Source organism: Sinohyriopsis cumingii, chromosome 16 (assembly GCF_028554795.1).
Source record: "Sinohyriopsis cumingii isolate HCF-2022 chromosome 16, ASM2855479v2, whole genome shotgun sequence".
NCBI classification, from domain to species: Eukaryota; Metazoa; Mollusca; class Bivalvia; order Unionida; family Unionidae; genus Sinohyriopsis; species Sinohyriopsis cumingii.
In genome coordinates, this window is record NC_142976.1 from 54847728 (window position 1) to 55085204 (window position 237477).

General features: G+C 36.3%; 2 protein-coding genes across 3 annotated transcripts; one reads left to right on the forward strand and one right to left on the reverse strand.

Moving 5' to 3' along the window:
• Positions 1-45362: 45362 nt before the first annotated feature.
• On the reverse strand, positions 45363-134589 carry LOC149780445 (uncharacterized). Its single transcript, XM_089936206.1, has 9 exons — positions 134511-134589; positions 127747-127970; positions 94415-96062; positions 70131-70248; positions 61417-63104; positions 58893-59085; positions 57184-57471; positions 55389-55618; positions 45363-49798 (listed from the first exon to the last, which is right to left on the reverse strand). Exons 2-9 carry the CDS (start codon positions 127894-127896, stop codon positions 49602-49604), a joined length of 4512 nt encoding a protein of 1503 aa, XP_089792332.1. The 5' UTR covers positions 127897-127970; positions 134511-134589; the 3' UTR covers positions 45363-49601.
• Positions 134590-134680: 91 nt separating this feature from the next.
• Positions 134681-220993, forward strand: LOC149780446 (solute carrier family 53 member 1-like). Of its 2 annotated transcripts, none has more exons than XM_089937382.1 (16): positions 134681-134717; positions 158150-158258; positions 168957-169008; positions 173051-173152; positions 182033-182310; positions 183500-183601; positions 185179-185259; positions 187938-188016; positions 188962-189149; positions 193662-193841; positions 197748-197895; positions 199727-199921; positions 207308-207483; positions 207965-208098; positions 215591-215776; positions 218778-220993. In XM_089937382.1, the coding sequence occupies exons 2-16, from the start codon at positions 158190-158192 to the stop codon at positions 218848-218850; spliced, it is 2043 nt and encodes a 680-aa protein (XP_089793508.1). In that variant the 5' UTR covers positions 134681-134717; positions 158150-158189; the 3' UTR covers positions 218851-220993. The 2 variants fall into 2 exon arrangements, with proteins under 2 accessions (XP_089793508.1, XP_089793509.1); XM_089937383.1 differs by having other exon boundaries at positions 134693-134725.
• Positions 220994-237477: the final 16484 nt, after the last annotated feature.

Here is a 237477-nt window from a genome sequence, read left to right on the forward strand (position 1 = left end):
AAACACAAACACAAACACACATACACTCACACTATGAAAAAAGAGTTAGTGTTTATATTCACACTACTCTACCTACACACATTGGCAAATTGATTGTTATTTCTTTTCTAGAGTATTGGGGTAGCCATGAAAAGGGCTGTTTTTTGGAACTTCATGGACACCTGGTTAATGGTGGCACCTTCCAGGCCTGGCGCCACATACACATCTTGTCCCCCAGTTACGTTTTACCTTTTTGGGGGAGAGAGCAGAGGCAGGATATGTGGCTTCAGAATCCCAATTTTCGGTTTCTGGGATTCTAAAATTTTTTCTTCTTCTCTCCTTTTCCTCCTCCTCTTCTTTGTATCTTCTCTCCTCCTCTTTGTATCTTCTTTCCTCTTCTTCTTTATATCTTCTCTCCTCCTCTTCTTTGTTTCTTCTTTCCTCCTCTTTTATCCTTCCCTCTTCCATAATGGCTTCCGCGGCCAGTTCATTTAATATGCGCCTGGCATATTCCAGATGCACATGAAGTTCCAACAGTTTCTCCAGTCTCGTGTTCATTTTTGGTGTTGATCAATCAACAAGGGTAGCTAGACTGCCGAACGAGTTTCAATTTATAGTGAAAGCGCGGACGTGATGGAAAACATCCCCTAAAAACATAAAATTGATCTTACCTAGATCATGACCCAAAACAACAACGCGCCTACCTAAAAGAAACACTCACTCACTTTTTTTATGCTACCCATCACTATTTTAAAATTTTTTATAAATCACTTCAATAGATTATCCACATACGTAAAGCAATCCAATCTAACTCCAAATATACACCTCAAACACCAAAAAAAACATGATTTTAATCTACTATCCACACCAACGTACGTGAGCACTTACAAACACAAACACAAACACACAAACTCACAAACACATACCCTCACATTTTTTAAGAAAGAGTTAGTGTTTATTTTCACACTACTCTACCTACACACATTGGCAAATCGATCGTTATTTCTTTTCAAGAGTATTGGGTACCCCTGAAAAGGGCTGTTTTTTTGTTTGCTATGGCATTCTTTTTTAGTTTCTAAGAATGCGATGTCCTCTGAGGATAGACTTTCTGGCGATAGGTCTGCTTCTTCGGAAAGAGAAGAAGAACTCTTTGGTGTCGATACGACAATCGACAAAGCCTCTGTCAGCTTCAGGTTGCTGCTGCTGCTGCTGCTGTTGTTGTTGTTGTTGTTGCTGCTGTTGCTGCTGTCTCTGAAGTCTGTACTTCTCTGTCCATTCTTCTTTTTCCCTGTTCATTTCTTCTCTGAAGAGCTCTTCTATCAGGTCTTCAGTGATTTTTAACATTCTCACATTCTCTGTTTCTTCTGGCTTCGGTATCAGACTGTGTCTGACCCTATGCAAATTCACGTAGGCTTCGTTGAGTTTAGCTAGTTTGGAGCACATCTTCTTAGGAGGATGAGTCGACAATGGATGGTTAGACTGGAAACAACCCCCGGTTTTTAAAGTCAAAGCGCGGACGTGAAGGAAAACATCCCCCACACTGTTTTCGAGTCGCAACGTTCAGTGAGTGTCATGAGAGGGATAGTAAGAAGTCAAAGAGCATCAATCCAACATTCTTATAGCTAAACAAAAGACAAAGGCATTTTTTTTCAAAACACAACATTTTTTATTCAAAAATTACTTAACACTAAACAACAACTCTAACATTTTTAACAATAATCCAACATGATAACATCAAACATTTTTTTCAAATCACAAACATTTTTTCTCAATTAACAATCTACTTTAAACAGGACTGACAACGTTGTGAGTGAAATTGTGATTTCCACTGTTGGAAATCATTAGGCCGTTGATGGACACTACGTTTCCTAGCTTGAGACAAAAGATAAGCATAATGGTCACAGAACCATCGATCTACTTTCACATCGTTTCTCGAAGAAGAACGAGGATCAAAATGAGTCACTAAATGTTCTAAGGAATAGCCCAGGCTGCGATGATGCAGAAAATACACACAGTACTGTCCACACACCAAAGAATCTGTGCCTTGTAATTTCACATTATTGAATCGGGTGGTTTGAGCATTTCTTCTCATAAAGTCGATGATATCGTCTTCCAAAGGGGGAATCCGTACGAATCAAAATATTCTTCTTGAGGAAAGTAGACGGCTACCCAATGGGTTCCTGGGAGATGACTGTCGTCCGTGTTGATCACGTAAGCTTAATGGTCTTTAGGTTTGCGATGAGGGAGTTCATCTTTAGCACAGACGACAGGATTCCAAGAAGCTGTATACGAACTGTGGTTCAAAAGGTAATAAAGTTCCCAGGTATCCATGTTTTGTGTGTGCTTTTTTTTCTTCTTCTTCACAGGTAATAATAAGTCGTCAATTCGATCCTGACTTTTTGCTTGAAAATGTCTGACGAATAAACGGTTATTCGTTCTGTTTCCTCACTCTGATTCAGGAGAGCTTCGATACGATGGATCTCTTGAGTGGTTAATGGTGGACAAGAATGTTCACGCAAGTCTTTATACCACTGATGCAACACGCCTTTGTTCGAGATGAGACTCCAAGCTTCGTCCAGATACTCGTCCAATTTTTCTTCTTGACTTAACATTAGGCATTTCTCGTGTTGAATTTGACTGGGATGATCGTTTTGACATCCATAGCAATTTTTCTTGATCAATTCCGTCATTTTTTCGACCAAGTGTTTGGCAAAACAGGAGACTAAATGGGCTTCTTGTTCTGGCCATCTCGACTTCATCATGATCACTTCTTCTTTTTCCACGGTCTCCTCACATTTCATGTCCAAAGTTTCTCCACTAGGTAAAGAGGGATAACAGTCTTCCATGGTTTCTAGTAATCTAGAATGACTTCTCTCAAACTGTTGATTTCTATGGTATTATCAAATTCTGCATACAGGATGACGTTCACTGTGTTGCCTGCATCCAGTGGACTCGCAAACTGAATTTCCACACGAATCTGGCCGGATTTTATAGGGTGGAAATGTCCCTCGTCGCTGCCTTGGTCAGGAGTGAAATCGAAAGCCCACAAAGCGTAGCCTCGAGCATAATCGTCGTACGTAATGCCGTGACTGGTGTTGGTTCCTAACTGTCCGGTAGCTTCGTACAGGGACAAGTACGATCTCAAATAATTCTTCGCGGCACCAAAGTTAGGCTCGAAAGGTCGGGTACACAAGATCTTGCCATCGCGACTGACTTCAATCTTGGACACATTGTAATGATGAAAGTTGAAAGGATTTTCGTGGTAGGCTCCGTTGAAGGCTGAATTCTTGACGATACCAACAATCAAACGCTTGGGTAACTGTCCTTGGAACAGATGATCTTCGATCATGGATCGCTGTCCGGCAGGAATGGTGAAGGTTTTCACTTCCACGCGTCGGATCGGATACTTGGCGGTCGTTCTGCTCAACGTCTGACTGATGTCGTTTCCCACTTTAGGTAACACTTCTACGCGACGCACGTAGAGTCTGGCTTCTTCGATTTTGGTTTTGTAAGTGGAACCATCAGCAGCCATCAAATGGAAAGCGGCACTGCTGAGATTCAGTCTCACGCGGACATCCACCCCGTTCAGCAAATACTTTTCTTGTAACCACATGTCCAAATGCAAGCGATCCATCAGTTCTAAACTACGACTTTCAGCAATTTTCTTTCTTCGTTCTACAAATCCCGATAAATTTTGAGCATCACCAGCAATTGTAACGGCGTTGAACCTATTCACTTGGTCAGGTTTCCATACCACTCAAGCATCCAGATGAGTGTTCTTGGCTTCTTTTCCGTACGTCAAGAGATTTTCCAGGTAGGCTCGGTAAGGGTAAGTATCCATGCTGCTGCTGACTAGTTTGTTATTCAAGTACAAGTCCACCTCGCTAAACAAGGAATGCATGAAATTGTTGACGGGAGCTACTGCATCATCATCGGCTAGGTTATCGTTGGGTGGTTCGAACACTTTCACTTTTAAGTATAGGTAACTGCTATTCAGATCGATGTAATCTTCGGGCTGTCCTTTGATTTCAAACTCGATGGGAGCGGAATCGGTCAATGAGGAGACCGGGTGAAATTCCACCCACTGGGATTCTTGCATGGTCATCATGGTGGAGGGCATGGCAAACATATCCAGTTCCGTCTTGGAACAAGCGCAAGACTCTCGGTGCATCATTTTTTCTCTGTGTTTCAATAATCGAAAACGTCTAAGTCTCGAACGGTTCTTCTTTTCTTGGCCTTTCTCGCTTGAAGTCTGGTGAAAGGGTGTTTTCTTCGTCGTCTCTTTCTGCCTTGTCCTTGCTGAATGCCTGATTCGGTAGCGTGCAGGGCATTTATAGGTGTGTCTCGTCGGCCTAAAATGTCTTTACCCGTTTGCAGCAAGACATTTTTGCCTGCCCTCATGAAGGCTTCTTTAGGATTTTGTTTGTCAATGATGACATTTTGGAGAAATTCTTTGCCTTGCGTCAGTGCCGCATCTTTCAAGGTGTGCAATCCGCGTGTCACCATCGGTTTCAACACCGGGGCCACCGAACGAAAGGCTGATTTTAACATATCTCCTAAACCGTGTCCTCGCTGTCGAGCAACCCCTCGGTACACTGGATACATGACTTACGAATCGTGAGAGAACCGTTTTCGAAAATGGAGTTTCACCGTGACTTTTCCTTTGGTGAATGGAATATTTTGTCCCAAATCTCCTTTTATAGCAATGTTGACCGTGTCCAAATACGACTTGTTGACAGGCAAATAGTGAGGATGGACAAATTCGCGGTGGACGTGGTAAGTGTTTCCACCTTCCTCGTCAGCGTTCGTGGCAGAATCCACTTTGAAAGGAATGAGACGCAGTAACGGTACGGAGGTGTGTCCCACCACGTTGTACTCCACCACATCGGAGTACACGAACATCAAATTCAGTCCTTGATTCAGTTCTACCGGGGCACGAAATAACCTGCTAAAAGACTTGTTGTCGTAAACGATGGGTAATTCGTTTTTCTTCATCATGGTCATTCTCATGTTCATGTCTCCTCCCAACATGTCAAACAATTCAGGACAAAATACAATGGACATGATTTTACTCCGCTCAAATTTCATCAAGAAGCGACGAGCTGCTTTGTGGTACTCCATGGTGACACTTTTGTTGACATGCTCCAAAGCTCTCTGAAACACGACATTAAACCTAGAGGCTATGGGGCTGACCAAATGTTGACCACTAAAATAATAGCCTGGGGGAATGAACAAGTGATAGGTGGTGTACTTTTGATTTTGTGTACGGGTTTTCTTGTCATATTTGACATTGCTATCCATCCACTGTTGCATTTGCTCGTCATGAACTTCCACATCAAAAAATATTGATTGGGAAGGACATTGAGGACTTGGGTCGGGTGAATGATTTCTACTAAAGCCACTTCCCAATGGGCTTCGTGATCTAAGGGGATGGCCTGAGGTAATTTGGCCGTGTAACAGCACAACGTGTTGTGGGGAAACACCTCCATGGAAGGTTAAGGTTTTGGTGACTCATAATTACAGAGTTCTGTGGCTGTCCGAGGGGTTATTACTGGACGTCAGAGGCGTGTCTCCACCAAAAATGGGGTTCTGGTTGTGGTTGGACTGGTGACTGGCACTGGCACTGGACACAAGGTTCCCGTGGTTCCCGTTCGAGGAGAATTTCAGGGAGGGATTGGGAAGCAGGTAACCGATGCAACTGCTCAATAAAATGGTCCACAATTGTTTGTCTCCTTGTTGCAAACTCAAATTGGCAATGGCTGCCCCGATGACACAATACACCACGAAGATTTGGCAGAAAAAGACGATTTGCGTTTTAGGCACACGTTCTCCGCACCACACCCACAAAGGTTGTTTTTGTAAATCTTGCACAGAAGAACTAGGTGAAGGAGGAGTGGTCGACGTAGCTGCGTCTGCTGTGTGAAAGGGCATGATGGTCACTTCTTTTTATAGTCGATGACTTGCGAAGCGTCGATCCAAGAATCAAAACTGGGTGGATATCCTTTCCAACGTACTTTGACTTCTTTGACACGTCGTTTGCCCACTTTACGGGTTCTGCGTTCGAGAATGCTTTCGATGTCGTACACGTCGTCTTCTTTTTTGGTGACACGTTGTAACTCGGGCAAATAAAACGTTCCTTTGAGCACTTCTCCGTTCATGTCTTCCAATTTATAGACGGCAGGATGACGGCCATGCACTCGTCCAGTGACGCGAAACAGTTCGGTCGTCCAGTTAGGTAAGTAACCTTTGTCGAAAGTGAGTTTGGTTTTGCCAATGCGTGCCCAATCTCCTACGGCCAACATTCCACTTTTCTTGGGGACAGCCCTCGTCGGGGACGTACCAAACAGGCGCTCAAACACCAGCACTTCGTTGTCGGGAGTCACATCTTGCGGGGCACGTCCGATGCTTCGATGGTAAGATTGGTTGTACGCTTGCACCAGGTGCGGTAAGATGTCGATGTACTTCAGAGTGTGGTGATGCGTAAAATATTTCCACATGCGTTCTTTCAAAGTGCGTTGAAAACGTTCCACGATGCTGGCTTTGGTTTCGGGATTCTCGGTGGTAAAAAAATGAATGTCACGTTTCTTTAATTCTTTTTGGAAAGCTTGGTTCAGAAATTCGGTGCCTTTGTCCGTTTGCTTTGTTTCAACACCCGTTGCAGGGCTCGCACTAACTCGCTGCTCGATTTGGAAGTCAAGGGCACGACCCAGGCAAATTTGGAAAAGACGTCGATGACACAAAACAAATATTTGTAGCCACGATTGTAGCTGGCCAAATGAGAGACATCGGCTAAATCGGCTTGTCATTGATGATCGATGCCTTCCACTCGGGTGCGACTTCTGGCAAACTTGCGTCGAATGGGTTTGTGTAAAGTGTAGGTAGCTTGTTCTTGTAACCATCGTTTCACTTGAGGTAAACGGAGACTTTTCAGTCGAGTTTTGGCAGCACGATACAATTTTTGAACTCCTGCGTAACCTGCAGGATGCGAGGGATCGTAGTAAATGCTGGCTCAGACTTTTTCCATTTTTTGTGTGTTAATAAGTCACCCACTCTTCGGTGATGCTACTTTGGGTGGGACGAAAGGGTGGTTTAGAAACGGATTTACGTGTCTGATGGGCTACGGGAGTAGAAGTCGAAGGTAGTGGTGGTGGAGGTGGCAATGGAATGGCTTTGGTTTTCTTTTCTTTTTTCACTTCTGGTTTCCCTTCTTTCTTTTTCACTTCTGTCGAAGGAGGAGTGGACATCATCTTTTTAACCCAACCTTTCATTTCTTCTCGTTGGGGTGTGGGGGACGGGGTCAACAAGGATGCTGCAATCTTACACGAAATGGGAGCTGCTGACGGTGTTTGAAACACTTCTCGCATCTCTTCTTCCTGAGGCCTTCGTGGGGTAGCATCTCTGGTGACCCCAGGGGATGGTAGTAGTGGTGGTGGTAATGATGATGGTGCTGGACTTTTCATCAAGGTCTTAAAATCTTTCAGAGTGGGTAAAGCTGTTTCGTCTAAAGCTTTCTGGTGAAAGAGTTGCAGTCGTTGCAAGAATTGACCGTACTTTTGCGATTTTTCTGTTTCGGACAAATCTTGGCGATCCATCAAGGATTGCAATTCGTGTTGTAACTGGGACATCTCGCTCAAATTGGGATTGGGAGGTAAAAGCGGGGTGCGTTGTTCTTGCCAACGATGGTATTCCATCCATCGTTTGTAAGGCACTAAAGCTAGTTTTCGCCCTTCCATGGGGTTGTCAGCGGTCGATTCTGAGATCTTGGGACTTCCGAGGGCCTTTCTATCTTGCTCCCACCAGTCCTCCCAACATGGTTCCCAAGACTCCTTTCAGTATGGGGCCTAACAAGAGAGGTAAAATACCTCCACGTTGCACTAACATCTTCTTTTTTTGACGAATGGGAATTTTCTTTTGAACCAATTGGCGAAGAACGTGACGATGTTTGCCTAAGCATTGTTTCTGGTGTTTGGACAAAGGGATCGTGCCTTTCAAAACGTTCAAACAACATTCGCACACGGTATCGATGACCTCTTTGGAGGCTGTTTGAATGAGTTTTTTTCGTAGAGGTGGAGAAGCTTTGGACAGGACAGATAACATGTCCCCATGTTTGACTAAACGTGGTGGTAGTCCTTTCCTTTTCTTTCCTTGGGGTTTTCTGGAGGGTGACATCTTTACTTGTGGGTTCCGGGACATTCACCAAACAGACACTAACGTCGATGACTTAACACACACCCTTTTATCTTTTTTTTGGGGACTATCGCTTTGTCATAAAGGTGACAATGTTTTTGCCAAAATCGCCAAGGAATCCTCCCCTTTGTTGACGCCTCTTTTTCTTGGAACGATTCTGTCTTTTCTTAGGGTAACGTCGATGCTTGGCTAAGCGCTTTGTCGGATGACGCATCTGCCTTTGTCTCTTTCTTTTTTTTTTTTGGCTTCTTGGAGGTGACATCTTTTACATGTTCACTGATACCCTACTTGGTCACAGGCCTTTTTATACTAGAACGCGTCGCCACTGATTGTCTTTACGTCGTATTAGTTTGAGGACAGGCATGACACGTCGTGCAGGGGTACGCAACGGACTAAATCGAGCCAGTTCTTGCTTGGACAAATCCAGTAAACTTTGTAACATGCCCGATTTTTCTTGGACTATGATTTTGGGAGAAGGTACTTTGTGAGCAGCAGCCACTGCCGCTAAATTGGAGGGTCCTGCCACTGGGGAAATTCTTTTTGGGGTCATCAACGGAGAAGTTCTTGGTGTGATCAACGTCTCCAAGTACTCTTCAGTTCTTGGTGTCATCAACGGAGAAATGGATGAACGTGAGGCTGCCGGAGACACAGTCACCGCCGTGGCAGGTCGTGGTTTGCGAGTGTAAGGTTGCGTCCTGGCCGAAGTGCCTCTCTTGCGACTAGTTTTCTTCTGTGGACTTTTCTTTTTCTGTGGACTTTTTCTCTGTTTCTTTTTCTGGGGGCTTCTTTTCTTTTTCCGGGGTGGTGTCTGGTCAGAGGAGGGTCCCGCCACTGGAGAAGTTCTTCTCTTTGGGGACCTGGTCTTTTTCTTTTTCTTCTTGGGGCTTCGTTGGACTTTTGTCTTGGGGATAACTTTGGGGGCATTAGGATCCCATCTTAAGAGTGAGTGAATGATCACCCCTCCTAGAGTACCGCTCCCTCCAGGTTTCAAAATGATTTGTTTTTTGGTTTGAGTGTCGATGCGGAGATCGGCCAGTTGGACCAAAGCGACTTTGTTTCGATCGAAAAAGCGTTTGGTTTGATGAGGAATCTGAATGATTCCTTGGAGTAGTTGACGTGACGTCACCGTGAACCATCGTAAGACTTCTTTGAGACACGAGCTCGTGTTTGTGGATTTTTTTCTCGACTGATGCCATACAAGGCACGAATCAATTTGACGGGAAGATGCGACTGAAGGGACGTCATGTTCACACTGTGTGTGACAGACGAAAAGGGTTTGAGGTCTTTATAGATTTTTTTATGGGGAGTGAAATGAAGTCGAGGACGGAGACCTGTACAGGACAGGCCCTCCGTCTTGGCACCAGTGGTGAAATAAGTGGGTACGAAATCGCAAATCCTCGGGGGTCGTAGGTTTCAAATCAACGAGTAAATAGGCGTGTGGCGTTTGAGTGGCATCGTCGTACGCCTGAGTCAGCCAAGGCGTTCCTAACTGTTTGGCTAAGACTTGCACTTGCGATTTATCTCGAGGGCTTTTAAACAAGACCACGTAATGCGCATTGAGACTGATGGTGCGATGGGCTTTACTTTGTTGAAACAAATTTTGGGTGATGTAAACGACACTGGCATTACGGTGATGCCCTTTGCGCGTGAACCACAGTTTAATTTCTTCTTCGTCTTCTCCTAACATGTCGTCGAAAATGACCAAATGGGTTTAACGGGAGTCAGAGACGATGCCGTCGTCTTCTTTAGGAATGCGTTCCACAAACACGATGGAATCGCCTTGACTTTCTCGCAAGAGGTTGTACGCCGATTGCCACTCTTTGTAACACCACACGATCCGTTGAGGTGGCCGATCGATCAAATGATGTTTATGTTCGATCAAACGTTTGACGAATTCGGTTTTGCCTGAACCGCTAGGTCCGGCAATGAGCATGTTAAAGGGATGGCGAAGATACAAAGCCTCCCAACTGGCACGATCTAAGTGTTCGTCGATGACTTTGACAGTAGAGGAAGAGGGAGCAGAGACAGTAGAGGTAGCCATAGTGTGAGAAATGTCACTTGTGACACGAAAACAAACAAGACAAGAGTTTATATACTTTTTCAGAACACGTTTATTGAATGTTTTTTTTTCAAACATGAATACGAAAGACAAAAATACATAAAAGCCAAAGGCTTAAGTACAAGGATAAAAGGCACATGATAACCATTAACGTGGAATAAAAACAAGTGTCTGTACAACAACATGTTTTGGGTAATGTTCAAACCAGTTCTATAGTAGAGGGTAAGGTCACACAAGTGTCCTCCCGAAAAGGTCTTTCAGGTCTGTCCACGACAGTCCTGTCCTGGGTGACGGGTTCTTCTGGCACCGTCACTAACACGGGTTGAAAAGTAACTTTTTTCCTTGAACAACTCTCGTGCATACTGGGCCACTTCTTGGGTCCAAGCCTCAAAACCCCATTCTTTCCAGGCACGGACATCTGTCCAATGGGGATGTAAGTCACAAGCTACACACACATCGTCATACACGTTTTGGGTAGCTAAAAGTTGACAAGAGTTTATATACTTTTTCAGAACACGTTTATTGAATGTTTTTTTTTCAAACATGAATACGAAAGACAAAAATACATAAAAGCCAAAGGCTTAAGTACAAGGATAAAAGGCACATGATAACCATTAACGTGGAATAAAAACAAGTGTCTGTACAACAACATGTTTTGGGTAATGTTCAAACCAGTTCTATAGTAGAGGGTAAGGTCACACAAGTGTCCTCCCGAAAAGGTCTTTCAGGTCTGTCCACGACAGTCCTGTCCTGGGTGACGGGTTCTTCTGGCACCGTCACTAACACGGGTTGAAAAGTAACTTTTTTCCTTGAACAACTCTCGTGCATACTGGGCCACTTCTTGGGTCCAAGCCTCAAAACCCCATTCTTTCCAGGCACGGACATCTGTCCAATGGGGATGTAAGTCACAAGCTACACACACATCGTCATACACGTTTTGGGTAGCTAAAAGTTGACGAATCTTTTTTTCCTGTTGAGGTCGAGAAGTATCCAGATGAAAACGCAAGGCTTTGAGCAAAAGGAGTTTTTCGTGACCATTTAAGGCCATTGAGGTGGTAAGTACTGATCGTAAAGAGTCCACAAGGAATCGGCTGGTAAACGAAATCCTAGAAAACAAGTCACTAAGACACACACCACTTGTCGACCCAAATTGAATGGATACAGTTCTTGTAAAAATCGATGGTAATGATCCACGGTTTGAATATGGTCATTGAGTTCCTTCCACGGAATCTGTTCAATGACATGTGACATAAGCCGTGGCATGGCAGCCTGTTTTTATATTCTCTTTTTTTCGGATGCAATACACGTACTTTCTAGCCAGAGATCTTCGTTCTTCAGCAGGGAATCTAAATCTTGCATACTGTAACCGAAACGTCAGAGTTCGTTTAGAAGTTTCCTCTTCCGCTAAGTAGATTCCACGTAACAAATGTTGGTAATCCTTTGACTTGTCTTCCTCAATGCGTTGCACTAGGTGAATGTCGAAGTAACCATAATTATGAACATGTCGATCATTAGCGACCTCAAAGTTTTGAACAATGTCTGACCATTGAAACAATTTCTGACGAATCAGTTCTCTTATACCATTCAGGTACCAGTGGTTAAAGATCTGGTGACGTAACGGATGCAATTGTTCTTTACGTTTCACTTGTATTTTGACCAGCTCTCGGTAAATCCTTTCTCTCAATTCCACAGGCAAAGCACGAATGTTCTCTTGTAAAGTATTCATGAATAAGCCAGTCCATACAATTCACAATCTTCTCATAGAGAGCAAAAGTAATCCACATAGTGAGTAATTTCTGACCACTGCCATTCAGGGTAACGTCCAAGAATGTCACTGAACTCTTTTGATGTAAACGGTCTAAAGCGGTATAATAGGATGAATGCACCCTTGACCCAAAGAAATCTAACACACTGGTTGACTTTTTTCACTTTCCTCTTATGAATTTCTCGACACAAAAGTTCTACAGTGACCCATTGAGATTTCACTCTGGCAAGTCCCTGCCAAACTTCCTTGTAAATCTTCTCTTGCAGTTCTTTAGGTAATGATTCAATATCGTTTTTGAAATGAAGTTTAAATACTGGTCTCGGTGATGTCCAACATTTGACTCCTAGCCAATCTGGTTTCTTCTTCGTCAACGACATGGTAAGTTACTTTAATGTCTCGGTCCCACTAAGGGTAAGTAATGACAATTCGGTGACCATCGAGCATGTTCAACGTAGGCCGAATCTTGCGGTTCCCAGTGGTGAAGTGACACACCGCAACTGAAGCACTTGACTTTATCTCCTTCGCCCAAGTAGAAAAATCCGGCTCTGGCTAATTCTTCGGGGGTCGGTCCTCTCAGATACTTAGGCCATTTTCCTTTGAACGATTGAAGACGATTTTCAAAGTCGCAGTATTCCGACAAACGCACAGGGAACGAATATTCGTCTTTCACAGGTTCGTTTCGATGAGGGTTGGGTGACATGAACAGGAGTTTGCTCAGGGCTGGATGACATCCGTAGGGGGGTAGACGTGAAGGTGAACATTCCCCTTTAAACCCGGTAAAATGTCTAAGAGGACGAGCGGCATCGCTTTCGCATCCCTCAGGTTTGACACGCACAGCATCACTTTCCATGATAGGGGCAGTGACACTAAAGTTCCCATGATGCTTTACGGCATCGCTAAGGTCACAACGTACAGCATCGTACCCATCGCAAGGCTCACAATCGCACTTGTCTGCAAACTCCGTTACGCAATTACAATGGTAACCACACGGACAATAGCATTTTCCTTCTGGACATTTTCCGTCGCAATGCCTGGGTCTTATCCATCCAGTATTAGTCACACTAGAGGAAGATACAACTTTTTTACAATCCCCAAACTGGAACGATGTCTCTTTCAAAGTATTCATCTTGTTCACTCGGTCTTGGTAGTCACAATGAACTATCGGTCTTGAACATAGCCCCTTTTTATACTAGTCGCAATGCAGTCTCCAGCTTGTACATCTTTCCTTTTTTACGTTTTTTATGTCTTGTTCTGGAAGGTACCGTCTCTAAGGTACCGTCAACATTGTACCGTAGTGTGATGGGTGGAAAGGCCATAGAAAGGTAAGGGCAGTGCGGAGACCATCGAGTAAATTCCAGAATAGCTGAATCTTTATAGATACATAGATCCATTAGTAACTTCAGTCCGCAAGCGAAACACTGTACCTCGTATCCCAATCCTGACTCAGGTCCCAAGTAGACAAATCCTGTTCTAGCTAAAACATGCGAAGAAGGTAATCCTTCCCTTTCCGTAAGCCATTTCTGAAACGTGTCCAATCGACGGGCACAATCACAATAGTCAGGTAAGAAGACTGGAAAATGGTAGGGTTTGAACTTGGAGTTCTCATCGGGTTTCTCACTCGATTCTTGCTGTGGCGAAGTCATCTTTCTGGTGGGGTAACTATCCTCTTACAACCAATGTTTTATACCAACGTGTCCATACGGTAAGGTGAAATGATTGGGAATCGAACTCGCTTCTGGTACACGATTTGATAGACTTTTTCCAAGGGCCGACTGACGATGTGGTGAGTGGGTAAACGTACAATCTTGTTCGGTTGGTAAGTGGTCACTTTAAAGTTTCCATCCTCTCCCGATTGCAAGGCTTCTTTCAATACCCCAAAGTTGACCACTCGACTGGTACGATGATTCAGAGTCAGTCCTTTCACTTTGCACGTCGTGTGCACTTCTCCTTGTTTGTCACGGTATTCGTAGCCGTAATTTTTGGGACCGCCACTGACAAAACTTAGAATCTTGTCGTCAGGATGCTCGTCTGTCCAGGCTCCTAAACGGTCTCCTTCGATGTCAGGGTGATGTTGACTCGGGTGATGGATGTAGATGCAACTGTCCATGTCAAAGTACAGGACGCGTTCTTCTAACAGTTCTAAAGCTTCGTACAATTTTAAGCGAGCATGGGCTGTCACGTAAGCCGCAATGATGACATTTCCAAAAGGGTCGTCTTGTACAAAGTCCAGATCTTCTTCGTAATTGACCAAGATTAAATTCTCTCGAACGACGTCCACGTGTTTCATGTATTTGGTTTTGTCGTGAATCATCTGGAAGTAGCGGGAAGGTTCTGTCAAATATTCCGTCTTGGGTAAACACGGTCGTTGTGCCATTTTACCCCACAAGCAATTTAACATCACTCTGGCAAACGATCGCCTGCCTTCGTTTTTCTCGATGTGGTCTAAAGTGATGCCTTCTTGTTCCCGGTATTTCTCTTTGAATTTTATTTGGTCTTCGGGAGTGTGACACCAGGAAGGATAGCCGCTGGCTTCTTGCTTCAGTTTCAAAAAGGCATCCACGTAGTCGGCGAAAATGCCTTTCTGAGTAGGGTCACCCTTGTGGTATTGTTGTGTTTTGGGAAAGTGGCAAATTTCGTACACTTCTAACAGTTGGTATCCCATGTCCAGAGCTTTGAACAATTCTACGCTGACCCAGGTTCCCGTCAAGGCCCGTTCTTCCTGGGTGTGCTGACAAGGCTGATCTTGGTTGCACGTTTCGGCACAAGTACGGCACAAGGGAAACATCAGTTTGCCTTGACAATGGTGAGGTAAGACGGGATGGTATAGGTTCGTGGGAGGCAAAACTTTGCACTTGATCAAGCCTTCGTATTGTCGAATGTTTTTCAGGTCGATGTGTTCCGTTAACAATTGTGGGTGCCCTACAGGAAAGCGACAATATTTGCACACGTAGGGATACAGCGAACACACATCCAAGTATTTGATTTCTTCTCCTTTCTCTTCGTCGGCTTGGTACAGCAAACAGGTGGCATTGGTCCTTCCTCCGTACAAACTATCCCTCGGGTTCAACGGGTCCATGAACTGGTAACTTTCCACGAGGCGTTTAAACTCGGGATCGGTTTTCATACGGTGATCGTACTCGTGTTCCCACATTTCCACCACTTGGTATCCTTCCTGTTCCAACTTTAGGCGGCGCTGACAAGTGTCCTGGTACAAGTCTTCCATGGTTCGTTGCAAAAACTGATTTTTACTGCCACGGTCAGGGTAACAGACGGGACATCCGAGAAATAAGCAACCGTTAAACTCGTACACGATCTTGGGGTTTTCTAAGTCCCAGCCATCGACCGAATACGTTCCGATGGTCTTTTCGCCCCCTCCGTTGCGGGCATGCTGAATCCACTTGTCTTCCTTGTCGCACAAGTAATGTAACCAACGTAGGGCTTTGACCGAGTATTGACGTTTGACAAAGTGGGTCGTTTGAGGGCTGATGACAGCCAAGGTGTTTTCAGGCATGAATCGTTGTCGATACACTAAGGAACACGCTTTGGCAATGGTGCAAGCTTCTTTCAAAGGATCGACCCCTCCGTGTTCCATGAACAGTTCTCGAAATTTTCCACAGCAACGTCGTAAAATGTCCACGTCGGAACGACAATACTTTAGCATTTCTTCCTGAAAGTCGAAAGGGTCCGAGGCATGAGCCTGGTACCAAGCGTAGAAAGCTTCTCGTTGTTCGGTACGCATGTTGTCGGGGTCGTAATAGTGAGCCTCAGGTAAATGGGGTAGAACGGCATGTTGATTGGCTTCCGTATTGAAAAAGTGTGGAAAGTACCCTTTAGCCATTTCTGTCATTCCAAACGTTTTAGGCATTCGACTCAAAGGCATGGCCAAATAGCTCATCGAATCTTTAAACTGCACTTGTCCCACTTGCATGAAAATGATTTTGGCTCCGTTCAAAGTCACTTTAGGTCGTTCGGTGCCTTGTTCCGTATAGTACCTCAAAAGAAACTGTCCATCGTATCCGGAGAAATTGTGAGCCATCACCGTGGCATGACGATGACAATCTCCGTAACGTTCGATGTCCTCTTGGCTCCACGTCTTGTCGATGGGGTCTAAAACCCATTGGGCAAAATCGGCTAACGTGTTGGGTCCCCGAAAGATTTTTTCACGCCCTCCAGGAATCTTGCTGCAGTGAGGGCAATGACTGAAGATAGGTTCTTGAATGCACTTCTCGCACACTCGATGAGCCACGCAGAAATTAGGAATGTGAATGCCGGTCTCTTGCATGCATTCGAAATCGAAAAAGATGAAATTGCCTTTCTTCTTGTGACCGTCCTCTTTCTCTGGTGGGGGTCGGTATTTTTGCACGTAGCATTGGTGTTCCAAGTCCACGATGTGGTGCCAAATGTGACATTTTTTCTTTCCTCGACATACGTGTGCCTTGGCAGTATTGGTACGTAGGCCTTGTCCACACGTAGGGCACAATCTCAGGAGTTGACAAGCACATTTATTCTGTGAACCTTGTGTTTTCAAATGCTGTTGGTAACAGGTAGGACTGACAAACGTGCGCAGACAAGTTGAACAAGGCACTGGTCCTTCGCTCAGACAGGGTGGAGAGGCCAAACATCCTGAGCATTTCATTCCACAATGCTTGTGTTGCTCTCGATTATTATAACCACGGTCACATTTCTCACAGTAATATCTGTATCCCAGGAATCCGGTGATACTGGTAATGGTATCGAAATGGTCATCGTGATAATAAACATGAATGTATTTTCCGTCCTTAAAATCTTGGCCTCGAAACAACAGAGGCCCACGCACTTCTTGAGGGTGAACTTTCAAGGTGTAGCGTGGAGCTAGGGCATCTTGCAATTTTTGCATCTCAGGAATGCCACAGGGTGTGTCTTTGGACATGCCAGCTTGTTGCAACAGGAGTTCTGCTTCGTTTCGTTGTTTGGTTCGGTTCGATTTTCGAATGTTCTCCCAGGTTCTTTTCCATTCTACCGTGTCGTTCTTGCTGGCATAGGTTCGTCCCACCACGATGGCACGGGCTAAACACATCTGGTCTTGAGGGTTGTGATTTCGGACGAGACTTGTTTTGGTGTTGCGAAGGTCGTCCACCAATAACATCTTTTTGCGTCCAGTCCCTTGAGGAGGAGAGACGTGGGCCATTTTCAGTGTGGCTTTACCATCGGTGATGTCAAACTGGTCATTAGATTGTTGTACGTGTTGAATCTTGTCCATGACTTTGGAAGGGGTTAGTTCTGCGGGTCTGCTAAACTCGATCCAAACAGGGGATTTCAAACCGTCGTGATCTATGGATAGTGTCAAGCGATCGTCTTCTTTGGGTTGACATTGTCGCTTGAGTGCAGTGAGCAAAGAATCCCACATCTCGGTGATAAACCCTTCTGCTTTCTCCAAGGGTACGTCGGACTTGAAATCTTTAAACTTCACCGTGTAGGTGTAAGCCGTGGTTCTAAATTTTCTAGAGGAGCGCTTTTCCGTCTCTCGAATGGAATAGTATTTTTCAGGGTTGACTAAGGGTGGTGAACTTGGTTTAGAGGTTTCAAATTCTGGTTCACTCATGTCCTCTTCAAAATCACTGGCATGAATTTGTGCCAAGATTTCAGCCCTGGTACGAGGCGATAGATCACGTTTCTGCCTCTTACTTTCTTCTTCTTTTTTCTTCTCGAATGAATAGGATCGTTTCATCTTGAGTGCAAAACGTCAAATGACTCAAGTTTAAACACCATAGACTAATTTATAGTCATGGCAGACCAGCGTATATAAAAGGGTGTGTGTCTTGTCCTTTCACTATTCATTTCACTCTCAAGCCGAGCACAACGATGGAAGAGACTAACCAAATCGAACGTTTCGTCAGAGCTTTGCGAGGGGTCATTAGAAAATTCTCTTCAGACCAACCCACGGACTACTCTCCTTCCTTTCGAGATAAAAGTCAAGATACTTGCTATATCTGTCAGAAGAAAGGGCATTGGTCTTCAGAGTGTCCAGACCGTCAAAAAAGAAAAAAAAACAGGAGCTAAAAAAGACAAAAGTAAAGATACCTGTTATTATTGTAAAGAAAAAGGACATTGGTCCCCAGATTGCCCAAAAAAGAAAAAAGAGGAATCAGAAGAAAAGAGGAATTCTTCAGAAGAAGAGAGAGATTCTTCAGAGGAAGAGAGGGATTCTTCAGAGGAAGAGAGGGATTCTTCTGAGGAAGAAAGAAGACAGGTGAAGAAAAAGAAACAGGAGAAGAAAAGAAGAAGGGAAGAAAGTGAGGAGGAAGAAGAAGAAAAGACTGTGACGGTGAAGAAATTTAAAAAACAGAGAGACTAAACAAGGAGAAAGAAGAAGTCAATGAACTTTTAATTAAAGTGTTCTGTGGTGAATTGTGAATTGGATTGTAAAAAATGGAGAAAAGAATAAATTAATGATACAAGGTAAGTGTCTTTGAGTTTTGATTTTAAAATAAGAAGCTACACTCAAGCACTCATACAAAGACACGTACTATAAGGGTAAAATGGTTGGGTTTTTTTTTAGTTATTGGCAAATTGAAATTGTATTTCTTTTCGAGAAATGTGGGTGGCCCTGAAAAGGACCTTTTTATTTTGTTGTAGGGGTGAGTTTAAGCAATCAACTTTAACTGCCTTAAGCCTTTGCCACGGCCAAGGCCTACTTCTGGACTGCGTAACGTTGATGATGATGATTGGGTTGAAATCACTAAGGGTGGTACGGTAGGCTTAGTCACAGGGTTGACGTGTTTAGCTCGGGAAGGTCGTATTCTCTTCGGTCGTGATAAAGAAGTCTGATACATTTGTTTCAGACTTCTTAACTCCGCTAAAATGTCCAACAGTACCGTGACCGTTTGATTTTCACCCTCTTGTTTCTTTGCTGCTACTTCTTCTTGTTGTTGTTGTTTTTTTCTTACCTCTTCTTCTTGCTGCTGTTGCTGTAGGAGAAAAGCTTGTTCCGCTTCCTTTTGTCGTTGTATAAATTTCTCCAATTCTTCTTTCTGTCTCTGTCTGAAATTCTCCACTTGCGGTAATGAAGTAGGTAACGAAGGTTCCGGAACAAATTCTTGCGAGGTAAGAAAATCCACAAAATCCCAATTCACCTCTTCTGAAAGTAAGTCCGGGTTCCCTTGGGCGGTCTCCACTGCTGGTGCACGCCAATGGATCGTTTTCTGAGTTTCCGTCATGTTGAATCACTGTCGCATAGATTGACTGTACACAAGCGCTAGCGAATCTATATAGACCACGTGACGTCACAGACTGCTCTCTTCGGATTGGATGCGGGCTGACTGAATTTTGTAACGCGTGTTCGGATTGGTGAATGAACTCAATCCGTTTCAATCCTTCCTCTACCTATAAATAAGCGCAGTTCACTGCATTGATTCACCTGTTCTCGTCGCCTCAAGATGTGGACCACAGTTGAATCATCCACCCTTGTGTCTTCAATGATGTTTAGGACGGACATGCTCATGTATGTCCGGTCCAAGTGGACTGTTGTTGATAGCACAGATACTAGTCTGTGGATGAGAAGAGTTTACATAGAAAGACAAGGATGTCTCAAGAGGGTACTTGTGTATGGACCTGCAGTTAGAAGGAGTTTAAGAAGAACAAGAAGATGTGACAGATGCCATCTATGTTAATATTAACATAAACCCAAAGGCACTTTTCAGGGCCATCCACATTTCTCGAAAAGAGAATGACTTTCGATTGCCTACCCCCTTTTTTTTTTTTTTTAAATTTTTTTCTCCATGTTAAATTTCCATTGAGTCTATATGTTCCCAGGGGGGTCTGTAATGTTAATTCCCATTGAGGCTACGGTATCCCACTTAACTACTGCGGATCGTCGAGAATGAAAGAACGCCGTGGGTAAGGATTTTTACATATATATGTTTAATATACACGCATCTTCGCACACATACAAGTGCATGCATATTCAAATATACATAAATACATATGGCCTATGCGTGGTCCAATCGCTCTTTGACCTCATCAATTACATAGTGTGTGATTGGGATTTTTAACGTAGCTTCAACAATGTTTCAGTCATATCGTTACGATGTCTGCAGTGTGACAGTTTATAGTGATGTCTAGTACTGGGGCATCATGCCGCAGACATGTAGCATGATGTCCCACCCAGTCACATTATCCTGACACCAGACCGACCAGTCCTAACACTAACCTCTTAATGCTGAGCGCCAAGCGAGGCAGCTGTTAGTACCATTTTTGTAAGTCCTTGGATCGAACCCACGACTTCCCGCATCCGAGGCGGACCCTCTAGCCACTAGGCCAGAGGAGCGGTCGACACAATTAACTGAAAATGAGGTTTTATTATCATTCTATGAGTTTAACAATATACATCGCAACACAATTATCGGAACATCTCTATTTTTAATGTCCAAAAGGGATGTTCTGATTTCCGATCAAATTGAATTTTAATTGTACCTTACTTATATACGTTCAGAAGAATGTCACGAGAAACGTCTTATCTGCTACAAAACAGGTATCCATTAGGTATATTGGTGAAAGCCGTCTATTAAACAAACAAAACAGGTATCCATTAGGTATCTTGGTGAAAGCTGTCTATTAAACAAACAAAACATGTATCCATTAGGTATCTTGGTGAAAGCCGTCTATTAAACAAACAAAACAGGAATCCATTAGGTATCTTGGTGACAGCCGTCTATTAAACAAACAAAACAGGTATCCATTAGGTATCTTGGTGAAAGCCGTCTATTAAACAAATAAAACAGGTATCTATTAGGTATCTTGGTGAAAGCCGTCTATTAAACAAACAAAACAGGTATCCATTAGGTATCCTAGTGAAAGTCGTCTATTACACAAATAAAAACAGGTATCCATTAGGTATCTTGGTGAAAGCCGTCTATTAAACAAACAAATTGAATGCAGTTGTTATCCTTTATATAATACTTCCATTCACTTTTTCGGCCAATATAATATCTCATAATAAAAGAAACGGTTGGTATCTCATAATAAAAAAGGGTTGGTATCTCATAATAAAAGAAAGGGTTGGTATCTCATAATAAAAGAAGGGTTTGGTATCTCACAGTAAACCAAAGGGTTCGTATCTTAATAAAAACAAAATGGTTGTTATCATACAAAATAATAATAAAAAAGTGTTGGTATCTCATAAAAAACAAGATTTATCTCGTACAATAAAATAAATGTTTGGTATCTCGTAATAAACCAAAAGTTATCTCATATGCAAAGTGTCGAATTTTGAATAGTGTTAAATGCATTGAACATTAAAATTTTATCACATTTAAGCCAGAAAAGTCTTTGTAAAAGGGTGACTTCGACCTTTCTTCTTTTCTCCACCCCCTCCCATGTCAGTGTTAAACTTGATAGACTAGCATCTACGACTCATTGAGATTTGACCAGGGCATTGCAACGATGTCCAAAGAAAGTAAACATTTGAGCTACCAACCATAACCGCTTGATAGGAACCCATGTCAAATTATCATTTTCCAACGGAAAGTGATATGCAACGTTGTTCAGAGATTCTAGGCTGTCCAAAATCTGACGGAAGAAGACATTATGTTGGAAAATATTTATGAACCGCTGCGTACTATTGGTCAGAGTAAATTAAGGCGTACACTTTGGAAGTAATGTAAATTTAAAGTGACGACCTTGGTCGAAATTCTTTAGTCCGAAAATCCTGAGACAGGAGAAGTTTGGCTCCGAGGAAGCCTAAAAAGAATAGTGCTTTCCTCTTTAAACAAGAAAAGGGGACCAGGTGGCTGTCTTGTAAGAAAGACAGATTTTAGTGCTATGACGCACAATTTCTGAAAGAGAACAGCAATAAGGAAACAGGTTTCTGGGAGAGACAGGACAGTCCCAAGACGGGAGTCCGGAAAAAGATGTGTTCAGAACAAATGACTAGGAGGTCCAGGAAGAGTTGAAGCGTTCAGAATAGGAAGACCAGAGAATATGAAGACGTGATACACGGGGAACGAGAAGAAGGTGATACAATCAGTTGTGGACATTGAGTTCCTTTCACCACTCTCTATTATGATGAAATAAATCCAAATTAGACACTGCTATTAAATTATGTTGACATAACTTAGATTGAATTGGAGTTGCCGCTAATAATTGTTATTGATTTTAAAAAAATAGTTTCTTGTCTAAGGGGGCTCGTATTGCATTATTTCTTCCCAATAGTCTTGCTCAGTTCTCTGTTGATATTCTATCCATCCACTCCCACCGGGCTATAAAATCACGGGAGGTCATTCCTTAGATAACGCCAGCCAAATCCAGTTAAGCACCCCTCTTACTAAGTGGGCGACATTACAAAGTGGAGTCTATCATTCGGGATATTTTGAACTGTGTGAATGACAGAGCCTGAGTAGGATATTGAATAGAACATAGAGTACCATAGCAGTGATAAATTTGGTTATTGTTCAAGCAAGGAATTACGAGAGTGAATCGAGTCAATATATATGCATTCTGTAGTTAGTGCCTGCCACTGTTTGATATTTATTTGATGTATGTTATGACATTGTAAGATATTAAGATTCCGTACCAGACCTGCTTTGATGGCGTGGTTGTTGTTTGATAAAAAGTAATTCAGAAAGAAATATTGCTTTTAGTTACTCTTGCGAGAATAGATAATTAAGGGAGTCCCGAGGGAGTAATTGCACGTTGTTAGTTCTATCAAGCTGAATTTGGAGAAAAGTCTGAATTTGGTACTGCCAAACGCTGGTATGTGCTTTTAAGTGATTTAAGTAAGTCCGTAGGTTAAGACTTTATTGGAATATAATACGGGTAAGTATTCTTAAGGAAGCTGTTTATTGTAAGGCAGTAAGAGTTAGTAAATACTTAACTAACTTAAGCAAAGTAAATTGGTTGGCGATACAATCGAGTAGACTAGAATGGCAATTGATATGCAGTTGGTCAAAGAGTTCAAGTCTAGTGGTAAAGACGAATTAGATTACGAAGGGATCCAATTAGCGGAATTTGTAGAACGGAGTCTCAGATGAATACAAAGAACAGCAGGCGGCAGAGAGAGAAAAGAATTAGACAAGCCAAGGAAAAAGAAAGTGAAGGAGAAAGAGAAATCGAGTTAGCCAGATTGCAGGCCGAAGAAAGAGCCAGGGAGAGAGATTACACGTTAGCCATGGGGAGACTAAGGATCGAAGCGGAATCTAGGAAGGGTAAAGAACTGAATGAATATTTAGGAACCACAAGAAAAAGATCAGAGGATAGACGTAACATCCAGATAACAATGCTGATGTTTAACGACAGAGACGAAACCATCGATAACTTTTTAACTCAGTTTGAAAAGTTAGCTTGAATCCATCATATACCCAAAGACCAGTGGGCCATTAATATCGCTGCATAGATGCAAGGAGCTGCCAAGGATGTCTATCACAATATGGCACCTATTGAAGGAGATGATTAGGACGCTCTCAAGAATGCGCTGTTAAGACACTACGAATTGTCGGCTGAAAGTTTTCGTAAACTTTTCAGAGAGCCATCTAAGCGGACAACGGAAACACACGCGTAATTTCATACTCACGTACGCGTGCTTTCTAATAAATGGATTAAAATGACAGGCATCGTAATCACTTATGAAGGCATACGGGAAAGATCTTGAAAGAACATGTCCTCAGTACGCATCGGAAAGACCGAATCTTATTTTTAGCGTAGCGTAATTTCGCTACCTTAGAAAATATCAGTGTGATGGCTAAGCGATATGAGAGTGCACACTCTCGTCCAACCAGCGTCACTGGCTTTAGAAGAGCTAACGGTTTTGCACCTCATAGGCGGAATGGTCAAAATGGTGGGAAGCTAGGGGCTGATAATCGCAGCCGTGATCAGTTCCGTGGCCCAGAAAAGACCCATGGGGTAGATAAGGGTTAGAAAGCTGAAGTTATATGCTACGGCTGCAACAAACCTGGCCATAATCTCATAGACTGCAGGAAATATCTTCCAATGATAAATGCAGTGACATCAGGCACTGGTAGAAGGTGTAAACCAGTAGAATGGTCGAATACAGCAACAGTTACGGCAAATGGAGAGAAGGCTACCGTGCTGTATGACACCGAATGTAGTTATCCAGCCCTGTTGGATAGCACATTTGTCAAATCTGCTGATTATACAGGTGAGACAGTGGAAGTCCAATTTGCTAATAGGACTAATGATTCTCTTTCGGTTGTCTAATAGACCTTGATTCGCTGTATGTGAAAGGACGAATTCAAGCAGCGTGCTTGTCAGGATTGTCGCACGACGTAATTTTAGGATGTAAGTTTGTGTTGCCACAGCCTAATCCTGTGAGGTGTAGACCTGTACACGTGGGGTCCATAGAGACGATGTCTATGGAGCGAAGTTCAGGGTCTAAGCCGCTGAACCTCTCGACTTCGCCTATAGACAGTTTGCTACCTAGTGAATTAGGGAGACTTCAAGAGGAAGATTCTACTCTTAACAGGATACACACGGGTATGCAAAGGAGAAGTCCGTGCAGAACTTGCCAGACGGTTAGGTAGAGTTCGTGCTGAAACGAGGTAATGTATTTCATTACATGGCAGTATGCTCCATTACTCACATTATGATATAATGAATGAGTACTGTGTTATATGTCGAGTACTTCATTACAAGGCAGTATACTCATTACTCCCACTGACTGTTATAATGAAGGATTACTGTATTATGTACCATGTACTTCATTATATGGCAGTATACTCCACAATTCCAACTGAAAATGAGTGTTCTTATGGAATACTACTACCCCACCAAAGAGTCTGATCAATTCAATCACAAAACTTAGTAACCAGATGGGCTATACTCTGCTTGCCTCATATGAAGATGTGCAGGTAAGCAACAATGACTAACAAATTAACCCACCACAGGTTTGTTTGGTTTCTTTTTGTTCGGGTTTTATTGGGGGGATATAGTGTTACTCTTGACAGTCTGTATTTCTGCCCGTGTGGTTATATTTAGCAGTTTCGTCAGTGTTGCAACAGTCATGTTCTATGAACACATTTATATTCTGTCCAGTTATATTGTCTGTTATTCTGTGTCCTCCTAAATTTGTCTATTTTGTAGATTTGTAAATATGTCACCATTATTCTATCTTGTCTAGCTGTAACTGTCTTCCTAAGTCTGTCTAGCCATTTGTCTAGCTGTAACTATGTGTGATCATTTTGTCTATTTGTCTAGCTGTAACTATGAGCAGCAGAGAGGGTGAACAGACCACTTAGGGGAATGGTCACCCTTGTGTTTTACCAAAAAAAATAGTGACCACTCATAGAGGTCAATTACCACGTCTACGATTATTGTTTGTCCCAAACAGAACCGTAGACGCCCCTCTCTGCTGCTATCAATATTGGGAATCATCATCTGAATCATGGGAATCTTCATCTGTTTCATCTTCATCTGAATCTTCGGAATTTGTTCTATGTTTCAAGTAATATTCAAGTTCTGATGGTGGTTTTTCTATTTTGGGATTTATGTTCTTTCTGTGTTTATAATATATCATCAAACTTCTGTATTCCTCTTCTGCTGATATTAATTAAATTATTATGTTATAATAAAATGATACATCCAGAATCTCATACTGCAAGAACAGCACGAGAACGATTAGAAACAATTAAAAAATTTCTTCCTGTCAGAGACTCATTTAGAAAAAATCTGCAAGCGCAGCAAGAAGCAAAAGTTGAGTATGAAGAGGACACTAAAAAACTATTTAAACCCGTCACTGCAGCTACTGAACAAGTTACAACTGTCATCAAAGAAGATCTTCTTCCGGTATCAAAAAAAATAGCAAGAAGAACTAAACAGACAAAGGGAGATTTTACGAGACCTTCCAACTGGCATAGCTGCGGCTCAGCCTCCACCTGTTGGTGAGGAAATACTTGAACGTATTGGAGAACTTCGTACTGAAGTCGCCGATGTGAGAAAAAAACTTGCATCTGAACCCAAAACAGCAGAAGAGAGCTTAAGATTAATTGCAAGATTTAACGAAGGAGTTGTTGAGGAAATTAGAAACACTGAAAGAGAGAGATTACCTGAGATGATATCAAAAAATATATCTAATAAATCTAATTTTTTAAAACCCGGTCATGAAAAAACAAGTGATGATAATTTCATTAAATGGATATATCGCGTATATTACAACAGAAAACAAGCTAGAGGTCAGGAATTTAAAAGACTTAAAGAAGAAGTAGAAAGACTTAGAGGGAGACGGGAACAACTAGAACAAGGAGAGTCCTTCCAGTATCAGCTTCCTCCACCTCTGCAACAAATAGAACAACAACAACAATCTTCTTCGCCACAGCAAGGGTTGATGTCGAAAATTAAAAAGGCTAAAGAGTCACTTAAATCACCCTTCTCGAAGAAAATTTCTGCACCGAAAATGACATTTACACCGACAGGTTCACCACATGGATTTCGAGAAGGTGACTCACCCCCGGACACCACTGAAGTACCTACTCCGGTAATGCAACCACCAGTATTTAAAACACCTCAAGATGAACCTAAAACAGGACGTGGTTTATGTCCTGATAATATCATCAATGACGTATCACGGTTAGAAGTCCTCATAGGAGGAAAACGTGCAGGAAATAATTCACCAGAAATAACCAATGAAGCAGCTGATATTTGTCGGCGACTATTTCAAGGTGGTATCATGGATATTGGCATTTACCGAGAACTTATTGATGAGCTCGTTGATGACTAGTTGTTAGATAAATGGTAAATAAAATAAGATGATTGTGCATGATAATCATCGTAAACCCACACAGGTTAGAGCGGTAAACTCACGATTACCAATCTATAGTGTTATTTACGGAAATGGACTTGGTGATGTCATTCGAGGATTATTCACGAGGATAGCTCCCAAAGTAGCACCTGTTGCAAAACAATTATCGATGAAGGCTATTGATATTGTTCGTGATAAAGCTCCTGGTGCAATTGTCAATGTTGCTGGTAAGGCGTTCTCGGCGATCAAAGAAAGATTATCACGATTATTGCGACGAAAACAACAACCACCGGTGAAACTGGCAAGTACTGAGGTGATGCCTGCAGATGTCAGTAAAATAATAAATCAGGCTGCAAATCAAAAACTAGCGGCGATATCTGAAGAAGCAGAAAAAAATATAACGGCAAATTTAATAGCAGGGAGCGGTCTTCGTCGACGATGATCATCATTTGGAAAAATGGTAACTATAATAAAATGTTCAGGCGCGAATCAGACCCAGCATTTGATATGGAGGCACCTGTCCTTAAGTACGAGTCAGTACGTGATTATCAGTTTTATTCTTATGACGCAAGACAACCAAATCATCCGGGGAGAATCGAATTACAGGTTCATGATACAAGTAGATATTTCTTGCCCGCTGAAGCGTTTATTGAAGTAGAAGGTATACTTGTAAAGGATGATGATACGGCATATGGTGCCAATCTGCGTGTTGGTTTTGTCAACAACGGAATTATGGCACTGTTTGATAGCGCCACATACATGATTGATGGAAAAAATATTGAATCAATTCAGAAGGATGTTGATGTTGCTACAACAATAATTGGTCTAGCCAGATATTCTGACGACTTTACAAGATCGGCTGGTCCAACAATGATGTTTGCTAAGGATATCACCGACAACGCTAACCATAATCAGTATATCAAGTTATACACGCCGAGGGCTACTGCAGTTGATAATCAGGCAGAAGCTGCCAACCCAGACCGTGAAGGTAGACCAGCTGCTGAATTTGAAATCATAAAAGATATTGCCCCGACTTACAACCTAGGATTTGCAACACGCCGAGCAGCGTTGTCAGGAGATAATAGAAATTTTTCGTGTGCAATTCCATTATCTCACATCTTTGGATTTTGCAGAAATGTTAGAAAAGTCATCTTTGGAGCTAAACACACAATTGTGCTCGTAAGAAAAGGTAATGATAATGATGCAATCTGGCGAGGTGTTGGTGTTGCTGATGCTGGTAAAGTAGATATAACAAAACTTTCATTGTGGATGCCAGTAATGACTCCATCTATTACTGAGGAACAAAAATTACTATCTTTTATGGATCAAGGTGGTAAATCATTGCTATCATGGTTAACAGTAACCACAGATGCTGCTCAAAGCAATATTAATGGTTTATTTACATGGCATATAGCATCACAACAGGGTGTTTCTGCACCACGACATATTTTTATTGCACTACAAAATAATGCTCGGACGAATAATCAACAACGTTCACATATGATATTTGATAACCTTGGAGTTAATGAAGTTTCCTTGCGAATAAATGGACATCAAGAACCAACAGAAAATATACAACTAAATTTTGTTCAAAATCATGTAGCGCGCGCATATCATCGTTTAATGTCATTCATGGGACGTGATCAAAATATAGATACCGGCTTGCAAATATCACAACTAGATTTTACAGGTCTATATCCGATTTATTATTTTTCACTAGAACATCTTGATTTATCCAAACAATCTGTTGTTGATATACACTTTCGAGCTCATGTTACTAACCCACCAGGTGCTGGTGCCTTTTACAGAGCGATCGCGGTCATACTTAGCGACAAAGCCATGTTACTTGAAGGTGGCAGTGGTCGAATGAGGGTCGTTGATGCACCGGTGGAAAATCTTTAATCGTGTTATTTAGAAAAATATATTTTATATAAAAATGTCGTATGGTCATGTTAATGTTACTCTGACCCCGGGTCAGGTAAAAAAGCTTCAATCAAAAACCGCCAACAAATGCGGAACTAAAATATCACTAAAACGAGATCAGATTAGTGGTGGTCCAAACAAATTATCGTTGACAAATAATCAGATTAAACATTTCAATAAAGCCCTAGAATCAAAAACTGGAGTTCAATTCCATCTCTCCCCGAGCGCCATCAAAGACATGGTTAAAACGGGTGGTATATTCCCACTACTTGCGGCCATTCCGGCATTACTAGCTGCAGCTGCTCCAGCCATAAAAGCGGCCGCGTTAGGTGCTGTTCAAACAGCCGCTGGAATGGCTCTAAAGAAAGCAGTAGGAAAGGGGTACAAAAAAAAGGGACGCGGTCTAAGATTACCGGGATCTCGTTGGGGGAGAGGCCTAAGGCTTCCAGGATCATTTCGTTAAACGTTCCATCATCAAATTTTGATTTACTTGATGCTGCTAAAAAATTAAAAATATCCGCCTTTAGAGGTGTTTTTATGCGAGATCAATTACCGAAACAACCAAACAAACTAGAAACAGGTATTATTAATCTTGACAAACGTTCCGGACCTGGTACTCATTGGGTATCATACGCGATTGATCCGCGTGGAATTGTTTATTTTGATTCGTACGGGTTAGCTCCACCTGTTGAATTTATCAAGTATGTCGCACCACTCCATGCAACAACTAGAGGTTCCAAAGTTTGGTATTCAACGCTACCCACACAAACAATGACAGATCCGCCAATATGCGGCCGTGAAGTAATTAATGTACTCGACGCTATATCAAAATCATCCAGGCCGCCACATAAAGTCGTGCACGATTATACAAGCAACCGATTTGTTGCGCGTAAAGCATTTTAAACAACGGATCTTATTATAATGGTTGATATTTACGGAAGATCTTCTACTAGTAAGAAAATAAAATCCGACGTTGATCTGTCAAAGTATGCGACCAAGGATGACCTCGCTGATATTATGAACCTTGCTGGAGTTGACCCAGATGAAGTTGTTATTTTTCAAGATCGATATGGTAAACTAAAAACCAGCAATATCAAATGGAATGATATAGTCCGGCGAGTACTTGGTGCAGTTACGGATAATATTCCCGTGTTTACTGACGGTGGTAGAATCAGAGATTCAAGTATGTCACTTAAAACCATCAGAGATGAAATTGCAAAAAGTGTTGCTAATCGCGTGAGAAACACCGGTGACACGATGACAGGTGAACTCAACATGAGCGGGAACAAAATAGTAGCTGTAACAGCTCCAAAATCTGACAACGACGTCGCAAACAAACTATACGTCGACGACGTGGATGGAAAACTATCCACGCTACGGGCCGAATATGACGTTCACACGGGCGCGTTTATAAGGCTTCGAAGAAATTTTCAAAAAACCGATGATGCCATAAATAAGTTCTTTGGAAATCCTTCCGTCATCGATATAAAACTCGTTGATATCAAAAGTAACCTAGACACGATCAAACGAACACAACTAGACATCGTAGCGGGAATTCCTGAGATTATCAGTAAAACCAATCTGATTAAAATTCCAGCTGAAATAACTCCCGGGCATATCACAAACATCGTATGCACGGTATCATCGGGATTTGCAACATGGTCAAAACAAAATAATACCATCAAATATACCGCAACAGTCACTGGCGTGTACAGGTTGTCTGTGTTTAGTGCTGCAAAATTTGAAATATTTACAACGTTTCCATGGCGTCATTCCACAGACAGGTTTTCCGGGGTTGTATCTGCTGTATTAAATAGCGGAGCCGAGGAAATATTTATTCTGGAAGCAGCTGATAAGAAATTAACCGCAACATCCTTCTGGTGGTGTTTGGAATTTGTAGCTGAAACACCTCAATTGGTTACTGCATAAAAATATATGGACGGTGCACAATACAGATACAATCAAGCGCGTGAATGGCAGGCTGCGCTAAAAGATCAAGTTGATCAATATACAGTAAAAGTAAAAAAATATCGACGACGATTGGTTATCGTTGATGTGATTGTTTATTCAGTATCCGCTGTTGTTGCTGGAACCGGTGTAATATTATCAGCGTTGACAACGATGGCACCAGTAGCCGTAACTATCTGTATTTCAGCAGCAACAACTATTGCAGGTGTGCTTGGTATCATCACAAAAAAAATATGTACTTGTACGAACGAAAAATTATCCGATTACAAAATAAAATTACATACAGCGACGGTAGCATACTCGAAATTATCCTCGTTGTTATCAGCGAGTCTCAGTGATGGAATTATATCTGATTTCGAATTTTCAATGATAACCAAAATATACGATGAAGGTATCGGTATTAAAGATACAAGTATCAATAATGACAGAATTACTCCAGCAGATCGTGACCAACACAACTCCGCCAAAGATAACGATGATCTCGGTAAGTTCAACTAATCCTGAATTTAGTGTTAATTTTCCTATTGCAATTCCAGTAAAAGAAATAGCACTAGCACAATTACGGGTATATTACAGCTGGCCAAATATCAGATCAAAATCATTTAATGGTACACCAGCAAATAATTCGCTCGTATTTACTAACAAGAACAAACCCGATGGAACACCTGACTGGGTTGTTGTTGGAATACCAACCGGCAGTTACCAGATTGAAGAGACCGGTGAGGAATTTGCGCGTAGAATAAAATCAATAACAGGAAAGGAATCAAAAATATCAATAAACGTTCATGAGCCGACGTTGTCCTCGACGGTTGAAATAAACTCGCCTGATTATGCCGTTGATATTTATCAATCTTCAATCAGATCCGTGCTAGGATGGCCTGAAATTCCCCCGGTGTATGAAGGACCACCAGAACCGAAGTTAGATGAATTTCTCACAGATGAAGCAAAATTTATAACAATACCAAAATACCAAAATTTGTATCCATGGACTGAAAATGAACACTACATTTTGAGAGATGGTAAAAGATATTCTGTGATACCGTTTTCTATCACCGATGTTGATATGAAAACTTTAACTGAATTTGTTTATGAACGAAATTTCAAAATAACAGCTAATAAAATTAGAACTGAACACACAACTACATTAACGACATTAGCATATTTACTTAAAAACTATATCCTGGAGTATCCCAATATCAATCTAAAACATCAGATCATTGTAACGATACAACATTTAAATCAAATTGTATTAGATCTTAAATACGCTAATCAGGCTATTATTAAAGTAATAAATGATGATCCTCCTTGGACAACAACACAAAGTCTCAGACAAATATACATTGATCATTATAAAATAACTGAATCGGATTTATTAAATTTTACACTACCAGGATTTGAAACAGATGAATTAAGAAAAACACTTAAGGATCTTATCGACGAAAACTTCCCTAAAATACTCGATGCGTGGAAAAAACTAGCACCACCTCCAACTGTTCTCAGATATGATAATGATCCACACGACGGCGGAAGGCACGTATCCCCGCGGATTGTTAATATAACACCGACGGTCGCGGTCAATCTGGTTTGTGACGTAATCGATGGCAGCTATCAAATAGATCTCGGAAGATCAAATCAGGCTCAACAAGGATACATCCTGTACACGTTCACACCACAAGTTCCCCCTGGAAATTTAATCGTGCAAGAACCAACTAATCCCGTGTATTTGCGGTGTCACAATAATATGTTAACACGAATCAATTTTAAACTCACAGACCACCTTAATCGCTTGATTGACATACGTGAAGAAGAGCTTGTAATAAATCTGTATGTAAAGTCGTAAAGACTTCCGTCGTAAGACTTTATCGTAGATCTTCATGTGGAGGAGGGTTTTTACACGCGAGGATTTCTTAACAGTTAGAAGAACATTTGTAACAGAGATCAGAATCAAATTCGATCAACTTAAAAAAATATTTTATTATTACTGGCACAAATTTGTGTTTGGTACAAATTAATCGGCCCAGGCAACTAAAAAAGCTAGTCGATGAAAGTAAAATTAAAATTTCTATCACAAAAAAAAATAATATTTATTAATTTTCCTGATTTTTACTGAAATTGTACAAATTACTTGATTTTGACTACCAACTACCCCCTCAGAAACATAAAAATGCACGAACTACTTGATTTTGACTACCAACTACCCCCTCAGAAACATAAAAATGCACGAACTACTTGATTTTGACTACCAACTACCCCGTCAAGATCAAGAAAGTTCTAACCTTGTCAAATTGTTCCTAACAAATTTTATTTATTATAAATTAATTTTATTTATTAATAATATTATTTTTACTGAGATTTTTATTTTTTTTTTTACTAAAATACAACGAAATTGCTCAATTTTCCTGATTTTGACTACCAACTACCCCGTCAGAAATCAAGTAGTTCGTGCATTTTTCTTTGATTTTGACTACCAACTACCCCGTCAGAATCAAGTAGTTCGTGCATTTTTCTTGATTTTAGTAAAAAAAATAAATTAATTCAGTAAATAAATAAATTAATTCAGAAATAAATAATTTGTAAAATTAAGAAATTTGTACAAATTTGTTAAATTTCAGTAAAAAAAAACAAATTACTAACCCATCAAATTCAGAAATATTATTTCTGATCAAAGATCTCAGTCATCTTCGGAATTACTACTTTGGATCGTTTCACGATCTGACATTATTTTTCTTAATAGTCTTATGCGAGTACTAATCGTTTTCTTTGCCTCATACTCGTGGGATAATAACGACTTAATTCTTTCTACGGCGGTAGAAAGAGGAACGAACTCCTTCACATGATCATCTTCTACGGTAGCTAGCGACTGAAACATTGCCGACTGAATCCGTTTCATGAGCCTGTATTCAGATGATAGTGTGTGTGTACCCTGGGTTTTACGTTCTTGTAAAATCTCAAAGTCAGAAACTATTTTTTCAGGATTAAGTTCATCAGATATATTAATTCCATCTTTTTTCAATTTTTTAATAGCGACAATTACATCATTGATATTTTCATGGTTCATTATATAATATATAAATCTTTAAAATAAAAAAAATATCCCTAGAACACCTATCGAGTGTATTAGCGAGTTCGTCGGGATGTTTCAGGGACAGCACAGCCAAGAACTCGTAGCTTGCCACCGCAATCTACCAAGTTCATTAGGCAAATATTCCCTCTACGAGAGCCCCTAACCCGCCAAACAACGGTCTAGAGGCCCAAGAGGGAGGACGGCACAACCCTCATTAAACTCGTAGCTTGCCACCGCAATCTACCAAGTTTAGAGGATATACACATAACATATAACTAACTAAGGACAGCACAAGGACAGCACAGTCCTCATTAAACTCGTAGCTTGCCACCGCAATCTACCAAGTTTAGAGGATATACATATAACATATATACAATGAATGAAGAGCCCCTATCGAGTGTATTAGCGAGCTCAGATTATGAATGAAACGGCACTAACTAAGGACAGCACAAGGACAGCACAGTCCTCATTAAACTCGTAGCTTGCCACCGCAATCTACCAAGTTTAGAGGATATACATATAACATATATACAATGAAATGGTTATATACAATGAAATGGTTATATACAATGAATGAAAAGCCCCTATCGAGTGTATTAGCGAGCTCAGATTATGAATGAAACGGTACTAACTAAGGACAGTACAAACATATACGCTCAGCAAAATCACACCCACAAGAATTAATCCAGTGGGTGATACGAAAATATGTATCAACCACAAGTCAATATTGTGGTTATGAATTTGCTGAGCGGAGGGGTTCTTGCAGTTCCCCCCACTATTATAAAAATCGCAATTATGCGCACCACCGACAAATTGTCAGCCATGGGGGTTTGATCCTGGACCGCGAGCGCCACAGTCCAATACCATACTGATCGAGCTATCAAACATTGTTACGAACATATGTTTCGGAAGTTAATATATAGCTAGCTATATAGCTAAGGAACCAATATTTACACTAAACAGCGGTTTCTGAATAATAACAGTTTCTGTATTTAACAGTTTCTGTATTTGTAGCGGTTTCTGGATAATAACAGTTTCTGAATAATAGTTTCTGTATTTATAACAGTTTCTGAATAATAGTTTCTGTATTTGTAGCTAGTTTCCTAAGCAGACCGAAAATCAATAATAACAGTGGCATTAATGCACCAGTCAAAGAACTTTCCAGAGTGTAAGTTCAGTGAACACACAACTGCAGGTCGATTACAATGAGTAACGGTTTCTGTTTACACACAGCTTCCTACGGATCAATAATATTATCATGTGTTGTATGATGGGAAAATATTTAAAAACCATAAATAATACTTATGAGTCTAATGAGTTAGGTTCGTCGGCACTATACGATGTAATTAGTTAAACTGACTAATTACGATCATAAAAAACCAACCATCTACGAAGAAAACTATATATTACAAAGTAATCTCCCTTATGTAATCAAAAATTCAGTAGTGTATGGAGGACCTACTGTGACATAAATTAAAAAATTAATTCAATGTGGTGATGATAGTTAATAATGTGGTGATGATAGTTAATAATGTGGTCATGATAGTTATTGACACTGAAATGTAATTTTCTGCTTATATTTTTTCGAGAGAGCAGATCTGGTTATATTATCTGCTACTTTTTGTACTGAACGCGAGTTAATATCAAAATATGTCGCAGCCGCGTTCATAGACTGAAACATAATTTCTTTACCGGTTTCTATGTTTGTAGAAATTACCGCCCTCTTTCCGATTGTCTTGTATCTTCCTGTATTACCACATGCAGAGTTCACGCTTCGAGTGACAACACGAAGGTTGGATAAATTATTGTTTTGAGGATTTCCATCAATATGATCAATAACAAGACCGTCATTGATCAAACCCTTGTGACACTCGTATGTAAATCTATGACATAGATATCTTCTCTTTCCAACTGTAAATCTAAGATAGCCAGTATTAGAAACATTACCAACTGGTCTCTTCAACTTGCGGTGTCTGATGATACCATTAATATTTGATTCATAGTTTGTTATGACAGGATGTGGGACAAATATATTTTGCTCCATTATAATAATATTATATGTTTAAATCATTGTTTGTCTGAAATCTTGATATATAATCCCTCACGGATTTTATAGCGTTTTCACCGCTATTATTTTTTTTGTCATAATATCTTTTGAGCTCTCTGAACCGTTTCCCGCCGCACTTCCCACATAATTCTGTCTTTCCTCGCACTCCAATACCACACCGTAGACATGGTATTGGTCCTAGACTTCCTCGTCGTATGTTTTGTGAGTGCATCCAACAAAATTCCTTTCTACAGGATTTGTTGCATCGATTTACTGAGCCGATCATCAACCATCTACATTGGGACATTGTATATATATATATAATTTTCTTTATTTAAATATTTGTTTTAATTATATGAACGAGTTTGAAAGATTATCCCAAACTAGGCCTGTTAAGTATAAATTCAACCTTGACAGATTATCTTCTGACTTGCCAGTACGAGATCTGGTTGATCCGAAAAATAAAAGTTTGATCTCGAAAATTCACGACGCCAAGAAAGAATTTTACACGGATGGTGCATCTCATACATGGTCAACGTTCAAGATTATACGCAACACTGTCACGGACGCCACAATGAACGACAAGCGAGCGGCAACTATCATTAACTACATCGCTGAATACGAGGGCAATCAAAAATATTTATTCAGAGTAAAATTTATTGTATTAACAGAAACAGATAGTTGGATTATCCGTGACAAATATGATCCTGTCCTTGGTAATAATAAAACTATCATATTAAGTAAAAATTCCAGACCGGGTCTATTGACTGGTATTGATAAACCGTATTATGAGCGAGCGTATCCTGTAACAGCAGTTATTTATGGAATCTATGAGATAAATAAAAAACCTAACGTTGATAAACTAGCGCCGATGAAATTTTCAAGGTTAAATTGTGTAGCTGAACGAGTAATAGAACACTTTACAAACGCGATGCGTGGAAATGGATTAACTGATTTAAGGCGTGAAAAAATAAACTCGTGGGCTGATTCAGTTAAGGATACTGGTGCTACAATAAAAGATGTTGCTGAGTTAGGAAAAATATTAAAATTTCCAATAACTGTGGCGACAATAACGGGAGAAGTACTGTACCAGTCGAAATATAAATCGAAAGGAGCTCCAATAAATATTATCGATCATAACGCGCACGCATGGACTAACGCAGTAACAATATTTCCACGTGATCGAACTGTTAGATTTTACCCCACAGAATTATCTGTGGCAGATATGAGTATGTTTGATTTTATCAACGAAATAAGTAAAACCGATCCTGTATCGGTATGGTTATTCAAAAGTAATGAGGAGGGTGAATTTGATCAGTTTGTCAAACCGAACGGTGAAATATATCGCACAGAATCCCTCCATGACGAGATGAAAAATCTTGCGACGTTTTTACAGTGCAAGCACGCGGAAAATACTGACAAATTACTAACTAATTGTTTTACCGTTCCATCTGTTGCGGCTCATTTCGCCAGAGAACGAAATTCATGGAAACCAACACGATTTGATTTACTCGAGGACGTACGCGCAAGTTGCGTCGAATATGGACATGGCGGATTATGGAATACCAAATACAATTACAATGATGTTATTTCGGTTGATATGGTTGCATGTTATCCAGGAAGTTTTCTGGGATACGGAGATTGTTCTACGTACTTTGAAAGATTTGGTCACCCTACAAACGAGATGACGCGAGTGGCAATTAATGGACCATTACCTGATTTTGATCTGACTGGATTCGCCTGTATTGAGTCGTTCGAGTTTAACGAAAATCTTCACAAGATTTGTTATGTTTGGTTTGGCAGACATTTTTGTGAAAAACGTTGGGCACCTATAGTTTTGTTGCGATATATGCTAGATTGTGCGATACTGACATCGTTGGTGGTCAGTGAGGCAATTATATCATATCATGCACAGACCAAAGTTTGGTTGCCCATGTCAGATTCTGAAGTTATCAGCGAGTTTAAGGATGATATTCCTAATAAACTCAAAACCGCAAAAGATCTCGGTAGAAAAATTATAGGTAAATTTACTCAAGGTGGTGCATATGATTATAAAAGACATCACGCACGATTAATTTTAGATGATGCCGAGTACGATTTTATAATCGCTGATACAACGGCGAAAAATACATTTGTAAATCGAGAGAGTGTTTATTTATCCGACGGAACAAAATTAGGTACGATCGTTAGTTACATAAATGACGTATCCCCGCAATATACTCATCTAAGATCTTCCATGTTGGCTTATGTTTCCATAAATTTATTATCGATGATTAATAGATTTCCTGAGACCGCAGTCAGAGTCGCAACAGATTCGTTTTATATTTCAAGTAAATATTTAGAACCTGTTATGAAATTTACAAGTAATGATGAACGATGGGGTTCGTGGAGAATAAAAAAGGAACTATTACACAATTATACAGAATCAGCAGATGTTCCAGTGAGAGATTTTTATCGTAGGGGTAATAAAATATCAGAAATGTCGAAAGCACCATCGTTGAGTGATCCAATAACCAGATATAAGACAGTATATCTCAATGGACCTGGTGGATGCGGCAAAACGACTCGAACGATTAATGTTTTTAGAAATTCAGATATAATCGTGCTGACACCCACACATAGACTTGCACGTGAGATGAAACAGCGGCAAGTACAATCGTGCACGTATCATAGTTTCTTCCGATGGCGCGGGGATACATGGACTCCTGAACGGATGGGAGAAAAATATATACCTAAAATAATTATTTGGGATGAGATATGCACGGTGTCATTGGATACATTAAAAATGTTTCTTGATTGGTTGTTGACGAAAAATACCGCCATAATAATGTGTGGAGATCATGGTCAACCTCCGCCTTTTGTTGGACCATCTCCACATGATTGGTTAAAAAATTTCGTTGATTATTACGAAGAAATAGATGATGATCATAGAGCTCTTGATGCAAATTTGAAGGAGTTTAAAAAATTAATCAGATTACAATCAAACAAAATTCAGTGTGAAATATTACGTGGAGTGATCTCAGAGACATCAATGAGTGATTTTTTGAACTCATGGAGACCCACCGATTTGATCGTAGCAAGTAGAAAAATAATCAGAGACGCTTTACAACAACAGTTATTTCAGCTACATAAAGAACAATATTCAGAACTACCCGTACCGTTGTGTTATAGACCATCAGATACACGAAAACAGAATATTAATGTTGATATTCCAGGACAGACTGAGAATCAAAATCTCGTATTAAATGATGTTGTCGCCGTTGATATCAGTGTGGTCGAAGATGCATTACGCGCTGACAAATCTCCATGGGTGTTGGGATACGCTATGACGATCCACTCGTCACAGGGATTAACTATTTCTGATACACGAGTCTGGATTGTAGACGATCGCATCGAGTGGTCAAATTTAGTTTATTTAGCGGTATCGAGGGTCAGAAATATATCTCAATTACGTAGAATTATAATTCCTGAAATCGTTGATAAATTTAACATCATCGATGATGATATAATAAGAAAAAAATTAATCGGATACAAACAATCTGATAAAAAAAATAAACGTGACTTTGATCTTGATGTTGAATTTATTATTGAGTTAAAACAGCAGCAGAACAATTATTGCACCAGTTGTAATTGTATAATGTTATGGCGGTATTCGAGTAATGATTCAAGACAATTTACCGTAGATAGAAAAGATAATAGTCGCGGTCATACACGAGAAAATACCATGTTAACCTGTCTTGAGTGTAATCGACGTCGGGGTGCTGGCACCCTTGGCGCTAGTTAAGTGATCGAAATCACCGAAGTGATCGCGGCGGTAGTTGTGTATCCGCGGGAATTATTTGTAGTTGTTCACGTGTAAATCCACGTTGAGGAGCAGCAGAATCGAATCTGTAGATTGCAGGTCTGGAAACGCCTACATTTCTTCCAGTGGGTCTTGTCACGGTAGATATTTTGTGTGTGGTAACACTCCAAATAGGATCAGTTGCTCTCGCGCTACCACCTTCAAGTTCACCAGGCTCATATAAATATCTGACTGTGACATCACCTAATATTTTTTGTTTTCCAGCATCTTTCCGTTGTGTTGGTATATTTTTTTTTGTGACCGCGCTAATGGGTTTCATGTTGGTTGTTCGTGTGATTTCATTATTTAATGCAGCTATCACGCTTGGTAATCTTGCAACCCATTCACGAGATCTTTTATCCTGAATAAATTCCCTCGCGTATTGATATCCAAATAACCGCTCAGCAAGTGTTCGATTAAATCGCTCAACAATTGCTTGATCACGGTGAATTGCAGTATGACCTCGTCGTATTTTGGTATTATGTTGTTTCATCAACGATGATACTGGACCAAGAAATTCCTTACCAGGATCAACCTGTAGTAGCTGTGGCCATCGCAGACCACCTCGTGGTCCGAGTCCTCGTTGATAAATTCGTTCAAACGCATCGGCTACTTCAGATGATGTTTTCGCCGATAGCGGCTCTGCTTCTTTATATCTACTTGCAACATCAACTACGGTTAGCGCGTACTTGTACGTTTTTCCACGTACAGTATCATGCGGTAAAAACAGAATATCAGCTTGATGAACTTCATTAGGAACACTGACATCGAAATACGAGTACTGAATTTGTTTAGGACGTGGTAGATAAATTTGCCATATTGCTTGTTTAGATAACCACGTTTTAGCAGTAGAATGTTTAACCGATGCTGCATCAGCGAGTTTACCAATTGCTGCTTTGCCTCTCCAGTATCCTCTCGGTGAATAATAAATTGATTCCATTATTAATTACCAGCCCCAATCGCTAATTTACCTTTCATCGAGGATCTTACTAACCAATTAGCTAATGATTCTCTAATATTTTTATTTTTTATAGAATTTAATGAATGAATTAATTTTACATCTGCAATATGCCTATCTTGTAGATTTTTACTCTTATAAGCTACATCATGAACATGACAAGCTCGATCAATAGCATTTATTGGTTCCTCGCCTGGTTTTGGTTGATCTTGATTATCGAGCCTGATATCGAGTCTGGTACCAGGACCGCAATAATTATATCCTGGTAGATGTTTTTCTCCGCTGTATTTAGCCCATGGAGCACCTGGAAACTTTGACATCAAATTAGCAATATCACCACCGCGCTTATTAGGTAAAAATGAAAATTTCTTTCTACCGCATACAGAACATTTTCCACCATACGCTATTTTTTTATTTTTTGTTGTAACCGTAGCTAAATCAGTAGTTGGAGTTTTAACTCTACAACGTAAACAATATAAATTCATGTTATAATATATATGGATATAATTGATTTCTCAGCAACTCGGCAGCGAGAGCCAGTTAAGCATCATCCTGCGCTACCGAACTCCATCAGAATGATTATCATAGGACCATCTGGATCGGGTAAGACGCAATTATTACTTAATCTGATAATGAGATGGTTGAAATGGGATAAGTTGTATTTAGTAGCACCATCCGTTGATGATCAACGATGTTATGATGTACTTAAAGATTTCAATGAAAACGCGCGATTACTGGATGAAGATAATGATGTTATAGAGTTTGTAACCGATATTGATGAAGCACCATCCGTAGATTCCATAGACGGATTTATTAATAATTTAGTTGTATACGACGATGTGATGCTAGATAAACAATCAAATCCAGCCAGGATATTTTCTCACGGCAGACACAAAAATACAGACGTGATCTATGTTACTCAACGATATACACAAATACCAAAAGTGATCAGAGACAACTGCAACATTTTAGTTGTGTTTAATGGCGTAGACACACACACGTTGCGAAATATTCATCAAACCTGGTGTGGTGGTGACATGGATATAATTAAATTTAAAAATTTCTTCTCACGAGCGCAAGCTACCCCGCATGGATTTATAACAATAAATTTACATGATCCAAGAACAAGATATCGTGTGGGTATTGATAAAATATTTGGGTAACAGGGGTGATGATAAAATTAAATTGAATTAAACAGATATCATTAATATAATGAACAACTGTGCGTGGCTGCATCAAGGAACAACAGATAAATGCAACAAAAGGTGCCGTGGAGAATATTGCAAGAAACATAATTATCTTATAAAGAAAAACCCTCATGCTGGTCCACGAAGATGTGTTGGATGTAACAACGGCGTTAGAGGATTATATCAGATTTGCAAAAATTGCGGTGGAGATCGATATCGAAGTTTGATGATATATTATAAACACAGAAAGAACATAAATCCCAAAATAGAAAAACCACCATCAGAACTTGAATATTACTTGAAACATAGAACAAATTCCGAAGATTCAGATGAAGATGAAACAGATGAAGATTCCCATGATTCAGATGATGATTCCCAATATTGATAGCAGCAGAGAGGGGCGTCTACGGTTCTGTTTGGGACAAACAATAATCGTAGACGTGGTAATTGACCTCTATGAGTGGTCACTATTTTTTTTGGTAAAACACAAGGGTGACCACTCCCTTAAGTGGTCTGTTCACCCTCTCTGCTGCTCTATGTGATCATTATTTTGTCTAGCTTAAATATGTGTGATCATTATTTGTCTAGATATTTTTCTAGCTGTAACTGTGTCCCCTGACAAGTCATAACTCTCTCCTCATAATTTTGTTTAGCCATTTATCTAGCTGTAACTTTTTCTTCCTAATTCATTCAAATGAAATTAGCTTTAAACACAAACAAAAAGTCAGATGTACTGAATGTACAGAATAGACAGATGAATAAAATTATTGTGAAATTCCTGATGCCTTGTTTTTTTTAATCAAGATGTTTGATTTGCTTGGTTGGTTTTCAAAGCACTTCTAACATATCATTGACTTTATCATCCAGGAAATGGGAGCTATGTGCCTTCCCCATCGAGACACTGTGGCAGCTGACATGGGCTGGGCTGGGCAAGTGTCCTTGGATTAGTAGTCTGATGCTCTACAAAATGGTTTTGGATTTTTTAAATGTAGCTTTCACAATTTTTCAGTAATATTACCATGATGTCTGCAGTGTGGCAGTTTATACTGATGTCTTTGGCATCTTGCCTCAGACATTTAGCATCATCTCCCACCCAGTCACATTATCCCGACACCAGGCAGACCATTCCTGATGCTATCCTCGTAATGCTGAGTGCCAAGCTGCATATACAATTTTTATAAGTCTTAGGTATGATTTGGCCAGGGTAGAAACCCGTAACCTCCCACATCCAAGGCGGCTGCTATAACTCTATAAACTGAGCTACCATACTCTGCTTCTCAAGACAGTATATGGGCAACACCTCATGAAGTAATCACTAAATTGTTCCGAGTCAATGGGATTCATGGATGTAACTATGTTATATGAGGGGATACTAGGATAATATGTCATGAAATGTGGGAGTCTGGTGTAAGGACTAAACATGCAATCAATTATTTACTAAAAGTGAGGAAACTTTAATAATGTTTACACAAGAAAACATGATGAGTATTACAATGGATAGAATGTGTTTACATAAGAAGACATGATGTGCATTACAATCAATGGAATGTGTTTACACAGGAAGACAAAATGAGTATTACAATGGATAAAAATTTGTTTACACAGGTCAACATGATTAGTATTCAGTGGATGGAATGTGTTCACACAGGAAGGCAATATGAGTATTACAATGCATAAAATGTATTTACACAGGAAGACATAATGAGTATTACAATGGAATTTGTTTACACAGGAAGACAATGAGTATTACAATGGAAAGTGTTTACAAAGGAAGACATAACGAATGTTACAATAGAATGTGTTTACACAGCAAGATATTAGTATTACAAAGGATTGAATGTGTGTACACAGGAAGACACAGTGAGTATTACAATGCAGTGTGTTTACACAGGAAGACTAGATGACAATTATAAAGGATGGAATATATTTACACAGGAAGACATGATGAGAATTACAATGGATGGAATGTGTTTACACAGGAAGACATTCTGAGTATTACAATGGATGGAATGTGTTTACAAAGGAAAACATGATGAGTATTACAATGGATGGTATGTGTTTACACAGGAAGACATGACAAGCATTACAATGGATTAATGTGTTTACACAGGAAGACATGATGAGTATTACAATGGATGGAGTGTGTTTACACATGAAGATATGATGGGTATTACAGTTGATGGAATGTTTACACAGGAAGACATGAAGAGTATAACAATGGATAGAATGAATGCACAGAAAGACAAAATGAGTATTACAATGGAATGAGTTATATAAACCTAAACAAAAGGGAAATTATATACTGGCTATGATGTAGAATAAATATTTAATATTAATAATAAATTAAAGTTATGCCAACACTATAAACTAATATACATAATTTACATATAAAAGATCATTGCATACAAGCAATGATAACATGTTGATGTACAAATATCATACATTTAAGTGTCAGACATTAATGTACATATAATCACTGACCTTGCATTCCAAATGAAATAATAGTTGCATTTATGTTCCTGTTTTGTACAATTATAAGAACAATCTGTTGAAATCAAAACTGAATTATGAAAACCCAATTCCATTTAAGTGAAAAGTTCTTAAGAAAGACAACAGATTTGATTATAAAAGCTCCAGTCAATCTGGTTAGGATATAGCCTCATTGAGATTCATGACCTAAATACTGCAGTCATGTCAGTTAGGAAAAAGTCTCCTTGAGATTGGTGACATTTAGACTACAGTCATGTCAGTTAGGAAATGTTCTCCTTGAGATCGGTGACATGTAGACTACAGTCATGTCAGTTTGGAAATAGTCTCCTTGAGACTGGTGACATTTAGACTACAGTCATGTCAGTTTGGAAATGTTCTCCTTGAGATTGGTGACATGTAGACTACAGTCATGTCAGTTAGGAAATAATCTCCTTGAGATTGATGACATGTAGACTACAGTCATGTCAGTTAGGAAATGTTCTCCTTGAGATTGGTGACATGTAGACTACAATCATGTCAGTTAGGAAATGTTCTCCTTGAGATTGGTGACATTTAGACTACAGTCATGTCAGTTTGGAAATATTCTCATCTAAACTGATGATTGCACAATAAGTCTGAATTATAATTACTTGCTAATCTAGACAGAGACACAAACAAAAGTGTAACTATATCTAAAGATAATAATAATAATAATAATAATAATAATAATAATAATAATAATAATAATAATAAATTAATATTAATATTAATCAGATCTACATGTATATATGAGAATGTTTTTTTACTGTATCATCTACTGCATGAAATAACATGTCATAATGAGTATAAATAAGTACAATATACATTCCATATACTGGATATCCAGAAGTAATTTTTTCTAGTACTGTGAAATATGTGAGGTAGAATAAAGCTATATATATATATATATATATATATATGGCATTCAATTTATATTCTGTTAATCAAAACAATCATATTTCTGAGCTATATATGTTATTTTTAGTTTTTTAATTTTAGTTTTTCAACAAATAATGTAATTTGTAACTCATTCAGAAGCTGACCTACCATGTGTTATTTTGTGTCTATATATATATATATATATATATATATATATATATATATATATATATATATATATATATATTTGCAGATATTGTTGGGGCCCCGAGTGGTCGAGTTGTCTAAAAGATCACTGCCATCTCACCTCTGTCTGCATGGGTTCGAGTCTCGGATTCGGCTAATGTAGGTATGTGAGAAAGCTTGCTAGTAGCTTCTCGTAGGTCGGTGGTTCTTTCTGGGATTTTCTCGGGTTCTTCCTCCACCATTAATACTGGCCGCCATGTATAGCCTATCTTGTGCTGAAAAATGGCGTTAAACTCTACAACAGCAACAGCAACAGCAACAGCAGATGTTTACCTCCAATGTCACTTTTGACTTTCTGATCCAATTTTAAAACTGCAATGACTTTTTTTTAGTTCCAAGCATTGTAACATTGTTCATTTCAAAAGATCAAAATTAAAATCACAGATCAGCTTAATACTCATTACGTATGAGTTCTTATTTTTGTTGTATATGAAATTAATCAAAGAAAACACTGACAAGTTCTCATGAAAACCTTGAAATTTACCCCAAAATCAATGATATGAAATAAACTCATTTCACAGTGTCCCTTGTCCCTCAGGACCACTTAAGACCTATCTCTAAACGTCACCCATGCAACCAGGTTGCAGCTGACTCAGGCAGGCAGGTAACAATGAATGGGACATGGAAACGTTATCCTAGTGAAACTCAAGTTCCAATTATTGTCTCTCTTACTGAGCTAGAACTTTTATTATCATCAAGTTAATATTGTCATACAGTTCTCCTTTGTTATGTTATCTTTAATGACCATGTAATATGATTCTAGATACAATGCAGTTTTGCCTTGGACCCATCAATAACAAAATTCACATCAAGAAAAATATATCTACTTTCATATATTCATAGAGCTCAACTATTTACATATCTATTTTATTCAAAAAGTATTGTCAATACAAGATTCTTCTGTCGCTAATTAACCACTTTTATATTTGGCTAGTGTCTACTATTGTACCTCAAAACCATCAAACTTTTGCATGCATTATTCAATCTCAACACCAAATCAGATAATCATTGTTTGACAGCTAATTTTGCATATTGTACCCAAAATATGTGTTCATATTTTTTTTAATAGAGTCCTTTGCCTTTATGTAGCCCATCTAAAGCTGTAAAGCTTGGATTGATACACTAAACAAAAGCCATCCCGATGTTGTTTCATGTAGCAATTTCAACCAAGTGTCTAGCTGACTTTCATAGTACATGCACAACTTCTAGGGACAGTGATAGGAAGGGCAAAAGCCTACAGTTTTTAGATCTGAGCTTGAAATAAGTAGTTTGCCCTGCATGATGAATACACCTGTAATGTACATGATGAATACACCTGTAAGGTACATGATGAATACACCTGTAATATACATGATCAATACACCTGTATGTACATGATGAATACACCTGTAATGTACATGATGAATACACCTGTAATATACATGATGAATACACCTGTAATGTACATGATGAATACACCTGTAATGTACATGATGAATACACCTGTTATGTACATGATGAATACACCTGTAATGTACATGATGAATACACCTGTAATGTACATGACTACATGCAATAGTATCAAAGAGATTGAGCTAGAAGCAACTCTAATGCCTTTCCCAACAACATCAACAATACCATCAGAAAAGTGATACCCAGGTTAGACACTTAGACACAAGTGAAAGTCAGTTAAAACAAAATTATTTATTCTATAAGAGCTAAATACTTTTGTCGGCACGTGTTAGAACTCTTTTAATTCACAATGTGGGGAGACCCTTCCAAATCGTTGTGAAAGACTGAATAACATTCATCACTGTTTTGAAGGAAGTTTTCTGTCATTTTCTAATTCAATGTACTTTATTTCTAGCCAATGAAAATACTTTAGATTTCTTTTCCTGCCAAAAAGGACACTCAAAAAACATGAAGTTAATTTTTTGTTAAGAACTGTTTCCATTTCCTTTGTATGGAATACCAACATCATGTTTTCTTAATCATTTCTCTCATGAATCGTACACATAATATGTAACAAGGACAGAACTGTAACAATCTATTTAAGTGTTTCAGGTGTCTTTTTGTACTAATCATTTTTTAAACACTCACAGACATGAAATATCTCAACTTATTCAGTGTATATTATTAAAAGATTTCAAGCCGGTCTCCTATCAGATATAACATACACCAGATCAAATGGAATTTATTTAGAACATGACTGCACTAAATACACAATGCATTAAATTAAAAATGTGTGCATTTCATCATAAATCAAACCAGCATGCTAGATCAATAATTGTGTATTCCTTCATGTCATTTTCAACTAATTAATCATCCTTTCAAGTTTCCGGCTTAATATGAGAAGAAAATGGTTGAAACATTAAAAGCAAGACAACAATTGTTTTAATTGACAGCAATTGTGTTATTATGGCAAATTTACAACACGAGAGTGTTAATGTTGCAAACTGACAAGTGTTTCAATGCTCTGACATCTACTGTTTCAGTGTTGTAAATTTACAGCAAAATTGTTTAAATGTTTTAAACTGACACCTACTGTTTCAAATTCTAATTGACAGCTATTGTTTAAATGTTGCAAATTGACAGATATTATTTAAACATTTTAAACAGAAGCATATTGTTTCAATGTTGTAAATTGACAGATACTATTTAAACATTTTAATCTGACACCTATTGCTTCAATGTTGCAAATTGACAGCTATTGTTCTACTCTTGCAATTGACAGCTGATGTTGACAGCAAGGCTCTTTAGCCTTCTGGCAGCTGAAAATCAAAATATGGACTTTGCGTAATCAGTAGAAAAATAGCATAGAGATAAGAAATTTGACAATGGGCACTGTATGACAGAGATAAGAAATTGACAATGGGCACTCTGTGACAGAGATAAGAAATTAACAATGGGCACTCTATGAAAGAGATAAGAAACTGACGATGGGCACTCTATGGCACAGAAACAAGAAATTTTGCATAATCAGTAGAAAAAAAGCATAGAGATAAGAAATTGACAATGGGCACTCTATGACAAAGATAAGAAATTGATGATGGGCACTCTGTGGCACAGAGACAAGAAATTGACAATGGGCACTCGACGACATAGGGATAAGATATTGACAATGGGTACTCTATGACACAGATAAGAAATTGAAAATGGATACTCTATGACACAAAGATAAGAAACTGATGATGGGTACACTATGACACAGAGATATGAAATTGATGATGGGTACTCTATGACACAGATAAGAAACTGACAATGGGCACACTATTCATAGTGGGCATGGAGACCATAAAACATCAAAGATACAGCATAGATTTAACATTCTGCAATTCCATTCATAAATGATCTGAGTTGTGTAACTGCTTTGAACTGTGCAAGTAACAATTCCATTCATAAATGATCTGAGTTGTGTAACTGCTTTGAACTGTGTGAGTGACAATTCCATTTATAATGATCTGAGTTGTGTAACCGCTTTGAACTGTGCAAGTAACAATTCCATTCATAATGATCTGAGTTGTGTAACTGCTTTGAACTGTGTGAGTGACAATTCCATTTATAATGATCTGAGTTGTGTAACTGCTTTGAACTGTGCAAGTAACAATTCCATTCATAATGATCTGAGTTGTGTAACTGCTTTGAACTGTGTGAGTGACAATTCCATTTATAATGATCTGAGTTGTGTAACCGCTTTGAACTGTGTGCGTGACAGTTCCATTCATAATGACCTGAGTTGTGTAATCGCTTTGAACTGCGTGAGTAACAATTCCATTCATAAATGATTTAAGTTGTTGCACTGGTTTGAACTGTGTGAGTGACAATTCCATTTCAAACATGTGCACAACATGTATGTGACCTCCTGAATGGGATTCATTTGAAATCTTTTTTTAAATTGAGGTCATAAATATGTTAACACATATTTCAACCTGACACAAACTCAAAACTTTGACATGTAAGCATTCTACATTTCTTGTCTAATGTCTTCTAAATATTTGTTTCAATCAAGACAATGAAGTATTGCACACAAAAAGAATCCTTGTCGAGTGACAGGCAATGTGTTACTATACTCATAACTGTATCCACAGCACAATGTCTTTTCTTGTGGAATGACAGGCAATGTGTTAATGTATTGATAACTGTCCATAACACATCAAGTGTCTTTTTTGTGGAGAGACAGGCAATGTGTTACTATACTGATAACTGTGTCCATAACACATTAGATGTCTTTTCTTGTGGAGTGACAAGCAGTGTGTTACCATATTAACAATCTTATCCATAACACATCAGATGTCTTTTCTTGCAATAAGAGGTAGAATCTTCATTGTAATTTTCTCACAGGATCTCATAATTTGATAAACTGACTGGAGAGGAAGATCTCGGACTGGTGCTCTGTTAATTTCCAGAATTTCATCTCCCACACCAATCAATCCAGCGAATAACTTCTCTGGGGTCTGCTCATAGAATCGGGAGATAAATATGCCTGCAAAACATAATGATACTTGTTAGGTAATATGTTTTCAACCCACATTAGTTAAATGATGTTATGAAATAAGGACTGCTCTCAGGACAAAGGAAGGATGGATACAAAGATGGACAGACAGTTGGATGCATGAACGCTGCAAAAGTATATGCTTCTCAAAGCAGGTATGAATAGCTAGCTGCCATCACGCTTATGAATTTATTTTGAGGAATAGTAGAAGTTCAGAAATATCGAAGATGAAAATCTATTTTTTAAAAAGGAATAATTAGCCATGATTACTCAAACAATGAATTTATTTGCCATGTATATAAATGGAATAATTAGTCATGATTACTCACATACACAATGAATTTATTAACCATGCAACAAATTAAACTTTGGGCTGAAGAATATTTTAGTTACAGTAATTTTGCCCAATGCTGTACATACACAAAATTGCACTTGTTTCATTCTGAGTTAGTAGGAACAATTAGTGGGTGAAGCTTGCCAAATATTCTGCAAGTCCATTAACAGGATACTGTTCAGTCCATAACCTGACATTGCTACTGGTCTTGTCCATAACCTGACATTGCTACTGGTCTTTTCCATAACCTGACATTGCTACTGGTCTTGTCCATAACCTGACATTGCTACTGGTCTTGTCCATAACCTGACAATGCTACTGGTCTTGTCCATAACCTGACAATGCTACTGGTATTGTCCATAACCTGACAATGCTTCTGGTCTTGTCCATAACCTGACATTGCTACTGGTCTTGTCCATAACCTGACATTGCTACTGGTCTTGTCCATAACCTGACATTGCTACTGGTCTTGTCCATAACCTGACAATGCTACTGGTCTTGTTGATAGCATGACATTGCTACTGGTCTTGTCCATAACCTGACATTGCTACTGGACTTGTCAATAACCTGACATTGCTACTGGTCTTGTCCATAACCTGACATTGCTACTGGTCTTGTCCATAACCTGACATTGCTACTGGTCTTGTCCATAACCTGACATTGCTACTGGTCTTGTCCATAACCTGACAATGCTACTGGTATTGTCCATAACCTGACAATGCTACTGGTCTTGTCCATAACCTGACAATGCTACTGGTCTTGTCCATAACCTGACATTGCTACTAGTATTGTCCATAACCTGACATTGCTACTGGACTTGTCAATAACCTGACATTGCTACTGGTCTTGTCCATAACCTGACATTGCTACTGGTCTTGTCCATAACCTGACATTGCTACATTTGATCTAACAAGAAGACAAAGTAGAATCAATGGATCAAAGTAAATGCTGGTAGACAAAAATATCAGCCTTTAGTAAATTTGTATATGTAATGAATGATGTAAAAACAAAGAATATATATATATATCATATACCAAACTGATTGTTATTAACTTCATCATACTTAATGACCATTGTTTACTGACCAGGACAATGCTGTTAACTATCCAGCTGGTCCAGATCCATGCAAACCTCATACATAGACTTGGCATCAGAATCAAATATTGCCATTGATGACCAGTCTGAATCATGGTCAGAATGGGAAAAGGATCCTCATCCATTGATTTGTCATCAGATGCTGTCATTGATGACCAGTCTGAATCATGGTCAGAATGGGAAAAGGATCCTCATCCTTTGATTTGTCATTGGATGCTGCCATTGATGACCAGTCTGAATCATGGTCAGAATGGGAAAAGGATCATCATCCATTGATTTGTCATCGGATGCTGTCATTGATGACCAGTCTGAATCATGGTCAGAATGGGAAAAGGATCATCATCCATTGATTTGTCATCAGATGCTGTCATTGATGACCAGTCTGAATCATGGTCAGAATGGGAAAAGGATCCTCATCCTTTGATTTGTCAATGGATGCTGTCATTGATGACCAGTCTGAATCATGGTCAGAATGGGAAAAGGATCATCATCCACTGATTTGTCATTGGATGCTGTCATTGATGACCAGTCTGAATCATGGTCAGAATGGGAAAAGGATCATCATCCACTGATTTGTCATTGGATGCTGTCATTGATGACCAGTCTGAATCATGGTCAGAATGGGAAAAGGATCCTCATCCTTTGATTTGTCAATGGATGCTGTCATTGATGACCAGTCTGAATCATGGTCAGAATGGGAAAAGGATCATCATCCACTGATTTGTCATTGGATGCTGTCATTGATGACCAGTCTGAATCATGGTCAGAATGGGAAAAGGATCCTCATCCTTTGATTTGTCATTGGATGCTGCCATTGATGACCAGTCTGAATCATGGTCAGAATGGGAAAAGGATCATCATCCACTGATTTGTCATCGGATGCTGCCATTGATGACCAGTCTGAATCATGGTCAGAATGGGAATAAGAATCCTCATCCACTGATATGTCATCAGCCTCATCAGAACAATGCCCACATCCTACCAAGAAGAGGAGACAATGGTATATGAAGTACCTCTGTCCATGAAATTAACCTTTGGAGAGAGGAGTTCAATCAGTGGATTATTTTATCTTGTGTCACATTACTTTTAGCAACTCTTTTTTTCTTGGCTGTTTTGGGTTTTTCAGCTTCTTGCAACTATGAGACAGCCATATTCCTCCACATGCTGGCATTGGAATTCAGAAGAAGTAGCATGTTTCATTAGACATCCAATAGGTGCAGAAGAATTTTTAACTGGAGTTGTAAGCATATTGTAAGCAGTCTATATAGCAAGTTCTTTCCTTTTTCATCTCAAACAGCATATTTCTATTTCGCTGTTATTTAACATAATTTCTATTATCATGATAACTATACAATTTGTAAATGAAATTTACTCAACAAAAAATCCAACTGGTCAGATGTAATGGGTAATCCCTTTTTACACAAGTCAGCCAATAAAATTAACTCACAATGGACCAAGTGGCTGGTGGCAATTTCTCATGGTGCATCACAACTATTGTATTTTAGATGATGTGTTTACATGCAATTTAGAGCTGATATGGAATGTTTCATTAGAAACCCAACTTTATGGACTATATTAAAATGAGAAAATTTTCAAAGCATGATTTGTGGTTTTAAAGTTGCATCATTATTCACAATACTTCATTGTGATTTCAACCCTCATTTTTCATTCTGGAATTTATAAAGAAAACAATACTTGATCATGCACCAGTGTCAGACAGGAAAATTCTACTCTTGAGATCCAACTTTTGCATTGGATGCTCTGATTATACTCATGTCTAACACAAAATTTTGACTCTAAGGTGGAATTTTTCTACTAAACACTGATGACTATGAAGGATTATCTCCCCTGGAGTTCTATACAAAAAATGTTGTTGGAACATAAAAAAGTGTGATATCTATCTCCCAAACAAGTTTGTCATGAAGATGCATTTTAGGGAGGAAAACAAAATACTATATAGACTACTTGATATCATGATCCTCACAGCTGATATAGGGGTCACGCTACCAGGTGAAGTAGGCAACTATGCTACTTAAAAAAAAATTAAAACATCATCAGTTTTGGTTAGGAAAGCATTAATGACTCCACCTTCTGATGTTTTTAGATGTACATGAAGTGACCAGATCTTCTGAGATGCTCCCTCGCCGTAGCAAGTTATTTCCAGTGTTGCTCAGGGTAAAATGTGGGCGTCAAGCCATGAAATAGCTGGTGCTGATTTCAGTTGCAGTGACAAGCAAACTCTTGCACATTCACAGGCTTGTATTTTAACAGCTGATTGGCCATTAACCATGTCCACAGTAAGCTAGAACAGGGACGTTTTTTATCTATCATTGGCCATTAGCCATGTCCACAGTAAGCTATAACAGAGATGTTTTATATTTATCATTGGCCAATTTCTGCAGGTTATCATTGGTGATAAAAAAACATACAAATTTGTGTTTCAAAAGTTAAACAATAAAAATCAGTTTGCATTTTAAGAACAGACTCTTTGTCCTGAAGATTTGCCACATGTGCATTATTTTCTTCATAATATCAGTCTGAACTGTAAGTGAACCTGTCAGGGAGAAATAATGAAGGACATTGCTGTGTCTGGGAAGTACCACTCTCTTAGATTGTCTGTTTTTATAAACATCTGGGCAAAAATATTATGAAAAATATTAAATTCAAAGAAAGCAAAGTTTAAATATTATGTTATTGAAGATTTTGCATAAAAATGCAATTATGTAGGTTACAAATATGTGACAATGCTTTGTTGTGGAAATCAAGAAGTACTGTTAAGTTAAAGTTGTTTTCACTCATTTTTGTGAAAATACAGAAAAAAAAGCAGTGAAGCAAATACTGTTTAATCAATGCCTGACATTATTACACATACACAGACAAATAATATAATAACCAAATTTGCAATCCTATTAATAGACTGTTGTAATGAAGCTAGAATGTGAGTTATTATATTAAGAAAGCCTTCTTTCTACAAACAGATGAATCATGTTGGCTGTTTCAATTCGGTTGGAAAGAAGGTTTTGGTTCATTCATATGACGACTTTAATGCTTCAGTGTTCTATCCATCAATAGTTATGGTAGTGTTTTATTAGTGACAAAGAAATTGAGACGAACAATATGGTGTGGAGATGTGTGCATTTGCGCTGAAGTACATGTTAGAAGAACTGTTTGAAAATAAATTTAGACATTTTTTGAACTGTCATTATTTCATAAAGAAATCAATCATTTTTTTAAGGGTGGCTAATTTTTTACTAACTTACCATTACAGTACTGTGATGTAGTTACTTCTATTAGTTAAAATTCATTACAGTATATAGCTTCAAACAGTGCTCTTATGTCACATGTCCACTTGAAAATAAAATACTGCAGATATGCATAATGAGAAATAGCGGGCATTCAAATGAGAGAATGAATAAAACACACACACAGACACACACACACAGACACACACACACACACACAAACACACACACACAAACACACACACACACACACACACACACAAAAAAACACACACACACACACACACACACACACACACATATATATATATATATATATATATATATATATATATATATATATATATATATATATATATATATATATATATATATATATATATATTGCATATCTTGCTTTGCTTCTACATCTCTCTGTTCAGCTCTCACTTCTCCCTGTTCTGTCCAAAAAGGAGAAGTCACTTCTCCCTAAAATTCAAGTCTAGCTATCTCCATGTCATACTATTCTGGAATATATTGCAGCTCTAACTTCTGGTTTATCTAACCATAATTGCATCATCTCTCTGCATCTGCACAAAAGCCATTTTAGAAAAAATACAAGAGTTAATACATTCTCAATAAGGTATGATGCAGTTATAAAATCTTAGTTTTCTCCAGGTGGTATTTTACCACCAGATTTACAACACCGAAGCAGTAATGATGCTATCCTAACAAAGGGAGATAACACACGGTGAAGAGTATGACTGGGTGCAAATCTAAATCATAAATGCTTTCACACATTATTGAGCAAGCAAACACATTATCAAAGGGATATAACTCATTGTGAGGAGCATGACAAATATGGTAGCAGATTACAAAGCACACACCTCATCTCAATTACTGTTAAATTTATTTCCCCCAATACACTTACCATTATTAAACTTAGCATTTCCTTTGGCAATAAAAAATCCAAGCTGTTCATTCGATGGCCTGATAAGCTGGATGAGTTGAGAGCCATCTGGATTGAGCTGCAGTAATTTCCCAAGGGACTGGAATTCTGATGATGACTGTATAGAGTCTAGATCCTGGCATGAGGACCACTGCTGACGTTTTTGCAAAGGCAGTGGATTTTCTACTGGTACACTGGCATGTCTTTCCACCCTGTGAACAAAGAAAGAATCATGGTCTAAAAAGAGGAAACAAAAACTACTGGCAACTAAAAATTTCAAAAACTTCCACTTTGTTGGATCATTTGTAATTGATAAACAGAAGCATCCATTTCTCAAAAGAGTCTTTATAGAGTGGCTAAGACAGTTTTGTTTATCTGCCTAAGTGATTAATTGTTTTACAAGCACAGGTCTCTAGTTTGAAGAATGTACTTTGTTTTGCCAGTTTTCAGGCACCAATAACATGAAGTAATTATCATACTTGCTGTGAATAGCAGAATATTTTATTTAGTGTGCATTTGCTGTGAATAGCAGAATATTTTATTTAGTGTGCACTAAATAAAAAATTCTGCTATTCACAGCAAGTATGATAATTACTTCATGTTGTTGGTGCCTGAAAACTGGCAAAACAAAGTACATTCTTCAAACTAGAGACCTGTGCTTGTAAAACAATTATTTTTAAAACTTTTTTCCCTGTTTCGACATTGACAAAAAAGTCTGAACCACTTGGCTAACCAGTACAAAGGCAAATTTAATTAGGTTATATGTAAGGTCTTTCAATGTCAATTATGTTTGTACATGATTATAGGATGGGAATCTCAATAATTTCTAAATGATAAGCAAGGAATTGAGTCCCTTTGATGTAAAAATTAGCTCTATGAGAATGTAAGTTACATGTATAACTCAGTCTTTTCACCCCCAAATAAGTGTATAAGGAGGAGTACACATAAGCCTACAATCTTATGCAAGGAAGATAAAAAGATAATTTCACTCTTTTTACCAGTATAAAGAAATCAATCATCACATACAATGTGGTGAAACTATTGGGCATGTATCTTTTTAAAGAATTTAGTGTGAATAAGGAATTAGTTAAAGGTCTTCATCAGTAGTGTCCTTTAGAAACAGTGTCCTTCATATAGACATGTTCATTAGTATTGTATTTTATGGACAGTGTGTTTCATATGAAGGTGTTCATAGTCTTGTTTGTTATGATTAAAATCTTTTTATGGAAGTGTTCATAGTATTGTCCTTTATGAACAGTATCCATCACATGCAGGTGTTCATAAAACTTTGTTATGAACAGTTCCCTTTATGTGGAGATAACTGTCAGTACTGTCCTTTATTTGCAGTGTCCTTTATATGGTGATGTCCATTATATAAAGGTGTTCATTAGTATTGTTCTTTGTGATCAGTATCCTTTATATGGATAAGTGTGTTAATACTGTCCTTTGTGATCAGTGTTCGTTGTATGGAGGTGTTTGCTATTATTGTCTTTTTTAATCAGTGGCCTTTATATGGTGTTTATTTACATTGCCCTTCATGAACAGTGGCATCTATATGTAGGTGTTTATTATTATTGTTGTTTATTGTGGTTGTAATCATCACATTGGACTACACTGTACTTACAAACATTTCTGCTTTAATAGATTGACTGCTGTTAAGCAGTTAAAGAAGAAATTTTCACTCAAAAGGAATGTAAACAAGCTATTGATATTGGTAAAACAGCTAAACAAAATGGAATTTTCACTCCAAAGGAAAATGACAAAACTTCTGACATACTCTTTGTGTTCCCCATCACTGGAATCATCTGCTTTCTTCTTTTTACTTCCAAAGATTGATTTAAAAGTTTTAGAAGATGGAGTTTTCTTTGTGCCAGAAGGTGAAGACTTTGGTGGCAGCTTGTGTGCTCTTGGGGATTCCTCAGTCCCTGCTGCATCAATGCCTTTATCCATACTGGCTGATTTCCTGAGAGAGAGGAACTTGATCTTTGCAGCATTTTTCAGCCCACTAAGTTTCTTCTTCAAGGATAATTTGGAGCCACTCAACTCTCGACTCTTCTCCAGATTACTGGAACAAAAGAATATATATCATGACAATCCCATGGCAATTTCATTACATTACTAAAATTCCCACATCAATCATCTGGGTGGTATTGATGGGTACGATTTTCATATTTTCCTTGTCATTTTACATGCAATTACATTAATCAAAAATGTGAAATCACAGATGAGCAGTAGAAATACATTAAGAACATTAAAATCAATTATTAAAATTATGTGACTGCATTTAATATATTGCCATTAATCTTGAATATGCAAAATCATTTGTCATTTCTTTGTTCCACTAAGGAATAAGCCTTTTCAAAATTGCATAGTCATTTAACTTGTAGATTTATAATCCAACAGTGCCTGCATGCAATATTCATGAAGCTTGATATGTTTTGTAGCAATGGGGAGCAACAATGTAACAACTGAATGCCAATTTAAAAACAACTGAGCAACAATAGAGTAACAGCTGAGTAAGAATAATGTAGGAAATGAATAACAATGGATTAACAATTAAACAATTGAGTAACGATGGAGTAGCAAGTGAGTAACAACTGAATAACAACTGTGTAACAATGGATTAGCAAGTGGTGAATAACAACTCAGTAACAATCCAGTAGCAAGTGAGTAACAACTGAATAACAACTGAGTAACAATGCAGTAGCAAGTGAGTAACAACTGAATAACAATGGAGTGAGAAGTGAATCTACAAAAGTGAACCAGTCTGTCTGCTATTTTGATCAAACTGATTTAGCTCTTATGAGAGGATGTCTCAACTGGATATTGTTTAAAAGTAAGGTCTTAAAATGTCAGGTTTTTTCAGCTGGAACTTTGTTAAAATTATTACAAACAAATCTACATTACCTGACATCATTTGAAAGTTTAGTCTGTGCTTTTGCTACTCGAATACATTACATATGGGTCTATGATAAACTATTGTGACATCATATCCCTTGATACAAGCAAAAGTTGCAAAGTCATTGTGAAGACTGTGTAATTACTGGTTAGAAACTGATGGTAAATCATGAAATTTTAACCAAATCACTAATTAAATTAAATGAATTTGGTTTTTAGAGGACTTTTCAATGAGTATTTTTTTCATGGAGATAAAACTTTCTCCACACACTGTCTTGTTTATCACTGCATAAATAGGTGAAAATGATGCAGCTTATAATAACTAATTAGTGGATCACTAGGGATGGTAATCCATCTCAACTTCCCATGTCATGTGTCACATGATCAACCCAATTTTATCCCTTTTTATTTATTAATTACATTCGGAAAAAAAATATAAACAAAAGTATGAATTGAAAATTGACATTTGATTCAGTTTTACGTTTCTGTATTGCCTCAGATAAATTCAACTTTTTTCTGTTTTAGAAGTTGAGGAGTTTTTGAGGTTGTATGAACCATGATAAAATATGAATAACAGAATGCATTTACCTTGTGTGATAATTTCTATCTGGGAGAGGTGGACCAAATTCATCTGTGTCGATATCATTAGAGTTACCTCCTCTTGCATCTATGTCCCTGGATGAAGCTGGTGGTGACATATCCTCAGATTTACTTGTGGTTCTCTTTTTATTCTGGTGATCAATTTGTGCATAGATTGCAGAGCCATTTGTTTTAGAAGCTGCTATGGTGGGGGAAAAAATTGTACAGTTAAATAAGACCTTATTTATTACATTTGTACAATTCCTGCTATGGTGGGGGAAAAAATAGTATAGTTAAATAAGACCTTATTTATTACAGTTGTATAATTCCTGCTCTGCACGCTTGTGCTTCTTTCCAACCATTTTTAGAAACAAAATATTTGAGTCTTTAGTGACATATTTTTTTTCTTTTCATTTATTGCATGGTATCAAAATGAATTTTCAATGCAATTCATTTAAACAAGACTTTAATAAGTGGCAGATTCTGTGTTGTTTGCAACTTGCATAAGACATAACCAATAAACTTCCAAAATAAAAAATAAATGCATTAAAAACTTCTACATAGGAAATATATACGATGTTTCGAGACAATCAACGCTGAGAATATGACAGTGAGATGTTCTAGTGTTCTTTAAAATACCTCAATTTGTGAAATAACAAAGTTATGACTCGGGACTTGGCAGAGGAAGGTGATTTTAGATGCAATGGATACTAGTGAAGCCCCAAGAAACCTGCAACAATGACACCAGTGTGGAATCAAAATGAAGTGTTTTGCCAATTACCAGATAACAGTTACATACAACAACCTTGACAACAGTGTGGAATTAAACTCGGGTCTAAAGAAAATAGTGTCCTGCCTATGTATCTGTGTGTGTGTGTTTGTGATTTGGATTTTTAACGTAACTTTAACAATTTTTCAGTCATTATAATAATCTAGCGGTATCTAACATAGGTGTAAAATAAAAACGGCAGTTTTGCCTATCACAAGATATATGTTACATATAAAAACCTTGACACTAGGATGTGGAATCAAACTAGGTAGTTTTACATAATACTTACATGTAAAAATTAAGTTAGAAATCATATACCCTCATTACCAAAGTACTCACAAACCATATACCTTCATTACCAATGTACTGACAAATCATATACCCTCATTACCAAAGTACTGACAAATCATATACCATCATTACCAAAGTATTCAAAATCATATACCCTCATTACCAAAGTTTTCAAAATCATATACCCTCATTACCAAAGTACTCACAAATGGAGATGTGATGACAAGCAGAATTTCAAATTATCCCTTTTTTCCACAGTATTTCAAGACACTTCCCCCATAATGGATCAGACAAAAATACTTACTGGGCACTTACTCCAATAATGTCCAGGCATAAAAGTTTCAATAAAATGGGAAGAAAAGTGATGACATAGCCCTGTCATGCATGAACAGGTGGGTAGACATACAGGTGTACAGACAGATGGATGAAGCAATAACAATATTTTTGCTCCCTGCTGAAGTGCTGAATAAAAATGGACCCTCAGTACTGGTGAGCTCTCAAAAAGAAGTCATTATTTTCTACAACACTGATCCTTGCATTTAGAATCTGTAATAGATGGTCTCCAAAAACAGTTGTCTTTTTAGTTGGGTTTTGTTGTACCATTCAGTATTGGCAAAAATATGTTGCAAATTTCAGTCAAGTTGTGATCATCAACTATTAATTTGTAGTGAGAAATATGTTATGTTTCTAGGACAACAGTGACCATAACAACAACCAAAACTCTGCCTCAGACCTAATGTCATCACAGCCTGGCACTACAAGCTAGACAATTTAAAATTGTATTGTGTTTGTAACTCATGATAAGGCCCAGCTGGAGATCAATATGTAACTCATGATAAGACTTAGCTTGAAATCAGTTTGTAACTCAAAAGGCCTAGCTTGAAATCAGTTTGTAACTCAAAAGGCCTAGCTTGAAATCAGTCTGTAACTCATGATAAGACCTAACCTGAGATCAGTTTGCAACTCAAAAGGCATAGCTTGAGATCACTTTGTAACTTATGGCAACAATTAGCTTGAGATTAGTTTGTAACTCATTATAATGAATATCTTACCATCAGTCTGTTAACTCATGATAAGGCCTAGCTTGAAATCAGTATGTAACTTGTGATAAGGCCTAGATGGAGATCAGTCTGTAACTCATTATATCTTTACATCTCTCTGTAACTCATGATAAGGCCTATATTGTGATCAGTTTGTAATTCATGATAAGACCTAGCCTGAAATCAGTATGCAACTCATAATAAGGCCTAGACTGAGATTAGTCTGCAATTTGTAAGACTTAGTTTGAAATCAGTATGTAACTCATAAGGCCTAGATTGAGATCAGTTTGTAACTGATCATAATATAATGATAATACCTAGCTCATGATCATTTTAAACATCTGAATAATTCTAATAAATTACCTTAAGAATATTTGAATTGCAAATTTCATCTCTGAATACATATATTGGAAGTAAATGTAAAGTTAATTACCATTTTCATCTGTGATAATGTCAGGAAAATATTTATTACAATCCTCCTCCTCCTCTTGTGATGGAAGTATTGCATGAATCTTAACATCAACATGGAGTTGTTCAACACTTGAAACTGGATCATTTACTTCATCTACATGAGACCCTGAAGCAGTTCTTTTTCCTTTTTTTTCTACCATGTTTAGTTTTGCAGAAAATGAACTACTTTTAGCACCATCAGTTAATTTCTCAGCATTTTCAATGGCCTCGTATGGATTGAACTTTCCTGTCGAGACGTCATCTGAAATTACCTCTATCTGCCCATTCTTCATGGATTCATTTGTAGTAACTTCTTTTGGCAGAGATGTGATACTTTGTTCCTGAGTTCTGTACATTGGAGAATTGTGTTTGACTGCACTAGATGATGCTGTTGCTATTTTCTTCATTTTACTGTGATTTGAGGTAATCATTTCGTAAGTTGTATCAACTGCATCTAAACTCTCAGTACTCTGAGAGTACTCTCTGGCTCCAGTACTCTGAGAGGACTCTCTGGCTCCAGCCAGTGATCTAGTCAAATTCACGTTTTGTACAGACTCATTGCCGTCAAAACCTTGAGTGCTGTTCCGTGTATCATTTGATGTGACAGTTTCAAAACCTTCATCTAAAATACAGCTGTTTACCACCCAAGATGGGTTGTAACTACCCTTTTTACTTTTAAAAAGATTTCTAAACTTTATTTTATTTTTGGCATGTCTTGGAGATGTTACTGCAGGTATGTATCTGCCCTTCTTACTCTTTATATTTGGAACTACTGAATGATTCAAGGGGGGTTTTGAGTCAATGTGTCCCTCAGTCTCTGAACATGAATCAGTCTTCATGTGCTGGGAAATTTCTGTTTGTACTATTTCAAATCTTTCATCACAACCTTCATCAGTTAGTTGATCAGTCTCATGAATACTTTTGCTAACTTTGCTATCCTCGTCAGCTTTAAATGTTCTACTTTCATTTTCCATATACTTAACATTACTGTATTCCATCCTGTCCTTCTCCCTGGAAAGTTCTACAGTGAAACAAGAAGATTCTGAACATAGAGAACCTGATGATGCTGATAATGACCTTTGACCTTGTCTGTGATTACATAGCTGGGAGGTTGTGGAATCAGGTGAGTCTTTTTGAAAGAAAGTACTGTCATCGCTGTATGATTTAGAAAGCTTTTGCTTAATTTTGGTGAATGATATCAAGTCTGGCTGAACATCTATGCATCCAGTCACATCTGTTTTTAAATCTCTATCATTTGTCTGGTCCACTTCTTTTTGTATTGATTTTTTCAAAGTGTCATGTGCAGAACTTTTATCTTCCTTTTTACCAGTTGAATTTTGGACATACATACAATTGAAACTAATGTTATCATCAGCACCTATCATATCAAAACCTCTTACATTTTCTGTTGACAACAGTGATGTATTTTGTGGGTGAAGCTTTGCAGTATTATGTCTATTGCATATACAATATGGTGATGGTGAACGTCTTCGTCTGTAACGTTCTGCGATTTCTTTTTCATCTGCAAGGACTTTTGGGATTCCAAGTTCTGGATTAGTGTCATCTGTATCATCCTCAAAATGAACCCTTGTTCTGGAGTGAACTCCCTTTGCTGACAATTCCTGTGACAACTGTAACATGCTGACTTCATCAAGAATGTCATCTTCATACCTAAAATTGGAAGGAAACTTTTGCACTTCTCTGGTCAGTAACTATTAGACGATAGTACTGAGGATGATAACTATTAGACGATAGTAATGTGGATGATAACTGAAGTGGGTAGAGCTGAAATGAAAATTCTGAATATTTGAATTGGAATATATTTGGAAAATATCTAAATACAAACCTATATTTGAATATTCATTTGCTTTATTTATTTTCATAGTGATTAGCAGCACTCACAACCAGACTCAGCAGTTGACACCGTTGAGCATGGATCACCAAAGCACTTTCACACCATTGATTTGTGAAAAACAAACAATGCAAATATAGTTTACAAAGGAACAACTTTAAACCAGAAATTGCAACACCCACTCACAAGGTATTTATAATGTTAAAATTCTGAACAGTCACATTGCTCACAATATTGAATTTCTTTTTAACTGATAATGTTGTTGTTGTTGTTGTTGTAGGGTATAATGCCATTTTTCAGCACAAAATATGTTATATATGGCAGCCAGTATAAATGGCAGGGGAAGAACCCAGGAAAACTCCCGGAAAGAACCACTGACCAATGAGAAACTACTGGCAATGCAGAGGTGAGATGGCAGTGATCCATAACATTGAGCGCTTTAAACCACTTGGCCACTCAGGACCCCTAATTGATAATGTAAAGTATGGCAAGTTGATAAAGAACAAATAATATAAAAGTTTGTGTCACAACATACACTGAAATGATTCTGGTATTTTCTGTACATGATAACTAAATAAAAAGACACATGATAACTAAATAAAAATACACATGATAACTAAATAAAAAGACACATGATAACTAAATAAAAATACACAATTTTGAAACGAAATTACAAAACAAACTAAATCACCATGTTCCTGAATTATCTTCAAATTTTTGCACCATAGTTAAGTTACATGGAAAGTCAATTTGTCAGATTTTCACTACAGAAAGTAAATCACTGGAATAAGTCCCCATATCTAGCTAGACATACAACTGTGAGTTACTGCCCTTTTTAATTTACAGTTCATCTAGAACTTGAACATTTTTAGTCAAACTAAGTTTTAGACAAACAGGGATAATAACAGATACATGAAACTGGTCATACTGGGTTTTAAGACAAACAGGGATAATAACAGATACATGAAACTGGTCATACTGGGTTTTAGGGTAAACAGGGATAATAAAAGATACATGAAACTGGTCATACTGGGTTTTAGGGTAAACAGGGATAATAACAGACACATGAAACTGGTCATACTGGGTTTTAGGGTAAAAGGGGATAATAACAGACACATGAAACTGGTCATACTGGGTTTTAGGGCAAACAGGGATAATAAAAGATACATGAAACTAGTCATACTGGGTTTTAAGATGAACTGGGATAATAACAGACATATGAAACTGGTTAAACTAAGTTTTAAGACAAACAGGGATAATAACAGATACATGAAACTGGTCATACTGGGTTTTAAGACAAACAGGGATAATAACAAATACATGAAACTGGTCATACTGGGTTTTAGGACAAACAGGGATAATAACAGACACATGAAACTGGTCATGCTGGGTTTTAAGACAAACAGGGATAGTAACAGACACATGAAACTGGTCATACTGGATTTTAAGACAAACAGGGATAATAACAGACACATGAAACTGGTCATACTGGGTTTTAGGACAAACAGGGATAATAACAGACACATGAAACTGGTCATGCTGGGTTTTAAGACAAACAGGGATAATAACAGACACATGAAACTGGTCATACTGGGTTTTAAGACAAACAGGGATAATAACAGACACATGAAACTGGTCATACTGGGTTTTAGGGCAAACAGGGATAATAACAGATACATGAAACTGGTCATACTGGGTTTTAAGACAAACAGGGATAATAACAGACACATGAATCTGGTCATAATGGGTTTTAAGACAAACAGGAATAACAGATACATGAAACTGGTCATACTGGGTTTTAAGACAAACAGGGATAATAACAGGTACATGAAACTGGTCATACTGGATTTTAAGACAAAAAGGGATAATAACAGACACATGAATCTGGTCATAATGGGTTTTAAGACAAACAGGGATAATAACAGATACATGAAACTGGTCATACTGGGTTTTATGACAAACAGGGATAATAACAGATACATGAATCTGGTCATACTGGGTTTTAAGACAAACAGGGATAATAACAGATACATGAAACTGGTCATACTGGGTTTTAAGACAAACAGGGATAATAACAGGCACATGAAACTGGTCATGCTGGGTTTTAAGACAAACAGGGATAATAACAGACACATGAAACTGGTCATGCTGGGTTTTAAGACAAAAAGGGATAATAACAGACACATGAATCTGGTCATAATGGGTTTTAAGACAAACAGGGATAATAACAGATACATGAAACTAGTCATAATGGGTTTTATGACAAACAGGGATAATAACAGATACATGAATCTGGTCATGCTGGGTTTTAAGATAAAATGGGACACATAACACCTCTATATGGATCTAGTCATACTGGGTTTTAAGGTAAAAGGGATAAATAATACCTATATGAATGTAGTCGTACTGAGTTTTAAGAAAAAAAGGGATAAATGATACCTGTATGAATGTAGTCGTACTGAGTTTTAAGATAAAAAGGGATAAATAATCCCTGTATGAATGTAGTCATACTGAGCTTTAAGATAAAAAGGGATAAATAATCCCTGTATGAATGTAGTCATACTGAGTTTTAAGATAAAAATGGATAAATAATCCTGTATGAATGTAGTCATACTGAGTTTTAAGATAAAAAGGGATAAATAATCCCTGTATGAATGTAGTCATACTGAGTTTTAAGATAAAAAGGGATAAATAATCACTGTATGAATGTAGTCGTACTGAGTTTTAAGATAAAAAGGGATAAATAATACCTGTATGAATGTAGTCGTACTGAGTTTTAAGATAAAAAGGGATAAATAATCCCTGTATGAATGTAGTCGTACTGAGTTTTAAGATAAAAGAGAATAAATAGTACCTGTATGAATGTAGTCATACTGAGTTTTAAGATAAAAAGGGATAAATAATCCCTGTATGAATGTAGTCATACTGAGTTTTAAGATAAAAAGGGATAAATAATACCTGTATGAACTGATTAATATTCCCAATCTCCCAAAACATACTCAAGGTTATTAAAATGTTTTTTGGGTCAAGACTGCTAAAATATTTTAAATTACTTATACAGAACTGATTTCACAATAATATCAATGTGAAAATATGATTTCGTGCTGGTGGAGTGAAAGGGTAAAAAAATAGCAAAGTTGACATGAAATCCCAAAGATTTGAAAACTTTCTTTACATTGGTAATTATCTTAATTCAAATCAGTTTAAAACAATTATATTGGTGAAATCTTAATTCAAGCCTGTTTAAAACTGAGATCTCCATTATAATGTCATGCACATATAAAGGTTCATTTAAGTATTTTTTTTTCATTTACTGTGTTTTTTTGTTTAATATTAAGTTCACTTATACACTTTGAAGATAAAAAATACTGAATCCTGAAAAATAAAGTAGAAAAATATACTACTCATTCTGCATTAGAAAACTGTATATCATGTGACTTTAATAGACTGACATGCAGTCTGCATTAGAAAACTGTGTATCATATGACGTTAATAGACTGACATGCAGTCTGCATTAGAAAACTGTGTATCATGTGACCTTAATAGACTGACATGCAGTCTGCATTAGAAAACTGTATATCATATGACTAGAATAGACTGACATGCAGTCGTCATTAGAAAACTGTGTATCATATGACTTTAACAGACTGACATGCAGTCTGCATTAGAAAACTATGTATCATATGACCTTAATTAACTGACATGCAGTCTTTATTCATATGACCTTAATAGACTGACATACAGTCTTTATTCATATAACCTTAATAGACTGACATACAGTCTTTATTCATATGACCTTAATAGACTGACATGCAGTCTGCATTAGAAAGCTGTGCATCATATGACCTTAATAGACTGACATGCAGTCTTTATTCATATGACCTTAATAGACTGACATGCAGTCTTTATTCATATGACCTTAATAGACTGATATGCAGTCTATTCATATGACCTTAATAGACTGATATGCAGTCTTTATTCATATGACCTTAATAGACTGACATGTAGTCTTTATTCATATGACCTTAATAGACTGACATGCAGTCTTTATTCATATGACCTTAATAGACTGATATGCAGTCTATTCATATGACCTTAATAGACTGATATGCAGTCTTTATTCATATGACCTTAATAGACTGGCATGCAGTCTTTATTCATATGACCTTAATAGACTGACATGCAATCTTTACGAGGCAGTACAGAATGTTTGATCTAAAATATAACATTTTGCAGTGCCACTGTAACAATGCAAAAGATACAATAGGAATTAAATTAAACTGAGTAATGTATCTTCTTACTAAACTGGAATTTCAGGGTTACACTGTCTTTATCGTCAATTGACCCATCTCCTGGAGTAATATATCTTCTTACTAAACTGGAATTTTAGAGTTACACTGTCTTCATCGTTAATTGACCCATCTCCTGGAGTAATATATCTTCTTACTAAACTGGAATTTTAGAGTTACACCGTCTTCATCGTTAATTGACCCATCTCCTGGAGTAATATATCTTCTGATTAAGCTGACATTTTTCCTGAATGTTAATACATTGTAATGATAATGTAATTCAGCACAAGTTATTTCTCATTACAGTTCAAAATACTGTATGTACCACTTATAAATCAAGTCCAACTGCAAATGCCAAAAAAACCTGATCTGCTGACACATAGTATGCCGACAGATCAGGGTCTATGTTGTTTACTCTACTGATTACTCCTAACAAACTGCACAGACCCAGATCTGCCAACACATTTTGTGATTATGCAGATCTGGATTTGTGCAGTTTACAGTTGGACTTGACTTAAAAGTGAATACACATGGTGACTTAAAAGTGAACACATATGGTGGCTTAAAAGTGAATATACATGGTGACTTAAAAGTGAATACATATGATGACTTAAAAGTGAATACACATGATGACTTAAAAGTGAACACATATGGTGGCTTAAAAGTGAATATACATGGTAACTTAAAAGTGAATACATATGGTGACTTAAAAGTGAATACATATGGTGACCTAAAAGTGAATATACATGATGACTTAAAAGTGAATACATACGGCGACTTAAAAGTGAATACATATGGTGGCTTAAAAAGTGAATACATATGGTGACTTAAAAGTGAATACATATGGTGACTTAAAAGTAAATACATATGGTCACTTAAAAGTGAATACACATGGTGACTTAAAAGTGAATACATATGGTGACTTAAAAGTGAACACATATGGTCACTTAAAAGTGAATACACATGGTGACTTAAAAGTGAATACATATGGTGACTTAAAAGTGAACACATATGGTGGCTTAAAAGTGAATACATATGGTGGCTTAAAAGTGAATACAAATGGTGACTTAAAAGTGAATACATATGGTGAATTAAAAGTGAATACGTATAATGACTTAAAAGTGAATACATATGGTGAATTAAAAATGAATATACATGGTGACTTAAAAGTGAATACATATGGTGACTTAAAAGTGAATACATATGGTGACTTAAAAGTGAATACATATGGTGACTTAAAAATGAATACATATGGTGAATTAAAAGTGAATATACATGGTGACTTAAAAGTGAATACATATGGTGACTTAAAAATGAATACACATGGTGACTTAAAAGTGAATACACATGGTGACTTAAAAGTGAGTACACATGGTGACTTAAAAGTGAATACATATGGTGACTTAAAGGTGAATATACATGGTGACTTAAAAGTGAATACATATGGCGAATTAAAAGTGAATATACATGGTGACTTAAAAGTGAATACATATGGTGACTTAAAAGTGAATACACATGGTGACTTAAAAGTGAATACATATGGTGACTTAAAAGTGAATACACATGGTGACTTAAAAGTGAATACATATGGTGACTTAAAAGTGAATACATATGGTGAATTAAAAGTGAATATACATGGTGACTTAAAAGTGAATACATATGGTGACTTAAAAGTGAATACACATGGTGACTTAAAAGTGAATACATATGGTGAATACATATGGTGACTTAAAAGTGAATACATATGGTGACTTAAAGTGAGTACACATGGTAGCTAACTTCCACCTACAATTACTGTAACATATTAGTGATGACAAATAAAGTACTTCTCTATGAAAGTTCCTCTAAACAAAGTTTGATCTAAATAACAGTTTTTATAGGTTACTGCATTTTTATGGAAAAATATTTTTTTTAAATTCTGCCCAAATAAAAGAGTTCATATTATCCCATGCAAATGCAGTAACCTTTCATTATGTATTCATTTTATTTTTTTACCCGAGGTTTAATAATAAAAAAAAAAATCAAAAAAAGTAATTGAATTTATGATGTATTCCACAATAAATACACAACCATAGATTCATCAATACACAATGACTATATTAATGAGCACACAGCACCATCCAGTGACAAGTCAGAAGGAAAAAGGCATGATTTCTGTGTGTGTGTGTGTGTGTGAGAGAGAGAGAGAGAGAGAGAGAGAGGGAGAGAAAGAGAGAGAGAGAAAACACAACAAAGGAAGGTAATAATAATTGGGGAAAACATGACAAGGCATCAGGGGAGTGTGCAAAACTGCCCACCCATATCTATATGGTAAAGAGGGTCTTGACATGGATTAGTTTTCTTTTGTAAAGTAAGCCACCATCATTAATAAAGACAGTAGTAGTAGTAGTAGTAGTATAGTCACTTTGGCAGAGGAAATGGAATTGTCAATAACATGATTAAGATTATATGCTAAAGTTCTGTGTCAAAGTATTTTAAAAAATTATTTAAAATACAAAAATGTAGTTAACTGCAATACTCTTCAAAATCAATTTTATGTTTAAAGTAATATGTTACCTTGTCGACGGTAGATTTTCATAGACTTCAAACTGGGTCTCTGCTACCATCTCCAATTCACTGATTGGATCAGGTGAAATTTGGTGTTTATTTGCACAGTCTGCAATAATAATCAATAGAATTCAGAAACGTGACATAATAATACACACCTATATACATGTATATACATACAGATAGATATAAACCAGGTTATCTAGAACTACCTCCGTCATAAAGCTTCCCACTCATTTACAATGGTAATTTTTTTTATTGGTAGTACGAACTTGCAGATACTAAAATAACCCATCATGATACTATTCTGAAACCGGTGTCATCCACATGTTAGGTGACAATCCTGAATAAAATACAGCTGTCCCAATTTTAAAGGTTGCAGCATGGATGAAGACATGATTACCTATTTATCTCATTCTTGGATAAGGATTACTATGATATCAACCATTAGTTCATGTGTCTGTATGCCATATAATGTAGAAATTTACCAAACACATATTATGAAATGATATGTACTGAAGCAGGTGTGCCTTGCCTTGTTGTGCCTAACAGTTCTATGCTTAAAAGAATACCATGTAAATATACATATTATTCCTACAAAAATGAAACCTCAAGAAAAATATGAATACATGTTCGAATTCTAATTCTAGTGCAGTCACAATCAGAAATGAATAAAATAATTTCACATACACCAACACTCATTGAATCAATTTATCATCAAGGAAACTCTTCCATGCAAACACGCACGCACACACACACACACACACACGCACACACACATTCAGTGAATCATTTATCATCAAGGATACTCTTTTATACACAAATACACATGGAATCAATCTACCATCAAGTAAATTATTTCACACACACACACACACACACACACACATTCAGTGAATCATTTATCATCAAGGAGAAAACACACATTCAGTGAATCATTTATCATCAAGGAGAAGACACACATTCAGCGAATCATTTATCATCAAGGATACTCTTTTATACACAAATACACATGGAATCAATCTACCATCAAGTAAATTATTTCACACACACATACAAACAAACACCAAGAATCAATTTATGAAGGAAACCTTTTCAAATTTCACACACACACACACACACTCACTGAATCAATTTATCAAAGAAACTTTTACACACACACACTTACACACACACACAATGAATCAATTTATAAAGGAAACTTTTTCACACACTCACATAAACACACATACACACACACTCAATGAATCAATTTACCATCAAGGAAGCTCTTTCCCACGTGCACACACACAGACATACACATATATATGGATATCATTATAAAAATTGGGAGTCCTGTATTAAGAAATGGCAGTATTTGTTATGGTTCCAATGGATATCATTATAATCATGGAGTCCTGTATTAAGAAATGGCAGTATTTGCTATGGTTCCAATGGATATCATTATAATCATGGAGTCCTGTATTAAGAAATGGCAGTATTTGTTATGGTTCCAATGGATATCATTATAATCATGGAGTCCTGTATTAAGAAATGGCAGTATTTGCTATGGTTCCAATGGATATCATTATAATCATGGAGTCCTGTATTAAGAAATGGCAGTATTTGCTATGGTTCCAATGGATATCATTATAATCATGGAGTCCTGTATTAGGAAATGGCAGTACTTGCTATGGTTCCAATGGATATCATTATAATCATGGAGTCCTGTATTAAGAAATGGCAGTATCTGCTATGGTTCCAATGGATATCATTATAATCATGGAGTCCTGTATTAGGAAATGGCAGTACTTGCTATGGTTCCAATGGATATCATTATAATCATGGAGTCCTGTATTAAGAAATAGCAGTACTTGCTATGGTTCCAATGGATATCATTATAATCATGGAGTCCTGTATTAAGAAATGGCAGTATTTGCTATGGTTCCAATGGATATCATTATAATCATGGAGTCCTGTATTAAGAAATAGCAGTACTTGCTATGGTTCCAATGGATATAATTATAATCATGGAGTCCTGTATTAAGAAATGGCAGTATTTGCTATGGTTCCAATGGATATCATTATAATCATGGAGTCTTGTATTAAGAAATAGCAGTATTTGCTATGGTTCCAATGGATATCATTATAATCATGGAGTCTTGTATTAAAAGAGGCTGTATATTCCATAGCTCCTTTGAATATTTTTTTTAAAAGTGAGTCCGGTATTTAAAAAAGTGAAAGGCGAGAGAGAAGCAAGATTAAATCGGTAAAGAAAGCTGATTTTTTTTTTTAAATTTGTTTAGCAGAAGAGTGGAATTGAAATGTTGGGGCATAGTATTACCTGATGATTTTAAGACTACATGGTCATTTCCACATCTAAGATGTAAGCAACTTATACTTGGGTACTATATGTGTGTGTGTGTGTGTGTATATGTATGTGTATATATATTTGTTTATATATGTATGTGTATATGTATGCATATGTGTGTTTATGTATATGTGTATGTGTGCATATATGTGTGTGTGTGTATGTGTGTGTATACTTCCTTGAGATTATTACATGATTGTTGGTACATGTATTTATATATTTCATCTTGTAAATGCATTAGTTGATGATGTATTTCTTTCGTTTACATTCTCTGTTGTGTCTCATAATCTTGTAACACGTATAATCAGTATATTTATTAACCTTTGCTGAATTGGAAATGAAGTAAGACAGTCAGTCATAGATAAATGCATGCATGCATGCATACAAACATGTATACATGCAATCATATGTCATGTAGAAAGTCGAACTACATGTATAGTTACCCTTGAATAAGTTTTCCATATCCTTTTCTTTACTAACTCAAAGTTAATGTTAAGCAAATAACAATATAGACATACTAACATTTTGAAGTATTATCATCAACAAGCAAATGTTAAATGACCAGTGACATGGTAAGCCAAATGCTAGTTACCTCTGACTACATATTTGTATGATTGTAGATATTGACATGTTTCATTTTATCAATCCGGTAGCTGACACAGTACTACTGTTGTATTTTTGTCACTTTTCTGTTGTATTTTATGATCTTGTATTATCCTGAATTTGATTAATCTGATGTAATCTCTGTTGAAGAGGAAATAAAGTCAGTCACACACACACACACACACACATCAAGTAGTAAATGGAACCAGTTACCATGTAATGTTTATTTATTCAAAACTCTTTACAGAATATTTTGATGAAGCAAACCATGAAATTAATGTGGAATGCAAAGACTGCATCTTGTGCTTCACTGAAGTTTTGAAAAATTAACAGTCTTGAGGTAACAATTAACAGTCTTGAGGTAGCAATTAACAGTCTTGAGGTTCTGTGCAGCAGCTGGAACATATCAATACACTGAATTACAATAACTACTCTTAACATAGCAAAGTAAATTCTAGTTCACACAAGTATACATCAAAATAAAGTTTGTGCATGCCTCAAACAGTCATGAAAAGTTTATTAAATCCTGATTACCTGCAAGACAATATGTATCAAGCATAATCATCAGCTAGTTTTACAAACTGGAGGCAAATCATTCCTATACTGTGTCATTTATACACCCTACAGGAGGCATATTATCCCATACTGTCCACCATTTATACACCCTACAGGAAGCAAATTATCAACTGTCATTTATACAAACTACAGGAGGTATATTATCCCCATAATGTCTGTCATTTATACACCCTACATGAGGCATATTATCCCATACGGTCTGTTATTTATACACCCTACAGGAGGTATCTTATCCCCATACTGTCTGTCATTTATACACCCTACAGGAGGCATATTATCCCATAATGTCTGTCATTTAAACACCCAAAAGGAGGCATATTATCCCATACTGTCTGTCATTTATACACCCTACAGGAGGCATATTATCCCATGTCTGTCATTTATACACCCTACAGGAGGCATATTATCCCATACTGTCTGTCATTTATACACCCAAAAGGAGGCATATTATCCCATACTGTCTGTCATTTATACATCCTACAGGAGGTATATTATCGCCATACTGTCTGTCATTTATACACCCTACAGGAGGCATATTATCCCATACTGTCTGTCATTTATACACCCTACAGGAGGCATATTATCCCATAATATTATCCCATACTGGCTTTTATTTATACACTCTACAGGAGGCATATTATCCCATACTGTCTGTTATTTATACACCCTACAGGAGGCATATTATCCCATACTGTCTGTCATTTATACACCCTACAGGAGGCATATTATCCCATACTGTCCACAATTTATATATCCTAGAGTAGGTATATTATCCCCATACTGTCAGTCATTTATTCACCCAAAAGGAAGCATATTATCCCATACTGTCTGTCATTTATACACCCTACATGAGGCATATTATCCCATACTATCCCCCATTTATACACCCTACAGGAGGTATATTATCCCCATACTGTCAGTCATTTATACACCCTACAGGAGGCATATTATCCTATACTGTCTGTCATTTAAACACCCAAAAGGAGGCATATTAGCCCATACTGTCTGTCATTTATACACCCAAAAGGAGGCATATTATCCCATACTGTCTGTCCTTTATACACCCTACAGGAGGCATATTATCCCATACTGTCTGTCATTTATACACCCAAAATGAAGCATATTATCCCATACTGTCTACCATTTATATACCCTACAGGAGGCATATTATCGCCATACTGTCAGTCATTTATTCACCCCAAGGGAGGCATATTATCCCATGCTGTCTGTCATTTATACACCCTACATGAGGCATATTATCCCATACTGTCCACCATTTATACACCCTACAGGAGGCATATTATCCCATACTGTCTGTAATTTATACACCCTACATGAGGCATATTATCCCATACTGTGTACCATTTATACACCCAAAAGGAGGCATATTATCCCATACTGTCCACCATTTATATAGCCTATAGACAGCATATTATAACAATGTTGTCTTTTATTTATTATCTAATTGCCATACAAAGTTTAAGTTTGTTTGCCCTACCTTTCTTACACATAATTTGGCACTCATATTTTTCCTAAAGAATCAGTTAAAATCATGACTGATATTTTTTACAGATACCTATTTGTGTAATATAACTGAATAATCTGGGGCTTTATTTTACATTTGGGATACAGATTACAAGTGTCATATTACTGGTGTTGACTGGTAATGTTACAAACTAATGGTATTATAGTGACAGGCATTTGTTTTGAACAACTGAAAATAGAACAACAAATCTTGCTGTAGCTATGTTGTACATGTAATATATGAAACTATATATTTCATTTAAATTAGTTTTGTAGATGATCTTTGACAGCTATATTAGTATCAAGGCTTTCCAGTGTCTTTCTGAACTGTGAATTTTGTTTGTGTGTACAACTTGCATTTTGGACTTATTTATTATACCAAATGGGTTTCAAATCTTGAGATAAATCTATTACATCATAAACAAAATTGCATATCTATCAAATGTAGTATGTTGTCTATCAACAATGGTCTGTTGTTTACTGTGCACCAATATGAAAGTCATCTAACCAATTTTGAAAGTTTTCAAGTTATTAACTTACTGAGAAAGGAATAAAATGCTGTATTTGCCAAACCATGGAATGAATGATAAAAGAAATGACTCCACTGGTATGTTGAGTACATAAAACTACTATCACACCTTTAATGTGGATTCAGGTGCCAGAAAAGTACAGTCGACCAGTCAGTTAGACAGTAAAGCATTTAAGCATTTATTTTAGAAGCTTTCATAAAAAAGAACAAATACAGGTAGGTAGCCATCTTGTTTTACTTGAAAACTGCTGAGGCCACCTAAAAGTGTGGTATTATGAATTTAAGGCTACCAATCTAGGTTATATAAATTTTAACGCAACCAATTTAAAGCTACCTACAGTGAATCTATTTTATATCAAATTTAAGGTTACTTACTTTGTATCAAATTTAAGGTTACCTATCTATTTTATATCAACTTTTTGCAAAGATGGTATTTTCTGAGCCAAGGTAGGTAACATCCTTTCTGAAAGCTATCCACATATGATTTAAAAAGGTTTAAAGGAAAATTTCAAAAGTGGATGCTTTACCCGCAAACAAGAACAAAAAAGCTAGTTTGCTAAGTAGCATGCATTGTTTTGGAGTGCACTACCACATAGAAATTCAGAGTGTGGTTTGTTAAAATAACATTGGTTATTTAGGAATGCAGTTTACTATGCATTATTTGGAAATGTAGTATCATGCATTATTTGGAAATGTAGTATCATGCATTATTTGGATGTGCAACACAATGCATTATTTAAAAATACAATATGTTAATGCACCAAACATTATTTTGGAGTGCAGTTTGCAGAAAGCGATGTAAGGTGTCTGAGCCCTCTCTGTGTGATGGTAATCTGAATCCAAAATTTCAACAATATTAGCTTCATCAAGTCTTGCTGACAAATTTATGCTGAAGTGCTGATAAGCTCTGCCATTCTAGGAGTAACTTCACTATTCCTTTTTAACAATAATTAGTCAATAAACCCATGTGACCACTAAGGGGCAAACCAGTTGATCTTTTTAGGCTCAGCTCATCATAACAATTAATGCATACCTGTCATAATATATATGAAAAACACAATTTTGGACTCCTAAACACATACCCCAACACTGTTGTATTTCCAAAAACAGGATTTTCAATACTCTTTAGGAAAGGAAAAATATAAAAGTCTGTCTAAACTGTAACAGTACTGCTTACAGCCCATGTCAAACTAGCATTGGAATGGTTTTACCGTTTATACAGCAGATCTTCCTGGAGTCAATTAAAAGGTGAGAGATAAACAACCACCATTTCACAGATTACTTAACTGACTGAGAATAATAATTATGATAATGCCATGTCAAGTCCTCTGATCACTGTTGTGGGAGAGACCATTTGGCTAATTTGCATAGGTAAAGTCACAAAGTGTAACAACCCAATTCATTTGTGTTAGGCACAGTATAATCATTATATAGATCTGTGTTCAAGAACAAAAGTTATTACATATCATTGCCTTGAATGAGAATGTTATTACATATCACTGCCTTGAATGAGAACGTTATTACATAGAACTGCCTTGAATGAGAATGTTATTACATATCATTGCCTTGGATGAGAATGTTATTACATATCATTGCCTTGGATGAGAATGTTATTACATATAATTGCCTTGGATGAGAATGTTACTACATATCATTGCCTTGGATGAGAATGTTATTACATATCATTGCCTTGAATGAGAATGTTATTACATATAACTGCCTTGAATGAGAATGTTATTACATATAATTGCCTTGGATGAGAATGTTATTACATATAATTGCCTTGAATGAGAATGTTATTACATATCATTGCCTTGGATGAGAATGTTATTACATATAATTGCCTTGAATGAGAATGTTATTACATATCATTGCCTTGGATGAGAATGTTATTACATATCATTGCCTCGGATGAGAATGTTATTACATATAATTGCCTTGAATGACAATGTTATTACATATAATTGTCTTGAATGAGAATGTTATTACATATAATTGCCTTGGATGAGAATGTTATTACATATAATTGCCTTGAATGAGAATGTTATTACATATCATTGCCTTGAATGAGAATGTTATTACATATAACTGCCTTGAATGAGAATGTTATTACATATAATTGCCTTGGATGAGAATGTTATTACATATCATTGCCTTGGATGAGAATGTTATTACATATCATTGCCTTGGATGAGAATGTTATTACATATCATTGCCTTGAATGAGAATGTTATTACATATCATTGCCTTAAATGAGAATGTTATTACATATAACTGCATTGAATGAGAATGTTATTACAAATAATTGCCTTGGATGAGAATGTTATTACATATAATTGCCTTGAATGAGAATGTTATTACATATCATTGCCTTGGATGAGAATGTTATTACATATAATTGCCTTGAATGAGAATGTTATTACATATCATTGCCTTGGATGAGAATGTTATTACATATCATTGCCTTGGATGAGAATGTTATTACATATCATTGCCTTGAATGACAATGTTATTACATATAATTGTCTTGAATGAGAATGTTATTACATATAATTGTCTTGAATGAGAATGTTATTACATATAATTGTCTTGAATGCGAATGTTCTTACAAATTATTGCCTTGGATGAGAATGTTATTACATATCATTGCCTTGAATGTGTAAGCTATCATTATTAATGATTATTAGCTAGTTTGTTATAAGTGACAATGTTTCACTGAAGTCTGATTTTACTCCATTCATAAAATGCAAAGAATGATTATTTTGGAGTCAGAACTGTTACAAGTGTGGTTCCCTTTTTAAGGTAAGATGTCTAAGTGAACATGTGACTTTTAATAAAAGCCATCTGGAAATTGAGAAAAGTCCACCAATATTAAATTTCTAAACTCCTGTATGGAGTTTGACTTTGTGAAGCACGGCAGCAAGGAAGAGCATTTAATTTTTGGCACACACTACAAACACCATATCAACATTAGTCATTCAGGAGCATATAACATAATTCAACATAGCAACACCACCTAGCATGTTTGCCACTCCCTCACACAGGTGCAAAAAGATCATTATCTGTGCTTAGAAAAATGAACAAGCTCTTCAGACAAGTTTGAACATCTGGTCTCAAATGAGTACCAAGATAAACATAAATGACACCTTTATTACCTCCCCCACCCCCTCCAAACTACTATGAGCAGCAAAACTGCATCTAATTAAGAAAATATTCCACTGTTCAATGGATTCTGAAGACAGAACTAGTAAATGCTTCCAAGAAAACAGATCTTATTTTGTGATTTTTATCAAATTTGAATTTCCAGTAATTTTATACATGCTTATGAAAACTTATTCTGAATTGGGCATAACTTTTTTTAGGCCAAGCATTTCTCCACCCCCCAAACAAACTTTCTGAAATCCCCAAAACCCTCAAGACTGTCTGGGAGTAAGGCATGCATTTTAATGTTAAAGTAGATTGAACCTAATAACACCATGCAAAAATGTACTTAGGCAAGCATAAATGACTGCTTATTTTGGCATTTACTGTGTTTTCATGTTTATAATCAACAATATAATGCCAACTCAACAGCAAGGCGCAGATTTTTCATCCCACAACCAACCAGCAGGTCAGGATTTTTTAGTGCCTTACTGAAATTATTCACCAAATAAAAAACACAGACCCTGATATGCCATCCCATTGTAAGATGTTGCCCATTGTGCAATGGCAGATTGGGGTCTATGTTGTTTTAAGCTGAGTTTGCACTGTACTAGGGATAATGTAATACATTTTTGTAGATATGTTATACATGACAGGTGCCAAAGTAAACACTAAAATTCCGAACAACATTTCAAAACAAACAAATTAAACACTCTAAAATTCCAAATAACATTTCAAAACAAACAAAAGCCTGTCATATACCTAGTACATGACCTAATTATGTAAGTACACTGGACAGTAAGACAAACATTGAGCGGTAAAATATATAGATTAGATCTGAAGACGGTCACACTTAGTATTTACAATGTGTACTTTAAGGTCTTTACCATGCTCTTTTGCGTCTTTGCAAAGAAATTTATTGTTCTTTTCATTATGATAAAGAACATTTTCCATAAACACGATAAATATATACTCATTTCATCTGAAACATTTTAAGTTCACAGAAGGATCCCACATAATAGATATGATTCAGTGTGATGTGATGTGATTTGGATTTTTTTACGTACCTTTAACAATTTTTCAGCCATATTGCTATGATGATGTCTGCAATGTGGCAGTTTATAGTGATGTCTAGCACTGGGGCATCATGCCGCAGACATGTAGCATGATGTCCCACCCAGTCACAGTATCCTGACAAATAACATTTATACAATGTAGCATGATGTCCCACCCAGTCACAGTATCCTGACAAATAAAATTTATACAATGTAGCATGATGTCCCACCCAGTCACAGTATCCTGACAAATAAAATTTATACAATGTAGCATGATGTCCCACCCAGTCACAGTATCCTGACAAATAAAATTTATACAATGTAGCATGATGTCCCACCCAGTCACAGTATCCTAACAAATAAAATTTATACAATGTAGCATGATGTCCCACCCAGTCACATTATCCTGACAAATAAAATTTATACAATGTAGCATGATGTCCCACCCAGTCACATTATCCTGACCAATTTATACAATGTAGCATGATGTCCCACCCAGTCACATTATCCTGACAAATTTATACAATGTAGCATGATGTCCCACCCAGTCACATTATCCTGACAAATAAAATGTATACAATGTAGCATGATGTCCCACCCAGTCACATTATCCTGACAAATAAAATATATACAATGTAGCATGATGTCCCACCCAGTCATATTATCCTGACAAATAAAATGTATACAATGTAGCATGATGTCCCACCCAGTCACATTATCCTGACAAATAAAATTTATACAGTGTAGCATGATGTCCCACCCAGTCACAGTATCCTGACAAATACAATTTATACAATGTAGCATGATGTTCCACCCAGTAACATTATCCTGACAAATAAAATTTATACAATGTAACTAATAATATTGATCATTTGCTCAGCTTACAAAGATTGGAATTTTTGGATTAATTTCATAATTTTAACTGAATATTGAGTATTTTTGTAAGATTCCAGATTATTGTGGATAAAACTTGGATACACACTAAATTCCTGATACAAAGATATACTCAACTCCAAAGAATATAATGATACACACTAAAATCCTAATGACACAAGGATATACACTCAAATCAAGAAAGATACAGGGGGCCCCGAGTGGCCGAGTGGTCCAAAGTGCTCGCTGCAATCTCACCTCAGTCTGTATGGGTTAGAGTCTTGGGCTCAGCCAATGTGGGTATGTGAGAAAGCTTGCCAGTAACTTCTCGTGGGTCAGTGGTTCTTTCCAGGGTCTTCCTGGGTTCTTCCTCCACCATTTATACTGGCCACCATGTATAGCCTATCGTGTGCTGAAAAATGGCATTAAACCCTACAACAACAACAACAAAAATCCTGTGCTGAAAATGACATTAAGCCCTACAATGACAACCAAAAAGATACAAGAATACACACTGAAACCCAGATGATACAAGGATACACACTAAAATCCAAAGGGATAAAAGGAAACACACTAAAATCCAAAAGAATACAATGATACACACTAAAATCTAAATGATACAAGGTTACACACTAAAATCCCAATGATACAAGGATACACACTAAAATCCAAAAGGATAAAAGGATACACTAAAATCCAAAAGGATACAATGATACACACTAAAATCTAAATGATGCAACTTGTTATACACTAAAATCCCAATGATACAAGGATACACACTAAAATCCCAATGATACAAGGATACACACTAAAATCCCAATGATACAAGAATACACACTAAAATTCAAAAGGATACAAAGATACACAATACAATCGAAATGATACAAGCTTGCACACTAAAATCCAAATGATAGAAGGATATGCACTAAACTCCAAATGATACAAGGATATATACTAAAATCCATGTTTACAAGAATACACACTGAAATCCAGATACAGGCACAATTGCGAGGATACAGAAGGTACAGACTACATTCCAGAGCGTATGGTCTAAATCCAGTGCAGTGGCATGTACCATTTAGCCATTTATTGGATATTAAAGGTGTGGTATGAAGGTAATGATAAAGTGTCCATTATTAGAGATAGTAGTAAATTATGGATGATATATTGGACTAATTTTGACATAATCTTCCCTGCCTAGCCTGTATAGTCTAGGTAAAACAAGTCAATAGTTAGGATTACAAATGAAAATAGGCCCACTATCTAGTGAAGTGGGAGGAGGATTAGAAAGAAATCATTACAATGGGGAACATCTTATCAAACACATACATCAGTAACTAACTAACTAGTTCAGTCAAATTAAAAACTTTCCTTAACTAGGAGATTCACTCCTAGACTGTTTCAACGTGAACTAGTACAGTCAAATTAAAAACTTTCCATAACTGGGAGACTCACTACTAGAATGGTTAACTAGTAGAGTCAAATTAAAAGTTTTGCATAACTGGGAGACTCACTTCTAGATATTAACTGTTATGTAGAGCCAATTAAAAGGTGACCATAACTTGAGGACTTGCTCCTAGACTAGTTTAACTAGGAGAGTCAAATTAAAAGGTTACAATAATTTCAAAAAGACTCATCCAGACTGGTTAACAGGTAGAGTCAAATTAAAAGGTTACCATAATTCCAGGAAGGCTCATCCAGACTGGTTAACTGGTAGAGTCAAATTAAAAGGTTACCATAATTCTAGGAAGACTCATCCAGACTGGTTAACTAGTAGAGTCAAATTAAAAGGTTACCATAATTCCAGGAAGACTCATCTAGACTGGTTAACTGGTAGAGTCAAATTAGAAGGTTACCATAATTCCAGGAAGACTCATCCAGACTGGTTAACTAGTAGAGTCAAATTAAAAGCTTTCCATAACTTGGAGATTCACTCCAAGACTTGTTAACTTGTAGAGTGAAAAATAAAAAAAATTCAATAACTTACTCCTATACTAGTACAAATGTACAAGGCTGGTTCTCACTGGGCCCTAGTATAAAAAAACAAACAATGCCCTGATGACGGCAAATGGTCTTTTTCAACTGAATAGGTTGCTTTTTCATTACAAAACGTTTTCCAGTGTTAGATGCAAGATTGATAAATATACTGTGAAAATGTAAAGAAAGCTGGGTGATAAAATTCCAAGTTATAAATTTTTTTAACTTGAACATTATGTAGTAAACATTCTCTATTGGTCCTACTAAGCTGGGCAAGCATTTTTTTTGTCCTACCCTATTTGGACATGTAATGCTAAGTACACAGGTTCACAACTGTTCTTCATATGAATACTATATATAGTACTCACCTGTTATTCCTAGTACAGGTTCACTACTATTCTATACAGTAAAACCTGTCTTGAAAGACCACTGCAATGACAGACCACCTGTCTTGAGAGACCATGTTCTCCATACACAGATTTATTGATAATATAGTGTTATGACTTGCTACGAAAGACCATTATGTCTTGGAAGAAATGGTGGTCTTTCAAGACAGGTTCCACTGTATATGAATGATGTATGTACACATCTTAACTCCTTGTACATGTTAAATGGCAATAGCAGATTCATTATTTAGTTTTAATAATTTGTCGTTTAAAGAAACCACAACTACAACAGTATATCATACACATGTAAAAGGCCATCACACAGAAGACTGGCTTTATTATTTCATGAATTTCACAATCATTAATATTCATTTTCATTTATTTCCCAAAAAGTACATGTTTCAAGTTTAAAAATTAATTCCAACAGATCTTCCAACATACCAATCTCTCAATCGACATTGTCCAGCACCTATGTTTTTAATTACCTCTAATTATCTATGGCCAATATTTGGAAAGATCAGATTGGGCCTGGTGTGAATATTTGTATCATATAACAATATAAACGCGTCAACACTTGGGAAATGTTTCCACAATCAAACTAAAACCTATGAAATATGAACTAAATTTAAGGAATATGTTATTTATATTTAATCTACTTTGTTTGTTAGCTTTTGAATTCATTACATGCTATTGTAATGTAACATTGTATGTTAGACTTGACCTTGTCCAAAATCAAATTTATTTAGTACTTGACCTGAATTATTTAATTTTTTAAAATTCTGTAAACAACTAATACATAGCAAAAATATTCTCTCTGTACATGGGTTTAATATCAGGATTGTTATTAATAGAAGTAAATAAGTTTATTTGGGTCTGGGTCTAGGTGCCCTACAATTTACCTGATATACTTTACAAATAATTTATTATGAGCTACTGCTTTGATTATACTCAGATTTTGTATTTGTTTTTCTTCTAGTTTAGTAGAAAAAGATTATAAGCATTAGGAAAGATTGCTGCTATGTAATTCGATGTGGGTTGGGGTTTCTGAACATATTCCATTCGGCTGCCAAAAAAATGTCTCATTTTTATGATATACTTGCTTGCACATAATTAGCATCTGCAACAGATGATGCAAATAATAACTGAGAAGATAGCAAGCTAACAATGTTGTATATACTTGTACACAAGTCAAATCCAACTGCAAGCTGCATAGACTCAGATCTGCCCACAGGGGCTAATATCGTTGCTTACAATTTTAATTGTCACTCACACATATAGTATAAAATAATAAATAAATAAGTATTATTTTAGCATGACTGACAGTTAAATTGTAAGCAACAATATAAGCCCCTATGGACCTGCCTTTACATAATGTGCAACAGATCTGGGTCGATGCAGTTTGCTAAGATTAAACTGCATAACAAAAAACAACACAGACCTTGACTGGCCAGCACATTATATTACAGCTGTCTGTTGTTGGATATGAATTATGAAGTATACATGGCATTCAAATGCTTTTTCCATTGGAGATATTACTGACAAAGTAAGTCTTTGTTGAGACAGCACTGACAAAGTAAGTTTTTGTTGAGACAGCACTGACAAAGTAAGTCTTTGTTGAGACAGCACTGACAAAGTAAGTTTTAACTGAGACAGCACTGACAGAGTCTTGGTTGAGATAATAATGTCAATGTAAGTCTTTCTTGTATTATATCAGATCACTGCAACTTCACAATTGCGTTAGTTTATTAACAGTTGATCAAGGATTTTAACATACAATTTAAATTGTCAAACATTACATGTACACTATTACATGTATTATTATTATGATCTTTTTGCCTTTGTGATTTTCCCATGTTTCTCTTGAAATATGGACACTGTAGATATTGTACGGTTTACAAATGATGGAGAGAACCACTTTACCAAACAATGTAAACACACCTGCCACTCCACCCCACATACCTTGTTAGACTGTTCATTTAAAAAAAAATTATCTATTGTTATAAAACAGTTTTCTGCTTCATTACTTTTGCAAACTGATCTGTGTGACTTTATGGCATATCAGTTTCCTGTGGTATTCAAAATCATTTGGGCATTTTGATTAGTTGTGGCTTGTTTATTCATGTCCCAAAATTTGACTATTAACCCACCTGCTTAAAGTATAACCACAAGATACAAATTTAAATTACTTATGTTCAAAACTTAACTAGAATAATCAGCAAGGGCAGGAGTCCATCTGCATGCTTTCTTGAGTTTCTCAGCCAGGTACAGTAATGTTAATATAAAGACCAGGTACAGTAATGTTAATATAAAGGCCAGGTACAGTAATGTTAATATAAAGACCAGGTACAGTAATGTTAATATAAAGACCAGGTACAGTAATGTTAATACAAAGACCAGGTACAGTAATGTTAATATAAAGACCAGGTACAGTAATGTTAATATAAAGGCCAGGTACAGTAATGTTAATATAAAGACCAGGTACAGTAATGTTAATATAAAGACCAGGTACAGTAATGTTAATATAAAGACCAGGTACAGTAATGTTAATATAAAGACCAGGTACAGTAATGTTAATATAAAGACCAGGTACAGTAATGTTAATATAAAGGCCAGGTACAGTAATGTTAATATAAAGACCACATACAGTAATGTTAATATAAAGACCAGGTACAATAATGTTAATATAAAGTTCTCACACACTATAAATGCCATATTATAAACAGTTCCTCTCACAAGCAGGTTATTAGTATTGTACATCATCTGTTTGCTTCTAATATATCACAATAATATTGTACCAATACAATACATATCACAATAATATTGTACCAATACAATACATATCACAATAATATTGTACCAATACAATACATGGCACAATAATATTGTACCAATGCAATACATATCTCAATAATATTGTACCAATGCAATACATAGCACAATAATATTGTACCAATATAATAAATAGCACAATAATATTGTACCAATACAATACATAACACAATATTGTACCAATACAATACATATCACAATAATACTGTACCAATACAATACATAACACAATATTGTACCAATACAATACATAGCACAATAATACTGTACCAATACATTTATACATCTCACAATAATATTGTACCAATACAATACATATCACAATATTGTACCAACACAATACATAGCCCAATAATATTGTACCAATACAATACATAGCACAATAATGTTGTACCAATATAATACATATCACAATAATATTGTACCAATATAATAAATAGCACAATAATATTGTACCAATATAGTACATAGCATAATACAGATCAATACATTCAGCAGGACATCAAATACATAGTGTGGTAGTCTAATAGTAAATGATACAACAAATCCGCATATGGTTTTGTCTCTAACTATACAATGCCTTTGTAATTAATTGATCCCTAAGTCCTAAAATATTTCCAAATGGAAGCCTTAAATAGAACTGAGGGGTTTACATTTATGACCTTATTTTCTGCCATTTTGGTAAAGTATTATGGGCCTTAAGTTTTCCCATATTGATATTAAATTTACAACTATATTTCATACTGGAATTTATAATTAGTAAATAGAAATATTCAACAAACAATTTATTTACCATTCCAAACAGTCTTATATGAAGAAAATATTATTATGTTTTGTCTCTGAGACTAAGTGATTTCTTGCCACTAACACTTTGTAGATAAATAATAACACACAAAAGAACAACACCAAAATGTATAAACTTTTGTTATATAAAAGTCTTCAATATTTTCTGTTTACTCAGATGTGGTAAGTGTACATCACGATACACAACCACTACTACTACTACCCATGTATTCTTACATCACGATACACAACCTTTAAGTGCTACTACTACCCATGTATTCTTACATTCATGATGAGGTATGTAATGGAATGTTCCAGCAGTAGTACAGATATTAATACAGCATATCACTGTATTTTAAAAAAAATAGTGATACTGATATGTATTGATGAATCGCTACACCTCTAGCATTGTTGTCATGGATCTCATTTCATTATGTAGTTGTAAAATGATACATATTTCATTATGAAGTTGAAAATGATATGTATTTCATTATGTAATTGTAAAATGATACGTATTTCATTATGTAGTTGTAAAATGATATGTATTTCATAATAACTAAAGCAGTGTCATCTAAGAGGCAGTATCCAGTGTGGCTCTCAACATTGGAATTATAGTGTGGAAGTACTGCTATAGTGTGGAAGTACTGCTATAGTGTGGAAGTACTGCTATAATGTGGAAGTACTGCTATAGTGTGGAAGTACTGCTATAGTGTGGAAGTACTGCTATAGTGTGTAAGTACTGCTATAATGTGGAAGTACTGCTATAGTGTGGAAGTACTGCTATAGTGTGGAAGTACTGCTATAATGTGGAAGTACTGCTAAAGTGTGGAAGTACTGCTATAGTGAGGAAGTACTGCTATAGACTGTGGAAGTACTGCTATAATGTGGAAGTACTGCTATAGTGTGGAAGTACTGCTATAATGTGGAAGTACTGCTATAGTGTGTAAGTACTGCTATAATGTGGAAGTACTGCTATAGTGTGGAAGTACTGCTATAGTGTGGAAGTACTGCTATAGTGTGGAAGTACTGCTATAGTGTGGAAGTACTGCTATAATGTGGAAGTACTGCTATAGTGTGGAAGTACTGCTATAATGTGGAAGTACTGCTATAGTGTGGAAGTACTGCTATAGTGTGGAAGTACTGCTATAGTGTTAATTTCCAGACAATTATACCTTTACTGATTGATGTAAATTAGTAAAGCCAAGCTAGCAACTCAAAATGTGATTGATTAGGCAATGTCTCAAGATCCACCAATTGATGCCTAATTTAAATTCTTTAATTTTGACAGTCCTGCACATAATTTATAAAGATTAATTTCTACTACACTGCACATAATTTATATTAGTTAATTTCTACTACACTATACATGATTCCTACTGGATAATTTCTACTACACAGCACATGATTCATATTGGTTAATTTCTACTATGCTGCACATGTTTAATATTAATTTAATATACTACATATTTACACTGTTTAATTTCCACTACTCTACACATAATTTATGTAGGTTAATTTCTACTACACTGCACATAATTTATATAGGTTAATTTCTACTCTACTGCACATAACTTATATAGGTTAATTTCTACTGTACTGCAAATAACTTATATAGGTTAATTTCTACTGTACTGCACATAACTTATATAGGTTAATTTCTAATGTACTGCACATAACTTATATAGGTTAATTTCTACTGTACTGCACATAACTTATATAGGTTAATTTCTACTGTATTGCACAAAATTTATATTGGTTAATTTCTACTGTATTGCACATAACTTATATTGGTTAAAACCTATACTGCAAATAATATATGTGGCTGAATTTCTACTAAACTACACATAAAATATGACAGAGAATTAGTAGGTTAATATCTTAATAACTGAAATCAAATGAAGGGTAAATACAGAGAAAAGTGCTCACCTCAGTCCTTTGTATCAACTCAATCCAAGATATCATGTCAATCAATGTGATCACCTTTACACAGTGATCACTTCAATCAATGTGATCACTTCAATCAATGTGATCACCTCAATCCATTTATTAATTTTTGATCAAAATACACTGCAAAGTAAATGACTGAAAGATGAAAATGGTCACTGTCTGGAAGATTTGTCTTTTATACAGTAATTGATATACCAACAATGACTCATTTACCTACAGAATATATGCCACTGGAATTTTATCTGGAGGCCATGGATGCTACCCTCAAGGTGTTAAAAATGGCTGGATGAGAACCAAGGCTTTAACGTCATAAATATTTGATGATACAGGAAAACAATTTCAAGGAAAACTAATATTTATGGGATAAAAACTCCTTAGAATATTTATGGGATAAAAACTCCTTAGAATATTTATGAGATAAAAACTCCTTAGAATATTTATGGGATAAAAACTCCTTAGAATATTCATGGGATAAAAACTCTTTAATCAAACTTCATACATTACAGAACCAAATTGATTTAAACTGCATGATTTAAGAAATATTTCAATGCCAAGGGATATATATCCTTACAAGATATTAAATCCATCTGACGTACAGTTAAAGTTTAAAGAGTATTTCCTTTTGCATCAGACTCTTAATTATGCACAAACTTCTGCAGATATAATGACCACATGTCCATCGATCCATCCATCTCCAGCTCTTTGCAAACTGACCACATCTATACCTTAGACTTATTATATTTGGTATTGTTTTCTGGAGGATGAGTAAATAGCAAATAAAGTATCTGATTCTGATTGCAGCAATGGAAGATGAGGGCTGGGGGTTTATTGTAACTTTTTCATATGCAGCAATGAAAGATAAGGGCTAGTGGTTTATAGTCACTTTTTCATATGCAGCAATGGAAGATGAGGGCTGGGGGTTTATTGTCACTTTTCATATGCAGCGATGGAAGATGAGGGCTGGGGGTTTATGGTCACTTTTTCATATGCAGCAAAGGAAGTTGAGTTCTGGGGGTTTATGGTAACTTTTTCATATGCAGTAATGGAAGATGAGGGATGGAGGTTTATTGTCACTTTTTCACATGCATTTTATGAACTCTTCCTTGTAACCAGAATTCCATCTGCATAAATTGAGAGAAGATGGTCATACTTGGCACATTGTTTCAGAATGGATAAATGGACTACAACTAAGTTTCAGATCCCAGATGCACCCCTCCCCTCCAGGTGAGGTAAGTGAGGGGCAATTTTCTGACTTTCAAATTTTCCGCCATTTTCACAAGTCAGAGTTGAAAATAAACAAGGGATATTTACTTTAAGCTGTACTCAGTTATTTAGTATAAAGGTATAAAGTGATAGCTACATGATATTCCTAAATCATTTACTAAAACATATAAAACAGAAACATACCTTTCATTACCTTATAGTTGTACTGAAGTAGCAACCTACGATTCCAAAGTACCAATTATGAATGAGGTGTCAATTTTATCACACCTTTGTTACCTCATGCCTTTGTTAGGATTTTGATATTTTTTTATATTTACCAATTAACAATGAGGTGTAATTATCACACCTTTGTTACACAGTGCCTTTGTTGTTATGCCATTATTATCTAATGACTGCCATTGTTTATTCAGCATCATGTGATAAAAACAGTATAACTGAGCTAATTTTCTCAAGCAGATCACAAATCCAAATATGTAATCAAACAAATGCCATAACAAAGCAGACATTATAACAAAGCCCTTTGGAATACAAAGTATGGTAATTAGGACTTTCCCCAGGGAAATAAAACTTAAATGTTGTAACAAAGACACGATTGTGCCCTGAAGAATGTAATAAATAATATTGACTGTATAATGTGTGATAATTTCCAAACAACTGTCCTTAAAAATCAACCGAATGAGTGAAAATATTCTGCATTATATTTTAAATCCTAACTTTATTTTTTCATTAAACATTTCCTACACTTGGACAAATTCCCCCCTTGTATTCAAAGAGGTGGCAATCCCCCACACAATAATTTACAGTTATAGAAAAGGTACGTTATCAAGATATATTTTTGTACCTAGACCAAGAGTTAAAACCGAATGCATTACTATCCTATCAAAAATTTCATTCATCCATCTACTAACAATGTGAGTGTGTATATTGAATTTACACGCTGTCAATAAAGACTGACAGAACTGTTAATAACAAAGCTGACCTTTGTATTTTTTCTGCCTGGGTAGCAATCAATTTTGTATTTTTATAGCAATGTTGAGTCACGCTTGGACATGAAATTCAATAACACATGTGGTGTAAATGTAATACTGTACTTATCCATTAGATGCCTTGATTCATAAACTTTCTAATTATGACATGATTTAGGGAACTGAGCTCAGACTGATTGACTGCTGTAGTTATTTATTTATTAAACTTAAGCAACAGCTAAGGTATTCTTTGGATCTGTAATGATAAAACATACATGTATTATAGTCAAACATGTTTGTGTGATCAATTTCACAAACCATAAGAGATTAAAAAAATTAGGCAAATCCTTTGATTCTGAAATCAATATCAGAGTGATGACCATGCAAAGAACAAAATACACATACAGTAACCTCTGCCCTGATTAATTGGTCAAGTAGGTCTGGCTTTCAAACTTTTGAACAACTAGTATAGTGTGAATGTAGGTCACTGTGGTCTTATTTTATTGTATAGTTGTGGCATATACAATCAACAAGCTTGATCATGATATGCTAGCATTAAAAGAGCCTGTAGAATAAACTTAGAACCAAAAAAATTAAATAACGTCAGTTACCTATTTTTGGCAGTAGGGCTGGTACCAACAACCATCCCCTCACCAAGTTTCATGACTCCTGGTTTAATGTTATTTATACAGTGTGCAAAAAACCTGAGCTAAATGCAAAAATACAGCAAAGAATATACAGTAAAGTACATATGTGTACAGTACAAAGTTACCCCCCCCCCACAGTCCCTTCCATAAGGACTATGTGCTAAGAAATCCATTCCAAACTACTATTACTGACCCAGGATATAAAGCATGGCTGTGACTGTACATGCCTGTATGCGTCATGTGACTTCAAAGTCAAGGTCGTGTGACTGCCGATTTATACAGTACATTGTAGAGTTAAGCTAATAAATTGGCTGGAATGGTAGAGAGATTTCAAAGTACCAGTTTATATATAGATATATATATAAATGTCTGTTAAGTTTTACCCTAATAATAATAATAATAATAATATACACTTTATTTTATGAGAGTTACACAGTTAATATACATATTCCTGCCCTCAAGAAATATTAAGTATCAAGTAAAATGTGTAAATGATATACAATGCGAAAACTGGAGAGCATGTATATCAATATTTCAATATTTAAAGTGACAACTGCCTTTCATGACAACTGTCATACAATTTTGTGTTTTGGAAATGGACCTATTCTGCACTGATTATTTGTAGATGACCTCAGTTAAGCTCCTTGGTGTTGTTCTGACATACCATGCAAATATCGTATAGTCCAGTTTGTGATAAGTCCACGACATAAAATGAAACATACCATGCAAATATTGTATAGTCCAGTTTGTGAATAGTCCACGACATAAAATGAAACATACCATGCAAATATCGTATAGTCCAGTTTGTGACAAGTCCACGACATAAAATGAAACATACCATGCAAATATCATATAGTCCAGTTTGTGACAAGTCCACGATTACTGAATTTATGACAACGGTAATTTTTAGCTCATAGAGTTTGTAATCTTCACAAATTTCATTCTGGACAATTTTATTCAAAAAGTGTTCAAGCTAAAACACCATGTCAGTGTCACGAAAAGAGGTGATAACAAGGATATAGGGATGGACATGATGACCCCAAGGTCAAGCAGTCTGGTTTTTAGACTCACTCATGATATTAAGAGAAACTACTTACTGCAAGATGCGTTTTGGTGACAACACATGTTGATATCATTATCCATTCTGAGAAGTGAGAACAAGTTTCTAAAGGTGCCCATTATGGTAGCCCTATCTTACTGTTAGATCAACACCATTTTCACTGTGGACAAACTAAGTAGGATTAGTAATGACTGCATCAAAACAACCATTTGGTAAAGAAGTCTCAGCAACACAATTTGTAGCATGGCCTCTGTGGTAACTGCCAATACATTCTATTAAGATGCTGTAGTGAAAAGCTGCTGTGAATTTAACCATTCCTTCAAGCCAAGAATTGCAATAACAAGATTTGGAAGAAAGAAACATGATGTTAGTGGAAATCACTGACAGCATTTGTATTTAAAACCAACCAGACATCATTACAAAATCATAAAATGAAACTCCCAATGTCAATATAATTATACATTCTGGAATCAAGGTATTAAGAAATGTAAACAAGATTTTCAAGATGACTACCATTGCAGCCATGTTGGAAATTGGGCAGGCATTTTCATTTAGTTTTCTTGTTTGCTGGATCGTTTTAAATTTTGAAAGATAATGGATGCTATGTGCTAATTTTCTCATTAAAGATAGGCACCATTTTCATCTATTTTCCATCGATTTTCCATCGATAAAGCATGAGAAGTCTTTGAGTGAAAATCCTAATTATATGAGCATTAATTATAAACATGATTTTCAAGATGGCTGTCGTGTTGGAGATAAAATTAATACCATTTTAACTTAGGACTTTCTACATGTCATAAAAGTCTTTAACCAAAATCCCATGTCAATATGACCATTTGCTGATGAAGTGCAGTGATAACAAGATTTTCAGGATGGCTACCACAGTGGCCACATTGGCTGTCTGAGGGTCACCTTTTTCATTTAGGACCAAATTAGATCTCAGGGTGAAACTGTTTACAATTTTTGTTACTCTCCTCCAAACAGTCTATGCAGAGTTGCAATTACAAACTCATACTAAGGGATTGACAGTCGGATCATAGACATATTGTCTGAATTAGTAAATCAAATTATTTAAAGACAGAGTCAGAGAAAAAGTAAAGTATGCAACTTGAAAGACAAATAACACCTACTCACATTCAGGAATGTAGCCATATAAAGGTGAGTAAGAATATTCTCGGTTAATTAATTAATTAATTAATCTCATTAACCTTAGCCAGATTATGTAATTCCACCAACTAAATAGATTAAAAATGTAATATTATGGATGGGAGGGATGGATATTTGACTGGCTGAAAAAAACTGCCAGGAATCAAATTAGATAAGACTTTAACTGCAGAATGGGAAAACCATCTCAGATACTCTTCAGCAATAAACAAAACAATTTTCAAACATATTGGGTTCAATCTGCAATATTTTCATTCAGGGCCAACTAGAATTTATATGGAGGAATAGCTAGCTATACAATTGTCAAAATCTCCATTGTCGTGACAGTACTGCATGTCCAAGCTGTACCATTCTCATTACAACTAGACTTGGGATGAATGTGTGTATAAAGTTCAATGAGCCTCCAAGAACTCTAGGAGGAATAGTAATAACAAAAATGGACATAAAATGGCCCCATGCCCAGAAGACCTAATAATCACTGTTGGTCTTAACTTGCACAATTTCTCATAATTCATTGAGTTATAATAATAATAATAATAATAATAATAATAATAATAATATAATAATGAGGAGGAGGGGCAGGAGGAGGAGGAGGAGGAAGAAGAGCAGAAGGAGGAACAGATTGATGTTGATAGTGCTGACAGTGATCTGATAACTTGCCTTCAGAATCAAAACCTGGCATTGTTCCAATGCTCTGTGCTTCTGTTGTTGTAGATGTAGCATTATTATCAACATTTGCCTCCTCATTTGTGATGCCAGGGTTCTTTATCACAGCAACATCATCATAAATATCAATATCACTTTCAAGTAGTATCAGAGTGGAATCCTGCAGAGTTTCAGATGGAACTGAACTAGAATGTGTACTACTTGAATTGTCTGAATCTGTTATTGTGTTGCTTTCATTATTCGTATCTTGACCAGTCAAATTTTCTTGACCTGTCAAACTTTCTTGACCTGTCAAACTGTCTTGATCAGCTGACTGAGTTTCTGATCTTTTTAATTCTTCCTCTTCTGGCACATTCATTTCATAATCAGCGGACTCAGTCTCCATTATTGGAGAAGGTATACTTAAATGATTGAAGCTTGCTTCAAAATCACTCACAAGCTTTTGCATCTCATAAGAAAAATCTGAACTACTATCTAAATGCACTACCTGACTGGCACCCGTATCTTCCTCAGGCACAATTAAAGGTATATTATTATAATCAGAAACATAGAAAAGCTTTTCATCTTCTGTTTTTTCCTGATTATCTGTGACATGGTATTCCCCTAACCTCTCAAAGTTCTGGTCTCCATTTTGTTCACAATCTGCAACAGAATCTGAGGAATCTGAGTGATGGCCATTTTCAACTTTACACATGTCTTTTATATTTTCGTACAACTGGTTAGGAATATCACAGTAAACCTGAAAAACTGATGATTCTTGCTCAGCATCCAATGCAGAATTACTATAAGTTCTATCTGTGGATACAAGTGATCGCACTGATGGCGTATCCACATCTATTGCACTATCTGGTGGAGAGTCTTGGTTAACCAGAAGCATCCTAAGATTGTCTCTTTGCATGCCAGTCTCAAAGTCTGTGTCCGACATTTGTGAACTTGTGTCTTCTATATCATGGTAAGAGTATGACTCTGAATGTTGATTTGAAGATTGGTGTGGCTGCCAATGTCGTGTCTTAAAGTTATTTTTCAAAGCTGTAATTTCAAGGTTAGTTCTTAAATTATCAAAATCTTTCTGATTTGGTTGAAATTTTGCCTGCCTAATTCTTCTATCATTTGACCACGACCTTGTTTTTTCATCCGTCAAAGATGATACATGTCGAATATGGCTATCATTATGTCCTCCATTGTGAAGAGCTAAATCTGATGATGCTTTGTCTCTTGGAAACAATGGACGTTCATTCAACAACTGTCTCAATTTTTCTGAATTTTGTTGCAGGCGATGTTTGATGGACAGCCCTGATGTATTACTATACTCAGACAGAGCAGAACTTGTTAAAGATTCACGTGATGCTGATTTGTGTCTAAAATACTCTCCAACCTCGCGATCCCACTTTGTCAAAGGTCGCTCTGATTTAACAGATCTTGCAGATGATATACTCTGCTTATCATCAAAGCCTTCCTCTTCCTCAAATGTGGCTCTAGCAGAAGGATTAAACACTTTACGACCCAAAGATCTTGCAAACTGTTTCTGAAATACCCGTGGATACCGCTTGTACAGGTTCAAGCAAAACTCAGAATTCAGTCGAGTATGGCTTTCTGTCGAAGGGGGATTAGCTGTCAAATCTCCAACAGATCTGCTATAAACCTGTAATAAGAAAAAGGTCACTATTACCACACTACAGCTAAAAATATGTCCACAGAACACAGATGCACCTGCCATGGTGCAATTAAAACAAAGTTTGTTCAGTTATGAATATACACTGTGTGATAGCATTTCTCCCATGATAAAACAAGGTTTTCGGATGAAGAATTTGTCCAAAAATAGTCTGTGGGCTTATTATCAGACAAAGCTGTCCTTTGTAAATCTTTGCGAAAATTAGGTAAAAATGGGAGATGAGCTTATCATAAAAAAACTAGGGAAAGGGGATGGACTTTATCATTAGATAAAAACATGGCAATGGGGGATGGACTTATTGTCAGATAAAAACAAGGTAAATGGTGATGGGCTTAACATCAGATAAAAACAAGGGAAAGGAAGATGAGCTTATCATCAGATAAAAACAAGGAAAGGGGGAAGGGTTTATCATTAGATAAAAACAAGGAAATAGGGATGGGCTTATATTTAGATAAAAACAAGGGAAAGGGGATGGGTTTATCATCAATTAAAAACAAGGGAAAAGGGGATGGGCTTATCATCATATAAAAACAAGGGAAAGATGGATGGGCATTATCATCAGATAAAAATGGATGGAAAGGGAATGGGCTTATCATCAGATAAAACAGACGGAAAGGTGGATGGGTTTATCATCAAATCAGATTTTAAAAAAACAAGGGAAAGGGGATGTGATTATCATCAGTTAAAAACAAGGGAAAAAAGGATGGGTTTATGCATCAGATAAAAACAACAGAAAGGGGGGATGGGCTTATCATCAGATACATACTGTATGTTAAACAAGGGCAATAATTGAGTATATGTTGTAATGATGTGATGCTAAATTTCACCAAAGTCTTCTTAATTAAAAGCATCAACAAATTTGCAAAATTACTGAACATTTTGTAATTCCAATGAAAAATTTAAATAAATAGTTCCTCTCAAATTATAACTGACCACTACTAAATGTGATTCCACAAGACTGAAATTAAATAGGAATAAATCATTTTGTTTGTCAGAACTTGATATAAACACCTAAGATGCAATAAAATGACCAGGATGTGGGTCATTTTTCCATCAAATTCGTAAACATGATTGCTTCCAGAAAACTGTAAAACAAGGTCAGGCCTTGAACTTAAATCCAAGTAAATAGCATGATAAAAATCAGGTAGACATCAGAATTTCCATGGGAAAAACCATGGTCCTGAACTCAAATCTAAGTAAAAATGACATTAGCCAGATAGGCTCAAATTCCAACCCTCAACTATACATCACACACATACACACACATATTCACGCACACTGAATCTGGTAGCCCAGCTAAGCTTTCATTTAGTTGTACATGTAGTTCCTTGGAAAAGGTTTTGTAACATACATGATCATTTTATAATAATAATCAGTAGACTTTGAGCGATATACTTTCTTTGGCATCACATGCCAATCTTTAACAGGTTTAAATACATGTAATGAATATGATTTTCACATTGTCTGCATATTTGTTTTTGATTTTTTCTCATGGCACTTTTAACAGATTATTGGTTATAGCATGCTGAAATGGAAGCTAGATGCCAAGGACACATTAAATCTGCCAACCTTAGCTGTCTTGAGCAAGATATGAACCCATGACCCTTGGATTACAAGTCAAATGCTCTACCAATGGGACTACTGTGGTTATAGTGTGGTCTTCTGGTTAGTGTTTAAAGGTTATTTAAATTTCTAAGGAAAATAGAACAAAACTGTCATGACTTGACATAACTGCGGAAGAGCAACTAATATATGTGATATGGACACGAGCATCCGTTATTTAGTCCAATCCATGCTTCAACATCAATCCCCATCCATTTCTTAGTTTAGGCTAAGACTGACAGGAAGCATGAAAGTACATGTACATAAAAGAGCTTCTCACTTGCAAATGAGCATTATCCATTGTTTATTGCTTTTTTACCATAAATACTAGTTTATAACTTAAGTCCAACTGCAAACTGCACAGACTCAGATCTGCTGTTGCATACTACCCCAGTAGATCTGGGTCTGTGCAGTTTGTTAGGAGTAATCAGTAAAGCAAACAACATAGACCCTGGTCTGCAGGCAAATCAGGATCTTTGTTGTTTGCATTTTTATTTGAATTATAGGCGAGTATATGTGGTAATTTCAGACAAGTGATGTCAACTGAAGGTGATTTACACCATGTATGAAATGCAAATGTATCAGCACTTGCAGTTTGTAACTGACTTAACCATCATAATGATCAAAATTCACATAAGACTGATGTTCCTTTGTTAAATAGATATTGGTGGTAATATGCATGCTGGTAACAGGAATTGGTCACCCATTGTTGAATAGACGCTTATATTTTGCATCTAGAATGGTCCAGACATCATGAAATATGGACTTTATTTGGCACAGTGGCATAACATACTACCATTTGAATGGTCCAGACAGCATGAAATATGGACTTTATTTGGCACAGTGGCATAACATACTACCATTTGAATGGTCCAGACATCATGAAATATGGACTTTATTTGGCACAGTGGCATAACATACTACCATTTGAATGGTCCAGACATCATGAAATATGGACTTTATTTGGCACAGTGGCATAACATACTACCATTAGAATGGTCCAGACATCATGAAATATGGACTTTATTTGACACAGTGGCATAACATACTACCATTTGAATGGTCCAGACATCATGAAATATGGACTTTATTTGACACAGTGGCATAACATACTATCATTAGAATGGTCCAGACATCATGAAATATGGACTTTATTTGACACAGTGGCATAACACTAGACATCATGAAATATGGACTTTATTTGGCACAGTGGCATAACATACTACCATATATACTCCCTTAAAAAAGTCTTATCAAACTACAAACAAAATAGACCCTGATCTGCTATCTCATAATGCACTGGAAGATCAGAGTCTATCTCTTTTTTTCTACTGATTACAACTAAAACAAACTGCATAGACCCAGATCTGAATGACATTCTGTGGTCTGTAAACTTTAAAGTTGTACTCAGAAACTTACAAGTGAACATATACTGTAGTTGTTCAGGGGGGCTGTTCTTGACCTGGGCAGACCAATATCTTGCCATAGGCCAGGTCTGGGGCTGTTCTTAATCTGGGCAGACCAATATCTTGCCATAGGCCAGGTCTGGGGCTGTTCTTAATCTGGGCAGACCAATATCTTGCCATAGGCCAGGTCTGGGGCAGACCAATATCTTGCCATAGGCCAGGTCTGGGGCTGTTCTTAATCTGGGCAGACATATATCTTGCAATAGGCCAGGTCTTGCATTAAGGATCATGATCAATATGGTGGCATGTGTGTGTGTATGTGATTTGGATCTTTAACGTAGCTTTAACAATTTTTCAGTCATATCACTATGATGTCTGCAGTGTGGCAGTTTATAGTAATGTCTAGCACTGGGACATCATGCCGCAGGAATGTAGCATGATGCCCCACCCAGTCGCATTATCCTGACACCAGGTTGACCACTCCTAAACACTAACCTCTTAATGCTGAGTGCCAAGTGAGGTAGCTGTTAGTACCAGGGATCGAACCCATGACCTCCCACATCTGAGACAGACACTCTAACCACTAGGACACCGGCAGTAACATCATGGATTTAGGATGCATCATGGGACAGGCATATCTAGCGTTTATTGATGGCAAATTTGAATTCCCTGCATAATGCTATGATGAAATCCTTGCACCTCATGCAGTGTCATTCATATAACATTATGTGCCACACATTTAGTTTCAGTAATAAAATGCACATATCCATACTGTTCACTTGTCCATACAGTTCACTTATTCTTACAGACTAATTCAGTTGTCCATACAATTCAATTGTCCATACAGGTCACTTGTCCATACAGTTCAATTGTCCATACAGTTCATTTGTTCATGAACTTTCTAGCAGCAAATAGTGTCTGTTCTTCCTTGGCCAGAGGGGCCCTGAGTGGCCGAGTGGTCCAAAGCGCTCTCCATTCGGATCACTGCCATCTCACCTCTGTCTGAATGGGTTCAAGTCTCCAATTCGGCCAATGTGGGTATGTGAGAAAGCTAGCCAGTAGCTACTCGTAGGTCGGTGGTTCTTTCCAGGGTTTTCCCAGGTTCTTCCTCCACCATTAATACTGGCCACCATGCATAGCCTATCGTGTGCTGAAAAATGGCATTAAACCCTACAACAACAAAAACAAAAATCCTTGGCCAGCAAGATTTACTGACCTGTTGCCTTTTAACTAATGTTTACAATCTTCGCTGTGTACTGAATCAAGATGATGTGAGGACAAAATGTCACTTGATGAATGGAATGCAATACAGCTGGGGGATATAAGGAATATTACTTGCAGGCATTGTAATACTTCATCTAGGATGATGGGGGTCATACTTCTTACAGACTTACTGTAAGGTCCAGCTCACATTTTTGTCTTTATACCAATGTAGATATTTTGGTCACATGACTTCAACTGAGCACAACAGAAATTGTGCATAACTACCAGTACTTCTTATAGTATGTTACAGTAATTAGAAATAAGTCAAGAAATTAATCAACACCCACTAGTACAAACAAATTATTTTAGTTTCTAAAACTTCACCAATAAATTCAAATTTATTTTTAACTTGAACATGAAGTTTATTAAGCTAGGTTACTCACATGTGACATTAGTGAACACTATCGATGGCATGAACTCACTTTTGCATATGCTCCACCATACACCGATAAATGTTCTTCACCACAGACTGGAATAAGATCTTTTGAAACAGCATGAAAATGTTTTGAACTTAGTCACTTTTGAGAAACGTTTTAAAAATTACCAAAAATAAAATATTTCTTCTAGCAGCAAGTGATTCAATTACCATAATGTAATCTATGAACTACTTTACCTGTTCAAAATCCTATGACAAATATATTGTGGTTACTACCATCCAAGTAAAAAAATATAAACTTCAAAATCTCAATCTGAGGAAGACATTTTGAGAATGTTAGTGTTTCAAGGTTATTAAAGACAAATTATCAGCATTACCATGGCCATGCACAGTTTGTGAATTTCAGATTTAAAATTCTGGTTCTTCATTATAATCATTTTTTATCCAACACAACTGGTTGTCTATTATGGAACATCCTATAAAAGGATTACTGTCAAATAATGCTGGTTGTCTATACAGAACAGCCTATAACAACTACTGTCAAATAAAGCTGGTTGTCTGTATGGAACAGCCTATAACAGGACTACTGTCAAAAAATGCTGGTTGTCTGTATGGAACAGCATATAACAGGACTACTGTCAAAATATGCTCGTTGTCTGTATGGAACAGCCTATAACAGGACTACTGTCAAAAAATGCTGGTTGTCTGTATGGAACAGCCTATAACAGGAATACTCTGTCAAATAATGCTGGTTGTCTGTAGAGAACAGCCTATGACATTATTATGCTGTCAAATAATAACAACCATGTGCCTTCTACATGTGAATAATGGCAAAACAACTACTTAATAACAAATTCTGAAAAAAATTATGTAAGTAAATTGCCATGAATAATTACTGTGTAGGATCACAATTATCTAGAATTTCAGAATTTGGAGAAAACTCCAATTTATGGGCAGTCATGGAACAAAAAGCAACAGACTATATGATAAAACATTGGGAACATTCATTAACAGAAGGCAAAATCCCCAAATATCTGAGTATGACATCTTGGGGTCCGTGTGACAAATAACCATCACATCAAATCAAATAATCATACAGACTGAGTGTACTATTTTCAGACTAATGCTTTACTATGCAACTAAATTAAAACATTTTATGAAGGATAACTTATACTGATGTAAAATTACTGATCTCATTTCTTCACCAGAGTCATAAACTTGACCGAACTAAAAAAAAGAAGCAAATATTAGACAGAAAATTTCACCAAAAATGTCATAATGGTGGGAAAAAAGCACAAAATATATGGTATGTAAGATATGAAAATACATTATTTTTATTTATCCTTTACAATATAATTGCCAGTAGATATTATCTTACATATATTTATTGACTAATTTAGAGATTTCTCCCAATGCATTAATTCAAAATTTTAGATTTTCATAGGCGAGTAGGGTAATGAAAAATTAATGCAACATGTGTTCACCGCTGCATGCACATCTGGAGTATCATTTTACAAAACTATTTCATTTGCTATGTCTCCCTCATCAACAACTTGTCATGCTTTAGGCATGTAGAGTAACAAGAGGTCTTTAATTCTATATATAATTTGTATTTTATTGATTTTCATGTATTGATCCATGAAAGGTAAAATAACTCCTGACCCAGCATCTTCGCTGTGTCTCAAAACTGTTTCATACCATGTGACATATGGAGCAGCTCCTATTATGATTAAAACTGGGGGGGGGGGGGCTACCTTGGAAAGGTGAGATTAATTGAATCAATCATATGTACTGGTGTATGAATGAAACAAAGATTTCAAGATTGATCCACATTGTGTTGCATACAATACTTTAGACAAGGTCAATATTTTTATCAGAGGATGAGAAAATGGAATGGATGACAAATTATGGTTTAGTTTTAAAATTTAACAATTGGATACTTTTTCATTTAAAAAAAAACTGTTGAGAAATTATTCAGACTTGTATAAATCCTCAAGATTCCTTTAGAAATAAAGCAACACTCCTTTAAAAAAAATAAGACAGATTTATGACTATTTTAATGTTTTGTGCTTGCTGAATGTTTGGTGAAAATAAAAATTCACTATTACCAACCAAGCAATAAGAAATATGTGCAAAATTCTCAACTGGAGGAAGAAAGTTTGTGACATTTAGTGAAACTCTCATGACAGATAGTCTCTCCAAGCAGTGTTCTCTCTAGACAGGTTTAACATATTGACAGAGAGACAGTATAAGGACAAATAAAATTTAGCTGCAAGCTATTTGGTGAACATGTACCACAAACAAGGAAATGACCCTGGTTAAATGGATATTTCTGTCATTTACAGTCTATCTGACTTACTTGATCTTTCCTGTAATCAAATATTACCATAATACCTACATACATGTACTTTTCACCCCAAACCACAAAAACTATCTAAGCTTAATTTCAAATCCATTTCTATTTGACATCAAATCCATTTCTATTTGATATCAAAGCTATTTCTATTTGATATCAAAGCTATTTCTATTTGATATCAAAGCCATTTTCATTTTATCATCTCGTTTTTAATACATCTGCAATCACACAGTTATACAGTACAAAGACTGTAAATAACAGAATTTAAAATGTGTTTAACTAAGTCCTTTTTAGTTTAGTAGAACTTATTCCTCCACAATAAGCATTTTCAAAGTAATAGTTCACACAACTTGAGCAAACATTTTTAAAAAATTGGGGTGAAAATAATTTAAAACTTTTAATTTTACAGAGTTGTAACTTGCAAGCAAATGTCTGAAGGTACAGTAAACAAAATTGAAACTCTTCTCTATTGTCTATTAAAAAATCAGTTACATTTCCTTCAAAAAATGAAAAGTTTAAAATATATGTCCTATAAATTGCTCTTATCTTTCTAAGAAATCAATACATTTTGACTTTCAATGTTTCATTTCTTTCTCTCAAAAATGATGCACATATGTGATGCTGGAAAACATTAAAGGTTGCACAAACAGATGACCAGTCCATATTTACCTGTTGCAAAATGTTAACACAATATCACTGTACATACCAATAATATGTACAGTCGAGTATATCAATAAACAACCAATTGTGATCTGTAGTATCAATAACAAATCACTATCCGTCTTTAAAAAACCAACCAATTACAAGTTGCAGTACAGTATCAACAACCAATCACTTACATCTATAATATCAATAACCAATCACATACATCTATTATATCAATAACCAATCATGTACATCTATAATAACAATAACCAATCGCTTACATATATAATATCAACAACCAATCACTTACATCTATAATATCAACAACCAATCACATCTATAATATCAATCACCAATCACATCTATACTATCAATCACCAATCACATCTATAATATCAATAACCAATCACTTATATCTATAATATCAGTAACCTATCACTTACAACTATAATATCAATAACCAATCACTTACATCTATAATATCAATCACCAATCACATCTATAATATCAACAACCAACCACTTACATCAGTTACCATTTATAGTGACAATAACCAATCAATTACCATCCACAGCATCAGTAACCAACTGATATTGTAGATGTAATTGGTTATTGATATAATATATGCAAGTGATTGGTTATTGATATTACCATTTATAGTAACAATAACCAATATATTACCATCCATAGCATCATTAACCAATCAATTGCCATTTAAAGTAACAATAACCAATCAATTACCATATATAGCATCAGTAACCAATAAATTACCATTTATAGTAACAATAACCAGTCAATTACCATCCATATCCTCAGTAACCAATCAGTTACCATTTATAGCAATAATAACTAATCAATTACCATCCATAGCTTCAGTATCCAATCAATTACCACTTATACTAACAATAACCAATCAATTACCATCCATATCATCAATAACCAATCAATTATCATTTACAGTAATAATAACCTATCAATTACCATCTTCAGAATTAGTAACCAATCAATTAGTAACCAATCAATTACCATTTACAGTAACAATATCCAACCACACTGCCATTCATAGCATCAGTAACCAATCAATTACCATTTATACTAACAATAACCAATATATTACCATCTATAGCATCAGTAACCAATCAATTACCATTTATAGTAACAATAACCAACCAATTACCATCTATAGCATCAGTAACCAATCAATTACTATTTATAGTAACAATAACCAACCTATTACCATCTATAGCATAATATTGATAACCAATAAATTAACAGATCAATGTGTTTATGGATAGGACCACATCATGCATATACATTTATAGACACTAATGTGGCACTGGAGGAAATAGTGCAAGGAAGCAAGGATAGTGATTTATGTTTTAAAAAAACCTACTTCAACAAATGCAGCAACCTTCAATATCTTAACATAAACAAAAAATACTATAGTAATTTATGGTCAAAACAATAATTATTCGCATATAAATTAATGAGAAAAATAATTTAACAAATAAAATCTGTAATACGTAAGGCATATTAAATCATTCCATGAATAAATTTTAATTTACCACATTGCCGATAGTAATGGCAATACAAGTTTGAAATAAAGGGACAAGAATTAATCTTTAATGAAATTCTGCCAAAAAAGTTCCCCATATTTGTATCTATTAGGATTATAAATAAATTATTTGGCTTCATCCTAAATATTCTTCCATAAATGTATCATAGCAACATAAGAAATGAAATACATATAACATATGATATTTTAAAAAAATATGCCAGTAGATTTCATTAAAATAAAACCTGCAGAACTTACCTATTAACAGTGATTTTCACTGATTAAGTCCAAGTGCCTATGAAGATGAAAGAAAATGTTGTGAACCTACTTGATACCAAGCTTAATGAATCACCAGACAGAAGTCATCTGTCATCATTCAAGTTGTCAAGAAATAAGCTCCCCTAAGGGGTATAATAGGCACATGTTAGTTCAAACAGTAATATATAATTTTATATAACTCTCTGTAGGTACAGTATCTTGTACAAGTCTATATTTTGATCAAATTAACTAAGATGAAAATTGCACAGGCTGATGTACTGGTTATTTACAGTGTAATTGTCTGCTGTCTGTAGTCTTTTTTATGCAATTATACTTGGTATACAAAGCTTGTTGGAGTAAATGCCCCAACCCACACCACCCTAAAAAATTTAATTAGCCTGAAAGAATTCTCTAGACTTCTACCAAGCTGCAATGGAAGATGCTGAAAGATGGTCAGCCAAAAAACTGAACATAATAGCCATTGGTCATCAACACTGAACTTAAGCAACTGTCACTCTTGGGTCTCAGCATTAAGAGGTTAGTGATATGACTGGTCAGCCTGGTGTCAGGATAATGTGACTGGGTGGGACACCATGATACAATGTCTGCGGCATGATGCTCCAGTGCTAGACATCACTATAAACTGCCACATTGCAGACATCATAGTGATAGACTAAAAAATTTTAAAGCTAAAATATGTCAAAAATCACACACTGACTGCATATAAGAAAATATCATCAGTCATTCCTGATGTACCAGCATCTACCTTTCTGCCCATATTTTGTAAAAGTTCTGGGTGCATTTACTTTGGGTTTTGAAGAGTTGATACATATATTGTGATATCATATTTAAAGATACTGTACTGCAATTTTGTAAGAGATAAAAGATAAAATCTGAAGCCAAACAGCACATCTCTGCACTTATCCAAGTTATCAATCAATCCACCCACCCCTTTCCTATCCTCCCTTATCTGTGTACTTTGCCAAGTTATTAATGAATACACCCATTTCACTATTATCCTCTTTTGTCTTTTTGCAACTTGGAAAACCTCTAGTACAACTGTAAGGAAGACAAATATTTCCAGCCTTTTCAACAATGAATCAAATAATGTAAAATTCAGATGTTTGAATTTATTTTCCTATCTTTTTTTTCCTTAAATTTCAATTACATTCCAATCAAAGCAGTCTTTAATAGAAGAATTAGGATAATTTCAGTTTCAAGAGTGTTTGGGAAAAAATATGTGTACAGGTATACAGACTCTAAACCCTGCTTTTAACTGACCTCATTATTCAGGACAGCATAGAAAGCAATTTGACTAACTGATCTGCACCAACACAACATAGCGACGATGATGCTACCTCTACCACAGTACAGTCTTGACAATCTATGGAGGTTGGTGAAAATAGATCAAAGTCAAGACAATGCTACCTCTACCTATGTGGAGGCTGACCATCTAAGGAGGTTGATAAAAAGCAGATCAACAGATCAAAGCCAAGTTGTTGCTACCTCCACCTAAGCGAATGCCAGACCATCTAAAGAGGTTGATGAAAAACAGATCAAGGCAAAATACTACTATACCAAGGTGTGGGATAGACCATCTAAAATGGTAGATGAAAAACAGATCAAGGCAAAATACTACTATACCAAGGTGCGGGATGGACCATCTAAAATGGCAGATGAAAAACAGATCAAGGCAAAATGCTACTATACCAAGGTGCGGGATAGACCATCTAAAATGGCTGATGAAAAACAGATCAAGGCAAAATACTACTATATCAAGGTGTGGGATAGACCATATAAAATGGCAGATGAAGAGCAGATCAAGGCAAAATACTACTATACCAAGGTAGGGGATGGACCATCTAAAATGGCAGATGAAGAGCAGATCAAGGCAAAATACTACTATACCAAGGTGCGGGATAGACCGTCTAAAATGGCTGATGAAAAACAGATCAAGGCAAAATACTACTATACCAAGGTATGGGATGGACCATTTAAAATGGCAGATGAAGAGCAGATCAAGGCAAAATACTACTATACCAAGGTACGGGATAGACCATCTAATATGGCAGATGAAAAACAGATCAAATCAAAATACTACTATACCAAGGTGCGGGATAGACCATCTAAAATGGCTGATGAAAAACAGATCAAGGCAAAATACTACTATACAAAGGTGCAGGATAGACCATCCAAAATGGCAGATGAAAAACAGATCAAGGCAAAATACTACTATACCAAGGTGCGGGATGGACCATCTAAAATGGCAGATGAAGTGCAGATCAAGGCAAAATACTACTATACCAAGGTGTGGGATGGACCATTTAAAATTGCAGATGAAGAGCAGATCAAGGCAAAATACTACTATACCAAGGTATGGGATGGACCATCTAAAATGGCAGATGAAGAGCAGATCAAGGCAAAATACTACTATACCAAGGTGCAGGATAGACCATCTAAATTGGTAGATGAAAAACAGATCAAGGCAAAATAACACTATACAAAGGTGCAGGATAGACCATCTAAAATGGCAGATGAAAAACAGATCAAGGCAAAATACTACTATACCAAGGTGCGAGATGGACCATCTAAAATGGCAGATGAAGAGCAGATTAAGGCAAAATACTACTATACCAAGGTATGGGATGGACCATCTAAAATGGCAGATGAAGAGCAGATCAAGGCAAAATACTCCTATACCAAGGTGCGGGATAGACCATCTAAAATGGCAGATGAAAAACAGATCAAGGCAAAATACTACTATACCAAGGTGCGGGATGGACCATCTAACATGGCAGACGAAGAGCAGATCAAGGCAAAATACTACTATACCAAGGTAGGGGATGGACCATCTAAAATGGCAGATGAAGAGCAGATCAAGGCAAAATACTCCTATACCAAGGTGCGGGATAGACCATCTAAAATGGCAGATGAAAAACAGATCAAGGCAAAATACTACTATACCAAGGTGCGGGATGGACCATCTAACATGGCAGACGAAGAGCAGATCAAGGCAAAATACTACTATACCAAGGTAGGGGATGGACCATCTAAAATGGCAGATGAAGAGCAGATCAAGGCAAAATACTACTATACCAAGGTATGGGATGGACCATCTAAAATGGCAGATGAAGAGCAGATCAAGGCAAAATACTACTATACCAAGGTGCAGGATAGACCATCTAAATTGGTAGATGAAAAACAGATCAAGGCAAAATAACACTATACAAAGGTGCAGGATAGACCATCTAAAATGGCAGATGAAAAACAGATCAAGGCAAAATACTACTATACCAAGGTGCGAGATGTACCATCTAAAATGGCAGATGAAGAGCAGATTAAGGCAAAATACTACTATACCAAGGTATGGGATGGACCATCTAAAATGGCAGATGAAGAGCAGATCAAGGCAAAATACTCCTATACCAAGGTGTGGGATAGACCATCTAAAATGGCAGATGAAAAACAGATCAAGGCAAAATACTACTATACCAAGGTGTGGGATGGACCATCTAAAATGGCAGACGAAGAGCAGATCAAGGCAAAATACTACTATACCAAGGTAGGGGATGGACCATCTAAAATGGCAGATGAAGAGCAGATCAAGGCAAAATACTACTATACCAAGGTGCGGGATAGACCATCTAAAATGGCAGATGAAAAACAGATCAAATCAAAATACTGCTATACCAAGGTGCGGGATAGACCATCTAAAATGGCTGATGAAAAACAGATCAAGGCAAAATACTACTATACCAAGGTGCGGGATGGACCATCTAAAATGGCAGATGAAAAACAGATCAAGGCAAAATACTACTATACCAAGGTATGGGATGGACCATCTAAAATGGCAGATGAAGAGCAGATCAAGGCAAAATACTACTATACCAAGGTATGGGATGGACCATCTAAAATGGCAGATGAAAAACAGATCAAGGCAAATATGATGATGCTTCTACCTAGGTGTAGGCTGGCCCATCTAAGAAGGTACATGAAAAATTGCAGCGGGAAATAAATTAAGAAACTGAGATGTCTGATGACAAACAACTGCACGATAAATAACTTATTCTCTAAAAACCAATGACCTTGAATGTTCACCTTTTGACCTTCATATCAAAAAGGTGTTGTCCTTACTCATGTTTCAAATATGACTGAAATTAATGAGAAATTGGTGCAGAAAGTACATTATTAACAATCAGGAAATAAAAAGAATTAATTTAGGCTCTATTAATGGACTTTCCAAACCCATTATCTATAACACTTTCATTATGCTTTTGAAGTTTGACACCTTTGCATATTGTCCTTTCAAACTAGGTATATAAAAAAACCTATTTGCACATTTACAACCCATCCAAAATCCTGTCTCTGAGTTTCAAGTCCCTGTATACCTTCAACAACACAGAATGTGCATACTTTTAGGTCTTTTTGAGAAAACTTGTTAAGGAAAATCCACCTTATTGATGAAGGGTAGACCAAGATTGTAATCAAATGGCTTCTTTCAATGTCTGATTCCACTATACACATCCAAAACACATGTACACAGACCATATTCACTAAAACCTTCAAGATACATGTACAAAGACCTTATTCACTATACACCTTCAAGATACATGTACACAGTCCCTATTCACTATACACCTTCAAGATACATGTACACAATCCATATTTAATGTACACCTTCAAGATAAATGTACACAGACTATTTTTATTATATATATATATTCATCACACATGCAAAAAGACCATATTCACTATACACCTTCATGATACATGCTGTTGTTGGCATCCGTTAGTCTCTAGAGACGATGGAAGCTCGCCCATGAGAGATGTCCCAGTTGGTAGTTGTGCAACGTCTGCTGTGGCTATGTAGGTAACACGAGAGTGGCAGTCCTTGCAAAAGAGGTAAATTGCTGCTTCCCATGTTGTGTCAATGCTGTAGAGCGAAGCTGGAGTGTCTTCTCCAGGGCGCAAGCCTGGGCAGGGTGATATGGAGAATCAACTACAGTTGCCCATGCAGCTGATTCCCCCCCCCATGCAGCTGATAGATCCAAGGGAAAGGACAAGCCAATTCGTCGTGGCACCAGCCGTGTCACAGGAATTGCTGAGATGACACTGAAAGCAATGCCAAGTTGCCTTAGAGACTACGTTTCCGGATTTTCTGTTGGGGTTTACTCCCTTAGCCTTTCCCATGAGAGGGTATAGTCACAAAACAGCGAAGGTTTTAAATCGGAGTTTACCTTCTCCTTAAGATCCCCCCTCTCCACGCAGCTGATGGATCCAAGGGAAAGGACAAGCCAATATGTTGTGGCACCAGCTGCATCACAGGAGTTGCTGAGATGACACTGAAAGCAATGCCAAATTGCCTTAGAGACTACGTCTCTGGATTTTCTGTTGGGGTTTACTCCTTTAGCCTTTCCCATGAGAGGGTATAGTTGCAAAACAGCGAAGGTTTTAAACTGGAGTTTACCTTCTCCTAGATGGGTGACCACCAAAGGTTAACGAGCCCCATCTGCCCAAAGTGTCTGGTTTTGTGGCACCAGAAACTCGCCTGTCATCCCTTCTCCAGTCAGTTTAAACAGGTTCCACCACTTGTGAAGGCCATGAGCTGGATTTGGTTGTCAGTGGCTCCATCAGATGCAAGCCACTGGGGGATTTCCAAGGGATGTGGGTACTTATCTCCCACATCCTTCCCCGGCAATGACTACCCTTGGAACCCTGATACATATACAAGGACCATATTCATTATGCACCTTCATGATATATGTACAAAGACAGTATTCACTATACACCTTCATGATAAATGTACAAAGATCATATACACTATATACCATCATGATACATGTACAAAGACCATGTTCACTATACACCTTCATGATACATGTACACAGACTATATTCATTATACACATTCACGACACATGTACACAGACCATATTCACTATAATAATAATAATAATTTTGTTTAAAGAGGGTAACACAGTTAACTGAACAACTAATCTACCTTGAGGCCCTCATACAAAGGAATTTATTTATTTAGCTGCATCTCTGAAGCCACTGGAAATATTGAGTTTGGAAGAAGTTTTAGAGTTCTAATCTCAACTGGAATACTATTCCAGAGCATTGGAAACCTTTTTTAATAATTCCTTATTTGGTTTGGGGATTTTAAACTGGTAGACATGGATCACAGGTGGGGAGTATTGCCAGGTAGCCTATACTAGAATATTGATTGTAAATATTCAGGAGCACTATTATTGGATATCCTGTACATTAATTTGGCTTTTCTCAACAGTACTGGGTCTTTAGTAGGTAATATTTTTAACTATTACCAGCTAAATTTTCTTGCTTTCTTTCTGGATTTTGATATTAGCCTTAATGTTCTTTTTTTGAAGATGTGCTAGCTTAGCTATGTTTTTATCATTTGATTACCTCATACTGCATTACAGTCTAAATAGGGTTGTATGTAACTGTTATAAAATAGTTTTATGTGCCTCTCAGGGAGAAAATTTCTTATCCTACTGAGAAGCCATAAACTTTAATTAACTTCTTGCTGTTATGTTTGATATATTCAGTCTATGATAGGTTATTATCTATAAAAACACCAAGTAGTCTATCATGACAGATTATTTGCAAATTTGTATCCTTCCATGTCAGCAATCGTTCATCACTATCAAGATTTGTTCTTTTTGCTGTCTTGACATAAGTAATATTTTAGTTTTACCAGTATTTACCACCATGCCACTGCATGTGCACCAATTATCCAGAATGTACTTTAGGGCATCTTGCAAAGAAATTTCCAGTGTATGCTTTGTGTTTTGGATGTCAGACAATGATGTGTCATCTGCATAGAGATCTGTTGAATCTTGATATTGAATCCCTTATTAAAAGTGGCAGGTCATTAATAAATAATATAAATAGTAATGGACCTAGAATTGAGCCTTGTTGTACTCTATATCTAATTGTTCCAGGTTCGGACAGAACATTATTTATATAAATGTGTTGTGTTCTCTTATTTAAGTATGAAGTAAACCATCTAATTGTGCTTTCATTACATTGGTAAATTTTCACTTTCTTCAAAAGGATTTTATGATCCACCATGTCAAAAGCTTTCCTGAAATCTACAAATACAGATCCTATTATTCTTCCTTGATCAAGTACTTGAAGCCTTTTATCAGTTAGGGAGATCAAGGCAGTTTCAGATGAATGTTTCTGTCTAAAGCCTGGTTGATTAGCATGTAACAGCAAGCATTTGGTTAAATATGCCATCAATGAGTCATGAACATGTTTTTCAATCAAGTTTGTCAAGTTTGGCAGTATTGAGATTGGCCAGTATTTAACACCATCATCCATTGAACCAGATTTGCGAATAGGCATTACTTTTGCAGTTTTCCATCATTTGGGGACAAATGAAATGCAAAACTGATTATGAATGTTATGCTATCTGAAATAGCTACGGCAGATGTTACACCTTCATGATACATGTACACAGACCATATTCACTTTGTAACACACCTTCATGGTACATGTACAAAGACCGTATTCATTATGCACCTTCATGACACATGTACAAAGACCACATTCATTATGCACCTTCATGATACATGTACACAGACTATACTCTCTATACACCTTCATGATACATGTACACAGACTATATTCAGTATACACCTTCATGATACATGTACACCTGACTATACTCACTATACACCTTCAAGATACATGCATACAGACCATTTTCACTGGGTAAGGTCCCATTTCCCTGGCTGATATAATCAATAATATATTCCATGTGCTTTTAAAACCCAAATCAGCCAACCAACCCACAACCAATAAGCAGTATCACAATAATTATATTACAGAGTTATATCCTATGAGTTCCAAGACATTTCCTTGGTGTATACACGTCACTAAATTAATCTAGGCAATTAATATCATTACAATCCCATCATTAAATCAATCAAGATAATTTAATTGTGCGACCATCATAAGATCAATCCAGGTAATTAATATAATTGTAATACCATGATTAGATCAATCCAGGTAATTAATATAACTTTAATACCATTATTAGATCAATCCGGGTAATTAATAAAATTGTTATCAATTTTGTTACATGTCCTATATTCTGCACCATCTTTGAAGCAATACAATATCTTTAGAAGAAAAGCAAAAGGAAAAAAATTTCAAACAACAAAAACCATTATTTTTTGCCTATTTTTATCGTAAATTTGAAACACTGGAATGAGTATTTTTACTTTCAACAAGTTAATATTTAACTTCTTAAGTAATTTCTAGTCACTATGCATCCTTGGCTTTTTTAAAAACTCATTCCTGTATATGTAATACAACTTGCCTGTGTGAGAAAGTCATGTTGGTTATACTCGCCCACATAAGAACACTCAAAGACAACAACAACAATAATAATAATAATAATAATAATAATAATAATAATAATAATATTAAAGACTTTATTTAGAGAAGGTAACTCAATTAGTTACAGAACTAATCTACCTTGAGGCCTTCTATCTGTTATGTACAATATATACAGTATATACAACATGATGTGAAGAATCTGGCTTGACACTAAATAATTAAGTAATTTTAAATTCAAAGTATCAAGCCTGGAACACATTCACAGGCATCAGTGAGAACATAAACATATATAAAACATAAAATATAATCCTGCATTGAAAAATTCAGCTATGAAAATGATGTAAAATTACAGAAAAGCAGGCAGTATTTTTTGTACTAGAACTGTTCAATTTTCTAAAGATTTCATCAATTTAAGACATTGATTGTGAAAAGATGAAATGATAGGAGCCTGCCTTATGTCACTGGGAATGTTGTTCCATACCAGTGGACCAGTATATTGAAAACTTTTTTTAACCAATTCCTTCTTTGGCCTTGGTATAATATAATTTTGTCTTCTTATGGACCTTAAATTTGGAGTGCCATCAGCATCTCTTTGGTGAAAGATATTGCTTAGATAGACAGGAATGTCTTTTCTGGATACTTTATACATCAATTTGGCCTTTCTAAGAAATATTCTTTCATGTATTGTTAAAACCTTTACATTATTCATTGCATCCTGAAAATTGTATATACTTTGACCTAGAATTAAATGGCAAGCCCTCTTTTGGAGTCTTAAAAGTGTTTTTATGTTTGAATTAGAGGTATTGCCCCAAATTACATTACAGTAGTCCAGATATGGCTGAATATAACTTTATAAAAGATGATCCTATACTGAAGAGGAATGTATATTTTGATTTTCCTCAGTAGCCAAAGATAAGAGTTAACCTTTTTTGAAATATGTTTAATGTGAATAGACCAAGTAAGATTGTTATCCACGAATACACCAAGAATAATCTTGAGAGGTCATATTGAGGCTCACACTGTCAAACAGAACCTGGACTTTGTTGCTATCTAGCCTTGCTCATTTTTGTTGTGTTGTAACTAGTAGGGCTTTCGTTTTTCTGTATTTATGATCATACTGTTTTCCTTGCACCATACTTGAAGTCTGTTGAGAGCATCTTGTAAGTTATTTTCAAGTACTGTTTTGGTTTTACCAATCTCAGACAGTGTAGTATCATCTGCATAAAGGTCAGTGGAAGAAATTGAAGTTCCAATCTTAAGAGGTAAATCGTTGATAAATAGTATGAATAACAGAGGCCCAAGGATAGAGCCTTGTGGTACTCCACAATTAATATTTTTACTTTCAGAAAGTCGATCATTTAAAGATACTTTTTGCACTCTATCAGTTAAGTAAGAAGTAAACCAATTAGGGAGTTTCACTGCATTGATAGATTTTTAGTTTTTCAAGCAAAATTTCATGGTCTACAAGATCAAAAGCTTTACGAAAATCAACCAACAATGAAGATGGCATCATTATACTTATGGCATCATGAATGTTGCCAATTTATTTGGTGTCTTTCTTCTCTGTTGTTGATGCTTTCATTTTTAATTTTGTAATTTTCTTTTATTATTCGACATATACTCTACCATTCACGTAACATGTCCACATTTGGCTCAATGGACTTCGCAGCGAGGTACAATGTTTGGTTCAGCTTGATTGGGTGCTTTTTGGCACTGCAACACAATGCAGGTTATTTATCACCCAGGCTGTTGTAGTAAAGTGCCTTACCCAAGGACACAGTAGCTGACACAGGCTGGTCAGATAATACAATCTGAACCTTTTCAGTCACAAGTCTGGCATGCTAACCTCAGAGCCACCACAGTTCCCAGGAAAAGCAAGGAGTCCGGGATTGAGGTCATAGGTGTCAGTGGAGTAAAAGAAGAAATATGGGATCACAAAGACATGCCATCATCAGTGTCATAGCTCTTTATACAGGGGATGGATTTTACTCCACTCACTGGCTCTTGTGGTCCAAAGGCAAAGTCATGTTGTCATGGACATTAAACTAAATCATGTTGTCGTGGGCATTAAACTGAATCATGTTGTCATGGGCATTAAACTAAATCATGTTGTCATGGGCATTAAACTGAATCATGTTGTCATGTGCATTAAACTGAATCATGTTTTCATGGGCATTAAACTAAATCATGTTGTCATGGGAATTGATCTGAATCATGTTGTCATGGGCATTAACCTGAATCATGTTGTCATGTGCATTAAACTGAATCATGTTGTCATGTGCATTAAACTGAATCATGTTGTCATGTGCATTAAACTGAATCATGTTGCCATGTGCATTAAACTGAATCATGTTGTCATGGGAATTAAACTGAATCATGTTGTCATGTGCATTAAACTGAATCATGTTGCCATGTGCATTAAACTGAATCATGTTGTCATGGGAATTAAACTGAATCATGTTGTCATGTGCATTAAACTGAATCATGTTATCATGGGCATTAAACTGAATCATGTTGTCATGTGCATTAAACTAAATCATGTTGTCGTGGGCATTAAACTGAATCATGTTGTCATGTGCATTAAACTGAATCATGTTGTCATGTGCATTAAACTGAATCATGTTGCCATGTGCATTAAACTGAATCATGTTGTCATGTGCATTAAACTGAATCATGTTGTCATGTGCATTAAACTGAATCATGTTGCCATGTGCATTAAACTGAATCATGTTGTCATGTGCATTAAACTGAATCATGCTGTCATGGGCATTAAACTGAATCATGCTGTCATGTGCATTAAACTGAATCATGTTATCATGTGCATTAAACTGAATCATGTTGTCATGTGCATTAAACTGAATCATGTTATCATGGGCATTAAACTGAATCATGCTGTCATGGGCATTAAACTGAATCATGCTGTCATGGGCATTAAACTGAATCATGCTGTCATGGGCATTAAACTGAATCATGCTGTCATGGGCATTAAACTGAATCATGCTGTCATGGGCATTAAACTGAATCATGTTATCATGTGCATTAAACTGAATCATGTTATCATGGGCATTAAACTGAATCATGCTGTCATGTGCATTAAACTGAATCATGCTGTCATGGGCATTAAACTGAATCATGCTGTCATGGGCATTAAACTGAATCATGTTGTCATGGGCATTAAACTGAATCATGCTGTCATGTGCATTAAACTGAATCATGTTGTCATGTGCATTAAACTGAATCATGTTGTCATGTGCATTAAACTGAATCATGTTGTCATGTGCATTAAACTGAATCATGCTGTCATGGGCATTAAACTGAATCATGCTGTCATGGGCATTAAACTGAATCATGCTGTCATGGGCATTAAACTGAATCATGCTGTCATGGGCATTAAACTGAATCATGCTGTCATGTGCATTAAACTGAATCATGTTGTCATGTGCATTAAACTGAATCATGCTGTCATGGGCATTAAACTGAATCATGCTGTCATGTGCATTAAACTGAATCATGCTGTCATGGGCATTAAACTGAATCATGTTATCATGTGCATTAAACTGAATCATGTTATCATGGGCATTAAACTGAATCATGCTGTCATGGGCATTAAACTGAATCATGTTATCATGGGCATTAAACTGAATGCTTTTGTAACCATTGCAAATGATTTAAAACAGCTTTGTTCATGATACGGGTTTCAAACTGATTATAGTTACTTCCCAATAAGACTTATCTTACATTTTCCAAATTTCAGTGCAACCCCCAATCTTCCCACACCCCTTCCCATCTGAGCATTTAATTATGAATATAGTGTCAAATATACATCGGATCCTTAGTTTTTTTCTGCTGAGCATTTTTTTTTCTTCCTAAACAGCTTATGATATCAATATGCAATAATATCTTTTTGGGCACCAAGGTATGTACAAATGAAGTAGTGTATTATGGTACTTTAGCAAAATTGTGGCTACCTAGAGCCAAAAAAGGGTTAGGTTAACAAAATTTAAAACTGAATGTCACAAAAATTTAGAAAGATAATGCCTCCCAAATATATGAATAGTTAAGTACAGCAACATAAAATATAAAAGATGCTAAAATTCTGTAAAACATCTATAAAAATAATGGATGAAGGTAATAGGGTCAAAGATGTCAATAAGTATATCATCAAAACATTTTGTTATTACTGATGTCAAATCAAAAGTGTCTTATACCACTTTAGCAAGGAATATATTTTGAATTTTTGAAAACTTAGAAAGAATGATTAATGAATATTTAATTTGCATTATTTGTTGGCTTTTCTTAATGATTGTATGTTATATATGTCTGGATTTTGTACCTGACCTCGTCCAAAAACAAGTTAATTGTGTACCTGACAAGTGACATTTACTTTGTAAACATCTTAATGCATAGCTAATATTTCTCTAAGATCACTGATCAAATATTCAGTTCAATATTAATGAAAGTAAACATGTTTATTTGAATCTGAGTCTAGGACATCAGTTTTCCAGTTGAATGTTTTAGAAAAGATGCTGACCTACATCCTGGCTCTATTATTATGTCATAGCTTTTATCCCATTTTTGTTTACTTAAAAAAACATGCTCATTCTTGCCTAAACATTTTGAACACAATCTTATTGTTGTGTACAGTTTTTGGCTCTATTGTGTTGTAGCTTTTATATCAATGTTGTTTACTTAGAAAATTACTCATTCTTGCCTCAACATCTGAGGCACTGTCAGTCTTATTGTTGTGTCCAGTTTTTGATTAGGATGGATTTATTTATTCAAATTATTATTCACTGGAATTACAAAGTACTCTATAATATTCTTGGACTAAAACATTAACTTGGAATTATGGTGAATTCAGACAAGAGCATTTTGAATTATATTATTGTGATACATCAAAAGACTTAGCACATTGCTACACACCAGGCCATTGTCACATTAGCTTGTTCAAGATTACAGGCACATCATCACTTTCAATATTGGAATTTAATTGGAATATAACTGGAATTTAATTGGAACTTCATGCATTTTGACTTGTGATAGAACATTTATTACCATTTGGGATTTAATCCACAATGCTTTAATTCCTTCTTAAATTTTCACTTTATATTTCTAGGGAAATAAATTAGTTGTTGAATTTTACAAAACTAGTTGGTTTTCCCTCTTTTCTGTTTCTGAGTTGAAGACCAAAGAGTCATAACAAGATAAAGACAGGGATTTAGAAAATCTATGAAAATATTTATAAACAATGTTAGAAACTGTATGTATTAAGAGTAACATTTCTTAAAAAAAATATATTAACTAAACTTTGCACAAATTCTGACTTTTGGTTCCTGTGTTGAGTGGGGAGGAGTTGGATGTGTAGGCGTAGATCATACATGCCATTCATGTTGTACTGTAGTATTTCTAACTCCTTTCAATCCAGATCACACACCAATTTCACAAGGAGATATTCCATTATGGAATTGTTTTCTGTTATCTTAAAAACTTTCAAGTTTTAAATGTTGACAATGAACATATAACTTTGATGAATGAATTCCCTTCAATTCTGATTTGTCAAATAATTTTCACCATTAAAAATCTTTAAAAAATGAAGATTTCTGAACGTTTTTCAAAGAATATACTCTAAGAAAGGAAACCTTTATGGTTTAATTTTCAGGCCCTTTAAAATGTGCTGCTAATGTTAAAATCTTTTATTCACATTCAATTTGAAATATTTTCAAAACTGCGGAATCATAATCTGCCTTCCAAAAAAGGGTAATTATGCAAAAAAAATCAACTGCATACAAATTCTGTGATATAAACTGTGCATCAGAAGGGAATAAGAGCTGACTGACTTCACTACAGAACTAATTCAAGCAACTTTCATATTGGGATATACAATAAAGGTAATCAATTACTGACAGACATGTTTATGAGGAAGATTTCTAGTGTATTGACTATCTGCCAGTGATTTGGATAAAATCATGGCTATGATGAAGAGTCAGTAAGAAACTATCTCAATTGATTTTCCCAGTGTATATCTGAAATGTGTGAGCCATGTAGCTCAGTCGGTTGAATGCTTGATTTGTAATATAAGGGACATGGGGTTGAATTGTTTTTTTATACTTTTGAACTGATATACACAACATATGTAACCAGGGACATCACAAGTTGGTTGAATGCTTGATTTGTAACATAAGGGTCATGGGGTTGAATTGTTATTTATACTTTTGAACTGATATACACAACATATGTAACCAGGGACATCACAAGTTGGTTCTGGAAAAACAGCACCCCAAGTGAGCACTGCAGACTGCAAAATGGCACCTTCTGGGTGGTCACCAATGTCGCCCATTCCTTTTTATAATAGTCCTGTATGTAACCTTTCTTTGAGATATTGTTGTTATTATTTCAAATCAAAATATAATAGGAATGGAAGTTGCCTATGGACATTTAAGGAACTTGTTCTATACAAATATACATAGCCACAATCTTCACCTATATCGTTATGATTAATATGAGGGACTCATATCAAGCGTACTTGGTTCAATTCCAAACCATGTTGATTGCTGTGTTCTGTCCTTTGGCAAAGTACTTTGCCCAACAAAACAAACAATATGGGCAAAATTCCATAAAATCGTCTAAGATCAACCAAGCATAGAAACCAGATAAAATTCCTTAAAATTGGCTAAGATCAACCAAGCAAACAATCCAGGTAAAAATCCTTAAAGCTGGCTAAAATCAACCAACCAAACGATCTATGAAAAACTCCTAAAAATCGGCTAAGATCAACCAACCAAAGAATCTATGAAAAACTCCTAAAAATCGGCTAGGACCAACTAACCAAAGAATCTATGAAAAACTCCTAAAAATTGGCTAGGACCAACTAACCAAAGAATCTATGAAAAACTCCTAAAAATCAGCTAGGACCAACTAACCAAAGAATCTATGAAAAACTTCTAAAATTCGGCTAGGACCAACTAACCAAAGAATCTATGAAAAACTTCTAAAAATCAGCTAGGACCAACTAACCAAAGAATCTAGGAAAAATTCCTTCAAGCTGACAAAGATCAAGCAAACAAACAATTATAGAAAAAAAATCCTTAAAATCAGCTAAGTACTCCTAAAAAACTCCTAAAAATCGGCTAAGATCAACCAACCAAAGAATCTATGAAAAACTCCTAAAAATCGGCTAGGACCAACTAACCAAAGAATCTATGAAAAACTCCTAAAAATTGGCTAGGACCAACTAACCAAAGAATCTATGAAAAACTCCTAAAAATCAGCTAGGACCAACTAACCAAAGAATCTATGAAAAACTTCTAAAATTGGCTAGGACCAACTAACCAAAGAATCTATGAAAAACTCCTAAAAATCAGCTAGGACCAACTAACCAAAGAATCTATGAAAAACTTCTAAAATTCGGCTAGGACCAACTAACCAAAGAATCTATGAAAAACTTCTAAAAATCGGCTAGGACCAACTAACCAAAGAATCTAGGAAAAATTCCTTCAAGCTGACAAAGATCAAGCAAACAAACAATTATAGAAAAAAAATCCTTAAAATCAGCTAAGTACAACTAACCAATTTAGAATCCTGGCAAAATTCCTTAAAATCAGCTAAGATTATCTAACCAAAGAACTCATGCAAAATTCCTGAAAGCTGGCTTAGTTCAACCAATCAAAATATTACTATAGTGACTTTATTTAAAGAGGGTAACTCAATTAGCTGTAAGAACTAATCTACCTTGAGGCCCTCATACAAAGGAATTTATTTATTTTAGCTGTATCTCTGAAGCCACTGGATATATTGGGTTTGGAAGAAAGAAACAGAGTGGGCATAAAAAAATTACTTTTTTTAAATTAATTCCTTATTTGGTTTGGGAATTTTATGCTGTTTGGTAGACACAGATCACAGGTGTGGAGTACTGCCACATAGCCTATACTGGAATAGTGATTGTAAATATTCGGGAGCACTATTATTGAATATCCTGTGTTAATTTGGTTTTTCTCAACAGGATTGGGCAATACGTAACTTACCAGCTAAATTTTCCTTGCTTTCTTTCTGGATTTTGATATTAGCCCAAATGGTCTTTTTCGAAGATGTGCTAGCTTTGCTCTTTTTTATTTGATTACCCCATACTGTATTACAGTAGTCTAAACAGGGTTGTATGTAACTGTTATAAAATAGTTTTCTGTGCCTTTCAGCGAAAAATGTCTTATCATACTGAGAAGCCATAAACTTGAATTGACATTTTTTTTAACCGATGTTTGATATGTTCAGTCCATGATAGGTTATTATCTACCAAAACACCAAGTAGCCGATCATGACACTACTGTACATCTCTGTGCACCATTAGTTTTTTTTTTTTGGGGGGGGGCATGGTACTTCATTAGTTGAGCTGAAGAACTTCTACACAGGAATACTTGGTTTAATTCCCAAGCTGGGTCTTGTAAGCTACTGTGTTGTGTTCTTGGGCGGGACACTCTAATCACGTTGACATAATCTTAGGCAGGACACTTTACTCACACTGCTGGCAGGACAATATTATATCACACTGCCATATTCTTAGACAGGACACTCTATTCACATTGAAATATTCTTAGACAGGACACTCTATTCACATTGAAATATTCTTAGACAGGACACTCTATTCACATTGAAATATTCTTAGACAGGACACTCTATTCACATTGCCATATTCTTAGACAGGACACTCTATTCACATTGAAATATTCTTAGACAGGACACTCTATTCACATTGAAATATTCTTAGACAGGACACTCTATTCACATTGCCATATTCTTAGACAGGACACTCTATTCACATTGCCATATTCTTAGACAGGACACTCTATTCACATTGCCATATTCTTAGACAGGACACTCTATTCACATTGCCATATTCTTAGACAGGACACTCTATTCACATTGCCATATTCTTAGACAGGACACTCTATTCACATTGCCATATTCTTAGACAGGACACTCTATTCACATTGCCATATTCTTAGACAGGACACTCTATTCACATTGCCATATTCTTAGACAGGACACTCTATTCACATTGCCATAATCTTAGGCAAGATACTTTACTCACATTGCCATAATCTTAGACAGGACACTCTATTCACATTGCCATATTCTTAGACAGGACACTCTATTCACATTGCAATAATCTTAGGCAAGATACTTTACTCACACTGCCATAATCTTAGGCTTTACTCACTTTCCCATAATCATAGGGCGAACACTTTACTCTCATTGCCATATTCTTAGGCAATACACTTTACTCACAGTGCCATATTCTTAGGCAATATACTTTACTCACAGTGCCATAATCATATGCATGGAAGTTGCTCATAGTCCAACTCATTTAAGGCCTTATTGATGTAAGTTTGTAAAGGAAGTATTATCAATTTTTTGTCAGAAATATGGACTCATGAAAATTCAAAAGCTCTGCCAGTCAGAATGCTGGATTTGTAATATAAGGATCATGGGGTTGTGGCTTTTAAAAAAATACTTTTGAACTGACATCCACATCATATGTAATAATAACAATAATAATAATAATAATATAATAATAATAATGCTTTATTTATAGAGGGTGACTCATTAGTCAAGGACTATTCTCCCTTGAGGCCCTCTTAAGGAGAGTATAACAATGCATATTATATGAAGATAGCAATAATTAGTGTTTATTTTAACATGTTTAGTATTAATGTAACCAGGGACATCACAACTGGTGCTAGAAAAACAGCACCCCATGTGAACATTGCTTTCTGAACCCACCACTTTGAAAAAATACAGTAAACTCTGCAAAATGGCACCTTCTGGCTGGTCACCCATATTACCCACTCCTTATGATAGCTCTATATGTAACCTTTCTTTGAGATATTATTGTTATTATTTCAAATCAAAATATAACAGGACTGGAAGATGCCTATGGACATTTAAGGGTTGCTCTATATAAATATACATGGCCAAAATCTTCACCTATATCCTTATGACTAGCATGAGGGACTCCTATGCAAGAGTACCTGGTTCAATTCTAAGACCAAACCATGTTGGTTGCCATATTTTGTCGTTTGGCAAAGTACTTTGCCCAACAAAAATAACAATATTGGCAAAATTCCTTAAAGCTGGCCTAGCTCAACAAACCATTAAGAATCCAGGCAAAATTCCTTAAAATCAGCTAAGATCTACTGGCCAAATAATCTATGCAAAATTCCTTAAAGCTGACTCAGTTCAGTCAATCAAATTGTTGCCGTACATCTCTGTGCACCATTAGTGTTTTTTGTTGGTATGGTAGCTCATTAGTTGAGCTGAAGAACTCGTAAACAGGAATTCTAGGTTTGATTCCCACGATGGGTTTTTGTCAGCTACTGTGTTGTGTTCTTAGGCAGGACACTTTACTCACACTGCTATAATCTTAGGCAGTACACTTTACTCACACTGCCATAATCTTAGGCAGGAAACTTTACTCACACTGCCTTAATCTTAGGCAGGACTCTTTACTCACACTGCCATAATCTTAGGCAGTACACTTTACTCACACTGCCATAATCTTAGGCAGGACACTTTACTCACACTGCCATAATCTTAGGCAGGACTCTTTACTCACACTGCCATAATCTTAGGCAGTACACATTACTCACACTGCCATAAGCTTAGGCAGGAAACTTTACTCACACTGCCATAATCTTAGGCAGTACACTTTACTCACACTGCCATAATCTTAGGCAGGACTCTTTACTCACATTGCCATAACCTTAGGCAGGACACTTTACTCACATTGCCATAATCTTAGGCAGTACACTTTACTCACACTACCATAATCTTAGGCAGGACACTTTACTCACATTGCCATATTCTTATGCAGGACACTTTACTCACATTGCCATAATCTTAGGCAGTACACTTTACTCACACTGCCATAATCTTAGGCAGGACACTTTAATCACACTGCCATAATCTTAGGCAGGACACATTCGGCACCACGAGTGGCCGAGTGGTCTAAAGCGCTCTCCATTACGGATCACTGCCATCTCACCTCTGTCTTCGCCGGTTCGAGTCTCGAATTCAGCCAGTGTGGGTATTTGAGAAAGCTTGCCGGTAGCTTCTCGTGGGTCGGAGGTTCTTTCCTGGGTTTTCCTGGTTTCTTCCTCCACCATTAATACTGGCCGCCATGTATAGTCAATCGTGTGCTGAAAAATGGCGTTAAACCCCACAACAACAACAGCAGGATGCTTTACTCACACTGCCATAATCTTAGGCAGGATACTTTACTCACACTGCTATAATCTTAGGCAGGACACTTTATTCACACTGCCATAATCTTAGGCAGGACACTTTACTCACACTGCCATAATTGTATACACAGAAGTTGCTCAGTTTAACTCATCCAAAACCTTATTGATGTAAGTTCATATAGGAAGTATAATCAGCTTTTTTCCCCCAGAAATATGAACTCTAGAGCATACAAACGCTCTGTCAATCAGATGCATGGTCACCTCATTAACATGTATTAATGTCACTCACAAAACAGCTCATCTGAGATCTTCATGGTGCAAGCCACTCATCTGAGATCTTCATGATACAAGCCACTCATCTGAGATCTTCATGGTACAAGCCACTCATCTGAGATCTTCATGATACAAGCCACTCATCTGAGATCTTCATGATACATGCTTTCACAAGTGTGTGTGTGTGATTTGGATTTTTAACATAACTTTAACAACGTTTCAGTCATATTGTTACAATGTCTGCAGTGTGGCAGTACAGTGATGTCTAGCACTGGGGCATTGATGTCTAGCACTGAGGCATCATGCTGCAGACATGTAGCATGTTGTCCCACCCAGTCACATTGTCCTGAAACCAGGCCAACCAGTTCTAACACTAACTTTTTAATGCTGAGTGCCTCGTGAAAGGCAGCTGTTAGTACCATTTTTATAAGTCTTTGGTATGACTTGGCTGGGGTCCAAACCCACAACCTCCCACGTCTCAGGTGGATGCTCTAACCTCAAGGCCACTGGAGAGTTCTACATTATGTAACATTTTATTTTAGGATTTTCTTTACTTTGGTCCCTCTACTGGACGTGTGCTAAGTTTGATTTGAGGATTTTATTTGGTTTAGTCCTTCTGAGATCTTAACGATACAAGCAACTGTTCCAGTGGCCTAGTGGTTAGAGCAACTGCATCTGATGCAGGAGGTTGTGGGTTCGATCCCCAGCTGAGTCATACCAAAGACTTACCAAAATGATACAAACAGCTGCCTTGCTTGGCACTCAGCATTAAGAGTTTAGTGTTAGGACTGGTCGGCCTGGTGTCAGGATAATGTGACTATGTGGGTCATCATGCTACATGTCTGCGACATGATGCCCCAGTGCTAGACATCACTATAAACTGCCACATTGCAGACATCAGAGTGAAATGACTGAAAAATTATTAAAACTATGTTAAAAAGCCAAATCACATCACATAACACACATGATACAAGCTTCCATATCTGGGATCTCATGATCCAAGCTTCTTATTCTAGATCTTCACAATACAGTTGTAACCTGTGAAGTGCTGCAGTGTAACAGTCTCTTGTTTAATCACAGAAAATATTATTCCAGTTTTTTAATCCTGTATAAATTTCGATAAATGTCTCTGTCCAAGAATTATCTTAGAGCACTAGTATTTCCAGGGAAAACAAACTTGAAATCCAAATAAATTGAAGAAAACAAAATAATTAGCCCAAAACTGGTCACAACATAAAACACTTTACCTTCTGAAGTGTTAAGGTATGATTAACTATTATTTCTCAAAACATCAGTAATAAATCTAACTACCTGTTGCTGTTGTAGGGTTTTAATGCCATTTTTCAGCACACAATAGGCTATACATTGAGGAAGTTGTTGTTGTTATTGTTGTTGTGGGGTTTAACGCCATTTTCGGCACACGATAGGCTATGCATGGCGGCCAGTACTAATGATGGAGGAAGAACCTGGAAAACACCGGGAAGAACCACTGACCCACGAGAAGCTACTGGCAAGCTTTCTCACATACCCACACTGGCCGAATCCTAAACTCGAACCCAAGTAGACAGGTGAGATGGCAGTGATCCGTAATGGAGAGTGCTTTAGACCACTCGGGGCCCCTATACATGGAGGAAGAACCCAGGAAAACCCTGGAAAGAACCACCAACCCACAAAAAGTTACTGGCAAGCATTCTCACATACCCACATTGGCTGAATCTGAGACTCGAACCCATGTAGAAATCTAACTACAGTGCAAAACAGATACCCTGATGTGAGTCAATCCTCTATGTCACATACTCCAAGTATGGCCTCAATTCCACTTTATGGAAACTTATTGTGAGAAAGAATTTTAGAAAAGTAAAAAAAAAGTTGTTTACTACAACTCTTACTAGTTCTGAATCAAGGTCAGGAACTAGGTCAGTATTAGATACAAAGTTTCTATTATTAGTTGTTTACTTTATATATATAAAAATCAGTCAGAACTAAACTCTATTTCAGTCAATAAAGTTACATTGCAATAGCATGTAATGGAATGTAAAAAATTTAAACTAGCTAACAATTAAATTAGATCAAATATACATAACAATATATATAACATTACTCCCTACCATAATTTTAAAACCAGTCCAATAGGAAATACACATATTTTGCCTCATAATGAGGGATGTCCATATCAGAACATGAAACATTGGTTAAACATTTAGTTTTGAATATGAAGTCATTATCATTTTTTGGTATAAAAATGAGATATTTGGTTCAAGGCAGGCCAGACACCATTGAATAGATGGTATTTATTTGTACAATTAACGATACTTACTCTCTTGTGCATCTGGCCTGAATAAGGCCTTGGGGTTCCCACTCTCCAGCCCATGGAAGCTGTCCTATTACTCTCTGATAGAGTGAGGTTATCCTCCCATGGCTTGTGCGCAGTGGATAGGATGTAATCACTGTAACTCATCCCTGCCATGATCACAAAGATTGTTCATTCTGGAATTTTCAATGAAGAATTGCACTGACTTCACATGGTTATAATGAATATACCTGAAACAGAAAGAAAACCAAATAGTGGCAATTTAGTTAATTACAGGTCCAGGACAATCAGCTGAAAAGTCCAGAGAACCACTTCATTTTACATACAGAAATCCCTGTATATGTTCATGTAATACATAAGAGAGTTAAATAAGGAAATGAACTTGGCACATAATCACACAAAAAAGGTGCTACAACAAACATGGTACATAGTATGAATTAAGTAAAATCAGATCAATCTGAGAAATAAAAAATGTCTAAAATTCTTTGGCAACAATATGCTGAAATTGTTTATCTCCACTAATGCAACAAACAAGAGTCACTCAAAGTGACTGACATTTTACTATCCAAAATTAATTTCCAGGAATTCAAAATTAATTTCCAGGAATTCAAAATAAGCCAATTTCTTCTTTCTGAGTTCTGACATTCTTGTCTAATCAGTATCCATTTCATTTAGGACAAACTGGATATAAAATGGACATTGCTTTATGTTTATTTTGTTAGCCCAGCAATTTAAACTTGTTTCAATTAACTGATTTGTTGGTACTGTATTTTTGCCGGCGTATAGGTCTATGCTGAGTACAAGTCAAATCAGCAAATATGGAAAATTTTCCATCCTTCATCCTTAAATAAATCGATGCTGAGTATAAGATGAGGCCAGATCAAGAGCTCGAATTGTGTTTTCACTTCGTTCCACACAGCATCGCGAATTTTATCCTACCTGTAACTCAGTAACATTTCCAGTCAGGATCATTAAATGTAACTAAAAGTACCAAATTTGTTTCACAAGAAGTATTTTAAATGTATTATTTACTTTTAGTTACATATAATAATGCTGACCTGAATATTTATTGAGTTACAGATAGGATAAAACTCGCGATGCTGTGCGGAATTAAATTATAATAACTTCCAGTTTCATAAATATTAGAAGTACATATATCAGTTTATGCTATTTCAGATTACCAGCAATCAAGAAAATTAACTCATTAATACTAAATGCATTTTCAGGGGAGGAGAGAGATACAGAGAGAACGATGCATATGTATTTCATCGCATTTTTCTTTTTGCACCTCGTGATCAAAATCAACTATGGTCCGATATGAGAAAGAAAGAGAGAAAGTTTAGTTCTTTTTAGATTTTTTTGGGGGTGTTTTTTTTTCAACTTATTGCTCCCAAGTTGCTGAAGCTTTTGTCAAAGAGAGAAAAAATTAATAAATTAAAAGTAAATGTAAATAATGAAAATACATACCATACTTTTTCAGGGTTTAAATATTTACAATAGTTATAGACATATAGTCTCCATTAGGTTAAATCCCAAGAATGACCATTTTGTATGCTGTCTAGTTTACTTTGCATGTATAATTACCTCTCCATTTCCAACAATTAAGCTTTTTTGTTTAAAGTGCATGTACTCTTCTTCTACTTAGGCATCAACTGTTTTTGATCTTTGCTCCTGTACTTTAAATTGTTCTCGGTTCCGTCGGCAAGTTCAAAAATGTCACTGGCTGAGAAATTTACAATAGTAACCACCTGGCATTGCCTTTATATGGTATGGTAGTCCTACATGTAAGATCATGACACTGATATTTGTTTTGGGCATCAAGGATGTAGCACTAAAACATAAATAACACGTGATACGTCTTACATGTAGGACAATTATGATCCGGTATTCATAATACCCATGGGTAGTAGCCTCACTAATCTGATCTGGTCTGCAGACCCTTGACCTCAATTGGGCATTATCTTGGAATGACTGAATACAGCTTAATTAATTAGCATGTAAATACCACTACAAAGCCATGTGATTCTTGAAATAATGGAAGTGGAAACAAGCAATAGAAGGACTTGCTTAACTAGTGGTTTTACCTGATAATGGAATATGGTACTGCACTTGTACACAAGTAAAATCAGTCATTAGGTGAATGAACTACAGATTTACAATCATGAAGACATCTCTGTCTGTCTGTCTGTCTCTCAGTGGAGCATACAGATTATTTGATCATTAGGTGCAAGAAGAAAATTGTGATGTTATTTGTCTTCTAACTTGTACATACATATATATGTAATTAAATTTAAACAAAGTACATTACTGGTGCATGCTGCTTTAGTGCAATTACATCTGATCTATATTAATTTTTAATACTGACGATCATGTAATTGATTAAAATACTAAATGTGGGATCCTATATTTGTTCATACATGATCTCTTCCCCAAATATAAATATTTTTTGCACATTATTTTTCGTACTATTGGAAACATATTTTCCATATGAAAAATATGAAAAAGCGATTTGGATTACAAAATCCATGTATAAGTCAATTCAGAGTATAAGACGAAACTAAGATTTTCTGGTCAAAAAGTATCATCTTACAGGCTGGCAAATATGGTATATGTCTGTTTACAGTGTTTATATATTTTTGGTTTATCATTCTGGCCATCAGATGCAACAATTTTTATTACTGTAATTCATTTATGTAATTACTCTTTATACACACTGTTTACATTCCCCACTGAACAGGAAACTTCATATATTATCCTCGCCATCGTATTGCTGTGTTCTTAAGATAACCTCATTTCTTTGCTGTATTTTTCTGCATGCTTTGAAGCTATCTTAAGCAAAATATCTCATTCAAAATTGTAAATGAACCACATTTTCATTAAGAGGAATATTTGCATCAATATTCCACGGTTGGCCTTTTAGAAATAAACTGGAACTTCCATGATATAAAATAAATTTCATCCACAGAAAATGGAGGTGCTAAAAATATAAACAAATTACATTTCATTTTGAGATCAATCTAAATTTACATTAATGAATAATCTGAAAATTACATTTCTTTGATGTGTTCACAATAACAAATTGTTATAAGTGTTCGTAAAATGACATATTTTTTCAGTTTCAAGAGCTGCTGTGATTTGTTCTTCTGGGAAATGTAATTTCTAGTGCAATTCTTGCAAATGGCCAGTGATGTTCTGTGAACCAGCTAGTCAGATATAAAGATTAAAAAAAACATCATGAAAAAAGGTAAGACTTTTCCCAGTTATCAGTGTTGCAGGATCTGACAGTTTAACTTTTAATTACATCTTTTGCAATGTACTGTATATAGAGTACTCATGTATACAGTACTCACATGTATACAGTACTCACCTGTAGGTTGAGTCCAATAGCAAACTGTGCTGGCAGTTCATTAGGAGTAATCAGAGGTGTAAACAACACAGAGGAGGAGAGAGCTTGATATAAGCTTATGCTAGTTTCTCAATTATCTATATTTCTTGTTTGGTTTTATGTAACTTTCCATGATAACTTCTGTAAATAAATACTGTTTAAATCAAACAACACTTTTATACTGATCTGCCAGAGCATTATGTGACTCAACCTATAGCTGAGTATATATTGTAAGCAACATAGTCTCATGGCAAGAGTTGTAGTTGATATTTCTGAAGTTGATTTGGGAGTTTAAGAAAAAAACATTCATGTTTATATTTTCTAATTATATATTTTATTTGAAATTTGATTATTTTATGCTGAAATCAGAAAGGCTTCTTTATAAAGTTATAAACAATATGACCCCATCAATACATTCAGAATATTACTTTCATCCATTTATTTAATTTTAATTTTTTAGTATTAAAATTGTATATTGTTTCTACATTTTTCTTTTCGTCAGAAATAATTATGAGTTGTAGATGTCTTTCTTTATTCTGTTTAACTATGCACTACATATGTAAATATGCAAATCACTAGAGGGCCATTAGGAGTAACATGCATCTATTTGTCTCATTCTCTTTAAATAAAGTCATTATTATTATTATTATTATTATTATTATTATTATTATTATTATGGTGGTGGTGGTAGTTGTGTTAAGCATTTTGGAGAAGAACTATCTAATTAGGTCAAACTAATTGTAGTTTCACTAACACCCTGAGTGAAGTAGGGATTTACAGGCAGTATGGTCTCAGATTATGACCCTGGTTCAATAATTGCTGATGATCAAGTTGGTAAGTACTGTATGAATAGAACTTTGTTCTAACCAGCTTATTCAAACAGCAAGACACACAGCTTTCCCAACTCACTCACATGTGAGCTTATTCTCACATACCTTGACTTCATTGTTTGTGATATATAGCAACATAAACATCAGTTTCCTGCTAATGCATGACATCGAGTTCTGCACCAAAAAAGCTACCCTGGTGTCTTAGTCCTCCCCAAGAAAACCTCTATTTTAACTGCTAAAATCTCTTCAAAAAAAGTCTACTTAAAAAAATTTAGGTAACATTTTTTTGTAAACTGTTTGCTTCTGTAATGTCTATGGTAATAATCTTTCTTACTGCTCAAAAACAAACATTCAATGAAAACTGTTCATGCTTTATAATAAACAACTTAACAGAGTTAAATATGCAACAATTGACTGAGTGACTGCCACTATAAATTTGGATACTTTTGTAAAGGCTGAAGACCAGCACAAACAGTTAAACAAAGTACTGAAAACACAGTGAAATGAGAAGACAAACATTAATTACAACAATAACAAAAACCTGTGTCAAAAATTATAGCAATTTTGTTTGCTTTTTTCTTTTGGATGAAATTCATCAAGTTTCACTATGATTATTAATTTTACAAGCATGTGATATTAATTTTCCATTATATGAAGAAAAATGAAAATCCCAAGTTTTATAAGTACACATTTTCCCACAAAGCAGGTGGCTGAAGCAGGACTGGCAAATCTTTGCATTTTCCCATGCACCTATTACATGCGTACGAAGGACTCCCGCCTCAGTGATTTTCTACATCCCAGATAAAAAACTGGCATCCAAATATGCGTAATTAAGCATTTTCGAGATCTCTGAAATTAATTCTTATTTAGAACTTGCAAATTTCAAGATATGGGTTCTATTTTTACAGGCATTAATCACCATTTTCGATGTTAAAACTAGCAATGTATCAAGGTTTAATTTACCAAGACGGACACCGCGTTATAAGTGGGATTGCGAGTTATCCAGACACGAGTTATCGAGGGAGCGGTGTATGTTTATTGTACAATATCTGTTTTAGTCATCAACTGGTAGGGGAGAAAAAGGGCAATTAGACCACTGTTACTGTCGGTTTGATACATATTTCTTTATCATGTCTATTAAACAGGAAACCACGATTTGCTCAATCATAGCATGTTTAATAACCTTTTGGACTTAATAGGAATGCTCTGTCCACTGAAATTAGCATAGTTATTTCTGTACAAATCTGTGTTTACTTTATTTGAAAGCAAGTGACATCAATTGACTGAAGACTTTTAAGTATACCGTGAAAATTTAATGAAAATGAAATTAGAGATGTATAAGTGATGCAGATTTTTATGTGTTATGTAGTACATCCTACATAAGTGATTTGCCAGGTTCCTGACTGCTTGACTAACTCACTTGTGCAGCTAGAATGTTAAATGTTCAAGCTTGGCCATTCCAAATTTGTTGACACTAGTTTACCAGTTCTGGCAGTAGCCAAGATTTCAATTAACATAATTAATTAATTATTGTAATCATGTGTATTGCAAGCTATGTGTGAACTGCCTTGACATTTCTCAACTTGCAAATGTCTATCAGTTTCTTTTAAACAACTGAAGCTTATCAGCAAATAAAAGTATGAAAAGTGAGTTGATATAAAATGTGTGAAAATGAGCCCAGACACCATATCCAGCTGACAGTGTGGCCTTAAATTTTGTTTTAATGGAAGTAATAGTTTCACTTAACGGCACCACAACAAAAACTTTTATGCTATATATTGCCGAGTCAGATTTAGGTTTTTTAGTATATAGTTATTCTCTGAGTGAATATGACCTAAAATCACCTTGTGTTGCTGCCATGTCTGGTTCCAAAATTACAAAAATAAATTACTGCAGTTTTTATCCCATCACAAACAGCTTTAAATGTCTAAAAAGGCTGTGCATACATCACTTTTGATTTTCATATTTAAAAACTAACCGGAAAAAATCTGTTTAATGTCACAGTATTTTGCAATTTTAATTATATACTGAATTTTAAGTATATACTGAATTTTCATTATGAACTCAATTTTAAGTATATAATCAATTTTAAGCATATACTGAATAGTAAAAAGGAAGCCAATGTATAACTTGTTGATATAATCCAGTCACAATCTGTATAACAAAGTTCTCTTAGAACTCTGATTAACGAAACTGTAGTTATATTTCAATGAAAATCTGTACGCTGAGGATGGCTTTTTATGAAAACTAATGACAGATAAATTCTGTTATGTCAGTGGGTTTAAAAAAAAAATAGAAAACACCTTCCGCATAAATTTTCTGAATTTCAGACCTATAAGGAGAGAAAACCTGACTCATGTTGAATTTGAAAGCGCTATAAACGAGAATAGACTTTGTGGTACTAGATACTGCTATCAGAATCACTGATACTCAGCAGGTGCTTTGTTAGCACCGTCAGCACTGTTGATAGTAAGCAAATTTTGTTAACATCAGAATACGAAAAACAAATAATTGCAATTTGTATAATTGTATGAGGAAAACAAATTAAAATTTACCTTTGGCCTTCTGTTCATCCCATCTCCTACGATAAATGCCTTCTTTAACGCGTACACCAAGAATGCATGTTGACATCTATTGCTCATTTCGTATTAGCGGATAATGGCTTTGTGTAGTAACCCCTCAACGTCATGCAGAAGTGCGTATTCACGAAACTAATGACGTATATCACATTTGGTGACCGGATGTTATTGAAGATGCATGGAGTAAATTTGTATTTTCTATTTTCTATCCAATTTTAGCAACAATAAGGACAATGTTTTCATGTATTCAAACGCTCATCTCTTTTTTTGTGTCATGATACTGATATTTTCTTATTTTTCTTGCACAGAGGTCTTAATGAAGGTGACTTGTTTTTACACTCTATATTTTGACCTTCTTTAGTCCGAGTTTCGCTTGACCTCTACACCCTGTTTGATATTTTGACATTTAAGTTAGATAAAAATGAAAATATATAAAATGGGATAGGGAAGGTCACAGGAAACTCAGACTACTAACGTTCCATTACGTGTTAGATGCAGTGCGTGGGACAGGAACGGATCCTAGTCCTACAATGTACGACACAGCACATGTTGGTTTTGTTTTATTGCTATGTATTAGTATGCAAATGACGGGCTTGTATATCGTGTTCCGACGTAGGATGAGATCGAAACGAATAGGCAAAGTTTCAGAATATCTCGGACATTTGGCAGCCTATATCGACACTCTTCCACTAATTTATATGTAATTAATATACCTACTGTGCTGTCTTTATCCTGGCGGAAGGAAAATATAACCTTAGCAAATGGACGCATTTTCATGTTACATTGACATACATTTGAATTTGTTGCAATGCGACAGTAGTCGAGGTATGCCAAAGTATGTTTAAGTAGGTTCATGTGGGGAATATGTTTCTTGAACGAAACGAATCATTGCTTAGTGTTCCAGTAGGCATAATATATTTTTATTTGTTTCATTAAAGAATAATATTTCAACGTAACCCGATTTCGGCATTCTCTGCTTTCATCGCTTTCCAGCCATCTGAAATGTAGGCCAACGAAACTTGAAAACAGGTCCATTTCTTTTGTGAGAATTTGAATTTATAAGAGAAAATAAATCAGGGTAAGTAAAGTCTAACAAAAACATTATAACTTTACTTTGTAGGAAAGCATCATTATTGGTTGCCAGTTGTATGTGATATTTCTGAAAATTTGACTTTTGTTACGCTGTTAGGAGACATCAAACATGCTACACAGCGCTGTTATTTAGGCAGTAAGACCCATATCCCCCCGAACAAAAATATTGGGTGATGTGTCTTATGTTGTAGGACTAGAACGGATCCTGATATTAACATCTTATACAATGGAACCCCGCTAAAACGCAATAATTGGGTTTAATAGTGGGGTTTAACAGTATTTTACTTTTTTCAGAGAACAATGCATTGGCACATATGCGTGTATTCATGTCTAATGTAAAAGATCGGGGTATTATCAGACTAATATTAAAGGGAATGCAGTAATAAGACTTATTCAGAATAATGGACGGATATTATATTTAATAGGTTATTACTTTGTGTTAAATTGTTTGACTAATTTTTATTGGTTTGTCAGATAATACACATTGATTGATAATAACCCGACTGACGTTATATCATGAATAGGGTATCAACATCGTGGCATGCAGTTCATCCATAATGCATGTAATTTTAAGATTTAAAATATTCATTAATTTTGTCACAGATCATCGTGTCTGAATTCAGTGTCTAATATATAGCATGAACTGAGTATTAACGCCATTTACTTACCGTCTGATATCGTACCATCGTGGCATACAGCTAATCCATAATACATGTAATTCCATTGCAAAAATTGCATAGGTATTTAAACTATTCAATAATTTTGTCACAGATCATTATGTGTCTGAATTCAGTGGGAAAAATTAACAGCAAAATTAGGTTAAGAAAGATGAAGCACGTGTACAGTTCATTACATTCCAGGGTCTATGAACGATGTCTATAAATTTCATGCTGCAAAAATTTTCTCATATGCTTTTCCATGTACTTTTATCAATTGTAAATACCAGTAATTAACGTTTGAACAACTACAGCAAGAATAATTAACAATGAGCACATGCTTTTAGCATGCATATAACTTTTACTTCAGATTTTGTGAATATTGAAAGAAACATGTGAAAACTACTATACTAATCATTGCGCAAAGTATGCAAACTCTTCCCCAAAATGATAATGAACATTTTACACACTATTTCTTGTACTTAAAAAAAGTATTTTTTCAGGTGTGAGAAAAATACACGTACATGTATTTAGAATTTAAGTAACCACACCATGATCATAATATATATCGTATTATATTCAAATTCATACATGATTTCTTCCCCAAAATGATAATAAATAGTTTTTGTGCAAAGTGCAGAGAAAGAATTGCATTTGTGAACTTGCCTTTCCATAACAGTAAAAAAAAATTATTTAAAAAACACCTTAATAACGAGTTCACAAGCAAACCCCATACACGTGTAAAACCCAAGAAATAAGTGCAGTAGGCCTGCAATGATCACAAGTCACTTTTATAAAAAAAATGAAAGCTGAATGCATGTACAATTTCATACCCTTTCAATTACCAGCTAATAAAGTGGACGTTATTTACTGGTCAACTGATTGAGTCTAATAGACCCAGCAAACATGTGGATGAACTACATGCCACAACGGCACGATGTTGATACCCTATTCATGATATAACGTCAGTTGGGGTATAATCGATCAACCTGTATTATCGGACAAACCAATAAAAATTAGCAAAACTGTTTAACGCATATCTCAATAAAAGGTTCCTTGGCAATAACACTTTCAATCTAATCTAGGTCTGTAGAACAAAAATGTGCTCTTCCGAATCAGCAGAATTTTAACTTGGATCTAAAACATAATTCCAAGCATTTCTGAGAAAAAAAATCTAATCAGTTTAAACACTATATTTTTGGGAATGATAATAGGCCTTTTATTATTCTGTCACTATAATAACAAACTTTCAGAATATCTGAGAAGAAAAGAACAAAAAAAAGGAAAAAAATCTTATTCAGATATATATAATTAGGCAAGGTGGGCAACACATTTTCTAGGTGGGTGGGTGGTCAAATTATTTGTAATTTTTTTACATGCTGTTCAAAGTATTTTCATAACTCATTCTTTACCTAGAAGAGTAAATGCTAATCATTTGCCTGCCATGGTAGCTGCTATAAAGACTGCTGTAACAGTTCCAGATCAAATCATTGTGAATCCACCGTAAGAAACTTCAGTATGACAATTTCCAATGTAAAGGTTTTATGTCCCCCACGGTGAGATAGACCCTTAGTATTTAAGTTCTAAATGTTTGATAAAAAGGTCATAAACAGTGCAGTCTATCTTTATTTACAAATCTAAATATCAGTGTATGTGTGTGATTAGGATTTTTAATGTAGCTTTTTTTAAAAAATCAGGAATATCGCTACGATGTCTGCATTATGGCAGTTTATAGTGATGTCTAGCACTGGGGCATCATGCCGCAGACATGTAGCATGATGTCCCATCCAGTCACATTATACTGACACCGGGCCGACCAGTCCTAACACTAACCTCTTAATGCTGAGCGCCAAGCGAGGCAGCTGTTAGTACCATTTTTGTAAGTCTTTGGTATGACTCGACCAGGGTTAAAAACCATGACCTTCCACATCCAAGGCAGACACTCTAATCACTAGTCCATCGAAGTGGTCTATATATATCTGCTAATGAAAATAAAATGCAAACGTTTTGATTTATTTTGATGTTGTGAACTTCATGATATGTCAGTAGCAAATGGAGTCTATTCCACAACATAGGGCACAACAGTGACATTGGAAATGGTTCCTTTAGGATGAAAATAATGTACTGGAGGCTTTTATAAGTCTCTAAAGCCCAAGTTTTGATTAACTTTCAACACAATCACATAGGTAAAGCTTGACATATTTAACCTTTGATGTATTACAAAGTCGGCAAGTAACAGCTCATGTTTATTCATGGACCTGTTATAGGTAACCAATCAAATACTGAGATCAGAAATACTACCATTCACCATTCATAGGTCACATGCTTCACTTTGTACACAAAGTTATAACTTTTTGTACAGTTAACAGGTGAGCGTCATATGGTGGAGGGACCGTCATCATGGTGTCTGTGCTGAATATTGATAATTTACCAGTATATTGAAAAAAGTTCCAAAAGAAAAAAATGCCAAATATTGTCAGTGCCAGAACAGCATTTGGTAATATTTAAATTTCTTTATTTTGTATTTATAAACCATGAACCATAAGGAATAATAGTTGTAGATAATAGAATAAAATAATAATAGCATAGAAATATGAAGGGATGTACAGTATACAAAATATGAGAGGTAATTTGTTCTGCTTGCTCAGTTTTTCATCAATAATTAAAATGACTCAAATAATACTTATATATGTAAAAACTAAGAGAAAGAACAAATAATAAAGCACACAAATGAAAGTTTTGCATTTATGTCAGTATAAATGTCAAGCATTATTAAATACAAGATTATGTTAATTATTAAATACAATTAAGATTATGTTAATTATTAAATACAACAAGATTATGTTAATTATTAACTACAATAAGATTATGTTAATTATTAAATACAATATGATCATGTTAATTATTAAATACAATAAGATTAGGAGTTGTTAATTTCATATGGAAAAATAATATGTTTTGATATACATACTGTTTAGTCACAGCAGAAAAAATGTCTAAATTGTTTTAAGTATTATGCTTTAAATAAATTACAACTTTAATTCTCTTTTTTATATTAAGATTGTAAGTGAATCAGCCTTTGAAGTGACCTTTCTTTTGTACAGGAGTTGCAAGCTTTCATATGGGGCCCCGAGTGGTCTAAAGCGCTCACCGTTACGGATCACTGCCATCTCACCTTAGCCTGCATGAGTTCGAGTCTCAGGCTCGTCTAACATTGGTACGTGAGAAAGCCTGCCAGTATCTTCTCGGGGGTTTTCCCGGGTTCTTCTTCTACCAATGATACTGGCCGTCATGTATAGCCTATCGTGTGCTGAAAAATGGCGTAAAATCCATATCTGTTTGGATTTCCCCTTGATCTGTATTGGTGGTAGTGTTTAAAATAATCAAACAAACCTTTAAAATATCAAAAAGACGATGTTTTGAATATGTTTAATCTTTCTTTTGGACTATGATGTACCTGTTTAGATCCACATTACTGGGGTTTCATTTCTTTCCATACCCAGGCACTTTAAACAGGCTCATACTACCATCCAAAGGTGGTGCATCTTTTTGGATGTTTTGAAAATTTTGAGTGATCCATGTCCTTACCAATTTTGAAAACTTTGAGTGATCCATGTCCTTACCAATTTTGAAAACTTTGAGTGATCCATGTCCTTAACAATTTTGAAAACTTTGAATGATCCATGTCCTTACCAATTTTGAAAACTTTGAGTGATCCTTGTCATGGATCTATACATTTGTTTTGTCCTTGCCCTGTATGCATGTAATGTGTTCATTGTAAACAAGATTTTATCCATTCATGTGCAATTATTTGCACTAAGATCTATTATAAACTTTTTCTGTATCATTAATATATGAAAAAATGGTTAATATAAGTATATAAAAAATTTTTTTAATATAAGTAGAGGTATTTTGTTTTCCTCTACCAAGCACTAGCTCAAGACAAAACATATAAGCTAATCATGGAATAGGCTGATTTAAGAAAATAACACAGAAAGATTGTTAGAGAAAGGATGATTATTTGCTCTCTTGTGATACTTTCTAGACAAAATAAAAATACAGGCTGGTCATTGCAAGTGCTCACTTAAGAAATTATTTAAACATGGCACAGAGGAATTGTTAGAGAAACCTTAAATATTTGTTTTGTTATACAAAAAAGAGAAAATGAAAACATTCGCTTCATGTACTGGTAATATGTATGCTGTATTCAGTTTTTACTTGCAGTTGTTGGTATGTGTAGGTGTTTCCCCTGCTTTCTTGATGTGTCATATTTTTTGCAATGCCCATGCTTTCTGAGTCTCCTCTGTAAGCTGTCTTCCTTGTGTGGTACTCTGATAACACAGCTTTCCATCATCTTTACTCCATACTTAAAGGATATAACCCCTGTCATTTAAAAAAAAATTTGTTACTTCTCGGTTTTAAGTTATTTGTATATTAGTGATTGTAGGTCTTCTTGGTGTTATTATAAAGTTATTTTATTGTCAATAGTAGTAACTATCATATTCCTTTAAAAAAATCACATATTTTTTATTTTTCCCCTCCCCCACATCTTGACTTCAGTTAATAAGCCCATTTTATGAGCTGGGCTGTTCACCTTTGTTTGATGGTTAAATTGTGAGACTAATGATTGACCCAGCAATTCCATGCACAATCAATGGCAGTGATATATACAACCAAATAGTCTCCCCTAATGGCAGTGATATATACAACCAAACAGTCTCCCCTAATGGCAGTGATATATACAACCAAACAATCTCCCCTAATGGCGGTGATATATACAACCAAACAATCTTCCCTAATGGCAGTGATATATACAACCAAACAATCTTCCCTAATGGCAGTGATATATACAACCAAACAATCTCCCCTAATGGCAGTGATATATACAACCAAACAGTCTTCCCTAATGGCAGTGATATATACAACCAAACAATCTCCCCTAATGGCGGTGATATATACAACCAAACAGTCTTCCCTAATGGCAGTGATATATACAACCAAACAATCTTCCCTAATGGCAGTGATATATACAACCAAACAATCTCCCCTAATGGCGGTGATATATACAACCAAACAATCTTCCCTAATGGCAGTGATATATACAACCAAACAATCTCCCCTAATGGTAGTGATATATACAACCAAACAACCTCCCCTAATGGTAGTGATATATACAACCAAACAATCTCCCCTAATGGTAGTGATATATACAACCAAACAATCTCCCCTAATGGCAGTGATATATACAACCAAACAACCCCCAATAACTACACTACAAACCTTCTTCATTTTAGGCAAACATAGTCTCTCTCTTAACATAAAATATCTTTTTTTTGTGAAAATGTTTCACTGTACAACTAGATTTTATTCATAGCTTCCGCTCATATACACAAAATAAAAAGTGCAATGTTAGAGACTAGAAAATATACCCTTGCTGTAGTAACTTATGCTTATTCAGACATGGGACATACTATACCAACATTCATGGGCCATCCAGAAGCCTGTCCACCTGTTACCCCTATAAGCATGTGTTAGCTTATGGCTTTAAGGGTCTCCTTTCCTTCTTTGGGAAATAGTTCCTTATTTTTATATAACATATTTTTGAGAAAGATGTACTATTTTTGTTTCCTTCATAAATGATTATTTCACTTTTCAAATCTGACTTCATCATTAATACTATAAGTTTGTCTGTTGTTTTTGTTAGATTGTCTAAAGATGGAATTATACATCTGCCAAATGTATTTGAAATGCTCAGAAGAGGTCTTGCTTGGATTTTAAAACTAGGAGTCCCACCAGCAAAAGTTGCAGACCCCTCCCAGAAAACTTTGAAGTTTAGAACTACTGGTTGTCTTTTTTTTTTGTTTAATTTCTACATTCTTTATAACAATGGCATTTAGCTCTTGTTTGTCCATCAGTGTGTGACTGAATTTTGTCAATCCAAGGAAAGGTCTTATTCCAAACACTAAGCCAGGCATCACACACTTTCTTACACTTGGCTGCTGTTCCATTCACACAATCTTTGTCAATTTGCTGTTTAACCCCAACATACTTGTCCAAATTTGTGACTGGTATTTTGTCTAAGTCTCAACATGTCTTGATTCTGAGGTCACATGCACTACTTATTCAGCTGCACTCGGAAATGAACACAATAATGAAGCTAAAGTTGTTTATTTGATGTACTCTTATAAATGTACATCTCTGGATCTTTCTGCCTCTGAATTCAGTCACTGTAAATATCAGCACATTAGCAGCAGAGGGGGCGAATCGGACATTTTGTCCAATCGTTATTTTGCTTAATTATTACTTTCTGCACTCAACGATCTAGTGTCGTCAGCGCCTGGTAAAAAAAAAACGACGACGTCGTTGGGGGATCGTCGCGTCGTCATTTGGTTTAATTAACACTTTCTGCGCGTCGATCCCCAGCGTCGTCAGCGTCCGGTAAGCACGTCGACGACCGCGTCGATGTCATTGCCCCCTCTGCTGCTAAGAAGTTATTTACAATGATCTTACAAACAGAGTGATCACTAACTCCTCCTCCTGTAGATCAATTAGGTTATTTGACTGATCGGTGAGTTTAAAATTAATTCTCGTTAAAAACCGATCATGGCATCGCATATAGACCGGATTAATCGGATTCTCAACGATTAAAAATCCCGGAGGGGCTGTTGGTGAAAATGAATAAAGGATATATCCCTGTTGAGCTTGATTTGATTGATTGGTATCTACCTGGTAACTCCCTTCGATAACATCACACACTAGATTGATTGCTATCACCGATGCGATATTTACGTTGTATGGAGCAATATGCATACCATCATCCCCGTTATCGTGTCTGAGGATATAAGTTGATGGACTGAGAAAATCATTAAGAGACTTTCTTAGTTCAGGTGCGTTGTATCCTGGAAACTTGAAATCGGGTAAATCGGCTTCTGTGATATTATACCCGGTTAGGAATTTTTGTTTATTATCATCGCTGCTATCGGATATTGTCTTAACGATTCGCTCATTAATATATTCCATGTCTGATATAAGTTGATTTAACACCTCAACGTGTTTTCGTGCTTTTGTTTTCCGTAGCTGTTCTAGTTGTGATTGGTAATTACGATTAATCTCGGCAAACGCACCAGTGATATCATCTAAACGAACTGTGACCTTGGCTGACAATTCAGGAGTTTTCTTATACGGAAAAAACCATTGCATGGTATTCCTGTCTTGAAATATAAACTCGCTGGGTAATAACGTGTTTCTTATAATAGACAAATCATTCAGATAACTGGGATTAATCTCATGATACGATTGCACATTTGTGTGTAAATCCGCGGGTGGATTCTTAGGCCATCCTAGTATGGTTCTTATTGAACTGTTATAAATATCAACCATATACCCCGGTGTGCTTATTTCAATCGTCGATGATAACGTCGGTTCATGAACCGTAATAGCGATTTTTGATTCCTTTCCTGTGATCGATTTTATTCTGCGTTGAAATTCTTTATTGATTTGCTCTATTTGGTATGACCCAGTTGGTATTGTAACCTCCTCCCAGTCTGGGGTCCCATCGGGTTTATTTTTCCGTGCAAAAACCAGCGAGTTATTAGGTTGTTGTCCGTTAAATGCGTCCGCTCGAATATTAGGCCAACTGTGATATACTCGCAATTTTGCCAGCGCTATTTCCTTCACTGGAACCGGCGACGGGAAGTTCACACTGAATTCGGGTTTCGTTGACGTTATTGATATCATATTTGTTTGTACCGGAGTGGTGTTCTCCGCGATCCGCTGAAGTAATTGAAACCCTTCGGGGTTCAGCGACATTATTATTATTTGTTGTCTTTAGTGTCTAATTTCAACAACCAGGTGGTTTCGGCTTCCAGTTGAAAATCCTCGATTTTTGACATCGCGGAGCTATATAACTGGACCATCGTGGAGAATTCAACATCGGATACGAACAAATTATCAATCGATAACGAGATCAACCCGGATAATTTCGAGTATGCGTCGGATACTATTTGATGTTTTACTGTATACTCGTTGAGTTTTTTCTGAAAACACGATGATATCTTCCTAGTGATTGCGTTGGCGACTCCAGCAACTGTTGTCATCGCGGAGACAGCGATTGGAACAGCGATCGGGGCTATCGTGGTCACCGTGGATAAAATAACACCGGTACCGGCCACTATACCCGACACCGAGTACACGACCGCGTCGATGGCGGTTATTTTTCGGCGGTATTTTTTTATTTTTGCACGGTATTGTTCGGAAAGCGTTTTCAAGTTCGCGGAGAATTCTTTTGCGGTATCGAATCGATATTGATGTGACGTCGGTGATACCTCTGATTCAATTTCCTTGGTGGTCATTTTTATTTTAAAAGAACTAGTGTTTTTAATTACTTAGATTCGCTACAAATTCCACATACCATGTAATGTTTGCCCCGGCTAGATTTCTATCAACGGCTTTAATTATAAACCGTTCGATTGTATCCTTGTCGATGATTGTTGATATTGTATTGTTAAACCCGGATGAACTCGGCGATGATATACTGAACTGCATCGCCGAAATCAATGTCAATCGATAAATACCCTTAACAATTGCGGTGACATCTATTGCATTACGCGTAGGAGTCCAATCGAATGATCCGTATTGAACCGTGTATACGCCACTGCCGATGATCCCATGAGGTGTTTTCATTTTTTCGAGTTGCTCTGTCATTCTAGGTAGTCTGTCCTTAATCGCTTCAACATCAGTTTTGATTGTTTTTATTTCCCCTCCATACGCGTCTACATTTTTTTTGTTCGCTTCAATATTAGTTTCGAGTTGCTCTGTTATTCTCGGTAGTCCGTCTTTAATCGCTTCAACATCAGTTTTGATTATTTCTATTCTCCGCAAATTCGCGTCTATATTATTCTTGTTCGTTGCAACATTAGTTTTGATTGTTTCTATTTCCCGTGTATTCTCGGTCATACTTTTTTTGTTCGCTGCAACATCAAGTTTGATTGTTCCTATTTCATATGTATGCACGTCTATACCTTTTTTGTTCGCTGCAACATCAGTTTTGATTAATCCTATTCCCCGCCAATACGTGTCTACATTTTTTTTGTTCGCTTCAATATCGGTTTTGATTGTTCCTATTTCCTGTGTATGCGCGTCCACACCCTTTTTGTTCGCTTCAACATCAGTTTTGATTGTTCCTATTTCCTGTGTATGCGCGTCTACACTCTTTTTGTTCGCTTCAATATCAGTTTTGATTATTCCTATTTCTTGTGTATGCGTGTCCATATTATTTATGATCGTTGTAACATCAGTTTTGATTGTTTCTATTTTCCGTCCATGCGAGTCTACATTATTTATGATCCTTGCAACATTAGCGCCGATTATTTCTATTTCCCGCTCATGTACTACTACACCATTTCTGTTCTCTGCAACATCAAGTTTGATTGTTTTTATTTCCTGTCCATACGCAGTGATATCATTTATAGTTGTTGTAATCTCATCCGGTCTGGTATTTTTTTTACCAAAGAATTTATCAAAGTTGTCATCGATCCTGTTAACATTTTTCCGTAACGAGACAAATTGGCCCGACAGCGTTGCAAAATCCAAAATAGCACCCATTATTGCTGCAAGATTTGGTTCGGTTACCGCCGGGGTCCCGAAAAAACTAGCGGTAGTGAGCTGTATATCGGTGATAGATTTTTTCACCTCGGTGACAGATTTTTTCACCTGCGCGTCAAGTTCGGTCACCGATCTATCCAACCTTATAAAACCGTCTTTGACTAATGTTACCGCCGATATATGTTCACCCGGTTTGAGTCGTCCGTCGCCGGTATATAACGCGATAGTGTCCTCGGCGGCATCACGCTGTCGTGTTAAAACATCATTCAGTGACACATTACCGGATTTCAATTTACCCTGGCGGTCTTGAAATACAACTATTTCGCCTGGGTCAACACTGATTAAATTTAACATATCAGCGATTTCATCCTCAATTAGTTTTTTTATGTCGGCGGCGGCCGTTTCCGTGGATTCTTTCAGCGCCGAAACCGGTCGTCCCCAAATATCAATCATCGTTATTGTAGAAAAAAACGATGTTTCTAATTAACCCGCCGGGCCTCTACGACCCCACTAGTGTATTCGTTTACAACCACATGAGGTGGTTTTCGCGATGATGAAATCGCCGCGAGTACGTTCAATACCTCACGGCCGCATATCGGTGGGTCACTTAACTGCTGTGTTGGCAGCGTGGAATAAAAAACCCGGGCTGAACACGCCGGGGCTGAACACGCCCGGATATACCGCATAAACTCTTTCGGCGGGGCTAACCCGTATGAATCAAAATAGACGATCGCACGCGGATCAATCGCGTATGCAACCCAATGAGTTCCCGCTCCGGAGGACCCATCGAGGTTAATTATACCGGTTTCAGTATTCCTTGGGGCCGCCGGTAATTGATCCCTCATAAAAACACCTCTGAAGTTTTTTATCGCTAACGCGTTTGCGGCGTCTATTAAATCAAAATTAGACATGGGAGTCATTGACTCCTGCGTTAATAAACGGTTCCCGGTAGTCTTAGACCCTTTCCCGAATACCATGAATACGGGGTTCCCGGTAGTCTTAGACCCTTTCCGGCTACGGGTCGTTTTTTTTTGTAGCCTTTCCCGGTTGCCTTCTTCAATGCCATCCCCGCCGCGGTACCAACGGCTCCTAACGCCGCCGCCTTAGCCACTGCTGGTGCGGCCGCGGCAATTAATGCCGGAATCGCAGCTAACAGCGGAAATATCCCACCGGTCTTTTCCATGTTTTTAATTGCTGCGGCCGAAAAATCTATTTGAACACCCTTTTTATTCTTCATCGCATCATTGAAATGTTTTATTTGACGCGCCGTCAACGATATCTTATGATTACCACCCGCCATCTGCGACGGCTTCAGCGTTATTGTGGTTCCGCATTGTTTAGCCGACTTTGATCGTAATTTCTTGACTTGACCATCAGTCAACTCTACACTGACGACACTATACGACATTTATTGTAAACGCGTTTTGTGCTTTCAATTACATGTTTTCCACTGGCGCATCAACGATTCTCATTCGTCCACCAACACCTTCTAGCAGCATTGATTTATCGCTGAGAATGACAGCAACCGCTCTATAATTAACACCACCCGGGGCTATACGAGCTCGGAAGTGTATATCAACGACGGATTGTCTCGTTAAATCAAGATGTTCCAGTGAAAAATAATAAATCGGATACAGGTTTTTAAAATCAAGTTGTGATATTTGCAAACCAGTGTCGACGTTTTGATCACGACCCATATACGACAGCAATCGATGGTACACACGTGCGATATGGTTGTCGCCGTAATTAAGCTGTATATCCTCGGATGGTTCCTGTTGTCCGTTTATTCTCAGCGAAACATCCCTGACTCCTAATTGATCAAATATCATATGGCTGCGTTCTTGACTGCCCAATCGTTCCCTATTCTGTAGCGCTATGAATATATGACGCGGGGCTGAAACACCCTGTTTTGATGCCAGGTGCCATGTAAACGTATCGGCGACGTTATCCTCTTTAGCATCAGTTGTTACCGCTAGCCAACTCAACAACGATTTCCCTCCCTGTTCCATAAATGCTAACAATCGTGCTTCCGTGGTAACTGATGGAGTCAGCACCGGCATCCACAATGCCATTTTAGTTAAAATGACTTTACCGGCAGCGACGCCAGCAGCACGCCATATTGCATTGTTATCATCACCCCTTCGCGTCAGCGCGATTGTATGCTTAGCCCCATAGACAACTTTTCTGACATTTCTGCAGAATCCAAATATGTGATGGAGTGGAATCGCGCATGAAAACTGTCGGCGTGGTCCTTGCAACATTCCTACTCGTGCTGCGAATCCTAGATTGTAATCATTGTTGGTGCTTTTTATAATATTAAAATTAGCACCTGGTCTTGCTCTGCGGTCTGGATTGGCTGCTTCAGCCTGTGGGTCAGTTGCGGTATCTCTTTCCGCCAGCACGTTGATGTACTGAATATGGTCAGCGTTATTGGTGGTGTCCTTCGCAAACATCATAGATGGGCCCGCCGATCTTGTATAATCATCCGAATATCTCGCCAACCCAATTATCGTCGTTGCAACATCAACCTCGCGTTCTATTGATTCAATTTCTCGCCCGTCAATAAGATATCTGGCGCTCTCAAATAACGCCATGATACCGTTGTTGACGAAGCCAACTCGAACACGATGGTCATCTGCGTATGGTGTATTATCGGCGGCATTTGTCACGAGTTCTCCCTCAATTTCGATAAACGCTTCACACGGCAGAAAGTATTTACTGGTATCTTGGACCTGAAGTTCAATTCGCGATCGTAGGTCGGGTTGCGCTGCATAATAAGAATAATATTGATAATCACGGACAGAATCATCCCTGCGCACTGGGGCATCCATATCAAACGCGGGATCAGCGGTACGCGCAAACATTCTATTATTTATCATGTTGATGTTTTCAATTGCGATTTTTTCGTCGTAAATTCTTTGAATTTAAACCACTCCCCGCTATCGCGTTCATGAGCGCGTTGGTTGCCGCATCGGCGGATGGCGAAGTCGCCAACGACGGAGTCGTCGCCAACGACTGAGTCGTCGCCAACGACTCTAATTTTTCTTCCACGGCGTTATTTATTACTTTACTGACATTTGCAGGCATCACTGTCGTTGATGGCATCACCGGTGGTTTCTGTTTTTTTCTCCTGGATTTCACCAACGACATTAGTTTGTCTCGCGCGGCAGAAAGCGCCTTTCCGGCAACATCTCCAATAGCACTAATACCCTTATCACGAATAACATCAATAGCCTTCATTCCTAATTGTTTGGCTAACGGCGCTACTTTTGGAGCCATTCTTGTAAATAACCCCGCAATGGTGCTACCGAGACCATCTCCATAGTACGCGCGGTAAACAGGCAATCGCGAGTTTACCACGTAGACGAGTACTGGTTTATCATGGTTGTAGTGTATGATCATCCTTATTAAAAACACCAGTTTTCCAATTAATCATCCACGAGCTCGTCTATGAGCGTTCGATATGCATTAATGTCCATAATACCGCCTGCAAATAAACGCTTGCAAATATCAGCGGCCTCATTGATTATTTCCGGAGAGTTATTTCCGGCTCGTTTTCCTCCGATTAGTACTTCCAGCCGTGATATATCACTGAGAACACTATTAGGGCAGGTAACGCCGTAGGATTCTTTACCAACAGGGTATCCTTTTCCTTTTTTTGGTGTTATACTCTTAACTTCCTTGTGGAATGCGTCGTAATCGGATTTACTACGATGTGGTAATGCATCTTTATGTTTACTTGCTAAATACACTATTCTTGCCCAGTCTTTTAACGACTTTATATTTTTCTCGTAACCGCTATTGATATGCTTCTTATCTCGTATGTTCTTAGCAAAATTGTTGGCAGTAAAATTAATTAATTCTTCCCTGTTGCTGAAGCCTCTAATTTGATCTATTGTGCTCTTCTTGAGTACAATACGGGGTATATTCCCCTCTTTTTCTTCCGGTATTTCTTCTTCTGGTGTTTCTTCGGGTATTTCTTCTTCTGGTGTTTCTTCTTCTGGTTCTCTTGCGGTGGCGCCTGGTTCTTCTTCGTCGGCCATTGTAACATAAGGTTCTTGTGGTTCGGTTATAGCGAGTGGTGGTGGCCTCCGTGTTGTAGCAGCCGCTATTTTTGCAGGGAGTGTTTCTAAAGACCTTTTTGTTTGTTTTGTCTCTGCCGCTATCTTTTCAAGCGCACCAAGAACGGGTACAGTTGCCGCCGTAACATCCTTAGTCGCTTTAGTTACCGGGGCAAATAACTGTTCGCTTCCAACAGTAAAATCGGTTTGCATTTGTTGTCGCGTTTGAAGTTTCTCTCTCACTCTGTCTCGTAACGGTATAAACTTTTTAAGCGCTGCTAGCCGCTCTCTGGCTAGCCGAGTAGTAAGTGATTCACCTACCATTATTGTAAATTGATCCGCAATTTTCTAATTTTCCGCCGAGTGTACCATCGGGAGCTCCACGGAGTTTTCGTCTATAATCCTTCTAATGTTTTTGATCTTACTAGAAATCTCCCGGCGTCGTTCATAAACACGTCCGAGTTTTTTTCGTATTATTTCAACGGCAGTAAATAGTCCAATGAATGCATTTGCGTCATTGTGGTACAAGTTTTCATTAATCGTATGTTGTAATCGTTTTATAAAAAAGTACTCGCGGGCCAGGGTAAAACGCCCCCGTTTCGACTGTTCGTTAATAATCTCATAATCGGATAATATTTTTTCACTGTCGAGACCATCAGATAATTCAATTCCTTGATTTTTTAATTTTGAAATCTCAGTTAATATATTATTGATGTCTTCGATATTCATTATTCTTATAAAACATCTTGTTTTTAAATAAAAAAAAATGAAAACCCCGTGTATCAATTCCGAGGTGTTCATACTTTGTTTTCTTCCGGAACGGACAATTTATTGTCAGCGCCGGTGGCCTTGTCAGCGCCATAGGCGCCGGTGACTTCGTCACTCGCTGATATTTACATATGAAAATCGAATTCTGTGTCCGGTCCTTTTTGAGATCGCTGTTTGATATACTCGTTCTGCAACAAATCGTACTGAGGCCCTACAAATGTCGAAATATTTTCCTGCCGCATGCATGGAGTGAAATGTTTTTTCCTCGTGCGTTGATGTATTAAACGATTTGACACCTCTTGCTTGATTTGAACACTTACCAGTTTGGCCTTTTTTAATATTTTCGCTCTGAGAGATAGCTTGCAGATTACACAGTCTGTTATCTTGACAATTAGAATTAATGTGATCAATAACGAGGCCATCTTTGATCAATCCGTTAAACGCTTCATATACCACCCTGTGAACAAAATACGTCTTCTTTCCAGCACTAAATTGCAAATACCCCCGATTATTCACGGTACCAACCGGCTTCTTCAGTTTGCGGTTTCTAACAATGCCGTCGCGAGATGCCTCGTAATTGACGAGCAGGGGATGCGGCTGAAATTCTTGGTCCATTTGTATAATAATACTACTTGTCTAATTTATTATTTGGTTTAATTATGAATCTTTCAACGTAGTCTTGGGGGGTTTTGATGACGAAGTCGGCGGTGGGGTTAATGACGGCGTTTTTAATTCGCTTGTCATAATAGCGTTTTAGTTCCCTGTATCGCTTTCCGCCACAATTAATACACAACTGCGATTTTCCTCTTACACCGACGTGACAAACCAAGCACGGGAGGGGGCCAAGAGAACCATTACGAACGCTTTGTAAATGATACCCGCAGAATTCACCTCTACATGATTTATTGCACGGGGTTGTCGACCCAATCATCAACCATTTGCAGTGATTCATTATACTATATTCTTTCATTTAAATACTTGTTTTAATTATATGGATGAGTTCGAGAGATTGGCAGCAATTAAGCCCCGGAAAAATATTAGGTTTAATCTCGATAGAGTCCTCAAGGACACACCAAAAGCGTTAATAAACGATAAAACCCTGTTGAGTAAAATACGCGATTGTATCAATGAATTCAAGCGTGATGGCGCATCTCACAGTTGGTCAACATTTCGAATTGATGGCATTGTTGATGCTACCATGAACGACAACCGCGCAGCAATGATAATATCACAACTTGACGGTAAAAGGTATTTCTTCAGAGTAAAATTCATTGTCCGGGTGGAATCAGGCGATTGGATCATGCGTGATAAATTTGAACCAGTTCTCAGCGACAAGAAAACAGTTACTGTCAGCCGCGACTCCAAGCCGGGGTTGTTAACCGGAATTGACAAACCATACTATGAACGAGCGTATCCTGAAACAGCAGTTGTTTATGGAATATACCCGTTAAATAAGAAACCTGATATCGGAAAACTGAAACCGATGAAACAGTCAACTGGGATAAATTGTGTAGCAGAACGAATAATAGAGCATTTTACAAATGCGTTACGAGGAAACAAATTGACTGATTTACGACGTAGCAAAATCAACCAGTGGGAACTAACCGTAAAAGAGCGTGGAGCGACCATCAGCGACATAGCGAGATTAGAAACATCGCTGAGATTTCCAATAACCGTTACAACGATAACCGGTGAAGTATTATACGAATCAAAGTATAAATCGAAGGGAGCCCCAATCAAAATTATTGATCATAACGAACACGCATGGACGCCCGCGATCACAATATTTCCACGGGATAGAACAGTAAAGTATATACCCGAAGAATTCCTGGGAGAACAATTCTCCAAGGACGGTTTTCTCGCGGAGAGGAAACTATTTGATGCTATTGCCTACTTGTGTAAAAACGATCCTGTATCAGTGTGGTTACTTCGCAGCGCTGAAAACGATGCGGATACCTTTGATCAGTTTGTAAGACCAAACGGCGAATTATATCGTACTGAAGCATTTCACAACAGGATGAAAAAAACCGCCATGGAATTTGAAGAGCATGATGAACAACTGCTAACAAATTGTTTTACGATTCCATCGGTTGTAGCTCATGTTGCAGCAAGGAAAAATGCGTGGAGACCAACGCGCAAGGAATTTTTACCAGATGTACAATCCAGTTGTTTGGAATACTATCACGGTGGACTATGGAACACTGAATACAACCGCGACGCTATGATTTCCGTTGATATGGTTGCCTGTTATCCAGCGAGTTTTCTCGGGTATGGATCCGCCGCTGAGTATTTCAAACGATTTGGACACCCCAGACATGAAATGACTCGTGTTGCTATTAATGGACCACTGCCTGATTTTGATTTAACGGGATTCGCTCGCATAGTATCATTTGAATTCGCGGCAGGACTCCATCGCTGTTGCTATATTTGGATCGGTAGACACATAGCTGAAAAGAAGTGGTTGCCAATAGCGCTGCTACGGTATATGATTGATTGTAGCATGCTAGTTTCGTTGATTGTCAGTGACGCGATTATATCATACCGGGCGCAGACTGAAGTCTGGTTACCAGAACCGGAGCGTCTAGATAGCATAATAGACGAGTCCAGAAAACACATTGATGCCGACGAGGAATATATCATCGAATGGTCCAGGAGGATATTCAACCAACGAAACCACGAGGCAAAAGATCTCGGTAGAAGAATAATTGGTAAGTTTACACAAGGTGGAAAAAACTGCGATTACAAACGATATTGCTCACGGCTGATTATAGATGACGCAGAATATGATTTCGTAATCAAGGACGCAGTGGCGAAAAATAGATACGTGAACTGCAAAACAGCTTTCTTGTCCAATGGAACAAAGTTGGGTACAGTTGTTTCCTACAGCGATGGAGACAGCCCAGCATACCCGCATTTGAGGGCGTCTATGCTGGGTTACGCCGCTATCAATTTATTCTCGATGATAAATAGATTCCCCGATACCGCGGTTAGAGTAGCCGTTGATTCATTTTATATTGACGTAAAGTATAAGAAAAACGTAACCGGGTTTACTAGTCCGGACGAGAGTTGGGGTACATGGAGAATTAAAGAAGAAATACGACGCGATTATTCCCCGTCAGCAAATGTCATCGTTGAGAACAATTACCTACGCGGTAATAATTTATCAGAATGGTCTAATGCACCATCGTGTTCTGATCCAATTTGTAGACACAAAACAGTTTATCTAAGCGGCTGTGGCGGGTCTGGAAAGACGACTCGGGCAATTGAATTATTTCAAACGCGGGCAAGTATAATCGTGCTTACACCGACCCATAGACTAGCGCGAGAGATAAAACAACGAAATGTTGACGCCGTTACTTATCACAGCTTTTTTCGATACAGCGGCGGTGAGTGGACTCCTGATCGAATGGGGGAAAAATTTATTCCCGACATTATCATCTGGGATGAGATATGTACTGTTTCGTTAGATACTTTACAAATGTTTCTTGAGTGGTTGCTGCGCGCGAATACAGCAGTAATCATGTGTGGGGACCATGGCCAACCACCACCATTTGTCGGCGAGGGTCCACATGATTGGTTAAAGGGTTTTGTGGACTATTATGAAGAAACCGATACTGATTACCGAGCACTTGATGAACAACTGCGCGAGGTTAAAAAACTAATCAGATTACAGCCGGATAGAATTCAATGTGAAATAATCCGCGAGGTGATTCCGGAAACGCCGTTAAATGAATTCTGGGAAACATGGAGACCAAACGATTTAATTGTAGCGAGCAGAAAGATAGTCAGAGACACACTTCAGCGGAGGTTGTTTGCGTTGCATAAGGAAAAGTTTCCAACGCGCCCAGTGCCGTTGTGTTATGGACCCGCTGACACACGGCGGCAGAACATTGAAGTTGAAATCCCGGGCCCGACAGCGTCAGGGACAAAAAAACAAATTCTCGTGCTGAATGATATCGTGCTCGTTGATATCAGCGTCGTTGAGGACGCGCTACGTGCTGATAAATCCCCGTGGACGCTAGGATACGCAACGACAATACATTCCTCGCAGGGACTAACCATCACGGATACAATTGTTTGGATAGTTGATAATCGCATCGAATGGTCAAATCTAGTCTATCTTGCAGTGTCCCGAGTACGAAGGATAAATCAGCTTCGAAGAATTGTTGTTGACGGAGTCAGTGACGAAGCCAGTGACGAAGCCGGCGACAAAGTCACCATCGATGCAAGCGTCATTGATAGAAAACTCTCGGGTTACCGCCAACAGGATAAAAAAAAACAGCGGCGTTTTGATATTGATGCCGAATTAATAATCTCGCTACGACAACAACAGAATAATCACTGCGCGAGTTGCAATTGTATAATGAGTTGGCGTTATTCGGATAAAGACACTCGCCAATTTACCGTGGATAGGATCGATAACAGTCTCGGTCATGTCAAAAACAATGTGAGGTTGACCTGTCTTGAGTGCAATAGACGCAACGGCGCTAGTTAAGACCACGTGGGGGCAATTGAGTATCGTTAGGTATCACTTGTAGTTGCTCGCGTGTAAATCCGCGCTGAGGAGCAGTTGAATCCAGTCTATAGATCGGTGGTCTACCAGTTGATCGTGTTATCGTTGATATGTTATGTGTGGTAACACTCCAAATAGGATCAGTAGCTCTTTTTTTACCGCCTTCAAGCTCTCCTGGTTCATATAGATATCTAACAGTGACATCGCCAAGAATCGACTTGGAAACGCTATTTATTTTTAATTTTCCGGGTATATACTCGTATTTAATCGCGTCGCTGGGCTTCATGTTGATTACTCGGGTAATCTCGTTATTTAACGCTGCAATTACACCTGGCAACCTTTTAACCCATTCACGAGATCGTTTTTCTTGGATGAATTCCTTCGCGTATTGATATCCAAATAACCGTTCAGCGAGAGTCCGATTGAATCGTTCAACAATTGCCTGATCACGATGTAGCGCAGTATGACCTCGTCGTATCGCGACGCTATGATGTTTCAGCGTTGATAAAACAGCGCCGCGAAATTCACTACCAGGATCAACTTGTAATAGATTTGGCCAGCGCAGAGGACCTCTTCGATAAATCCGCTCAAACGCATCGGCTACTTCAGTTGCTGACTTTGTTTTCAACGGTTCCGCTTGTTTGTATCGACTCGCAACATCAACTACGGTTAGCGCGTATTTGTAACCGTTGTCATGCGGCAGAAATAGTATATCAGCCTGATGAACTTCATTAGGTACGCTGACATCAAAGCGCGAGAAGTTGATTTGTTTAGGCGGTGGTAGATAGATTTGCCATATAGCCTGTTTGGATAACCAATTAGCCGCAGTGGTCTTTGTTACCTTTGCAGCGCTTGCAAGCTTACCAATTGCGGCCTTCCCCTTCCAGTATCCTCTCGGAGAATAATAGATGGAATCCATCGTTTTTCTTGGATGATTGTTATTAATTACCAGCGCCAATCATTAATTTACCTTTCATAGCCGATTTTACCAACCATGAGGCCAATTTTTCTTTGACGGATTTATCAGGAATAGCATTTAGCGCGTGAATTAATTTTACGTCCGCGATATGACGCTGTTGCAGATCGCTACTTTTGTAAGCAACATCATGAGCATGACACGCCTTATCGATAGCGTTTATTGGATACTCACCGGGTTTGGGCTGATTTTGATCATCGAGTCTGATATCTAATCGTGTTCCGGGGCCACAGTAGTTATATCCTGGGAGGTGTTTTTCTCCTGGATACTTTGCCCACGGGGTTCCGGGGAGTTTTGCCAATTTGGCTGCGATGTCACCTCCTCGCTTTTTTTTAAAACATCTCCGGGTCTAATAGAAATAAATCTAAATTTCTTTGTACCGCATTGTACACACTTGCCAGTAAGCGCCGATCTGTTATTTCTTGTTGTAGCGGTTGTCATATCATTTGTGCCAGTACGTACTCTACACTTCACACAATATAGATCCATAATTTATGTATAGAGATATGAATATAATTGATTTTTCGGCGACTAAAACAGGAGAACCAGTTAAGCATGTTGCAGCGTTACCAAACTCGATCCGGATGATTATCATCGGACCATCTGGATCCGGCAAGACGCAATTGTTACTCAATTTAATAATGAGATGGATGAAGTGGGATAAGTTGTATTTGGTTGCTCCTAGCGTAGATGATCAACGATGCTACGAGGTGTTGAAAGATTTCAACGAGAATGCATCAGCGATCGCTAAAAAAAATGTTATTGAATTTATTACGGATATCAATGATGCACCGGGTATTGATGATATTGATGGCGACGTCAACAATCTAGTCGTGTACGATGATGTTATGTTAGACAATCAAAAAAACCCAGCTAGGATATTTTCCAGAGGCAGGCATAAAAACACCGACGTGATATATGTCACTCAACGGTATACTCAGATTCCAAAAGTAATCAGAGATAACTGTAATATTCTTGCTGTATTCAACGGCGTTGATACACACACGATACGAAATATTTGGCAGACATGGTGCGGCGGTGACATGGACTTTAATGTTTTTCGAAACTTTTTTAGTCATGCTCAGTCGACCCCACATGGATTCATAACGATAAATTTACATGATCCTCGGACACGATATCGTATCGGACTTGACCAAATATTCGGTTAGTTGTAAATAATTTTCATTGTAAGCAGCAGAGGGGGCGATGACATCGACGCGGTCGTCGATGTGCTTACCGGACGCTGACGACGCTGGGGATCGACGCGCAGAAGGTGTTAATTAAACCAAATGACGTTTGGACGATCCCCCAACGACGTCGTCGTTTTTTTTTTACCAGGCGCTGACGACACTAGATCGTTGAGTGCAGAAAGTAATAATTAAGCAAAATAACGATTGGACAAAATGTCCGATTCGCCCCCTCTGCTGCTACATTTTCCCACCCAGCAGCCAGTCAAAGCCTTTGAACTTGCCGCCCAGCTATAGCATCATGTTCTTTTGATGTATTCTTATAATGGCAACATGTTCACCAAGGGGTCTTTCAGCCACTGAATTCTGTCATAAATATCAGCACAGCTAATTGATCAACACTTTTTACCAGAAAGCAGGTGGCTGAAGCATGACTGGCAAGTCTTTGAATTTTCTGCCCACCTATTACATGCATAATAAATCCTATTACATCCCACCTAAGTGATTTGCAGCTTCCCAGATAAAAAAAATTGCACCCAAATACGCATGATTAAGTGTTTGAGACCTCTGCTCAGATTGTATTATCTAGCATTGTAAGTATTTGGAAGGTACAATGTGTAAATTTTCTTTGTTCATGGTTGGTTTGAATGAACTCTTTGATGAGATAAAAACTTAAATTACCAGTTTATATGCAGAAAATAGTAGAATTGATTGGAAATGTTTGCAGTTTTATCAGCAAGTTTCTCATTTTTATTTCAGGTCTCATTAGATCTTCCTAGTTCCATCCACTAACAAGACAATGAAGTTTGCAGAACACCTTGGCGCTCATATAACTCCTGAGTGGAGAAAACAGTACATACAGTATGAGGTGATGGCATGTTATTACTGTATTCTATGAAATTTGTTGTACCTTCTAATTTTTAATCCACCATCAATCCCAGGGAAAAAAATAAAAGACATTTTTGTCTCTTTTTTTTTTAGTACAGAGAAATTTTTATTCCTAGAAAGCTTTTGTAAATATTGTACGCAAGAATCAGCTGAAAATTATGATCAGGCTTATGAACCTATACTAATTCATAATTTGTATAAATTGTGCACACAAATTAAAGGAACAACACTGTAGTTGTGATTTATTTCCCATGAAGTTTAATTCTTCATGCTTCCAGAATATGTACATAGTACGACAGATACACACAGGGACACTACATCATGGTTGCGGTGCATCAATTTTATGTAATGTAATGACGACAGTAATTTTGCTTTAGAAAATGTTGCATTTGTCCTCTGAGTTGTGCAAATGTGGGAGTGAGGAGTTAGAGAAGGGGGACTGATTGTAGACACAAATCTATGCACTTTAGTAATGCAGTTATTGAACATGTATTGATGCCTATTACAGATTCTGAAGGAGGTAATTTTACCAAATCTGCATTTCATCTGTGTTCCGTTTGCATTCATTTTAAGTTTACACTTGATCTAGCATCTTCTTGTTTTTTATTTATGGTCTCAGAAATGCATTCAGATTTGAGGTTTGTTGACTTCATCCCATCCATCCTTTGCTTTCAATTTTGCTAATTTGGAATGAAATGGAAATGCATTTACCAATGTTGGGTTTTCAGTTTTTGTCAGAATTAGATAGAGAGAACTATAGATTTTTTATTTTGTCCTGTTAAAATGTTTTATTAATGAAAGAGGAAATGCATCAGATTGATAGAATTTATTTTAAATTAAAATATAACTGTAATTGCAATTAGTGTAAAAGTGTAGTTGGAATGTATTTATTAGTTAATTGTATTTTTTAATTTTGCATCAGTATAGTACATATACAACAACTGATGACAATTGACTTCATATCAGTGGCTGTTGTTTTTTATGTCTGTCCTGATAACAAAAATATCTGTCCTGATAACAACAATAACGTGGCTTGTAAGGGTGAAATCTAAGTGTAAGCAATCAAATTCTTCAACCATGGAAATTTAGTAGTAGCTTAAAAATAATCATTTTCTAAATCCATTCAGTGAAATGCATTTCATTTTGTTTTTCATTCTCTTGAAAGTATGTTTGTCATTTTATCTGCATTCATTCTGCATTTATTTCGTTTCCATTCACTTGGCAAATTCACGTTCATGCTGCGCTAAATTTCCATTCTGATTTTGTTTCAATGGTAAAATTACCCATTTCATAATATGTAAACAATAAATATTGATTTAAATAAGTTATTGCAGATTTAATATTTAATTTCCTGCAGAGAACAGTACATTGGCAGTGTGAGTCCCAACTTCCATGATCTTCACTTTCTAGTCGAGGACTGTTCATGTCTGACATTTGTCCAGTTTTTGATGGGTGGATACATTAGCTGGAAGCTCTGGGATATCTCTGATTGGTACATACAAGTATAAGATGATTGGTTCATACAAAGATGATTGGTACAAGTATGAGATGATTGGTACATACAAGTATAAGATGATTGGTACATACAAGTATAAGATGATTGGTTCATACAAAGATGATTGGTACAAGTATGAGATGATTGGTACATACAAGAATAAGATGATAATTCATACAAATATAAGATGATTGGTACATGCATGTATAAGATGATTGGGACATGTGTTATGACTCTATGGCCACAAACTTAAGTAACAGAAAAGAAGCAAAACCAACAAGTTTTGTAAACCTTAATAAACAATTTAATTATTAAAGTAATAAATATGAGAATAACTTACAGTATAATAAAATGAATCCAAAATTGTAAAGGACTATGTAAGTCCAAAATTAGCCCTTGTAAAGGACTATGTAAGTCCAAAATTAGCCCTTGTAAAGGACTATGTAAGTAATAAATGAATGAAAAATCTCTTATAATTTTCAATACCAGAAATGTGCTGTTCCTTCAAGAACTGTGACATCATCAAGATGGCGTTGTCCAGAATTCATTCGAATAATTTATAACTGTTCCAGAATAATATTAGAGTCCAAATAATGAGCAGTTTCTATCACAACTGAACAGTCTAAGCAAATGTTTTTCCTCTCGAAAAATATCTAAATACAACACAAAACATGTCTGCCTATTTACACCAGGAACTGACTCCAGAAATCGGAATGAAACTGAATGCTTAATTTTTTCCTTATATACACCGTATATTGTGACAGTAGCTCGTAATAGACTCCATGTGACAACATACACTATTGATTTACGACAAATTATGTATATTTACATGACCTTGCGCACCAATGGGAATCCACAGGATTCTTCTTGAAACTTCCATATCTCATCAGTCACAGAAAATACGCCATAGGCACCATTTTGAGTCTTATTAATATGACTATTATTACTGTCAACACATACCTAAACATCTATTTATAGATCCTACATAATTATTGATTTCAGCAGAGCCAAATTATGCATCTAATTTATAACAACAAATTATTCTATGCAGTTTATGATCATGAATAAAAATTATGAAAATTAAATAAAATCATGTACCAGAAGTTACAAAAAATATAGATATACATAACACTTGTATGAGATGATTGGTACTTATATTATAAAATGATTGATACATGTATAAGAAGATTGGTACATACATGTTTAAGATGATTGGTACATACATATTTAAGATGATTGGTACATACATGTTTTAGATGATTGGTACATGTATAAGAAGATTGGTACATACATGTTTAAGATGATTGGTACGTACATACATGTTTAAGATGATTGGTACATACATGTTTAAAATGATTGGTACATACATGTTTAAGAAGATTGATACATACATGTTTAAGATGATTGTTACATGTATCAGATGATAATTACATACATGTATAAGATGATTTGTACATACATGTATGAAAGATTGTTTCTAGTGGTTTCAACAACCATCATGTGTACACAAAAAACATCTGTGTATTATGTCACTGCTTTTTGTTTTGTTGATTAGTCTGGCTTAATAGTATGCCACCAAGTAAGGACTCCGAGTGAAAGTAGCTGGGAACTAGACTAACTGTTGATACACCACCAAGTAAGATTCCTTTTTTTTTTAAAAAAACTAGCTACATTTATTTTATGAGACAATCACTTTCATCAAAACTCAATTTTTGTATTGTTCAGTTAATACAATATTGATATCATGATTTCATTGAAAGTAGTAAAGGATATCTCTAAGTGCCAGTTCAGGAATTCTCTAAAAATCGCTTGCCCACAATGGTCCGTATCTGTGAAACCATGTTTGGTTGCCTTGCTATCTTTGATCACAATGATGAATGAGTTGGATAATTTATGTTACATACACAATAACATTTATAACAGGGTTTGATTGATTAACTGAAGTGAGTTCACCCACTAAATTTTTAAGTATGTAGGATTTGAATGCCTTTTAACTTTATATTATTATTCTACCTCCTTTATTTGATTCAAAAGACATAATTAACATGATAATACAAAGGAGGCCAGCTATTAATTCAGTGCAACAATACAACAAATACTTCCGCAAGTTAGTTATTAAAACATGGTCAGCTCAGAGAAACATTTGTGGACATAGCTGTTTGGATAGACTGACACATTTTATGTTTAAATACACATTGCATTTGTGATCGACATAGCTCTTTAGGTAGATTGACACGTTTTACATTTATATACACATTTTTTTTATGATGATTACACTTAAGAAGAACTAAAAGATAGAATTAAAACACAAATTTCACTTAATAAAAATTATTTAATTGGCATTTAAATATTAATGTACTGTATACACTAGGCATAAGTGACATTTCATTGATCAAAGTTTCCTTGAATATCTTTTATTACGGCATATTAATATGTCGTTTGGAAGAAAATGTAACCAGTTACATGACTTTTTATTAAAAGTTGATAATTTCAAAATGATGATTAAAATTTCTAGGTCATGTCTACCGTTTTCGACCATAAAATGAGCTATATATCAATGTTTCAGTTACCAATTTTGATTGCGATTTTCAAGTTACAGAAATAGGGATCAATTTTGGGGGTATTTTCTGGTTTTAAAAAATGGGATCCATGCCTGATCCCACATTATAAGCAAGTTCACGAGTTTTCGGGGCTGAAGTTATCGAGGGAGTGGTGTAATTGATACATACATGTACAAGATAATTGGTATATATAAAATGATAGGTAGATACATATATAAGATAATTGGTTATTACATGTGTAAGATGAATGGTGCATGCATCTATAAGATGATTGGTAGATATATATATATAAGCAGGGATGGTCCTGACTTTTAAAAAGCTGTCGCCAAAAAAATCGCCAACCTCAATATTTTGTCGCCAATTTTCAAAAAGTGTCGCCAAAACAAGTATTGTACATTTTTCCAAGTGTTAATTTAGTCTATTAATGTAACAGGCAATGAAAATTACAAAAGATGGGTTAGTTAATACTTTAATTGCAACAAGCATTAACAAAATGTTACAAAGTGTTACATGAAGATCTGTCGCGATTTTAGGGCTGCCCACTTGTTGAGTGCAGTTTCAAAGTCTAATTTTTCACATCTGTACATGCTGATTCTCATTAAATTCTTGAGAGATGAGATGCAGAGCTTATTTCTGATGTCAGTTTTTATGAGGTTCATCTTACTGAATCCACGTTCACAGTCTACAGTGCTGACAGGTGACACCAGTAGTCTCTCAGCAGCCCCACCCCACCCCCACCCCTTTATGGCTAGCTTCACAAAGCTTGTAGTGAATTGCTTCCTAAATCCCAAGAATGATCACTGAATGCTGTATAAATTTTCTCGACAAGCAAAATAGGATCTCGATTCCCACAAATGAAACTTACACGGGTCAACACCTGGCAATATTGGACCGTATATATAAGCATAAATTCACACCCAATTTAGGGATTCTTTCACTCCTGTATTTTGAGAAATAAATAATTATTATTAATTATGCAAAACTGTTTTTTTTTTGTGCTATTTCTTGTTACGGAGTTTAAGTCTCTGCAGCCGTAACACGGAATTGATGGCAAAAGGAAAAGGTCAATGAGTAAAATGCTGCACTGGCGACAGATATAATTGTGATTGAGATTTTTTCCATTTGCTTTGTATTTATACACAGTGGGTACTTCAAACGTTATCAGTTTTCTATAAAGGTTCAGCGAAACTGTTGTATTGGTATATGTAATAAAAAAAAAAAAAAAAAAAACACAGAAGGATTAGCCATACAATTGTATCTGTTCTATTCACATCTTCAGAAGTCGGTCAGTTGTAGGTATAGTGCGGTAGCATGATTGACTATCGCAGCATACAGTACTCAGCCCAGATGTCAGCATAAGCAGATTATGATGTAACAATGCACTGTAAAGATGGGGTCGTCAATATGAACAAAGGATCATTTGTGTAACAGATTGATTCCAATGCATTGCTTAGTCAAGTTTGTGGCTTCCTTTCATTCTCCCTTTTAATTTATCCAGTCCAAATCCATGATTGTATGTACAAATTAAATAACCAAAAAGTATGTCGCCAAAAAGATCGCCAGATGGGATATTTTTGTCGCCAATAAAGGAAAAAAATCGCAATTTGCGACATTGGCGAAGCTCAGGATGATCCCTGTATAAGATAATTGGTACATACATGTACAAGATAATTAGTATATGTATAAAATGATTGCTACATACATGTATAAAATTATAGGTACATACATATGTAAGATGATTGGTAGATACATGTAGATGATAACAGAGACATGCATGTATAAGACATCATCATTTGAATGACATGAATAGTAGTATCAATACATGTCCAATCTTATTGTATCCCTAACGGTGAATTCCTAATATTTTCATTGAAACAAGATGCTTAATTTTTAATTGTCCAGGCATGGAATATAATTTATCTGAATTCAGTGGAGAAAAAGCAATAATAAAATAATGAGATACATCACAATTATGTTTCTGTATGCATATATATGTCCTTTAAGGTGGGGGGGGGGTCTATATTAATTTAAAACTTCAAGAATTATTTTTCCTAAAATAAATTGACATCTGAATACTTAATTGCCAGCAAATAAACTTTCACTGACAACACAGTGTGTGCATTACAAACACAAAATATCTTATACCAATTTATTTATTCACAAACATCATGGATAGAATTTATCGATATTCCACCATCTCTAGAAAGGTGAAGGTAATCCATATGTCGATCCATCCAGCAAGTGATTTCATTAGCACGACTACTTCCACGGTTTTTGATGAATTGCCATGAAACTTTTATGTGTGTGTATGTTATGGTCATCATTTGAGGATGGGCATATTGATGAATTACTTGACCTGTGCAATTTTTGTTAAACATATTGTGGCCATTGATGTCCAGCATTTGAAGGCAGTGTAAAACTATCTTGTAAATGCAACTTGTCCTGCAGTATGAAACTTGGTACATGTTATGGTCATCATCCAGATATGCAGATATTGACAAATCATTTTTAGTGGATTAATGTTAAGTTTTCGATATATTATACTTACCATGAGAAAATATAGATGTTGACCTATTTTAAACAAAGTTATACGTGTCTTTTGACTGTATGCTTATTTTCATTATGGGATAGGGTGGGGATACAAAAGGAAGGTATATTTACGTATGGATGTTGCTCATCAATGTTATAGTCTTTTAGAATAAGGTGAGTGTTAAAAGTCGTTTAGATTAATTGTTGTTAAAGTCTATTAGAATAAGGTGAGTGTTAAAAGTTTTAGTAAGATTAAGCTCATTGATGATGTCTTTTAGATTAGAATTTAAATTAAAGTTATTTAGATTAAGGCCAGTGTTAGCTATTTTTTAATTTCTTGCTAAAGGCAGCCTCAGTAAAAAGGTCATATTTTGCTTAACACATTAACCCCTAGCGACGACTTTACGGGGCAGGAGGTAGTAGCCTACTGCCGAGCTCTGTAGCATCATGATCATGCATGATACAATAAAGTGGGTGGTATTATAGAAAGGTAGACAGATGTAGCTCTACAATGGTGCCAAATAATATGGAATATCTAGTTGCACTACAAAATACTGATTTAAAAAACCTCATTTTTTGGACCCGACTTTCTTCTACCGTAAATTCGCCCATGGTTGGAATCCGATTTTGTGTCCGGATTTTAGACTTTTTGGTCTCAGGTCCAAGGCAAACTGGTATGAACAGCAGACAGGCAGATGAGCCTTTGCAAAAAGTAGGATAAGATGGGCATTTGAAATAAAGTGTGGTCTTGATACAAAAATAATGGCTCTGTTTAGCAACAAAAAAAAGAAAAGAACTCCAACTTGTACCCTTCTGCTTATGCGCGAGTCAAATAGCCAATGAAAAACGATGTTTCTAACACAACTAGGCAGTATGTTATTGAAAGATCACCAGGGATTTGGTGTTTTCGGATCTGTTCAGAAATAGCTTTCAAAATCTTTTTCCTACACTGTTTTCAGGCAAAAATGATAAAAACCTCCAGGGGTTAACGTGTTAACAGTAGCTCCTGATAGTTGCAACAACCTTTCACTGTGGGATTAACTTTGATTGTTATCATTTATTTAATTTAAGTGAATTAATTGATTTATTAATTCCACCAGTAACTTATTTAGAAAATGGGATCACTTGGAGTTTGTATGCCTGTTGATTGAATAAGCACTGTTTGGCTATTGTTTATCCTGGATTAAACAACAATTCAACTCACTCATTGAAGGCAAAGACAAAGCTGACAAATGGCATATTTTAAAAGAACATTCACAAAATAGAAACTTTCAACAGCTTGATTCATTTTTGAAACAAGAAAATGTTCTTAGAGTTATTTTCTTCAAGAATGCAGTACATCTTGTTAAATTAACCAAAGAAATTTACTTTGCCAGAAAATTTTGTGATCTTTCAAAAAATTGCTGGGGCAGATTTGGTGAAAAGGTAAAGTCTCACCATAGCCATCTGAATTCTTGTTTTAACAAAGTATATTATAGCAATGTTTCCTTTGTTTACAAGAATCTATGGAAATTAAATTCCATTATTAGATACTTTAAAACAATTCCCAAGTTGCATAACTACATACATTTAGTATATTGAATGTGCCACATATATTTAGTATATTGAATGTGTCACATATATTTAGTATATTGAATGTGTCACATATATTTAGTATATTGAATGTGTCACATATATTTAGTATATTGAATGTGTCACATATATTTAGTATATTGAATGTGCCACATATATTTAGTATATTAAATGTGCCACATAATATTTAGTATATTGAATGTGCCACACATATTTAGTATATTGAATGTGCCACATATATTTAGTATATTGAATGTGCCACATATATTTAGTATATTGAATGTGCCACATATATTTAGTATATTGAATGTGTCACATATATTTAGTATATTGAATGTGCCACATGATATTTAGTATATTGAATGTGCCACACATATTTAGTATATTGAATGTGCCACATATATTTAGTATATTGAATGTGCCACACATATTTAGTATATTGAATGTGCCACATATATTTAGTATATTGAATGTGCCACATATATTTAGTATATTGAATGTGCCACATATATTTAGTATATTGAATGTGTCACATATATTTAGTATATTGAATGTGCCACATAATATTTAGTATATTGAATGTGCCACATATAGTTGCTTATAAGCCAGGTCCAACTGCAAACAACATTAGACTCTAATTTGCTGTTGCATAATGCCCAGGCAGATCAGGGTCTATGTTGTTTGTTCTACTGATTATTCAGAAATAAAATGCATAGTTCCAGATATACTGATGCATTATGTGACAGCAGATCTGGGTATGTGGATATAACTTACAAGTGAGCATATACTGTAGGTATTTTCAGATTTTTGCTGAATATTTGCACATGCTTTTATCTGTCTATTTTGTTTATGAAAAGCATAGCATACAGAGACACTGATGGCAGGCAAACATAATTGTAGAAATTTTCAATGCAGTGTCAGTGACATCTATATTAGGATAGCCTCAATTGCTGATAGTTGAGAAAATACACATTTTTGTCAAATTTTAAGTTGATTTTATACTGAACTCTTGATATCCACCACACAGAAGCTTAAGAACATGTTTAGATGATAATAATATTTGATGATTACTAGTTTTTGCGACCATGAACTTTAAAGGCATTGCATTGATTTCATGTACATGTATATTATTTAACATCATAACGAAGTGAATATGAATGAGATGATCATTCATGCATTGAAATTTAAGATGGGGATTTAAATTGTGTGAAGCTAAAAGTTAATTTTTAAGATAGAACTTTGTTTTTGCTTCCTGTGTCAAGATTGTTGTACAAAATAATGGTTGTATGTTTCTTAATGATTTAAGTATATATGATATGATATTAACCTTATACTGAAAAATATTAATGTGTAAGCTCATTGCTTTGGTGTGCTGTCTCACAAGGGTACTGGCCTATGCCAAAACAGTCAAATTCAGTAACCCATACTTATTACATTTATACTGATATACTAACTTATAAGTCTAGTCCAACTGCAAAGACAGACTTACCATCGCATAATGAGCTAGCAGATCTGGGTTTATGCATTTTGTTAGGAGTAAGCAGCAAAACAAACAAGATATACCCTGACCTGATGGTGTATTATGAAATGACATAGCAAGGTCTGTGTTGAACTCAATTCGTGAGTGTATGCAGTACGTAACTCATGATTTAGATTTGTGTAATATATCCATGTCAATCAGTCGTCTATAAAGAGTTGATATTAACTTTTCCTTTGCTTATTTCTTATATATTTTTTTTCTTACAAGATACTCAAAGGGATGAAGAATGTTGTCTCTTTATTCACATGGTTGCGTCTTCTTGCTACAGTAACTTTAGCATGAATCATTCCCAATAAATGTATGCAAAAAAGCATGTATAATTTGTGAGAAATGAAACAGGTCATTTTACAACCATATAAAAGAGGAATAAAATTTTGATTGATGTTAAATAAAATGGACTGGTGGGGGACAAAATGCCTTATTATGGCATAAATTGGCCTTGGGGTAACACCACCATATAAATGAAAGTGGTGCCAGTGACATAAAAACTGCCAGCATCATATATTTTTCAGTATGAGATCAACAACCTATTTACAGTATAATTTAAATCATTAATTAAATTCAATAAGTTATAGATTGTTACCCAGGCACTGTCAAATAAAAAAACTACAAGTTCAGATGAGCCTTTGGTGCATTTAGTATATGAGTTCAGAAATATTCTTTGGCATAAATCATATTTCATGTTAATTCTAAGTATGAACCTATTTCTTTTCATCACAAAGTTACCAAAACACCCAAGCAACGAATTTAATGTAAAGCATTGCTTGGATTAACAACACACACCTGGGAAGTACATGTATGTACATTGCAGAGACCTATATTTAGCTCTCAGCTGATAACTTGTAAGGCACAGTTAGAATAACTAGGTTAATCTTTGAGTAAACAAATTATTTTAGTTATTTTATGCACATTTAAAGGTATTTAAAAAATGTTGCAGCTTTAATGTTTTCTACCACTTTTTCACTTTCTTGAATTATTCAGATCATGAAGGAGATGTTATATGAAGCCCAGGAGCAGTCGCCATCGTCAGAAGGTCAGTTTTTGTTTGTCTCACTTGCAAAGTATTGGTGAGAGGTAGGTTTTAATTTTTTGGTGGCAGTGTTCAGTTTATGATGATGACTTGGAGTCCAATCAGTTGAATGTTCCTATGTATCATGAACACTGTTGTTAATGTAGTATTCAGCAGTATCAAGTTTGATCACAGTGACCTATTTTGGGGGCATTTAAGGGATTTCGTCCTTGACCATAATTTCTTGGACAGGAAAAAATTCATTTATTCCATCATGTCCCACGATATATGGTAAATCTGGCATATTGAAAGTTATAAAGACATGATGTTTTCACCAGATGACTTATTATTGTGTCTGATGAATGAAAAAGATGCTGATCTGATTTCCAATAGGGCAGCCATCTTGAAAATCTTGTCATTGCTGCCCCTTCTGAATGGAAAATGATATCAGCATGGGGTTCTCACTGAAATAATTCTTAAAGTATTGGTCCTAAATAAAAAGTGTGCCAGTCTGATGACCAAGATGGCTGCCAGAGCAGCAATCTAGATTATCTTATCAATACTGCTCCTAGATTGAAAATCATATCACCATAGGGTTTTCACTATAATTATAGGTTACTGCATTTATATGGGAAAATATGAACAAGTTTTTCAGATGTAAATACTGCATGACCTTGGGAGTACAGTATATCCATCCGACAAAACAAGTTCATATTTTCCCATACAAATGCAGTAACCTTTTTATTATATGCTCATTTTCTTATTTTACCTAATGCTTAATTATATTAACAAAATACAGTCAAGAAAGTAACTGAATGTATGCCGTATTCCAAACTAAATACACAAGTGCAGATTCATCATTACATAACAACAACATTATTACTGTGCCATAACTTCGCCCAGATAAATTTGAGCTTATTCATGTGCTCAACATAACGTTCGAAAGAAAATGTCGTGTCTAGTTAAAATTGAAATTTGGAGTCATTTTGTGAATGAATGCGCATTGCAACAACTTTTCCATTTGATCTGGATATTTGGTATATGTTTCAGTTCTATGAAATTTATTGATTATGGACTGGATTTATATGTCACAATTCCATATGAAATACATTGGATTGAAGAAGCGAGGGAGAAGTGTGTTGACATACGCAGATGTGTTTCTGTTTCTGTCATTAAATGTTTGAAATCATAATGTGGGGAAAACATGAAGTTTTCCAATTGCAATTATCAAAAATGCGTTATGGAATTTAATGCTTATTTCATTTTGCTTGCAGTAAGGAGGATGTAATTGCACTTATGATCAAAATTACTGTACAATTTCGAAATGTGTAATCAGGATTGAGAACCTATGACATGGCTCATGTAATTCAAATTTGCAGAAAGTACATTTTGAGGAAATTCAGGATGTAAAACTGTAAGTGTAATTGTTTGCCATTCCTATTACCAGCTAAAGAAGACAGTTTATATACCTTGTCACTTGTATGTTATTTGTAAGTACCCTTTCTTGCGTCTGCTGTATAGCTAGCCTAAATCTGAAACATTGTATAAAAAAAGTTAACACGGAATGTGCCAAAGTAGCTAGTATGTGGCAGTCCATGAAGCATCTGTTTTACTTCATTCTGAAACAAATTTAATCAACCAAAATGTAAAGCGTCTACGATGCAAGTGTACATGATTTGTTTACAAATCAAAAGTGCTGGCGTCTGCATCCATTGTTTGTTTACAATAGAAAGTAGTTCCTTTATGCACATGAATGCAATATGAAAGTGTACAATATCGTAAAATACTGAACAATTCTGAGATGTAAAGTTAACGGAGAAAAAAATGAGCATATACTAAGATTTCTTATGATGTGTAGGTACTAAATGAAAATGGTGCCAACCTGACCTCAGATGTGGCCATGTTGGCATCCATCTTGTAAACCTTATTGCTACTCCTTAATGGGAGGTGACTTTGACATGGGATTTTCATCAGATTATTTCTCATTGTGTTTAGTTGGTCCTAAATGAAAATTATGCTGTTCTAACATCAGTGATCAGTGACACTCTATCAAAAATTTGTTACAACAGAATGATAATGCAGTTGACACTATCAACAGTTTGTTACAACAGAATGATAATGCAGTTGACACTATCAACAGTTTGTTACAATAGAATGATAATGCAGTTGACACTATCAACAGTTTGTTACAATAGAATGATAATGCAGTTGACACTATCAATAATTTGTTACAATAGAATGATAATGCAGTTGACACTATCAACAGTTTGTTTACAATAGAATGATACTGTAGATGACACTATCAACAGTTTGTTTACAATAGAATGATACTGTAGATGACACTATCAACAGTTTTCATTAGAATGATAATGCAGTTGACACTCTATCAGTAATTTGTTACAATAGAATGATACTGTAGATGACACTATCAACAGTTTGTTTACAATAGAATGATACTGTAGATGACACTATCAACAGTTTTCATTAGAATGATAATGCAGTTGACACTCTATCAGTAATTTGTTACAATAGAATGATAATGTAGATGACACTATCAACAGTTTGTTTACAATAGAATGATACTGTAGATGACACTATCAACAGTTTTCATTAGAATGATAATGTAGATGACACTATCAATAATTTGTTACAATAGAATGATAATGTAGATGACACTATCAACAGTTTGTTTACAATAGAATGATAATGCAGTTGACACTATCAATAATTTGTTACAATAGAATGATAATGCAGTTGACACTATCAACAGTTTGTTACAATAGAATGATAATGCAGTTGACACTATCAACAGTTTGTTACAATAGAATGATAATGCAGTTGACGCTCTATCAATAATTTGTTACAATAGAATGATAATGCAGTTGACACTATCAACAGTTTGTTACAATAGTATGATAATGCAGTTGACACTACCAATAATTTGTTACAATAGAATGCTAATGCAGTTGACACTCTATCAATAATTTGTTACAATAGAATGATAATGCAGTTGACACTATCAATAATCTGTTACAATAAAATGATACTGTAGATGACACTATCAACAGTTTTCATTAGAATGCTAATGCAGTTGACACTCTATCAACAGTTTGTTACATTGGAATGACTGATTATGTAGATGACACTATTGACTGTATGTTACAATAGAATGACTGATAATGCAGATGAGGCTCTGTGTAAAGTTTGTCACATTGGAATGACTGATAATGTAGATGACACTATTGACTGTATGTTACAATAGAATGACTGATAATGTAGATGACACTATTGACTATGTTACAGTAGAATGACTGATAATGTAGATGACACTATTGACTGTATGTTGCATTAGAATGACTGATAATGTAGATGACACTATTGACTATGTTACATTAGAATGACTGATAATGTAGATGACACTATTGGCTGTATGTTGCATTAGAATGACTGATAATGTAGATGACACTATTGACTATGTTACAGTAGAATGACTGATAATGTAGATGACACTATTGACTATGTTACATTAGAATGACTGATAATGTAGATGACACGACTATGCTGCATTAGAATGACTGATAATGTAGATGACACTATTGACTATGTTACAGTAGAATGACTGATAATGTAGATGACACTATTGACTATGTTGCATTAGAATGACTGAAAATGTAGATGACACTATTGACTATGTTGCATTAGAATGACTGATAATGTAGAAGACACTCTATGTGAAAATGTCATTCAGAGGAAGTAAATGAACATTATTGAATGATCAGTTTATGGAATGTGCATTAGCCTGACTTGTCTAGTTTTAAAAAACATTGTCCTGGAAAATGTTACTTGCCTTACTGTTTTTTTTACTTGTTCCAGACATTGGACTATTGTATTTTCTGAGCCTTGTTTTGATTTGTGGTGGTTATGATACCAATATTCATGATGATTGCTACATTTATATGATTCACAATATGCATGTATTTTCCATTATCGATGATGAAGCTGTCATAATATTTTATATTAGTCAGTGTACGTTGGCATTTTGTTTTTACTAAATTCTTCATTTCAGTTACTGATCAGAGCATAATTCAGAGATATTTTGCCAGATTTGATGAGAAGTTCTTTCAGTTTTGTGATAAGGAGTTGGCCAAAATCAACACATTTTTCTATGGTAAGTATTTGACTTACCTCCGCCTAATGTAGAAAATTGCTTGATATGCAATCTTGTACCTATTACAACTCATGGCACTCACTACTCATTCGCTCATTTTATTTATCATCCTCATCCATACTCATCTATTTTGCTCACTCATTTCTTAAACACTACCCATCATCTATCTGCATATAATCCACTTACCACAAGTCATTTACCTGTTTGATCACCTATACATTATTCCTTCACTTTCAATGTCAGCATAATGACTGTATTCAGTATCACTTCCAACTAAGTTTATTTCTTATTATGCATACTACTGTCCTCTTGACAAATCTGGATACTTAGTGGATGTGCCTACTACTGCTGTCCTCACAAGAATAATTGTCAAATTAGGATATTAAGTGGATGTACTTACTGCTGTCCAATCAAAGAAATATTGTCAAATCAGGAAATTTAGTGGTTGCATTTATTGTTTAATGAAGGTTATAGTTATATTTTGCATGTGCTTATTAGTAGTGAAGCTGGGGTTTTGGCGAGGTATACCAGTATAGTAGAGCTTGTGCAATATTTTTATTCTCCATTGTTTGCATTTGTAAGTGGAGAAGATAAAAAAGATTGCCATATCTCTGTGTATCCAGACCGAGTTGCATCCGCTGACCACTGTTTAGTGGATCTGGTCTCAATAAAATGGGAATGGCTTACTGGTTTTGACCCCTGCAAGAATGTTGTAAAAAAATTTGACACATAGGAGAGAGAGACTGGCACTGATTTATCAGCATTGATATCTCTTTTGGAAGCAATTTGCTTAATTTTTGATACTGGAAGTATGTGATCATTCAGTTAATTATAAACATTTGTTATTTCTATGAAGATATTGTATAGAACCTAATGCCATTTCAAATTTGAGATAATATTACCATAATGACACTTCCTGACAAACTTTATTAACACTATGTTTTGTACAATGAATCTAATTGTCTTTTCTCAATAATACATTATCAGAATCTACAGATGAAATCATCTCTTTGATTTCTGTTTCAGTTTGTGCAATATACTTTTTTTAATGATCAGATAAAAATAAGTGGTATAGTACTCCCTGCCGAGAACAGAACAAATTTTTAAAAAAAGCTTAACAAAAATGCATTTGTGCCTGACTTAAGTTAAAGAAAATTTTACAAGTTCCAGTATTTACCCCATGCATGAGTTCTCAACATACAATTTCTTGTGACACCCAATGGCACGATTATAGAGGAGTTGTTGTTGTAGGTTTTAACGCCATTTTTCAGCACAAGGAAGGCTATATATGACGGCCATGTATAACTGGTGGAGGAAGAACCCTGGAGAACCCCGAAAAGAATCAACCGACCCACAGGAAGATAATGGCAAGTTTTCTCACGTACCCACCTTGGCCAAGCCCAGACTCAAACCCACACAGACAGACATGAGATGGTAGTGATCCGTAATGGTGAGCGCTTTAGACCACTTGGCCACTGGGGGCCCCTTATAAAAGAGTAATTCAAGCTTAAGAAAGTATAGTTCTGGCAGTTGCTGCATGAACATGTAAAAACAAAAATGATCACTAACAGCTGTCGAACCATGGTCTGTTCCTTAAGACAGTACTGATACTGAATTTATATATGTTGTGGGGGAAAAAGATGCATTCATGCACATAATAACAGATCTGTCTACAGGGGCACTACGTACATGTATGTTAGTCTCACATATTTATCACAGATATTATGGTCTCTTACAACTGATTTATGCATGATTATCATATTTCAAGGTCAAAATGCAGCAGGTTTAAGAAGGAAAAATATCCACAATTGTTGTAAATACAATTTATTTGTTGTTCATGGCTCTTGTCAGAATACTGCAATCATTTCATGATGTAATTTTGTGTAGCAGGAAAGATATTATTTTTTTAAATATACTTAACGAAGAATTAGCTGAACAATATACACTTCTTGAGAAAATTACATCCTGTCGCATGGATAAATACAGGTGTCACATACAGTCCTTGTCACAGGAATGAGATGCTTTTATAACTTTACTATTCATATATTAGAAATATGATTCAATATCCTGTATAGTTCATGATATTCACAGTTTGAGAGCATGGTTGGAAGAAAGCTTGCAACATTGTCTTTTTTCTTTCTTAATCTTTCTTTAACTAATGTGGCTTGTGTTAATTCTTGTGCCATAGCCAAATAATGCTTTCTCTGGCAGCTGCCAAGTCTTTTAATCTCTGTATGAGAATCATGTCATTGAGTGAATCTGACTTTTAGATTACTGCTTTGTCTGTCTCCACCCAAAAGCATTTAAATCAAGGACACCTGCCTGGTTAATTAAGCCCTGATATTAATTAAAAATAGCAAGCAAAACAATGTTCTGTTGATCATGTATAAATACGACTAGCTTCAGTCACAATTCGGCAGATAAATAGTCTATTTAAAATGACATACCAACAGGCATTTAGCTATTAATAATTCACTTTAAAAGCAAGCTGTTTTTCTTTGGTGTGAAGATTTGATTAACCTTTTGTCAGCTGGAGTGCATCTCATGTATCGTTTTAACCTTTTGTACCCTTGGGACATTTTCTGGATTCTGATTTTAATAAATTAATCTGTTCCAGCATGTGTCAGGACTTTGAATTTTTGGTTTTTAAGCATAAAATTGAAATTTGGATCGAAATTTGTTTCAGTATTCATAGTTGAGAGGTTTTGATTAACTGAGAAGAAAATGATGAAAATTAAAGAAGGGAAAATTTGGAACTAATACATTTTGGTCTGGAGGGGATTCCAGTATTCTGAGGTTAAGGTTTCGAGTTTCACTGTATTACTGTTTTCCATTCATAGTTCGTGTGCTTCACTTTGTACACACAAAGTTTTTAGTTTTTACAATTAAGCAGACATCTTCATAATTTGGAGAGATTTAAAGTTCAGGCCAAGCTAAGAGCAGATTATTAATAATTTGCCAGTATCTTTTAAGAACTTCAAAATAAAACTGCAGCATTTTGTTGGTGTGCTCAAGATTTCTTTCAAGCAAATGAGGTAACACTTTTGTTTTGGACAGGTCCAATGGGCAGCTCACTTGTAATATGAGAGGTACTTGATCTAGATTTAAAAGTACCCTGATCTGCAGGCTATTGCCATTTCTTTTTAGCATTTCAGGTACAGGAACTAAAATAAAGTGTTAAAAATCTTTGTACCAGAGTAAATTGACCAATTACTTATAAATGCAGATGTGGACTTAACAATTGTTTCTTGAAACTGAAATTATCTCATAATGTAGTTGTTTGGTTTCTATATGAGTGGCATAAGGTGGAGCATATAAAGCTATTATGTCTGACCATTAAAAAAAAATCTTGAAAATAACTTGAGTTGTCCACCATCTGTCATGATCAAACTTTTGAGATGACTTGACTTTGGGGTTGGGAAGAACCTTATAAATTTTGTGGTCAAATGTTAAGGTCACCATACATGCCAACCATTACGCTTTTGGCGTAATCATTATGCTTTTTTTGACTAAATTACGCCTTATGCGTAAACGTATATGGATTACGCTTTTTCGATGTATCCACCTTCCAAAAAGAATCAATTGTTTGTTTTCTCGCTCTTATTAACATCCCATTAATCCCACAGACCGTATTTTAGAAAAGACGGCTTCTACATAACTACAATATAAGAGTACACTTGTCCGTGCACTTTTCTAACATATTATGTTCTGTTTATAGCAACTATCCTTATACCCAGAAACATGCTGGTTCTACTTTCAATCTTTCGACTGCATATTCTATTTAAAGCAGCTGTATAGCTTAGTGAGGAGAGAACAGACTGGTTTTCTAATTTTTAATCTTTACTTGCAGATTCTTTTTTCTAATTATATTTAGTACAGAACCAGTCTATAGGTATTTGGTGCTAAAAAGTATAATTTATGTTAGTCAATGCGTGTATGAGAGCAAAAATATCTCCTTTCAAATAATTTCACAGATGGATTAGAAAAAGGCCAAAACTAAATGAAACATAAAATAACAGAATCCTCCAAAGATGAGGGCAGCATCATGTGATGTCTATTGCAGGCCGTGTGGAAATAATTTTACTATTTGGCGCTAAAAGTCTTCAGATGTATTCTAGTCGATGTTTGTGTTAGAGCACATATATTTTTTCAAAGAATTTCACAGGTGGATCAGAAAAAGACACAAAAAAACAACAAATCCTTCAAAGATGAATACATGAATGGCATAATACAGTGTTCCATTCTCGTGCACAGGGGCTCATATTGTTGCTTAAAATTGACCTGTCGTACGTGTACTATATAGTACATGTATAATAATGATAATAATATTAATGAGGACTTTGTATAGTGCCTAATCTTTAGAAGCTCTAAGCGCTTTACAACATTATACAATACCAATAAGATAATAAACATATAACAATATTTTTAAAAAAACAAACACCATGAAATTAGAAAAACATTAAAAAAATAAAAAACATGCTGAGAATATTTCAGGTAGGAAACATTATTAGGTCTTTAAGTTTGTTCTTGCAGTCGAAATAAGTGAGTTTTGAGAGCCCTCTTGAATATCACATTCAAGAGGGCTCTCAAAACTCACTTATGAATTGCCCACTGAACTTAGACACAAAGACACAGTGATCACCACTGTGTCTTTGTGTCTAAGTTCAGTGGGCAATTCATTCCACGTTGCTGGGCCCTGGTGTGCAAAAAAACACTGTCCATATGACTTTGTTTTCATAGTGGGAATAATGAGTATACGATTGTCAGAAGAGGAGCGTAAGTTTCTTGCTGGTGTGTACACATGGGTGAGATCGGATAGGTGTGTTGGACTAGAGTCAGACAGTGAAACATAGCACAGAGAACAAATTTTATGTTTGATTCTGGATCGAATGGATAGTCAGTGTAGGGTACAGAGCAGTGAGGAGGTGTGCTCTGATCGTGGTACTCTAAGTATGATCCAAGCAGCTGTGTTTTGAAGTTTCTGGAGTAGATATTGAGATGAACCAGACAGAATTGAGTTACAATAGTCCAGTCTTGAAAGTACTAATGAACATACAATTGTTTTAGTGGCATCAACTGAAAGATATTTGCAAATTGAGTTGATGCGTCTAAGCTCAAGATATGCAGCCTTGCATATGTTCATGACATGTTGGTGCAATGTGAGAGTACTGTCCAGAGTAACACCTAGGTTTCATACTGATTGTGTGAATTTAATGTTGGTGTTGCTGATATTTATTGTTTGAGGTAAAGGATGTGAATGAGAAAGTCTTTGTGTTGTGATCAGAATGGCCTCAGTTTTATCATCATTCATCTGCAGCTTGTTACATGTCATCCATGATTTCACATCAGAAATGCACCTCTCTACACCTTGGATGGTAGCATCAACTTCAGTTGGGTGGCTAGATTTGTATATTTGGGTGTCATCAGAGTACAATTGGTGAGACACTGGATGAAGATCTATGACACTTGAGAGCGACTGAGTGTACAGAATAAAGAGAACAGGTCCAAGAACAGACCCCTGTGGAACACCACAACATAGATCAACTGGGCTGGAGTGTATTCCATTTGCAGATACAATTTGTGTCATGTTGACCAAGTAGGACTTGAACCACAGTAAGGCTGTATTATGAATGCCAAATACATGCTGGAGAAGATGAAGTAATATATCATGGTCTGTTGTGTCAAATGCTGCAGATAAATCAAGGAGGGTGAGGACTGTAATCTTTCCGCTATCCAACGCAGAGAGAATGTTGTTAACTACTTTTAGAAGAGTAGTTTCAGTACTGTGGCAAGGGCGATATGCAGATTGTACATTGCTAAAAAGACTGTTTGAATTTAGATGAGATACAAGCTGGGATAGAACAACCTTTTCTAAGATTTTTTATATGAATGGGAGATTAGAAACTGGGCAGTAGTTCTTTAAATTGTTATGGTCTAGTGTTGGTTTCTTCAGTAGAGGCTTTACAGTGGCAGTTTTGAAAAATGATGGGAATTCCCCAGATGAGAGAGATGTGTTAATAACATCAGTTAGTGAAGGCAATACTGGATCTAAGCATTCAGGCAGCAGTGATGTTGGAATTGGATCAAGTTCACATGACTTTGGTGCACTCTTCATCAGGATTGTATGTACGAAATCCATAGAGACAGGTTTAAATGCTGCTAATGGTTGCCGCTCAAATTCTGTATCCCAACTGTATGGTGATGACGAGTCAGTTGAAATTGTGGTGTCAAGCTTATCTCTAATGGTTTGTACTTTGTCACGAAAGAAATTTTCAAACATGTCCGGAAGGTCGACTGGAGAGAAGGTAGTTGGAAGTGGTGTAAATTTGTTCCTTGACATTAGCATGTTAGTAATCTCGAAGAGCTCTTTGCAGCTGGAACTTAGTAGTGTAGTGGGCTGATTTCGCTGCATGGACTATATTTGTGACATTCTTCTTAGCGACTTCATAGATTTGCTTATGAATAGTGAGTCTGGTGGAAAGCCGGAGCCTCTCAGCTTTACGGCGGTCTCTTTTAGCAGTGCGAAGCTGGTCCCTAACACTGCTATACCATGGAGAACACTTTTGAATTGATACTCTGCACTTGGTAGCTGGGGCATGTTTGTCAAGCAATGAACGCAGGCAGTTATCGAGTTCTTCTGCGGTAGGAGGTAAGCAAGTTGTATGACAGGTCAGTTTTAAGCAACAATACGAGTCCCTGTATTCCAGGGCAGCATCATGCTCATTGCAGTCTGTGCAGAAACGATTTTAATATTGGGCATGGTGGTAAATTTTATTTGGAGAAACACTTGAAAACAAAGAAACACATCGAATTAGCTCGTCTTACGAACTCCAATACTAAGGTAACTTCTTATCTACAGCAGAACTAAAGTGCAGACATGAGTGTTATAAGTGCAGAGTTGTTATTTACTGAGCTCTTAACAGAAAGATAATAAAGATTTGCTATTTGTGCAGAAGCAAGAGAATTCATTGAACTCAATTCTACTCTAGCTGTGAAGGTGTTTTATGATAATGTTAGAGATTATTATGCTACAGCCGGTGATTACATGCTCCAGAAATTCCCCTATGGAGATGAAGTGCTTTTAAATGCTTCAGTTGCTGATGTAAATGAGAGACTGTCAAAAAACTTTAAAAGTGTTAGATTCTTTGTCAAGAGTTATCCCTTTCTGTTACCATCCTTGTCTACCTTGGATCATCTGGAAGGAGAATTCCTGAAGTATAAAGTTGGGATTCTACCTGACAATATACTTAATGCAGATAGAGTTGATGTGCAGGGGCACCTTATTTCCCAGCTAAAAGACACAATCACTGGAAGATATAAATTTCCTCTTCTTTGTCAGGTTATGAAAGGAATATTGGTTCTTTACCATTCTAATGCTGACTGTGAGAGATTGTTCAGCATTGTTAACAAAAATAAAAGTGAATTCAGATCCAGGCTCAGTAACCCAGTACTTTGTGCTCTACTGGTGTGCAAAACATTCATGGTCTTAGCTGGTACAAAGTGTTTTAAAATGCAACATGAAAATCTGTTGCTTTCGAAAGCTAAAAGTACTACATATGAAAACTTGAAGCAGTAAAGGATGTTAACAGACGAGAATGGCAAATAAATCATTGTTTATTGAATTTTTAGCATGTTATATGTGGATTCCTCTTTTTCTGCTTGGATTCCTCTTTTTGTCCACTTGGATTACACTTTTTCCTCGTCAAGGGTTTTCATGTATGGGTCACTGTGACTGGAAAGAAAATGGGTAATGATTCAGTTATTCTACCATCTACAGTTACTAGTCTTTTGGGGTATTGATGAACCCTATTGATTTTTGGTGTCTAAAGGTCAAAAGCCAAGATTGCCGTAACTGCGTAGAGAAAAATGGTTTCTTCATAATAATATAAGTTTTCTGCCAAGTACAATTTCCAGATTTTGTGGATGGCTTGCACTTTGGGTAAGGAAGAAAATTTATATGGGGGTCAAAGATCAAGTTCACTGTGGCCAAAAGAAGAATGGTTTCTACACAGTAACATTATGTCTATAACATGTCTGGACAAGACATTGTGGATGGCAAGCATGTTGGAGTAAGGAAGGAGGAAGGTTAGAGTTTAAGATCACACATCGAAGGAAGCAAATTGGTTTCCACACAATAACATTTGTTGGGAACAAACTTTTTGGATGGTTTACACATGGGATAAAGGAGAAGCCTATTGATTTTGGAGTCAATCTGTCAGCTCTAGATTACTGTGACTTTTGTTGTCAGCCATGTATCTTCACAATGCTTTTAAGAAAAATAACTTTTGTTTGAGATCAAATTCATAGACCAAATAAGTGGATGGCTTTCACTTAGGATAATAAGTAAAATGAAAGATTTTGGGATCTGACGGACAGAGGTCAAGTGTGGTCTGTTTTAGAGATTTTATAAATAAATTAGGGTATTACAATTTTTTCATTACAAAGAAATATGCGGAAATATATAATTTATTAATAATTGAAACTTGTATTTGTTGGAAAGAAGAACTTTAGATATTGAGTATAATAATGGAAGAAAGAGTGGAATAATGAAAGAAAGTACTTGTTAATGATGGGTAGTGGCTAAAGACGTATAGGAGTGACACCAGGGACAGATGATTTCATTGTACAATCCTTTTCTGGTACACTAGATACTTTATCATATTATTTTTTAGAGGTCAAAATAGAGTGACTACTTTGGAAAGTTTAATTCAGTCCACATGTAACTTTGTAATCATTGAATGATTAAAATTAAATATGCATTTTCTCTAAGCATAGATGAGCACGTAATATCATTCTGCTATTACCATAAGTTTCATGAACTCTTCTCTCCTCTCAAGATCCCTATGTATGACTTAATATTTTTCTTATCTTTGTTCACAGAAAAAATTTCTGAAGCCACAAGAAAGTATGCTAGTCTTAAAGCCGAACTTGCAGCATTCAATGAACATGAACACAAAGACTCCGGCTTGAGGCGCAGACGTGGCAGTGCAGTTTACACATTTTTTAAAGACAAGGAGAAAAAGGAAATGGTTAATACGCGAAAACTTCATGACCTGAAGCTGGCATTCAGCGAGTTTTACCTAAGTCTCATTCTCCTACAAAACTACCAGACACTCAATTTCACTGGCTTCAGAAAAATTCTGAAGAAACATGACAAGGTAAGGTTTGCTGAGCTTACAAGGATACATATAATGATTTCAAGAATACATATAATGATTTCAAGGATACATATAATGATTTCAATGATACATATAGTGATTTCAATGATACATATGATTTCAGTGATACATATAATGATTTCAAGGATACATATAGTGATTTCAATGATACATATAATGATTTCAAGGATACATATAATGATTTCAAGGATACATATAGTGATTTCAATGATACATATAATGATTTCAAGGATACATATAATGATTTCAAGGATAGTGATTTCAATGATACATATAATGATTTCAAGGATACATATAATGATTTCAATGATACATATAATGATTTCAGGATACATATAATGATTTCAAGGATACATATAGTGATTTCATGAAACTTTTTGCAGTAAAACATTTTGGATACCATAGGACATCCTGGATTATATTTGATTCATCAAAGAATTGTTGTCACATCACCTTGTCATGTTATCACATCACAAGGACATTGTGGGTTATATTTGATTCATCGAAAAACTTATGACATCACCATGTCATGTCACATCACTGTGTCACAGGCCACTAAAGGCACATTAATGCCATCAATGCTTCAAACATGACTGGAATTTAATTAGAACTTTATTCATCAGGACTGTTGATAAAACATTTTGGACTATTTGGGATTTAATTCACATTACTGTAAGTTCTCTTTAAATTTTTCACTTTGTATTCTAGGAAAATCAATTATTTGTTGAATTTTACAAAACTCGCTCTTTTCTGTTACTTAGTTTGACCATTGAGTTATAATACATTTCTTGTCCAAAATGTAACTGACATTTTATTACATTTTCTTTTGGTCTTATTCTAGGATCCCAAGGGAGTGATCCAAAAATTATACTGTTAATGCATTTGGAAAAAATATTAAACCATGTTTATTGGATGTATGCATGGTGTTCTAGAAGGGTAATTATGTAGTTAGAGATGGTTGTACACCCATTTGTTTAGAAGGATATGCAATTTCAGGTTGATGTACACCCAGTGGTTTAGAAAGATATGCAATTACACATGGAAGGATGGATGGACAGGCTGGTGGAGGGTATCAGTTTCCCTGAAGCCATTTAAATACACTAGAATAAAAATGTCAGCTTTTATAGAATGTAACTAATATTCATATCTTTTCTCTATTTTGCTACAGCTAATGCAAACAAGCAGAGGAATGGAATGGAGACAGACACATGTGGAAACGGCTCCTTTCTATACCAACAAGGAAGTTGATCTGCAGATAAAGGAAGTAGAGGTAGGTTTTGCAAAGTTAACACTGTGGTGGTGGCAAGCTCTATGTAATCAGAACTTTCCATTAACGATTGTCAGTGGCTTTAAAAAATTTGTTACAGCTTGATTTGCAGATAGCTAGGAAAAGGTATGACTGAATTGGGACACCTTGATGCTTTTTTATTGTAGTATGGCAGGTGGTAGATTGTGTTGGTGATTAGGAGGTCATTTTTAACATGATTTGCCAGTAGGAGGAATCTTTTTTTCTTGCATTTGCCAATGCCATTTTTTGCCATTGACACCTGGTCATGTCTGGTGATGTGTGTTAACTCCAACGTTGATGTGACCAAGGATGATGAGCTTGTCTGCCTTTGTACTTCTGCGATAAGAGACTCCAGGTCTTTATAAAATTTGCCCTTGATCTCATCTGGATTGGTCATGATGAGTGCATAACTGCTGATAATAGTTACATGTCTTTTTTGTGACACTGGGAGTCTTTCAGATTTTTCTTATTCATGCCCTTTGTGAGATTTGTAAGCTTGCTGACTAGCTGTGATTTGATGGCAAACTGAATACCAGCTTCATGTAGCTCTTTCTTACTTTGCTGACTCTTGAAAAGATAGCTGGTTCGTACTTAAGTCCTGCCTTAGTTAATCAAGTTCCTCTAGGCCAATATCTGCTGAATCAGGCCAGGTCTTCAGGAACTAGATTATTTTTTCTCTCTTTCTTCTCTGCTGATGTACTGTCCATTAGAGTGTACACAGTCCATGCATCATCTTTGTCATCATGTCAAATTTTTTGCCACCAAGGTGGGATCCCAGTCAGCCATGGTATGCTGACCAGGGTTAAGGTGAAGCAGGCAATATGCAGGGCACCTTTTCTATCCCTTTCCTCATGCAATGGAGGTTGGCAGTGGGATCCTAATAGGGCTGTTCAGTGTGCATTAGTCTGAGCTTTCATTCTGTCAGTATTAGAAGTCACAATGTTAATTATTATCAGTCATGGTATTAGTTGCCATTAGTCAGAGCAATCATGTCAGTTGTCAGTGTTATTAGTCAGCTACCATTCAGCCTTAGTATTTGCAGTTTTAGTCTGAATAGTAATAATGTCATTTGGCATCAGTCTAAACAGTCATAATGTCATTTGGCATCAGTCTAAACAGTCATAATGTCATTTGGCATCAGTCTAAACAGTCATAATGTCATTTGGCATCAGTCTAAACAGTAATAATGTCATTTGGCATCAGTCTAAACAGTCATAATGCCATTTGGCATCAGTCTAAACAGTCACATTGTCAGTTGCCATCAGTCAGAATAGTCACAGTGTCAGTTGCCAACAGTCAAAATAGTCCAGATGTATGTTGCCATCAGTCTCATGTAAGTATTGCTGATAGATTTTTGTAAAAATTAGTGTCTGTTATGTGGATGTTGATGTATTGGCTTTGTTGGAATTTAAAAAGCATTATTGCTTCCACTAGAAATGGTTATCTATACTAGAATCAGTCATTGAATTCAGATCCCTTTTTTCTTATGGATGTATAGAGTTGCATGCAGACACAGGAAATAAATAAAGTTTTCTCATATACTTATGGTTTTATTCCAGCAAAGTGTGACAAGTGAGCTAGAGGGAGGAAACCGACAAAGGGCCATGAAGAGGTTGAGGGTGCCGCCTTTGGGAGATCAGGTAACATATATTGGAGGTTACTTAATGTACCAAACCTAAAATGGGTAATAATACCAATGATATGAGGGGGCCCCGAGTGGCTGAGTAGTCGAAAACGCTCACCGTTCCGGATCACTGCCATCTCACCTCAGTCTGCGTGGATTCTAGTCCAAGGCACAGCTAGCGTGGGTACGTGGGAAAGCTTGCCAGTAGCTTCTCATGGGTTGGTGGTTCTTCCCTGGGTTTTCCAGGGTTCTTCCTCCACCAGTTATACTGGCCGCCATGTATAGCGTATCTTGCGCTGAAAAATGGCGTTGAACCCTAGAACAACAACAACAACCAATGATATGAAAATGGATTGTAAATCTAATGCAGAATTTACACAAAATGCAGAATGAATGCAAACAAAATGTAGAATGGATACAAACAACATGAAGAATGAAAACAAACACTGTGCATTATGATTGCAAACAAAATGCAGAACACAAAGAAAATAATGGATACACAATGTAGAATGAACACAGTGCAGAATGAAGACAAACAAAAACACACTACAGAATGAATGCAGACAAATTGTAGAATTCATGCAAATGTAATGTAAAATGAACCCAAAACACAGTACAAAATAAATGCATGTAAAATGAACCCCAAAAAATGAACCCAAAACACAGTACAGAATAAATGCATGTAAAATGAACCCAAAACACAGTACAGAATAAATGCATGTAAAATGAACCCAAAACACAGTACAGAATAAATGCATGTAAAATGCAAATAAAACAGTGAAGAACGAATGCATATGTAATGCAGAATGAACACAAAATGCAAAATGAACACAAAAACGATCAGAATGAATGTAGGTAAAATGCAAAATTTAAACGAACAAATTGCAGAATTAATGCAAATGTTTTGTAAAATGAACCCAAAACACAGTACAGAAAAAATGCAAAAGGAATGCAGATATAATGCAGAATGAAAACAGAAACAAATTGCCAAATCAATACAAAATTAGAATGAACACAATGCACAAAGAACACAATGCAGAATGAATGCAAATGAAATTATGAATGCATCTGATACTAACCTTCCAAGGTTGAAAGCCTTTATTGAAATGGTAATCCAGATTTCACACAGGCATAACATTGTTCTTGTTTGACCAGACATACAAAGCAACTGCCATTGATGTAATGACATCATCTCTAGTGGTTACATTTGTACTGTCTTTATTTGAATCAATGGAAATAAGACAATTTCTTGAGAAATAATCCTCAAATGTATTTTTACTTATTGCAGTGTATGTTATATACTATATTCTATTTGTGGTTGTCTTTGCATTTTTATACATATGCTATTGCTTTACAGTATACATTTAATACGACATGATACAAATACCATAGTTATCTCTCTTGAAAATAGAAAAGCCATCTTCATTAAATGCATTTCCATTTCAATCCAAATGAGCAACAACAAAGGGAAACAATGGATGAAAGTCATATATGCAAAACCTGAATGTATTTCTGTGATAATCAACAAAAAAAGATGAAATGGAGTTATGGTAAAATTACCTGTTTCAGGGTCTGTTGTCAAATACTTGGTGAATCATTATGGTTTTTCTGATAATTCTGCATCAAAGTCCACATCTATATCAGTTATGGCACAACTGGTCCATTAAGCAGTAATTTAGAAATTCACCTATATTTTTTTTGACCTCCTTAGCATTTCTCCTTGATTTCATGTAGATTGTTCAGATTAAGAAAATTGTATGAAATTTTGCTGGTATCCTTTTTGACTTAACAGCTGTAACTTCCTCATCCATTTAAATAGATAAACAGCGCACAAATTAGTGCTAATGGATGACAACCAAGGACAAACACATGTGGGCATTGATTTGTCTTGATTCAGACTCTGTGTGTGTCTCATTTGTATACTGCATGTTTAATCTTTCACTAGATGTAAATTACATGGAATGATTAATTAAAAAAGGAAAGAATGCAGGAAGGATAGATCAGAATCAATGCAAGGTAAATATACGAATATTTAAGTGGTTGAGTGCCACAGAATTTGAAACAAAAATAAATTAATTTGTTGTGCTTCCAGTTTTAATTACACTAATTAACTCATTTTTGCTATAAAAATGCCACCAGGCTCGCGTGCATTTAATTTTGGTGTATGATGATTTTATGTCAGTACTACTTATTTTGATTTTGAAAAGAATGAATTTATTAAACAAAATTTACTTATTCACTTTCTTTTTGGGATGCCAGTTTTTGCTAAGTTCCATATTTGACACAAACCAGGAAATCAAGGGCCCAACAGTTGTACCCCCTTTCACTATCAAAAATTTAAAGAACTAATGAAACTGTAGCTCTCCCACTCTCTGTTTCATATGACAAAATTTGCTGCCATATCTTGTATTTTATATCAGGGAAAGAATATCTCAAAAATGTCATATTTAGACAAAATATACCAGTGTCACTGCGTGAGAGCAAATTCAGGTCAGTTGTGATCACTTGTTGCACATAAAGATGAAAAGTGGATTAAAGACAGATTTTTGGTGTTTTGTATTGTTAGTGCATGCAGGACATTTTTCAGTCCCTATCCAAATATAAATATCCATAAATGTATCCATGACATTTATATAAATATTAAATTTATAAGTTTATCTTCCTAGTAAAATATTTATGCATTTTCTTTCACAGCAAAATCCGATGACTACATTCAGAGTAGGCTACTTCTCTGGTCTCTTCTCAGTGTTAATTGTCGGCGTCATTTTGGCAGGTTGGTGTCTGTTCTACCATCAATCAAAGTATTCTCTAATCCTCTAATTTTCACAATGTATATTTGTGTGCATGCTAGTATCTTATTGATGGACATAAATAAATTTTCTTTTACACACTTAGTGGGTACTTAAAATGTAAAGGGCCACCCAGAAGACATGTGACTGTTAGGTCTCCATCATTACACTAGCAGAAAATCTATCTCTTCTGCCTATCAAGGCTGCTTTTTCTCTTGAAAATGATTTAAGACTTTCAGTATATTACTTACCTTTCTCATTTATGCAAGTCACTGAACACCCCAACAACAACAATAAGCAGAAATTGTTACCTCAATTTTGATATTTTTATATATAGAGAGAGAGAGAGAGAGAGACATAGACACACACACACACACACACACATATACATACATATGTACATAGAGAGCGATCTTATGATTGCATATATATATATAAATAAAATGTGAAATATCTTGTTACCAAATGACATTTTAGTTTACATTTTAGTGTATTTGAATTGCTGATGATGAGCCTCAGAGGTTATGGTCATAGAGAACACCTCTCCTTTAGACAGACTATTAAAATAACAAGTTTGTTGAAATTCTATTCAATGCTTCAGGACGTATTTGAATAATAGACAGTGGAACAGTCAGGCAAGTGGAGGTATTATAAATACTTTGTACAGAATTGTTGTTGTTGAAAATACCCACTGAAAGTTGGATCTAGGACAAGGTAATTAAACATCTGAACAATGAAAATGAATTCAGATTCTACATTTGATAACTTTACTATAATAGAAGTAGACTTTTAAAAAATTGCACATTTGAATTAATGTTTTGCTATAACTATGAAACTTCACGATTATCACTGGATTTTTATTGTGGTTCCCACATGTCCTTTTTTTATTCAAGTAATTTATTAACTGCAGGGTCTACTCTCTGTTTTAGCCGTGTTCAGTCCCCAGAGTCAGAAATGGGAGCCTGCACTGCGGATGTATCGTGGTATGTTTTTGATCATTCTGGATATTTTCCTCCTTGGCATAAATACATACGGTTGGCGGTCTTCTGGAGTTAACCATGTGCTGATATTTGAGATCGATCCAAGGCGCCATCTGTCTCATCAACAGCTCATGGAGGTAGTGAATTTTGACTCATAATGGATTTTTACATGCAGTTTTTGTGTGTGATAAATGGAATGTAAGAATAGGTACTGTAGTAGTCAGTTATTAGCAGTGATTATAACGAAGGGCTTTTTGTAGTGAGGGAGTGCCATTGAAACAGTAGCTATGTTTGTGTATGATTTAGGTTTATAATGGAGCTTTAACAATTTTTCAGTCATATCACTACTATGACTGCAGTATGGCAGTTTATTGTGATGTCTAGCACTGGGGCTTCATCTTAGTTTACTTTGTGACAGTTTTATCAACAAAATATAATAATAGAAACCAGGTACATATTGAATATATTTTTTAATTATGCATAAAAATTCTCTATAAAGGGCACTAATTGGATAATGATTGGACAATAAAATGCTATGAACATCTGTCTTGATTATAGATGTTCAATACCGTATTTCATACAATTTTCACATCCTTTAATTTTTTGTACACAATCCATCTATAAAGTAATAATTATTTAATTGTATTATATTTTTCATACATAGCGCTTTGTATTTGTTTGAAAATCATTTAAATTATTACACATGAAGGTCCTAATAAGAAGCTCATCATTTGCAAAATATAATGAAAAACCACATTGCCATTTTGTTTTTACAAAAATGAATGAGACTACAATTAAGGTGGGTTTTATTGGTTGTTTTATTTTTGTATTATCTTTTAACCTTGTACTTTGATATGTTAAAAATGGCATTGTTCCTGTTTCAGTCAGCCTTAAAAATATGCAGAGGTACAATTTAGATACGTCCAATGACGAAAGTGTTGTTTTGCTAAGTGCATGTTATAAATATTGATTAACTTTAGGTATCTTCTTAAGTGAGACATCAAATAATGAAACAAGTGATTAGGAAATAAAGAATCTTTATGTGATGCCAGAAGGTCAATTATGTTTATTTATTCATTTTTAGCCACTTATTTTTTGTTGTTTACTTGAATCAAGTAGAGAAATTCACATTTCAAACAACTTTAACAAAATACCAATGTACGATATAAATACATCAAGCTACCAATGTATTTTTTTTCTTTCTAAGTATATATTTGATATAGTCTCAAAGGACAAACAACTATATGTTGCCTCAATTAATTCAGGCTAAGTCTTGTCTGGATTGTGTGGTCACTTCATATACTCTTGCACAAGTGGATAAGAAATTAGTTTTGGACTAATGACGTTATACAGTTTCCAGACATATAACTCATTGAGTCTACTTCAGGGAGACCATCAAAACAACAAAACATATACTTTCAAATTTTTATCTATTTATCTACTTTTCTGAGAGGAAAAGTGGAAATTAAACCCATGGCACTTGAATTATGAGTCTTACACTGGCCAGCTTAGCTACTACGGCTTCAACCAGCATAGAGGAAATTTAACTATAATATTTACTAGTCCAGGTTATTTCGTTTAGTCACAAACATGCCATATCCAGTAAGTACTTCATCCAAGCCATTCTCAGTGTTTTTCAGGCAGCATGTTACATCAGAATTGAAAACAAAGCAGCTTTCGGTTCAGACTTGGTCCAATATCATCACATTAACAGCTGATAATTATAAAGACAAAATCAATTCAAAATATTGATTAAAAAACATATATGCTTCACTGAGAACATGCATTCTGGCTGGGAGAGTTTTCCTTCCAGAGGGAAAGGTGTCTCCCCCATCCCTCACATCATTCCCTGAAATCACCCATTTACTCAAAGTTATTATTAAAATAATTCTAAAACTGAAATTTTTCCAGTTAATTGTTTTTCACACCCAATTTCCAATGTAGTATATTTAAGGTAAAGACTTCCTGTGATCATGTGAATGTGAATTGGCTCAGAATGGCACTTTAAGTACTAATTGGACAATGACTTAAACATAATCAGTGAATTATACTGTGTGTAATCACCAGTAATTTGGAAATGATTAAAGACATTAACAAATGATGGTTGCTTTACAAAAAGCAGCATAAAGTATTTAACTTGGATACTTTCAGCCACATCAGTTTGGCTCCTTTCAGCCACAGCATCAGTTTGTCTCCTTTCAGCCACAGCATGAGTTTGGCTCCTTTCAGCCACATCAGTTTGGCTCTTTTCAGTAGCATCAGGTTGGCTCCCTTCAGTAGCACTGGGTTGGCTCCTTTCAGCCACATCAGTTTGGCTCCTTTCAGTAGCATCAAGTTGGCTCCCTTCAGTAGCACTGGGTTGGCTCCTTTCACTCACATCAGGTTGGATTCTTTCAGAAGCATTAGTTTGGATCCTTTCAGCCACATCAGTTTGGCTCCATTCAGTAGCATCAGGTTGGCTCCCTTCAGTAGCACTGGGTTGGCTCCTTTCAGTCACATCAGGTTGGCTCCTTTCAGTAGCACCAGGTTAGCTCCTTTCAGTCACATCAGGTTGGCTCCTTTCAGTAGCACTGGGTTGGCTCCTTCAGTAGCACCGGGTTGGCTCCTGTCTGTAGCACCGGGTTGGCTCCTTTCAGTAGCACCGGGTTGGCTCCTTTGAGTAGCACCAGGTTGGCTCCTTTCAGTCTCATCAGGTTGTCTCCTTTCAGTAGCACCGGGTTGTCTCCTTTCAGTAGCACCAGGTTGGCTCCTTTCAGTTGCACCAGGTTGGCTCCTTTCAGTAGCATCAGGTTGGCTTCTTTCAGTAGCACTGGGTTGGCTCCTTTCAGTAGCACCAGGTTGGCTCCTTTCAGTCGCATCAGGTTGGCTCCTCTCAGTAGCATCAGGTTGGCTGCTATCAGTAGCACTGGGTTGTGGGTTTGGCATTAAGCAGCATTGGTTTGGCTTCAGTGTTTTAAGTTTGTTTAGGTTGATTATATTATGCATGGTCAGAAGTAATTAAAGGATTACAGATGTTAATTAATAATGGTAGGATTCATCATTACTAAAAGGCTGTAGTGGCATAACACAATATGGTTTGGCTTTGGTATCTAAAATTTGTCAAGATATCTAAGCATGAATTATTTCCCAATGTTAAAACACCAAAATCTTATCAACCAAAAATATCACACAAAATTCAATACTGAATGTAAACAGGAATTTCACTGGTTGGAATCTGGTTCAAAGAAACATGAATATTCTTTCTGTCAATCCTATCAAGTCGATTTTAAGAATTACTCGCCAGATTGTGACACTTATAATGCCAGTCCTTAGCAGTTCTAGTAAGCAGTCTGCAGCTTGAATCTACCCATAGGCAGGAAACATTTTCAACTTCTTGGTGGATCCAGTAGAGTCATACTGACATTGCAACATTCCAATGCATACACTGAAAGGACATCTTCCACTCTGAAGAACACTTGATCTGACTGTAGAGTGAACCTGGATCCAGTAATAATATACTTTCTCCTAAGTGTTGTGATCAAATGTGATGAAGACCGCCAAGAATACAATCTAGGCAATGATTACTAAGAAAGAATAAAAATACTTGTGCTACAGGGACTGATGTGACGAGATGATGTGCATATTTTAATATAGAAAAAGGCATTTTGTTCAACAGTTATTTTTATCCATATAAATGCTAAAATTTGGGCCAATGGAAATCTTTCTGATCTGAACTAAAGACTGCATATATAAAAGTTTTTTTAATATTCTGTTACCAAGACATTTTAGTTTAAATTTTATTGTATTTCTATTAGTATTGATATGGCATATAGTACCAACTATACTTGCTTTTAAGACATGGCCAACTGCAAACTGCACAGACCCAGATCTGCCATTGCATAATTTGCCAGCAGAGCTGGGTTTGTCCAGTTTGTAGGAGTAAGCAGTAGGACAAGCAAAATAGATCCTGATCTGCAGGTGCATTATGCTATGGCAGATGTGGATCATTGTTTGTTTTGTTTGGCAGATTGACTCAATGTATTAGCAAATATATATAGTAATTACAACACCTGAACACATGTGAATGAAGGTAAATAATTAAGAATTTAAACATCTGGCACATACATTTAGAATGAAAGGACTGATATGATGAGATATTTTGTTTATTTCAAAATATAGAAAAAAGAATTTTGTTCAACAGTTACTTTTGTCCATTTGCATGCTAAAAATTGGGTCCATGCATAACCTCGTGATTTGAAGTAAAACCAAATTTGTCAAATCTCATCTATCCTAAGCTGACCTTTCTCTTCTGTCACATTTATTTTTATCTAACAGAAAAATGGACAATTTAGGAATTCAACAACAGTTGTCCTATCTTGTCATTTCCTTCCTCTTTTATTTTTGTAACAATAACAATTACACATTTTAGAATGTTTAAAATATTGTAGATCAGGATCGAGGAGGAATAGTAGGGACTTATACTCTTTTGTCTTTGATTAAATGTTACCAGTGTTTCTATTTCATGTACATTTTGCACAAATATAGAAAAGTTAGATCCACATGTCAATTCTTTTGTTGTAATAATGTTTGTACTCATGATACACAATTCATGGGTCATATTAGTAAGAGATGAATAAATTTTAGAAACATTTTAATATATTTTGTTTCAGTTGGCAACCTTCCTGGCTGTGATCTGGTCCATCAGTGTCCTGTTGTACCTGTTCAGCAGTTATATGGATGTATCGGGCTATGTATTCCCACTAGGAATGGCAGGGTTCATGATCCTGTACCTCATCAATCCCATTAAGATACTTCACCACAGTTCTCGGATGTGGCTTCTCAAAATACTTGTCAGTAATCCACTAGCTTTTATCTCTGTCACCTAGTGGTAAGTTCAAGCGAGCTGATGGTATGGCTTTGTGTATATTGTGTGTTGTCATCCCACTGTTGCTGTTTTCAACTTCTTGAGAGAAAAACTACAGAACCATTTTGAACCAGATTATGACAGAAATGAATCTGGTATAAAGGCCTTTCTTATTTATACTGATAGTGCCAATCATCCAGCAGAAGGCAGCTTGGTGTGAAGGCCTTTAAATTTGTTACAGACGAAGTACAAATATTGTCACTGTTAAGAGATGTCTTCTCAGAACCACTCAGCATAGTTTGACCAGATTTGTCTGAAAGTATCTTGGCTTCAAGGCCTTACGTTTGTACACACAAGACTATACATTTTGGGTTAAGTGATTTACAGAGCAAAGTAGGAGCAGAGAGGTCAGAATAATTATAGAACATTTTTAAATGTTTTTAGTTTGCTTCAGTAAAATTGTTGAATTTACCATTTTTTCCAAAGACAGTAACTTTTAAATCGGTTTTCTGTTGAAATGGATTACTAATTAGGTTAAAATACTCATCTACTAGTTTCATAGGATGAAATATGAAACTTGTTTACTAGCAGTCTGCTGAAAAACTTGCACAGAGTAACATTTGCTCATTATTGGGCCACAGATGCTTGGATTTTCATGCAGGAATCTTTGTCTGAAGCATAATTGCAAACATAAATAATTATTAGATTTGACACAAAAGGCAGTCATATAAAATACTGTTGAAACTGTTTTCAAACTATTTTACATTGCCCTTTAAACAGAAAAAACAACAGTGAATCGATAAAGTAATAGCCAAAAAAGGGACATATTGATGTTGAATTAAAACAAGGCACAGTACTTTCTTGTGTGAAATAAGAGAGCACTGGGCCAACTGTTTCATCTTGCATGTACCTAAACTTATCATGCCAATCCACCATCAGATATGGCTGCAGTTTATGAAAAATAGAAAAGCCTTTAAATTGTCATCATTAAGCCAGATCTTGAACTTTTCCTTTACATTCATTACTTAGACTACAGCATTTTTCTTGTACATTGATCCCTCAGATTCAAGCACTTTTCATATACATTCATCCATCATATATAAGCGCTTTTCCCATACATTCATCCCTAAGATATAAGCACTTTTCCCAAACGTTCATCCCAAAGATTCATTCATAATTCTCATACATTCATCCCTCAGATTTAATCACGTTTCCCATACCTTCATCCCTCAGATTCAATCACATTTCCCGTATATTCATCACTCAGATTCGGGCACTTTTCACATACCTTCATCCCTCAGATTTAATAACGTTTCCCATACCTTCATCCCTGATATTTAATCACGTCTCCCATACCTTCATCCCTGATATTTAATCACATTTCCCATACCTTCATCCCTCAGATTTAATCACGTTTCCCATACCTTTATCCCTCAGATTTAATCATGTTTCTCATACCTTCATCCCTCAGATTTAATCACATCTCCCATACCTTCATCCCTCAGATTTAATCACGTTTCCCATACCTTCATCCCTCAGATTTAATCACATCTCCCATACCTTCATCCCTCAGATTTAATCACGTTTCCCATACCTTCATCCCTCAGATTTAATCACGTTTCCCATACCTTCATCCCTCAGATTTAATCACATTTCCCATAACTTTATCCCTCAGATTGAATCACGTTTCCCATACCTTCATCCCTCAGATTTAATCATGTTTCCCATAACTTCATCCCTCAGATTTAATCACGTTTCCCATAACTTCATCCCTCAGATTTAATCACATTTTCCATACCTTCATCCCTCAGATTTAATCACGTTTCCCATACCTTCATCCCTCAGATTTAATCATGTTTCCCATACCTTCATCCCTCAGATTTAATCACGTTTCCCATACCTTCATCCCTCAGATTCTAGCACGTTTCCCGTACCTTCATCCGTCAGATTCAGGCTTATGGCCATTGTCTAGTATCTGTCACTCGTCATCTTTCCATCCGTTAGCTCAAGTTTAATATTACTGTTCATCTGAAATTATTTATCTTGTTGGTACTAAATGAAATTGATGTGGCTACGGCTCCTGATTGGATGGTCATATTATGGGGTTTTCACATAAAAGATTTCTTATGATGTCTATTTGGTCCTAAATAAAATGGTGCTGATCTAATGTCCAGTGTGTGACCACAGTGGCCATCTTGTTATCACAAAATGCCAAAATATGGACAGGTCCAACAGATGGTTGTACAAATCATGATACCTTGTTCCATGTCATTTTCAAGGAAATTAAATAGTACAATTTGAACACAAGTCCTCAGAGGGACTGAAGTTCTTCTAGGCAAAGGGAATTTCCAGGAATTGAAGCTAATACCATTTCTTCCTTTTAACTGTCAAGCATTGAAACTATCTCTGACATTCTTCAGTGATAAGATCATTTTCCAATTAGCTGTGGTACACATATTGTATGTCAGCTTGGCACCATTTTCATTCAGGAAAAAGAAGACATCATTAAAGTCTTTTAGTGAAAACACCTTGTCATATTCTTCATCCATGGGGTCAGGTGTACTGAAAATAAGATTTTTAACACTCTCATTGTGGCAATCTATTTTTATTTACCCTATAAGGGTGAGAGTACCACTTTCCTTTCCTTCAAAATCGTAGTATCATATGTATTTCTTACAAGCCTTGTCCAACTGCGGGCTGCATAGACCCAGGTCTGGCATTACATAATGCACCTGACCATCTGGCACGATGCATAGACCCATGTCTGGCATTACATTATGCACCAGACCATCTGTCACGATGCATAGACCCAGGTCTGGCATTACATAATGCACCTGACTGTCTGTCACGATGCATAGACCCAGGTCTGGCATTACATAATGCACCAGACCATCTGGGACGATGCATAGACCCAGGTCTGGCATTACATTATGCACCAGACAATCTGGGACAATGCATAGACCCAGGTCTGGCATTACATAATACACCAGACCATCTGGGATGATGCATAGACCCAGGTCTGGCATTACATTATGCACCAGACCATCTGGGACGATGCATAGACCCAGGTCTGGCATTACATAATGCACCAGACCATCTGGGACGATGCATAGACCCAGGTCTGGCATTACATAATGCACCTGACTGTCTGTCACGATGCATAGACCCAGGTCTGGCATTACATAATGCACCTGACTGTCTGTCACGATGCATAGACCCAGGTCTGGCATTACATAATGCACCAGACCATCTGGGACGATGCATAGACCCAGGTCTGGCATTACATTATGCACCAGACAATCTGGGACAATGCACAGACCCAGGTCTGGCATTACATAATACACCAGACCATCTGGGATGATGCACAGACCTTCTGGGACGATGCATAGACCCAGGTCTGGCATTACATAATACACCAGACCATCTGGGATGATGCACAGACCCTCTGGGACGATGCATAGACCCAGGTCTGGCATTACATAATACACCAGACCATCTGGGATGATGCACAGACCCTCTGGGACGATGCATAGACCTAGGTCTGGCATTACATAATACACCAGACCATCTGGGACGATGCATAGACCCAGGTCTGGCATTACATTATGCACCAGACCATCTGGGACGATGCATAGACCCAGGTCTGGCATTACATAATGCACCAAACCATCTGGGATGATGCAGTTAGGAGGGATCAGTAGAACAAACAATATATGTTGCATCACATCAAGGTTGATGTTGTTTACAGTTGGAACTGACTTATAAGTGAAAATATGCAGTATTTAAATTTTAAACTTTGACCTCAGTTTTGTAGAGTGAGATATTAGGCTTATTTTCCACTGTTTTTATGTTAGTTACATTTAGTAAGCTACAACTGTACTTTCTATTTCAGTTCCGTATTTTCACAGCACCATTTCACCATGTGGGTTTTGCTGATTTTTGGCTGGCAGATCAGTTGAATAGCCTTTCCACAGTCCTGCTGGATTTTGAATATATGGCCTGCTTCTATGCATTTGAAGTGGATTGGCATGGCCCAGACAGTAAGTGTTGAATTATTACCATATATACTCGATTATAACTCAAATACAACTACAAACGCTCCAGTTGCCTAGTGGTTAGACCATCTGCCTCGGATGCAAAGGTTGCAGGTTCAAACCCTGACCAAGTCATACCAAAGACTTATAAAAATGGTACTTACAGTTGCCTCGCTAGGTGCTCAGAATTAAGAGATTAATGTTAAGACTGGTCGGCCTGGTGTCTGGATAATGTGACTGGGTGGGACATTATGTTATGTCTGTGGTATGATGCCCAAGTGCTAGACAGCATTATAAACTGCCACACTGCAGACATCAAAGTAATATGAATGCAAAATTGTTAAAGCTATGTTAAAAATCCAAATCACACACACTCAAATCCAACTGTAAAAAGCACAGACCCAGATCTGCGATAGATTCATGTGCCAGCAGATCTGGGTCAATGAAGTTTGTTTGGAATAATCGGTAGAACAAACACCATAGAACCTGATCTGCAGGTGCCTTATATACTATGGCAGATCAGGGTCTCTGTTTTTTTGCAGGTACATATTTATGCAGGAGGGGTATACAGTCTTTCTCCATCTAACTTGTGTCCATTTGTCACACCTTTAAAATGTTTTGGACCTTTTGTAGAAGGGTCTTACAACTTTGTGTGTGTATCCCTCTTGATAATTGCAACACTAAACCAAATGTAGGTTGATATGACTGATGTTTCACACATCAGTGACATTGAATAAACCTGTTATATGCCCACTTTAAGTCAAAGTATATTAGTATGATGTATATCTGTTTGTATGTACATTATATTAGAAGGCTTTTTAAGTTGCTTGATTTTATGGGGAACTTGGGTTCGAAAGGCCAAATCTTGTGGTCACATGATCAGAAGAAAGGAAAAATGTTTCCACACAATAACCTTACTTGTATGCCAAACTTTGTAAAGGGGTTGTATATGTTGACAAGAAAGATAACTATTGATTTGGGGTCAAAAGGACAAATGTCAAGGTAACATGGTTTCTGCATGATATAATGAATTCTTTATCACCTTCTTTAACCAGACTTACTGGATGTCGTGCATTTGAGACAAGAAAGAAAGCAGTTCTTGTTAGGGTCCAAAGATCAGGGTCCATTTTAGTCCCTAGCTGCCATTGAAAACATTGATAACAGGGTTCATAAGGTCTTTTAAGGTCTTTAACAGTTTGGGAAAAACGAGGTAGCATTTTCAAAGCCTTGAAAGTTTGGGAAAATTGAGCAGATTAACCTGAGGTCTTTAAAAGTCTTTGAAAATTGAATAAACCCAAACAATTTAATTTCTTTCCATAATCACACAAACAATTGTCCAAGGTTGTTAGATTTGGATGTAGTCGAGTTTTCCTTGTTGCTTTCTTTTGATGACCTGTTCAGTTTCATTTCATCATTAAACAATATTGTAGTATTCTACATTTGTTATTTTCTCATATAACATAACTTGTATACAAAATGTTAGTGAAAATAGGTCTTGGAAATCTATGTTTGTGGTCTTTGAAAGTTTTGGAAAAGTATTTGAATTTATCATTCAGAATTCTGTATGAACCGTGGATAAGGGTTGAGATTTTTTCAGAAGTTTTGTGATGACAACTAAGGTGCAGATTATTTAATAAAAATGAACAAATCTTGATAAAACCACATTTGTTTGAAAACTTCTAGAATATTTTATTTCAGATCAGTAATGACACCTACTTGACATAAACTTTAGCCTCACACAAAACTGAATTTAAAAATTTGGAAAGTGCAACCACCTTAAACATTGTCAATTTATCATTAATGTCTGAAGCCATTTCCTATGCATTATATTTTACAGGACCCCAAGTGTGTACCAAGCGCATGTATGGGATCCGTGCTATTGTTGCCTGTCTCCCAGCTTGGTTCAGATTTGCTCAATGTCTGCGTCGCTACCGTGACACTAAACTGGTATTTCCACATATTGTCAATGCTGGGAAGTACTCAACTACATTCCTTGCAGTGGTGTTTTCTACCCTTTATCATGTACAGATAGGTAAGTGTTCCAGGAAGCTAAGTTATTTTGATCAGTTTAACAATGAATTCAGATCAGCCCAGTTTTTATGGTCAGTTTAACTATGAATTTAGATCAGCCCAGTTGTTATGGTCAGTTTAATTATGAATTCAGAGCAGGCAAGTTGTTATGATCAGTTTAATTATGAATTCAAAGCATCCAAATTATTATGATCAGTTTAATTATGAATTCAAAGCATCCAAGTTGTTATGATCAGTTTAATTATGAATTCAAAGCATCCAAGTTGTTATGGGGGCACTCACCAGATAATATGTACTTTTGAGAGAGTGACGTATGTAAGGTGAAGTAGTTCGCATTTAAAACATGCACAGTGGAGAGAATGTTGGCATACCTCTATGCTACATTAATGTAATGTGGATGATATTTCTTTTGGATATTGTACTTTTGGAAATTTTACATGATTTAAGCTCACTGCTAACTAAAATGACTGCTCCCTTTTGTTAAAAAATCAGCCTGAATTAATCTAAAGTACACTGTACATAGCAGCTATTAAAATAGGGAAAAGGAATTTTGCCAGACTAGACAATACCAGCTTCTGAAAGTGCAATGAATGAATTACCAAATATGTAAAATGTAAAAAATGTTATCGGCTCTTTTTTATACAATTTACCTCTGAAGTTCAGGAAGTGAAAATGACCAAGTAGAGCTAGGACTTTTTTGAAAGGTGCACATCTGAAGTAAGGCCAACCTGTATACTCTATAACCCATAGTATACCCATCAATCATACACCAAAATAAAGGGAATTAAAGGTTCTTTGCATTACACGTAAGATATACAAGGTCTTTTTTAAATAGCCAGTATAACCAGTGAGGAAAGCCGGGGAAATTCTTTTTCTTTAAAATCCTAACCCTATGCAAAATACGAATCTGTAGAGTGCCACCTTAAAGCAAATACAAAAATGTTTGCAATTATTTTTTTTATTTTCATATAATTATATATGATGTTCTGAATAAAATGGTACATTCATATTGATGTTAAGCGTGAAAATAAGCTAATTATGATCATTTTGCTCTTGCTTACATAATTTGTCATGAGGTATATTTGTGTGAGTAGTGACCTTAATTAAGGGGAAATTAGAAGTCTTAGAATATAGGAATAGAGTCAACTTAAATTTAAAACTGTTGCAATAAGTGACAGAAATATATGGTGAAAATGTTTCTTTTCATTTATTTGCAATGAAATAAAAAAAATAAATGAAGAGAAAGTGAATTCGCTTCTTCCATATTAAACAATAGGCAAATATTTTACACTTTGACCTTTGACCTTTATGAACCTGATGAGTTACCTCCCTTTTCAAATTGTAAAATTCATTGTTGATATCTCAGAAATAATTCTGGCTAGTTTCATGTTCCTGTCATTCATCATAACATTGGTTGCTATGTTTACAAAACGTAATGTGCATTCGTAAAATAGCTCACTTTTTATCATGGGGGGGGGCTGGACTTGTTAGAGACTCTGACACTCATAAATACTGTTCTGTTGGGGGAAAGGCAGGAGAATTATTCAAAAGGATTGTTTTGATGCTTGCGACTTAAATGTTTCAGCCATATAAACATAATTAAATCATACAAAAATAATACCTATATCCTCTTTATGGGGGCGCTCACCAGATACTATGTACTTTTGAGAGAGTGACGTATGTAAGGTGAAGTAGTTCACATTTAAAACATGCACAGTGGAGAGAATGTTGGCATACCTCTATGCTACATTAATGTAATGTGGACGATATTTCTTTTGGACTTTGTACTTTTGGAAATTTTACATGATTTAAGCACACTGCTAACTAAAATGACTGCTCCCTTGTGTTAAAAAATCAGCCTGAATTAGTCTAAAGTACACTATACATAGCAGCTATAGGGAAAATGAATTTTGCCAGACTAGACAATACCAGCTTCTGAAAGTGCAATGAATGAATTATCAAATATATGAAATGTAAAAAAAGTTATCAGCTCTTTTTTATACAATTTACCTCTGAAGTTTAGGAAGTGAAATGACCAAGTAGAGCTAGCACTTATTTGAAAGGTGCACATCTGAAGTAAGGCCAAGCTGTGTACTCTATAACCCATAGTACACCCATCAATTATACACCAAAATAAAGGGAATTAAAGGTTCTTTGCATTATACCTAAGATATACAAGGTCATTTTTAAATAGCCAGTATAACCAGTGAGGAAAGCTGGGGAAATTCTTTTTCTTTAAAATCCTAACCCTATGCAAAATACGAATCTGTAGAGCGCCACCTATGATCAGTTTAATTATGAATTCAAAGCATCCAAGTTAATATGATCAGTTTAATTATGAATTCAAAGCATCCAAGTTGTTATGATCAGTTTAACTATGAATTCAAAGCATCAAAGTTGTTATGATCAGTTTAATTATGAATTCAAAGCATCCAGGTTATTATGATCAGTTTAATTATGAATTCAAAGCATCCAAGTTATTATGATCAGTTGAATTATGAATTCATAGCAGCTAAGTTGTTATGGTAAGTTTAATTATGAAGTCAAAGCATCCAAGTTGTTATGGTAAGTTTAATTATGAATTCATAGCAGCTAAGTTGTTGTGATCAGTTTAATTATGAATTCAAAGCATCCAAGTTGTTATGGTCAGTTTAGTTATGAATTCAAAGCATCCAAGTTATTATGATCAGTTTAATTATGAATTCAAAGCAGCCAAGTTGTTATGGTCAGTTTAATTATGAATTCAAAGCAGCCAAGTTGTTATGATCAGTTTAATTATGAATTCAAAGCAGCCAAGTTGTTATGATCAGTTTAATTATGAATTCAAAGCATCTAAGTTGTTATGGTCAGTTTAATTATGAATTCATAGCAGCCAAGTTGTTATGATCAGTTTAATTATGAATTCATAGCAGCCAAGTTGTTATGGTAAGTTTAATTATGAATTCAAAGCATCCAAGTTGTTAGGGTAAGTTTAATTATGAATTCATAGCAGCTAAGTTGTTATGTTCAGTTTAATTATGAATTCAAAGCATCCAAGATGTTATGATCAGTTTAATTATGAATTCAAAGCATCCAAGTTGTTATGGTCAGTTTAATTATGAATTCATAGCAGCTAAGTTGTTATGATCAGTTTAATTATGAATTCATAGCAGCAAAGTTGTTATGATCAGTTTAATTATGAATTTAAAGCAGCTAAGTTGTTATGGTCAGTTTAATTATGAATTCATAGCAGCCAAGTTGTTATGGTCAGTTTAATTATGAATTCATAGCAGCCAAGTTGTTATGTTCAGTTTAATTATGAATTCAAAGCAGATAAGTTGTTACGGTCAGTTTAATTATGAATTCAGAGCAGCCAAGTTGTTATGATCAGTTTAATTATGAATTCATAGCAGGCAAGTTGTTATGGTCAGTTTAATTATGAATTCATAGCATCCAAGTTGTTATGTTCAGTTTAATTATGAATTCATAGCATCCAAGTTGTTATGGTCAGTTTATGAACTGCAGATTCTTTATTAGGATTAATGTAACACAGGGAAACTGAATTCAAAGAACAATCAAACTTGATAATTATGATAAAATTATAAAGCTACATTTAACTGCCAGATTGCTGGCAATTAAAAAATAAAAGGATGGTACGATTTATTTAGATTGTGAATTTAGTTTTTTTTGCACAATAAGTCCAGTTTCTGGTATCCAGTTTTAATCAAAATTAAATAATAGACACTTGATTTGAGGAAGATTCAGATGATCTATCAAAAGGTTCAATGTCTGTGTCACTGCGGCTGACATACAGTGGACGAACTTAGTGCTTAACCACTTTCCTGCCTTTTGTGATTTTGCCAACCAATCAGATCACTAAATTCGGTTGTTGGTCACTGTTATAAAAGTTAAGAAGCAATTGTTAGACAGTATTTCCTTTAAGATTTAATTGACCTATTTATTGCGTTAATGAAGTACCTATCAACCTTCTGCAGTACAGTAAAGACAGGCTTTTAACTACTCAGCCATTCATCAAATAAATTGCTGTTATTATTTTCAAAAGTCTTCACAAATGTGGAACTAGGCTGCTCTACTTCCCATGAGTACTGATTTTATTACTGGTGATAACAAAGGGAATGGGGCCTTGTTTGTGTTGATTAGAGACAAAAGGTCACATTTGCTGACTCTGCAAATAATCCCAAATTATACTGGACAATATGTTTTATTACTTATATTGTTATTGATAAATAGATGCATTGTATGGTGACAGTTGTAAACATCTGGAAGTATTTGCAAAGTGTGCAAATGAAGACAAGACAGAGTATAATCATGAACATAATCAAAAGAAGAGACTAAAAATGTACCTGAAAAAAATGCTGAAAAAATGAAGGCAAATGGCTGAAGTATAACCAAGGACATCGTATGATGTTATGCACATGCTGCACTGAATATTGGGAAAAATACGAAAGTGCATGAGGTACTTCATTTATGAGACTTGTGGCTGGAATACAGTTATTGTTTGGAGTTAATGTAAATGAGTAACAAATGTTGAATTAAAGACTGAACTGGTTCTGTTTGATTGTAGCAAGATCAGTGAAATTTAGGTGGAATCAACAAAACATTTCTCTGGTTATCATGTGGGCTGGTGAAAATAAATCCTAACTTAGAACCTTGATGTGAAATTTCCTGCAGAAATTTTTCATTAAAGTTGGGCTGCACTTTGGTAGGGGCAAGAACGTTTTGTTTTGAAGGACTAAACGTTATCGGTCAGGGTAAGTTGGTTTGTTAGGCCTAAAGGTTATAATCAGGTATTTTTAACAGCAACAGGAAGTTGGCTTGTTAGGCCTAAAGGTTATAATCAGGCTATTTTTAACAGCAACAGGAAGTTGGTTTGTTAGGCCTAAAGGTTATAATCAGGCTATTTTTAACAGCAACAGGAAGTTGGTTTGGTAGGCCTACAGGTTATAGGGCTGGTTGTTCATAACAGCAGTGGGATGGGTCACACTTTGGATGACTATTTCTGTATATAATATTTTCAATTAAAATTATTATTTTATTTTTTATTGCGATGATGTAAATAACCATAAGATTACTCTTGAAGAGACAGCTATCTAGCCCAAGGATGATCTATGGTCTAAGGTCAGTTGATCCCAGCCTTACTAGACTCCTTATTATAATATTGTACCGATGTGTGGCATAATCCCTGCTTCAGGTCTGGCCTGATAACTGAAACTACAAAAGCAGATTGAGCTTACTGTTTGCCTTATTCTAACAGTCTACTGACCCGGGTTGATGCCAAGTTCTGTACTGGGGTGATCCCAGCATAATGCCTACCTCTTAGCTGGGCTGCTCCCATTCTAATGACCTGGGGTGATGCCAAGGTCTGTACTCAGGTGATCCCAGGATAATCCCTGCTCTAGAGCTGAACCGATGCAAGATACATGGATGATCCCCAATCATTAAGTGCTTGAAAACCAGGATGGATATCAAGGCGTTTTGTACTTTCATAACTTTGTTGGTGAAAAAGTATCAGAATTGGAGGTAATAGAAACCTAATGAATTTGATAAATGGAAAAAATGGTGAGTGAGAGCCAGCAAGAGGATAAAAAATATTAAACAGGGTTCTAACTGGCATGGCAAAAAGATTCATAATGATGAATGTAATATGCATATAGAATGAAAAATTCAAACAAGTCCTATAAAGCATCAAGAAGTGTCAAGAAGTCCTATAGAGCATCAAGAAGTGTCAACAAGCTAAACACAAAAGGATGTAAAGTTCCTGTGTCTAACAACAGAAGAATTGAATAGCATTGTTTCCCTTGTTCATAGGTAAAACACTCTCTTCTGTGGTATACGACGTACATTAAAACCATGTTTACAAGCTGACACTGTTGCCTATGACATATAACATACGTTATAGCCTTAGTCACCTTGTTTACAGGAAAGACACTGTAATGTGTGGTGTATAATATACACTATGACCATGTTCACGTTCTTGACATTATGCTGTATAATTTGTGGCATATAATGTGTAGCCTTGTTCATAGGCTAGACACTGCACTCAGTGACATATAACACAATAATAATATCCACAAGCTAGACACTGCACTCAGTGACATATAACACAATAATAATATCCACAAGCAAGACACTGCACTCAGTGGCATATGAGATACATTGTAGACATGATGTTCACAGGCTAGACACTGCACTCTGTGGCATATAACACTCTAATCGTATCAACAAGCTAGACTCTGCACTCGGTGGCATATGAGATACATTGTAGACATGTTCACAGGCTAGACACTGCACTCAGTGGCATATGAGATACATTGTAGACATGTTCACAGGCTAGACACTGCACTCTGTGGCATATAACACTCTAATCGTATCAACAAGCTAGACTCTGCACTCGGTGGCATATGAGATACATTGTAGACATGTTCACAGGCTAGACACTGCACTCTGTGGCATATAACACTCTAATCATATTAACAAGCTAGACTCTGCACTCGGTGGCATATGAGATACATTGTAGACATGTTCACAGACTAAACTTTGCCCTCTATGGCATGTATCACATATTATAACCTTGTTCACTGTCAGGACACTGTGCTCTGTGGCATATAGCATACATTATAGCATACATTATAGCCCTAATATACATTTAAACCTGTCTTGAGCAATCTCTGCTGTGAGGAACCATCTGTCATTTATGACCACAGTCATCATGCACGAGTCAATTTTATTGTATAAATGTACCGTTATGAGTGACAACCTGCAAAATGCAGCTGTCAGCCGTGATTTTTTTGTGGGTAAAATAAGTGATTTAACATTGCTATGAATGACCACATCACAAAAACAGATAAACACCATTGACTGTTATTTTGTCATTTGTCACCACCACTGCTTAGGAGGGTCTGCAACTGAAGTACAGATTGTTCTAAACAACACTGCTATGAATGACTGCATTGCAACAAACACGCTGACCTTATTGTTTAATCCTTTATAAACATGACCCCTTGGCAGTTTCTTGTTGAACAACACAGAAATTGAGCCTGGTTTTCTCATTCATTTAGTATCTTATGTTACAGACCATAACCAGTCTAAAATTTGTCACTTACCAGTACTTAAGTACTAGAATTCCCATTATGATTTACCACTCAATACACCATTTATTGTAACTGTTAAGATATTATCGGAAAGTTTTGTGTAAAACTGATTACAAGTCATATTTGTGAGTGCGGAAAGGTTGTTACTTCATGACATGGTGTACAGGTAATACACATATTCCACAGAACCCATTTTTGTTTACAATTTCAGACTTGAACAGTGTATGAGGCTGCTGGAGGATCATAGTGTTTTAAAACCAAAAATCTACTTTCCCCATTTCTACATCTCTTTGCAGAGTATTATGGAGATAACGAGCGGCAAACTCATATATTCTTCTACTTGTGGATTGTAGCTTCGGTTCTGTCTTCATGCTATACACTTACATGGGATTTAAAGATGGATTGGGGTCTGATGGATAGCAACCCTGGGGAGAACAAATTTCTGCGAGAAGAAATTGTATATGCATTTAAGGTGCAGTGGAAATTGATTGTTTTTTTTATAAAATAAAAATTGTATTTTAAGATTAAACTTTTTATATAATTTACGAATGTTTGCTCTTTTTAAGTCAAATATATATGCTCACAATGATATAATTATGACTTTGTTTTTGCATGAATATAATATCATTTGTATCATATATGACATTATTTGTATCACATACAACATCATTTGTATCATATGTGACATCATTTGTATCATATACAACATTGTTTGTTTCATATGTGACATCATTTGTATCATATACAACATTGTTTGTTTCATATGTGACATCTTTTGTAGCATAAATGGAACAGCCCTAATGTGTGAATGTAGGGATTGATTGTATACATTTCCATTCAAGTTTGTGTCCAATGAGATGGTGATTTTGCATTGAGATGGTGATAGATTGTAATCTTTCTTTTGAAGTCAGAATGTGAATATATTTACAAAAAATGTCTCTAATGTTTTTCAGGGCTATTATTACTTTGCCATGGTGGAGGACTCATTACTCAGATTTTCCTGGATACTTAGAGTTACTTTAGATGAGGGGGGTATTGTTCATGGAGATGTCCTTGGAACTCTACTTGCCTCCCTTGAAATTTTCAGGTACATATTCTCCAAGTTAAACATTTTTCTTATGTCCAGTACATTACTATTTCTTTCCATGCATATCATCTTTCTTTCACTTAGTTAAATTTTGGAGTGGGTTTGTTTTTACAAAGGATGAGGTGAGAGACCTTAAAGGAAACTTAGCTTATCATGTACAATGTATAATTGCTTATAAGTCGGTATTTGTTTTACTGAAAATATAATTCATGCAGAGCATTTGCCATCTAATAAGAGCAACATACAAACTTTGAATATATAAGCTTGAGATGTTTGCATTTGCAGTCATTAAAAAACGCTGACAGTTGAAATAATTTTACATTTTCATGCCCGTATTCCAGTTCATAAATGCATATAAGTGCACACTATATTACTCATTGCACAGTGTGAGTATTTGCAGAGTTGCCAACTGTGTCACAGAGGCACAGACTGTGTCATTGACTGTGTTGCAAAGTTGCCAACTGTCACAGAGGCACAGACTGTGTCATTGACTGTGTTGCAGAGTTGCCAACTGTGTCACAGAGGCACAGACTGTGTCATTGACTGTGTTGCAGAGTTGCCAACTGTGTTGCAGACTTGGCTGCAGAGTCACTGACTGGGTTGCAGAGTTGTCAGCTGTGTTGCTGACTGTGTCACAGAGTCATTACTCGCTCAATATCAACAGAGAGAGACAAAAAGTATGAAATTATGAGAGAAGAGAGACCTTAAGTAAAATTTGTATTGTTGCAAAATGTCTGTGTTTATGGACGATCCTTGTAGCACCTATATCCTGGTCAGCAGAAGACCTTGTCCCTACACTTTTTAGATTCCCCAGCCTGGCCCCATTCTTGTCCAGCGAAATATGACCAAATGTGCTTGGTCCGGAAGGTGGTTATACTGCTTCACTTGCAAAGGGACGTCTTCACACAATACTGCTTCATAACACACCACCATTGCAGCCAGAGTTGGCATGTATATATACCCAGGCAAAATCACATAACCCAAAACTAAGATGCAGGAAGGTGCTACAAAGCCCATTAACATTTAAAATTAAGCATAAACTTTAACAAAAACAAAAATTAGTTTATATGAAAAGAAAATTACTGTCCATGGGTTTTTCTCATTACAATACTCCATCTATATTTCCAACTTTTCTTTCTTCCTATACTGACAGAGTTCTGTCTTTACAATTTTCTAACACTTGTCTTCTCATATTTTAATAGCACTTAGTTACTTGCACAGGTAGCCTATGCGACTTCATAAGTACAGGCTATAAATATATTTGGGAACGTACCGGTGAGTTTTCTATACCAAGGCATTCTCAATGCCTATAGGAAATATAGGAAATGCTTTATATGTATAATTCCATTACCACTGGGAACATACAGGTGAGTTTTCTATACCAAGGCATTCTTAGTATCCGGGCACCAAGCTTAGGTGATTTTACCTGTACAGGCCATCTTTGAGCCTTCCTACAGGTAGTTTTTACATTACATTACATTACATTACATTATATTATATTATATTATATTATATTATATTATATTATATTATATTATACTCTATTATATTATATTATATTATATTATATTATATTATATTATATTATATTATATTGTGCCTGCTGTCACTAATTTCCAGGTAAAACATCAGATGGTATAGCTCTATACCCACCCAGTGTTAAAAAAAGACAGGTGCACTGAATTTAGGTGTACAGGCCATATTGAGCCTTCTTACAGGTGGTGAAATGATATGATACATTGACACTTTATTGCCTTCATTAAGTTGTCTGCTATCACTAATTTCCAGGTAAAACGTGATGTGGTTTAGCTCAGCACCCAGCCTGTGTTCAAAGACAGGTGCACTGAACTTATTGGTACAGGCCATCTTGGTTCTTCCTACAGGTCATATTTTGAATTGATATGATATATGAATGCTACATTGCCTTCATTAGCCTGTCTGCTAGTACTGATTCATAGTTGTATGCATGTAACTTTATTGATTTTACATGTATAGAACATCATTGGGCCTTTTCCTACAGGCGAAATTGTCTGTTAATTGTCCCACCTGCTTTGTAAGTATCAATAACAGTGCTTCAGTTCCTTTTTGGTTGCAGGGTTTTGTGTGTAATATTGAAGCTTGTTTATATTGCTGTATATTTTCTGTTTGGTTGGATAAGTGCAGATAAATGTTCTATATATGGTAGTGTCCAGATCATGCATGTTACTATAAGCGATCCTTGAGTGATGTTTATCTGTACAGGTAATCAGTTGGCCTTCCTATTGGTAAGCTGTGACTAGCATTGATTTTTTTTGCCTTCCAGTTTGTATATGTAAGTACTATAAGTGACACTCAAGTGTTTCTACCTGTATAGGCAGTCAAATTTACATGCAAGTGGATTATTTTGACTAGAATTTATTATTTAGTGGCCACTTTTTAAATATTCATAGCTATTCTCAAATTCTACCAGTACAGATCATATATGCCTCTTTACAGGTATTTATCCTCGTGGTAATTCTGCATGGATACTCGTGTGTTCATAAAGTACTACACTCACTACACTACATGTATATAGCATCTGCTCTATTATGTCCTGCAACTGCTCCAGTGGCCTAGTGGTTAGAGCCTCTGCCTCAGATGTAATAGGTTATGAGTTCGAATCCTGGCCGGGTCATACCAAAGACTTATGAAAATGGTACTAACAGCTATATCACTTGGCACTCGGCATTAAGAGGTTAGTGTTAGGAATGGGCAGCCTGGTGTCAGGATAATGTGACTGGGTGGACATGATGCTACATGTCTGCGGCATTCTGCTTCAGTGCTAGATATCACTATAAACTGCCACACTTCAGACATCATAGTGATATGACTGAAAAATTGTTAAAGCTTTGTCAAAAATCCAAACCACACACACTATTATGTCTTGCAGATTTAGACCATGGGTGAGACCAGTCTGACAACCACTCAACATGTGTAGTTTTTTCAGGTAGTCACGGGGCCCCGAGTGGTCTAAAGCGCTCTCCATTACGGATCACTGCCATCTCACCTCTGTCTGCGTATGTTCGAGTCTCGGATTCGGCCAATGTGGGTATGTGAGAAAGCTTGTCAGTAGCTTCTCGAGGGTATGTGGTTCTTTCAGGGATTTCCTGGGTTCTTCCTCCACCATTAATACTGGCCGCCATGTATAGCCTATCGTGTGCTGAAAAATGACGTTAAACCCCACAACAACAACATCTGGTAGTCACACCTTGATTCATGTTGGATTTGCAAGTGCATGAACATGAACAACACAGCATTTCCAGGAAAATAAAATATCCAATGAATTCATGAAGGCCAGAAGAGAAGATGATTTTACCGACAATATGATTATTAACGTAGATGAAATTCCAGTATAATTGATCTCATTCCTGAATGGACTCTCGATAAGAAGGGGGTTAAAAGTGAGAGAATTTCCATGACTGCTGCAGAAAAATAACATCTTACTTTAGTTCTTGCATTTTCCGCAACAGGAAATGTGTTGCCTTCTGTGATAATTTTTCATGTCATGAGGGAGCTACAAAAGGATGGATTGCATGTGTGCTTGAGAAGGGTTTGCTTGATGAGGTGATGCTTCAGTGGATTAAAGAGTTTTATCTCAAGTGCAGAGTTTATTATTTTTTAAAATAAAATTCAAGTTTGAGTGCATTTTCTGACAAGTAATTTTCAAATGATATCAAAGATGTCCCACAGCTTAAAACTTGAAGGAAAAAAATTATGTGTCCAAGAACATAAAGTGCACAAAAAATTACTACAGAATTAATTGATGGTGTTCCAACAAATATGGTAAGTACGGTACTTCACTGCTAGCACAGGAGACATCAACTTCACTACCTTAATTTAGAAACTATACTGGCATTCAAGTTCCCTAGTCATTATTGGATCCTACTTAGATGACCTTGTGGGCTTGAAGTGAAGTTTCCCACCCAATCCCATCGGACTTCTGTCCTCGTTTCTCTGCATCACCTGCCAGGTCTACAGTTCTGACATAGGTAAAAATTATCAACAGAAGATTCTATTTTCAGTTGCTTCTGTAATCAGAAGTTTTATTGGTCACCACCACAGGACACCTCATGATTTGACTATTGCCTAACAGTGATGGAAAGAACAAGCAAATAGCCAAAAGTATCCTCTTGTACAGATCTGATTACATGGATCAAACATCCCATAATCCATACTAGTATAATGAATTAGAAAACATTTTCCCCAGACAGATGATTTACTTCCATTTTGACCTGACTAGGCCATATACAAGGAATAATATGTACATGATAAGTCACCAGCAGACAATCTGTCATCTACTAAGTCAGAGTCGGTCTATTTAGACAATTACGGAGATCAGGCTAACCCACATACTGCCTCAAACCACTAATTATTTATGATGCCAAGCTTTGTACCTCAAATTCCAACAGATGCCACTTCACAAATTTCTCAACCCTTTGCCAGAAGAAGGGACCCCTTAATCAGTGACCGCTTGGAAGTGACAGTATCAATTCAGGGCACTTCACGAGTTTAGTTAAGGGAAGAAACAGGAGCATATTCATAGGATGTTCATAACAGAGTCACAACATCCTATAGCTGTAATAGCAGCTATCAACTTACAACAGGTGGACAAAAGATGCAATACTCTCTGCCTCCACCTTACAGACCAATCATGGCCCAAGATATGCTCACAACCATCATCATCTATTCTCCTCTTTAATGATCAGGTTGATGGAGTTTGTAACATGCCACTGCCTCTCTCAGTCTCAGCTACTGCAGTGGGATTTGCAGGGCAACCAACAAGGTCACCAAGATGACCCTAGAGTGCATGCCACTGGGAAACAATCCTACAAATAAGCTGAAGTGTCAGAGGGAGGTCTCTCATTTTCACCAGTGTTCTACGGGCCATACCCATCTCAACAACTTGTGTACAGCTCCAACATCCCACCCTGTCACAGCTCCTAGTAGAGAGAAGGCTCCAATCTTTTGTGGCTGAATGGGGAAGATTTATCATAACATCATGGGGACTCGACAAGTTTCCTGGGGACTCTGTATCATGTTTATTGCCACTACTAAGCCTTGGGCCCGAGTTCTGTAGCTACAATACTGCATTTATCAGTTGGTCCTCAACTTAATTGCATTGCAGCAACATAATCAGTGTGGACTTGCAAGAAGTGCAGTTTCATGCCCCACTCAAACAGCTTCCGTAAGTTCTGTGATTTTCCTACAACAGGCTACAAGCAGAATATGAGTTATATTTTTGGAGCAACCATGATTTCATGTGTTACACTCCATTCTTCTTAATCCCTTTGTCAACAAAAACTTTTCAATTTTGTACCCTTTCATAACTTGGTTGACCAGGTTTGGAATCATTGTTCAAGAAAAAAAATGTCTCCCCCAGGAATGAGAATAAATTTAATGCAATGGTAGGTTCCATGCCTATTTGGAGCAATCCATCTGCTAGAGAATTTCTTCACTAGCCGAGTTTTGTCCAGTTTATTTGGAGACATCTTAGTCTTTGGTCACTTTATTGGGCTTCCCTAACAGCAATTGCTTGGTCCAAGTGGAGACCTAACCTGGGACCATTGGGGGTTGCATCTCGAAGGCAGGGAAACTACTTTGGACTTGCAATGGCGATACCTCTGCAAGCACAGCCATTGGCAATCACAATCGCTATAGATGTGAACACAGAGGGCTGGGGGAGCAAGTCTCCTACTGTTTAGGACTATGATAGGAGCCTTGCCCCATCAAGATTATTATTTACATAACAACATCATCAAGATGGAAACTGTCTTGAAAGCTTTTCATTGGTGACTGGAGAGCCTATCAGGAAATGGAGTTCTCTTTCTGTCTGATAACTTCACCATGGTGACTCATCTGAAACGTCAAGTGGAATAAGTACTCCAACCTTTGTATTCTTGTTTGTGATTTTTGCAGGTGGTGTCTTCATCAACAGTTCTCTTTTAACTAAACTGGCTATTTTATGGGCAAGAAGGAAGTAATACAAACAGAATGGTCTCATCATTCCTCAGTTTTCATTCAATCAAATCGAGATGGGATTGACACATAATGGACATATGGGTGACAATGTGGAATGCAAAAATCTCAACCTTTGTATCCCCAGCCCTGGACACAAAAGGCCTGTACAATTGATGCTTGTTTTATTGATTGGAGTATATACGCTTCTCTCCAACACAAGGTGATACAGGAATCAGCAAATCTGAGTGTCTCCTAATCCTGATTACTACACTCAGATGGGAAATGTTTGAGCAGCTTCATCAACCACAACAGAATCACCAGATCTGAATTAAGACACCCCGATGGCAGTTGTTTCATCCCAATCCAGAGTTACTGAACCTGCACATCAGAATCTTAAGAGATATGCCATTAAGAACAAAGAGATTTTCACCACAAGTTGTTGAGTATCCTCTAGTGAAATGGCTATCCACCTGGAAGATATCATGGTTATTAACCTGGAGGAACAAGACATCATTTGAACTGCCCTCAAATGCTTACTTAGTTCACCTATCTATTAAGTCCTGCTTCCTTGCTACTTTGGCAGTTGGCAAAAAAAGTTGGTGGACCCATCTACTTGCAGTTCCTTTTAATAGAAAATACATTTCTTTGAGAAGACTTATCCAGTCATAATACACATTCACCCTCCCAACCTCCATGCAGTTACATCCACGTACAGAGCATGGCTTATGTTCCAATAGTAACTGAGATATTCGTAGGATTTGGTGCCAATCCCAATACCAAGGGGAGATCACTCTATCTGACTGCCACCTAGGTTGGCAGATAAAGTAGCTTCTTTTAACTAAAAGTGTTTTCTAGGAATTTGATGCAGAAATGAAAATGGTCAAAATTCATCTATTATCTAGGAGGTCTGGATTTGCGAGGTAGTAGTTCTCCTAAGGTGTTATAATTGGGCAATTATTCTCGGAAAAACATATTTTACTATATAAAAAAAAAATTCTTTCATATTTTGTGATTACTAAATAAACACTGTTGTGATGCAATAAATGTTTTGAATTGATTTGTTTTGCCTTTTTCGTAAGGCAGATTCCTAGTGTTATTTCCAAAGTTATCTACCAGTGTCATTGGGTATATGCCTTTAGCTTGAAAAGGCAGCATCCACTTTGTTTTTGTTTGACAACACTTTTGTCAGAGCACAAATGTTAGACACATTCAGTGCCCAATTATATTGCTATATTTATTATTTATTTAACTGAGGGTGCCTATTTTATGACTTGTAACAATTCCCTGTACAAGTCTGACCCTAATTCCATTGTGAAGGCAATGCCTGCTTTGTTTTCCAGCTGATAATCTTTTGATAGAGCTATGATTTTGAGCTATGATTTTGATACTCCTTCAGTGTCAAGTTAAATCCTATATTGTGTTAGTTGTGTTTGATTATTTTAATTCTATACATTAATGCTGCACTATTGACACCTGACCAATGAATACAATTCTAGTGTTTTTTTTCCCCACGCAGGCGATTTGTATGGAACTTTTTCCGACTGGAAAATGAACACCTCAACAACTGTGGTCAGTTTCGAGCAGTGAGAGACATCTCCATTGCTCCTATCGATTCCAATGACCAGGCACAGCTTGAGGAGATGATGGATGAAGAAGATGGAGCCTACACTTATCGAAACGACAAGAAACGACTCCTTGGAAAGTATGTACACTTTAATTATGAAAAAGAGAGATTAAGTTTAAGTAATGTAAAGATTCAGGTCACTATGGAAACTGGGATATGTTTTATTTTTGTCCAGTATGAAAGTTACAGCTTATAGTATCATCCATCAGCAAAACACCTTGGCTAGGTTTTGCATTGTGGTTGGACATCCTTATTCATGGAACATTCATATTTCCAAAAGTTTCTCCAGTGAAAATCTTTCTTATTCATAGTAATCTTCTTCCTTTTTTGTACACTGTAGTATTCACACCACACCCATTTGTTGGTATCCCCTGCTGATTGTAAAAAAGAAAGCATCAATGATATAAACTGTACAGAAATTAGTCATTCATTAATTGATTTATAATTTCTAACCTGTCACCAAGGGGTCCCTAACATGGTCGACTTACTGGCATTTTAAAGCAAACAAAAGCTCCCCATGTAAACAGGCAGACATACTGTTCACTGTCCTTTTCTGGTTTCCAGAATACTCCATTTCAGTAAAAGTCCAGTATTTGCAATATCTAGTTTTTATATTTTAAAAAAAAATTAACAAATAAAAGGAACTATTTTAATCCAGAATTTACAGAATTATAGAGATTATCAAAGATAGTGAACTACATCATATCTGTTGTTTCAAAACATAGACTCACCCATGCAAATATGGTGACTGTGTTACTAAAGAAACTTGTGTTTGATTTGAAATGACAACAAAATGACTGTTTGGGACCTCTGATGACAATCAGGTTAGAACTTATAAATCAGTGAAATGAAATGACTAAATCTTGTGAATTTTTTTATTATCTTAAGCCTTTTGTTTATAAAATCAGAAGGGGGCTTACAAACAAATATTCATGTGGGTACGTGGGAAAGCCTGCCAGTAGCTTCTTGTGGGTCAGTGCTTCTTCCCTGGGTTTTCCAGGGTTCTTCCTCCACCAGTTATACTGGCCACCATGTATAGCCTATCATGTGCTGAAAAATGGCATTAAACCCTAGAACAACAACAACAAACAAATGGAATGGTGTGCAAATACTTTAGATTCAAGAATGTTTAGAATTTTTTTTTTTAACATGAATAGGTATTTATATATTAAAAACCAATAAAAAAAAATATATTTAAATTTTTTATATATAATACCTCTAACATGCAATGGCACTGAAAATATAAGTTGAACATTGTAGGTTTTTTTTGAAGATATGCATGTGCATTACCAGTCCCTGATTTCGAGGCAATTTTTGGCCATAAGTAACTACTGGACAGTTGGTAGAAGATTTGTATGCGAGGTCAAGATAATTTATGCTGTAAGAAATGCAAGATTATCTGACATTAAAAAAATAGCTCTTTTATTGAAAGTTTAATATATGGCAAAAAATTTAATTTTATTCTTATATATTCTTCATGCTGTGTGACGTTGAACTGATTGGTAAAGAATACATGGATTTTGTTGTATGCCTTTTTGGTTCATGTTAAATGTTGAAGAGCACAAGAATGTATTTTGTTACCTGATTTGTAAAGAGTTTTGTTGAATGCCTTTTTGGTATTATGGGTTTGCACAAAAACTTGAACATTTAATTGACACTGCTGTCACTGGACTATATAATGCTCACTATGTCTTTTGTATTTTACTCCCAAAAAAGGAAAGACATAGGTGCAGCAATATACAGTTCTCAGATAACTGTAATGATGAATGTATCTTTGAATAATATTGATATTTATATTTATTCATTTGTTTGTATGGTTGCTTTTTTCATTTGTATTTTTTAAATTATTTTTTACTTGATGCATGCATCAATCTGTGTACTTTAAATTGTTAACTCCTTAATTTGGTAAATTTTTCCACTAATTGTATTGTTGTTGCAGTCTCCATTTTTTTATTATTGCAAAACTAAGGTATAATAATCTATTAAATCATGACATTACCCCAGAAGAAGGTCACAGTGACCATTATGTTGTTTCATTGATTTTGGCAAAGATTTTCGATCACATTATTTTCTTAGGCAAAATTATCTGCATACTGAATTATTTAGTAATGCTTTATTAGGAATAAACTGCAGCATGTGAATCAGGGATGTTCCATTTAAACAAAAATAGTTTGGAATGAACTTTTTTAATAATATATGCCAGGATACTCTGACTCCTCCAAGAGTTCATTTTAAAACAATGCATAATTCTAAACATAGTCTGTGGATGACTTCTCAACATTAAAAGTGCCTTCACTGGGTCCCAGATGTATTTAACAGCCCATAATCAGGTTCTCTTTGCGATTCCAGTAAACATTTCATTTTTCTTCATATAAATAGTAACTGTCCAACATTTCAAATTCCAAAACCACAAGCTGTGTCCTCCATCCCAACAGGAAATGACTGAATGAAACAACCAATAATCTAATGATCTTATTATTTGATTCAGTTTTATGTCTCCACATTTTTGGCTGTACAAGTTTGACAGTTTTTCACCATTAACACATTAACCCCTGGATGTTTTTGTATCGAGACCACTCTTTATTCCTAATGCCCATCTTATCCTACTTTTTGCAAAGGTTCGTCTGTTTGCAGTTCATACTGGTTTGCCTTAGATCTGCAACCAAAAGGTATAAAATCCAGACACAAAATCGGATTACGACCACATGCAAATTTTGGGTAGAAAAAAATCGGGTCCAAAAAATGAGTTTTTCCCCTCTGTATTTTGTAGTGCAAACTAGAAATTTAAGATTATTAGGTATCATTGTAAAGCTAAATCTGTCTACCTTTCTATAATACGACCCACTTTAGTGTATCATACATGACCTTGATGCTACAGAGCTCGGCAGTAGGCTACTACCGCCTGCCACTTAAACTCGTCACCAGGGGTTAATGTGTTAATAACAACCTTGCACCTCACTCAATATTTCATGCCATCTTAATTAAAACATATTAGTAGCATCATTTGCACTGAATTCTTTTCCATACGTGCACAAAAATAAAGATCTTTAACTTTCTTTTTTTTTTCTCCATTTATAAGGACAAAGAAAGATCGAGTATGGCAGCAAGAGGGTCAGCAGGAAAAAATTCCATGGAAATTCAAGGGTGTTTAAAGACTGTAAAATGGAATTCCACAGTATTACACTGATCATCGTGGAGTTTGAAAATTTACACGCAAACTCAAATTGGCAGACAAAAATTGTGAGTTTTAGAGTTTATTTTCGACAATGAATGAGTAAGTGCCAATTCAGGGATTAGTGATACTTATTCCCAATGAAAAGGATGTGTCAGCAAGAGCCATTGTTGTTCATTTAATAGTAAGTTATTTCAGATAGAACTTAATCCTTTTTTAATGATAGAATTCATTTTCCACTACAGGCAATGCTTAATAGATACTGGTAAAATGGTTCTTCTTAGAAATTGTTATAAGAATTGGTGTGTATCAGTATTAGATGAATTTCAAAAAAGTGATGGAACAATAGAATGAATAAAAATAGTATATAAAAAACATATTGCTTAAAAACTGCTTTTAACAAAAATAACACTAAGTCATTTTCAACAAATGTCACTTAATGAAAAACAAACATAGTAGCAGAACAACTGAGGTTTTCTTTTTCTTTTGAGCAATAAAAATGGTACATATTTCAGCTTTCCCAATCCCTGTATCATCTCCATCGGGTCTTGTCTAAATAATCTCATAGTATTTTTAATCAAGGAAATTCTTTCATGGGAAATACTATTTCAAAATTATGTTTCCCAATTATACACCAGAGCATTCAACTCAGGTTTTTTTGTTGAAAATTTTAGGACATTTAATGTGGTTTTATGTTTACCAATATGCTTATTACTTGCACATCACCAGTACAACTCCATTCTGTAATAGTCAAACAAACCACTATTCAAGTTCTTAAATCATCAAATACAATATTGCTTTCCTATAATTCTGCTCTTTCCAGACACAATATGCAATTCAGCCGTTACAAAGTTCACTGCATATTTAAAATGTACATTATTGGTGTATATACAAGTTCAAGTATCACATTAAAAGCAAAATATATTCTTAAACTTTTATTGTGTTTCGCACAGCTGTAACATTATAAGTAGTTAACTTCATTTTTTTTTTCATTGGAACACAAGTAAATTTTGGTGCAGAAATAAAAATGGTCAAGATTCATCTGTTATTTAGTTACATGTGTTTTTTTATGGAAATTGAATACAATGGTAGAGCATCTGCCTCGGATGCGGAAGGTTGCAGGTTCAAACCCCATCCGAGTCATACCAAAGACCTCTAAAAATAATGCTAACAGCTGCCTCGCATGACACTCAGCATTAAGAGGGGTTAGTGTTAGGACTGGTCGGCCTGGTGTCAGGATAATGTGACTGGGTGGGACATCACACTGCAGACATCTTAGCAATATGACTGAAAAATTGTTGAAGCTACGTTAAAAATCTAAATCACACACAAATTAACTAATATTGATGCATACCAAATTTAGGGCTTTGTGAACTATTAGAGCAAATTAATATTAATGAATGTGTAATGAAAAAAAACATTTTTAAACAAAACATTAAATCAGCATCTAGAAAACACTGATGACTTCGATGGTTACCAATTTACGTAAGATTAGATTGAAGACCACAATTCTATATAGCTATTCTTGTTCTTTCATACTTTTCTAAACAGGTTGCTGTGATTAGTGTTAATAAATTCAAAGTTTTCTTTCTTGATACAGAGAATTGATATTAGCATCTGAAAATTTGTCTAAGGTATCATTGTACTAACATTTTTAAAAGCATTTCTGACTGTTTCAAAATAGTACCATTGATAGATGATACCTAAGGGAGACAATTACTATAAGGTATAATTATTTACCTAAATTTTAGTTGCCTACTTTGACAAATTCACATGAAAAGCTGGTGGAACTAAACTTTCTCATTAATCTTTTAAGACCATAAAGTTTGTTGCTGTTTTTGGTAATAAAAATATTTTCATTGAAATAGAATGAATACTTAGAAGTGGAAGGATTGAAGTAAAATTCCTCTGATCAAAAAAATGTTTGTACAGATTGAGCATAGTCTATGTAAGGCATTGTGTCAGTGTTTTATACAGACTGATGATAGTCTACGTAAGGCATTGTGTCAGTGTTTTATACAGACTGATGATAGTCTATGTAAGGCATTGTGTCAGTGTTTTATACAGACTGATGATAGTCTACGTAAGGCATTGTGTCAGTGTTTTATACAGACTGATGATAGTCTACGTAAGGCATTGTGTCAGTGTTTTATACAGACTGATGATAGTCTACGTAAGGCATTGTGTCAGTGTTTTATACAGACTGATGATAGTCTACGTAAGGCATTGTGTCAGTGTTTTATACAGACTGATGATAGTCTACGTAGGGCATTGTGTCAGTGTTTTATACAGACTGATGATAGTCTACGTAAGGCATTGTGTCAGTGTTTTATACAGACTGATGATAGTCTACGTAAGGCATTGTGTCAGTGTTTTATACAGACTGATGATAGTCTACGTAAGGCATTGTGTCAGTGTTTTATACAGACTGATGATAGTCTACGTAAGGCATTGTGTCAGTGTTTTATACAGACTGATGATAGTCTACGTAAGGCATTGTGTCAGTGTTTTATACAGACTGATGATAGTCTACGTAGGGCATTGTGTCAGTGTTTTATACAGACTGATGATAGTCTACGTAAGGCATTGTGTCAGTGTTTTATACAGACTGATGATAGTCTACGTAAGGCATTGTGTCAGTGTTTTATACAGACTGATGATAGTCTACGTAAGGCATTGTGTCAGTGTTTTATACAGACTGATGATAGTCTACGTAAGGCATTGTGTCAGTGTTTTATACAGACTGATGATAGTCTACGTAAGGCATTGTGTCAGTGTTTTATACAGACTGATGATAGTCTACGTAAGGCATTGTGTCAGTGTTTTATACAGACTGATGATAGTCTACGTAAGGCATTGTGTCAGTGTTTTATACAGACTGATGATAGTCTACGTAAGGCATTGTGTCAGTGTTTTATACAGACTGATGATAGTCTACATAAGGCATTGTGTCAGTGTTTTATACAGACTGATGATAGTCTACGTAAGGCATTGTGTCAGTGTTTTATACAGACTGATGATAGTCTACGTAGGGCATTGTGTCAGTGTTTTATACAGACTGATGATAGTCTACTTAAGGCATTGTGTCAGTGTTTTATACAGACTGATGTTAGTCTACGTAAGGCATTGTGTCAGTGTTTTATACAGACCGATGATAGTCTACTTAAGGCATTGTGTCAGTGTTTTATACAGACTGATGATAGTCTACGTAAGGCATTGTGCCAGTGTTTTATACAGACCGATGATAGTTATACAGACCGATGATAGTCTACGTAAGGCATTGTGCCAGTGTTTTATACAGACCGATGATAGTCTATGTAAGGCATTGTGTCAGTATTTTATACAGACTGATGATAGTCTACTTAAGGCATTGTGTCAGTGTTTTATACAGACTGATGATAGTCTACTTAAGGTATTGTGTCAGTGTTTTATACAGACTGATGATAGTCTACGTAAGGCATTGTGTCAGTGTTTTATACAGACCGATCATCGTCTGCACAAGGCATTGTGCTATTGTTTATACAGATCAGTCATAGTCTACATAGGCAGTGTACCAGTGTTGGTAGAAATCAATAAGTTTACATGGGGCAGTGTACCAGTGTTGGTAGAAATCAATAAGTCTACATGGGGCAGTGTACCAGTGTTGGTAGAAATCAATCAATCTACATAGGCAGTGTACCAGTGTTGGTAGAAATCAATCAGTCTACATAGGCAGTGAACCAGTGTTGGTAGAAATCAATAAGTCTACATAGGCAGTGAACCAGTGTTGGTAGAAATCAATCAGTCTACATGGGGCAGTGTACCAGTGTTGGTAGAAATCAATCAGTCTACATGGGGCAGTGTACCAGTGTTGGTAGAAATCAATCAGTCTACATAGGCAGTGTACCAGATTTGGTAGAAATCAATCAGTCTACATGAGGCATTGTACCAATGTTGGTAGAAATCAATCAGTCTACATGAGGCATTGTACCAATGTTGGTAGAAATCAATCAGTCTACATGAGGCATTGTACCAATGTTGGTAGAAATCAATCAGTCTACATAGGCAGTGTACCAGTGTTGGTAGAAATCAATAAGTCTACATAGGCAGTGTACCAGTGTTGGTAGAAATCAATCAGTCTACATAGGCAGTGTACCAGTGTTGGTAGAAATCAATCATTCTACATAGGCAGTGTACCAGTGTTGGTAGAAATCAATCAGTCTACATAGGCAGTGTACCAGTGTTGGTAGAAATCAATCATTTTACATAGGCAGTGTACCAGTGTTGGTAGAAATCAATCAGTCTACATAGGCAGTGAACCAGTGTTGGTAGAAATCAATAAGTCTACATAGGCAGTGTACCAGTGTTGGTAGAAATCAATCAGTCTACATAGGGCAGTGTACCAGTGTTGGTAGAAATCAATCAGTCTACATGGGGCAGTGTACCAGTGTTGGTAGAAATCAATCAGTCTACATAGGCAGTGTACCAGATTTGGTAGAAATCAATCAGTCTACATGAGGCATTGTACCAATGTTGGTAGAAATCAATCAGTCTACATGAGGCATTGTACCAATGTTGGTAGAAATCAATCAGTCTACATAGGCAGTGTACCAGTGTTGGTAGAAATCAATCAGTCTACATAGGCAGTGTACCAGTGTTGGTAGAAATCAATAAGTCTACATAGGCAGTGTACCAGTGTTGGTAGAAATCAATCAGTCTACATAGGCAGTGTACCAGTGTTGGTAGAAATCAATCATTCTACATAGGCAGTGTACCAGTGTTGGTAGAAATCAATCAGTCTACATAGGCAGTGTACCAGTGTTGGTAGAAATCAATCAGTCTACATGGGACAGTATGCAGAGTTGGTACAGATCAATAATAGTCCACAAAAAGCAGTGTTGATCTGATACAGATTAGTCATATTCTACAGGAGGCACAAGATTGGTCTTTCATTTTGATTTTTAACATAATGCACATCCATCCATCCATCCGTCAGTTGTTATTGCAAGTAGTGCAGCCGATTTTTTAATGGCCCATTAGGAAATTTGGTAAAAATGGTCATGATCTGCAGGTTCCCTATAATCAGATTGCAATATTTGTTAGAGCCCTTTTTGTCTATTAGCCGTATATGATGCTCACCTAGTCCCAGGGTTTGTATGGATCACCACAAAGCTTGCTGAACAGTATGGTCATGGTCTGAAGATGTACCTTTCAACAAATTACATTGCTTCTGCTATGTTTGCTAGAAATGCCTTTTTTGTTTTGTACCTAAATGCAGATGGGCCCCGAGTGGTCTAAAGCTCTCACCATTCTGGATCACTGCCATCTCACCTCTGTCTGCGTGGGTTCAAGTTCAAGGCTCGGCTAGTGTGGGAATGTGGGAAAGCCTGCCAGTAGCTGCTTGTGGGTCGGTGGTTCTTCCCTGGGTTTTCCAGGGTTCTTTGTTCACCAGTTATACTGGCCGCCTTGTATAGCCTATCTTGTGCTGAAAAATGGCGTTGAACCCTAGAACAGCAACGACATAAATGCAGTATATGACACAGCCTGCTTGGAGCAAAAGGTTCTGCTGTTTGTCTTGTAGATTTGTTTGGGTTGCTGTGAAACATGATACATATTATGGTCATCATTGGTACATGTTTATAGTCATCATTACATAGTCAATTTACAAAGAAAATATTTTATTTCGTTTTTTTCCAAATATATTTTTTCTAATACTTAAGACAGTAGGTTATGAAATAGAAACTAGAGACATTGTTTTATACATATGATGATAGACCCAAAAAATATATCCAAGAGAAATATAGCCCCACATTTTTCATGTGAATTTGTTTTTTTGTAAGAGAGTTGATAGTTGTTGTTATGCAGGAGAGAAAGAATGCTCACACTTTTAGCTAATTTTAGATAAGATTTTTTGCCAAGTGCTATAATTATGAAACAATAAAGAATAATTAGAATTATTAAGTATATTGTAAGTCACAGTTGCATCTAAACCAAACCTCGCACAAAATGCACTTTATGTAAATTAGTAGTGTGCTTCAATTTTTGTGTGCAAAATAGTATGAAATCATGAAACTATTAGTGTACTTAATTACACCAGGGTGTTAGATTTAGCTTAGTTATATTTTTTGTTGGATGATCTGTTGTCCATTTTCCTACCATCCATCTGTTCTTACAAGTTTGTTATTGCTACTCTTCCTCAACTACTTGTGGAATTGCCATGAAACTTAACACATTCGTCGTTTGGTCTACTTGGTCCTAAATAAAATGGGTGCTGCTTAGACATCCAGTATGACCACCATTTTGAAAATCTTGGATCATCATGTTTATATTGGGTTTGCCTTGAAAGACTTCTTGCCTTGTCTGGATGGTCCTTATATAAAAATGATGCAGATCTGACATGGCCATCACAGTGGCCATCTTGAAAATCTTTTTATTGCTTCTGCATGGATGGTCATATAAACATGGGAATTTCACTAAATTATTATATATTGTGTAGCTGGTTTGTAACAAAAATGGTGCCAGTCGAAAATCCGATATCCTGCCACGGCGGTCATCCTAAAAATCTTGTCACAACTCTACCTGAACAGAAAACCATATTATAGTACAGTTTTCAGCAGAAGACTTATTATGATATCAAGTTTTATATGAAAATGATGCTGATCCAAGATAAAATATGGCTGCCACACAGTGGCCATCTTGAAAATATTTTCACTTCTCCTCCTGAATGGATGGTAATATCAACATTAAGTTTTCCCGTTAAGACTTATGATGTTTAGCTGGTCTTGTATGGAAATGGTGCCAATCTGAAGTTAACTATGGCCACCACAGCAGCTGTCTGGAAAATCTGTATTTCTACTCCCGAATGGAAAGTCACATCTTGACAATATTGTTATCTCCAGTAGACTTCTTTTGATACCTAGTTAGTCCTAAAAGAAAATGGTGCAAGTCAAACATCTAGTATGGCTGCCAGAACTGTCTTAAAATTCTTGCTATCACTAGTCACCCTGAATGAATGATTATTACAACATGGTGTTGACACCAAAACACTTATAATGATGTCTACTTTGTCCTAAATAAAACTTGTACTAAGCTGTTGTCCAGTATGTGAAACACAGCAGCAGATTTGAAAATGTTTTTATTGTTGAAGATATCTAAGATGGTTTCAACACCTGACAGCTAAAAGAACTGTCATATCTTGAATTCCTGGAAATTCTTTTCACCCAGTAGAACATCAGTCCCTTTGAGGATTCTTGTATAAAAATCCTTCTGTTATAAACCCAAAATGTACACTTTTATTTAATAGTGCTTAAGATCTGTTTCATTTAAAATTATCTTTTTCAGGTTAACCTATTTTGTTAGTTATAGGGAATGTACAACATTCAACTGTTATGTCCCAGTTTGTTTTCATGATTGTCTCATTCAGAATGTGATCTTCCTATATGAAAATAAATTATATTTTTGAATCCATTTTTATGACTGCATTGTAATGTTTTAATTACAAATGTTTTATTGTACATCTTCCATTTTTCCACCTTAATGAGGATGCTATATTTCATAAATATGAAATCCTGTTTTACAGTGTTAAGTTCTTTGCTTGTTTTCAATTCTTTGTCCAGTACAATTGATGGTTACTTTTTCATGAGAGTGCTTTTTTTGAATTATGTATATTATATGTCTCCAATTTATTTTCAGATCTATTTGCTATGACCATATAGAACTCGTGATTACTGGAAATGTATGAAATAAATCTTTGTCATGTTCAAAAACCATCTTGTACAGACAACTCATTCAGTATATTTCTTTTTTAAATAACATTACATAATTATAAGAAATACATGCACATTCTTGTAAATCCAACCCTTTTGAGCTAAGAAAGATGTTCATGCATCCTTTAGCGTGTATTAGCAACAGAAGTGCTAAATATTGTCTGCTTGCAGAGACATAAGACAGACAAGAGGGGTCTCCTTTGGATAGAGAGCTGAATTTTATGATTCAACTATGTCCACTCATGTCTGACCAGCATGTGTTGGACCTTGCAAATACATTCCAATTTGTGCATTTTCACTTGTTTGAGTGATCCTTGGGAATTTTCTCATCAAATGAAACTATACTTTATCTGTTTTTTTCTAAATCTTGCTGTTATCATAAACAAACATTTTGCACTAAAGTCATTCAATTTGTTCATACACTAACTAATGTTATCTTAATATCCTGCCTTTTGGTTCAAAAGCACTTAAAGTTTGCCCTAGTACTTGAACTCTCTTTCTGAACTGTATCTAGTAAATGATTATGTATATATTCCATGCAATAATCTCATTTCTGTGTAATTTACTCTGGCATTATCTTAATTGGTAACATCCACTTTACATTAAACTCAGCATGACGTTTTACTGATATCACAGACATAAACAACAGTAGTCAGGATTAAATGCAAGGTGTTTAAGAGAATCATGCAAGTAGAAGACAGTCGCTTGGGGTGTCATTTGAACCATACTTGTGACATTTATATGTACTAGTCTTAAGAGATGGGTGACCATTATGGCAATCATTTGTCCTTAGTTGATGAGAAAGCCAAATAGTGCATACATATGGATGTGATATCATTATAGCCACTGAAGATGTCTAAGCATCCAACATTCCCATTACTAAGTCATCCGCAGTGGAGAGATCGCTCAATCAGAAAATCGTCAGGCGATCTCTGCCACCACTTACAGTTCTGTCATTGACCATAGTGTCACAACCAGAACATATTAGCATTATAACCCATGACAACTTGCAAACCTGACAGCTGACTATAGTGTTCATTCCCTTAATAGCTGGTGCTGGACTTCAACATTAGACATCTTGTACTTCAACATTGGACATCTTGTACTTCAACATTAGACATCTTGTAGCCCTCAATCATAGCCACCCCACCTCTAGTACAGTTACAAGTTTCGCTCTCTACCAGCTGGACTGGGTATGTTGATCTGTCTTAGTCCTGAACTGAGTTCTGAGTCAAGATACAGGTAACATCTGGCCCCCATTTATGCTAACTCTAGTCCAGGTTCTGTTATGGATAATTATTTAAAGAGCACTTGATTCACTAAACCTGTCTCCCACAGTATCCAGTACCAGAACTATGGAATCATAGTGTACCAGCACAAGACAGGGCCATCACTGGTCCTGGCTTCAACATAACTCAGTATTGGCTAGGGTGATTCTCATTACTGGACACTCCATTAAATGCTATGGACATTCAAAGTGAATGCCTGGAGATCACCAAGTTCCAGCTTCATTCATTGTCCTCATAAACCTGTTTTTTCCTGCTCAGTCATTCATTACTGTCTTCACAGGAGATCTCTTTGCTATTCTGTTTTACTGAGTTTGAAGACACACAATGTTATAAGTGCAAATTTCCTTCTTTGAACTGTTTCCTCAAGAGAATAATGTAAGGGTTGTTCCACCTTTTTCTGATATTCCATGGGAGGATGACTTCATCACTGTGCCAGATTTTGGAGGATCCTCTGCCCTGATGACCAGATGGTTTTGCAAATCATCTGACAGCATCCAGATCACATTCCGCAACCATCACCCATTATCTAGGGGGTTCCCATCACTACTCCTGATATCTCCAAAGGCTTGTATATAGCTAACATTCTGCTCCTTTTATGAAAAGGAAAGTAAAGATGCAACAACATAAAACTTAGCAGGATTTTACAACAAACTTGTTCCGAAATCCAATGATCAACTCCAGCTGGTCATAGATCAGAACGTAACCTACAGTTAGGCACCCAAGCACAGAATGAAGGTACCGAGATCAGTTCTCAGTGCCCTTCAGAGGGAGATCAGGCAGTCAGTGTAGATCTTAAAGCAGTAAGCATGGCAGTTCATTTGTTAGAGATAGGTCTCCTAAAATTAAAGGGTGTGGGTTCGATACCCACTTAGGCCAGCCAAGTTTAGCAGCCATGCTGTGTCCTTTGTAAAGACACTTTACACCCATTTCTTTGGCATAATAGAGGCAGTAATATGTAGAAAGTGCCATTAAAACCAAGAAAAAGAAAGGACTTTAAAAATTTATTTTTCATATGCTAATTTATTGGAATTCATACAAATTCCTGAGTTTGCAGACACTATGTACCAGTTTAGTCTGAATCACAGTCCATGTGTCACAAGAATTATGGATAGAGTTGTGTCAGTCTTCAGTACCGCTTCCACATCCGTGACATTGGATATACAAAAACATTAGGTGAGCAGTCTTTTTGTATCTTTTGTACTAAGACATGAAATTCCTTGTTTTGCCTTGGATTTCTTGTCAAGAAGGACAACTCTGATGACATTCCAAAACAGCACATAATTGACCTGGGCACAGAATTCAAATTTTTTGGGCTCATCAGAGTTTGTTTTACAGACGAACATAGACTGAAAATTAAGTCAGTAGTATGTACCATCCACTCTAGGAGTAAAATCTTGGCCCAGGAATGTCTTGCCCTCTTGAATCTCTTCAGTGTGTTATTCTCGCCTTTAATTTACAAAACACCTGCAGATAATCCTCCTATCCCAGTGGTGGCTGGAAGTTTTCCCCTGGACCAAATGACCAGAGTTCCAAATCACATAAATTCCTTTTCAGCATATGGGATGACCTCTCATTGCTTATGGTTGATGTCTTGCTGCAGAATCAACTACCAGAATTCATGATCTGCACAGATGCCAACAGTGCCCACCTCCTGCATCCTTAGTGAAAAAGAAGTCACTGTGACCTATATTTCATGCTTCAGCAACTTTGTTGAATGTTTGTGTTTAATGTTCATTTGCTGGGTCCTGTTTATGTTTCAATCATATATAAATTTATAATTGGCTGCATCTGTCATAATACAACACATTTGTATTGAGAGATGGTCACTGACCTCTTTACTAACATATATTAATTTTGTTGAATTCATCTTAGACTAAATAGGAGGCATTGAAAGTATAGTCATTGTCCATATTAATGACAATACATCATATTGAGATATATGTCAACAGATTAACAGTGTGTTGTACATGTTGGTGAGTATAGAAATTTGATGAGTAGATTGAAAATGTGAAGCTTATCAAGTCTGTTATTCCAAGGTTGATCAAATCAATCAAATTTCACCCAGTAAAATCTGGCTTCTAGAAGTGAACAATGATAATAGCTTCAGAAACAGATTTTAATGATTTTTTTAAAAAAAATTGATCACTTGTGCTTTTTTTGGTTTAATGCCATTTTTCAGGACATGATAGGCTATATACATGGTGTCAAGTACCTATCTAGCAGAGAAGAACCCCTGAAAGAACCACCAACACAGGGGAACCTACTGGCAAGCTCTTTCATTTACTTTCTTTAGCTGAGCCTGAGAATCAAACTCATGAGGTGAGATATCAATGATCAGCAAAGACAAGTGCCTTAGACCCACCCAGAGGCCAAAATAATTTTTTTAAGCATTATAGTATCTTTGCTATAATGATATAGCAATATGTGTTATTTTTCACTGTTCAGAATTTTTTTGCCTGTGCATGTATGTATGTATGTCTGTATGTATGTATGTATGTATGTATAACATGCAGTTCATAATATATCAGGGACCTCAGGTGGCCTAGTGGTCAAAAGTGTTCACCTTTATTACAAATTACTGCCATCTCACCTCTGTCCATGTTGATTCAGGTCTCAGGCTTCGCCAATGTGGGTGTGTGAGAGAGCTTGCTAGTAGCTTTATTTGTATAGGTGATTCTTCCCATGCTTTTCCCAGCTTTTTCCTCCACCACTTATACTGGTTTCCATGTATAGCCTTTCTGGAAAAATGGCATTAATCCCAAAATAACAACAGTAACATATTGTATATATAGTGCTGAGCAAAATCTTCAAAAAGTATAAAGATGTGAATGTGTATAGGGTTTAATGGCAGAGCAGACTACAGAATTATTTAGAAAAGGGGCCAACATTTTGTTGTTAAGATTACTTAATTTGAATTTATTTTCTGCATAATGAATTTATTTTCTGCATAATGAATTTATTTTCTGCATAATAATTATTGTTTCTTTGGCTGCTCAAGACTACTTAAATCTTTGCCGAGTCAAGCTATTATTACATTCAGGTTAACATCTGCAGTGGGATATGTGTAACTTAAGAACAAGTCATTTTATATAAAGTTCTTAAAAACTTAGATGAGTAACCAATTCTTTTAGCCCTGGTAAAATGGGTGTCATGGTTTTTTGTTTTTGTTTTCATAATTTTGCTTGTCAAAGATTTCCTGAAATATTTTTGAAATATGTAAGATATGTCAGGAGTCAAGAAAATAATGTAAGCAGAAATCGAGAGTATAAGAGTGAATAAAATATAAATTTGTAAATTCTTTACACTTGATTTTTTTTATTCCCCTCACAAAACAAAATATTGTTGAATTGTGCTTGCCCATCTTTGTATCAAAGCTTGTTGCCTTTTGCAATATCTAATTCATCAAATCAACAACAATCAATTTTTTATTGGATTTTGTAAAATCTATGTAGAATTGTTACATGTGCTATGAAGATGTGCATTTGATAGTAAGTATTTGTTGTTATTTTTTATGCCCAGATATGTATTAAAAATTGTGTCATTTGAATAGGACATTATGAAATTAACACTGATTTTTCTCAGGGGATAAAAAAGCTCCCTTAATGTGTTTACTTATAAACATGAATTCCCTTGCCAAAAAGTGCACCTCTGTTATGGCCTACAATATATGGCCTGATATGCAATGACGGTAGATTCAAGGCAGCCTACTGACTAGTGTGCCATGATAATAGATTCATTGTAACCTGAGAACTGTTGTGCCATGACAGTAGGCTCAGGGTAGTGCATCTCTTTTGTGGCCTACAGTATATGGCCTGGTATGCTATGAGTCAGTTCACAGAGCTGGGAGGCTGATGTGCCATGACAGCAGATTTAGAGTACCATACAGACTAGTGTGCCATGACACTAAATTCCAAGTAGTATACAGACGGGTAGCCTACAGACTGGTCTGCCATGACAGTAGATTCAGGGTAGCCTACAGACTGGTATGCCATGACAGATTCAGGGTAGCCTTCAGACTGGTATGCCACGACAGATTCAGGGTAGCCTTCAGACTGGTCTGCTGTGACAGTAGATTCAGGGTAGCCTACAGACTGGTATGCCATGACAGTAGATTCAGGGTAGCCTACAGACTGGTATGCCATGACAGTAGATTCCAGGTTGCCTACAGACTGGTCTGCTGTGACAGTAGATTCAGGGTAGCCTACAGACTGGTATGCCAGGACAGTAGATTCCAGGTTGCCTACAGACTGGTCTGCTGCGACAGTAGATTCAGGGTAGCCTACAGGCTGGTATGCCAGGACAGTAGATTCCAGGTTGCCTACAGACTGGTATGCTGTGACAGTAGATTCAGGGTAGCCTACAGACTGTCATGCCATGACATTAGATTCAGGGTAACCTACAGACTGGTATGCCATGACAGTAGATTCAGGGTAGCCTACAGACTGGTATGCCATGACAGTAGATTCAGGGTAGCCTACAGACTGGTATGCCATGACAGTAGATTCAGGGTAGCCTACAGACTGGTATGCCATGACAGTAGATTCAGGGTAGCCTACAGACTGGTATTAAGCCCATAAACAGAAAGAATAATTTAGCTATGTATTGTTTACATTGAATAAAATAAAAAAAGTCAGTCATGTCAAGCAGAAATGAACTCACTTTTGGACAAGGTCAAGTCTAGCATACAGTGTTACATTACAATAACATGTAATGAAATAAAATAATTTAAAATTTCAAACAAACAATTACATATACATAACAGTAGATTTAGAGTTGCTTACAGACTGGGGTGCCATGACAGTGGATTCAGCATAACTGGAAGGCCATGACAATAGATTCATAGTAGCTTATAGGCTGGGATGCCATGACAGACGATTCAGAGTAGCTTATAGGCTGATATGTTGAGACATCAGATTCAGAGTAGCTTATAGGCTGGGATGCTATGACAGTAGATTCAGAGTAGCTTATAGACTGAGATGCTGTGACAGTAGATTCAGAGTAGCTTATAGACTGGGATGCCATGACTAGATTCATAGTAGCTTATAGACTGGGATGCTGTGACAGTAGATTCAGAGTAGCTTATAGACTGAGATGCTGTGACAGTAGATTCAGAGTAGCTTATAGACTGGGATGCCATGACTAGATTCATAGTAGCTTATAGACTGGGATGCTGTGACAGTAGATTCAGAGTAGCTTACAGACTGGGATGCCATGACAGTAGATCCAGAGTAGTTTATAGGCTGGAATGTTGAGACAGATGATTCAGAGTAGCTTATAGGCTGAGATGATGTGACAGTAGATCCAGAGTAGCTTATAGACTGGGATGCCATGACAAATGATTCAGAGTAGCTTATAGACTGGGATGCCATGACAAATGATTCAGAGTAGCTTATAGGCTGAGATGCTGTGACAGTAGATCCAGAGTAGCTTATAGACTGGGATGCTATAACAGTAGATTCAGAGTGGCTTATAGACTGGGATGCCATGACAAATGATTCAGAGTAGCTTATAGGCTGAGATGCTGTGACAGTAGATTTAGGATTCAAACCCGTTTCACTTTGCTGTGAGTCTAATCGTAATGCCGTCTATGTGGAGGAAGGACATGTAACTATAACATACTGCTGTTTAAGATGCATCAAAGTGTTGCCAGTTTTTTGGTCCGAATAAAGTTTATAAAATCTAGATGTTATTTAAGATACAGAATATGTAACAAACAAATAACTAAAAATAAAAGTGTCACAAATGCAGGAAAAATAGGTCACATTGACCTAGTTTTAATAGTTTTCAAGATGCATCTAAATATTTTTCAGGTTTAGGTGAAATATGGTCCAAAGTATTCAGGAAGCAATACAAAAGTATCTGAAATCATCTACTCAAAATTAGGTGACAGTGACCACTTTTTAGTATGGTAGAGTTATTTTTGTTGACAAACAACATATCAGTTTTCATGTGTAGGTGAAAAAAGGATTAAAATATTGAAGGTGTAATAAATGAATAGCAGAAAATGCATACAAGTCACTTAACCGTGAAATTTAGTTTAGAAAAGCTTACTCTTGTTGAAATGCATGTTTTCATCAATGAGAAACAGGGTCCAGAATACTGAGGGTGTATAGAAAAGATAGATGAAAGTCAAGCATGAAAATTAGGTCACAGATATATTACTTTTGTACATGTGAGTAACGTCGATCTTAAAATGCATGCACATGCCAAGTTCATTAGTGTACTGAGGGTGTGATGAATGAGTGCAAATGCATCATTCTGATGAAAATTAAGATCTTTTGATCATTCACAAGTAGATCTAACCAGGCTGTTTTCTGTTGGCCTTTTTTATTAACCAATCAAATTAGCTTTCATACTACTGAAATTGAAAAAAACATTTAGTTCATTTTGTTATTAATGATAACTCTCCTTAACACCAAATGCAGTGCTTAATCTGACAGGTTTTTGAAAATAAATGGAGAATTTTAAATGTAACCAGAATAGAAACATTTAGCAATACCTATCAGATCTTGGTTATGTTGGAGATGTCAACTGTAATCAGACTGAAAATGATCAAGTCACTTAGACAAGAGAAGTAGGTCACAGTGACTTTTAATATTGCTGACCTACTCCTTCAAATGCTTCTACATACAAAGTTTCATAAGTCGAATAAAGGATCATAAAGTATAAAAGTTACTGAGAGTAAAACAAATAGCTGAAAATACAACTCATTCAAGCATTAAAATTATGTTACAGTAACCTGGTTTTGATCTGATTTGGCTACAAACTGAGTTATGTCAACATACTAATTTTCAAATGTGCAGATAAAGCTGGGTCTATGACATTAAAAATGTATCCAATGAATGGCTGAAAATAAAAGGTGCCAAAATGTAGAATTAGGACACAGTGCCCTTCATTTGGGATGGTTTACACTCTCTAAGATGCATTTACAGCCAAAATGTAGAATTAGGACACAGTGCCCTTCATCTGGGATGGTTTACACACTCTAAGATGCATTTACAGCCAAAATGTAGAATTAGGACACAGTGCCCTTCATTTGGGATGGTTTACACACTCTAAGATGCATTTACAGCCAAAATGTAGAATTAGGACACAGTGCCCTTCATCTGGGATGGTTTACACACTCTAAGATGCATTTACAGCCAAAATGTAGAATTAGGACACAGTGCTCTTCATTTGGGATGGTTTACACACTTTAAGATGCATTTACAGCCAAAATGTGAACAGCAGCCACCCATAGGAAAGGTCAAACTGGCCTTTGTACACAAGTTACCTTTGTATGCATGTTCACCTTTCAAACTTGGTTTTCAAACAAATACCATTAGTAGTAGTAGTAGTAGATGTATTATTATCAGTATTAGATTTTCAAAATGATTCATTTGGTTTATAATCAAGAAAATAATAAAATAAATATATATGCTCTCTCTCCCATACTCATGTTTCTCATAAGAATACTATATTCTGCTCTCTTAATCTCTAAATCTCCACCGACTCTTAAAACATCACTAATACTAATTCACTACTAATTGATTGTTTATATAAGACTGTGAAATGGAAGACATATTCTTTGTTTGGCCAACTTGTATAATTAGGCTTTGAAATGGCTATGAACACTTGAAACAATATCTGGATTAACCACCAAGATCAAAAGATAGTTGGCTTATGTCAGAAGCCTATGATGGAAAGGGAGGCCTAATAAACTGATCATCTATTTGGGATCTGGGACTTGTTTGAAAATTAAAATGAACATCTTGAAAAGAACTATTCTTGTTCTAATCTATAGAAGGAAAAGCCTATTAAGTCCGTTATATTACATGTAGTTGCAAAATAAATTATCCTGAGGTAAAAGGAAAACAAATACCCCGAATAAAAAGAAAATCCAAGGCCACCTACCTGAAAATTGAAGTCCATCTCTTATTTGTTTGCAACATGCGAAAAATAACTTTGCCCAAGTATTCAGTCAGTTTTTTTAAATAATGAATGACTCTTGACTATAATGGAAAGGAATGTATCTTGCATCTCTCATCAAAGGTCTTTTTTAATTTGTTTAAACTTGTAGGCATATAAATGATGATATTAAACTATGCCTGTCCCACTGGTACAAAAGGTGACTCTCATTTATGTCACTGATATACAAGGTGACTCCTATTTCTGTCATTGATATACAAGGTGACTCCCATTTCTGTCATTGATATACAAGGTGACTCCCATTTCTGTCATTGATATACAAGGGGACTCCCATTTCTGTCATTGATATACAAGGTGACTCCTATTTCTGTCATTGATATACAAGGTGACTCCCATTTCTGTCATTGATATACAAGGTGACTCCCATTTCTGTCACTGGTTCAAAAGGTGACTCCCATTCCTGTCACATTACAAAAGGTGACTGCTGCAACAGCACAACAGTTTTTTCACCATCCAGCAAACAAAATGTATCAACCCTCTCCTTTAATGATAAAAGTTGTCTTACTTTCACATTGTTACATGATGCCTTTACATTACACTTACAGTATAACTGAAGCATGGTTTACATGTCCATGCAGATTATATGCCACTAAATGAAACAAAAGTTAATGAGTATCCAGAGTAGTTGATGCACACTCCAGTGATTACTTAAAGCAACTAGAAACCATTATTTGTTTAGGAAACACCTTGCTGCTGACTGAAGAAAGCAGATAGCCATTATATGCCTGGCTTTATATAGGAATGTGCCAGGGTGAAATTAAAATTGCATTTGTGAACAGGTGACTGCTATATATACAAAGAGGTTGGATTATTCAAAGTTAACACAAATATTTGTGAAATATGGTTCATGATATTGAGGATGTAACAAATAAATAGTCTTCTATGAAAATCACTCAAGTATGTAAATTTAGTCTGTGACCAAGTTTTGGCATAGCTGAGTTACTTTAAGATACATCAATATATTTCCATAAGAGTAGGTGAAACAAGGTCGATAGCACTGAGGTTTAACGAACAAGCAATTGAAAATATAAAGCTAATCAAGCTTGAAAACTGGGCCACAGTGACCTGCTTTTGGTATGGTTGGGTTACTCTTGTTGGGATTCACCCATATACTAATTTTGTTTGAGGGACATAACAAACAAATGGATGAAAACAAAAGCCTGAAAATTAGGTCAGGGTAGTCTACTTTTAGATTTGCTGACTTAGTCTTGTTAAGAAGTACCTATATAACTATTTTTACGATTATAGCTGAAATTGGTCCAAACTATTACCCCACCAAGGATGTGGAAGGACATGTACATATGTTACCCATGTCTTTTTATCCACCTGTATGGTCAAGTTTTACACTGAGGTCACTGTGATGAGGCATTCATTTTTCATAAATATATATAAACAGCATCCATTACCTTGTCAGCACTAACCCCTATAACATCTTGACCCTGTACACATCACAAAAAGATGTTACAAAGTCAGTGGTATACCAACCCCTATACAGGTAAGGTGCTGGGTACCCTTTACCTGCAGACCTGGGTTCGAATCTTCATAGCATATGAATTAAAAATTTGCTATCCGCATACTATTATTATTCATATTTATAGTAATTCT

Coding starts and splice junctions, on each gene's coding strand:
- LOC149780445 (XM_089936206.1), bottom strand. CDS start 127,896: ATGGCAGGGATGAGTTACAGTGATTACATCCTATCCACTGCGCACAAG. Junction 96,063..127,746: donor CAGGCCAGATGCACAAGAGA/GTAAGTATCGTT, acceptor TTCTTATTACAG/GTTTATAGCAGATCTGTTGG. Junction 59,086..61,416: donor CATTATCACAGATGAAAATG/GTAATTAACTTT, acceptor CCCCCACCATAG/CAGCTTCTAAAACAAATGGC.
- LOC149780446 (XM_089937382.1), top strand. CDS start 158,190: ATGAAGTTTGCAGAACACCTTGGCGCTCATATAACTCCTGAGTGGAGA. Junction 188,017..188,961: donor TGTCGGCGTCATTTTGGCAG/GTTGGTGTCTGT, acceptor TCTCTGTTTTAG/CCGTGTTCAGTCCCCAGAGT. Junction 189,150..193,661: donor CTCATCAACAGCTCATGGAG/GTAGTGAATTTT, acceptor ATTTTGTTTCAG/TTGGCAACCTTCCTGGCTGT.